Here is a 288,358-nt window from a genome sequence, read left to right on the forward strand (position 1 = left end):
CCCAAACAACTCCATGCTATATGGTAAGCTACAGATTACATTTTATTGTTAAGAAAGGCTTTTCTGATTTACCTGCCAGGAACCTGATTCACATGGGGACTTTTTTTTTCTTGTACTTGTAAATCTTTTCCTGAATATAAAATTTATAGTGCAATCTTAAACAAAGTTAACTCTGTTTAGAATGGCACTGTTAGAATTCGTAAGAAATTTAGAATCAGCAGGAAAGTAAAAGTCAGCTCAATCAGAACAGATTCCCTAGATGAGACAGTCGTTACTGCCAAGCAGAGCTCCAGAGGAAAAGCCCGTCTTTCAAACATATTTGATGAAGCTGAGAAAGGGGGTCAAGCTACAAGGGACTTCTCCCCCAGGCATAATGTTATCTGGAAGGGCTGCAAGCGGGCTGGGAGAAAAACAGCATTTTTGATTTTTAATAATAACTCTTAAATCCTGAGGTCCTACTGAAATCACAGCAAAAGCTATTGAAAATGCTCACCTGGGATTCATCTTTACAGATATGCCTGTTAAGATGGAATGCCCAGATCACAAGATCCAGGGCACACAATGCTGCCAAGTCAGGAAAGGTTTCCTAGGCTGGTTTGACTCTTATACAAAAGCAAGCTATGGTGTGGAGCTTGCCCTTGACAAGGAGACATTTTTTGTGGGCCCCTCTTTGGGCCACATCAAAGATGTAAGACAAACAACTAAGGTTTTATTTTGCTCTGTGCTGACAGGGACATCAGATAAAATTTCCTACATCAGGGCATGATCCGTCTAAATCTTGTTTTCAAAATAGGAAGAGATATTTTGTCTTTCAACCAACATATGGCAACAAACACAAAACTTTACAAGTTTCTTTAAAGCCCTCTCCCCCCATTCCTGTTCAAAACAAGATGGATGACACCTGGAAAGTTGATTTGTGGTTAAAAGTGCAAGCTATGAGCCAGGACGTCAAGTGGTCTTCCCTCAACCAGGTGACCTTCAGCAAGCCACTTAATCCCTCAGCGTCAGTTCCTCATTTGACAACTCTGAAAGCCAACTGCTGATGTGTCCCGCACAGTTTTATAAAGATTATTGAAATTATGTATAAATTCCAAAAATAGAGCCACGTAACCAAAACAACAGAGTTTTGTAGCAACTTAAAGATTAACAAATGTCATGAATCATAGATCCAGAGGAGTTAGCCGTGTTAATCTGTAGTTGCAAAATAGTAAAGAGTCCAGTAGCATCTTTAAGATTAACCAACTTTATTGTAGCATAAGCTTTTGAGAACCACAGCTGTCTTCGTCAGAGCTGTTTCTCAGAAGCTTATGCTACAATAAAGTTGGTTAGTCTTAAAGGTGCTACTGGATTCTTTATTATATTGTCATGAATGTAGCTGTGACTCTAGACCTAACACATGTTAGACCTAATCATTGGTGAGATTCTAGACATAAAGCACAAAGGTATGAAGGGCTATCCTGGATGGCCGGTCAACCATGAGATACAAGTCAGGCAGGAAAATTTACAGCAGCACTGGAGAAACCAGGGCTGTACTCACAGGTGTCAGTCCACATTTTGATATATAAAATGTTGAATGAATATAATGGGTCATTTCTCTGAGCCCAGAACAAGCGCACTGGTTGTACTGCCCAAAATAAGGCAAGTTGGGGCAGTACCCTTAGACAGCAGATTCGGAGGATTGCAGCTGGTACCACTTCCATCACCATCTTGCCCTCACCTCTACCTTCCCGACACCTTCACACATACCCTTCATACATCTCCCACAGGAGCTAGCACGTTTAATACTAGAGGCAGGCAGAACTGAAATACAAACCAAAATTCATCACGAACCAGGCTGGATCGCAAACCAGCAGTTTGTCAGAGCCCATTTCTCATGAACCACAAACTTTAGGCTGGTTCGTTTGTTTTGTTTTTCAGTTCGTCACAGCAGACACCCCAGAAGTGACCTTCTGCTGCCCCAGAAGTGACGTTTTCATAAACCAAATGAACTGGTTCGCAAACTGGGGCAAGTTCATGAAAGTTCATGGTTCGTGAAACACAACAAACCACGAACTGCGTGGTCTGGTATTTTCCCAGTTCGTGCCCACCTCTATTTAATAGTCTTTCCTTATCTTGAAATTCCCCAGGCATCTTGAAGCAAAGTTTGGTCAACCTAGTAGAACTTTATTAACTCTCATGAGATGCTGGATTGAGGGGGAAAGGAGCATTAGCTGTTGGGTGGGACCAGGAGACCTGGACCAAGGGGGGTGCAACCTCAGATGGCACCCCTTATTGAACTGCCAATGGCTGCCCAGATTTGGAGGAGTTAGCCGTATTAGTCTGTAGGAGCAAAATAGTAAAGAGTCCAGTAGCATCTTTAAGACTAACCAACTTTATTATAGCATACACTTTTGAAAGCTACAGCTCTGTTCATCAGATGTCCAGATTTGCTTATCAGTAGTACAGTTTCAATCCTGTTCTGTTCATCTGAGAGTGCACCACAAAGAGCCTCGTTGACCCATGATGGCGCATATTACACTGGAGGAAGGGCTAATGGACAAGCACAAGATGATAGACACCGTTCTTGCTTCCAGTGAGTCACAGTGGCGATGGCTTTTGTTGAACAACTCTGAAGGCAAGGGGAAACAAATGGAAAGCAAAATATGTTTGCCTTGTAAAAAGAATGGATGAAATAATTCACCAGTAAAGAAGGTGCTCTAGGTGGAACAGAAAAGCTATATAAACAAGAAGAGGAAAAGTATTCAGAATAAGCAGTCACTTAAATGTTCAGCGCATTCTTGTTCCGCTGTTACTCAGTATTGCTCAGTTAAACAAGTAAAAGTAATAGGCTTTTCAGAGGAATCTATCATCTTAGCTGTCATGTGAAACAAATTATCTTCTTGGAAGAACTGTATGCTTTATATTATCGTTAAAGGATTTAGTAATTCCATGTACGGTCAGCATAGTCTTTAAAATCGGATCCCATTTCTCAACACTGCTTACCACATTTGTTCTTATCAAAAGACTATCTAGCATTTTATAGAACGCAATAGGAAAGCATATTGATGAGAGCATTTGAACAGGCCTACTAAGTAATGAGCCCCTGTTTTCCACAGGACTGAATTGGAATCATGTAAGTCAGCTTCAACAAATGTCAGTGCCATCAATTAGGGCACACCTGCATTGCAATTTTGAAGGGTGCCCATTAAAAAAAATTTTAATTAATTTTTTTCTTTATTTAAACTATAAACTACACAACACAATAAACAATAAACACAGAGAACATGAAAAAAACACAATTCTAAACATAACACACTAACAATACATATATCTACAAAATTAAGAGGAAAAGAAAAAAGAAAACAAAAAAACCCTAAATTACACTACAAGTTGAGTTCCGATTTTCCCCACAACAAGTACATATTATTTCTAGAGTCCCACTTATTCTAAGTTAGTCACAAACCCCCTCTTTTTTTCTATTGTTCCTGTTTCTTAACCCATTCAATTTGATGCCTATTCAATTAAGTTGGCAACTGAGTCCTATAGCACCTATACAGCTCGAAGTGAGCCAGCGAAAGTAAACAATGAACTAAACCCCAAAGCCAGTTGGAATTACAACTTTTCTAAAGGTTAAAAGGGATGGGGCCAAAGTCTGTTGGAATTACAACTGTCCTGAAGATTAAAGGGATGGGGCCAAATATGCTTCACAAAGCAGGGAGTTGACCCATGAGAGCAGCTGCAAAGGATTGACCTATGACTTAATCAGTAATATAGATCCAGAGGAGTTAGCCGTGTTAGTCTGTAGCAGCAAAAATAGAAAAGAGTCCAGTAGCACCTTTAAGATTAACCAACTTTACTGTAGCATAAGCTTTCGAGAATCATGGAGGGTAAGAAGAAACTGGTCAAATATATAGGTGGAAAAGGGAGGGAGAATAGATGCAATCAGTAGCTTCTGATAATGGGATCAGTTTGCTTCTGATAATGAAATCAGTTACTTCTGATAATGAGATAACCATTCATAGTCTCTATTCAGGCTTGGATTGAATAGAGACTATGAATGGTTATCTCATTATCAGAAGTAACTGATCCCATTATCAGAAGCTACTGATTGCATCTACTCCCCCTTCCTTCTCCACCTATATATTTGACCAGTTTCTTCTTACCCTCCATGATTCTCGAAAGCTTATACTACAGTAAAGTTGGTTAGTCTTAAAGGTGCTCCTGGACCCTTTTCTATTTAATCAGTAATGAAGCTGTGAAAAGGCAGGCCTATGAGGCGAGAGGGACGCACCCTATGACCCCACAGAAGCTCAGTAGTGACTGAGGCAGCAGAAAGCCCTTACAGGCCAGTTAGAGGGGGGGGTAGAAAAAGCTGGAGTCTAGTTACTGACCTGTATCGGGGAAAGTCTTTAAACTGACCTACTCACAGGTCAAAGGCCTGATTGACTGGAATGACCTGGACGACCCTCTTAAAGAGAGAGGGATTCCACTTTTTTTCTAGCCCTGTTACTGTGCATTTAAGAAAAATAGCCTGCCACACATATTAAACTTCATAGTCTCCATCCCCTACAGTTCTTCTGCACCTGGTAAAAATAAAGACCTTTTCTTCTGCCTTACAAAATTAGGTGTGCTTTTGCTGCACTCAGAGGTTAAGCTATTTCAAGGTATGCTGTGAAAAGCCAGCAGAGATCCTCAGGGATGAAAAGTGTTATATAAATGTAAATTGTCATTGTTGTTATGCATGAACCACAGCCAAGCCTGACTATGAAAAATGGCACTCGGACTGACCTTTGCTGATGAGAGCCACTAAGATTAGAAAATCTCTAAACTATTTGGACATGAAGACAAACGCCACTTCAAAGCCTCTAAAGGGTAATATAGTTTTACGCAAGGTGAGCGCATTTGCTAAGAAAAGAAGCCTGCTTAATCTAGTGACTAGGACAGTGGCCAATGAGTCAGAAAAGCACAGCTCTTTCTCTCTCTTTAGAGACAATGCATCAAAGACGTCCCTTGAATGGCCTAATGCATTTGAGGAGAGGTTTGGGAGTTTCTTTCCTTGAATGTTTGATATTGATTGTTCATAAGTATTGTGTACTGCACATCAGCTATGGTATATAAATCTTTAATAGGAAAAAAAAGTCAAATAATCTTCCCTCCTGAATAAGCATAAAAGGCAGGATTTTGCTGTATTTCTCTGCTACCATTATATAATGAACTGTTTAGGTTGCACATTATGTAATATAAAGGCCAGGGTTATACAGGGTTATATGGTGGGTAACATATTAAAATAGTATTTCTACAAATTCAATAAAACACCAGTATACTGTAAGACAACAAAATACAATGCTTGCAAAAACAGTGTCCCTATAAAAATTCAAAAGGTCAAGGGACCCCAAATGCCCTTTTTAGCTCATCTGAATACTAAGAGGCGGAGCCTTTCTCACAGTCCAGCAGGCCATTGCAAACTACTGGAACTGCAACTGGGAAATAATGTGAACATGCCTCCACTGTCCATACCTACCTATAGGAAGGAATGGAGAACAAATATTATTCAGAAAAGCAGAATTGATGTGCAGGTTTATATAGGAAAAGATGATCCTGCATTGGGAGTTGCATCTCATATACTAATAGCCAACTGGTAAAGATCTGAGGATACTTAAATCTGGAGACTGGAGCCATGAATGAACAAGAGAGATCTTCCTATGCACCTGAAAATGCCTTAGGTCTGCAGAAAAATCTAAAAAACAAACAAACCCAAAATGATAAAAAGAGGGCCTGTAACTTTAACCAGATGCTCTCAATAGCTGTTGCTAGACAACCATAAGAGTTTAACAAGTATTCCTGGCTTGGTTTCTGTCAGTAAAAGGCAGGGCAAGGGGCACGGCCCTTTCCAGGGCTGTTTGGACTTTTGAGGGAGGACACATTTGGGCTAGGCCCAGTATAAACCAATTGAGGACTTGATACCATATGACTTGCATAATTCACCCAGGCCTGGCTTCTAGCTATTGTTCAACAGCAGCCCCCCCACCCCAAACCAGTTTAGTGTAGTGGTGAAAGTTTCAAAGCAGGATCTGGGAGGCCCAAGTTCACCACTCTGCTGTGGAAGCTCACTGGGTGATTTTGAACCGGTCACACACTCTCAGCCTAACCTACCTCTCAGGGTTGTTGTGAGAATGATGTAAGCTGCTTTGGATCCCCATTATGGATAAAGGCAGTATATAAATGAAATAAATCAGCAATGCTGATTCTGTGACTTAATATGAATTCGGGCAGATCAGAGGAGAGAGGGCAAGAAGGGATGAGGCAGTGCTAGGATCTCATGGCCCTTCCTCTAGGCATAGAGCAGTGGTCACTGGGAGAGTGGTGCAGGGACATGGCTATGAATGTCCTGCATTGCGTGGGAATTTGGAATAGATAACCCTTGGGGTCTCTTCCAGCTTTATGTTTCCATGTTTCTAATAAATATAGATTAAGATGGGAGAAGATAAAAGATAAGTTGTTTAGTGCATTTGAAGGAAAGAAGGATATAGGGAAAGGTGAGCATATAGAGGCTGCCAAGAGGAGGGAAACAGGAAATAATTTGGGGAAGGAAATCCAGGGAAAAGTGAAGTACTCACAGCAAGTCCTTGCAGGCTCCCCACCATGCAACCGGGGCCAGCTCAGCTGGCACCAGGCAACTGGGCCATAGGAGGACACTGCCAGGGTAGAGGAGAAAGGGGAAGGGAAAGATAGGTGGGAAGGAGAGAAGGAAGCAGGAAAAGAGGTGGAGAGGTAATGGGGGCAGGGAATGGGAAAATGAGCTGCTCCCTGCAAGTCTTTGCAGGTCCTCACTTGTTTTTTTTCTTTGCTTCATTTACAGTCTGCCTTTCTTATTAAGATTCAAGTCCAACACAGCTCACAAAGAGCAAAAAAGCCAAACTTAAAGCCAAATAATCCCTAAAGCTCTGACTAGAGGTGGGCATGGACCAGAAAACAGACCAAAATTTTGCATGGACTGGGCCAGTTCGGTGTTTATGAACCGGCGTGTCATGGGACACCCATTTTCCACAGACCCACAGACTTTTCACCTGTCTGTTGGTCTGTGGTCCGTTAAAGCCTCCTAGCGCCACTGGCAAGCAGTGCCAGAAGCGCTTTAACATTTAAATCCCCCCTTTGCTCCAGCTGACTGGTGGGCCTGCCAGTCAGCTGAAGCAAGGGGGTAGAGTGTTTCCGGTGCTGCTGGCAAGCAGTTCTGGGTGCACTTTAACATTTAAATCCCCCTTGCTCCAGCTGACTGGTAAGCCCATCAGTCAGCTGGAGCAGGGGGTGTGTTAGAGTGCTCCTGGAAGCCTGGACTGATGAACCAGTCAGTTCGTGAACCAGGGCTGGACTGTGAAAATTCATGGTCCATGAAACGCCATGGACCATAGACCCATAACCCATGGTTTTTTCCCGGTCCGTGCCCACCTCTAGCTCTGACTACACATTGTTGCAAAAAGTCACATGACTTTTCAACACGTCCACTTGAACCATTCTGAAGCATTAAAAGGATCAATACAAAGCAGGTCTATTCAAAAGTAAGCCCCATGTTATTCAATGGGGCTTTCTCTTAGTAAAGTGTCTTCTGTATTGCAGCCAAAGTACAGGAGTGGATAAGGTTATCAACCTCAAGGTGGGGCTGGAGTTCTGGCACTACAACTGATCTCCAGACTACAGAGATCAGCTTCCCTGAAAGAAAGGGCAGTGTCATAGGTGGACTCTATGCCATCATCACATCCCTGCTGAGTTCCCTCTCCTCCACAAGCTCTACCCATCAGCTCCCCCTCAAACTCCAGGAATTTCCCAAGATGAAGTTATCACCCCACCCCTAGGAGTGGGTGAGGAACTTATTTAGAACTCAGGAATGTCAGCTCAAAGACATCTCCTCCATTGCAGTGGTGGGAAAGGAGAGACCATCAAAGCTATTCTGGGGGTGGGTATTCTACATAATCCATAACCAGGCATCCAGCTCTATTACATAGCTTTTATATGTGCTTTTCATTCAATGCAGCACTTCCAGCTTCTCGGTAAAGTGATGATGTTAGACTAATGTGAGTGCATTAGTGTGATGCATTTCCACCTCAGAACGGGGTAAATTTTTAGCAGACAGCTGTTTAATCTATTTCTATGCATCAGAACTGACTCTGGTACGCCTCTTCCCCAACTAATCCTGGACTGTTGGCATTGATCACATTTCTTAGGCTGGTCTAAGAGTTTTATTTGCTCTATCACTTCACAATTGCTCCATTTCAGTGCTTTATCTATTATCCCTTTTCCTGAATGCAATCCCTTTGTCTTCTTGGCATTTACAGATTCCAGTGCAAAATTTAAGGGAGTGCATAAGAAATCAATTCATTAACCAGTATGCCAAAGAATATCACAGAAAAATAATTTATTACTGAGCTGAGACACCTCCCCCAAACCTCTCTTGTAATCTTTGATAGATTACAAGTATTTCCCCCCATAGATTGCGACAAGCAGGGAAAGCTATGAGAAATGTCTTTAGTGTAAGTGCAAAAGTATTATCAAACCAGCCTAACTCATAATATAGAAACTCAAGAGTCTCTTCTTAAGAGCAAGACTTCCTTTGGTCTGGGAACTTCTCTGTTAGAATTTATTCTTCCCCACCTCCATAAAATCCATATAAAACCAGTACTTGGTTATCAATTTCAATAACAGAATCAAATAAAGAAAAAAAAAGCAGAATGATTTCCAGGCTCCCCTCTCCCATTTGACTGCCTTCTCCCATTTGAACCTACACATCCACTCCAGTCACCTTTGGAGGCCTTGCTGCAGGTGCCCCCACCATCTGAGGCCAGATGGGTGGCAACCTGGGAAATGGCCTTCTTGGTTGTAGTGCTGAAATTTTGGAGCTCCCTCCCCAGAGAAATTTGCCTGTCTCTGTCTGTCATTGTCTTCGACCAGCAGGTGAAGGCTTTTCTGTTTTGTTTGGCATACACCCAGTAAACTTTTATTGGCCCTCCTCCCAGGTTGTGTGTGTTGGTTTCTATGTCTGTATGTTCTTATTGTATTTATATCTGCATTTAAAATGTTATTTTCATGTTTTATTTTATTAAATTTATATTCTGCTCTTCCCGCAATGTCTGCTGTTATCTCTATTGTGGACCCCAGGGCTTTTTTTTTTCCTGGGAAAAGAGGTGGTGGAACTCAGTGCCGCAAAATGACATCACTTTGGGTCAGCTAGAACAAGGGGGGAGTTTTTTAAAGTTTAAATCGCCCTCAGCGAAAATGGTCACATGGCTGGTGGCCCCGCCCCCTGATCTCCAGACAGAGAGAAGTTGCGCGGAGGGCAATCTAAACTCCCCTCTGTCTGGAGATCAGGGGGCAGGGCCACCAGTAATGTAACCATTTTCAAGTGGTATTGGAACTCCATTCCACCGCGTTCCAGCTGAAAAAAAAGCCCTGGTGGACCCTATTTGGGTAGAAAGGAGTTATATAAATGTTTTAAATAAATAACACCCCCACATTGTCGATTCTAGGCTATTGCTGTGCTATAGCAACCACTTGTGCAGCCTGCCACTGGACTCAAATCCTCCTGTTCTACTGCAGACCAACACAGCTATCCACCTAAACTATCAGACTCTGAGATTCAGTTTATCCTTTGCGTGCGAAAGGTCCCAAGTTCAATCCCTGCCACATCTGGCTAAAGGATTTGGGAGTCAGGGCTAAGAAATACCTTTATCCAAGAGTCTGAACACCTGCTTTCAGTCACAGTAGACAGTGGAGTGCAGTAGACATTGTAGGCCACTTTGCATTCTGTGAGGGAAGAAAGGTGGGGTACAAAATATAATAACCAGACAGTGCTATGCTGAGTTATCCATTGGTCTGATGAGATAAAGCAGCTTCTTTAATCCTAGACCATTCTCTTATTGAGTCAGTTGTGTGCTCTCTGATTACACAGATTCAAGCTAGCTTGAATCAGATTTTGGAAGAGTTGCTTTTCAAGGACTCTTGGTAGCATACTAAAAGCTGACTGGGGCTGCTTTTTGTGCTGGCTTACACCCCTGTGGCAACAGAGCTGGAAGTCAGCATGGGTTGACGGAACACCATTAGCTCCCAAGTCGTAAAGATCGCATGAGTGATCTTCAGAAACAAATCTGACCTTCCTCATTGTCTCTGTGCCCTGAGGGAGCATTGCACCAAACATCATGCTGTGGATATCAAACCCTGCCATTTAGAAAAGGGTCCAAGTAGCCTATTTTCTGTATGACTGTGCTAGCAAACCGGGCAATAAGCTGAACCCAGTTTACTTCATCAAAGGCTGTAGCTTTTAATCAGAATGCAGGATTCCTAAGCACAAAGAGTAGCTATAGACTCCTAACCCAACTGCTGTCCCTCTCCGGTCTGAGCATACTATATCACAGCTCAACAGAGATTCTGTTTATGAGGGCATTGGGCTAACCTATCTTTTCTTTACCCTTGCCCTGCCTTCCCTTAGGTCGCTTGGCTCCATGTTGTCAAGAGACTTGGCTTGCCTTGCACTGCTGGCAGAACAACAGGATCAAAAAGCCAGTAGCAAAAAGGAAGAAGGACTGCAAGAGAGAGAAAAAAGGAAGGGGGGGGGAACACCAGCAAAGGGCTCTTTTCCAGCGCTAAGCTCATTTGTTTTCTCTCTGCTTTGCCTGGTACTGAAGAATTTGTCTTGTTCTTCCTGACCCGAGCCACGAGTCACAGGCCAGGCTGGCCTGAACTGAAGCATTAGCGAGGTTAACATTCATTCAGCATGCTGCAGGGCTGCAATGGTAACAACAACAAACCCACTAAACACATTACTGTCCGTGTTTCGCAATAAACAGTTTTTCCCCTTTTACATGTAAGCTATTAATATATTAACAGTGGCTTGGATCCACTGGAGCATTTCCATCTGTGCAGTGTGACTTTCTCACTGCAAACTGCCACAGTTCCTGGGAGAAGCATGGGGGGGGGCAATGTAGGCTGCAGCAAGAGAGGCGAGGAAGTCACACTTCGGAGACAGAAATCTTCCATCTACAGAAACCCTTAAGGAGATCGCAGCCAATTTTTTAATGGGGTGCATTTGCTCCTTTCCCCACTTTCTTCCCCAGCTTGGAAATCTCACCCACTATTAGTTATTATTCTCTAATAGTTGACTGATCAGTAAAAGGGAGGCACCCCAAAACAGGACTGCAGTCTCTTCATAGCAAAACTCCTCTCTAGGCTTGCAGACAGCTATTAGTTGGTAAATGTTTTAAAAAGACTCCTTAAATAAATCAGTCAGCCTAATCTTTATTTTATTACTTTGTTTATTTATACCCCATTTTTCTACTCAAGAGGGCTCCAGAATGGTTTACAACAGTCTTCCCTTCTCCACTATCGCCACAACCACCTTGTGAAGTAAGCTAGGCTGAGAGTGTCTCTGGCTGAGCGAGTTTCCATGGCAGGGTGGGGATTTGAACCTGCATCTCCTAGGTCCTAGTTCAACATTCTAACTGGTGGTGGGCACCATGACACATTTTCTCAGATCCTAGCTCCTTAGGCCTCTTAAAGCTACAAGAGACCAGGGGGTTATTAGGATTGTTGAGAACGCACTTCTTTTAATACTAGTTAATCACACACACACTCTTTCAGCTGTGAGAAAGGTAGGACTACTAGCAGTATCTTGGAATGAACAATAAAATTAAGGTTGAAGGATACATGCCTTTAGGTGGGCCTCCTAAATCCCAGTTTTCCAGATTCTTGTGTGCATCCCAGAGAGTTAAAAACCTCCTCTTGTGCCATAATGCTCAGATTTGGGAATTACATCAGCTGCTTCATGTTTAGCTAGAAATGACATTGTGGCATTGCGCAACCCCGATCCTTCCTCTCTGCCCCCCTGCTGAGCCCTCCACCTAGGTTTGCCATCCCCCCTGGGGTGGGGGATCCCCCGATCCCACCCCACACCAACTTACCTGGCCAGCGGGGGGGTGCGCTCCATGGGGAGCCCCCTCCTCAGGTGGCGCGGCACACCCCCGGGTGCGGGGTGTGCTCCTGCACCACGAGAGCGGGCAGCAGCAGACCCAGAGAGAGAGCAGGCGGCGGTGGCAAGAGCAGGCCACTCTCACCACCACGGTCACCATGGGCTGCTCTCTCACCACTGCTGCTGTGGCCGCCATGGCCCGCTCTCTTGCTGCCGCCATCACCGCGGCTGCCCCTGTACAGCCTGTGCTGGCAGGGACAAAGAGCGTGGTGGCAGTGGCGGCGAAAGAGCAAGCTTCGGTGGCCACAGCCCGCGCTCTCGCCATGGCCACTGCTGCCCCTGTGCAGCCTGTGCTGTGAGGGACAAGGGGTGCAGTGGCGAGAGAGTGAGCTGCCCACTCTCTCTGCCCTTCTCGGCATGCATGACATTGTCACACAGGCGTCCTTTGACCCTGCGTGATTACGTCACTCCCAGAAGTGACGTCATTGTGCATGACCGGCGACAGGGTAAGAACAAGCATCGCAGTCTCCCACTGGGAGACTTGAGGGACCTGGCAAACCTACCGCCACCGTTCCCAGTAAGCTTCCCACCAATTGCCAGCCAAGGACATTTCACAATGCCATCCCTGCCTCTCTGCTCCCCCCCAAGCCCCTCCACCAACACTCCAGTAAGCTTCCTGCTGGTTGTTAGCCTGTGCACCTCCAGCCCACAAACTCTCCCATACAGCATAGGGCACTAGAGATTAAAAAATAATCTTCCAGTTACACAAGTTCAGGACTACATACCCTGCTCACGATGAGCTCTAACCTCTGCAATCAGCGGTATTTGGCAACTGTATAATGCTATTAGTTTCAGGAGGGTAGCCATGTTGGCCTATGGTAGAAGAGCAAGATTCAAGTCCAGTTGCACCTTAAAGACCAACTAGATTTCCAGGCTATGAGTTTTCAAGTCAGAGCTCCCTTTGAGGTTCAGGATTAGGTGACAGGGAAGCTATTCGTTTACCCAGGGCTCAGCAGTGTCATGTTGCTGTTAGAAGCTCCCTAAATGTTTATTCTTTCCACCTCACTCCCTTGTGATTATTTATGTGTTTTATTCATAATTCTGTGATATCCTTGGAGACCATGGAGTTTTATATTCATAAACTGTGTAAGCCACTCAATGTAGCCTGGTATTCTTTTGTGCCGTTCTAGTTGTCATTATTCCTGCTTTGCCTTTTCATTTTCTTTCCCCAGTATTTCAGAGGAGGGAGCTTGAAAGCAAAATACAGCAGAGCATACCACTTTAGTATTTCACCAGCTCCAGCTGCGCAAGTGTAACAACCTAAATAAAATATGTAAGGCGAGCGCTTGGGTCACACAACTGAAAATCTGCAATCAATCTTCCCCGAGTGGGAATGTGTCACTCACATACTGCTTTATATCCTGATGGCTACAACCATCATGTTATAGCTAGGATTACATTTAGGAAGTAATAAAAAAGGAGAAATATGTACATTATTTTCATACTTCTTGTCAGCAATGTATAAATCCTGTACGAACAGCAGGCTAGCGTCAACAAATCCTGACCTGCAGAAAGGCTTATAAAGTGGGATATTATTGGAACAGGACAGAAGAAGCTATTTTCATCTTTACTAGCAGTGCCTACCAACACATAAATCTTCTACCCTCGTTCAAGAATCCTTTTTACTGTTGTTATTATTAATAATCAACCTCATAATTCCTATGGCACTTTCCAGTCTATAAATTGCTCTATCTAGTTTATCCTTACCACAACTCTGTGAAGCTCCTTAGGCTAGGAGAGAGAGCATGGCTTGCCTAAGGTTTCACAGTGAAAGTCACAGATGACCCGAGACTTGCTCCTTCCAAGGCCCAGTGATTGTGTGTGTGTGTACTGAGCACAGGTGTCTTTGGGGGGTGGAGGTCTCCCAAATCCAGAGAGGAGAATTGGTATAAATAAGTGCAAACATGTATATGAATAATGGTACCTTTTAAATACAAAAACGAAAAGCACTGCCTAGGTCTAAGGGTAAATTACACGTGTAGGATCCTTTCCCTTCCTTACTGCATTCCCCCAATATGTGGCTGTTAGTCCACACTGGTTCTGTGAACTCAGTAATCAATTTTCCTAGAATCAAAAGGGACTGTTGGGAAGAGGGAAATGTGGGAAGGATCCCTGATTCTTGAACGTACAGATGTGGGATACAATTCATATAAAGGAATTCATTTTTATGAAGTTTGCAAAGCGCACATTTAGCAAAATGAAATGGAAGACAGGATAGATACATCAGCTGTTTCTGATTCTGTGCATGTTAATAATTACCTGTTAATATTTGTATCATCTGTTATTATAATATTAGAATGTCTTTCATCATAGAAATGAATTGCTAATCATTAATGTACTGAGAAAATATGTTAACACAGTTTTGTGGGATGAATTTTTCTGTAATTGTTACCTTTACCTGGGGGAAAAAATCACTTACAGAAAATTCTTTATCTTAAAGATTAAGAAACCAGGAGAATTGAAAATTTTAACAAACTTGATCTTCTTTTGATTTCATGATTGATTTCACCATCACTTCTTCATACATCTTTGCAGGTGTCATAAGAACTAGAAACTTAGGTTTAAAAGATAATTCCATTCAAAGGTGTCAGGATTTTAAGAAGATTCCACACGCTCCACAGAAATCCCTCAGTAGGAGATTACATGCACTATGCACTTATCAATTGTAGATCTCGTTAAGGCACACAAACACAGGTCTTTGAGACTCAGTCCTGAATCAGTAGCGATTACCACTTAACCCTATTAGTATATCAATGGCTTCCATAAGCCTGTGATGAATTTCCAGCTTCAGTGCAATCTATAGGAAAACTCTTATTAGCTTACAACTTGTGAAAAATCTCTCCTGGTCACCTTGAGAAAAAATCCTCTGCACTGTCCTTAGACTACAACTTCTATAACTGTACTTGAACAGAAATGTGACATTCCATCAAGTTGTTTTGTTGACATTTTCTATCACTCACATCCGTCGCCCAAGCTTCCTAATATGAATTGACATGAGTGGCACCAGGCCAAAGTCACTTGTCACACTTTTGATGTGCCTGCAGGAAGATCTGTCTAACAGACAGAGTCCTCTTAAGTAGAGGTTAAAGCAATAGTGCCTTTATGGAAAGTTTATGGCAATGTCTCTTACATCCTTATGTGTCAAGCACTGCACCTGAATCAAATACAGGCAAATAAATACTCAGATAAGCAGGCCAGTGTCAGTCAAGTAGAAAGATTCTTCCCCAGTTCATCTCATACCTACTGTTTTCTACACACAAGACTCTTATTTATTTAGACCTCTTGATGTGACAATCTTTTTATATTTCTGTCTTGGTCCCCACTTTTGACGGAGTCTGTCTGGCCCTTGCAGACTCAGTTAAGAGCCTAGGGGTTATACTGGATCCAGCGCTATGGCTAGAAAACCAAGTTACGGCTGCAGCAAAAAATGCTTTCTATAACCTCAGTCTACCCTGGAAAATGTCCCCCTACCTCGATACAGCCAATCTGGCCACTTGGATCCATGCCATTGTAACTTCAAGACTTGACTACTGTAATGTACTGCACATAGGTCTCCCCTCTGAGGGCCAAGCTACACATGACGAATGACACTTGAACAGCAAGTGTATTTCTCCCTGTTCACTTGCCCTCCACTCAATCCACTTGCCGTTCAAGTGTCATTCGTCATGTGTAGCTTGGCCCACAGTTAACTCAGAGACACCAGTTGGTGCAGAATGCTGCAACTCAATTATTATCGAGAACTGTGAGGAGCATGAATATTACTCCCATTCCACAGTCACTCCACTGGCTATATATCTATTACTGGGCTTAATTCCAGGTATCGGCCATCACATACAAAGCTCTCCATGGCCATCTGGCATAACTATGGGACCACCTCTCTCCCTATGTTCCACCATGGCAATTTCCCTCATCTGAACAGGACTTTTTGCAGATTCCACCTTGCACAATCAACAGCTGCTCATACATGTGCATTCTCTGTGGTTACCTTATGGAATAGCCTACCAGAAGAGGTCTGGAAATCTCCCACTCTCCTGGCATTCTGCAAATGATGCAAAATTGAACGTTTCGAGAGTGCTTTATGCTCAGATAGGAGGGCAGTACTGTAAGGGAGTGTTCTCAAAGAGATACATCAGTAAAAAGATAGGCACCATATACTTTACTACTATGTACTACTATTAGACTTGCTAATGCTCTATTTCAGCATTTCTTCAACGCTGTGTATTGGATTTCTGGTTTTTCAACCTTTGCAAATTTGCATTTAAATGTCTATTACATTGCTTATTGAAATCTCCTTGAAACTGACCATACTGATTCACACTGTGTAATCCGCTTTGAGTGTCAGTGCGAAAGCCAGACTATAAATAACGTAAATAAATAAATATGCACAGATTCCTGAATCTGCTCAGACATTCCACGTTAGGCATCTGCTTTGTTTATATTTATAGCAGTTATAGCCTGCAATTCTAAAAACACTTCCCTGGGAGTAAGCATAAGGAAACATGGCACCAAAGGTAATAATTTATTGCCACAAGAGAAAAAGAAGAAAGTGAACATAAAGCAAGATTGTTTTTAATACTGTGCCTGCTTTCCCATAGTGTGTACTTACCAACATTCACTTCAGAGTCCATTGTTGTGTGTTTGTGTAGTGTAACTGAGGAAAACCTCAGTGGGTTGATCCTTAGGGGGAGGACTGTATTCTGTGCAATTCTGCTGCCATTCAATGCAGAAGCAGCTGCTTCAAAGTGCCCAGAATCCCTCAGTGCAAAGAATGAGGCTGAAACTCATGATAACGGAGCGGGGGTGGGGGGGAACAGATCAGATCTGAGTTGGCAATGCCCCAGCCAGAAAAAAAAGTAACAGTGCATAGATGGTTCGGAACTCCCAGATCCAAAACTGAAATGGAAATTTGTTCAGTGCACACCCGTAGTAACCACCATTCGCCGTAGACAACCAGATACATGCCGAATGTACAAGTTTAGGTGATGTAGATAGGGGTGTCATTGATTTCAGGTGGCTGTAATCAGACTGTTTCTTTAACAAAAAATTCAACATAGACCAGGAATAGGGTATGGTTAATTAACCCAGCATTGACTTTCACTGTGATTTGCTCAGCACGATTTGACCAGCAGCACTAATATCTTCTGCATGATCTGATTAAAACAAAGTTACATCCCTTGGCAAAATAAAGCGCAGGCATTGGAACACTTCTCTCCTGGAGCCCTCATTCACTCCCACCAGGTTTTGCACAGGAAGAACACCCGGCAGATAAGGCTGCCTCACATAATTTGAGATTAAGGATTTAGAAAGCTTTAAATTTGCTACGAAGACAGTTTTATAATGGAACAGGAATATTCTAATAATAATGCTGTCAGCAATGCAAAATCCTGTGACATTCCTTGATAGTTCAGCACCACAGTCACATCATAAAAGATAAAGGGGCAGATGGAACGGTGCACAGAAATTGAACATAAGGTTGCTTTTACCTCCAGCTGAAATCCTTCCCATGTTAAAGCTAAAGTGCAACAATCAGACTGCAGTGAATTTAGTTTCAGTCTGGGTCCTAGTAAACCAGCTTCCACATTACAAAAACTCTAATTATAACTGGCACTCAAGAGCCCCCTTGTTCCAATAAAAAGCTAGAGAATACAACTGTGGGAAACAAGCCCATTAAATCTCACAGTTTTATAACACAACTCCATGTCTGTAAAGTCTACCATGGCCAGATTAAAAGAAAATAAAACTTGCACTTTTGTTTCTCACATACAGCCTTTCCCAAAAGTAGTTTCACTTGTGGCTGGTAACTTAATGGGAAAAGGATGTGTGTGACATTTTTATTTAACTGCATACATTAATTCATTGGATTATATACCACTGTCAGAGCTGAATTTGTTGTTCTGATGGTACAGCATGCTAACAACAACAACAACATTCGATTTATATACCACCCTTCAGGACAACTTAATGCCACACACAGAGCAGTTTACAAGGTGTGTTATTATCCTCACGACAATCACTCTGTGAGGTGGGTGGGGCTTAGAGAGCTCTGGAGTGCTGTGACTGACCCAAGGACACCCAGCTGGCTTCAAGTGGAGGAGTGGGGATTCAAACCCGGCTCTCCAGATTACCACTACACCAAACTGATACATTTGAGGCCTCGCTAGGATAGGTTCTGACAATTAATTGTTAATTGGTATCACATCTAGTATCAGCAAATAGTTGGGTTTTCCAAAATAAATGACATTGGGTCAGATCCAGACTAACAGTTTTATGGGTGCAAGTCTTTCCATTCATAGAGCATACTTTTCCTGCCTCCCCCCTCCCCCGCCACAGCAGCCCAAAATGCCTCCTGAAATCCTGTTCCATAGGTCCCCTTTGCCCAAGGACAGGAATTTCCAACTGCTGTGAGAAGGGGGAGCAGGAAAATCATACTGTGTGAATAGAAATCCTTATACCCCCAGTAATGTCTATTCTGGATCCATCTCATCAATTTCACCTGTGCTCTTAAAGATGCATTGCAGGGATAGCTAGGCAAGTGTGGTTTCCCTTGTTCCAATATTCCAATGCTATTATTACCTCTAGCTTTCCTCCTTTCTTGTGCTATAATGGCCCGTAGTATAGTAGACAGCACAACTCTCAGGAACTTAGGGAAACAGTGGCTTGTTTGAGGAAGGAATCCATGCAGGCTGAAGTCGAGCAGGTGGGTAGATTTTGCCTTGAATAGCAGGAAATCAGTTCTCTGCCTGGAATCAGATGACAGAAGTGGTATCAGTCAACAGTGTGGGTGGTACGAACAGATACTTTGCAGGAAGCATCCTTCAAGAGCCTCAGCTCTCAAGTCATAACCAAAGAAATGCACTGTATATTGTTACACATGCCCCACTTTCCTGATGTGGCTGTGTGCCTCTCCTGTCCGCATGGGCCAGAAAATAGCTGGCATATGGGATGGAAACTGCCAGTGTGGAGCAACCCAAGGAACTGGCAGCCAGTTTGGATGAATCAGCCATGGCCACAGTGGCTGGACCAACAGGCATGCCCCCAACCACCGGCAGGATATAAGAACCAGGTGCAGCCAGGCCATTGCCCAGAAATTGACCAAGATATCAAGAGGCTCTGAGGTCCAGCAAGACAAGGTGAGATGGCAAGAGAGGGAGAAGAGCCACAATCACACCAATTCCCAGCCAAGGAGGATTGCTCTCAACAAGCCCAAGGGCAAGAGCAAGAATGAGGCAGTGAGGAGAAGAGGCAGAAAGTGCTGTAAACCCACTGCTTTTTGGATCAGAGGCTGAGGTCAAAGAGATGAGACAGAGCTGTTCAGTGATATTTAGGAACCTACATCAGCTCCTCGATATTGTCACTGTAGACCTTTCAAGTCTTATGTGCACACACATGCCATCGATCTGAACTTGCCCATAATACAGGAACAGTCATAGTCCATCTCATTCTGAGCAACTAAAACACCCCATAAATTGACTGCCCCCCCGCCCCCATGTTCCACTGTAATTTAAATAATCACTGAACCTTGTCTTGTTCAAAGGTCTTCTCTAAGCTTTTCTAAGCTTTTTCTTTTCTAAGAACAATGATCACCTATACTTAATTTTCAGAGGTCATGAAGCACCACAACACAGAGACCTTGCCAATGTGAAAGGATATAATATTGTTCATATTTATTACATGGTTTTAATATCTGTGCTTATATGCCACTTCTATAAGACAGATTAGTGCCCACTCAGAGCAGTAAAGATAGTGTTATTATCCCTACAAGACAGCTAGGGAGCAGGGGCTTACACAAGGCCAGCTTCTGAGCTCATGTCAGTAATGGGATTCGAACTAGCAGAATACGGAGGCGTCCGACTTACCGGGCGCCCGGTTGCCGCCGTCAAGCTGGGAGGGAGCGAGGCCAGCGTCTTCGTCGTCAGCCCATCCGGGAACCCCCGGGCGGGCTGCCGACGAATCACATTCAAACTTCGGAGCCGGCCAATCAGGGTGCCCGGGCCGGCTCCGTGGTGGGGTGGGGCGGGGACTGCGAACCTCCGGTCCGCAGTCTTCACTCAGGTCCGGCAGCTGGGTACTTAACCAGCTGCCGTCCCCGCCCACCCTCACTTCGGCTCGTCGCGTCTACAGAGAGGAGCATCGGGGACCAGGCTGAGAGAGCGGCGAGGCAAGGCGGAAGACGTTGGCGCGGCGGGGACTGAAGCAGGCAGCAGGAAGACCGCGGGGCGCGGCAGAAGAGGCGGCGGCAAAGACCGAGCGAGGGCGGTGCGTGGCTGGGCGAGGAACAGGGTGAGAGCTGCCCCTTACTCGCACCAGCTGGAAGCGGCGCAGCCTCCCTCACTCGGCAGAAGAGCAACTCGGGGGAGCGTCGGAGCGGCACGGGACAGGCCTCTGGGGTTTAGCTGAGCCCCGGTCTCTCGCTGCAACCAGGCTGCCCTTGGGGGGGGCCGGGCTCATTGGGGGGGGTCCCCGTTCGGCCGGCCACGTGGTTCCTGGTACCTTGATTGGGTCACTCGCCGCCTGCTCACATGGCCCCTTCTAGGAAGACGGGGGCAGGGAAGAACCTGTCCCAGGGGGCTAGCAAGGGGGCGGCTAGGGGGCACAGGCCCGGCCCCCTGCCCGCAGCGGCTGTTCCCAAAACGGGTGCGGCAAGCAGGCCCAAGGGGCCGGGGAAGGCCCGGGGCAAGGCAAGGGGCAGCAGGCCCCCTTCGTCTCCCTCTTGCAGGGCTCAAGTCACCCCAAAGGCAGGCTCCAGCAGGCCACGACGGGCTGGCACTTCAAGGTCGGGCCAGGGGGTGGGGTCGCCTCCCAAGACCAGCAAGCCTGCAGGCAGAGGGGCACCAGGCGGGGCCCAGGTAGGGCACTCTGGGGCTGAGGCCAACCCCTCTACTCTCCAGAGCATTAGCAGGGCACTGGAGGCCCTTACAGCCAGGGTAGAGCACCTGGGGAACCCCGGGCTCGGGGCGGCCCCAGCTGCCACAGAGCCTGTTGAGGTCCCCCACCGGAAGGTGGGCCGCAAGACGAAGAGGGGGGCAGCACGCCGTCGGGACTCTCACTCCCCAACCTCCAGTTCAGAGCGGTCTACCAGCGGCCGGCGGGAGCGAGCTGCCAAGAGGAGGAGGTCTGGGCGCAGGAGGAAGAACCAGCGGCGCCGCCATGAGGACTCAGACAGCGACTGGACCACAGGTGAGTCCTCGTCCTCGGACGATGGGGAACTGGAGGGCGATTACTGGGAGGTGGCCTCTCGGGTCCCTGGTCTTCCCAAGTGGGCGCAGCGGCGGCGGCTTAGGTGCCACGGGGGGGAGGGTGACCCTCGGGAGGTATGGGGCTCCAAGGACAGCCCCCCACCCCACGCAGCCAGTACGGACGATGAGGACCCCCCGGGTTGTCATCTGTCTCGCAAGGTTCGTGAGCGCATTTTGGACGGCTTTTATGTGGACGTCCTTTCGCTACTCAGGCCGGAGGCCGAGGACGGGAGGTCTGCCCCCTCCTCAAAAAAGGAGAAAAAAGGGGCAAAGAAGGAGTCAGCCGAGCGCACGTTCGCAAACTGGCTGGAAGGCTTCACTGTTTACTTGGGGGTGGTGCAGGCCGCCTATCCTGACAGGGGATGGCACCTCACTAACCATTTGGGGAACGTTCTGCGGGCCCGAGCCCTCGCCGGGGACACGGCGGCCCTGGATTACGATGAGGCCTTCCGCAAGCGGGCCTCTCATAACCCCAGGGCACGCTGGGACCTCATCAACCAGAAGCTATGGCTCTGGCTGGTGGGGCCCCACATGAAGGGCAGGGGGGAGGGTCTCCGCACCGGCCGCTGGCCTCCCCGCAGGGAGCGGGGCAGGGGCCTGTGCTGGGAATACAATCAAGGGAAGTGCCAACGGCCCAGGTGCCGGTTCGATCACAATTGTGATGCTTGTGGAGGGCCCCACTCCCGCCTGGCTTGCCCCCGCGGTCCAGCTGCCCCCCAGCCCTTTCGGGGCGGCCGGCCCTCCAGCAACAGCACACGCAAGGAAGGAGGGTCGGGTCCTGCAGCTTCCCAACCCGCTAGCAGCGGGAACTAGTCTCTTCTGTGGGCTGGGCGGCCTGGCCCATACCCCCGTCAGGCTCCACGCCCTCTCCCCCCTCCTGGCAAGATACCCAGACAGACAGGCTGCCCGGTTCCTGTGGGAGGGCTTCTCGTCTGGTTTTCGTATCCCCTTCACCGGCCCTCGCGTGGCAGCCACATCCGGCAACCTCAAGTCCGCCCGGGAGTTGCCGGAGGTGCTGGCGGCTAAGATTGACAAGGAGGTAGCTGCAGGGAGGGTGGCGGGGCCATTTACCAGCCCCCCGCTGCCCAACCTCAGGGTCTCCCCGCTGGGGGTGGTGCCCAAAAAGACCCCAGGCGAGTACCGCCTCATACACCACCTCTCGTACCCCAGGGGCTCCTCAGTGAACGAAGCCATCCCACCCGAGCTGTGCTCGGTGAGGTACGCCTCATTCGACCATGCGGTACGGCTAGTGCGGGCCTGCGGGAGGGGGGCCCTCATGGCCAAGTGCGACATCCAGTCGGCATTCCGGCTCCTGCCCGTCCACCCCAGTGACCAGTGCTTGCTGGGATTTAAGTTCCGTGACCGCTGGTATGTTGATAAGGCCATGCCCATGGGTTGCTCGGTAGCCTGCGCGGCCTTTGAGACCTTCAGCACCTTCCTGGAATGGGCTGCGAAGGATCGCATGGGGGCCCCCTTTGTTAGTCACTACCTGGATGACTTTATCATCATGGCCCCCCCCAACAGCCCGGCCTGCGCCGACCGCCTCCGCATCTTCCAGGAGCTAGCGGCTGAGCTGGGCGTCCCCCTGGCAGAGGAGAAGACTGAGGGGCCTTCGCCTCGCCTCACCTATCTGGGCATCGAGCTGGACTCGGCGGCCGGGCTTTCCCGGCTGCCTGCAGATAAGCTGGCTCGCCTTCGGGACCTCCTGGTGGGGACCCTTGCTCGCAAGAAATGCACCCTCAGGGAATTGCAGTCGATAATAGGCCACCTGAACTTTGCCTGCAGGGTGGTCTCCCCCGGGCGGGCCTTTTGCGCGAGACTCACCAGGGCCTGCCGGGGGGTTATTTCTCCTCACCACCACATTCGCCTCACCAAGGGCATCAAGGCAGATCTGGAGGTCTGGCTAAGATTCCTGTCCGGTTTCAACGGCGTCTCCCTGTGGCAGGCCCCCCTCGACCTGGGCTCCGCGCTTCAGGTTCACTCAGACGCAGCCGGGAGCTTGGGGTTTGGGGTTTTCTTCAGGGGCCGGTGGTGCGCCCAGCAATGGCCTCCTTCGTGGGCTAGTACAGGGGTCCTGCGAGATCTCACATTCTTGGAGTTTTTTCCCATACTGGTGGCGGTCTCCATCTGGGGGGATCTCCTGCGGGACAAACGGGTGGTGTTCTGGTGCGACAACCAGGCTACGGTCAGGGTCATCAACAGGCAGTCCTCTCGCTCCGAGAGGGTTATGCGCTTGGTTCGCCGCTTTGTCTTGATCTGTTTGGCCACTAACATTACTTTCTCAGCCCGTCATGTAGCAGGTGTGGATAATGGCCTTGCGGACGCGTTGTCTCGGTTCCAGATGGAGAGGTTCTTCGCGCTGGCGCCAGAGGCTCAACGCACACCGGACCCCTTTCCGGAGGAATTGTGGCTGGCTGGCGGGACATCGTGATGCAGGGAGTACTTAGCTCAGTCGCCCCCTCCACGCTCAGGGCCTACGCTGCGGCAATGGAGCGCTTCGTGGGCTTTACCTGGGGGGCGGGCGGAGGGGCCGCCCTCCCCCCTTCCGAGGACGAGGTGCTGCGTTACCTGGCCCACCTGCGCGTGCTGGGGCGGGCCCCCCGCTCCATGAGAAGAGAGCTAGCGGCAGTATCCTTCTTCTGTAAGGCCTTAGGGTTCCCTGACCCATGCCGCGGCTTCATTCCCCGCCGGGCTGTCGAGGGCTGGGCCAGGCTGGCTCCGCCTCCCGCCGACAGGAGGCGCCCCATTTCACTCTCCATCCTACGTCGCCTCTTGGGGGTCCTTCCCGACTGCTGCCGGTCCCCCTTCGAGGCTCGGCTGTTCCACACGGCCTTTACCCTGGCCTTCTTCGGGGCGCTGCGGGTGGGCGAGCTGGTGGCGGGCTCCCGGGACGACCCAAGCGGCAGGGCGCTCAGCTTCTCGGACGTCTCCTGGTCCCCCAAGCAAGTTTCCATCACGATCCGTCGCTCCAAGACGGATCAGCGGGGAAGGGGGGTCACCCTATGCCTGCGGGCCTCCCGGCGGGGGTCAGTCTGCCCGGTTCGGGCGGTGGGTGCTTACCTGGGCATTCGCCCTCCCCTCCAGGGCCCCTTCCTCATACACAGGGATCACTCCCCGCTCACCCGCTACCAGTTCGCCTCCCTGCTGCGAGCTTGCTTGGAGGCAGCCAGGCTCCCTCCTGCGGAGTTCGGCACGCATTCCTTCCGCATCGGGGCGGCCACCGAGGCCGCCAGCATCGGGCTGTCGGACAAGACCATCATGGCTATTGGGCGCTGGCGGTCCGGGGCTTTTCGCTCCTACATTCGGCCCAGCGGGGGGAGCAGTCATTAACAGGCTGGTCTCGTATGCTTCTTCCGGCAGGGGCAAGGAGGTCGGTGTGGATCTGTGGGCACAGCATCGTCCATTGGGCCGGGAGATACGCGGCATCATCAGGCTGGGGCGGCCACCTGGGACTGGAAGACCATCTGCAGATCCACTGGATGGGCGTGCGTGGGATGCTCTGGGACTCACTCCGGCCGATGCTCCTGCGGCAGGCCCAGCGCCTGGGACCTCCGGACGCGTTGGTCATCCAGCTTGGGGAGAACGACCTGGGCAAGCGCCAGGGGCCGGATTTGCAGCGGGCCATGCGTTCCGATCTGGACAGCCTCCGGAGCCTCTTCCCGCAGACGGCGTTCTTTTGGTCGGACTTGCTACAGCGGCGGACATGGCGTGGTGCCCGGTGCCCGAGGAAGGTCGACGGGATCAGGCAGAGGGTTGCTCGCGCCATGGGTCAGTACATCGCGGAAGCCGGCGGCCACTTCATCGCACATTGGGACATTTCTTTCCGCATCGGCCCCCTCTACGCCCCGGATGGGGTCCACCTGTCCAGCTGGGGACAGGACATCTGGCTCCAAGACCTGCGGGATGGCCTCTTGGACTGGGTCAGTGGTAGGAGTGTTGGCGGGAGCCACAGTTGGCTCTAGTGGCGGTGGGCATTGGATCAGATCACTTTTGGGGAGTTGGGGGCCTCCGCGCCCCAGGCTCCCCGTTAGGGGATTCCCATAAGGAATCTTGGGAGTGAGGCTTGGGGTGCATGCCCAGCTCGGGGGCTGCCGCGGCATCCTCACTCCCAGGTGGCAGGGGAGTCACTCAGGGGTGTACACCCAGGTGATCTCCCCTCAAATGCCACTCCTATGGTTCCCTCCCCCAGCTGGCGTCTGGGGGGGGTTGAGGTCTATCGGCTGGCAGGCGGGCCAGCCGATGTTTTTTCCTGGGATCTGATCCACATGCTGCGCCAATACTCCTTTACCGCTGTTTCAATAAAGTTGTGGCCATGCTTTCTCCAAGCTTTGTGTGGTCTGGATTTATTCAAGCGTCCTCCTCCCTCCCCCTCAGCGCTAGGCGGCAAACGGAGGCGTCCGACTTACCGGGCGCCCGGTTGCCGCCGTCAAGCTGGGAGGGAGCGAGGCCAGCGTCTTCGTCGTCAGCCCATCCGGGAACCCCCGGGCGGGCTGCCGACGAATCACATTCAAACTTCGGAGCCGGCCAATCAGGGTGCCCGGGCCGGCTCCGTGGTGGGGTGGGGCGGGGACTGCGAACCTCCGGTCCGCAGTCTTCACTCAGGTCCGCCAGCTGGGTACTTAACCAGCTGCCGTCCCCGCCCACCCTCACTTCGGCTCGTCGCGTCTCCCACCCACCTCTCCCTTATTTTTTGTGTTCCATTTTGTCACAACTGTCGGGCGGTGGGCATTGGATCAGATCACTTTTGGGGAGTTGGGGGCCTCCGCGCCCCAGGCTCCCCGTTAGGGGATTCCCATAAGGAATCTTGGGAGTGAGGCTTGGGGTGCATGCCCAGCTCGGGGGCTGCCGCGGCATCCTCACTCCCAGGTGGCAGGGGAGTCACTCAGGGGTGTACACCCAGGTGATCTCCCCTCAAATGCCACTCCTATGGTTCCCTCCCCCAGCTGGCATCTGGGGGGGGTTGAGGTCTATCGGCTGGCAGGCGGGCCAGCCGATGTTTTTTCCTGGGATCTGATCCACATGCTGCGCCAATACTCCTTTACCGCTGTTTCAATAAAGTTGTGGCCATGCTTTCTCCAAGCTTTGTGTGGTCTGGATTTATTCAAGCGTCCTCCTCCCTCCCCCTCAGCGCTAGGCGGCAAGCTGATTTGCAACCCAACCTCTTAACTACCATGCTAAAGCAGTTCCCTTTAAAATTTCTTCTAAGTAGAATAGCTATTGATAAAACCCTATTGTGTAATGTTTTCTTGACCATTTAATATCTGGGATATTTAAATCCCGCTGATTGATCCTAAAGTCTCTTTGCAAGCTCACTGAATACCCAAAATAATAACCAGGAACCAATCTTTCCTGCTATTTAATTACTATAAACTTAGGATTGTTATCCTTCCATGTCATTTTCTTCTTATTCTTGCTGATGACAAGTAATACAACATAACATGTGCCATGATGTCACAGCATTTCACGTTTCCTGTTTCAGCTGGTGACAGCCAATTATGTGTTGTGGAAACTTTGTATTATACTGTGTTGCTGGTAAGAAAGGAAAGAGTGATTGAGTGACAGTTATGGCAGCTCCATGTATTATTTACTTCAATGGTAACTAACCATATATACACAGATTTTCTTATGTATCTATCACAAGCCATACTTCTGTGAGATTAAAAAAATACAGTCATTATTACACTGGTAGGCAACGTAATCTACTTCAGCCTTCTGGAGTCTGGACACAACACCCAGAGAATGGGAAATGAAGTGGGAGCTACAATCATGGGTTGTGTGGTAAAGGTAAAAATCTAAGTGTAGTTGCGTACAAGCAGAGCTATAGTAGGATAAAATCCTATCAACCAATGGAAAAATCCACTTACCACACTATTGTGGATAAACACAGCATTATACGTGTGGGTATGCAGCCATTTCTCTAATAACCTTTGCTTATACAGACACAAATTCTGCATAAGCTAAGCAACTTCAAAATGTAGTTCCCAGAAAGAGAGTGCACTGAGAAGAAATGCTTAAGGCTAAATGTTAATTTGTATGGTAGAAGAAGTTAAAGACTTCCTGGGGACTATGAAAGCGAATTCAGTAACCATGAACTGAAAACAAAATAGTTGCCAATGCCACTTGACTTCTTCATCCAATAATAAATTGAGATTTCAAGCATCCCTAGCATCTCAGTTCTGTCATATATGTCCCAGGATCAGCTAAGAAATCTCCGGATTATCTGTCTTGCAGTGCCCATATTCTTTGAAGGTGGCAGGCTAAGATCTGGATTCTATGGGTTAGTTGATCTGGGGCTGGAGGGTTGATGTTTCTGGCTTAATGGAGGTGGTCTGGACTACATGATCCTCCAGATGTTTCTGCTTAGGATTGAAAGTCTTGCCCTCCAGCATTTATCCATGATTCTTGGTCTCTTCTTCTGGCATGTAAAATATTCCAACCTGTCAGACTCCACCTCCTGAGCCCTCCTTTTGGTGTCAAGCTTTGCGTATATCTCAGGAGGGAGGATTTTACCTCACCCATGGTGCTCTCTCTCCTGCCTCACACCTCTCCCCAAGCTGCGTAGGAGAGGCCTGGCTCTTCCTCCCTGGCCCTCTCTGAGTTGGCCCATAAACTTGGGGTCAGGGTGACCCAGGCTCCTGTAATCCCATTATTCCTGGTGTGGGTGTTTGGGGAGTGATGGGAACTGGCACCCATGGACTCTCCTGCTGGGCCTCCTCCCTGCTTTCTCCTGGGATCTCAAAGGGCTGCAACCATGGCCAGCATGGGCTTAATGGAGGCTAGGGATTAGGGTTGCTAGGTCCTCCAGGGCCCAAACCAGGGGACAGTGGGATTATGGGTGGGCACGTTGGGAGGAACTTACCTCACACAGGACACTCTAGAGGACTTCCTTGTCACACCAGGAATGATATCATTCCTGGCATGACAAGGAATTGGCACCCAAACTGGGGCATGGTGTTGTTCCTGGTGCAACAAGGAAGTCCTCCAGAGTGCAAGCTCATTCCCCACTCCTTTTCCTCCCTGTTGGCCAGGTAAGTGGGGAAGCTGGGAGCAGGGGAGGTAATCCCCTGCTCCCACTAGGGGAATGGGGTTCCTCTCAGGGAAGCTGCCATCAACCTTGCCCATGCACTGCTGTTCTGACACAGCTTGCCAGTTGGGTCCTACCCCTTCAGGGAATGTGCCTCAGACCCAGTTCTAAGATCGGGCCACCTGTGTTTTTCCTGATGGTGGTTCTCTCAGCCCTACTTCCTTGCCTTCCAGCTGGGGCCTGGCTTCTGGCAGCCCCTTAACAGGCCCAAGTACTGCCCGAGCTCCTTTTGCCTGCCCAGGATGTCTCCGTGGAGCCAGTAAGTATGGGGGAAGAAAGGCCAACCCCAGACATAGCCCTAGTTTGTTTTGGTTATGTTCCTTCTTTCCACCCACCTAAACTATGGCTTTTTGCACTGCTTTCTGAGTAAACACGTTCGCCACTGGGAACTACAGACTAATTTCCTGATTGGGCTTTTTTCTGGATTAGTAATTGCCCTAATAATTGCTAGCAGGTCTATTATTTGGCTGACTGTTGTCTCAGAAAACTTTATACATGAACATAAACTATTTGACAAACCCCATTACCCCCTGGTTGTGAAAAGCCTTTATTAGTTTAAATAGTTTGTCTTTCCCAAGGGAAAAAAATCATATTTCCGTTTGATTCTTTGATGTATATAATATTAGGTAAATAATGTAACACAAAACTAGGATTATGTACATTTGAGCTATCAAGTCACAACTGATTTATGGTGACCCCAGGAAGGGGCTTTTCAGGCAAGTAGAAAACAGAGGTGGTTTGTCCTTGCCTTCCCCTGCAGCATCTTCCTTGATGGTCCCTCATCGAAGTACCAACCTTGCTCAGCTTGAGATCTGATGAGATCAGGCTATACCATACTGCCTTCCATCCAAAACTAAGATTACAAAATGTAGAAAGTTTTCTATGCTATTTATATATCAAGTATTTTAAACTATATCTATCATTTACTAGTTCAACTAAAGCATTGCAAATGAAACTGAATGCACTGAATAAAACCTCCCCCTGCCTATTATAGCCTGCTGTGCTCCCCAGTATGCTGCTCCAAGGACTGTGTGAACCTTTGGGAAAATATGGCACCCAGAGCACAAAAACGAAATCTTGCTTGAGCAGAAATACCCCTAGTGTAAAAGGAAGGAGGAATTAGATCCAACCTACTACCTTCCACAGTTTTGCATTATGTCAGTATGTGTTATTTTTCTACTTTACCTCACAGTTTATTAGTATGTTGTGCTCAGGGGCTAGGTCGTGCTGCCAACGGGTTTGGGGAGAAGGTGGAGTCCATGGACTAGCACCCTGGGGGGACCAAGTGATGACCGGTGGGCAATGCAAGCTGTAAGTCCAAAGCACAGTCTGGGTCGGTACTCACAGAGGGAAGTCCAAGAGCAGGTCAGGCAGGTTCAAATCTGAGAGGCAGGCTAGGTTTCTGTCTGTGGGGAGCAGGGCAACGGTTGGAGGACAAAAGGATCCAAGTGTGGGAATGCAGGTAGCAGGAAGTGGTGAACAAGATTGCTTCCAGACCAAGTCCTGCTTGGTGTGATCCTTTTACCCCCTTGATCAGTTAACAGGCCAAGACTCAGGTGTTGCCTCTTCTTCTGATTCCACTACATTGGCCTCAGAGACTGTGCACAAAGGCAGGTGCTCCTCCATCGTTCCCAGGCTGCCATCTGCTCCCAGTGTCTCCATCGCTCAGTTGGCTCGGGGGATGCCAGCAGCACAGGCTCCTTTAGTGATGGTTTCCCCTCAGCCCAGAATGAGCCCTGGCCCCAGGAGGCTTCTCCCATGGTTCTGTCTGTGGTTTTCGCTGCTCTGATTGACAATCCGCTGAGGGCTCCTCTGGAGCAAAGACCAGCTCCTCCAGTTCCTCATCCTTTGAGGATGACATGATGGCTGGTGGTATGGTGGTGGGCATGGCAGGCTGAATGATGACAATAATATCTGTATGCTGCTTTGCCACCAAGAAACCTGGGTTAGTGCTTACTGTTGTCTCTATTTCACCTTCACAACCACCCTTTGATATTGACTAGACTATAAACGTGATGTCACTGGCCCAAGGTCACAGAAAGAGCAATTGTAAGCAAAACCTGCTTACGATTAGAATCCTACTCGGGTTTATTCATCAATACTTAGTCCCAAGAAAGCATTCTTAGGATTGCACTGCTAGTGAGCTACAAGGCTAAGCAGGGATCCAACCTCAGGTATTCATCATTATCACACTACACCTCACTGGCTATTGATGTAACCCCTTAGTTAGAACTTAGGGCCAAGCTACACATGACGAATGACACTTGAACGGCAAGTGGATTGAGTGGAGGGCAAGTGAACAGGGAGAAATACACTTGCTGTTCAAGTGTCATTCGTCATGTGTAGCTTGGCCCTTAGTTCCAAAAGAGACTTCTCAATGAGGCATGTATAGTTCTACATTTATGAATTAAATCTGCAGCTTTATTTTTAATTTTAAACTCTGGGGATCATTGTAGTGTATCAACAACTTCTGATCTAAACTTCTAATGTTAACGTTATGGTTTGAGAGGAATGCAGCATTTATGAATACTCAAATGTTTTATGAATTGGAACTAAATATAATTTTTTCATTATAAACTATTAATAGTGGTGTTCTCCAATTAATATTACATAATAACCCTTCTGTTTTTCACAGTGACAGTTGTTTCCTGAAGGCACAGTCCACTAGGCACCGCTTCTGTTCAGCCCTCATTCATTCAACAGAGACTGGTCTAACAGCAGAGTTTAGGGAACTACACTCTTAAGTCTGTTGTGACATTCATCGAATTTATCTACTAATAGCCTGCTTAATTTTATTTTTGTATCCTACGGTCCTTGATAACAGCAAACTAATTCCAGTAGCCCTATTTAATGAAAATGTGCTGATGGAACTCATATTTCACTTCATTGACCATAATGAGCTATTTCATCAAACTGTCCATATGACACCATTAGAGGAAAAATGATAAATTTTCTAATTTATTCAGTTGAAATTCAGCTTAGAATTAGAAAAGGAAACCCAAAGTGCTCTATAGAGAGGTATGTTACCCGTCCACCAAGTGATATGTCAGAGTCTTCATGAAACAAAAGCACTGACTTCTGCTACACTTAATGGAGTGTAAACATTAAGTATGTGCTGATTAATTATTTGTATTGTACAAGCTCAGCAGTACCAATATATGTTTCACAAGTGCAGGTTTCCTCTTGTAAATACTTTAAAAAGATTGTTTGCTCATAACCAATTGAATTCCTACTATTCTTAATCTTTGTCCCTTTAATCCATTCATTGCTTGGCTCATTGATTTGAAACAATCGAGATGGTAGTACTTCTTATTTGACTGATCTCAATTACTGTGCACCCTACACACATTGTCCTTTTTAATTTTGATGTGATTGAATATCTGTTTCTGAGAGGTGTAGACTGATGGTTCTCAGAATCTACAGTTGTGCCCAAAGACCACAATGTCTCTAGATGATATGAAGACATCACATCACACTATTTCATGATGTCATCTAATAGCAGAAAACAGAAAAGCTTCGTGACACTAGACATGGAAGATCTGCTGCAAATGCATAAGTTGTAGCCTTGTGGCTAGAGTTTCCAGCTTCTATAAATCTGAAAAGTCTATTCAGGAAAAGATTTTCTACTACTTCATGCTAATCCAGTGTGGCATAGAAGTCAGAGTTTTAGAATGGAACTCAGCCAAACCAGAGTTTCAACTCCCAGTCAGCCACGAAGCTCATAGAGTAATCTTGGGCCACTCATTCTCCTCAGCCTAAGCCATCTCACAGAAGTATTTTGAGGTACAACCTCATAAGGAGTTGAAAGCCATGTACACTGTACCAAAGTCCTCCTGACAGAAAGGGTAGGATAAAAATGAGATAAACCATTAGATTCTTACTTTGCTAGAAAAGCAACATTCTTGCTTTAATCAATAGAATGTTTGCCTATCATCGGATGAGTGGAATCATACCAAACTGTAAAGCAATCTACATCTGCCTTTAATTTAATAGCCTGTTTTCAACTTCAAGTATCAATCACCATCTAAACAAAGAAAAGAATTAAAAATGAAGACAGATTTCTTCATATGCCTTAAGAAATACTTCACATTATCATTATCTACATGTGGTGGCATCAATAATCACTATGCTGATGATGGGTTTATGCATATTTCTCTTTCTCTCTCCCAGGCTGGAAGGCAAATCTCATTAGACTTTTCAAAACGGCTGAAAAATTTAACCTTATTTCAACTTTTCCTTTCAGGTTGACAGCTATTCCTTAACATTTCATTTGTGGACCAATCACAAACACCTGTAGGTTCAGCCGTGCTATCATCTGAAATGTTGCTTTTTGCAGCCTTGTCTATAACACCCAGCAGCTATTCAATGGTCAACTTTGTGATTCAGCAGCAGAGCATTTGCTCGGCACGTAGAAGGTCCCTGGTTCAACCCCTGACATCTCCAGTTAAAACAATCAAGTAGTAGGTGATGTGAAAGACCCTGAGGAGATTGTGTCCGTCAGAGTAGACCAAACTTGATAGACCAAGAACAGCATAATGCAGCTTCATATGCCCAAGTTGCTGCATATACAGCACAATTGTCTGACTTTTCTTTCAACCAAAACCAGGAGTAAATGAATATTCATTTGACTGTGTCCATAGCTGCTCTCTGGCCACAGTCCTAAGCATACTAATTAGAAAGCAAGTTCCATTGCATGCTGTGGGGACTGGCTGCCAACTAAACATCTTTGGATCAGACTGTACAAATGTTTCACAATATCCTGAAACAAAATAATCTCAATTCGTGAAAATAAATCTATAATCGTTTTATTAGGTGGCATCATTACTAAAATTACAGGACAAATATTAAAACTCACAGATACTGGAAAAGCATCTCAATCACACTAAAATAAGAGCATCATTTGAAAACTTTTGTACATATATTAATTTCAATGGTTTTGTTTGCCATTTAAAGTAAAACTAATTCCCAGCCAGCAAGTCTGGATGTCTTTTTTTTTACTGATATATTTTCAATAGCCACTTATAATGCCATGAGCATGGTTTATAATCCTGCTGGTGAATGTAGAAATACCACAGAATAAATTAAGAAGGAAAAGAAAGGGAAGAAAGAGGACAGATTTAGTGCATGTCAATAAATAATTCAGCTTCTACTCACATAAATCAACTCTACTTTAGAATTACGTAACTTCACACCTAGTAGAATATTATTTCAGCTATACAGATACACGTTGTAACAACTAAGGGATATTACCAGTGTTGCTTCCTAACCCTATACAAAGTTATGTATTCTACATAATGATTTGTAATAACAGGTTCATATGTTCCAGTGGTTGCTTCAGCAGGGATTTGGGGTTTTGTCCCAGATAAATTACTGACTCTCTCGGATCTGTTGCAACATATGCTGTGTTGGTAGCTGTGAGGATGAACAATCCAAACAAAGGTCTTTGACAAACTGAGCCTCTCTGTTGAGTGCATTTATCAATACACGAGGCTCTGGTCTCTATAGCCGGTACTTAATGGAGTTTGTGGTAATGGAGGAGGGGTAGCATGCTGCCAACTGTTTGCTTAACAAATGCCATATTCCTGGTGATAGCTGACCTCATGTAGAAACAGGTGGCAGGAAGGCTGGCAGAGGGAAAAGAGGGCAAGTATGTGATAGTGATGTCACTATATCACTTCCAGGTACAACGCAGAAGTGATGAAGAAAGGGTAGCTCTAGGAATTGATAGAAACCCTACGGTAAAACCTACCTAGAAGTGTCAGTTACAGATCCATTCCTCTGCAATGGCTATAAGAGTGGGTGTTGTGGGAGCTTTCAATTGCCTCTTTCAGGAAGCAGGAGTGGACTTAGTGATTCTAGAGCCCAGGGGCCCTGCAGTAGCCAAGCAAGGGATGGCCTTTGCCTCATGTAATTTGGGTGGGAGCCATAACTGCCATTGGGAGCCAGCTGCCCAAGGCCAAATGGGTAGGTACCAGCAGTGGAAAGAGCCTGCTCTTCTTCTTCTTATCCCCCTCCGTTGAGGGGGCAGGGCTCTTGGCAGTCAGGGCCTGGGGCAGCTGCCCCTGCTACCCATTGGCTAAGACCATTAGGAAGGCATGCAAGATTGTTTTGTTCCATAGGGCCTTCAGAACATAGGAAGAGCTCTGTTAGATCAGGAAAATAGTCTGTCTCATCCAGCATACTGTTTCACATAGCACAGCAAGCAACCAGCTGCCCTGGAGGGCCAGCAAAGAAGGCATAGATCCCAAGGCCTTTCCCTAATGCTGCCTCTCCGCCCTGCTTTTCAGAGGTTAGCTGCCTTTGTATATGAAGGTTCCCTTAAGTCATCACAGCTAGGAGCCATTGATGGATTTATCCTCCACAAATCTGTGCTATCCCCTTTTAAAATAATCTACTCTAACTACCATCACTATGTCCACAGGGACTGAATTCCACAATGTAATTACTTGTTGAGGAAAGAAATGTTTCCTTTTGTCTATCCTGAACAATATCCTTTGATGGGGGAATTTTAACTGTATGTACTAGTTTTAACTATGTTTTGAATTGAGTATTGGTTTTAATTTGTTAATGGATACTTATGATGATTTTGTCCTTGCAGCTTTTGCTGTTTGGACAGGAGCCTTGAGTCTGAGGAGATAAGGTATAAACATTTTTTTAAAAATGGCAAACCATCAACCAGCTGATAAAACTTTTAAATAACCTTTTAACTAACTGTTATGTGTTGAAGAAAATGCCCATCAGAATGCACTCCATTCTTCCCAGCCCAGGAAACAGATGATTCAATCCAGGAAGTATCTCCACTTAGAAGAGTTTCAATTAAAAAGCAAGCAAACAACTACATCAATTAAATGTTCTCAGCATTATATATCTGGCCACTTTCTCAGTAATGTAATTCATTCAAAGCTTCTTTTTTTCCAATGTCAATAGAATATTTATTATTCTAATTACCTTGTTTACATTGCACTATGAAAACGCAACCAATTATGGCAGACTGGAGTCATGATAGTCCACATTATTAGTATAATGGATATAGCTCCAGCTAAAGGAGAACAGTTGCTGGATTTAACCAAGAAAGTAACAGAAAGTGCCTTTGCACCCAGAAACATGGCTAGCCCAGCCCCATAGCTAGCCATGCCACAAAGGGAGTCTAGAGGCCGAGAACAGAAGAACCTTAGAGAGGAGCATGAAACAGCAGAGTAACATAGTTGTATGGCCTTGTGTAGATTAGTCTTGTGTCAATATATACAATGTACTAAAGCCCAGGTTAGAGAGTATCTGAGAATGGCGGGAATATCTAACTTCACAGAAGTTAGAAATAGAATTCAAGGATGGATGTATCGGTGGAGGGCCAAAACTTATGAGAAACTTGTGATCATTAATTTTACATAGATCCAGAGGAGTGAGCCGTGCTAGTCTGTAGTAGCAAAATAGTAAAGAGTCCAGTAGCACCTTTAAGATTAATCAACTTTACTGTATCATAAGCTTTCGAGAATCACAGTTCTCGAAAGCTGACAAAGAGAACTGTGGTTCTCAAAAGCTTATGCTACAGTAAAGTTGGTTAGTCTTAATGGTGCTACTGGACTCTTTACTAAAAGGTGCTTACTTAAAGGTGCTACTGGACTCTTTACTAATTTTACATAGCCTTTGTTAAGATAAGTTATAGTAAGAATAAACTATTTTATATATTTTACGGTGTTTCAAATATGGATAATCTTGTCTGATGTTTGAAGTTATAAGATAATAAGTTAGCCAAGAATGTGTGTCCTTTTGAAGCACGACTGATAGCTATTGTTAGGAGATGGTTCTGAAACCCTATAAATATGACAAGTTGAATTGATCGGGAGCGTCTTCCTAGAAGGGCTCCTTGCCTGTGACCTACTTATTTTCTTGGACTGATGTCATTGCTCTCTAATGATCTATGTAGCTATAATGGATGGTATTGTCATGATCCCAACTGACCAGGCCAGTGACTTGGACCGGGAAGGCTCAGAGGAAGAGCCTGAGGACCAGCAGGCCCAGGATGGGCCTGGTGCTGCAGAGGCACACACTAGATACCACTCTGCCAGTGCCTGAAAGAAAGGCCCGAGCTGACCATGCCCCAGCAGCACCTGAGACCACCCCACCAGAACCTGCAAGCGAGCCTTTGCTGCCTGCAAGAGCATCCATGCCGCCTCCCTCAGAGACCACCACTGGGGCCTGCCAGGCAGGCTACAAATTAGGCCCTTCGCACTTTCTAATTGCTTTCCATGCTGAGGGAACAGTGGTATAAGAACATAAGAACATAAGCAAAGCCATGTTGGATCAGGCCAGTGGCCCATCCAGTCCAACATTCTGTCACACACAGTGGCTAGAAATCCAGTGCCATCTAAAGGACTGTCAGTGAGGCCAGGACACCAGAAGCCCTCCCACTGCCTTCCTTCCAGCACCAAGACAACAGAGCACCACCTCCCCACAAAGAGAATACCATCTATCTCCTGTGGCTAATAGCCACTGATGGACCTCTGCTCCATATATTTGTCCAGCAGCGAAGGGCCTAGGCAGAAGTGACACAGGGAAGGCATAGTGCAAGGCTGGCTGCACGCCACATCCCTCCAGACTCAGGTCAGGACTTTGACAGTGATACTTCTTTGCAGAACTATGGCCAGAGCAGAGCCGCCTCCTGAGCCCCAACACCTGCTGGCAGATGCAGCTAAGCCAGATCACCCCTCAGCCTATCTAGGCTGAGTCCAGCTTCAGTGCTGGATTTACTGCTTCAGTTAGCACAATTCTTGGGTACTAGCTCCAGGCTCTAAACTCCAAGTCTCTAGCACCCTTGAAGGCCAGCTGCTTAAGCAACTGACTCCTGAGCAGACCACCCACCCAGGGGCAGGACAGGTATGATTTTCTATTGATTGAGCTGATATTAAGATTGCTGAATAATCATATTTTATTAATAAAGGCTTAGAATGGAACCAGAGATTCCATAGTTGTGTCACTGGTGTAAAATGCCCAATAATGAACCTAAAATGTTTTCTATGGTGGACCTCTTGCCGAGAGTTAAATGATTTAATATAGGAAAGCTAATTAGAGGCTCAGGGCTTCTTAAGTGCACACACATATCTGAATCAGGCCTGACCAAAGTCATCCAGAACAGTAGTCAGCAATAGTACTTTAATAATCTTTAGTATAAAAATTAGCAAAAATGTTGTATGGTTTTACTAGACAAAGTTTAGGGATGGTGAGGATAATTTCTGACACACTTAAAGACTACTAGCTCAGTTTCATGTAGCTGAGCAAAATTTGTCCATGTGGAACAAAAAATAATAATGAAAAATTAGCAAGGTAAACAGAACTCAAGTCTTTACACTGAACAAGCAGTATCATCCCTGTGAGAGGGATATATTGCTATAAAAATGAACAATAAGAACTAACCCTTAAATAGTACCGTTAGGGCTACATAAGTTAGTAAGAACTTGTGTTGCATTTCACTGATGAGCTAACTGAAAAAACCATGAGAATTTTCATTTAGTAAACATGACTGCTGTTTTGCATCAATAAAAAATATATTTTCAAAATGCATTTGTTCTTAAAAGCAAATCAGCTCAACAATTTTCCACCATTCATCAAAAAATAATCCAGTTTTCAAATAATTTAGTTACCTGAGAAACATGAAATTTTATCGTTACTGATGTGACATCTGTAGCTGAAATTTGACTGCAGTTTAACAGTGGCATGAAAAGCAATTTGCTGCATAGTTTATTAGGACATGCTCACCCACAGATATTCAACACCTGCCTAATTTGAAGTGTATTAATGATGCACTAAAATAAAACCAAAGATAGAAAAAAATATTTTACAGAAATGTTCAGGCCTTCCTTTTATTCCTGTTGTGATTACAATGCTGGGTTAGGATTATGAGACTGAGAGCCAAACTACACAAGATGCCAGACACGCGATCTTCATGTGTTGTGTCTCGCAAGTTTACCTGGGAGGAGGAGTCTTTTTAAAAAACAGCCACTCGATGCTGGGGAGAATCACAACTGGAGGGACTCTCTCTCTCTCTCTCTCTCTCTCTCTCTTTCAAAAAAATCTTCTGGGAGTTCAGGATGGGGGTGGGGAACAACATAACAGGAGACAGGAAAAAAGCCAAGGTGTTTTGCACGCGGGAGAGCAACCTAGTCCCTCCCACTGTTCTTCTCCCGGCGGGGAATTGCAGCACGGATTTTCCTTCTCTCTCTCAGCTTTTTTCCTGCCACCTGTTACATCCCCCCCCCCCCCCCGCATCTCTGCGCTCCTAAAGGAAAACTTGAGTCGAGTTGATTTTCTTACAATGAACAGCTGCTTGACTGGAGAGATGCTGTCTTCCAAAAATCCACACAGCTCATTTTTCCTTCAGGAGCTCAGAGACAGGGTGGGGGGGGGGATGTTTTCTCTCTCTCATGCAAAAACATTCAGCTTTTTCCTTCTTGCTTCCTGTTACAATGTACCCCACCCCACCCCCTCATCCTGAGCTCTCGGAGGATTTTTGAGAGAGAGAGAGAGAGAGAGAGAGAGAGAGAGAGAGAGAGAGTCCCTCCGATTGCAATTCTCCCCAGTTGAGAATCGCAGGGAGCGGCTGGGTTTTTTTAAAACTACACTTCCCAGAGAACCTTGCAGGACCCGACACGTGCTCGTGCCTCTTGTGGGGTTCCCCTCTGAGATACAAACTCTACCATGGAAGCTCACTGGGCAGAGTATAAACATCAAACTACAAACTACAATTGTACACATAATATTTCCAGCAATTTCTAGAGCTACCCCTTTGTCACTTCTGGGTACAACCAAGAAGGCATCACATGAACACACCCTTGTCTATGTCTCCAGTTCTCCCACTGGTTTCCTGGCAACCCTATTGACATCTGATGTGGTAACTATAGTGAAGCTGTAATGGCATCTGATGTGAAGCTATAGTCCGAAAACATAATCAGGAAGTGTGCAAGTGGAAGCTCAGACAACCTTCTGTCTAATCTGCAATCCTTGATCTCCCCTCAAAAATAGGTTTTAGAAAATAATTCGATGTCCATTCACATACTTTCTTGTATAATGCAGTCCGCTATACAGAATGAATTCATGTTGGCTTTTTTCCACCCAACAAATGGATTGAAAAGAGGACAATGGCTGGAAACAATTCATGGACTCAAAGAGTCAGCATGGCAGATTGTGACAGATAGAATATTAATTGTGGGAATAAGATAGAGAATTGTGAAGCCATATAGAGGCCTCATTCATCACTTATCCTTGATAAAAATGTTATGCTACTACCAGGCTTTTTGCACTTTCCAACCTTTTTTGCCCTACACCATGAGGTGTACAAGTATGGCATTTATTTGTTAAAAAAATAACTTATATGTTAACAAATGATGTGTCAGGGTTGAAGTGTATGTATGTAACCAAAGAGACTCCATATTAATTCTTTCAGTATTCTAAGTGCTTTGTTCACAGGTGCCAAGATGTTCCCAGCAGCTATCTCACGGAAGAGGATTGTTTTGGCTATCGCTTCCCCAGCCTTGGGAAACTTTCGCTTTTTCAGCTTCAAAGGGATTGTTTTGAGAACTATGGGGGGAGGTTGGGCCTGCTGGGTTCTGACACTTTGTACCTCATGCTTTGCTTGTCATTCGTAACAATACACGTGTACCAGCCTGGATATTGTATCTGGGCCAGTGGACTATAATGAATTCTTTCTTCAGTAAACTTTTTGAAAACAATGGACTTTTGTCTGATTGCAGAAGGTAGTCTGGAGTAGAGACATTATCTAGCCACAGTTCTGACATGATGTACCCGATAGATTTTTTACTTACACTGTGAATTGAGATTTGCACAAAATATATAATACCATATTGCTCTCAAATACTTAAATACAAATTAGTGTAAAATGAAGAGCATGGATTTGGTTCTGTGCCATTTTTATGTACAACCGCATGACTGAATTCAACCCCAAGACTATGCCTAAATTCCAATGTAATGTGCTACCATTTTCAGTTTGCTGGAATTGCTGTGAATTTAGTCGCTTTGCCATATCTAATACATTTTCAGCTTTGAGAAGACAGCAAATCACCAAGCAAATAACGATATAAATTTTCTCTTTTTAAATACTTTCTTTTCCAGTTAGTCTTTGGCATCCCCTTGCAATTACAGTTCATCATGCATAAAAAGTACTTGACAGTCTATTAATTTTCAACTAGAATCCTCTATTACTGTTCACTTGAGTTCAAGCTGCTTTAGAATTCAAATGCTGACCGTTATCACTTAAAAAGAAAAAAACCTTACTTCCATTCAACCCTTCTCTTTTCAATGATACACAACTTTCTCTGGAAAATGCTGCTGAGTTTTATATTTGCAAAGTTCTGCTGTTGTCTCAGGCTAATAATTAATCTCAAAAGCACAAAAACAGTTGGCTATATCTGTCTAAAGAATGACAACCATATCAGATTGGATCTATGAAAGAATAATTGGAAAGAACTTGTGGAGGCAGATCTTTCCCCTTCCTATCCATCAGTACACCAGTGTGTTGCAGTGAGGAAGGGGAACTGAGCAAATCACTCCTCCTAGGGTTGTCAATTTTGGATTAGGAAATTCCTGGAGATTTGGGGGTGGAGCCTGGGGATGGCAGAGTGTGAGCTCAGCAGGCATGTGACACCAAACACCTTCTGAAGCTGCCATTTCCTAGAGGAACTGATCCCTGAAGTCTGGGGATCAGCTGTAGTTCCAGGAGAACTCCAGGACCCACCTGAAGACTGACAACTCTATGGTCCTACCCCTCTAGCATGAACAGAAGGCTTCTTCCCTGCCCCCACTCCTGTCATCAGAAGAAGGAAGAAGAGGCCATTTGCCTTAATTCCCCCCTCCTCTCTGCAGCTCACTTTCCTGCTGTGCATTTGCCTCTGGGCCTGTAGCAGAAGATGTTCAGACATGCAGGGAGCAGCTAAAAGAGAATGGTGGGGTAAGATCCTCTTTCCATAAGTGCCAACCAGTTATTCACTTTACAATTTATTTAAAATATTTATAATCTGTAGAAAATACAAAGTGGCTCACATAGCTCAAGCACTGAAAATATATACCAACCAAACTAAAACTAGCATGAAAAGATTAATTAATCTTTAAAGGATTCTGCAGGAGAAGCTGTTTTCCATTTACCTTTGCCTATGATATGAACGAGAATTAACTCTCACCTTTTTATTGATGTTAAAGGTGTTGAGCATATACCTATATAGAGAACTTCTGTTATGACTTTAAATACTTGACTTTGACTGTATTCTTGGTAAGTGTTTCTGATTTTTGTATATTTTTAAATATCCTTGTGGATTATTCTTATCTGTTGGTGATACTAGACAGTCTGATGCTCTGTAGCTGTTTCACAAGTTTCCCGTACTGAAGAAGGAACTGAAATGCCAAAACGTGGGAGTCAAACCAGAAGCCCCATCTTTGTGCTGTGGATACTATGCAGATTTCGACATATTTACCACTTGTGCTATGGACACTCTATAGAGTAGTAAAAAAAAGAGTAGTAATCTTTTATTATATGAAGTTTTGTTAACTATCTGGGTTTTCTTTTACACTATTCAAACTGGTATATTGTTACTGTACACTATCAAATATTTTTGAACTACTAAATATAACAAAAGCATTATTTATAACAGTTGGTATATATCTTCATTTCCATTTTGTTATCATTTGGAAAGCGCTGTGTTTCACAGTGGTTGATCTTGTTCTTGTGTTGCTCACACTGTGATTCCTCTGGTATTATAATTTCCTATTTAGGCAGCAGCATCTTGAATAACAGATGCATGATGGGAAATTAAAACAACAGCAAAAACAACACGCCACATGTACTTTAGAGAGTACTTGTTAAATGATCCATTGTTTGAAAAAGTAGGAAGCAAAAATGAATATTTGGCGGAAATTGTATGATATTATGAACATCTACTGCAGCTGTTTGTTTATAGTGGCCCTTAAGTAAAGTTATTTGAAAGGACATCTTATAATGCCATCATTAGTACAATTTAAGAGAACAATACAGCCCAGTAGCAAAGGTAAGCTACAAAGTTGGATGCTTGTTGTAATATCCATGGTGATTCTGTGAAACAACTTGTGGTAATGTTGCATTGACTAGTTACCCAGATGATTGCATTGTTTCTTTATTGGGAGAGTGGGGAAGGGTCTCCCCTTGTGAAGACCTGATTGGCAGGGAGACAATGCCATTGCCCAGGTAGCAACAGGGGGAAAAAAAGATGCACTCATGTACATTGGGGATATTCCCCCTTCCCACTAACAGAATTAATTAGAAACATAAGTGCTCTTCTCTTGAGGATCTGATTAGTGGATGCTAGTAAGGAAAACGAGATTCTGCTGTGCAGGCCCAGTGCCTGCCTCCTGCTGCCACAAAATAAAAACTGAAATAGAACACACGAACGTTTTTATAGGAGGATGTTACAGTTTGGTTTACCATATGTGATTAATCATTGCAGAAGCTACTTTAACAAAATGAAAGTGATTTCTGAGTGTATTTCCAGTTTGTTTGTATACTTTTGCACACCCCTACTTATCAGCATGTTTCCTGGAAGCAGCTCTGTAACATTCTGGAGTTTTTAATAGGACAGGGGGAAAAAACTGGGATCTTCAGGTTGCACTCTACCAGCTGACTAACTAGCAGAATGCTGAACTCCTCCCAGGCAGGCACATAGCATCCATCTGCTGCGGACTTGGCCAGACACAGACTTCCTTATGACTCTGGGCTTGGAGACTTCTCCTTGTGGCTGCAGATGAATAAAGCCTTTCTTTGGAAACTATAACTAAACATGATCTCTTCCACAATACAACATGCTGATCTTTTCCTCCGCCTCCCATTTTGGAATAGGCCTGGAGACATCACCTTTCCAAATGGAGGGAGCATCCATTCAGATTCTTGGCATGGATCCACCCCACATTTTGTGATTAGTCCTCCCCCATGGCAACCATTCATGGTGCCATTACCTCTTCAAAAACCAGAAGTGCCCACAGGCTCAACAACACTGAGGACTCCAACTTTAAGATAACCACTAATCCACCTTATATTTGAAACCAAGTTTGGCCATTTGCTTGTATCTGATCCATGGCCTAAAAAAAACAAGAAGTAAAGGACTCATCGGGGGGGGGTCTCATCTTTTTTGACTCTCCATTCCCTCACTGGGCCACCCACTTGCCAGCAAACTCACCCGACTGCATTACTGCCACCTCCTACTCCCTTCCTTGCTCTTCCCTGTGGTCACATGTATCCTCCTTTCAGCTAAAACTGGTGCCCAATTAGTTTGGAGGAGAATCCCATTTTGGGGGGTTGCAGCTGATTTCTGCAGTCTCCACACACGTAGTAGCAATTCTTGGGGAGTAGGTACACGGACCTCCCACTCATGTGGCATGTCAACCCTGCTACTGGCCCTCATTTTCTGCTGAGGGTAGTGGTGATGGTGGGCCGAGCAGGCAGATGGGGGGCAGGTGTATGGCAGAGCCACTAATGGAAATGCTGGATTCCTTCCCATTCTAAGCAAACATTGGTAACACTCAGCACTTGCTTCCCCTGTTTTGCCACCTTTTCCCCTCAGTTGTCTCCCCCCCTCATATTGGGGGGTTGCTAGGTAACCCCCATCGCAGTCTCTGATATCTCATGATGGAACATCTCAAGATCTTGTTTTTCCTTCATTTTTAAAGTTTTTTTTTTTTAAACTCACTTTTGGAAAAAGTTTTCAGAATTATCTACAAAACTGAGGCTTACCCTAGGTCTGTAGAAACATCTTTCTCTGTTCTCTAAGGATCCACAGCTGGAGCTATGTTGAGAATTAAATATGATGATGATGATAATTATAATGATGATGATAATATATAACAGGCCTATAGAAAACTGCCGAAACATGGATAAATTACAGCCTCTTTTTTAAAAAATGGGGGAATGATTGTGGGGGAAAAGAATAAATGGAAAGGAAACAGTGATTCTTTGAGAGGAAAGAAAGAACAGAAAAGAGTACCTGAACGATAATCAGCCAACAAGAAATGTAAGGCTGGCCAAGGAAACATTCCCCCAGGAAAAATCTTAGCAGAATTTAGTCTGGTATGAATCCTAAGTGAGAGCTTTTTCTGCAGTTGCCCCCTGGTACTTGCAACTCCCTCCTGCAGGAGTTGAGAACAGATGCTTCCCTAAAATCCTTCCATATGGATTTGAAGATCTACCTTGTCTTTGAATTAGATTAATAGGAAAGTATGAGAAAGGATAGCACTACTAAGTGATTTTTTAATTGATGTTCAGTGTATTTTAATTGCATTTTATTGTTTGTATTGACTTTTACTATATTTTATCTTGCTGTAAATTGCCTTGGGGATTTTTTAGTTGAAAGGTGATCTATAAAATACTAAAAGGAATATTTTAAGAGGTGAGGAGAATTTAAAAGAAATTGGTAAGAGAACAATTTTCATTCTGGAGAATTCAGTAAAAAGGCTGGTTCATGTACTGCAGCGCAAACCCTGCAAAAGTTGTTTGGTACCTGAATGCAAACCATTAAGGCCTAGTGTTCTACTTATGGAGCATAATGAGGTGTCAACAACCTGAAGCAGAAAAATGGGCTGTACCATTCATACTGCACAGTAGACATGGACACGGAATGTGAAAAAAAGAACCATGTGGTTCGTGGTTCATTCATTTTCACGGAACATGAACCATGAATTAGCCAAACTTGCGCCAGTTCCAAATTGGTTCGAGGGAGCCCAGAATGGGCACCTTCATACTCACAGCCAAACTAAACAAGACTTTCCCAATGCCCAATATCCACCAAATTTTCAGGTGACCTAGTCCTCACTGTCCTCTAAAGACCCCCCAAGTTTCAGAGAGATTGAACCCCAGGAAAGGCATAATCTATGGGTCCCTCCCTTTCCTGTCATTTTCTCTTCACAGTGGCAAAAACTGGAGTGTCTGCTGGAAGCTACTTTGAGGAGCTGGCCCTTTTCCTGGCTGGATGGGCCAGAGTGGGAGCTTTCTAGTTCACAGGGACAGCTGCCAATCAAGCATGGAGGCCTCAGATTGGGGGCAACCAAAAGACTGCCACTGTTGCCTGGGCGATGGATTGAATGGCGCAAAGTATCTGGTTTCCCAAACCAGCAACGGAACAGAATGTTTGTTCCATAAAAACGCGGACCCCGGAATACATTTCTTTGAAAATGAACCAACCGTTCCATTTGGAATTTTGTTCCGTGGTTCATTTCGTGCCCATCTCTACTGCACAGAGATTGCCCTTTTAATGTTACTAAATATATAAGACTCCCACTAAGCAGAAACCTATCATAGCAAACAGTAGGTTGGACCAGCTATTTGCATATATCTTTTACACAGGGGGAAGTTTTAAAAAGGCATTCCTCAGTCCAGTCTTACTTCTTCAGCATTCTACCATCTAGTCTGAGTGCATGTCTATACCTGGCCTAAGCTAGCACTAATGGCAGTCATGATGACTGAGGCACCATTTTTCACCCACATCTCTGAACAATGTCTGTTAGACTCTGGTAGGAAGGGAAGGAGGTAAAGGCCTCAAGCCCTGTCAAGGCATACAAGTTGCAATCTTGATAATTGCCTATCAGGCTGAGCTAAATTACCCTGAATGGAACAATTTTAGACCAGAGAGGTTATAACATTAGATGTGAAACTTATCTTCTGACTGATGGTGCGAATCTAGTGTGGAGTTTGACTGTGAGGTCTTGAAACAAATTGAGTATGGTTGTTAAGACTTGGGCCCCTTACATTATCTATCCCGTTTCCAATATCCTTGCAAGCAAATGATTGTTACAAAATCAAAGTCTTAACGTATTCCTCAGTGCGTTGGTAGTCAATAATGTTCTCATTAAGACTAACTAATGTTCGTACGGTTGCTTGAAACACTTTATTGGCCTTTAGAGCTGGCTTACAGATCTGCAGGAGTAAATTAATTGTTAGCAGTGTTTGAGTTGAAAGTACTCTCATCTACTCATGACCTCCTGAGACTTGATGGTCAATGCCTCTAAATCTAATCTGGAAAGCAACAATATGAAAGCTAATGATCTTGGCAGTTAAATCTCCATCTTTGGGCTTTTAGAGATAACAAGAAATTATTTGACTGGTAGAATCTCAAGAACTATTAACTGGGTAGTAATTGTTAAAAAGCGTTATGGGAAACAAGGACATCAATCACTGCAATGTCTACTGCTCTGATTTTGTATTTCACATTTTCTTTGCTCACCATGGCTGTGAACATTCATTGTCACCTTCCTGAGGGCTTTTTGCACACTGCCTGATAGCAGTTAAAGTTCCATCTGTGTAACAACATTCAAGTGCCATTGTAATCAGTCAATACTATGATTACGTCTATTTACAATAAGGATAATTTTGCAAATGATAATCGGTACTTTTCTTGTAGAAAACATCTGCTGACTATTACTAGATCCAAATCAAAGACAGAGAACTGGATCTTTGTGGCAAAACTATGCATATTTTAAGATTATTTGTTAACTGTTTGGTTACTTATTGAAGACTATTCATTTCTATGCCTCTCATTCAAAATTAGCTACTTATAACTTTACATATGAAACATAATTAGATACAGAGGGATCTTTGTAGCATATAAGAGTATACTAACACAACCAGTTCTTCATATGGTTAAAGGCACACTGATAAATCATCTGAGAGGACATGATTAACAATCTGATTCCAGATTAGGGTTGCCAAGCGATGGCAGGCACCCAGCAGGAGATGGGGGCAGGGGGGCATACTTGTATTTGACATAATATTACTTCTGGGTTGTTCCCAGAGCTAACATCATATCATGTGCAACCATAACGTAAACATTTTTCTCCCACCCCCCTCAAAAGAACAGCAACAAGATGTGTGGGTTGCCCACAGGAGATCTCCCACTATAACAGTTTGATCTGACAGTTCTATGCCAGCTATTGAAGGAGGCATGCGTATCTCTGAAACAGCCGATGCTACATTACTGTGGTTTAGTTTCGCACAATCCTACTCTTCTAACAGCTCTCATCCTTTGGGTGGTAATGAGAAACTTGTCTACTGGACCATTGTGATGCTAGAAAGAAGATGATCCTAAATTAAAAATGGGGAGGGGAGGTTACAGAAAAAAGGAAATCAAGATGGAGTCTTGTTGCAGAAAATACTGTTTGAAGTTATTAGGGGAGATCCCTAGTGGTAGAAGGCAAGCACTTCTTCTCTCAATAGCTGCGGCTAACTATTACTTTTAGCCCACTGTCAGACAAGCCTCAGCATATCTGCCATGTATTGTTTCTTGCAGAATAATGTGCCTCTGAGTACATGCAGAGTAAAACCTGTTTTTTGGTGCATTGCTAACTGCTTATCTCGTAGGCAAGGTGTTTTGGTTAGGAGTTCCCGACAAGCCTGGGAACTCGACCTTGAAGTCAACACAGAGACTGCACCAAACTACACAAAGACTGAACTGAGCTCATCTCTCCCCTCCTCCCTTCTTCCCAGGCTCTGCCCACCAAAAATCCTAATGGATTCTCTTTCCCACTGGGGGCGGGGACATCCACCTATAATTAACCTTGCTTTACTACCTTTAGGCATTCCAGCCAATTCCACTGTTGTAGTATCTTGATACTGGTATCTTTCTTTAATAAGACAACTTTAACTCATACACCTGAGTGATGCAGTGAAGTGTTTGGGGAAGTACCTGACACCCACCTTCTGAGAGCCTGTGTAGTACTTCTGGCCTGGGGAGACCATGGCTGTCCTTGCTGCTGTAGAGCAATTGGATTGTTGAGGAGTTGGTTTCATGGAGCAAAGGAAACAAAATCAGTCTCAGAATTTGGCCTGGATGTGTGTGGGAAGGGAAAAGAAAGACTAACAGTGCAATCCTAAGCACAACTACGCCCATAAATCCATTGAAGTCAATGAACATAGAAGGGTGTGACTCAGTTTAGGATTGCACTGAAAGGGAGTCAAAGCATATGGGTGGAAAGCACACCTTGAAGGCCTGTCCACAGTTGCAAGGCTATCACTTAGAGCAGGGAGAGGCCCCTGTTGATTCGTACAATTTAAAGCAATTCAAACTGAAGGGCTCTGAGGATTATGAAATGCTATCTATTCTTCCACAAGAGCCTCATCTTAAACTAGTAGTTTACATGGTATTATAGGTAAGTGCTACTACTTGCCTCTGTTTGGAGGGGATTTTGTCTGCTCTTGGCAGTGCTCATTTTATGGTCCTGATTCTGAAACGTCAAAGCAATCCACGATAGCTGCACACAGCCTTCCCAGGGCCTCCAGGCTACACAGCAGATGCAAAGAATTTAGGCACCATGTGTACGTGTGCCCAGAAAATATAGGGAGATGCCTAAGTAACCCTTTGTCATTTCTTTTTTTACTCCTGAGGGCCTACCAAATTTACAGTTCTGTCTCTCTCTGTGTGTTATGTGCTGTCAAGTTGCCTCCAACCTATGGTGATCCTATGAAGGAAAGACCTCCCAAAAGGCCTATCATTAACAGACTTGCTCAGATCTTGCAAACTGGAGGACGTGGCTTCTTTTACTGAGTCAAGCCATCTCGTTTTAGGTCTTCCCTTTTTCCTACTGCCTTCCACTTTTTCTAGCATTATTGACTTTTCCAGAGAATCTTGTCTTCTCATGATGTGACCAAAGTATGATATCCTTAGTTTTGTCATTTTAGCTTCTAGGGAGAATTCAGGCTTGATTTGATCTAGTACCCACTTATTTGTCTTTTGGGCTGTCCATGGTATCTACAAAACTCTCCTCCAGCACCCCATTTCAAATGAATCAATTTTCTTCCTGTCATCTTTCTTCACTGTCCAACTTTCACATCCATACATAGTGACGGGGAATACCATAGCTTGGATTATCTTGATCTTGATTCCCAGAGAAACATCTTTATCTTTAAGGAACTTATCTAGCTCCCTCACAGCTGCTTTTCCAAGTCGCAGTCTTCTCTCACAGTTGCATACTAAAGCACAAACTACAAATGTGAGAATCTCCCATATAGAAAAATTAAAACAGTTTTAAGTTTGACTTTTTTAGAAGAGGAAAAAAGCATCTAAGTCTTGAAAGCATAAAGCTTGCCTTGCTCATTTGGAGTGTTCAACTCAATTCTTATGCTCCTAGCCAAACTTTTCATATGTTTGCTTCAGGCTGAATGCCACACGTGCATACACTTATGTTACGTATATTAAATATTACTCCAAGCTCCCATGCAGCTGCCAGAAACAAGAACAAGCCTCATTCCTCTTGACTATGCTCACTGAATTTTTCCCTAATACTTTAAAACTCTGCAAAATTGATTTGTTTGATTAATCTGTGCGCATTTGAATGTCCTCTTGTGAACGACTCAAGTGCCAGGTATAATTGAGCTACATCTGGAGCTGACCAAATAGGCAGACAATGGGGATTTGCTGACTGATTAACTGTCTGTGCCTTTTTGCCTGGACAACGAGGCATGTGTCAACAGGTGACATTTGTGTCTGATAAAAACCTGTGGAGGGCAACAAAAAAGAGGAAGGGAGGCAAAGAACTTGATTCCCATGTTTGTAAGTCAATTAAAGTGTCATAAAATGAAAGCCTGCAGGTACTCCTATTAGAGTACTATTATTAAATTAAAAGCTTTGTTTTAAAAAATATTCAACTTGAGCCAAGTAAAAGAGCCGGAACAAACAAGCATTAATATTCCAATGGCAACACAACTTCTCCTTGCAGAGGTAGAATAAATAAAAATGATTCACTTTGAAAGCCCTCGAGCTGACAAGTCTCACAGCTTATTGTCATCCAGATGGCCACAATTGTTCAGGTGACACAAAACACAAAAAGAAGAGGTGAAACAAAAACACTAATACAAAACTGGGGAATGTATTAACAGCGTAGCATGCAAAGATAAACAAATATAATAGGTCTGAATACATTGCAAATATGAATCTGCTAGACATAATTTTATCAGTTTTCTCGTTGAAGTTAACCAAATCTTTTTCAATATATGTGAAAAGCTTTTTACACTCTCCCTGTTACAGGATTTGATTTAGAGTTGGCTGTTATCATTTCAATCAAAATAACTTGTAGATTTGACTCTTGGTCTTCACCTTGTTTGTTAATCAGTTCAGTTCAGCAACCTTTATTGGCATTACTTGTCTGTTACTCAGAATCTTTGTGGTAGAATTACCAACCTCCAGGTAGTGATTGGAGGTCTCCCAAATTACAAGTGATCTCCAGGCCATAGAGATCAGTTGCCCTGGAGAAACTGGGTATTTTGGAAAATGGGCACTCTGGCATTATACACCTCTGGGTCCCTCACCTCCCCAAACTCCATGCTCCCCAGGCTTCACCCTCCCAAATCTCCAAGAATTTCCCAAATAGGAGCTGGCAACCCTATTGTGGGATGTTAGAAAGGGCTAAGTGGCAGTCAACACTCATAACCAGGAGACGGTCTCTAATATATACTGATGAACATCTAGAAGGGCATTACAACACGCTCTTAATCAGGGGGCCTTCATCCCTCACACTGGAAAAAAATAATACAAATAACTGGGATTTAAATGCTCTGGAATGAACTTAATAAAACTGAGAATGTAAAAATTAGACTTTAGGTTTAGAATAATTTTAATTGATTTAAATAACAAGATTCATTTATAACTTTTATAATCAGTATATAGTCCAAAGACACTCAAAGCAGTTCACAATAATAATTTAAACATCACAATCAAAATTAGCATAAATACAAAACAAAAACCAGTAAAAAGAAGGAAACGTTTTGCCTCCTTCAAAAGCACTCCTAAACAATTCTGCACTGAAGAAATGTTTTAACAAAAGGAGGTTTAGTGTCTTCCTGAGATTTTCTGGAAGGCCATTTGCTCAGTGTGGAAGCAATCATTGTAAAAGCCTGATACCAGTTGTAATATACCTGCATGGTGGGAGAGAAAGAAGGTCTTTATTGAGTTGCCATATAGATTCATATAGGGTAGACTGCACTAATGGGCCCTACAGGTTTTAAAGGTAAGAACCAGCATCTTGAACTGAACACAGAAACAAATATGCAACGAATGCCATAATGGGTATGATATGCGCAAAACATCCATTTCCATACAAAAATTGTGCTTTGGGTCAACTGACCTTTCTGTATTGTCTTTAAGGGAGGGCCCAAGTAGAGCTCATTACAACAGTTCAGGCTCAGTGTTATTGTGGATTAGCACAGCTAGGTCAGCTGAATGTAAGATGAAGGCTAAGTTTCATGGAAATGAAGTTGTAAAAGAATCCACCTCAATCACCTTGTTTTTGAAGCAAACTAGCTGGGTCTGATAGAACTTCCAAACGCTTAACTGAGTCATCCCATCAAACATAGGCAAACACAGTGCTTTCCAGACCAAGAGAGTTGCCAGCCAGCTTCATCTCTACCTTATCTGGATTCTTTTTCAGGGTGTTCTTCGGCCAGTTGATCGTGGCAGACAAACGCTTGCCTATAACAAGCGAATAAATATATCTAACTGGGTTTCATCAGTATATTGATGACATTCTATTCCAATGTTTCAAATAATCACATTCAGTGGTCTTGCATAGGCATTAAAAAGCATAGGTGATGAATGATACAGAATCCTGATGGTGAGATTGCCATCCTCCAGGTGGGTCCTAGCGTTCTCCTAGAATTAAAAATGATCAGAGGTCATTTCCCTTGGAGATCAGTTCCCTTGGAGAGAATGGTAGCTTCAGAGGGCAAACTCTATGGTATACCATAGATTCCAGGTGAAATCCATTCCGAAATTCCACCTCCTCAGGCACAGGCTCCAAATCTCTACGAGCTTTTCAAGCCGGAGTTGGCAACGCTACCTGAAAGAAAAATCCCAATCTACAGATTCAGAATCAGGGTAGGGTGAACTGAAAATCCTTCCAGGCAGGAACATCAGCATTCATACTGGCACAAAACTCAAGCTTTTCTATCAGTAAACCAGAGTGGGGGGAATCAATGCTTGGTCTATCTAACCATCAGTTGTGGAGGAGGGAGAGAAAGTAACAAAAAACTGTATAAACTCTAATTATTCCCTCATATTTGTTTAAATCTTCTGTTAAATATTTCCCCTGCATAGTACTGAAGTGCATCTTATAAGTCTACAGTGAAAGTCTTTTCACCTCCCTGTCACCCTGTGATTAGGTGATCTAGTGGAAAGAACATTTTGTTTAGAGAATAATCTAGTGCCATCAAGTGACCCTTTCTTGCAACTGCTCTTCTGTATCTGAAATGAGACTATCAAGGGTTTCTCAACCACATAAATAACTTTGTTTCTCCTTCACAGGACCTGTGTTATACATCTGATTTCACATGAAGAAAAACAATTTTCTTTAACTCTTAAAAAGTACAATTTCCTTTATCTCTTAGAAGGTAATTCAAACTGTGTGTCACAGGTAACAGGCCTGTATAGTCTATGGTTAGAAGAATCAGAAAATTTTAAAAAATTAATACATGGAGGGCCTCCAAAATGATAGACATAGTGCCTGTAACTTTAAGAATTGAATCCCATCAGTGGCCATTTATAGGCAACAGCAACAGTATTGTCAGTGGTTGTTGTGGGTTTTCCGGGCTGTATTGCCGTGGTCTTGGCATTGTAGTTCCTGACGTTTCGCCAGCAGCTGTGGCTGGCATCTTCAGAGGTGTAGCACCAAAAGACAGAGATCTCTCAGTGTCACAGTGAGATCTCTGTCTTTTGGTGCTACACCTCTGAAGATGCCAGCCACAGCTGCTGGCGAAATGTCAGGAACTACAATGCCAAGACCACGGCAATACAGCCCGGAAAACCCACAACAACCATCGTTCTCCGGCCGTGAAAGCCTTCGACAAAACTATTGTCAGTCTTCAAGCCTTGGTTTCTGTTAGTAAAATCCATGGGGAGGGGGCAGGGTCCTTACTAGGGCTGTTTTGGCCTTGAAGGGAGGACACATTGGAGACAGACCTAGCAACAACCACCATGACTTGCTACCACATAAGGAAATTGATATTAGTACAGTAGTATATACAGCCATGGTGGACTGAGATGACACACATACAATGCACAGTCATTAGAGAGGTTATGTCTCACAATGTTTCAAGTATTTATGTGGCCCTTAAGAGAGGCTTTACTGGTGCGGCACATTCCTTTTTAAAATGTCCTTTTGCACTGATTAATTCTTTCATCTTTAACACCTGTGACTAAAATGACTGAAAAAGCTGGCTGAGAAATGGAATTCCCATTCTATAGGAAATCTAAACTTTGTGGAGTTATATTCACAGACTAAATTACAGGAAGCAGCTAGTGTAGTTTTTGGGGGGAGAGAGCAAAACAAAGTATATAACTAAATTATTTCATCCACTTACATTCAACCAAGAGCAGGGATAGAGGAATTACACAGACTCCATCTGTATTAACCTTACAGATCCTGAAAAGGTTTCACCCTTATAATCCCACAACCGCTGACTTCAATGGACTTAGGTGTAACTCTGCTTGGGATCAATATTAGAAACAAAAAACAAACAGAAGCTCCCTCAGTACTGACTGCCTGGACAAACAGCGGAGAACCACACTGAAGGGACTAAGACAATAAAAAAAACTTATAAGATATAAATTTGTATAAATATATTTTTGAATTTTAAGGTGCCAAAGTGCAAAGTGCTACTAAATATGAATAAATATAGAAATATAGAAATCTCTTTACATATAAGCTACATACAAAATCTCAATACAAAACACTGCTTGGAAGGATGACATTTAAATACCTAAGAGGCAAACGGCCAAACAATATTCAATATAACAATGTTCCATTCAAACTGAAATCCACTTGTATGAAGGTGCAAAGGTGTCAGAGTAGTCCCGAAGGAGTCTCTAGACAAAGACAGGTAAGTATCCACTTTTTATCATCCAAAGGGTAATAAATACTCATATTCACTTTTTCTTTTTCATTTGCTGGTGGACGTAAGCAGATGGGCATCAAGGAGCCACTGACCCAACAAGGAACCGGTCATCAGAAATGCTTGTTTCCAGGTTGTAGCTTCATCAGGAGTCAGTAGACCTTGCCAGCCTGCATCAGTACTGACAACTGCAAACTCTCATGTGTCAGTATGGTGCACCCACTAAAAGCACTATGGGAGAATATGGAACCTACAACAGGAGATCAAACTCTCACTTTTCCTTTCTCAATAATAGTTCAAGTGATCTGCCATGTAACTTTATGAGCACACTTCATCCAACTAGTGATTATATTTCTCAGTGCCTAATTCCAGAATTATATAAATTGTCCTAATATAATAAGGAACAGAATTTTCAAGCATTAATGATACAATGTTGAGAATGATAGTCAAGCCAACATGGCTTAACTATACAGCAATACCTGAGCCATGACCTTTGTTGCAAATCTTTTAATGAGGCATATTTGATAGAGTTTTATAAGACTACAGTAATAAAAGAGAGAACACTGGAAAAAATACTGCCGATGTTCAGCTGCTCTGTCAATCAAAAATCTTATCATGAACGAATTTGACATCAGCTGGAGTTCAGTTATTGCTTGCAATATCTCTTTGCCAGTTGCCAAGCTGCTTAGAACATACAACTACTGACAATTTTTCTCTAGATGTTCAGACAAAGAAAAAGTAATATTGGCAGAGGGGTACCCTTTTAAAAACCTTTTTCAACAGTGAAATGTCATTATGGTATTGAACCCTTTTAGAGCATTCATTTCCTACTAAGGACTGTTATCTATGTTGTAAGAAGCCAAAGACTCATCTTAAAGTCAACAGAAGTAAATTAGCAGCTAAGACAGAAACTCACAAACAATTTTCTCTGTAAGCGATATTACTAGTACAACTATAATAGAAGTCATGCTTTAGTGGTTGTAAAAGCACAAGGTCAGAGATGACCTTACCATCTAGCAATATGAAGCAGTTGCTTTAGGTAATAGATTCCAGAGGGGAAGTGATTTTCTTTACTCCTGGGTCATTTTCCTTCCTCTTGCATCTGAGTCACAAAAAAGCGTCTTCAAATCCACAGCAAAAGAAATAATTTTGACTTTTTCATTCAGGTGCAAAGGCCAGCATTATATACATTGCTTTCAGTCTTTATTTTGCTTGTGTGTATGCTGTGTGTGTATTCCAGTTTAGCAATCTAATTCAAAAGGGAAACAGCTCGTCAGCACATGAAGTGACATGTGTCAAGAGTATTATAGTAGCCTACTGTGCAAACTGGGGCAGGGAGCACACCTATTTTGATATGGTACTATAACTGGCTTGAGGCACAATACCAAGTTATTGCACTTTCTCTCCCCACCCCCCACCCCGCCCCCCGGCAATGCCCCAAATGCCTATAGGATCAAGTCACACACATAAAACTGTAAGATGGTTGTCTTGTCTTCCAACATAATAGCTATACCAGACACAGTAAACATCTATTTGAAATGATATTACCAGTCATAGGTGCACTGCTTCACCCAGCTACATCTATGCACCATCCTGAATTTGGGGCCCAGAGGCAAGGAAGGATGTCTACCAAAATCTTGGCACTGATCCATAGGACTTGATTAGAGAGACTTCAATAATACTTTGTTAATTGTGTTAATTCTGTGTTAATTCTTTTCCATCATCTCTTTTTTTCTTCATGTGATCTCTTACCTTCCAGCTACATTTTTTTATCTTGTAAAACCCAAGTTATTAAAAGGTACTCGAATCAAACGATGACTGTCCCTGTCAATTTCTCATGACTTTGCATCATGCTCACCAAGAGCAAACCTTTCAAAAGCAGTCAGCTGTGACCCAGACATTCTTGACACTAACTGCAGCAACAGAACTTCAGCACTGCTGTTATCCTTTTCTGTCTAAACTGAGGCTGTGAATCTAATAAGGAATTTGAATAGACCAGACTCTCCCTGCATTCATTGCCATTGTCTGCAGCTTTATTGTGAGTTTGTGTTTTAAATTGTTTCAAAGACTGATGTTTTTGTCCTCAAGATGATCATTTTTATACCTCACCCTCAACTGAAGTGTAGATTCTGGCAGGAAAAGATTGCAGAATGTTATTTCAGTTTATGTACTGCCCTGCAGGCTCAGAGTAGCAAAGAACATTTTTAGAACAAGAATTGTTCTTCTTATATTACTGTAATTTATCTTTTCTCAGCATTCTTTAGCATCTCTGTTTTGTTCACGCTTGCAACAACGATGCGGATAATATCATTATTCTTATTTTTAACACTAGGTTGACAGAGCATAGGAGACCCTTCCCAACAGGATCCCATTGAGACTTGTTTTGAAATGCTGTAGTGTATTTCCCCAAATTTTTGATACCTATGACACAGATTTATTTCTTGGATTAAGATTGCAAGCAAACTTTGCTCTTACCCTAAAAAAAAAAAGTGCATACATTTCCTTTGTTAGTTCCTTAAAAAGTGTCCTGGCATCTGTTACCATATTTGATCAGGAAGACCTGTGTGAATGGGACACATGTCCAAGAGAATATGATTCACTTTCACATTACAGCTCAAATTGACACAAAACTAGTCTAAGCATAAGAAGGAAAACTATACTCTGGCTACCTCCTCATTCCTAAAAGGTGCTGGATTAAATTCTAAAGCCAGTTTAAGGAATGTAATAATGTATCCAAACTGGACAATGGCCTGCGCAATGATTAGGATCCAGACTAAATTTTCTAGTGGCAGAACAGAATTTTCCTGCCCTCCTCCTCCAACTGCAGCCCAATGATCTCCACAGAATGCTGTTCCTGGGGAATAGGGGACCCTGAGAGCGGGACCACAAGTGACGCCTGACACAGGTTGGACACTTGTCTGCTTCCCTCAAGTTTTGATGGGAAATGTAGACATCCTAGTCTTGCAGCTTCGCTCTCTGACTGCTGTCCAATGGACTTTTCAACTGTCACTTGTCCAACATTCCACCAAGCTGCCTACATTTCCCATCAAAACTTGAGGGAAGCTGGCAAGTGTCCAACCTGTGTCAGGCGTCACTTGTGGTCCCGCTCTGAGAAATGATATGAGAAGGCTCCGCAGCAGGAAGGGGGAATCATGGAAATTGTCAGTTTAGTCTGGATACAACTTTGGCACAGTGACAAGACAGCTCTGCAACCTTTGAGAGTATGCTAAGAAACCGGAGTGAAACAAGAATAAGGTTTATTGGTATTTTTATTATTTAAAATATTTTTCTGGTGCATCGCCTGAAAATCTGCTCAAAGAAGCTTAGAAATAAAATATGATAAAAATACCAGTAGATAATATTAATTAAAAATTAATAAATTCTTAGTGGTGGAGAGTGCCAACTATTAGCACCATGTTAAAAAAAATGGCATTAAAAACCAAGCCAAAGAGTAAGTACAGCATGTTCCAGTGGGGAAGGAAAGAGTACCAGGGAAGAAAAAGGGCTATCAGCAAGAATGAAGTTGGAAGGAAGGTTCATGATAAGAGCATGGGTGTGTATCAGTGTAGCCAATGGATGGCAGGATGGTATAGAAGATTAAAGCTCTTATCTAAGCCCCTATGTGGGATGAAGAAAACAGGGGGAAAGTCAGGAGATGGTATCAGGCTGGGAGGTAAGTACAGAAAAGACAAGCAGGGGGCCCCATGAAAGTCAGGGTGGGGGGTCAAGAGACTAGGGCTTGGCTTTCTGCCACCACTCTGATGTTCCCTGACTCTCCAATCCACCTCCCAATGACCTTTCTTTGTTAATCTTTCTCTCTCCCTCAAGACCGTTCTGCGTTCCTCTTACCCTCCTCAATACACTCTTCCATGTTCCTCTGTCTCTTGCTCTGCCAAACAGCCTTCTGTGTAACTCTTTCCCCCAACTCCCCTTCCTGTAACTCTTTAGCACGCCCAATCACTTAACCCTGCCTGTTACCAACTTTTAGTTGGTTCCAGCATGGGCCTCCAGGGGCTCTCCAAGCCACAATGCTGGCCAGGGGAGGTGGGGCACCACATCAGGGTGCCATCACATTCTCAGCTTGCTGGCCTCCTCCCTGTGTTCCGCAGTGGCAGGGCAGCCTCAGCACTCCACCAGATCCCTAGTGCTTCCCCTGGTCTGCCTGTCTTCTCTTCTGGCCAGGGTGACAGGAGTGGGCCGATGCTGCCTAGGCCTCACAGGCCGCACCCTACACTTTCCAGTTGCTTGCCAGTGGCAGGCAATCGCCCGGGGGTTTGCCCTGTTGCCCACCAATCACTTGTGAGCCCCCTAGCAACAACCTACCACTTGGCATGCAACCAGGGAAAGCATGCGCTACAAATGCACCCAAAGTGATGTGGGTGTGCTCTTGAACTTTGCTGGGGCCAATTTTGGCCCAAAATGGGCTGAATTAGCCCCACGTGAGGAGTGGGAGCACACTCGGGACTGGCTTGATGACATCACTTCCCAAAAGTGATGCCATCACACCTTGCTGGGAGCTCATGTGTGCAAAATGGATTCCTGGTAAGATTCGGGGGTCCCTCCTGCCAGAAGGATATAGGGACCAGGGAACCCTATCACACCCCAATGAGCTTTCTTGACGCCTGAGGTAAGATGCTCCTGTGTACAGAGTGTACTCTTGTTTAGGGGTATTTTAAAATCCCTCAATGTATTTTTCTAACCAGTAAGATTTTTTCTGCAACACTGAGAGGCTTCCCAGAGTAGCAGAAGCTTCCACTTTGTACCCTAGTCCACAGGTTTAAGCATCCATGTGCTGGGGCCACTTGGGAATTAGATATATGCAGGGCTTTTTTTCTGGGAAAAGAGGTGGGCAACTCAGTGGGTTGCCCTTGGAGAAAATGGTCACATGGCCGGTGGCCCCGCCCCCTGATCTCCAGACAGAGGGGAGTTTAGATTGCCCTCCATGCTGCTGAGGTTCCGGAACTCCGTTCCACCGCATTCCAGCTGAAAAAAAGCCCTGGATATATGATAGCAGGAGAAACAAATATCTAGTGCTTCATTTAAACTTGGTTCTCAGCTACTTTATATGCATCTTCAGCATACTAGACTTCCAAAGTGCTAGAGGGCATTATTCTAGAGTGCTAAGGCTGCATGTGTAGCAATGTGGCACACATCTTAGAGCAATTTAAATAAGATGCTGACTACATGCAAGATTATACAGGTAAGCATTCATAAAAGCAAGGGTATCATGAGTGAAATATTTTTTTCTTGATTTTGCTGTAATATTAGAAATAAGGGCCTTTTCAGGAACAGAAGATAACCAAGGTACTTCTCCAACATTATGAATGAGAATTGCAAAGACATCTCCTGTTCTGTCATAATTAGAGATGGGCACGAACTGCATTAGGAACTTCAAAAACCCACGAAAATGGCAATCGCGATCCGGCGGTTCGTTATCGGCCACAGCCAACGAACCAGCGGTTGGTAAAGGCCTGGCTTGGTGCGTTTGGCCACGGTTCGGGAAGCCAGACACTCAGGCACCAGCAATCAATTCCCCTGGCAACGGAGCTGGGGGAATGCCTGAACTCTGTCTGCGCTCCTTCTGTCGCCCTGGAAACCTGAATGGAAGCCCAGCTTACCTTGATTGGCAGGTCTTCCTTCCAACCACGGAGCTGCAAAGTGGTTACAAGTTGGGAGAATACACCCAGGGGAGGGAGGGGGAAGGGGGTGTCCTGTAGCCACAGGCACTCCAATCTCATCCCTGCAAACCTGATGGCCAAACACAGACCTTCTGCGTTGCTCAATGGGACCTGTGCTTATAAATAGCCATTGGCTCCCAGGCTGGGTTTCACTTTCAGTGAGCAGTGGAGTGGGACAGAGCTCTTGCTTGCCACTTGCTAGCCTTTGGGGAGAGAGACTAATTCAGCTTGGATTTGGGGGATAGGGATCTATCTCCTCTGGTTCCAGGGCTGCTGCCTGGCTCTGGGGCCAAGCTCAGTGGGCACCTCGGCTGAGGGCTCACAAAAGTGCCTGATCTGTTCACGTCTGTGGGAGTGGTGGGCTAGGGCTCTAGTCCCTCCTTCCCTCTGGTGCCAGGGCTGCTGCCAGGCCCTGGGGCCAAGCTCAGTGGGCACCTCGGCTGAGGGCTCACACAGTGTTATTAGTGCCTGATCTGTTCAGATCTGTGGGAGTGGTGGGCTAGGGCTCTAGTCCCTTCTTCCCTCTGGTGCCAGGGCTGCTGCCAGGCCCTGGGGCCAAACTCAGTGGATACCTTGGCTGAGGGCTCACATTGATTATTATTAATCAGTGCCTGATCTGTTCAGGTCTGTGGGAGTGGTGGGCTAGGGCTCTAGTCCCTCCCTCCCTATGGTGCCAGAGCTGCTGCCAGGCCCTGGGGCCAAGCTCAGTAGGCACCGCGGCGGAGAGCACACAGAGTCATCTCCTTTCCTGTCCTCCTTAATTCTAGTTTTGTGGCACAATGAGTCTTCCTCTTGTGTTGGCAGCCAAGGGTGGTTGTGGGGTGAAGTGCGATGGCAGTCCTCCTGGTTCAGTTGTGGAAAGCAGTATTGGGTGTGGCTTGGGGGCCGCAGGGAGTCCTCCCGCTCCCCCCAATTCACCTATGTGGGCTGTGGAGGCCCAAGAGGTCTTTGCGCAGGGGGGAGAGAATCTCTCTCAACATTTTGAGGAGGGGCGGGCGGGCGATGGATCCCTGGAGGAATGGTATGTATGTTATGAAAGATCCCTCCCACCCCCATCCCAAACTCTCGGTGGTGTCCCCTCCTGCAGTCCACCCCTCACCCCGTTGTCCGTGTCCAGCCCCGCAGCGCAGCCTGTAACCATTCGTCCTCCTTCCCCTGGGACAGTTAGCGGTCGATGTTACAACGCCTCCGTATGGAGGCACTTTCGGGCCCTTCCTGATAACCCCCGTGTGGTGCGGTGCCGTGCCTGTGATGTCCTGGTGCTCAGGGGCAAAAACCCAAAGCACCTGTCTTCGACGGCCCTGACTCGGCACCTGAAGAAGCACCACCCAAGCCTGTCTCCCTCCTCATCCAGTGAAACATCCATTGGGGGGAGAAAGGGGGCCACCAGCTCTTCTGAGCGGGGGTCAGTGGGAGGATCACTTTGCCCTGAGGGTGATGCTCGTGAGAGCAGAGTGCTCCGGCAGGCCGCACTGGCAGAGGTTGTCTCCGCGGGGTCTGGGACAGCGCCACTTACAACCTTGAGGATGATGGCTCAGGAGGCAGCTGCCGCCACACTGTTCCTCAGTGGGACCCTCAGGTGAGGACCTGCCAGGCCCGGCGGCCGGTGTCATCACCCACATTCCTGCCACCGCAGGGAATACGAGCGCATGGCTCTTTGGCCTGGCGGGAGGGCACATGGGGGGTGCCGCCAGTGAGCGGTCAGACCCCCCAGCCCCCTGAGCGGAGGCGGCTCATTGCCACCTCCCCGTGCCTGCCAGGCCCGGCGGCCGCCGTCAACACCCACCTTTTGTATACTGGGCCAACGTCAACCGGTGGCTCTAATTGTATCGAGTGGGAGTTTCCTGGGGGCCTTGGATTGGAGAGGGTATGACTCCAAGATCCCTTTTGCAATCTTGTCCAAACTTGGGTGATGGCTGTAGGAGAGCCTGCAAAAGACTCCCCCGGAATATGGGCTCTGTAAGTGCCACAGGGGCTATTCTGCATCCCACGAACCGTGAACCACAAACTGGTTCGGCAACGGAAAATGTTAGTTGCGGTTCACGATCTCGAGATTGTTGTCAGCACCGAACCGCGAACTGCTGGTTCGTTAAATTTTTTTGGTTCGCGCCCATGTGTTTCCTCATATCTTGATATGATTTCTGTGGGTTAGAGAAAGTTTTTTAAATCCCTTTGATTTACCCAAAGATTCTTTCATACATAGGAGCTGATATTTAGCATTCCCCCCACCCTTTGAAGGAGAGTTTTTACCTACTAGTGCAACCTTTGTTTTTAATAACATATAAATGTGCCCAAAGATGAAAGGACTACCAAAAGATTGGAACAGATTATGTAGGTAGTCTGTGTCACAGGGGGGAAAAACAGTCTAGGGACAGAAGAATCATAAAGCTCAGAGCAGCATACCGGCTTGTAAACCTCTGAGATACTATAACATTTCCTTTCCCTCCATGTCACCTTTCCTCCTTTTCTCTACTATGTCATGGCTTTACATGCCATATCTGATAATAATTTTTGCTGTCAGAATGGAAGAGAACCATTCTGTTGAGGTGGCATAAGGAGAACATATGTTCACTCATACATATTTATTTACTGACCCAAGGCTACTAGAATAAGGCAGTATGGGAACTATATGTTGTCATTGTGGCAGGCCACATTGGTTCTTCTTGTCTATAAAGTTACCATAACAGTCTACTTCCTTGTTACATTGTCTTTAGCAATAACTTTCTGGGTTCACACAGGTAAGAGTTTTATTTTTCACTTTGTGTAGCAGCTCAATGGAAACGCTCAAGTGCCTACCAATTTGACAAATTATGATTTAATTAAAGATATAATCTCAGTGGAAAAATCAGCAAAATTAAAGTGAAGAAGGATATGTTTTATTGACTTCAAGTACCTAAGTTCTTCATTAGAATGTCATCATATCTAACCTATGGAATAACAGATGTTATCTCAACTTCACTAAAAGATTAAAAATCTGCTAGGGTTACATCCTTCATGCTATGTTCTTAAAATGATTTGTTACGAAGACTGGAATCTTATGCATTCTTATTTGGAAGTTACACTGAAACTTGCAAATAAAAGTTACACTTATTTACTTACAAATAAAAATGTCTGTGATCAGATGGTGTTGGCTACACGTAACGGGATCATTAATGACAAATTAGGTTTTTTAGCTTCTGGCGTCAGAAAAGAAGACCTTTACTTTCTTAAGAATGTTAATTTGATCCTCCACTGATTTTTTTAAAAGATGTGATTTTTTTTATGCACACCCTTTCATGCACAATGCCATTTTCTGTTTCCTCCTATTATAAATTGGTTTTGTTTGACCCAATGTTCATATTTTAAAGTGTTCACAGTTGTGATCTTTATAGTGAATTTGTTTGTAAACTCTCAAGAACTTGGAATAAAACCTTGTTAGTCTTTAAGGTGTCTGCTTATACTTCATGATTCATGCATATATATCTCCAAATTAATACTAAAATATTGCTGTGTCAGTATCACGTTGTAGGTCACTGTTGTCACAGCATCGTGCCTGGAATACAACGCAGCATAGTATGTGAGCTCATTTTCAAAGGTTTTCACTTCCCAGGATTCAATACCACTATTTTATTTCATATGAGATGGCAAAAACATGTGATGCCCTCATGTGAGTTATGTGTTATTGTTTCTATGAATGTGCAGAAAGTTTCCCCCTGACCTTTCTCCAAAGAAATCAGTGTCAGGAAAAAATGACTCTGAGCTTATGCAGAAGTCTTCCAATATGAAGCAATCTTTCCCCTCAAAAAGAAACAAAGAAAGAAAATGCAATTTATTTCAAGCATGGTAAGATTTTTTTTTCTGGCACCACATCCTCTTTGCTTAGTACAAGGAAGTGAAGTTTTAGGGTTGCCAACTGCCGCTTGTGAAATACCTGGAGATTTTGTAGGTGGAGCCTGGGGAGGGTGGAGTTTGGAGAGGAGCTGGAACTCAGCAGGTTATAATGCCAGAGTTCACCCTCCAAAGCTGCAGTTCCCCCAGGGGAACTGAGTTCTGTAATACAACTCAGATACCAGCGGTAACCCCGAGTGATCTCTAGGCACCACCTGGAGGTTGGCAACCCTCATTGTTCGATAGAAAGCGTGCTTGCTCAACCTCTCGCGAGACATGATAATCAAACTGGGCGAAAACGGTTGTCCCCACACCCGGCATCAATTTTCAAGCTCATTTCCCTATGGCTAACCGGAGCGTTCTGTGACAGGACGGTGGAAACAACCGCGAAAGTGAACATGAGAGAAAGGGCAGAAGCGACCTTAAATCCACCAGCCAAGCGACAAACTGGCAAGGGCTGGCGGAAGAAGACAGAGCGCAGACCGCATAGTGACGTAACCTTATTTGCGTCAGCTGGAAAGGGGAGCCAATCCGGTTGCACAGCGGAGAATTTCGAACACGCGGGGAAGCGAAGGCGGAGGGAGGAAAAAACAAAAGCAGCCAACGGCTGTTTGGCCGCCTGCTCCGGCGCACGCGCGCGGAGTGGCGCTGGCTCGCCTGAAGTAACGCGCGGGGAGAGCGAGAAGCGACCGTCGCGCGGAGCCGCAAGCGTCACTTAGACAGGTTCGGTCGGTTGTTCGGTATTTTTGTGGGGCTGTTGGTCTCCCGGTGGCTTATGGGTGGGAAGTTGCTAAAGGCCTTGAGGAAAAAAAGTTGTCAACAGCCATATTGGCCCACGCAGAATCCGAAAAAAAGAGAACCAAAGCCGTGTTGAGGCCGTGATCTGGGACCAGCCCCGTTGAAATTGAGCTCGAAAGGTTGCAGCATGTTTTATGTCAACCAGGCTGGCTCCAAAGGAAGGTATTTGTTCGTGTTGGGTGAGGCCATCCTGTCCTACTCGGGAGGTTAAGGGGAGGGTCAGGGCAAGGGAGGGTCTTCCGCCATGTTGCTCACATAGCTGTGATCGGACCCGCGTCTCATCTTTGAAAGTACTTTCCTCAGCGGCGGTGTCTTGAGATTTGCTGACACACCTCACCATCCCCGGTGGCGTGGAAAATGTCTTAACGTGATAATCTGCCACACATCCTTGTGCAAAATTACAAAATAAAAAGTTTAGCTATAGTGCCTTCTCATTTGTTCGTATCTCTGATCCTTTTTCCCTTACGATTTTTCATGTTACAAAGGAATAGCTTGTACGAATTTTGTGAGTGAATTTTGATATCTATGCAGATTTTTGTTACAGCTTATCTAGAGCTTGCTCTGATTTCTTATGTAGCTTAACATTCAGGCCCTAGGTTTTTAAATTTTGTTATTGTGTACACTGTATAATAAATATTTGTTTTGAATATATTTTAATTGTTATACCTAAAACCTACAATGGTGCAATTCAATAAAACCCAGCACAGCACATATTGCACAGGTCCTTCAACATCAAAAATACTTTAGTAACCCACATGGGCAAGGATCCAGTGCACAAATAGTGGCCTTCACAGATACCAGGATCCTGTCCATATCCATCACAGTAACTGTGTCAAAATGGTTCATAAACAGAACATCAGTTTGCTAATGGGTATCTAATACCATGGTGGTTACATTATGCTGGCTGTCTTGGCCTTCAAGTTTAATACACTGTAGATGATGATATTAGTATCAATCTAAGATAACTTTTATTTATATTTTTTAAATACATTTATTAGCCATTGTTCTAAAGGAAATGAAATGATAGAATTATTCTTTCAGATTCTAACTTTAAATACACAACGCCTGTAGTTAATTCTGAGGCACATAAAAGTTCTAAAAGCAAACAAAAAATGTAACACCTCTTATTCAGATCAACCAATGTATCCACAGAACAGTATGCAAGATTGTGAGTTTCCCAGATGATCAGGCTGGATGTTCAGCACAAAAAAGGAGAACTTGAAAGCTTGCACACTTTAAAGTCATTTTAAATATGTTCAGTATGATGAGCCTTCCTTTAATAGAAAAGGTGTATTCAGCTGGTGGAAGTCTTTTTGTTCTGGAAGAAATTTTCACCATTTGTGTTCAACCCTTAGTTTTTTGCAGTTATTCAAATTGTGGCTCCAAATGCTTCCAGACTCAGTAAGATTTTGCAGGCGAGACCCTTTTATCAGCAGTTCACTGAGGAATGGGACATTTTTGTAGAGATAAGATTAAAGAATGCTTCAATAAAAAATTCTAAAACAATTTTATCCCTGTGTTTTTAAGGCAGAACATGGCTAGAGAAAGGTGCTTGAAAAAGTCATTTAAGGACAGCCTGGAAGACATAAAAGAACGCATGAAAGAGAAGAGAAATCAAAGATTGGCCAGGCTGGGCAAATCATATGTTCTAGGCAAATCAAATGCAGTTCTGTCTGCCAAGGGTATAATTGCAGGTAAATGTTTTATATTTTACTTGTGTTTTTTTCCAGAATTAGGAGTGATAAAATTTAAACATTTCCAGTTTCTTCCAGATGACACTTCTATGCAGCTGAAAAATTTCAAAGCAAATAATAGAGCATTAGCTCTGGCTTTAGAAGAGGAGAAAAGCAAAATGAGAGAAGCACAAGATATCATTCTGTATTTACGGAGAGAATATCAGTCACTGAAGTTTCAGACGTTTGTCTTGCAAAGAAAGATTGAATTGCAGCAAAAAGAAGACGCTGAGGTAATGTTTAATGTCAGAAAATACACATCGACACATACAAATCATCTTAATCAGTTTATGCTAGAAAATCCATGTTTGTGTAACAGTCCACCAACAAAATAGAGATATTTCCAGATTAGAGTTGTGCTGAGAAAGGACCTTGCAACAACGTGTGAAAAATAGAGTTCCTAATTTTACAGGACATGTCAGGTAGACATATTCTTTTTATTAAGTACATCTTTTTATTGTATTGAATAAATTTTTTAAAAGGGAAAAAATCATACGTGTGTGATAACATGAGTGAGAAGCTTTGAGATGAAATCATATAAATTTCAGACTCAATCCCAAGTCAGCTGCAGAATAAGCACCAAAGCTGAATAATTTATTTCAAATGAAAAAGTTACATGCTGTCATATTGAGAGTTTTCACAGTAGGTTCATATATACATAATGAATGGGGACTGACATGGCTCTTCAGGACCCCACGGAGAAAGTGCCTTGGAAGAAAATGCTGACCTGATTTGAATTTCAGTAACACGACAAAGCCATAGTAGCCTTTAAAAAAAAAACTACTTTACTTACACACTACTAATAAAACGGACAGCTGCCGGTTAAATCAGCAATGGCTTTACACTGATCAATATACTAACTAAGGTGGCATTCAGAGGACTTAGCAAGCTGCAGTTAAATTTCAGTTGGGCATAAACACAGTTTGTCGCTGTGCTTACATGTGCCTTTTCTGTTCCCTCCTGGTGCATAGAACTTGATTTAGCAGTTTCGTGGCTGGATCAAAGATGACACCCAATTGCAATACTTCAATGATTTGCCATCTTCTTGCTCTGCAAAAGCTGGGAATAAGCTATTTTAAATCTAGGCTTAAAATCTTGAAATTTTTATGTTGGGGGAGAAACAAACACCAATTGGTAAAGGTGCCTGTATTCAGATGTCGCAGCAGATTGGAGCTTGGTCAAATTGGGAAGTGTTTAGTTATATGTTCTGTGCAAGAGCAACCAAGGGTGTATGCAAGTGGGGCAATAACTGATTGTACTTGGAATTTAATTTCAGTTTACTGTGATGTCTGTGTGCAGTCTAGCCCTGTTTCTAATACTTTACCAAAAATCCTTCCTGAAGTAACTGGTGGATTATTGAAGTATTTCACAATTCTTTAAGATGTCCAGCCCTTACAGGGGTTAAAGCCAGGAGCTGGCAAGAGTGTGCAAGATTAGGCTATTAAGACAGATACTGTTTTAACTCTTCAAGAAAAGTAGATAAGACTAGAGGCCTATTCCCTGCTAGGCTTATCTCTGAATGAGCCTGTTGAATATAAGAAGGCTAGTGGTGTGAATTTCTTCTTCCTTTGTGCACTGTAACATTTGGACTAAATTTTTGTTTTCAATTAGGCTAGATTATTGACAGTGAAGAACGTTATTTCTAATGCTGTTCAAAACCTCCTTGAGGCAGCCAATCTCCTTGGTCCAGCAAAGGATTTATGTACCACAGAAGCTGTAAGTTTTTTTTACAATCTTTTATGGTTATGAGTTTAATCCATGATAATATTTGCTTATATAGAGGTCAGCTGTATATATTTAAAAAATAAAAACCTACATTACAGCAGTTCTCAGGCAGAACGCCTTTCTCAATTTTTTTTGCAAACCTCACCTGCGTACTCCTTTCTTTCTGTATTATGTTTGTTTTTATTATGCCATTTATAGTCCGCCTTTCTCACTGAGATTCGAGGCAGATTACACAGTATGCGCTTAGTACAATCAGTATCAAGTACATTTTCATACAGTGTCAAGGACATTTCTGTAAACAATGCCATAGGGTAAATATAAACAAGTTTGCAAAGACATACCATTAGCAAGGATTCAATAAAGAGTAGAAGAAATGCTGAAACACCATAATGAATTCTAGGACTGACATTAGACAATATGAAGCTGAAACAGAACATAATCAATTCTAGTAGTAGTAATTTTATAAGTGTTAAGATTAACAGTAGGGAAAAACAGATGGCTGCACCAATTGGAGAGAGAGAAAAAAGCTGCTGGTGTAAGCAGGAAAAAGTATTTGATTATTCAGATTAAAAATTCCCTATGTGTTTTGCCAAGAAGGCTTCTTCAGAGGATTCTTCAACACAATATGATATGCTTATAACTATATATCATATAGTATTGTAGATTCCCATGAAGAAGTCTTCTTAGTGACATGTGTAGGGAATTTAAATCTAAATAAACAAATACCTTTTCCTACTGGCATAATTGTCTTTTTTTGTCTGCTTTTTGTAAATCTTATGACTAACCAGTAGACTCTGATTAGATGAGACAAGTTGAGGTGAGGGAAAATTGGCCTATTCTAGTTACTTAGAGTTTGTGTCTTAGTGGTCATGAAGCATGCATTCAGCCTTCATATGGTATGGCTAGGAGAGGTAGAAGTACTCCTCTCCTATGCTGCACCACTGTGTCTTTCAGCTAGATGATCTGCTTCTTTCTCATCTAGTCTCAGCAGCTAGTGGTGTAAGCAGTTACGCTGTCTTGAAAGACGATCCAGAGCAAAGTGAACAGGAAGCTGCTGGGCAGAATTGTGGTTTGGGTTAGGGACAGAATTCCAAATTGTTTTTCCCTCCCCATCTAATTCCTCGTGAGTCCCCAGCTTGTAAGATTCTAATAATTGAGGGGAAACCTGATGTGATTACTGGAGAGCTTAGCAAGGTGGTGGCAGAAATGTGGAGGCTACTTGCTCAGTGATGTGTACTCAGCACATGGCCTTCTTAGCAACCGCATATATATAGCACTCAGTAAGTAGTAAGGGGCATTAGCTTCCCCTCAGTTTAGGAAGCACTATTTCCGTCCAGTGAAGTGCTTTACATGTTGCTACTGGAAATCAATGTCTTATTCTTCTTTCAGACCTCTTACTTCATTATGCACCCTCAACTCAATAGAATTTTCTGCATTCTACCTTTTCTTGGTCTTTACAGAGTTATAACCAAGAATATGTGCAAAGCAGTTTTTATCATCACTTTTTTGGTTGATGGATATTTTGAACATGTCGACTGATCTTTTAGGGGTAAAAGCAAGGAGCATTTCTAACCACTCTTATATAGTCTCTGTATGTGGAACCTTGTTTGGGGTGTGTGTGTGGGGGGGGTGGAATTCCATGTTTTTGTCTCATTAATGAGAAGTTTTGTAAATTTCACACAACTTTGTTTAATTATTTCTTAGCATTATATAGTACATATAGTACTAGTACTAGTAGTGTGCCCCAACATGTCAATAGTTTTAAAATAATAGGAAAAATGGGAAAGGTTCTAATACATATTTTTAACTGCATCCTTTTGCTGGATCATCTGTTGCTTTTAAAAACAGAATTCATCCATATGTATTCTTTGCCAGACCATTTTTTGCAAGGGAGAGATCCTTATCTTTTGCCTTAAATCCTATTTTTAATCTGCATGTGGATCAGCCAAGATAAAAATAGGCTGTATTTATAACAGGTCAAATTGTGTGAGAGAGGTAATCTAGCAGCATATGCTAAAGTATGAAATTTCTAACATAAAAAAATTAAGCTTTCTTTCATGCTGTATTACTTCAATAATACTCACCCAACTGTAGTTGGACAGATGTGCAAAATAACCTCAAATATTTTATTGGCCTTTTTATTTAATATGTGATTCTTAGAAGTACATGATTCAGTGAGCAAGCTGCTGCCTTTGCTATAAGTTTTGGGCCATTGCATGTATTATAGTTCATTGAGTAATATTTTTACAGAACCAGACCTTGTGTGTCCCAGCGCTTGAAGAATGTGACTCCAATTATGGAAGAAACCAAACTGCCATGTAAGAACATTATGTATTTGACAAAGCCTGTTAGAAATGTAATGTTCTGTTTACTTTGTCTTATGACAGAGAGAATATAATACATTTTATACTATAATAAATGTCTTCAGAAGTAGGTTTATGATGACTAGAAGTTGTTCCTGTTAATGCAAAATAAATACAAGGCTGCTTGATAGAAAATAACTCTCTTTATATCACCAGGATACCTCTGAGAGGAAAATTCAAATATGTTTTTAGGATGCTATGTTATAGGTGTATTATTAGATCATGAAAAACTAACTTAGGAGTGTATCTTCTAAAATGACAATATATGATAAATTTAATAATTCAGCACTGAATTTTAACAGAGCCAAGCAGAAAGTGGAGCTCTAAGGGAAGACTCAAGGACACTCCTTCAGTCTCCCGTGAATTTAAAATGGACCGTGTGTGATTTTGTCAGATTCTGGGGGGAAAAAACTACTGAATAACATTTTCAATGCAAAGCTCAAAAATGTGCTATAATTTTGAAAGTATGATTCAGTAAATGTAAAAATTTCCAGGAACTTGGTTTCCTGACTTAATAATGCATAAAATTCTTTGGTTGGTTCTTGAGAATTTAATGCACCCTTAAAACTATTGATCCCATCCTTCTATGATAAATTACCAACTTTTTAGCCCAGCATGTTCTCATAATTTTAAAGAGATTTTTGTTATCCATGGAGTCAATAACAGTTGCTTTGTAATCCATTTTCCTTCATGCATATAACCTATTCATGTCATTCTTGACTGATGTTGTTATTCATTCAGATTTAATTTAGAAAATGTTATTTTCAAAATAAATGAGAAAAAATGATGCCCCCACTATAATGATGATATTCTTTCTTAAATTATTTCAATAAATTTCACCTTCTTTAGGACACTTCTAAAGCCTGACTTCACTATAGATGCAAATAGGCAAGAAAAAACATTCACAAGTGAAATAGAGGATAATACAGACAAAAATTCTTTAAATTTTGCATCTGATTGCTGGCAGGATGTGGAAAACATCCCTACAGCCCTAACGCCGAAGGCGAATAAAGGTAGGTACATTGTGATCGAAAGAATAATGTGCAATCTACAGGGCTTTGGACTTCTAGTTCACAAACTGGAACATCGCCACCAACCCCTGTCACCTATATCTATCTTTCCATTCTCCCCCTCATTTCTCCAAGGAAATCAGATCTGTGTATATGATTCTCTTCTCACAGCCTGAGAGACTTTTTTTGTAATACTGCTTGAAATCTGTTTCAGGAAGAAAAGTTGGCTTTTCATTTAATTGAGCACCCTTTTCAAAATACTTCAGATAACTGTATACATAATTTTAGGTAGTAAGGCTACAATTGTAACATAAGGCATGGTAGGCTATTTATTCTTGGACTTGTAAGAAATAATTTATTACCTCAGTTCCTTTCTTTGGGATCTTTATCCATGGCAGTCCTCAGCACCATGTGCGCAAGGTGCAGTCCAGGTGTAAACAAGAATACAATATCTCCCTTTCCTCCCATTGTCTTGAGGAGTCACCATTTCTCTTTCTGTTCAAATGGAAGAGATACTGTCTACACTTTGGTCATTTAAACTCTATTCCTAGCTGTGACTCTCTAGCAGAGGTGTGAGTTGGTATCTCTGTGTTCTTCCCAGGCCAAAGCCATCTGCATTTTTATAGGCTTGAATTGTCCAGTGCTTGTTTAGCTGGCTTCTTTCCCAGTAGTCTTCCCATTACTAACTCTTAACTAGTAGCACCTTACATGTACCTTGAGTGTGTAAAAAGTGCAGACACAGTTATTTCAATTCTGACATTAATCCTGTGCTCTAGGGCGTTTTTCACAGTGCATATCGGGCAGACATCGTAGCACATTTTCTACATGCATGTGGTAAAACGTAACAACTGAAAACTGTGTTCAGCAAAATCATGAAAATGGGGTTCTACTGAGTCCTGTGGGAATTCTCATAGGTGTGCTGTGCTATATTTATTATTGCTGTGCTAACATATGTCCTATTCTGTCAAGCCTTTTTAATCATGTGTGTTCTTTCTGACAATACTGCATGCGATTGTAGTATTCTTAATTTTCATTGTTGTAGAAATAATCTTTTTTGAAATCCACTTAAACACTTGTACACTTAAACAGCTGAAGCTGTCAGTAAATTAGATCTCTTTAGGGCAATATCAGTGGGAATTGACACATTATTTTAAATTATCAGGTTGGCCAAACAGTTCTAATGAGGACTATCACCAAAATGAGAGCATAAACATTTCATCAAACAAAAAGAATAAGCAACCTGGTAATTTCTTGCCTAAAAGCGTATCTACCCGGCGTCGCTATTTGAAGATCCAAAACCAGACTGAGTTTTGTGTTTCTGATGGTAACAATTTAGAAATAACTGACCAGATTAAAGAATCTTATGAGCAAGAAAAAACTAGACCTGAGGAAGGTTTAAAGATGACCAATGAAGAAATGCATCTTTGTGAAGAGAATATATATCATACAAACACAGATCAAAGCCTGGCACACTCATATATGCTGACTAAATCTAATATCTCAGCAGCAGATCTAAAGGAAACTGATTTTAATCGTCTTGGTGATTCTCAAACACAGAAAGAGAGAGGTCAGAAAAGGAAACTGGAAGAAGTGAAAAATCGTTCCAGAATAAGATCAAAAAAGAAAAGTCAGAGTAAACATTCTTGTTCCAAAGAGAAAACAAATTCATCTGTGTGTCCTGGTGATGCTTATGACTTTATTTTTGAGGAGAGCATCCATGTTACACCTTTCCGACAAAACAAAGAAAATGATGACATCATGGACAACAAAAGTTTCACAGAAGAAAAGTGTAGTGATTCATTTACATCAGAAGATGATTCTGATGACAGTCTCTATGTGCCTTACAAAAACAAGTCAAAATCTAGGAAAACATTAAGCTTTGGAAGTGATGCAGTCCCAGTACACACAAGACCACGATTGAAAAAGACTGTTTTGGAACAGCATGAAAGAACTACTGATGGGAAGAACCAGAATGCTGAAAATGCAAAGTGTACAGATAAACTGACTAGTGAAAGTAAGTTTTCCTCGTATTAATTAATATGCTTTGAGAGTTAAATTGTAGGTAAATATAGAAGTACCTGCAACTAACTTCCCTATTTAGCGATCACATTCTTTCAAAACTTGCTGGAAAACTGGATAATCTTAGACTGATTTGTGTGTGTGTATGTATCTTCATTTTGCTTCCAGACATTTTCTGTAAAATATTTTTAGATTCAGTGATTTCCCCTTGTTAGATATGCTACAAGAAGAATGGGCAGCCCTGTCAGGAAGGCTTGCCGTATTTCCCAAATGGGTTATTGTGTAAGCTGCTCCAGCATCTGTTAAGCAGAAGTGAGCACTATTATATCACGTAGAAAGTTGATTCTGGGTTCCTCTGCCTTAGTGGGTCAAACCTTCATTTCTTCAGATCTTAACTTAGAAGTCTCTGGACTCCAGAGAAATTTACAGTTGCTTGCACAACTTCACATAGTGGCACAAAGTTCCAGCCATTATGTGCCCATGTACGTGCACACACCCCTTAAAATAAACTAATGGCTATTACAGAAGGGTGAAGTAAAAGTTAAGATACTCTATGGAACTGTATTGGAGCTGATGGCCAACAGCTTAAGTAGAGGCAGTATGTCTCACAAACATATATTGGGGATAAGAATCAAGCATTGCACATTACTATAATAATTTGACAAAGCTGAGCACTTATTATACATTGCTCTACAATATGTTACAGGCAAATATAGTGGATCTAATGCCGTAATGAAAATTGCTGAAGAAGTTCCATGTTCCATTCTCACTGTAGTAGACAAAGAAAAAGAACACAAGATTAGCTCTTCCTTTGAAAATATCAGCTTTAAAACAGGTAATCTAGGTGTTTTGATTATTCTTCAACATGGACAGATCTTAAGCAGAAATATGTTACATATAATCTAATGATATTTTTAATTTTACGGAAATATGGCAAGGTCTGTCGATGGATTTGACATAATAAATTGTAAGGGTGTTTTTAAAATAGTAGTGCCCTGCACAATTAATATAGGAGTATATTCATACAATTTATTAATTAAATGAGATGGATTTTGGGGGTTGGGTGCCATCCATTTGTAGATATCACCCAGCTCTGCTTTGCATTATCCAAACCTCAGGTGCATCTGCCTTGGTTCTGAACCAGCATTTTGAGAGTGTGGTCATGTGGCTAAGGCAGAACAAACTAGCTGAATCTATACAAGACAAAAGGTAATGCTGGTTGGGAAGGTTGATATTCTAGAGGGATTGAATCGACTTGTCCTAGATGGAGTGAAATTGGTTTTCTCAAAGCAGGTCAAGAGCATGGGTGTGTTCATGGAACTTGCTTTGCTCTTTGAAAACAGGTTGGCATAGTGACATGTAGCACCTTTTAACAGCTGCATCAGAGGCCACTTTAGAAGACTGCTAGTTTCCTTTCTTTTAATCTGATTAAAGCTCCTTAACTAAAAGTCTTGAGCAGTCAAAACCTGTCTGTTAAGTAGCATCGTCTGGACACAACACTAAACAAATGGAAATCTCACAACAGCAAGGGTAAAATTTGGTGTTCTATCAGATAAAAGGAGTAAAACTAGATTATGATAAGGATGAAAAATTATCTAGGCACTGCGTTAAAAACCTACACTCAAACAAAATATGTATTAAAGTACCAATTTTCCCCTGAGAACAACCACAAAGGTGGTCTGAGTAAGGAATCTTTCTTAACCTTTCCTTCATAACAGGAGTGGGCAGTACATTCAATCGAGTTAACAAGAAAGCTCTAAAATAATTTGGAGTAGTTAGATAAAAAGCATAAGAAGGCAATAAAGAGGAACACATCATGAGGGCACGAGACCATGTACTCAGATAATCCCTTTTTTGGATATTCTTAATATAGGACTTCGCAACTGTGTTCCAGGCCTTGAATAGTGTCTAGATTTAGTCCAATAAGATAAAGTTTTGTATTTAGAATCTTAAAACAAGAAGAAATTTCAGAATCTACTTTTAATAAGGATAGATATCTCGAGTTACTATTGAGCAGTTTAAGGTGTAAATTAAAGACTAGTTGCCAAACTCTAGCCTCCAAAGATAGTTGACCCAATTTTGCTTGTAGGGACACTCCAGCTACAAGTTTTGGTGCATTAGTCAGCTTCCAAAGGAAGCAAACTAAGGAAAGATCTAAAAATTCTTTGACTGGATCCAGGTGGCTGCTCTGAAGAGCAGAATATGGACAGTTTTCATAGTTTCATTGACAGAGTTGTCCTTTTTTGGTGGAGATTGATGTGGCATTATAGCCAATTAGAACAGTGATTGATTTCCAGTATCAAGGGTGGTGTATGCATTTTCTGAATTTTTACTGAATACATTTTCTGGATTAACAGACAACACTCAAACTATTTTAATGTGCTGCTTGAAAGCCAGGTTTTAGGCTGGAAATCCAAGATTGGTTTAAAACGATAATGGGCTGCAGCTAGCAGTCCAGCAGTGGAAGGTAATGACAACTTTCCCATGTTCTTCCCTTACCACAGTAACCCTTGCTGATCCTGGAAAGGCTGATTCCTGAGGGCCTGGAACTCAGCAAATAACCACATGGGATTGCGGGGCGGGGGGGCTGAGGAAGGAGAGAGGAAGGGAGCTTGCATTGACAGGAGGCAGAACATGTTCCTTAGCAACCTCCCAACTTGCATGACATTTTTAGTTCATGTAGTCCCATAGTCCCAGGCATCAAGTGTTGGAAGGAGGGGGAATGCAAGAAAGACCTGTGATCTTTGCACTCTCAGATTGCTAAATCCAGCTCAATTAGATTGGAAGAAAGGCAAACTAATACTAGTAATTCTTTGAACAGATAGACCTTCTGAAGGTCTTCAAAAGTTGCGTCATCTTGGCGATATCACCAATCTTACACCATCCTCTACAAAAATCAGAGATTCCCTTCCTCCTGTCGCTACTGAGGAAAAAGATTCTATTCATCAAAAACGCCGATGTACAGTTAGCATGTGCTATAAGGAGCCACCTATCAACAGGTTAGTATCTTTGTTTTCATTTCAATTGGTAAATATTAATTCAGAAAGTTGCCAGTATGGTCTAGAATTGGATTTTGTGATTCTATGGCTTTGATCCTATATCTTTTTTCCATGTACATTTTGAGTGATGTGGAACTGTCTGTCTCTGACACTTGTGGAATTCCAGTGTTTTTCAATGAGCCCCAAAGTGCCTAGCAGAAGCAGCAGCAAGTGACTTCTGCTGGGCCCAGAGAGAAGTGCATGCAAAGTAAAGGTGTTGAATCCAGGCCTGTGTATTTAGTTGTACTAACAATGACAAGAAACATATTGAGCCCATATTGTATTATAACTTGTTTTTATAGGAAGCTTCGAAGAGGAGACCCTTTCACGGATACTGGTTTTCTGAATTCTCCAATTTTTAAGGAGAAGAAAAGCTGCAACTACAAGTCAGTTAAAAAGAAATCACTGTCCAGATACAATGAGGCATTTGTTGGTGCAAAATGTGTAACTTGATTTGTCAGCTCAAGTATGCTTACAGTGTAGAGAGAAGTATTTTGGCCAAATTCTGTTGCTGTTAAACCTGAACTGTATGCTTGTATATATTTTGACTTGTGGTTTTAGTTACGATTTAGATTTTATGAACATTTTAATGACACTTTCCCATCATGCACATGGACATACTATGACTTCCAGCTTATATATTAAAAGCAAATAGCCATTCAACTGGAAGATATAAAGAGGAAGTAGTGCCTCATTGATAGTTAGAAAAGAGGAAATTATGTCCTTCAGTCTCTCTTTCTCCTTTCTTCCCTTTTATATTCTGGAAATTATACAGCCTACCACATTTGATAATTAATGTTGGCATTCTGGGAACTACAATTACCAGGAAGTGCTTGATTGGAGAGGGGTAGTGAGGAATTAAAAAAATCAGAATGAAGGCACTGCAAGAATTTTCCTTTGGCTGCCACTGCAGTGCTCCTCATAAACAGGTCAGATGAATTGAGTTAGCAGGGGAGGAAGTCGTTTTTGGCTTGGATTTACTATTGGAGACAGAGAGGAAATGGGCAGCTCTGAAGGTCAACTCGCTTTGAAATGGGCTTTCTGAACAAGCTGCTGTAGTTTGCTTGTAACCAACCAAAAGACAAATAGTGCCCCCCCCCCGTCACCATGGAGTACAATCAACCATTCCCTCAAATATTCAATGTGCCACAGTTTTTAATTATTAAAGTGCTCAAATGATAAATAACAGTGAATTATAATTAAGGTACAATACTGAAAATGTATCGCAATCTCATCTTTCAACTGGCACGCCAAGAGTAAATGATATCCACCGGAAATCCTATATCGATACTTCTACTTAGCAGTTAATAAGTAAGGCATAAATACATGTGTGTGTGGGGGGGGGGACTATGTGTCTTTTGGTTAGTTGCTTCATACCAGTGGGAGCCTCATGTGGTCTTTTGGTAGTTTGCTTGTACTCTGAGCCAAAGGAGTATGAACTTTGCGTTTTACTGCCTAAACTTGGGTAGGATGCCCATTCTACAGAACATAAGGTTGTTTTTCATTTGACTGTAAGCCTTATGAACTAGTGTTTAGTGTGAAATGCAAATCAGTTTAGCAGTATATTGATTTAACTTCTATGTAGAGGTTTCCAAACTGTCGCTTACTGTTAATAAAATTTATAATAAATGTTTAATAAAGTGGAAGACTTGGGCTTGTTTTCAGTTGTACGAGGACAGTAGTATACCTTGTTCCATATAGACTTTGTGGTATCGGTATGAACTGCAATTCTTAGTTCATGGTCAGATACATATACCCTATTCTGTGTGAATGTGCCCACTCCTCAATCACACCCAAATAGCCAGCATTCTGAAAGTATGGGTTGAATCCAGACTAAATTTCCTCATGGCAAATGGAACTTAACTGCCTCCCCCCTCTCACTGTAGTCCACATATCTCTACAAAATCATTGTTGGGGAATAAGGGACCCTGAGGAATGACAGGAGATCTGCAGCAGGAAGGGAAAATTAGCAGAAATTGCCAGGTTAATCTGGATCCAACCTTATCTCCTCGTTGCAGACTGTCGGTTTGGGTTGTGCTGACTACAGAGAAAAATATCTGGGGAGATCACATTTAATTTTAAGCCATTCCCAAGTAATAATAGCAAACGTCAAACAGTGAAGTGCATGTCAACAATACTTGCCTGTTGACTTGGTTCTTAAGTACTACTGCAAGTTTTGAAGTGAGCTTCCGTGCCAGAGTGGGGATTTGAACCTTGGTCTCTTAGATCCTTGTCTGACACTAACCACTATGCAATGAGCTCACCAGAAGTTCCTGTTGGCTGATCAGCTTCTGAGTTGTCTTGGGCTTTGTTTTTTGGGGGGTGTCCTAGAGCATCCCAGTTAGTGTGATTTAATTAGGTGCAGTTCCTCTATCCCTCTGCATACCTATTTGTTTCAGGTTATGCCTCTCAGTTCAATGCATCTCAAAGGAGAGAGGAAGCCTTGGCACCAAAATTAGAGATGGTGTAGTAATTTATAAAATGTGCTTATATAATGCTTTTCTAGACGGACTAGTACCCACTCAGAGTGGTGAACAAAGTCAGTATTGTTATCCCCGCAATACAGCTAGAGCTGAGAGGAGTGGTTTAACCAGGGCCACTTACTGAGCTGACAGTAATGGGATTTGAACCAAGAGGGTGCTGATTCACAGCCTAACCTCTAACAACTATGCTACAAACAACTATGTTTTTAAATGTATTATTTAATGTTTTAAAATGTTTTTAATGGTGTTTGTACTTGTTATCCGCCCTGAGCCTACAAAAGCGGGGAGGGCGGAATATAAATATATTAAATTAAATTACAGCAAGCCTCCTACTGTAATTTGATCCTTGCCCTTCTTTGGTAGTTAAAATTTCCCAGGAAAAAGTTTCTCAGTTTAGGGCTACTTTCAAAGGAAATCAAACCCTGTGTGACTTCTATTTGAGGGAAAAAATTCATAGATAAAAGTGACCTGTCAGATTATAGACCTTTTCTCTCACCTGTCCTTTTTGGACAAGGTGTTTGAACTGACAGTAGGACAACTTCAGGTTTGCTTGGATAAGGTTCCATCTATTGACCTTTTGAAATCTGGTTTTCAGCCAATCACCTGCCTTTCATACAGGTGGTCATTCCATTTTACTGACTTTGGAGCAATATTTTGGGAAACGTGGCCCTACCATTTGTTGGTTTTGGTCTTTTCTTTCAAATTAGTAGCAATGAGATTCAACACCTTGGAAGGCCTATGGTATTCTTCAAGGTTTTGTACTTTCTGCTTTGCTTTTTAAGATAAGACCCATACATGAGATCAGCTGGAGCTGGGTATTATCAATGCTTACGATATGATATCCTGCTGTATATGTCTGCTTAAACCTGGAGGCTGCAGCCAGGTGGATGGGAAAGCTGTTACTGAATCCATACAAGATGGTGGTGATATTGCATGGGAAAAGAGATGTTTAATCTAGATGGGGACAAGTTGTGACCTTATTTCTGAGAAAAGTTGGAATAGTTGCTAGGAGTACCAACTTATCTAAAACATTTTTATCCCAAGGAGCTACGAGCAGTATTGAGATTCCTTCCTTTATCTGCATTTAATTGGAAATTTTCTTCCCTTCCTGAAACATGCTGATGTAGCAGGCAGGGTCTAGGAGAGCTGAAAGCATCCGAATTAATACGACCTATACTTCTATAAAGAATTGGACAATTATAATGTATGGGGGGGCAATGTCACTTTTAAAGGTACTCTGGATAGTTCAAGTAGTGCAGAATGTTGGGGCCTGCCTTTTGCTGGGCATTAGCCAGCACTCATAACTCCAGTTTTATAACAGCTGCCTCTTTGATTCTGGGCTAAATTCAAAGTGCTGCTTTTAATGTTTAAATTCCTTTAGGACCTTGGACCCATGTCCCTAATAGACTGCCTGTCTCTTACCTAATGTTCACTACTTTAACATCTGTCAAGGTGCCCTCCTTTCTAGTCAATATATCTTTGGTAACCATCGCCTATAGAATAGCCTCTTAGGCCAGAGGAGGTACAAAGAATATCACCTTTGAGGTTTTACATGCTATTCAAGGCTGTCCTATACCAAGACAGTTTGTGGCTGGTTTTCTGATTTACAGTCTATTGATGGTATGCCAATGTCTGTGGAGGTAAATGGCTGGAGTTTTGACAGGCTGAGAGTTACATTCTTCAATAGTACACTTTTGTGTAAGTTCTGTTGAGCAATGGCAGCAGCTGGCTCCACACTTTTCAAAATAATTTGTGCTGAATTGGTTATAGCATCATGGCAGTAACTGAATTCATTTTACTTCAGATAGTTTTTTTTAAAAGACTGCGCTTAAACTTGGGACAACTAGAATTATATAGATCGTTTGCCCTGGCATGGTAAATAACAGGTATTACCATCTGAATGAGCATTTAAATAAATGTCATGTGACATGCAGCTACCATGTAAAGAAAAGTTAACGCATCCCAAACTAAAAGGAAAATCTCACCATAAGCAAAATAAAATTTGTTTCTTTAAAAAAATGCAAAGTACCAAATAACTCACAAGATTAGTTTTATACATATAATTTAAAACCAATTCATACCAGTACAATAAATAAATTTATAAATGTAAAGTTTCAGTTAAAGCATTTTTAAAACATCATACTATATATAGCTTTATTGCACAATATCTATGAAAATAATCTTTAAATTAGAAACCAATGTTTTCAATATAGAAGAGACTCTAAGTTCAAGACAATAAGAATCTTTGAAAGTAACACTTTCACAGGATATCAAGCTTTAAGAGGTGATTCTTTTGGCCCAATTTACAAAATACTTGAAAATTACTACTTACATATTCTAATACACAGTTGCATCATTGTACCTTAAATACAAAGCCAAATAAATCTGACTGATTTGATATAAAGCACTAAGGCATTTCTATGTTACCATTTTTACTAGCTTTTGGACCCATTTCCTTCTAGCAAGGGTCATGTATTTGGAGGATGGAACACTCTCATAGGCATTTTGTAAAAATGGGTAATTCTATTGAAATGCAATTTGCCACTTTTCTAGTGAAATAGCATGTCTAAAAACAGCATGAAGCTTTAACCCACAACTAGCATTTTATAAACACAGGAGAAGCGGTCCACCTCTACCATGATGTGTCCTTCTTTGCTCTTTCTTCCCAGCATTTGGGAGACATCTACTGCCCATGTGTGTTGAAATAGAAGAGTAGTTAGTGAATATTTCCTTCACACCCCATTGACATGAACGGAAGTGTATCTCCTATGTATAATGTAAGGAGTTATGAAAATATAGCAGTGATCATTAATAATATGCTAATAAGTTTATTGTAAAATGTAGCTGGAAACCCAGTTTAATTAAAGTAATATATGATACAAAGTTAACCTAGCAGGAGGATGCTCCAAAGTATGAAGTGTGAGCTAGGGCTCTAATTTAAGAGACAATTTCTTGAATCCTTAACAGGATTGCAAGTAAGGACATTTTCAGAAGGGATTTTAGTACTTTCCCTTTCACTGCAGCTTCCCACCTCCATGGGCTGCAGTGAAAGGGGAATTAACAGAAATCCTCCCAACTTTAAAAAGCTCTTTTGCAATTTACATAACGGTTGGGGTGGGATGCATTTGTCAGTTTCCCTTCTGACTTCAGTCCTGTACTTCATCCTACAACCAGAGATCCTAGCCCTTATGATTGGTTTTCTATGAGTGGGAACAGGGATTAGGGTGGAGAGAGTTGTGATTAGAGGTGTGAACCCCAAAAATATTCAGATTTCCCACTTCAGGTTTACCCAAAGCAGGAAAACAATTCAGGATTTGGGTGTTTAAATGCTGCTCAAAGCAGCACTTTTCTTGTCGTTTGCCATTGGCAAGAAAAGTGTTGCTTTCAAATGCCCTCAGCTTTACAGCTGATGGGAGGGGGATCCTCCCATAAGCGGAAAAAAGCGGAGGGCATTTAAAAGCAACACTTTTCTTGCCGCTTGCAAGTGGCAAGAAAAGTGTTGCTCTTTGTTTTGGGATTCTTGTATTGACTCAGCAATGCTGGGGCCCATTTAGGAACCCTGAATCTTTCCAAATTGGGCCCAATTTGGGTGGGAAACCCAAAGCGCACACCCCTAGTTGTGATAGGAAAGTTATGTTCAACTAGTACAGTGTTTGCATAATAAAAATGTTTTCATTTTCAAAACTTCTAGGAAGGCAATATGCTCTACATAGGAGTACCAAAAATCACATTGCACTAGTTTGGTTATGTGAACATTGCTTAGCTTACTCATTGCATCTAGTACTGGCTGATTTGTGTAAAAATCTTTGGATCTGCCCCTTCCACTCACCCACTGCAGCAGCTACAGTGAGAATTTATTATTAGAGTGACTTTTCCAAGTATATAAAACTCCTAATGCAGGCATGTTATTGCCAGATTGGGGCACGGTAATAGAAAAGATGATTCTTCATTTGAAATATGCTTCGGTTGGCTCTACAAAACAGTATAGAAGAGTATATGGCTCTTATGGTTACCACAGATTTTGAAGTCCTTTTTGGAATTTATGACCTATATAATAACCGATGTCGGCATGACACAGATTTCCTTTGACGTAGTGGTTGCAAATAAAATGAGTAAAAAAAAAAAATTTGCACCTATTAAGGGATTTTATAGTTTAGAGCAGTTCTTTCTAATATTCTCATAGCACCTTCTTGTAGTTGAGTGTTTCATTAAAATATATATAAAATTCATTTTCCCCTTCATTAGTATCTGTGCTGTAAAAAATAAAAAAGCTTTTTACAATTTGATACTGCATTACGTTAAGTTTAAACATTCACTGCTTGGAAAAAATTTCCCTTTCCAAATTTCCAAACAGTTTTGTGCAATACATCTAATAAAAATGTATTATTGAATACACTGCAAAAGAGCATGCAGGTGTACATTTAAAAAGTACTTTAATAAAATAAACTCTCTATATTACATTTTTAAAAGTGCTAGTTAATAAAACAAATATCTTTAACACAAGTTTCAATTCTATTGAAAGATGAACTGCATATTCTGCTCTTAAGTAGGCATACTGATTGCATTAGAGACAAACAACATCATTTGTCAATTAACCCAGCTTCTTTAATTTTTGTGTAGAAAAATTTCTCTAATATATTGGCACACTTGTAGTATTCACTCTCAGGAGGGTTGTACTCTCTGCAGTTAGTAAATACTCGCTGCAAATCTGCCATGAATAATTTCTTTGATATGTAGTACCGGTTTTTCAGTCGCTCGCTCATAGTTTTCAGATCTGCATAAGAACACAAACATCAGTCTTATTCATAGACTAATACTGATACATTTAACATGGCCCCTTTTCCTTTAGCAAAAAGAACTTAATATTCTTACAAAGTATCAGATACTTTAGCGAATTTTGTATCATTGGTATTAAATCAAGGCTACCATTAAGCATGTTATTAATCATATATCTATACTCTGGCTTGGCTCCACTAGAGCTTTTCCATGAGCAGGAAGATTTCGATCTATGGATCATGACTTCCTCACCTCCTGTCTTGCACTGCAGCCCCAAATGCCCTCTGCAGTGCTTCTCTGGGGATCCCCTGGCCACCAAAAGCATTGTTGGGGGGGGGGCGTATTTCGGGCTGCAATAGGAAGCAAGATAGTCATGCTCTATGGGTGGAAATCCTTCAAGATCCAAGCCTGTGTACTGAAATGATACTTGCCCAGAGAAAATGAAGCATGTTTTTGCTATTGCCCACAGTGTTTACAATGCAAGAAATTATACATTTAGTTACATTCTTCCTTCCCAACTATAACCTTCTAAAATGTATTGATTTAGTGCCATTACCCATGGGGAACCTTATAACTTCATAATATCCAGGCGCTTCTGTTCTCTTCACAGGTTCCATGAAAGGCCAAGCGCTTTGATGGCTCTTTTGTAAAGGGAAAAAAAAGTTTCTCATATGAATAGATATACCATACCAGAAAAACTTTCCAAGTATTTGCAGAGCATTACGGAAGGGACTTTAGCTCCATGGTAAAACACATGCTTTACATGCAGATAGTTCCACCTTCCATCTCTGGTATTTCTAGTTAAAGAATCTCAGACAGAGGTTGTTGACACAGGACTTCCTCTGGCCTGAAAGATTTGGAGGGACGGTCTGAAGGCATGTGATGAACAATTTTGTAGATGCTAAACCTGTATTGGTCTGATCAGGACCTGGCTAGGAAAATTACTCTCAGGTTTGGAGGGTAGGGGGCGACTTAATGAGATCCCAAGATCCCGTCCAACTGTGACATTGCTCTAGCAGAGCAGACAATATTGAGCTAGCCCAACATATGATGCAGTTAATACAGAACTATACTCTTACTTAGTTTTATAAGATTACTGACATAACATTTCCTGCTCCTTCTCAATGACAATCTATTATTATTACCTGGATTCACATGTTCCAAAATGAATACTCACCTTTACCTGCTGTAGAATGTTTTTTAATATGCTGTACAGCTGATCTGGATCTTTGGGTTCTTTACTTGAAAGAAAATTGGGACAAGAAGATTAACATGTATGTTTTGTTCACTTTTATTAGACTCCTTAAAGATTTCTAAAATTACTGCTTTATAGTAGGATGCAACAGATAAGCACACACGTTTTTTGGAAACGACAGCTACAACGGTTTCTTGTTCTGCACAAACAGCTCTTACCCTTTCTCTTTAATACTTGGTTTCCAGCCAGTTTCTCCTACACAACAAACAAAATTAACACATTTACGAAGCAGCAAGATAAAAAATCAACTGAATTAATAATAATAAAACTACAGAATATCCCTACTTCTAAAGCTAATCACAAACAACAGCTGTGCTGTGATAACTTCAAGTACATCCATTTTGCTTTACAGGACACTGCATTCCTCAATAATATGCCTCCATAAGTCCTAATTTTTAAATTAATTACCAAATCCTTTGTTCCATATTGCTTCAAAGTAGACTGAGATCTAGACAAGAGCCTAGCACGAGCTCATCCTTTCATGCCATCCCTCCCCAGATTTACGTACATTCATACAGAGTCACAGAATCATCGTTGTTGTCAGGGGGCCATCTAACCTCTTCTTAAATACCTCCAAGGAAGGCAACCTCCTTGTTCCTTTCAGTTGTGCCTTCTGCACTTTCCTTCTAGCCCAGCTTGCTGATCTAATACATCTAGTTTGACCTTTACTGCTCACTGTTCTGTACAGTAGCTTTAAAAAGCTGTATTAAAAACTGTACAAATTGAAGCTCAAATTAATAGGAGAAAACACATCCCTTTCTCAAAACTACAGCAAAACAACATATACACTCATAATAGTAGTAAGACTCTTATTTTTTAATTTAGCCCCACTGATAATTGTCAGAGTGGTACATACTAATTCCAGGAATGCTTTCTATGGGGATCTGTCGTACTCCATCTTTGAAGCAAGAAAGACCAGGATAAACTTTGCGAATCTGAGCTTGCTTCCTTTCAATCAATTTTTTAATGATCTGTAACAAAGACATAGAAAGGAGACAATAATTATGGTGAAGGAAAGTATGAAGAACAATCTGTGTTAGTGCATCAGTTAACTCCTTTTCACATAAATGGAGACGCACACTTGGTGCCACCAACTGTTACACATGCCTATTTACCCATGATTACAGCTGGAATGAAGCCAAGGATTATGACATACAGATTTCTGTACCCAAAACTACAATTTGTAGGGTTTTTTTTAAATCTAAAAATGATAGATTTACTGGATCAAAGCTACAACAGATAATTTTGATTTTTAAAAGTTTCTTTCAGTGTGCAGTTACTATTCCTATTTTGAACACTGGTTGCCTCATTTAGTTCAGTGGTTGACCCTGCTGATAAAGTAGCCCTTCCTAGCTTCGTGATGGAAACACAACACTATCTTAAATTAGATTAGCTGGAGTATAAACCAAGTCTGTATTGTGTCATCAGTGTCAAAAATTCTATTTACAACAAATGGTAGATTAGACAAGGGTGCTTTATAAAATTGTGGAACATCTGTTGGGTGTCACATAATATGAAAAGCAAAAACATTTTTGATATATTGATACGGTAATGTTTTTAAAAAATCATATAAGCTTGCTTTCCAGATCTTCAAAAATAATAATCTCATATAATATTTCCAGGCCTGAGGGGGAAAAAAAACTAAAATCCACTAGAGCAAGCTATTCTATTACATTTCTATAATGAAGCATGAGAAATACTTGCAGGTACTAGCATATGTTTGGTTGTTTAACAACATTGGATCAAGAAAACCTTTTACCTCTTTCTGCTTCTTAATGATAACTGAAAATTCAGTATATGGGATCTTTGGATTTAATTCACATCCCATTAATGTTGCTCCTTCATAATCTTTGATGTAGCCAACATATTTTGCTTTCGGTACTTTAATATCTTTTGAAAATCCCTATGAAAAGAAAAAAAATTGTTTAAAAATTGTTCTGTTCTGAGTAAACTCTGAAGTAACACTAATTTTTCTTGGATACCTGAGCCTTCAAGTGCTTTGAAGCAACAATTCTGCATGTGTTATTGCAAAGTCATATATCTGAACCTATATATTTCTGAATTAAGCACATATTATAATCAGACCATATTTCACAGTATTGCTTTTAGACATAATCTTACATCTAATTCCAAACCTGGCCCCCATTGTGCAGCTCAAAAAATTCCAAACAATGGGGTCAGGCAGGAACTGGGGACAGATGTTTCTACAAACCTAGGTGGGTGGGGGCAGTGGGAGAGAAACTGGACATAAAATAGCTTGTACCAATATATCACCAGATTACCTCATAAGATATTAGCACTTATACTGAATAGCCTCAGCAAACAGACAACACTGGTTTACTTAGGTGAACCAAAATGTTTGCCATGAGGTAGTCTTCATCTTCAAGCTGTCAGTGGTCATTACTCCACTAAAAAATAGAAAAACAACGGTGGGGAAACAGGGCAGAGCCAGTAGGGGAAAAAAACTGAATAGAAGGATGTGACATGGGAGACCAAGTTGTGTGTGTTCCTCTCCACGTGTCTTGCTTTTGTTTATACTATTTTCAAAGCAGTATGTTGTTCAACTGGCAGTGATACCTCAGGAAAAAGTAAAAATAGTTCCATGTCATTTAGATGTTCAGAAAAATATATTCATTACAATTAAAGGGGGAAATCTACCACAAAGATACAAAACCACACAGCGGCTGGAAATCACAAAAGCAGAGAAGCAGATCTGTGATTAGACTCACCAAAGCTGTCTTTGAAAAGGAATGCATCTATTTTACTTGAAAGTAGCACGGGCTAATTGGAAGAATTTTGGCAATGTAACCTCTTTATGAAGCAGATCAATCACTGCATTTGATCAAAAGATTGGTAGTATACATCTCAATGGGAAAGATGGGGAATTACTGGTTCTCTGCACTGCGAATAAGGCAAGGGGGCAGGGAAAATGCTTATTTCCTTTTTAAAGTAAACCTTCAAGAAACTTTGATGGATTTCTACCTGTTATTTACTTGCTTCCTTCATATCCCCACCTTTCTCCTCAGTGAGAGCCTAAAGTGGCGTACATCGGTCCATCTCCTTCGTTTTGTCTTCACCAACCACCTGCGAAGTAGGTAACGCTGAGAGTATGTGACTAGCCCAATGTTACCCAGCAAGCTTCCATGGTAGAGGGGAGAAACAGAAACTGGGTCTCCCAGATTCCAGACTTACACTCTAACAATTATATGACGCTGTTGGCAAAATCTGTAGTCTAAAACTACTTTCAGAAGTGCCATTCAAAACATCCTGTATATGAATAGCCAAGTGGTCCTGATCTGAGGATACTTAAACCTGGAAACCGGAGCCATGAATGGACAAGACAGATCTTCCTACACACCTGAAAAATGACAGCAGTTTGCAGAAAAATCTAAAATCTAAAACAAATTAATAAAAACATAGAGGGTTAAAAAAAACCCAGAATGATAAAAGGATTGCCTGTAGCTATAACCAGATGCCCTCAGTGGCTGTTGCTATGCAACAATGACAGGTCAGCCAGTATTCCAGGCTTTCTGTCATTAAAAGGCAGTGGGAGGGGGGCATGGTCCTTTTCAGAGTTGTTTTTATCCTTTGAGGGAGGACTCACTGGGACGAGGCCCAGAAGCAACCACTGGGTGCCTTTATACCATGATACACTTGAGGAAATGATCCTAATGATACCTAATAATACCTAATAAGCAATCAATAATTTCACAGTTTTATAAGAAGTGCTCAGTGAATTACAAAATTCAAATATATACATATATACAATTCAAGAATCAAACGTACCGAATCAATACAGGAAACACTCTTTCAACAGACCGTAGCCTCCAAACACTCAACATTAAATATAGTCTCTTGTTAATAATATAGAAATGTCCATAATCTCCAAATAAATCAAATGTTAAGGAGCCCCGGAGACTGTGGACATTTCTATATTACTAACAAAAGTCTATATTTAATGTTGAGAGAGTGTTTGGAGGCTACGGTCTGTTGAAAGAGTGATATGTTGTTTCTTGTATTGGTTCAGTATGATGGATTCTTGAATTGTATATATGTATATATTTGAATTTTGTAATTCACTGAGCCCTTCTTATAAAACTGATTGTGAAATTATTGATTGCTTATTAGGCATTATTAGGTATCATTAGGATCATTTCCCCAAATCTGTTTTTTGTATTTTCCTTAGCTCTTCCTGGGGAAGCCTCTTGGTTGTTTTTGATACCATGACATGCAAGACTCTTTAGGCCTGGCTGCTTGCTACTGTTGAACAGCATCCCTCTCTCCAAGCCAGTGTAGGGTAGTGGTTAGAGTTTTAAAATAGGATCTAGGAGACCAGGCTTGAACCATCACTGCTATGGAAGCTGACTGGGAAGCTTTGATCCAGCCACATACTCTCAGCCTATCCTACGTCTCAGGTTTGTTGTGAGGATAATATGGAGACAAGGAGAATGACATAAACTGCTTCGGGTCCCCATTGTGGAGACAGTATATAAATAAAGAAAACAAATAACTATAGACGAAGATGGGGAGCAGATAAAAGTTAAATTGTTTAGTGGGATTGAAGGAGAGGAGGACGTAGGGAAAGGGGAGCATATGGAGGGTGCCAGGAGGAGGGGGAGGAAAGAGTCCAAGGAAGGGGATACATGGGGAAATGAAGTAACCCCAACAAGTCCTTGCAGATTACCGACGATGTATCTGGGCTTGGCTCAGCTAGCACCATGCAACTGGGCCACAGGCGAGAGGTTGCTGGGGAGGGGAAAGGTGAAGACGGGGGAAAACAAAGGTGGTGGGAAGAAGAGAAGAAAGCAGGAATGGGGGAGAGGCTATGGGGGGCAAGGAAAGGAAAGAGAACATAGGGAAGGGAAAATGAGATGCCCCCCACAAGTTCTTGAGGGTCCCCAGTTATAATATATTATTAAAGACATGCCTATTCCTACTGTTCCTATCTTTCCTAAGGCAATACACATTCTGGCTACAAAAAAAGCAAACTAATAGGTATTCTATGACTCTACAATATGCTTTAGTTATTTCCTGGTGAATTTCTATGGTCAACTTTGTGACATTGTTATCATGAATGTTTCTACATGGATTATTTACCCCAAGTTCAATGCTACTAGGAAGTGTTTTTTCCCCTTCTTCTCCACAGCATTGTGGTGAATCAATTGCATCTCCTGGGGTTTCCCCAACTTTTATCCAATCTTTCCCAAATCTGCTTTGCTCCATAGTTTTTGGAAATATTGCAAAAAAAGCCTGGATGGTTTCCATGTGTATGGAAAAGTTCAGATTTCCCAGTTCCACTCATGTAGCTGCCATTTTCCCCACAGCAGCTATTTTTTTCTCCCTGTAACTGGGGCTTTAAAAAATTAATTGGCAACTGAATAGGAATATAGCAATGTACCATTACAGTAATATGGATATCCAGTTCCCTGAATTTTCAGCGTTTTCTTTTTTAAAGTAAGTCTCCAGCTATTTTCCTTGAGGAGATATAATGAAAAAGGCATCAATCTCTGGTTTTAAAAAACTACCAGGGAAACCTGTTGCCTGGAAGCCCTAGCACCTGCAGCAGCAACAGGGAATGACACAAGCCTGTCCTCATGTAGAAAACACCCATGGAACTGCACCTTTTCATATGGAGAATGCCATCACTGGAAGACTTGGGTTGCTGAAAGGCAAAAAAAAGGCCTCTTCTGGCAATATGGAGAAACAACATGTTAACTGGCACAAGAGAACCTAGTACAGGAGTGGAAAATCATCTTGCACACACAGAGCCAGAGCATGGGTTTCTCTTCAGATAATACTGCTGCCCCTTGTTGCTTGATGCTCAAAGGTTAATTAAGTTTGCCTTGTCATTACTAATAATCAGTAATTCCTTGTACTGGAGAAAAACATTCTCTTATATTACTTACTTGTTTCTTGAAGTAGCCAATTGCATATTCATCAGCATATGTAAGGAAGTTGAGAATATTATGCTTAATATGGTATTCTTTCAGATGATTCATTAGATGGGTTCCATAACCCTATATAGAAATTATTAGTACAATTGTTTGAAGGATGCAAAGTTATAAAACTTTAAAGCTTGCATTATAAACTGCATAAAATAATTCTTAAATAAATACCCTCCCTAAGACTCAAAGTTCTGTTTCTCTACTGCAGGAGAAATGGTTGCCAATTTTCTAATCACGGTCCTTTACACCACGTTAAATTCTGCTCTGGACATCACCTCAGAAGCAGTTTTGCAGAGTGTAGGGGGGCATACATTATGAGCTCAGTTAGGTATGAGAGGACATCACGTTGTGATTACAGAAAGAACCACACTATGGTCTTCATGAAAGCCATTCACTTGACTTTCAAATCTTTCAAAAGAATTCTGTTACGCTTAGCCACTAACATCTCCTTTACCTTGACTTGTTCATTAGAAGTCACAGCACAGAAAACTATTTCTGTAAATCCTTGAGATGGGAACATCCGAAAGCAGATTCCACCAATCACACGGCCATCTTTTATTAATGCAAGGGTCCTGTGTTTCCTGTAGTTATATACATTTATATTAATTTTATTTCACAATTATATAATTATACACATACACAAACACACACAGGTGCCTCAATTTTCATGACATTAGTACTGTCATAAATACCTTTATGCATTATGTTCTACATAAGAAGTATGTGCAAAGAGGAAGTTTTTCTTTCAGTATCTTTTTCGCCAACATTTTAGCAAGCATTTACATTAAAAGTTAAAAGCACTGATGCTGATATTTTTAGATCTAAAATGACCAAAGAGATGTAGCCATTTTTAACATATAAGCAGTACCATCCTCAGCAGAATTACCCTCTTCTATGAAATCAATCTTATGATGGCACTGAAAATTCTTATTACATTTTAAGTATCTGAACTCTACGTTGCATAGTAGATGGATGGCTAGATAACTTCAAAGGATTACTCTGTTCTCAACTATCAAAATACACAAAGAGCTTTCAGAGAGAATCAATAGAAAACGTGTCATAACTGAACAGGAAATTGTTTCAATAGCATTTCAATTGGGAAATTTTTTGAACCATGCTGCTGTATCCCTTTAAGCTACTCACTACTGACTTAAAAGAACAGAACAGAATGCTTAGCTGTCATTTATATACTGAAAGACCATTATTTATTAGTTGAATTTTTAGGCTCACAACAGAGGAGTTCTTGGCCAGTCAGATTTGGTGAGGCTATCTGATTCCAAAATAATTAGCAAATTCAGGAGCTATAAAGTTGTAATTATACAACTCTGGAAAGCCGTAATGTTAATGCAGTTTCATAGATTCAGTCCAGTATCTTAATAAATGTAAGTGTTGATATTAGGTTCACCTGTTAGTACTGCCAGATTTTATGAAAAATTACTTATTTTTCTGTAGCCTTTATGTTGGCAGCAGTGAACTGCTACAATCAAGCCTTCTCAGTTTATTGTCTGACATTTAATAATAATAACAACAAAAACAACATTCGATTTATATACCGCCCTTCAGGACAACTTATTGCCCACTCAGAGTGGTTTACAAAGTATGCCATTATTATCCTCACAACAAAACACCCTGTGAGGTGGGTGGGGCTGAGAGAGCTCCTCGAAGCTATGACTTACCCAAGGTCACCCAGCTGGCTTCAAGTGGAGGAGTGGGGAATCAAACCTGGTTCTCCAGATCAGAGTTCTGTGCTCTTAACCACTACACCAAACTGGCTCTCTATCAAAAATGGATACTGAGATCTGAAGTATAGTTTGCCAAGCCGTTTATTTGTAATTCTTTTTTTGCTTTGTATATCTCTCAATTAATGATGTGTAGTTTGAAAGCCTGCATTCAGCCTCAAAACAGTTCACCCAATAAAAGCTTTCCCATGAAGAAAAAGACACTCACGGATCAAAGACTAAACGAGTAATGTACTCTTTTGGCATTCTGGGTAGCTGATGCGAGAATACATTCTGTAAGCCAACCAGCCACATCATAATTTTTTTGTTTGGCTTTTGGTTTAGGGAATTTCCAACCACATGAAATTCAATTACTCCCCTGCGTTCTTCTAGCCTTGCTGCTTCATCCCGGGCTGAATGTGCTGACAGAAAATTAGTCTGCTTCATGCAAGAGAGGAGCAAAAAAATTAGTTCAGTGCATATGTTAAGATTTTTGGAACTTCATTTTCACATACACACATATAGGATGAAACATACTTCTAAATGTGGCTTGCATTGCAACTATCAACTGGGTAGGATGTTGCTTGTGTAAATTATAGGCAGCTTCAGGGACTTTCAATCAAATTGAAAGAACAGTTCAATCAACAGTTCAATAATATGACTGGAAAAAAACTTAAGATATTTTGGACAATCTTAGATATTTTGGACAATCCACGCTTTCCAGCAGCACCCCCCTACTCTAAGCAACTCCCACATGTTTCTCCAATGCTTAGAAACTGCTTTTGGGAAAGACTGGAACTGCAGTAGAAAGGATCCGATCTGTGTTTGGGTCTCAGGATCCTGCTCTTTGTCTCCAAACAAATTGGACATTGCAATTTGGTACACTTGCAGAGTTCTGGATTGTAGTAGGTTAGAAACTAAACTTATAATGGCTTTTAGCTAGCTTAGACATTTACCTTGTGAAAAAGAGCATGGTTGGTCACGCTAAGAGATCCCTTTGTAGACTGCTGCTATTTGGTGGTCCAAATAGATATGCCTCTTTTTAAAGAAGCCCAAATACAGTACTCACACGCAAGAATAATTCTGCCAAACCTACATTTCTTACCTCTGGGCCAAGCATTGCGGCTGGATCTGTAATGGTTGACATCACTTCATTGATCAGTTCAATTGGAATATCTCCTACAACTCTTGGCTTCTTTGCATCCTCCCCGGAATAAGGCTCATTCATTTTTCTTTTCTCTCCTGTACAAGTAAGTCATAACACATGCAAGAATTATTCAGTAATATAAATTCTATCAGAATGCAGAAGTTCAAAGTTATTGGATAGCATCAAACAACGTTAATTGCAGCTGCAAAAGGGTGCTGCTGTTCCATACCACGCTGGGTGCTCACATATTAATTAGACTATGTCCATGGGGTTCTTCTTTACGATACAACAATCCTGGAGGAGGAGCTCCATGTGGCAGTTGTTTCACATGAGCCATTTTACCACAGAGTAGTTCCTCCCCACAAAGTATGTCTCCAGTCCATCACCAAACACTTTGGGAGCAACTTGCAACAGTGTGAAATAAAGCAGTGTGGTGGAGAGACCAATGCACAAAGCAAGACACTGAAATGTATGACTGGATTAATGCATGAAATCACTGACATTTATAGCCGGTTTCTTCATTGGGTAGCCACAATGCAGGAAGTTCCTATTAGATGCAGTCTGAATATTTCAGCCATAGCTTCAATACGCAACAAAAGGGATCTTTGAAAAGATGGACTCCTGCAGAAGCACCTCTGTTTCTAAACAGCTACCACACAGAATGCCACTAAAGGACAAGACAGAGATTAGACTTTGAATTGCACTGTTAAATGTCTTTCTGGGAATCAGGTGTGCATGCAGAACATGACAGCCCATGTCCCATCCCTACAAGTCCTCAAGACTGACAGGGACTGCCACAGCACCAACACAGGCCATGTACATCTGGGTTTTCACAATGGATGTTCAGTCATCCTGGGGGGAAAGGTATCTTTCTTCAAGTACTTCTTATCTTCCCCATATTTGTAGCTGCACATAACACTCTCTAACTAAAAACAGAGAAACGGTCAGTTAAACAATCACATTCAGTGAGAAAAATTAAAATCCAGACAGGAAGGGTGAGTTACAACCTCTAACATTTACATATTTTTCAAGCTGATAACAGGCATCACTAACAGAACTCTTAAAGTTACCCAAACCATAAAAAGAAAAAGCACCTATAAGCTGGGTGTGTGTTATTTAATTTCTAAATATCTGTAATCAGTAGATTTCCATCTAAACACTCCAAAACCTTTTATCCAATTTGTACCAGCTAGGTTTTTCTATGGTGAGTAGACACTCATTTAAATTTCCTTTAAAGTTGGGATCACCACAAGTCAACTATGACTTGAGGGCAGGATTTCATTTTCAAAGTTTGTTATTGGCATAGCTTAATTCCAAAGCCATGTTAGAGAGGGACTGTGGCTCAGAGGTACCACATCACCTTTGCATGAAGAAAGTTCCAGGTTCAGTCCCTGATATCTCCAGTTAAAAGGATCAGATAATAGGTGAAGTGAAAGACTGCTGCCCAAGACCCTGGAGAGCTGCTACCAGTCTGAGCAGAAAGTAGTGACCAATGGTCTGATTCAGTATAAGGCAGCTTCTTGTGTTTATGTATTCGTTATACTGTTACACTACTTATTACTCTGTAACGTCAGAGAAACGAAGTCAAGAGCAGCTAGGGAAGTTGTGATGTCTCCAGCTGCCAAGGCCCTCTTTTACCTCACAACAAATCAGCCACCTTCTTGCCGGATCATAAAGGCCTGTGAATATACAAGTTTACTTCCCATCAGAAAGTAAAGTTGTGTACCACACTCTTTCACTTCAACAGACTTAACTAGAGCAAATAAATAAGTGTCCTCATTTCTACATTCTACTTTAGTTTGAAAGGGGTCTTGAAGTGAGAAAGGCAGACTCTACATAAGGTAAATTAAATAAACAAATAAAAGAACTCAAGTGACTGAGAGCCAAGCTACAAGTGACGTCTTACACAGGTTGGATGCTTGTCAGCTTACCTCAAGTTTTGATGGGAAATGTAGGCGTCCTGGTTTTACAGCTTGGCTCTCCATTACAGCTGCAAGACCAGGATGCCTACATTTCCCATCAAAACTTGAGGGAAACTGACAAGGGTCCAACCTGTGTCAGGCATCACTTGTGGCTTGGCTCTGAGATGATTTTTTTGTGCACAAACCAGACTATACCTGTCACTTCAACAACAGGGGGCTCCTCCGAGTAAATGCTACATAATAGAAGGAAAAAACCTCGAAGGTCTACAGAAATAATTATATATAAATTTTGTAATTTTTATAGTGTTCAGTGCATAATACAAAGTGCTAATGTGCTATAAATAATTCATGACAAATATGCCATTCACTAATCCAATAAATATCCAATAAATAATTAAGTTAATAAAGATACATGCAATCCTGATCAAAAAGTCCAACCGGTATAGTTTCGCCAATCAGATGTTGTTTTATGCACTTGAGATGTCATATACAATGTCTCTTATCCTATGTTTCTGTTGTGCAGGTGTTAACATCCTTCTAGAGCTTCTTCACAAGACAGCATTGTCTAGTGGTTACAGCCGAAAGCCAAAAATTGGGCTTTTGAAGAGCCTGAGGGGTTCTGCCAGCCTGATATCCTGTTTGGGATATGCCGTGGCAATGGTCCGTCGGCTTCACAGTCACTTGGAGATGGGAATCTAAATGCTGGAGCCACTTACATAACACGTTCACGAGCCTTTGAAAAAGCATTTGCCGAAATGGGTATCAGGCTGGCAGAACTCTGGAGCATTCTGTAGATAACCATTCTACTTTTAAAAATGTACTGTGCAAATATTCATTTTAGAAATGGCATCATCTCTTGAATTTCATTTTGTTTTTTCATTAGTTTCTTTCAAGTGCCAAGAAATGTTTGCATAGCCTCATACCTTTATGAAGAAGGTAAGTATTATTTTGGTCTGCTTCCCTGAACATATCATTTCAACTGTGCCTGGGCAAAAGCTCCAGGTGTGTTGTTCACCAAGCCCTTCTCACAGTGGTAAAGCGAAGTACTTTCTGATTGCTGTTTCTAGCATTGTTTGGGCTGAAATGAGGCTGAAAATTCCACTCTGACTCAGCATGTCTTTTAACTACATGCTTACAATGACAAAAAACCAGACTATTAAGAGCAAAAAAGATAGATGTGCCTTCTGGCTCATGCATCAACAAATCTGGCAGCTGAGTTTCCGCTGTAGAACGTTTTGCACATATGGTTTGAAAGCTGCAGGGAGACAGCTTGGCACTTTAGGTCCAGGATAAACTAAAAATAACTATATTTTGACTTGCTTCATTAACTGCTTGGAGGGAGGGAGGGAGGGAGGGAGAATCATGACAGGAAAGGGGAAAAAGCTTCTCAACTCAGAATGCAAGTAGCAAAAGCATACAGCACTGCAGCCACCCCTGGGACGCATGTCTGAGCATCATGATGGTTTCAGTTAGGCCTTAAGGGAAGTGCACGGAGGACACACTTGCATCCCAGTCTCTGTTCTTCCTTTAAGCAACCATGTGTCTATGTCAAGAAAGTCAAACTTATGATATTTTCTACAGTAGGGCTTTATTATGGGTCACTGCTGATGACAAGTTGGGTCACTGTGGAGAATTCTAGGTATCCCCTCCCTCTGGAAATAATTCCACTCAAAGTTTTACAAATTCAAAGCTACACAAAAATACGTTCGGCTAAAAACAACTGCCATTTCTTCAAGTAAGCATGCTTATGTGTGCAGCCTTACTTTGCAATGACAGATAGTTTCCCTGGAAAATCCTGCTTCTGCCACGGCTACCTCTGTTCCAATTGCCAGTGCTTGGGGGTTGGTTATGGCTAATTACAGCTGAGTGGAACATGTTCTGCATGCAATGACAGTGCCATCCTAAGCAGGTCTACTCAGATCTACTCAGAAACCTATTCAGGCTTATTCAATGGGGCTTACTCTCATGAAAGTGTTCTTAGAATTACACTGCATACGACTGAACCTTCAGAATTAAATGGATGCCAGGGATAAGTCTTGGCAATCACTGACTCTAAATAACTTTAATAAAGCTAATGAATGACTATCATTGCTCCAAAGTGCAATATGTTATTATTTTGGCCTTGTACATGGTGCATTTCTGCTTTGAAATGTGCTCAAGGCAGACTGCAAATTAATAAAATACGAATGTAATCATAGTGATGGAATTCAAAGCATTAGCACAACATAAAACCAGAACAAGAGTTTAATTTTAAAAGGCTTTTCAAAATAAAAGCCTCTTTAACTGGCATTGGAAACCATGCAGTGAAGGGGTAGACATAGTTCCAGTGGAAGGGAGTTCCAAAGATTAGAAACTGCCACTTAGAAAATCTTCATATGGGTCCCCACGACACGTAGTTCTGTAATTGTGAATTTCAAAGCAGAGCTTCCCCAAATGATCTCAAAGTAGGGGCAGGTACATACAGATGGAAGCAGTCCATCAAATACTTTGGGCATTTGCCTGGACTGAGTCTCAGTTTATTCAGCATCATTCAGTCCTTCACCATTTCCAGACATTTAAGTATTTTCATTACTTCCCTCAATTTAGATGAAAAGGCACACAATGTAGCTTTGGCTGGGAGGAGGTAGAAGCAAATCTTTCAAATATCTGAACTTATAACTCAATACCCACTATCATACCCTCCTTTGCTCAATGCTTTGTGGACATTAAGATTAGTGACTCCTCCATATGACCCCCCCCCAAGCAATCTGGCAAGAGGAGCTGCAGACCAATACCAGAATTTTTGTTGGTAACAATATCTAGAGAGAGCAAGAGATAACGGTTTCTCAATTCAGACAAAGACAAGTGCCCTATTCTTTATAAACCCTTTTGTCTCATACAAATCCTGTCAACAATCTACAAAGGCCACATGGCCCAATAACATTTTAAACCCTCTCCTTTCATCTACACCTCTGTACTATCACTAAAAAAGCGCTATCTAATGAACAATGTCAGATATCACCCCAAGATCCTAGACCTGACAAAAAAATTGACAGGGCAAGATGCCTTTGCAAATACCCCGAAGGACAATCTCCTTTAGCACTGCCACATTGTGGGCAACTTTCCTGGAACCAATTCCCCACCAGTGGTGTGTCCCAAAATGAAAGCTTCCTTGGCCAGTGCTGAAGCTCATCATAAAAGAATCAAGCAGCACGGAGGGCACCAACAACAGCTCCATTCCTGCTCAACTCTCATTCCCTTCCAAGAGAGCTTACACAAGAGACATTCCCTACAGATTGTGGTTAAAATAATCAAAAGATGAAGTCTTTTCTCTTTACGTACCTAGGCTTGGATCCAGGCCAGAAACAGCCTTGCAAGCTGGACTCAAACTCCCAGCACTGGGCTGCTCCAGAGATGAGGGACTTGAACTGTATGAGAAAGACCTTACCACCGGAGGACGGCTAATAACTACAATTACATAAAAAGAAAACATGTTTCAGGCAATCGATCTCAAATGGCAATACTTCTACACACATTTATGTTGTTACACATTAGCCCTCCTGTGGGTTATTGAACAAAGACCAATACAGTTCATGCACCATTTTATGAGAACAAAGTAATAGAATAACAATATAGAGATTATAACTGAAATGGCATGTTTAAATGACAATCTACTGCATTTGAAGCCACAGCTTTCAGCTGGCAAGACCTGAGCAAGGCTGTTAATGACATGACATTTTGGAAGTCATTAATTCACAGGCTCGCCATAAGTTGGAAGCAACTTGATGGCACATAGCATACATTTGTTTTATTTGGATGGGTACTTCCTGCCCTACAGCACATGGCAGTTACCTGTCTGGATGCCTAGCTGGGCAGTTCGAGAAGATGATGCCATGAAATCTGAATCCCAGATAGGAGAACTTTGACTATACACCTCTTCCTCCAACATGGATAGGAACCTTTACACAGAAGATGAAACAAAATAGCTATGTTCTACTAAGAGAAATACAGCTTGTAATAATGGTTTCAAAAAAACTCAGAACAAGAAATACATTCAACAATTTAAATCACCAGACAAAATGGTCAGATCATACATTTTAATGATAAAAGAACAAATATAAAACAACTGAGAAAACTACAGACATAATTAACTTTGGTACTAATACGCATTTTGGGATGCTTAGTGTTATTGACTGGAGCTGTCTCAATTTTTGTTGTCATCACACTAACCTTGCCTCTCTAACAGTAAAATCCTAAGCAGAGTTACTCCAGTCTAAAACCACTGAAATTAATGGGCTTAAACTGGAGTAACTCTACTTAGGATTTAACTGTAAGTTGCATAAAACTCTTAAGTGGTTTAGAATCGATGTAGGATACAGAAAGATTCTCTGCTATGAAGTAAGTAACCTCAAAGTGTAATGAGCATTCTAGGATGTTAGGCTGTACTTTAATACTATACACAAAAATAGCTGGAGAAAAAGGATGTCAAGTCTTTTATAAACTACTACCTTTGTCTAGCCACAGTTTAAGGATATAAGGAGACAAAAATACCATCTGTAGCTTAATGTGACAACAGACATGACCCATCACACTGCTGTCCTGATATTTCTTTCCAGAGTAATCTATGAATTAATGAAAAGTTTTGCAGAACTCAAAAGCTTGCACGTTGTTTAGTGCTATTTGTGATAAGCTTAATAAAAAGTATTATGATGTTGGATTTTGCTTTGGACTGTTGTGGCTACCTGCAACTTTTGAATACTTCCCACTGATAAATACTACTCAGTAGAGGTCATGTGAATGTACGTAAATTCAGGACTGGCTCTGCCTTTCAGGGATCATAGCAGCTGAAAACAAGTCAGTTACTTAGTTTCTGCCTGGGTACTGAATGAGGTAGCAGCTTCTTCTTTCCTTCAGTTTTTTTTTTACTTTTATGGGCTAGACATTAACCAACAGTGTTCAAAGTAAAAACAACAGTGAAGAAGCTCCTGCCACATACACAGGATAACACATTACACACCATGTTAATGGTTAATCTAGGATAACATTCCTAGTTTAATAGTCAAAGTCACAAATGCAGTTTAGAATCTACATTTCCTTCCTAAATACGTAATAAAAAGAAGAAATCCTCTACCTGGGTTTTCACTGAACATGAGTGCAGTAAGATAGTTAAGATCTCAAAGAATCTCAAGAATGAATCCTACCACTGAAGCACACAGTGAAGACTGCTCCCAAATTTAAGCTAGGCAGGGACTCACCCACCCACTCAAGGGAATCTAATGGCATTATTCTTACAAGTAGATTATTTTGTGATGTAGAGGCAAACTTTAAATTAGCTAAGCCTTGCGTTCAGCACGGGAATGGTCACAGCCTCTCATTTTTAACACCAACAATAAAAGGGCTAAAGGATCTGGTCAGTCTTGCAGCTGCCAGGCAAACTGAGGCTGGTTTAGGCCTGCTATTTGCATTTTATGGAGAAAATATGACTTGTGATCTTGGCCTCATCTGAGCCCCTAACTCTGTTGAACAGTATCATCATCATTATTATTGCTACTACTACTACATGTAATAATTATTTTAAACATTTTTATGCCACCTTTCCACCCAAACAGTGTCCCTTATGGCTTGGCATGGGCTTGTCCATATGACCTCTTACTGACAGGCAAATCGCTACCCTCACAATTTTCTCCCACAAACAATGGAACAATATAATATTCTACTTCAGTGCCCTTGCAAGTGAATGTCCTAGCAAAATCTAAACCCCCACACAACATGCAAAGTTTCTCAGACTTAATGCACTTGCATTTCCAGTTGATTGTTCTGGTACCCAGAAGCAAGTCCTAGGTTCTTCACTGGGGTTATTCCCATGCAAGTGTCCTTAGGATAGGAGCCTTTCAATGAAATCCTAAAATACTTCCACAAGAGTAATAGATCTTTTATAGATCTTCAGATTGTTCTCTTAGCCTACTACTTTATTATTCCAGCTGTTGCTCATACACTGCTGGGCAACCTTTTCCAAATGGTTCCCTCCTGGTTTAGTTGCTCAACTTTCCCAGTGCTTATTTTATTTTTATTTATTTATTTTATTCAATTTATACCCCGCCCTCCCCACAGATGGGCTCAGGGCGGGGTATAAATCCTCCCCACAGATGGCATTCAGTTCACAGGGTTGCAGCTTCTGGCTGCACAGTCCCTTATCCACAGTGTAATGGTGGGCTCAAAACCTTTTCAGTTGTTTCACAGCATTCCTCCCACCTGCAGTATCCTTGCCTGTACCCCAATCCCCCAACCAACCCTTTCCCAACTGTCATTCCCCCTCACCTGCCATTCACTCCCCAGCATTCTCCTGTCTCCCTGGCAACCAGAACCTCTCAGTAGCCTGCTACATCATCATCTGGCCACACTCTATTTAAAGTTTACTACAACAACACAATATGGTTGCAGAACTAAGGCAGGATAATGTAAACAACTGGCATATAAACAATAGTTGAAAGTGGGAGATGATGTTCCATGAGAGATATATTAACAACAACAAAAATAACAATAATAATAGAGGCATCCATCTGGCTAATGTTGAGCAAGTGCCCTAATACCTTAAAAACATGCTAACGAATTACTGATCCAGACGAAATCAAGAAATACACTCCCAGTGGGAGACAGCCAAGCACGTGCTTATATCTCCCAGTGAAGTCCATGGGAATTAATAAAATTTGGCTGGATTATTTCCACACTTTTCTGCTGCAGCCCAAATTCTACAGCCAGAAAGTCTAGTGAGGCAGCTCATCAACTTCTAACGAGAACCACTTTATCTTTTTTATCCTCTAAAGGCTTATGCCTGAAAAACATATTGAAGTTTGCCACAAGATAGATAACTAATTGGCCTCAGCAGAGATACCATTTCCCCTTGATTTATCATGATGAAGTGGCCACTGGTTTAGCAATCCTAAACCAGCAGCAGGAGGGGGGGAGGCATGGGGAGCAAGTAATTACATGTCTTTTTTGACTGTTCCACTAACATATTTGAAACATAAGCTGTCATGAATAAATTACTTCTATTATAGTGCAATTACTATGTAAACTGAAATCTCCATGGCTCTGCCACAAAGGAGCACAGCAAGACAATTTAATGCACTGCACTATGCTGACGTCAGTAAGATTGCAAATGGAAAGCCTTTAGGCAGTTACAACGTAAAGAGGCGAAAGGCTTACTTGAAAGAGAGAATGAATGTAATTATGTAGCCGACATTAGTGTAATTATAACACATCACTGTATGACACACAATAACTAAGGATACAATCCACTAATGTGTATGCAGACCAGCATTGTTCAGTGCAATCACCCCCTGACTCCCCAAAGCCTTAGAAAATTCAGACATAACTTGGTGTTCAGATATTGCACAGGCCAAATCTGGGCTGCGAAAACAATTTCCAACACTGACCAGGCTAAGGAATAAATTGCATCTGCTTACAGGATATGCAAGCGCGGAATGTCTTGCTGTATACCACCAAGGTTGTCCTAATTATACTCATAAGCACAGCCAACAGCTGGTGAATGATTTTGTCTCACAATGCCATCCTATGCAGAGCTGCACCCTTCTAAGTCCTCTGAAAGTCACTGTCGGTCTTCAGGTACAGGCTATCTGGGGCCTGGCTACTTAAGGTGCTAGGGGTTGTATCAGAGCCAATGCGGTTAGTGGTTAGAATGTCAGACTATGATCTAGGGGACTCAGGTTCAAATTCATGCTCTGCCATGGAAACTCTCTGGGTGGCCTTGGGCCTGTCACACACTCTCAGTCTAACCTGCTCCAGTCTAACCTAAAATGGAGAAAAGGAGAATGATGTGAGCCACTCTGAGACTCCACTGGGGAGAAAGCCAGGGTCTATGTAAAATAAATAAACCAAATACATAAATCAACCAGTGTATTACAGTCATTTGTGGACTAACTGCAAAAGAAAAGACATTAAATGATTATCTGCTAAGATAAAAACTTGTTTTCCCTATAAGACAAGGTAAAAAAAAACACGCATGTTCATCTTTTTACCTATAGGCTTAACCAATACATCAAATTCATAAAGACTGCAAGTTTACTCAAAAAATCTACAAATGAAAATTCCTTACTTAGGAAAATGTGTGAGGATTAGAGTCCGGTTCTCAGGAGGAAGCTTGTCCTTTTCCTGCCTAGCATGTTCTAGAAGTTGTCGTCTCATGACGGTAAAGACGGAGCGCAGCAGTGTTCTTCCAAAAACTTGGGTGGTTTCATATCGAGGTAGACTGTCACAAAACTGGGGAACATTGCAGTAACACAGCCATCTACCGGGGGCAGGGACACAAAAATAAGGTATAGACAAGTAACCCAAGATAAACATCAAAAACATCTCATTGTACAACCTATTAACTATCTATTTATTTATTTTAAACATTTCTATGCCACCTTTCCACCCAATTTAGGGTCCCCAAAGTGGTGAACATTAAAACATTTCAGACATTAAAATGTATTACATACATACACACACAATGTTTAAAACGATTAAATAAAACATATACAAACATAAAATACACACACACGGAGGAGGTCTAGAGTTAGTGAGGGAATACCAAACAAAACAAAAGTCTACAACCACTGGTGGATAATAATCAAGGGAACAGACAAATCTTCCTGGGGAGGGAGTTCCAAAGTTTCCACACCACAACTAAGAAGGCCCTTTCTCGGATTGTCACCTGCCTAGTCAGACAATGGGATCAACCAAAGCAGGGCCTCTGAAGATGACTGGAGTGGTCAGTTAGGCTCAAATTGGAGTAGGTGGTCCTTCAGGTGTGATGGCCCCAAGATGACCAGGACTTTCAACACCAATATCATCACTTTTGAATTGGGCCTGGAAGCAAACTAGGAGCCAGTGTAGATAGAACAAAACTGGAATGACATGATATTAACTATCTTCTTTACAACAACTATTTCCTCTGTAGAATGGAATGGTGGCAATATTCTACCCTTTTCTCTCATTTCCTGGACTATAGTAGCTGGAGGTATATTGCACCTGATATACAGATTTAGCTATTTGGTCCATGCATGGTTAAGAGTATCTCTCACAGCATGTCTTACTCTACAGATCATATAGCTCAGTTAAGTCCAAGAGAGCTCACATACCCTCCACTCCCACATACAGCCAATTAATTCATAATTTTTTGCTTTCATGGCACAGTTTGCCATTACAAAATAAACAAAACATGTTTTGCACCTTCCCTGCAAACCACTTATCCAAACTAGGAATGAACTGCTGTTCAAAGTTTTCTGCTTACAACAAAGCAAACTATGGTTTCTCGGGGAAGAAGAAAACATGTGTTAACTACAAGCATATAAGGGGTAAAAGAAGAGGGAGCATGCAAGCTCAAGGATCTTCCAGGCTCATTCATGTAGTGACAAACCATGGCTTGCTGTTATATTTGAGCCATGCTGGGACATTGGAAGTGGGCATCAGATGGCACCCATACCTACAGAATATAATTCCATAAGATGCAAGGGGAACCATGAAACAAAATACTGTTACCTTGTGTAATTAACTTTATAGCCAGCAATGTCATCATTAGGTGACCTCAGCCTTCGCTGGGAAGGAGTCTCCAGATGCCAATAGTTGATACGATTTAGAAACATTTTAGCCAATTCATCTATTGTTTGTCTCTCTTTTGATGGTAGATGACTAAATTTGTATTGCACAAAATTATTAACTCCCTTAAAGAAGAGATAGAAAGTAAGGATAGGTTATTAAGATAATTAGCAAACCAACATAATACTTGTATGGAGAACCAGGCTACCAAAACTTTATTACTATTCTATTTTCTCCCCATTATAGCCTTGAAGGTAGATTGCTGCTAGGAATCCAGCACAGGGGCCTCTCTTCTTCTGTAAAATGGAATCAATTTAACTTGGGACAGTAATTCTTTGAATCCACACGTCCCGGCACAGCACTATCAGAATAATAGTGTCTCCCTGGCGCAATTTCTGATGTCATTGCACCACGATTCCGCTCTTGTGGCGCGATGATGTCAGAAATCATGCCGGGAATATGCTATCGTTCCAACAGTTTAGCACTATGCCAGGACATGTGGATTCAGCCCTGCATTTACAAAAAAGGGAAGTAAGGATTAATTTCCCCCACTGGATGATGACCCATCTACATACTTTCACTAACAATCGTGTCAAGAGCAGTTAAGATTATCTGACAGACACAGTTGAGCTACAAATGAATTTTAGATGCACAGTAACCAGCTTGGTCTCTGGGAAGAGGCATGATTGAAGGAACCATCCAGGAGTTTCCCTTTCAATAGTCAGTAGTGCTCAGCTGCGTCTTTCAGTTTTTCTATTGGCATCTAAATGTATCTCTAAAGGCTGTGAATTCAGAGCACCTTCTCAACCCCAGCCACAAAACATTCACGACATTAGATCACCTGAGGAGTATTAAGTCTGATTTAGTTCAACTGAAGTCAAAAACTGAAACATAGCGGCAGGCAACAGGGTTTCCACTATGAGCTACAGTAGATGCAATGCATGAAGTGTTCCCTGACCATAACCGACAACAGGGAAGCCTCGCTTTCACATATGAGTCTGATTTGCCATCTGTTGTGTTAACTTCAGTACAAATAAAATGCCACTGCTGGTTTATAAACTGCAAGTATAATTTTCCATTGGATGACAAGATGAATCTACCCAGTTGCAAATATGTACTAGATCTGTAATACCAAAAGCCTTAAACATTAGCCCAGCCCCGAGTCAAGAAGACTATTCTTACTAGTTCAGTATATACTAAATACAGATAACCAAATACCTAACAACAATGGTTACCTTTCTGAATCAGGACCTTGTTTTCTAAAGACGTCAGCTACCTACCTAGGGGTCTTGCAGTGATACAAATTGCTATCATCTATTGGGTTCCTTTTAAACTTCATCTTTTGTATTGCTAATGGTGGATTTTCCAATTTACAAGATGCTTTTTCCATCCAATTTCCAGGGGCACTGAACTAAAGAACAAAGGCCTCTCTGCAGACATGTACAAAAGAATACATTAAAAATAATACTACTTTGGCTAAAGAGAATCATTACACATTTGATGAAAGTGCAAACTAAATTCTGAAACACATGCAATAGATTCATAATGCCTACTTGCATGAAAAAGAAGAAAACTATGCTCAGGTGAATCTTTAGTAGTCATCTTACTTGGCTGTCACATACAGAAATTATGTCCATATATTAACAACGCTCTTGATTTCTTTTTAAAGCTCCTGGTTTTTCTTTTTGAAAAAGAAGCTAATGAAAAGCAAGATCATGGTGATACTAATTGCCCATGTAGGGATTTTACCTGTTCAATACTAGGCTTCTCAAATGGGGGACTTTCCAGAGATCCTTCTACGACAGGTTTCCCCATCTGTAATATGCATTTTCTCAAAAGCTGTTGGAAAAGTTTTTTTAAAAAAAAAGTTTAATGAATACATGTGAAAAACTGACATTTTAAAAATATAACATTGGTAGTCTTGCACAGACCATTCTTCATGATTTAGATTGCCAGTATACACCAAAATGTCATACCATCCTTTCTGAAACTCAAAAACTACCTGGGTATATGGACCCCATATGGATAAATTCATGAGTTTCTATTTCACAGAAGAGATGTGCTAACTGTTGCTTCTGCTTTGTAAACAGAAACTATTATGATTCAGAAGGCCATGATAACAGAAGAAAGAAAAAGTTACTAACTCTGATAAAGGTACTAAAGAAAGAAGATGGCAAAATGGAGCTGTGTTGCAGTTCAATCCTAAACAGAGTTACACTGTTCTAAACCCACTGACTTTAGGTTAATACTGTTATTGAGCAACTACTAAGATTACATATAGAGTGAAGGCACTGTGCACCCTCTGACTGAAGGATCTAGCCCAGAACTATTGGACTCAGAAAGACTAGAAAGATGGAACATGTCAAAATTGAAGATTGTTTCAGGTACGTAACTGTGTTGGTCTGCAGTAGAACAGCAAGATGAGTCCAGTGGCACTGCAGCGACCAAGATTTTTCAGGAGTATAACTTTTTGAGAGACAAAGCTTTGACTCTCAAAAGCTTAAACCCTTGAAAAATCTTGTAGGTCTCTAAAAGGTCTGAAGATGAAAAATTGAAATGTATGATTTTCCCTTTTAAAAAGACAACCAATGCCTTGAAAGGTAAATGCAGGATACAGCACAGAAGTTGTTCTGGAAAGCAAAAATGGCAACTTGCCTTGAACAAGTAGAAATAGACTTGCTTAGTGTCAGCATCTTCTTCTTTGTGGACACAGGTGAAGAGATACTCCACATCTAGCACGATCCCCAACAGCCTGTTCATTTCTTCTTCAGAGATATTCTCCAGATGGGAAACGTGAGCAGCTAAAAACAAACAGTTTGAAGCAGAGGGACTGAGTACACAGAGGCACCCAACGGAACAGCCTGTGTCAGAGATGGGCCACTGATAACTTCCATGTTTTATCTAACACCTATCAAAGTGTGGTTAAAATGTCACTTGTATGAAAAAGAATATCACCAGTCCGTCCATATTTTTGAACTGGAAGCTATTTATTCTCCCTTTCACTCCTTCGCGGACTTTTTTTCTTGCTGTATTAATTCAAAACCTTTATATTAACAGCAAATATTGGATTAATCATTATGCTAAGCAAACTACAGAATAGGGCTTCAGGAATATTGAAATACTTTTCTTGCTCTAGCAGTTTAATTAGCCTGAGCTCATCAGACATTCAGGAGCCAAGCATGGTGGGCCACAGTCCGTACATGGATGGGAGACTACCAAGGAAGAGTGGGGTTGCTACACAGAGGAAGGCAATGCAAACCACCTGCGCTCCCCTCTTGCCTTTAATACCCCTTGGTTTAGTCAGTGTTAAAATCAGTTGTGACTCCACATGAGTCAGTTGAGACTCCACGACTCCTTCTTCTTATTCTTCCTTGTTCTACTGTAATTACCTTTGCATTCCTAGATACTGTGCTTTTAACACACTCCATTGTTAAGAGCACAGCAAGCAGCCTTTTATTGTTTGAAAAAGGGCTGTGACCATATTTCCACTGTGCAAAGAACAGAATGTGAAAGATTTCTGGATCCATGCACAGACGCTGGCAGGTGAGGTACTTGGTTAACAGGTTAGTTCTGTGAAGACCTGCCGATCCTATACCCCAGAACCTGTACCAAAAGGCAAAGTCAATTATTTACAAAACTCCAATATTTGCAGAAGAGAGTCCATAATCTCAGGAGCAGCTTTATCTGCTGTAAAGCACAATTCTAACTCATTGTCACCAGTTGGTCTTCATGGATTAAAAAAAGCACAGCATCCCCTACATTAATCACTCATCCAACGTGCTAAAGAAACATTTAAAAAAATAAAAATAAAACAAACATTTAAAAACTCTTTTTACTAAGCCTAGTAGTATGTCACTGAAAGCTAAAGAAAAGTTAATGCATCAGTGTCATAAAAGCTTAATAAATGGTACTTATAATCATCTAACAGCAGGAGGCTAATTGGGAAATTAGTTACACTGACATTTTAATGACGGTGTGGTGTGAACTGTGAAGGCACTTTTGTCATCAGCTATTACCAATAGTAAAGTGGGAGAGAAAAAAAATTATTCTGCTTGTGATACAAGGTCCTTTTCTCCCTGTAGATATAACTAAATATATCTAAATGTACTGTACCAGTGGACCTCTGCTGTTACTAATAAGCCAGTTTACAGTATTACTCTTTCTCTTTCATAAAAATAGGATGACTTTCCCAGATATTTTGCAACTAATATCAAGTTAATAATAAACTATGTTTTAATTTAATATAGTTTGTGTTTCACATATTGCAACAATTAATGTTAGCTTGGTCGTTAAATCTGTGTATGTTGTTTGTACAATTCTAGAAAGCTGGTTCAGTTTCTGACAGTACTACTAAGCTGCCCCTTTTATTTCTGCTGAATTGTCATCTTAACAGATAAACAATCATGGTAGAATCTTTGAACTCAAAGTTTTACCAGATTATCATGATCAAAGTAACAGCACTCAAAGTGCAAAAAGACAGACAGACAGAGCTGGTGAATTTAAAATTCCCCATTTCCTTTTAAAATGTTGTGTATAGTTCGTACAAGAGCTGGTATCTTTGGGCTTCTGCCCGCTTTCTTGATTGCAGTGTGTAGCCCGCAAAACCTGCATAACTGATTCACAGTGTGATCCTAAAACCAGTTTCCTGGGATTAAGTCCCATTGAATAGACCTGAATGGGATTCTGAGTAGACCTACTGAGGACTGCTCCCTCAAACATGCCATTAAAGTTAAGCAGTTCCAATACAGACAGTTTACCAGCATGAGAAAACTACTTGCTTTTCTTTCTTAAGGCTGATTCACACATGCTTGCAGAAAGGGTTGGGGCTTTTTTTGGCAGCTGAATATTTTGCTTTTACTGAAATGTATTATGTTTGAGACTACATGAGACAGTAGGAAAGCTGTGTTCACAGTGCTTAATTTGCGATGATTCTGCATACACTGAGTAATCCGCCTTGAGTCTCAGTGAGAAAGGTGGATTATAAATTATGTAAATAAATACATGCAGCTTCTTAAGCAAATATACATATAAAACAAAGAGGACATAACTATTACTGGATGTGTTTCACCAGTGAAGCTGTTTCAGGAGGGCCAGAAGTCTGGAAAGCAATATGACATTTTGGGCCACTAAGGTCAGCATTTTGTTTTAAAATTTCAAACTGTGGCCCTGAAAATAAGCTTGGAAGTTGGAACTCAATGGCAGCACACACTGGTTTTTGCCCTCTTTCAGTTGTTGCTCAAAAATTCATTATCTACTGAAACAGTAGATAAATCAGGAAAATCAATCTTGCCAATAAAATTGCCATTGCTTTTTTTGCTACATGCATATATGGTGAGCATACACTCAGGGATATGATGTTAACAGTTCCCAACATGTGCACTTGCATAACAAATTATGTAGGACTGTGCCACTTATGATCTTCTAGGTTTCATGAGAATTCCTACGGGAATTAGATGCAGAAAAGCCTTCCATACTGGAATTTTCTAATGAGTTTGAATGGGGACACTGGGGACTACAAAATATTCAAGGCTTTTTACAAAACCAAAAATTGAATTTATATGTTTATGCCACCCCCGCCACTACCCAAACGTAGTACTAAAGCAAGTGTGGACCATAAAAAATAAAATTCAAGTTTACCATGTTTTCATTTATATTTTAGTTTATTCTGATATTTTATTCTCACTTCTTGTTTACTGTTCTGTTTTGAACACATCACCAAGAATGAGAGTTGTGAAAACGTGTGTGTGATGTTTTTATTGTGTATTACACTAAACTAAAATTAATTAAAATTCAAAGCATGATTTTCCTTTGTAATTTACTCTTACTTTCCTCAGCCTTTTGATTATATGTTAGGCCATGATTCCAAATAAACCGACTGAAACTGCAGAAAGGAAAAAGCTACAAAACGTACCAAGTGCATGATTACAGCTACGACATGGTTCGGTAAGACACACAACTGCCTGCTGCAAGTCTGCCCTGGGTGGAGTGGGAGGTGGGTTAGGGTTTTTCCAGCCATTACATTTACAAGATTCTTCAGCCTATAATTATAAGGGGGGGGGGGAAGAGAGAATAATTTCATGAATTTTAAGAATTAAGACATATGGCACATCATCAATAATGTTCATAAAGCAGAGACTAGAACATAATCATTCTGTTACTGTAAATACAGAAAAAGAAATGAGCAGCCATTATTTATAAAGCAATCATTTCCTATTAGACTGGTAAATATTAGTTGTGGAAGAGATATTGGCTGAGAAGATTGGCAGGGCTATTCCCCTAATGAACCAAATATTACACTGCAGTTTTTAGCATACGGTCCAGTGCACGCTCATGCTATAGAAGACAATGGTTTCTGTTCCTACAAGTAACACTTTTAGAAAACGCTTTTAAATTTTAATGGAATATATCATGAACTTTACCCACAAATTTCTCCGTCACAGATGTAACATGCACGCAAGACCATTGCTTCTGAAATAATGCAATAGCTTTAACATTATTGCAAACTACTGTTTCCATTAACTCTGAAATAGCCTATACTAAATAACTTGTGTTCATCATGTTCTGTTGTGCATAATATTTGTATTATAGCAATTGCTAAATGACACAAAGTATTTGGTTGTACTATCACGTAGCATTGGAGGAGAGGGAGAAGCATTTTCATTTGTTAATGCATCAATTTCTTACCACCTGATATAAGGGTTGCAGAAATATATTTTTTTCAACTTGTCAAGAGCCAAAAGAGAAAGTATCAGAAACTGTTAAAGCAACCATTTCTCATAATTTTTACATTTAAAAAAAATTGTACATATACCATGATAAGTATTTATCATGTCCTCAATATTTATCTGTCCTCAGTATGGGCTATGTAATCTACATAAATGCTTGCCCCCCTCTATATGCCTGTTTATAATAAGAAATACTGGAGTCATAACAAACATACATAAATATTAAAATTGGATTTTGTAATTATATCACGCTCTGACAACTCTGCCCCTACAATCCTGTTCAATAAACAAAGCTTGCAATCCTAAGGACGTTTTTTTCTGAGAGCAAGCCCCATCAAATAACACAGGACTTACCTCTGAGTAGACCTCCTTAGGACTGCACCCAAAACGTTATAAAGAAAGCACATAATCCGGCAGACTGTGCTATTACACAACCTTAAAACTCATAGAGGCTGAATAACAGCACAAAACCATAATGTTGCACAATAATTAGCATCAAAGATACAAACAAACAGATGTATGAACACTGTCATCAGCAGAGCTGAACTGCCAGGAATTCATTCCAACCCTCCCACAGAAACAATGAAAAGCACTTTGAATGGCAGAGGTTTTGCTGCCACTCAGTTGTATTTCTGGCTAACTCTTCCCAAATATGTTTTACTAAATTTACAATAATCCAGCCCACCCTCCCTCTCCCTCTACTTAAAGATATTTCAAAGATTTCATAAAACACCAATATTTCATAAAACATCTGACTTATTTTTCTGCAGTTGTTTAAGTCTAGTAAAACACTCCCAAATGTCAATAAAAAATTGTAAACATTCTTTTAAAAGAAAACTGTGGAGGAGTTCTATTAACTCGGGGACCATCTCAACCTTGAAAAGAACTTGAAAATAAAGGATTCACAGGATTTTCTGCCAACTCCAGTGCACACCGAGCTCATAGCAAGCTTTTTAGGGTTTTAGAGATTAATAATGCCAAAACAGCAATCACAAGTAAATTGTGAGCCAGTATACTTCTTTCTTTACAGTTATATATGTCATATACTCCCACTGGCTCACACCAGCTAAGAAGGTGGCAGGCACACTTTGAACCAAATGAACTCTTTGGGATAGTCTTCAAAGGCAAGTAACATTCAAATTAAGTATGTCTTGCTAAAATGTTCTATATGTTCTTTCCTCTCTCTCTCTCTTCTCCCCTCCTCTTCTGTATCTGCCCAGTTTTGATCAGGCATCTGATGAAGAGAACTTGATTCTCGAAAGCTTATGCTACAATAAAATTGGTTAGTCTTAAAGGTGCTACTGGACTCTTTTTGATTTTGCTAAAATGTATGCTTTCAGTTCTTGATCCCAGAAGGAAAAATGTTTTGCACAGTAGAGATACATTCCTCAGAAGGTTCAATTACATCCTGTTGAGTAGCTCTGAGACATTGGCAATGTTTTCCCCAATTGTCTCATGTAACGTGATCAAATGCCATTCCTCTGTTTTTGATTATAAAAGAACACACGAAATCACCCCGAGAATTTAAATCTGTGAGGTGGGCAATCAACTGAAACATTTAGTTCCCCTGAAGAACCCACAAAACATTATATAAACTACATATAGTATTTAGAAGGTAACAAATAAAGATACTGGCTTGGATCTCATGATAAATTTCTAGTAATGGAAACGGGGAGTGATTTTCCTGATTTCCCCCTTTCTGCTGCAGTTTTCTAGCTCCCCCCTCATTCTGTGCCCGGGAATCCTGTCCCCCCAGGGGCAGAATTTCAGATGACTTTGGGCTACAGCAGAAGGGGGAAGTGAGGAACTCCCATTATGCTAATGAAAATCCTTTCCATCAGTGGAGATTTACCATGAGATTCAAGCTTGTGGGTGCTTAGGTAGTCCACATACCTTATTCAGGATTGGCTGTAATTACCAATTTTCTAACAAAAGGTAAGCATTATTAAAATTCTAGCCACACTCTAGCTAAGGGCAGAACTATATCTTACATGTGACATGGACTAGCCACCAAGAACAGTTTTCCTCAAAACATGTATTCCTTATCCATCATTACGTCAAGCATTGCATGTTCGTCCCACCTTACATCACTGGAAGCTACTAGCAAAGGAATGCATGACATGCTGACACCAGTACATGTAAGAGAGCATAAACTTTACTGGCAATCTGGCTCAACACCAATAATCATTTTTAGAAGCAGTCCTGTGTCAAGTTGCTTTTGAAAAAGACCACTAAGGATAGATGTTGGAATCTCAGGATTATATGATCACTAACAGTAAAGCAGAATTTTATGGGAAAGTTACTATGAATTATTTTGCAAAACCTTGCATAAATTCTCAAATGTTTCAAATGCATGCTACTGGACAGATGGCTTTATTATATACACCAATGGGTACTATACTTTTATAAACCACAGTATTTTTTTTTGCCTAAACCAGAAAGAAATCCAATATTAGGAAAGTTGTTTTCTAGAATTTAGCAATTAACTTCACTATCATTAGGCAACTTTTTATTATTAAATTCCCTGAACCGAAACACTAATCAATGATGATTCCAGGCTGTAGAGACTCAAGCTGCACTGGAAAATAAATAACTATGGATTAGCTTTATGATGAACGTTTTTCTAATAATACATTTCAGCCCAAGGCATGGATTGCAGATTATATACACTACCTAACAAAGATCATTGTGATTAATTTATACATTTGACACATCAGATGATTACTGCCCTTTCTTCAAATAAATAGTAAACAACAAAACACTAATATTTAGGAAAATTAAAGTTCTGCCTGTGACTCGGGGAACATGAAACTAGTTCTGTATTCACAGAACGGACAGTTTTGAAACCTCTGGTGATGCAGTACCAGGGGGAAAGAGAAAATGCTCATTAAGGACAAACTCAAAAAAGTCCATGTGTATGATGATGGAGACGTAAAAGAGTTCTCAGGATCACAGTCTCTGTATAAGGGAACACACACATATGGAGATGCCTTATACTAAACCAGATCACTGGTCCATCAAGGTCAGCCCTGTCTACTCAGACTGGCAGCAGCTCTCCAGGATCTTAGGCAGAGGTCTTTCAGATCCCCTCCCACCTGATCCTTTTCACTGGAGATGCTGGGGACTGAATCTGGGAGCTTCTATATGTGGAGCAGATGATCTACCTCTGATCCATGGCCCTTCCCCATTTCTGTAGCTCAGGATTTCAACGTCCTTTAATAAAGCAGAGCATATTACAGTGGTTTGACCCGACCAGGATAGCACAGGTGAGCCTCTTGTCAAATCTCAGAAGCTAAGCAGGGTTGGTCTTGGTTAGTAAATTGGATGGGAGACCTCCAACAAAAATCAGGGTTGTACAGGCAGGCAATGGCAAACCACCTCTGTTAGTCTCCTGCCTTGAAAACCCCACCGGAGGTCGCCATAAGTCAGCCATAAGTGGTGGTATGCCCCACCATTACAGTGGTTTACAGATGTTTTTAATTTTCCTTCTGGTAAAAGACATATGGCACAGAAAACCTTACACAGCTGTAGTTCATATTCAAGAACTGTTGCACCGTGACTCATGACCTGGAATTCCCTGGTTCAAAACTTAGCTGAGCCATGAATTTGTCAGCCGGCTTTAGGCAAGTCACTATCTCAGTCACCCTTGTGGATGATAATACTTGTACACCTTACAGGCTTTTGTATGGATTACTTCACACATTAAGTAATTGTACGCAAAATGTGCATTTCATGTACAGCTAAAATATAAAGTGTGCATGTGATAAGCTCATGTGCAAGCACACATAGTTAGACAAGTATGTAGAACCAGGAGGTCAAGATTGGATGGAGCTGCATGTTGGACATACACTCAGTGGCAAACTTGATTTTAGCCACATGTATGAAACAGTCCTGAAATAACATATACGAAATAGTTTTAACATTTAGTAAAAGAGCAATATATTTTTAAAAATCTAGTGCCTTTCTATTAGGTAACATGAGTGGAAGAAACGGGCTAAGCAAATTATTAAAATTGATGGAAATGGCCTTGGTTAAAGCAACGGACAAAATCCCAGGGACTACATGTGGAAGGAAAACCATCACCGACACTGTTCCACAATCACTTGTACAAGAAAGAGCCTGCAGAAGAATTAACACTATAATATATCAGTTTCCTTGCTTCTGCTTGCACAAGAGGCTACAAGGTCCCGAAGAACCTCTTGTGTTAGTGGAGGAATAGTGTTGCGTTTTGCTGCAGTGTTCTTGCCAATGTTGTAGAACAACGTGTAGAATAGTCCTGTGAGCAGAAAAGATTTTCTGCACGCAGCCAGGCACCTTTGGTTTTGTTCGTGGTTATTTTTAATTGCCCTGTTTACCCACTGAACTGTTCATTTCCCGCTTTTGCTACTGGTCTCACCTTTTGGGTCACCGGTTTAGGGCCAAGTCTCCTCTCAAGTATTTGTTCACAAAGCATCAAATCCCTATTCATAAAAGTGTGCATCAAGTACAAAATATACAGAAATGGCTCAGAACCCCACAGGAATAGGAAGAAGGTTAAGTAATGGGATTTCCAACACATACTGGCACAAAATAGATTCTTACATAGCCACTACCTTAGTACAGGGGATGTTGTCTAAGAATACTGTTCTGAGGGCAGAATTATACTTCATGGGCATTGCATATCAATGCAAAGGTGTGCTAGTGGTTTTTCTGATTTTCTGCCAAATGGCTCCAAAATTAGAAGCACAGCTTTGAAGAAAAAGGCCTGAATCTGCAGGGGAGAAAGCACCCCCACCCACCAATTTCTTCCTGAAAATGTATCTGTCCTTACACTACAAATAACCAGAAAAGATGTGTTTGTGGAAAATGTTTGCTGAAATGATATGCAGTTATAGTCTAAGAGTATGTGTGTGTATGTATATAGTTAACATAACAAAAGTTAACATGACAATTAGCTATTAGAGAAAGTTCTTCAGAGTGGCCAGCACAGTTTGTGATCCAACATCCTGTTGCCCACCACGTGCAGATGCTGACCCAAAGGGAGCTTGAGAAACATTTTTGCTGGGTTGAATTTTTGCTGCCATCCCAGGTCTACTAATCTGAGCATGAGACAAGGAATAGGCTGTTCAACCTCAGGAAGTAGATCACCAATTGTTCATTTTCATTTCATTTCAAAAAATCATTTATTTTTCTATGCTGTCTTAGAAGTTCAACTACTAAAGTGAGGTCAGAAAAGCCCTCCCCCGCTGAAGTGAACATTTTGTCTTTGCTGTCTTTCACTTTCATCTGTTTTCCCACCACAAATGCTAATCTTCAGGCCTAGCAGCCTGCTGCTCCAGGGTCACCAGAAAGGCCAACACCCAGTCTGCACCCATCCGACTACTTCCCTACCATGCTATTCCTTGAAGACCTGCCCTTTCCTTTCAGCTCTACCTGATGTTTCCTAATTTCTAACAGAATAAGCACACATCAAAGTGACGAAGATTTCTGTCAAATAAATCTCAACCTAATGGGTGCTGTCAAACAAATAGGATGCAAAAAGGAATGAGGAATGAACGAGAGAGAGAAGCAGATAAGCTTAATTGTGTTGTGTGGCTGCTGTCTTTAAGATGCCAAACACATACAGAAACAGGTAACAAATAAGTTAAATCTTTAAGGATTTGGAAAGCAATACAATAGAGGAAGGGATTTTAAAGTTAAAACTTGCATTTCTATCTCTTTTGCAGTTATTCCCACCAGTTATTCAGAAAGAAAAACAACTGTCTCTTAACCCCAACCTACATGGGAACAGCATGAAAGATTTTTTTGTTTACTTGCTTGATATTTTGCCTTGTGTGTCAGCAAAATATTAAGCAAAGCACCAAAAGCATTTCACTTTTAACCACTCAAGTCTCAGAGGAATGGATTCCACTATATAGCTTCAATTCCATTGGAAAATATTTCCAAGAGGAGCCTCTCTTTACTCCCAACACAAATATTTAAGGTTATAATCCTAAACATACTTAGCAGGAAAAAAGGTCGCTGACAGAGCATTGACTTCAATGGACTTAAAAGGGTATAATTCTGCTTACGTCTGAAGATAAACTCAGTATAAATTACATGCTCGTGATATTTAGGACTACATTGTCAGTATATAAAACAAACAAAATGCAGGATAGAATCTCAGTATTACACTTGATTTTAGCCAAAAGGCCAAGAAGCGATGGTAACAGAGTTTCCACAGAGGAGTATCTGAGTACTTTCCTCCGTCAGCCCAGCATTTTTTCGTAAGTTTTTGCGTGCTGCACTATTGGGAGGGATCCTTAAAAAAAAAATCAATGAATGGTACAGAACTGTAGTGTTTTAGCAATCATCATTTTTTAAAAAAGAAAAAAGGGAAAAAAAGAAAGTACTTTAAAAAACTTCTGGTGGATCAGCAGGGGAAAAGCAGCTGTTAGGGGTTGTTAGGGAAAAAGAATGTACTGATGTGAGCATTACCAACCTCAAGGTGAGGCTTGGAGTTCTCCTGGACTTACAGTTTATCTCCACACTACAGAGATCAGTTCCCCTGAAGGAAATGGTGGCTTTGGAGGGTGGACTCTATAGCATCACATCTCCATTGAGCTCCCTCCCTTCCCCAAACTCCACCCTCCCAAGGTACTGCCCCCAAATCTCCAGGAATTTCTAAAGCTGGAGTTGGCAGTCCTATGCAGGTCAGGATCTTTGAAAATGCACACCTTTCCATGCAGATGATGTGATAAGGCACTTGGACTCTGCCCCCCCACCCAAAAGTTTATAGCAAAGCAGGTTTGGGAATGCTCTGAAAACAGGATAAGGAAGATTAGAACACAGTGTCATGTGGATGCTCTTAAAAATAAAGTGCTCTATATCTGGATGCCAAAGCAGAGAAAAGCCACGTGGACACAACTGCAATATCCTAGAATCTGAAGCATTATTCCCGTCCAATGTGTGTGTGATCAATTCAGATCGATTTCAGCTTATATCTGTACTTTTTTTCTTTAAAAGAGGTGCTGGTTCTCATGATGTTCACCACCGTGGAAGCCCAAGCCCAACAGCCAAAAGAGGTGTTAGTACCGGTGCATGCCACCAGAAAAAAGCCATACTTTATGTTACTCTGCCAGCGTAAGCAGTCCAGTGGAGTTAGTTGTTACCTAATCATTGCATTATACTAACATAAAACTAACAATAATAATTCTGCCTTAATTAAAACAATGGTTGATCCTCTATTTATTCCTCTGCCTTGACTGAACACAGCAAACAATAGGCAGCTAATTTTATGGGAATTTCTTGTGATTGGCCCCCCCTAGACACCAAGGGGCTCAATGCGATGGAGCCCACTTGCCAGTACATCTTCTTCCATGAATGCCTGTCCATGAGCTGATGTGGCATAGCCTGCCAGTCAGTTGGGGCTTGGCACTACTGCTGGCTCCACAATGCCTGCTGCCAGTACTTGGGGTCTGAATGCTGGGGATACAGAGGAATCTGAGCAGTGTTCCAGCTGCCGGGAATGACCTCAGGATCTCTCCACCCCCCCCCCCACACACACATGCTCCCAGAACAGGCTGACCTTTCCCTCTTGGCTTCACCTCCATCTAGCACAGCTTTTCCCTCTCTGTGCTCCTTCCTGGTTTTAACCTGTTACTCAGTGTGTGAAAGAATCTTGGTCAGTCCCTTTGATCACACAAGCATCCTTTCATCTCTTTTCCCTGCATTGATCCAGAATTCCTGCTATGGCTACCCACATCTTCCCTCTTCTCTAGATCGCTCCCCTGTTATCTGCCCCTTCTTTTGTCTTTCCTTCAGCAAGAGGCTTTCTGTTATTCCCTGCGGCTTCCAACTGGGAAAAGAGAAAGCATCCAGGATCTGCTGCAGCAACGGCATTGCCCCTGGCAAAGAACTGGCCTAGGCAGCCACCTACAGCGGCCTGGTATCAATCAGGGCCCTTTCACAAATATTCCCTGAGCTTTCCTATCATCCCCAGATCCATTGCTTGGACCTGCATACCAACTTCGTAGCGATTATTTTTCCTGTAGTATTTGCATTTATACACCCTATGACATTATTGAAATGCCCTTGAAATTGAGTTGTACTCACTCAGTGTGTAATCCATCTTGAATCTCAGTGAGATAGGTGAACTACAAATAACCTTAAAAAAAACCCCAGGCTTCCAGGGCAAGCCCAACCACCTGTATGCATCACCATTTAATTCAGGCAAGTCACAAACCAGATATCAGAGTCAAAAGCAGTTCTTGTCAAATATTTGAAGTAATATGAAACTTCAAAATACTGAAAAGGTTCCCAAAGCTTTCACAGTTCATTCAAAATCAAAAAGAGTCCAGTAGCACCTTTAAGACTAACCAATTTTATTTTAGCATAAGCTTTCGAGAATCAAGTTCTCTTCTTCAGATGCCTGATATCAGGCATCTGAAGAAGAGAACTTGATTCTCGAAAGCTTATGCTAAAATAAAATTGGTTAGTCTTAAAGGTGCTACTGGACTCTTTTTGATTTTGCTACCACAGACTAACACGGCTAACTTCTCTGCATCTACAGTTCATTCAGAGTCTGAATCATCTGCCACTGAGGTCTACACAATATGTAATAAGAATATGCAAACTGTGTTGGCTCTCCTCTTGCAGGTTCTATGTAATACACTCATTTCCAACATGCATTTTTCTCATTCACACACTGCATTAAAAAAAAACTTAGATGCTTGGAAAAGGCAGCACACAAAGTGACCTCTTTACTTGGAATGTAAATGCTACAATTGTGTGTGTTTAATGCAGTATTCTGCTTGGTTCCATTTACTTTCAGTGCAATCCGAAGCAGAGTTACCCCCTTCTAAATCCATATAAATCAAAGGGCTTAGGCGGATGTAACTCTGTTTAGGGCTGCCCTGCTAATCTAGCTTTCCTTTACTGTAATAAAAGAAAGATCCTCGGCCCTGCTCTCTTCTTGTGGGGCTGTGACCTCATCACATTACCGATAGGCCATTTTTGTTAACCACCGTAGCCCGCAGAGTGAACAAACCAAAGTCCCCTCCTCCTACAGCTGTCAGCCTGTCAAAACAAAGGCTCTGTTGCCAAGACCAGTCAAGGGAGGGGGCGGGATAGGAGGAGCTACAGCTGCAAAACCCCAATCCGATCTCTCAGCTCAGCTCCCTCAGGCAGGGCACACAACTAGCGAGAGAGTGCTGAAATGGCTGTCCGACAGGAGGGGGGCAGCAAGAGGAGGGGGGTTGTTTATCCTTGGAAAGGAACGACACAGCAGGCGCGTCAAGGCGTGTTTGCCTCACTGCCAGCTCCCGTGTTGATGTGACTAGCAGCTGTGGCAGCAGGGCTTTACCAAGCAAATAATACAGGAACCGCTGGCACATCCTGCTGGGTCCCAGTCTGCTTATCTTGAGAGAAATGTGATTTCGTGGCCTCCTGAAGACTCCATCCTGCCTCACGCAGCCTAAAAGAGCATGTCCTCTCAACTATTTGCTAGGTAACTGCTTCCCAGATCCTCTCATCCTTGGGGTCAGTAACCTAATAGTTGTCAAAAAAAACCATAACTCCTTTCAAAAATCACACAAAGAAGACGGCATAAAGAAGGATGCCCATGGAGCAGGCTGCAAAGAGATGACAGACGGGGAACTTTCAGAGAACGAGGGGGAGCAGCATTTTGTGGGAAGGAAGTCCTGGACACCGTGTAGGGCAGCTGAGGAGGAACTGGGTCACTTGGGAAGAATGGTATGGGGCTGCCACGGTGAAGAATATCCCAGGCAAGAAGCAGCTTTGGGAATTAAAAGGGTCAGGCAGCAGCACAGAACTACATGAGCGTTGCAAAGAGTGTAAGGGAAGGAACTGGGAAGAAGTGCTTGGCTTGAAGGGATATGAGTGGCAGAAAGCAACAGTACTGTGAAATGTGGTTTGTGGCAAGCTATAATTTTAAACTTTAGGCAGCTCTAAAACATGGGTTTCATGCCCAGGTTGAGCCATTGGAAAAGCTGTCGTGGACCATGAGCAGAATATATTTCCTTTTCAATAAATATCCACACCCTTCCCACACAATGTGGGAACTGAAGATTCACAAAAAGCAAGCAACCAACAGCTTTCTAAGACAAGGGCATGCATCCAACCATCCATGGACTTCCTAGAGCAGGGCTTTCCCACTTTCTCCTCCCCCTAATGATAGGCTGCTTTGGAGGTCTTTCATTCATAGGATTGCCACAAGTAGGAAGTGACTTGACAGGCACATAACACAACCTCCTGCTGTAATCTACTGAACCCCACAATTCTGTTCCTGGAGGTCCCCAGATCCTGAGGAACAGCCTGGGGACAAAGTGGGGACATACAATGGGAGGGGCCCCTCTCACCCAAAGATTTAAGTGCATTATGTCTTTTGAAGTTTGCGGGCTGTATACATCCCAAACAAATTGATCCCCTGGCACTGCTCATAATACTTCACTTTTACTACTGACACTGCTTTGAACAAACTAATCTAGAATTCTTATCATCCTGCTCTTGCTAACAGAGGGCAGGCCTTCTGTTTTACCCAGTAACATACACACAATGCAATCCTAAACACGCTTCTAAATCCATCGACTTCAACAGACTTTAAAAGGTGCAGCTCGGTTTAGGATTCCACTGACAGGAACTGTGGTGGGAGAAAATCCACTAGGCATTCGCCCCGACGAGTTAAAAGGTGCCAGGGGGTAACTAGCCCAATTAAGAGCTCTTGAAGGCGCGCGTCAAGAATAAAGAGGCGTTAAGCAGAGGTCTATTCGGCTCACAGGAAAACCTGCTGCTAAGCTAACAAAGCGGGAAGGGGGGCAGACCGGGCGCACATACACCGCAGCCTCCGCCGTCACAGTGCAGGAGCCTCCCATTTGCTCCGCTTCCAACCCGCGCCCGGTGCAGCCTCCTCTCCGACCGCAGCCAAAAGCGCGAGAAGAGACGCAGGGCGCCCCCTCTCGGCAGCGAAGGCGGCCGTCCCCGCTCCTTGGGCTCCGTCCTCCTCCTCCTCTCCCACACCCTCGGGCCGGGCGGGTACCTTGCAGGCGGAGTAGACGCCCAGCTTCTCGAGCTTCTTGGCGCGGGGCGCGGAGCGGAGCTGCGCCTTCTTGCCCGCGATGCGAGCCGAGCCGGGGCCTCCGCCACCGCCGCCGCCCGCGACAGCCGCAGGGCTCTCGGCGGTGGCGGCGGCGGCTGCCGCGATCACGGCTCGGGCGGGTCCGCAAGCGGCCAGCCCTCCGGCGGCTGGGGAGCCCTGCTGCACCGCTCCAGCGCCGCCGCTGCTGCCCGCGCCGCTTCCTCCTCCTCCTCCTCCTCCTGCGGCGGCCGCAGCCGTCGCACCCGCCCCGCCTGCGCCAGCCTCAGCCATGCCGCAGCCCGGGCGGCAGGAGGCTCGGCTGCTCTGTCGCTGCCACCGCCGCCAGGTTCGCTCGGTTGCCCGGCTCGGTGCGCCCGTCGAGCGCTCTAGACCCTCCCCTTTCCCCGCTCGGCTGCCGCCGGCTGCTCCCTCAGGAGGGAGGGGACAGGCCGCACCGCGGGCGGGTCCTGCCGGGGAGAGGAGGCGGAGGCGCCTGCGAAGAAGCCAGCGGGGAGGAAGAGACGGACATGTTGCTGGCCGGGCCTGCGTCGGGGGCGGTTGTCGCTGCCTGCCTGGGGCGCCGCGGCGGCAGGGCCTGGCCTCGGAGGCGAAGCAGCAGCGTCTCAGCGGCCCCAGCCTGGCTGCACAAGCGCCTCGAAGCGTCACCCGTTGCTTTTAAATTACGGGGATGGCGCCTGTGGTGATCCGTCAACATCTGTTCGGTGCTCTTTTTTATTTTCCCACCGTTCCCGAAGGCACCTGTGAAGATGAGGCTGAGAGCAGATGTTGCGCAGTGTTTAAATCTGTAAATAAGTTTTGTTTGTAATATTTTTTGTAAAAAAAAGTTATAATAGTTAAAAATTGCGTATTTCCAATTAAAAGAAAGTTGAGGCTGAGAGGAAGAGAATAAGCGGCCCGAAGTCGCTGTAGTTAGTGCATATTTGTGGCACCCTTTCCCCAGAGAGCTCTGGGCACCTGTTTCTTCCCAGAGAGAGGAGGAGTGGCTGGGCCAGGGTAATTCATTGAGCTTCATAGCACAATAGGGATTTGAACATCTCCCGGATCATAGTCCAGAGTTTTAACCACTACACCACATCTATTACATTTTAAAAACGGAATGTACTGCAGGAGAATTACACTTGTGTATGATGCAATAATTGACAGTAATTGATTGCTTTAGCACCTCTTGGCTTTGGAGTGCCTCTCCCTGTAGATATAAATCTCAAGAGGGACCTCCAAGCCTTTCTTCCTGTGAGCCTACAGAGAACAAGTACAAGCTTCATACTGTGGGCAGGCAAATGAATATGAATTAACTTATGTGCAGCAGCTAATTTGGCAAGCCAAGTTGCCCTCGCTCCTGGCTCTAGACAGAGGAAGGTGCCTGCTCAGTAATGTGCATGCCCTGCATGTTACACAGGTTATTTCCTCATTTACTACATTGATATTCTTTTCTTTGATGGAACAGGGCAGGGCAGTGTTGATAGTGTTGCATGGGGTGGGAGACAGGACTGCCTTTGGAGAATGTTCTGTGTTTTATTCATTTTTTAGCAGAAATGCTTCATATATCAAAATATTTTTGTTGTACTGTTACAGTAAAAGTATATTCTCATACAGCATCCATCGATGCATATGGAAGAAATTAATGCTAAAGGGAGGGGGAGAGCAGGTCCACCTTGGTAGTATCCACCATTTCCTGCTGAGAGAAACTAAAGTACCACTAAAATGGAATAAAACCAGCCCATATCAATAGGTAGCCCTGCTGCTTTTAACAGGCCTATCACATCTCAAGTGACATTAGAACAAAGTGACAAGAGGGAAATAAGTGCTATGAACTTGCTGCTGTCCAGGCCAGGACCTTGACCAGGCAATACCAGCCAGACACCAGGAGGTATGCTGGACTGACAAAGCCAAAACTTAGGGTGATAGAGGAATCCTCTCCACCGCTGAGAGACCTCACCTTGCTGTCCTGCTATGCTTGTAAAGAAAGGCAGGAGGCATGGCACCTTTGCATTCTGCTCTGCAGCTCCTCTCAAAATGGCTACTCAAAAGTTGCTCACAACCCATCTGAGGGCCCAACCCATGGGCTGAAGACTGGTGGATTACAAGACAAGTGTCTCTGAAAACTATTAACAGTGCACTCCCAAACAAGTACTCGCCTAAGTCCATTGAAATCAATGGATTTAGACTGGAGTAACTGGTTAGGATTATGTTGTAAGTAATTTAGGAGTATTCTCACCCCAAAAGATTTGTGCAAAATAGGCCAAGAACAGGATCTATTTATTTAAGTACTTTTTTATCCTGTTCAAGGAATGTAGGGTGGCATATAAAATTCTCTTCCCAGTTCCATTTTATCTTCATACAACTCTCTGAAGAGGGCTAGGCTGAGAGAAGGTAATAGGTCCAAATTCACCTGGTGAATTTTATAGCAAGTGGGGCTTTGAACCTGGTTCTTCCGGGTCCTAGTCCAACATTAACTACTATGTCACACTGGATGGACTTGATGTAATAAGATGTGGAAAAAAGTTCGTGATCGAGTCTGTGCAACACCCACAGAAAATGAATACCCATGAGCTGGTTGGTTGGTAAGAAACAAAAGGAAAAACTGAAAGAATGATTCTGGTAATGTAGTTCAGTAAGAGGAAATGTGGGTTCCATGAAAAACCACATGACATAAGATACATCACAGATACTGGACTGACATGGCTGATTTATCATGAGTTGATTGTTGCAATCACCCGATGCTGAGCAGTGAGCACTATGACAAAGCAGCCCTTGCAGATGGCTTTAATGTATCAAGCTTTCCATTATCATTCGCTCAGCATGCATGGGGATTAGTTGACACAACAAAACACGCACTACCTGTTACACCCCTAGAATTACAGTACTTGTGCAGTGCCATCTGCAGTCAGAACAGTAACAGCAACTAAGGATACGGTTACTATAGTGATCACTGTAAACACAGTACCCAAGCAGAGCTAGCAACAGAAACAATGCCCAAAGAGCACAACTTTCTAGAAGCCAAAGGTAAGCTTACAGAATTTTGCAGCAGTTTATACATAAAGTGCAAGGAAAGTTGTAATTTCACACATGCTAACAAGTAATTAAGGCCATAGAATGCTTTAGGAACTCTCCAAAAGTCAAAGAAGCACATATGATTGTGTTGAATAGAATTTCACAGATACCTTAATACATCTGTGTAAGCTAAGAGAAAGTGGTCTACATCAGCAAGTACCAATGGCTTTTTAAATGACCCAAACAGAAGACGGTCTAACTAAGAGCTTTCAAGATGGGTTAGCCACGTTAGTATGGCTGTAGCAGTAGAAAAGAACAAGAGTCCAGTAGCACCTATAAGACTAACAAAATTTGTCGTAAGGTACGAGCTTTCGTGAGTCACAGCTCACGAAAGCATATGCCGTACCACAAATTTTGTTAGTTTTATAGGTGCTACTGGACTCCTGCTAAAAGCTTTCCGATTTTTTTAAAAAATGACCTATAGAGTTTTATTTTCATCAAGGACTGAATGGTATTGTATGTTGCAAGAGCAAAGGCTAGCATTAATCACCACTGTAATGTGCTCTATGCTCACCTGGCACTCGCTGTCCTTTAGGTGCCAGGCTAAAATATTTTTTAATCCAGCCTTTTAATGGTTTTTTTTTTTTGCCTGAATATGAGTATCATTTTAGGCTGCAGAATGGAGTTTTACACTTTCATGCCTTATTTTTAGTGGCTTGTTTAAATACTGATAATTCTTACTGTGTTGTTTTTACGATTTTATTATATTGGTGTTTTTTTAACTTGGTGAACTTCCTCAACAAAGGTGGTATATAATCTAAATGTATTGCATTTTGGATTTGTATAGGGCTGGTCTTGGAACTGCAGACCTTGATGTAGATTGCCAATGGAGGCCCTCATCAGAGCTCCCCAGAAACATTTTATATGTGTTTAATACTTGATACAAAAGGTTAGGATTTTGTTTTTTATTTCATTGCCGATAACAGTGCTTTTGTAACCTTCATACTAAACAATATATAAGATGCTATCAGAAGATTGGAAACCAAATAATCATATTCCTCCTTCCTTAGATATAATCCACCCATCCATAAACTAGTGCTGGAATGGTCACCTTAAAAGCTAATGGGTGGTGTAAACGGTTGCCTCTTGTAAAGCAACAATCAAGCTAAGATTGAACAGAGAGGATGAGCCTGGTTCTGCGTGATTAGTGTTTTGTTACCCACTTCACCTGTCAAATATCAGTGCTGTTTTCTCTCTTTTAAAACCTGCTCATCTCAAATTGCTTTGTTAACTTGCTTTATTCTGTTGTCTGCTCTCAGTTTCTTCATCTTTCTGCTACTATCTGCTCTATTCAACGTTCCTCCCAAGGACAGTCAGATGGTCGTTGCTTTCATAGCCAATTAGTAGCACTAGCTTCCATTTGTAGAAAAACCAAGTAGGTAATAAAATCCAAAAAACAAAAGCCATGCAATGAGGGGAAAAAAATCCCTCAGGCCAAGATGCTTCTTTGCTTATCATCTCATGTAGAATGCTTTAGATACTACCTGGTATCAGCCAACCACACCCTGAACCCAGTGAAGCCAGCAAAGTATTATACACACACTGGCAAAGATGCCTTAAAGATTGGACCCCACTCCATCCCCTTTTAAAAATATTCAAGCTGATGAAGAGTTCTAGAGAACTCAAAAGCTTGCACACTGTGTATTAGTTTGGTTACGCAGCTATTTTTTTTTCATTGCCTCCATTTGAAAACCAGTGCAGGTCAACTTGGGGGCTATATCTCACAAGTTGGCTCCGGTATGAAAGTTGCTTTACAACTTCTGCAGTCTCTGCTTTGTGAGGCAAGCTATTTTTTACATTCTGTTTCACCAGATGGATGAAAATTATGCAGTCTTTATGACACTAAATTGCTATTAAGAAAGCTAGGCGGAGGCACTGTTGTGCAGCTTCTATGTGACAGCTGTATTATGTAATAGCTTTGAGGTTCTTTTCACTGACCAAGACATTGATTCATATTGAAAGTAAAAGCAGGAAAATTAGATTCAATTTTCTAGTATTAAGAAGACATACTGCCCCCATTCCTGGGAGTCATGTCCAAAACAAAATTAGAAACTTCTTATTGCTGTATATAAATATCAGAATAGAGGTTTGTTTTGTTTGCAAAGCTTAGCTTGATTTTATTAACTAACACCTAGTCTATCATATGACATTATTATGCATTGTAGTGTCAGGCCTCAATTCACATAATTGGTACCTGGCAGCAAAAGCAAAGAACTATGGTCATGATATGGCATGTACTGTATTGTGATAGATGTTACAAAGAACTGAGGAGAAAAATACACAGCTTAGCAGCAGCAGCTTCATGTTTCTTGAATGCAAGGCCTAGTTCCACTGCAATGCAAGATTCTTCAAACTCAGTTGAATGTGCTTGTGAGAATTAGGACTACAGCCTGATTTGTGTATATTTATTGAAAAGCTCCACTTAGTTCAATGTATCTGATCCCTAAAGTAAGCACAAAATATTGGTTACTTGAGAAGCACATTCTGTTTACCTTTTTTGTATTTTCCTAATATCTCATAGTAGTGAAGTTCTGGCAGTGTATTTTTAACAGTAATAGAAGCACTTAATGTTATACAGTTAAAAGTCAAGACCGTTTGAGCCTTATCTTTTTGTGATCAAGTGATACAAAAATCAAACCATGTAATAACAACTGCAGCATAGAAACTTTATAAATGTCTCTACATAACTTCCCAAACGACGACTGGGGGTGGCATAGGCAAAATCTGCAGTATATTATGAGCTATGTGTTGAAACAGAATCATATTTGCTCTCCTTCCTCTGACTTAAGTTATCTTTACAGGCTGATGTCTATGGTAGGAAAAGGATTATCTGTGTAGACAAAGGCCTCCTGAACAAGAAAAATAGGTTTCATTTAATTGTACTGTCACCAAAGAGAAAAACAGTTTGCAATGTGTGTAGATTTATATGAACAGCACAATGTCAAAAGTATCACTAGGTCCCTGTTCAGGTACAGATAATGGCATGACCTTGGTAAGACCGAGCAGCATCTGTGTAGTCAGAGATTAAAATGTCCTGCCCTGGGGAATTTAACAAAACAAGTTACACTAATCACTGCAAGCTTTCGAGTTCTCCAGAACTCTTCATTAATCTGGATGTTCAGTACAGCTCTCTAAAGTAGGGTCAGATATTAAGCATTGTCCAGAGTATGATGCAAAAGTCCCTCCTCCCCAGTCTGCTGCTTGTAGTTTTAAAACACCATGATCTACTGGAGCATTTTCTCATTCACAATGGGGACTGCTCATGTGGTCACATGTTGAAAGAGTAGAGTTAAACATTTACAGGTCCAACACAGACTCTGAAAATGATTCCCTGCTGATGCACACAAGTATTTATTATATTTACCAAAGAAAATATGAACCATTCCTAGGAAAACCTGGTTTTATTCCATTCCAAGGAATGTCAGTGTTTTCTGTCTTCTCCCTCTCTACAGCATAGTTACATGGAAAAATGAGGGGAATGGCCAAGTGTCTTACAATGAGAGCTAGTAACACCAAAGTCGTTCTTTAGGTTACTGGACAGCTTGTGTTTTTTGTATTCAAAGATGTTTGCTGAACTGCTTACAATTCTAAGAACAGAAGTAATACACTCGGAGGGGAGGACCCTCACTTTCCCCTGTATCCTTTCCCACACTCTTTCTCATCTCCTGGCAATACCCATGTCCTCAGCTTTCCTGCTTCCTTTTCTCCTTCCCACCTACCAATTAACCTACCCTTATCTACCCCCATCTTCAGCTGTATTTACTTCATTCATACCCCACCTTTCTCCACAAAGGGGACCCAAACCTGCTTACATCATTTGCCTCTCCATCATTTTATCCTTACAAACCTGTAAGGTGAGTTAGGCTGAGAGTATGTGGCTGGCCCAGAGTCACCCAGTGAGCTTCCATTGAAGTGTAGTGTTTCAAACTTGGATCTTCAAGAGCCAGATCTGAAACCCTAATCACTATACCACACCAGCAGGTATAGTGCTGTTGAAAAATAGCATACAAACACAAAAGACAGGCTCCTCCGGGAACAAGCACAGAAACCAACAGGTCACACCCCAAAAACCAAAGAAATATCATATATACAGTAAAAAAAAAATCATTCTTACACATAAAATGACAAGTGTATGTAGTGAATAAACATCTCTAATATCAATGAATTCTTATATATAAATAACAATAAATACAATATACATGTATATTATCTTCCAATGTATCCAATAAATGGAGAGCTTCTTTGCACTTACCTGTTTGGTTTTTCAACGACGGCGTCTGTCACTGTAAGGCTTTATTCTGGCATCTCTGTAAGAGGAAAAAAAAGAGAAAAAGAATTTTGGACTATTGTTTTGGACTAATGGCTATATATATGCACTCATGAATGTGTATTCGTTTTTGACATTCACAGTATTTACTGGATACATTGGAATATACAAGTATATTGTATTTATTGTTATTTATATATAATAATTCATTGGTGTTTATATGTAAGAGACGTTTATTCACTACATGCTCACGTCACTTTATGAACATATGTATAAATAATTTTTTTTTACTATATATCTCTGTGTATACAATATTTTTCCGGTTGTTGGAGTGTCCCGTTGGTTGAAAAATAGCAAGCAGCCAGGCTGAGTCACGCAAGTTGCGTGGCAGCAAGATGGTCATGGCCTGGTTTGATAAGTCTTCCCTCAAAGGCTGAAACAATCCTAGAAAAAGCCCTGCATGCCCCCTCCTCCCTTGCCCTTTACCAACAGAAAAATAAAGGCTCAAATCGTGGCAATATGGTTGTGGTTGCCTAGCAATAACCTCTGAGGCATTCATTTCTTAAACCTGCAGGTGCTGCTTCTACCCATTGGGGGTTACCCTCTTTTTTAAAAGATTTCTTATTCTGCAAACCTGGGCTTTTCTCAGGTTTGTACGAAGTTGTAACTTGTCTGACCATGGCTTTAATCTCTGGACACAAGTATCCCCTCATAGGGCCATGCTGAGAACTAGATACAGTATATTGACCAGAAAATTTCATGGAGAGGTCTGGCTAAACAGTCAGGCAGAAGTAGCCTACTGATCAGGCTTAGGCAAGCTGCTTTATTGGAAATTATGTATCCTTCAGATGCTTTTTCTAACAAGCATTGTTCCATCCTATTCTGAATCTCCCAGGATACTTCATTAGCTTCCCATTCACCTACCTAGGCAAATCTGGTCTGTAGACTTTTCTGGACCATATCCAAAGAGCTTTAGAACAGCCCTGAAGATAAATCAAGCATGCTGCAGCCCCCACACACACTTATCTGAAGTTACGTTCACTAGAAATTTTGCCGTATGTCGCTGTAAATATGGCTTGCAAAAAATTATAGAAATGCTATGGAAATCATTACAAGGCTCTTTGTATATACAACAGGTATTCAAAAAATGCATACATATGGACTTGTACATATGGATAAAAATAAGACTAGAAGTGAATGAGCTATTTTAATCTGGCCCAGTAGGCTACAATTGGTTACTTTACACAGCAGATTTCCATGCTATATCACAATTTTTGAAACCATTTTAAAAGCATTTTGCTATCTACTGTGATAGCTGTTTGAAAAACACAAGGGCCCTTTGGCCTTGAGGAACTGATTTTATGGTTCTTTGAAATGCAGTCTGTATCACTCCATTTCATAAGGCTAATTAAACCTCATTTGATTTTTTGCAGAATGACATGGGAAATGGGAATTGAAAAGACTGCCTCTGAACTTTACAAAGATTCCACCAAGGCAGTTAATATTGATTTCAAGAAAGTTAGCCATCTTGATGTTACAGTCCTCTGCTCTATATGCCATGAAGCAGTCCATATTAGACAGCTTTTTCATCATAAACGAGCACACCAGGCACAAGCAGTACTAGATTATCAGCGGCCATGGACTGAGACAGTAGATCTAAACAAATTAGCCCTTCGGCAAAAGGAGCTAATTTTAAGAATGATAAACACGCCTAAATTCACTGAGCAAGAAACACACAAGATTCGCTTTTCATTCGAGTTCCTAAAGGAAAGCCTTAAAATTGCACCGTATTTTTGTATTGACAGTGTTCAGCAAAGTTCTGTACATATTGGAGAAGTAAGAAACCCACTTATAAAAGCCACAGCAATTTGTCAAGACAGAAATACTTTTTGGCGTTCAAACTTGGAAGATGTATTTGTCGTGTTAGACGATTACGGGAACAGGCCTGGAACATGTTTTTTTGGACTCTTTGATGGAAGCAATGGCATTTCTGCTGCAGAAACCACAGCATCTGAGCTTCCACTTTTATTTCTTGACCAGCTTTCTCGTGTAGATTCCTCCTACCAAGTGAGTGAAGCTGAACAAAAAGTACTAGATTCATTTCGTACCATTTTTAGGGTAGATTATAGCATAAGAGAAAAAATATTCACTTCTAAGATAAGCCAGACCAAGAAATACCTGTCAAATAAGTACAAATGTATTCATAAAGCATACGCCAAGTCTTTCTGGCGAATGGACAGGCTTTTACAACTTGGAAGAAATGAAGTTTCCAGGATTCGCTGGAGTAGCTGCTCAGCTGCCACCTGTTTAGTGGAAAAGATAATGAGTGAAAAGCAATGCCAACAAACTCAAGGGGAGAAAATACTGCAAAGGATAAGTAGTGAAAATGAAAAGATCATCATAAAACAAGAGGAGCTGCCTGAAAACATAAGCATCGCACAACTACAAGAAGCTCCACTTGTTAGTAGCAAAAATACCTGCAGTATTGACCAAGAGGAGAACCCACTCGAAAGATTAAATGAAAAAGAGGAAAAAACTATAAGAGAGGATAGGAAGTGTTTTATAAGTAATGATAGGCTCCAGGAAGAAGATCAGCTTACAAACAGTAACAACTTCACACAACCTAATGAACAGAGCACTGGAATAATGCATATCGCTAACATTGGTATGTATGCATATTGCTAACATTGGCATGCACCAACTCATCTTTCCTTACTCCAGCCTTACAGTGTAACAATCTGAAAGGCATAACAGCTGCTTATTTAATTCATGTTGCTTGCAAGATGCAATATAGTTAACAGTATTTCACAGACAGAAATAGAAGTAGCAAAAGGTACACTTCAATATAAAACATAATATTCTAGAAAATTTGGTGTAGTAGTTAGGAGCGGTAGGACTCTAATCTGGAGAACCAGGTTTGATTCCCCACTTCTCTGCTTGAAGCCAGCTGGGTGACCTTGGATCAGTCATAGCTTCTTGGAGTTTTCTCAGCCTCACCCACCTCACAGGGAGATTATCACGAGGATAATAATAACACACTTTGTAAACTGCTCTGAGTGGGCATTAAGTTATCCTGAAGGGCAGTATATAAATCAAATGTTAAATGTGCATTTTATGTCATTAGATCTCTGTCATCCAGTTTAAAGGGACCATTGGCCAGGTTAGCAATCACATTCTGAAAAAACACGCCTTCCAATTCTTTGTTTGGTCATTGGAAAAAAGTACAGGGGAAAAAGAATATTACTGGTTTGGTAAAATTGTAAAACACAGACACATACAACTCTTCTCAAGAAAATGCTGTATATACATATAAATATACTTTAAACTTCACCATTCTATTTGGTCAGGTACATCTCTTCAGATACTATCAGGAGGATACTCCATTTTACTTACACAAGTTGCTTCTGTTCACAGGAAATCTGCAGCTACTCAAGAAGAACTAAGGGAATTAACTGAAAGCTCTTTATCAAACTATCTTTTTGGTTTGTTATAGTAGTTATGTAAGAAATATCCCACTCAAATGATATTTTAGCAAGATAAATTAACCTCGGTAAATAGACAAGATACTATACAAAATAAAGAATTTAAAATGCTATCAAACACCACTAGTGGCAAGTGTCTAGTTTCAGCCTACAGAATAACATTAAAAGACACACAGAAAAAGGTACCTTTCTTGGAATAGTGGGGAAAGGTGGGCAAGCTATACAGAGCATTATTTAATAGAGACTGATATAGTGCGTCTTAATATATACACCAAAATTGATATTTACAGGAATAATGCATAAAATTGAGAGACCATATTGCACAAGAATGATTTCAGATGGACAATATAATACAATCTGCACTATTACATTAGTGAAACTTGTGGAACAAATGTAAAACTGTGTCACAATCTGATTGAGGGGAGGCACCTGAGATTATTTTACAAAAATAATACTTTTTATCATTTTAGGTAACGTTCATGCAGTTTTATGCAAAAACGGGGAAAGCTACTGGCTTACTAAAGAACACACCACATACTCTACAAAAGAAAGGAAGCGCATTCTACAGAATGGAGGATATATCAGCCCTAATGAACCCAAAGGACTGATAGAAGGAATTATTAGAACTACTCGTGGACTCGGCTATCATGGAAACCCACAGTTAAAAAAAACATTTATTCCTGTACCCCATACAATTTCCATTCCAGTAGATGATTCGTGTCAATTTCTTATTTTAGCTTCTAACGGACTCTGGGAAGTTCTAGATAAAAATGAAGTAGTAACATTAACATTAATTATGTACTCTGCTTTTTTAGAAAAATATCAACATGCACAGCAACAAAAGAGCAGCATGGCTAAAAGTGAAAAATTGGACAGCGAGGATTTTGATGAAAACTTTTTTTCATGGTATTTGAAGCCAGATTTTCTTTTTTCAGAGGGAGATTCGGAAGAAGACAATCTGGAACAGACTAATACAGAGATAAAGTCACCAACAAGCAGTGGCTCAGCACAGAAAGGGAGAATTCCATCAGACTCCTTAGTGGAAAACTCAAGAGAGGAGAAATTAGAGATCCCTTCAGAAGCAGCTGTTGAAGCCCACATATTTAATGAGGTTTCATCATCTTTAGACGACACAGAAATGACCTCATCGAGCTCTGGCAGTCAAACTAGTTCTGAGGTAATACAAGTGATTGATGAACATGACAATGTTGAATCAACCAACAGTCAAGAATCGTCTTCACAAACAGAAGAAACAGACGTTATGACATTTTATGCCCATGCTGCAAAATATATTAGTAAGCATCTTGTAAAAGCTGCACTTAGAGCAGGTTCTCGAGATAACATTACTATTTGGGTAACACTCTTAGATGGATGTGATAAGATACCCACTTATGTTTAGCATGGTCATGAAGGTAGTCAGTGTTAAATATCATATGCAACCATAACTCTAGTCATACAATGGAAGAAATAGCACTGAAATAAAGATATAAAATTAAGAATGATTCTGCTTATTTCCTGTTTTATACCACTTTATTCAAACCTGAGCACCTCAATATAAAACTAAACACTGGTGAACTGTCATTTTCCTTGCTAAGCCCAAATTACTGCAAATTTACAATCTGCACATGTAAGTTTCTGCTAGCAGTTCAACATTTAAATAGATTAAATCATCTTTTCTGACACTTGGTAGATTTCATATAATGAAAATAACTAAAGAATTAGTGCAATATACTGGACAGGTCAAAATAAAATGGACTTTGGAAAACAAAGTTGCAGAGTTCATTACAGACAGACAGTAGTACTTATGTTACAGGTACAGGAGCATCATTTATTACTGTTCTAGCCATGAAGGAAGAACTTAATCCCCTCAAGTCCTGGGGGAAAGAAATGTTAGCTCTTTAAAGTAACTGTACATATTGTATGCTTTTAAGCAACTCTTAAATAGTACAGAGTATTAAACAGATGTAGACTACAATGCAGTACCCTATTTACAGTACATTAATATTCCAATTTAAAATCAAGTTGAATGTACATAATTGTTAGTGCACTGACTGATTTTACATTTAGGGGGACATAACTGTTTTGGTCAACAGTGATTAAAAACAAATCAGACTCCTTTTTTGTTTTACTTGGATAGCTCCCAGTAGCTTGTGAAAAATTTGTGTTACATTAGTAGTTGAATTCATTGGTTGTGCTATTTTATAAACAAAAAATAACTGAATTAAACTTGATTTTATCACTTGAAGCTGGGTTGACAAATTTACATACAGCGTAACAACAAAAAACCAATTGTTCTGCAAGCACAGGATCCATAACATTGTTAATGCTGCACATACTTTGCAGTTAAATTATGAAAGTGTGGAATGTATATTTAAATGGTAGATACCCACATAAACAACATTTTGCATAAATACTGTGAATAAGCTTATAGGATCTTCAAAAGGTGTTATAGTTAGTTATTTTTTCCCAGACCACAACTGGATAATCCCAATTCTATTCATTACACTTTAACAGTAACCGATATCCAAAGCTTGAGGAACTAACTAGTTAGCTGTAGATCCATGGAGTAGTTCAGTCTATCCCTAATGACATGTGATACAGTTTATAAACCTTTCAACTGAAGCAAGTCTATTCCGCTTCCTTCCCCCCCTCTTTTGCTGAAACTTTACAGCCAGTGATACATGCATGTTATTAAAAATTAGGACAAAATCATTCTGTATTAGAAACAACTATTTCATAAGTCTCTTCGATTTTGGAAGTTGTACTGGGCCAGGTTAAACACTCCAAATTCCATTGTTATTAACAAGTTAGGAAGCAGAAAATATTCAAGACAGTTTAAAGCAGCTGAAGGTTTAGTTACTACAGCATTGACTCTTAGTTGGTTGTGTTGGTTCAGTAAGATCTACTCCTCTTCCTCTGACCGTGTTGGCCCCTGCATTCTGTGGTTCATTCTTCGGCAACTTTTTAGCTAAAAGGAGAAGGTAATAAAATCAGTACAATCTTTTCAGCATGTTTTTAACCATGTCCAAATCTAATAGACCTGGACAAGTGCGCATATAAAATATATTTTTAAGCACATCTACAAAAATTTATTTTAGCTTTCTTTGTTTTGGATAATCTTTCAGCTTTCAATACCTTGTGCCCTACAATTTGTGTGATTCAGCGCCTAGTTTAGGTGATCTCCAAGAGGTGGAGTTTTATTCCACACGCTGCACATGAAGCAGCTGATCCATAGGTATCTGCATGGATGCCTTCAAAACCAAAAATGTAGGGGATTGAACAAAAATCATGGCATAGCTCTGGCATTTATATTAACCTCTATGTCTTCCCAATATTGTGTTCCCCCCAAAATACTTAAATGTGAGCTGATAATTTTGTACACACCTGTATCAATCTGTACAATTTTACAAGATCTCTTTTGTTCACCCTAGAAGCTCAAATATAACTTTATCACTGCAACAGAATGGCAAGAACCTTGTCTGCCAAATAGAACTCAGGGCTGAGAAGCAATCTTTGTCCACTTTCCATATCATAGTAGTGTTTGTTGAACACAATGAAATGCTATATTTCCTAGAAGTAAAAGTGCTATATACAAACCTGTTTTTAAAGTATGCCTTTCATTAAAGACTTGACTTACCAATTGCCATGAATATTTCATTTACGTTCATTGATGTTTTAGCAGATGTCTCCATGAACAATAAACTGTTGTCATCTGCATAAGACTGTGCTTCCTGTGAATTAAGCATAATTTTTTTTTCATGTGCTTGTGGTTTAAACAACACTTTATTACTACCAGTTGAGGAATAAGTATTCTGCTTCAAGTCAGAATGTTAACATATCTACAGCTACTTAAAAATGCTAACCCCGTTCGTAATTTCAAAATTCACCTGGTGATTGTGAAAGTAGTAATATTTATTGCAGAAAAAAAAAAATCTTGTATCATCTCAGACTAACAAATCCATTCTAGTAGAAGATTCTGTGATCTACTTCAGACCACTTCGTACATTTGATAACGTGTTTGCTAGCCCACAAAAGTCTACATTACAATAACTCTAACATGTACTATTAGACTGGTATTTTCCCCCATTGAAAATTCTGAATCTGAAGTTCTGGGAGAAACGTGGAAATAAAGGAACTGAAAGATGAAAATATCCCTTAATCACTTAAAACTGAAGCAAGGAGTAAAAATTTCTGAGAATTCAGACAAGCTCAAGCAATTAATGCTTAAATGTAGATGTATAAAACTGTGCAAACAAGATTAATGTGAACCATGCAAAACTCTCAAATAAGAATAGAAAATATACACTTACAGTGCAATCCTAAAAAGAGTTATGCCAGTCTAAGCTCACTGATTTCTATAGGCTTAGATTGGAGTAACTCTTCTTAGGATTGCCTGGTAAGTGTAAAGCAAAGTAGGTGTATTTGCAGGTCTCTACCCCTATAGTTTTTATTAGGGAGAAGAAGGCATGACCTACCCAGTGCTACAATATAAGATATAGAAATAGTTACTGTACTGTTGGGTGGATGCTTTAAAATTAGTTTTCTGTGCAAAAAAGTGGGTTTTCACAGAAAAACAAAAAAGGTAAAAGAAACCTGCTTATAAAGAACATAGTACATACCACCCATAGACTACATGCACTTCTATAGCCTTCACAGTCCCTGTCATTTAAAAAAAATCATATTTTAACTACAATGCCTGCAGAAATAAATCTGAAATTGAAGGCCAGAAACAACAGCATCTCCAAGAGGTAAGACAAACCCCAAAATAAAATTTCCTCCACCTAGGATTATTTAATACTGAAGATATATGTGGGAGTGGCTAATTTTATAAGATAATATCATAAAATAAATGCATAATGCTTTACCAGTGTCATGACTTGTCTGCTAGATTCACAAGGGCTGAAAAATGTAATCACATACTGCCAAATGTTCAAATCGGCAATGACCTTGCATCCCTCCATTTAATTGTGTCCTTCAACAACAAGTCACCCAACCTTGCTTTAAGCTGAAGAACAGAAAGTGAAAATAAATCCTAAAGATAGGAGCCGAAGAAGGTTGGACACATTCCAAAGCATATCTATCTGCATATGGAACCTTCTTGGATTTTCACTTCTTGCTGCTTTAAATATTGTTTAAGAGAACTCCTGGAAAACTCCTGATTCAACTGATTCTCTCTTAAGCATTACTACTGCTGCTGAATTGAATCACATTCCTACCAACATTCAAGGAAGCATTTCACCATATAAATCCTGTAAGGTCAACTAGTCTATGAGACAACAAGTCCAAGATCTTTCAGTATGCTTCATAAGTAGAGAAATGATTCCAGGTCTTCCCCAGCCAAGTCCAATCCTTCATCCACTAAAAACTACACTGGCTCAATACTTCACCAAGTAAAATTATCATGCTGCAGAGAATTTATTCCCAAAGTGCCTAAAATTGCTAGATCCAGGGGAGTTGGCCGTGTTAGTCTGTAGTAAAGAGTTTAGTGGCACCTTTAAGACTAACCAACTTTATTGTAGCATAAGCTTTTGAGAACCACAGTTCTCAAAATGATGCATCTGACGAAGAGAACTATGGTTCTCGAAAGCTTATTCTACAATAAAGTTGGCTAGTCTTCAAAGTGCTACTGGACTCTACTAAAATTGCTAGGTGTTTTACCAAAGTTAAAAAAACACTTTGCGTGCAGTCTTATAATTCAACTATAAAATCCATGTGCAATAGCAAATAAAGAGAATGAGTTAATTGGGAAAAGCCAGGAAAAAACAAAAATGTCTTAAGATAACATGTGAATGTTAAAAAGAAAGGCAGGAATAGAATGGCAAGTGGAAGGTCATTCTACTGGCAAGAAGCTGCAACAAAAAGGGGATGCAGCCAAGGAATAGGAGGATGTCTTCTGGCACATTTATGTAGAGCATTCCACATTTCAGGTCTTACCACTAGAACCTGTGGCATTCATCACATATGGGTTGAATATGCTACTCTACTCAAAAGCTCCAGATTACTGCCTATGACATTTGCAACAAATATGAAGATGTGGTGTAAGCAGGCACACAAATAATTCATTCTACTTGTAACATATTTAATCCTCAAGTATAACATTTAAACAAGACCTGCTTCCCAAACACGGTCAGTGCTAGGCCTTATTTTGATGTTCTGTTGTGGGTGTCTTTTTAAGGAAGCAAGCAGGTAAAACACTAATCATAATACAAAACCAAACTGTTTTTCTACCTACAACGAAACAAAATGATTATAGGAGCTGTGATATCTAAAATTTGGGCAAAGATAGAATTTATTATCAAATTTAAAAACTAAAACTTACCTGAAAATCTACAGCCCTTTTGTTAGCTAGATCAGCTTTATTTCCTGCTAAAGCTATTACAATGTTAGGACTTGCTTGCCTCTGAAGTTCTTTTACCCAATTTTTCGCTCTTGCAAAGGATTCCTGTTAACCATTTAAAAATAAAAACAAAACTGATTGAATTGTTTTCAACACCACTAGTTAAAAGTAACTTAACAAGACTTTAGAAGCATTTAACTTACTATGACCCTACACATGTTGTCCAAATTACATTCTAAATTAATGCTTTGTCTACTACACTTATTTTAATTGAATCACTCCAAAATGGTCAATACATTTACTTGGAACAAAATCTCATTTACTTCAACGGAAATAGCTTAAGACTGGAAGTAATTTAAAATCAAGTATTTATCTAGCTTGCAAGCCAGTTACTCTAAACAGATAATTTGCTAATATTTCAGCACAGAAAATAAGATGAACTTAAAGTTGGTAACTCATCGCCTTAACCTAAAACACAAATTTTAAACAATCACCTGAACTTCACTTAAGCTCCCTTTCATTATGAAAGCTGACTAAAACAATCATTTTAGTTTGCGTAACAGGAAACTGGCTTGACTCCAACAAATATCGCAACCAAGACTTGGTCAAAAGCTTAATTTGGGAAGATTTATAAATACTCCAATTAAAAAAAAGTACATGTCAACTTAATCTAATTCATACATTTAGCAGAAAACCGAACTTATTTTAGGAAAAACTTTATATATTTTAAAATAATATTATTTTAAAACTTTGTTTTATACCGCTTTTTCTATGTATACATGTATTTTGTGTATGAAGTAAATTTCAGACATTTATAACGTTCAGGCAACATTAAGCTTAAATGGTATGACAATTATAATATTGTATTTGTCTCCTAAATTTATAGGATGAACTGGGTTCCAAAGAAAATCTCTCAAGCCCTGTGGAGTTACACATTCAGTTGCTTCAAAACATGGAAGCCAATTTCCCTTTGGACAGCTGTCCTAAACCCCAGAAAGCAACCAAAAACACTCTTCTCTCTGCCACCATGGCATGTGATGAATCAACACATTCTTAACACTAAGGAAATAGGGAACACTGCTAGTGGTGCCTTTAAAACCACTGCTCAATCTAGTAGACGATGATTAGGTGGACCATAAATAATGTAAATAAGTAAAATACTTACCTCATTGGTAATATCATATACAACTATAGCTGCCTGAGCTCCTCTATAGTACATTGGTGCCAAACTGTGATACCGTTCTTGACCTGCTGTATCCCAGATTTCAAATTTTACTGTTGTGTCATCAAGACACACAGTCTGTGTTAGAAAAGCAGCTGAAAGGAAAGCAACAGGAATAGTGATTCTGTATGTACTTAGATCAGTATCTTCTGCTGTGAATACACAAAACTTAATGAAAACTTTAAGTTGTGCAAGTTCAAGAGTTCTTACATAATTAAAGGAAAAATAAAAATTAATTTCAGTTAGAACTTCTCAAATACTGAAACAGAGAAACAAAACAGCTTAAAAGTATTATAATCCAAGTGCAAACTCTCATATAGCAGTTTAGTCATTTAATCATGACCAGGAATAGCTGATTTTTTAAAAAAACATGGTAAAATGTTACATTTTTGAGGAATGGATGTTATGTCATGGATTTTTAAAATTAAGCTAATTTCAAATAAAACTGGAAAAATATTGTAAATGATTTGTCTGAACTGTACAAATACAGCCATAGGAAATATTCATGTGTGTAGATGCAAACAACATACTACAAAAATCACTTAATTTTCCTCCTCTTTAGATCAGTGGTTCTGAAAGTGGGTGATACCATCCTCTCGGGGTGAGGGGGGAAATTACCTAGGAGGGTGCTAAGAGGCAAAGGGGTGGCATGGGTGTACTGGAGAGGGGCCCCTCCGAGTGCATTGTTTGCTTACTTATGATTGACTAGGCTAGAGCAAGCACCTTCCTCACTTCATGTTCCTGCCTCTGCATGGTGGTGATACCTGGTGGAAACTACTGGAATTTTTTAGTAAAACACACCAGAGTTCTTGTCAGATCAGTATACCACGTTTTGAGAGACTGTCAAAGTTTGTGTCTTTGTCTTTGTCATTTTTCTAGTTTTTGATGGTCCTTATTAACACAATAGTATTTAATCATTAAATTCTGCATTTCAGAATAGAAAGCAGCAAAAAAAGCATAATTTTGAATATCTGAAGTATGGATTTATACCAGCACCAATTAATTAGACTAAAAAGTTTTGCCTGGATTTTGAATAAATGTGCAATTAATTGTTACTGTTTTAAATTTTATTGTTATTATCTTCATAGTGGGCTGTGCAAATCACTATATTCAGAATATAGGGTTGGGTAGGGTAAGGGGTAGAGATGGGCATGATCCAAAAAATAATCCCGATTTAGCTGATCGTGATTCCGCAGCGGCGCCGAACCCAGGTACCCGAACCTCACCGATCAAGGCCCGTATCCGATACAGAATTGGGAATTGGGAAGGCCGACACGGGAGGCCGCCCCGCGGTTTCCAGCGCTAAAGGAATGGTGGGTGAGGAGGATGGCAGCCGCTGGGCCCGGCAGGCCCATGGAGGCGGCGGTGAGCCGCCTCCCCTCAGGGGGCAGGGGGGTCTGTCCCCACGGGAGTGTGCCGGTACTGTCACGGGGGGGGAAGCACTAGAGTGTGTGATACTGTGTGAGCCCACAGCCAAGGAGGTGCCCACTGAGCTTGGCCCCAGAGCTAGACAGCAGCCCTGGAAGCAGAGGAGATAGCTCCCTATTCCCTATCCGCTGAAGCCCAAAGCTAAAGCTCCCCCCTCTCTCTCTTGTGCTTTCTCTCTCCAAAAGTGGCAAGCGAGAGCTCGCCTCTGTCCCACTCCACCCGCAAGCAGAAAGTGAAACTTTGTTGCGCAGCACATGGCTATTTATAAAGCCTGGGTCTGCTACGCAGGAGGGCTGTGTTTGGCCGTAAGAGCTGCCCCTCAGGCTTTGCGGGATGAGATTCGAGTGCCCATGGCTACAGAAGAACACCCCCTTCCCCCACCCTCCCCTCTCTTCTCCCGAATGGACGAGATGGGCGCGCGCTTTTCTGGCTGCTCCATGGTTGGAAGGAAGCCCTGCTGATCAAGGAAAGCTGGGGTTCCATTCGCATTTCCAGGGCGACAGAAGGAGGGCAAACAGCTCCGGCATTCCCCAGGCTCCGTTTCCACGGGGCTCCGTTCCCTCGGGAACAGATGGCTGGTGCCAGACTGTCTGCAGACTGCAATCCCGAACGTAAACCGATCGATCCGATCGAGACCCGATCGAGCGCCCCACCCGACTGCTGAACCGGGAGCCGTGGACGGAACCGATCAGCCCGGTCCCGATGGCGCAAACGCCAAAATCGGGGCAATTTTCAGACCGTAATTCCGATCGTGCCCATGTCTAGTAAGGAGCACTGGGAATGAGTTTATGGAACCATGGGGTCAATGGCCCAAAAAACTTTGGAAACCACTGCTTTAGATCTACTAATAAACTTGGAATAAAAATAGATTACAGCTATATGCAGGCCATTAGTTTCCATTGAAGGGACAGCCAAATAAAACTGGACTGAACTTTCTTCAATTCTGAGATGCTCTATGGGTTCTTGCAAGGTTTCTACTTCCTAAAACTACATTATGTGCAGTATGGCACCTTTGTAAATGCACACCTAGTTATCAATCAAATAAATATCAAGCATTCCATAGTTATAAACCAAATAAATACCAACCAAATAAATATTAGCCAGATGACAGAGGAGGAAAATTTAAAATTGAACTATGGAGCGACATTTCAATATTTTTCATATGTAAAAAATACACTAATTCTATCTAGCTATTCAAATCTCCCAAAATCATGGATTTAATTTCAAATCAGCGCTGCCTGTTTTCTTTTTGCAACTGATCTTTTGAAATTATACCTGCAGATAAAGACCATTTCTTAACATTCATTTCTTTAGCCTGTGTAGTACAAGCACTCCTGATACACATAACTTTTCTCTTTTTAAAGAAGCTGTATTTCAGATCCACTTCAGGCATAAAAATAATGTTATTATAGTTTAGAATAATATGAACTATATTTTTCCCCTACAAAACAGACTACTGATTTTGATAAGCATTGTTGATTTGGAATTCAAAATATTTACACAAAATTTTTAAAATACATGGTCAATCTTGTCTAGATTTTAGCCTTGTATCTTAAAAAGCACTACTTGTGCGTACAGTCATAAACATCCAATCAGCACAATTAAAATTGTTTAAATCCACAGAATTTATTTGTGTACTGTACTAATGAGTACAAAAGTCAGGCATAAAGAACAATATACATATTAGTATAAACACGACACATCCATAAAATAAAGCTCATTTCAAAAAAATGAACAACAATATACCATGGAAAATGATGAAATAGCATTTGTCCCTTCCTCAGTATTAGCTTTTGTTCACTATTTTGACAGGAGCAAAGAAACTCTTTCAGTGTCATAAATTAATCAAATGAGTCACACTAGACCTTCAAGTATAGGTTCCTTTCTAAGACAGAGGGAAATGTGACACAGGTTTTGCTTATGACATGCGTGGTTAGAGTGTTGGACTAGGATCTGGGAGACCCAGGTTCAAATTCCTACTCTGCCACTGAAATTTGTTGGGTGACCTTGGGCCACTCACACACACTCAGTCTAGCCTACCTCACAGGGCTGTTATGGAAAAAAAACGGAGGAAACAATGTATGCTGCTTTAGCTCCCCATTAAATAAAATTTATTTAATGTTAATACATTAGCCAGTTTGATACAGAGAGCCAGTTTGGTGTAGAGAGCCAGTTTGGTGTCGTAGTTAAGAGTGGCAGGACTCAAATCTGGAGAACCAGATTTGATTCCCCACTCCTCTGCTTGAAGCCAGCTGGGTGACCCTGGGTCAGTCACAGCTCTTCAGAGCTCTTTCAGCCCCACCCACCTCACAGGGTGATTGTTGTGGGGATAATAATGACACACTTTGTAAACCGCTCTGAGTGGGTGTTAATAATAAATCTATCATTATTATTATTACATATTTGTAGGAGGAAATTGTTATGAACAGCATAAAAACAGACTTAAAAATATTTTAGCCCACCAATCAAATTTAATGTCAAAGTTCATAATTTTAAGGCTTAGAATATGAACCCCGGCAGCTCATATTTGCCCATCTTTAATACAAAGTCAAGCACTACAGACCTGAATTCTTCTCTTGCTCAAATGCTAGTGAAAGAGTAACTCATTGTCCCTGCGCCCATGTGCTTTCTTCATCCTTCTCCTTTAAATCTCCATTCTTCCACACAACTCCAATTATTTAGCTGCCATCCCAGCAGCAAACAAGGGGAGAAGGGATAAGACTCTCTCACCTGTGCTGGTCCCCAGGGTGGTATGAACTTAGGAAAACTATTCTGTGCCTCAGTCCTCCATCTACAATATGGAGATATTAGTTTACCTTACAGGACTATTTTAAGGATAAGAGAGCATTTGAAATGTTCTGAATGCTGTCTGAGTTATATAAATGCTAAATATAGGTCTAGAATTGAAGCACAGTGCACCAGGCATTTTGGAGACTGCTAAAACAACATCAGAGGTGCTGGGAGGAGAGGAAACTTCTGTGCTTCTGCCAGCCTCACAGTCACTTGTTGCTTGAGTCAGGCTTTAGTTCAAATCCCTTGTAGGCAAGAAGAATTAGCAGCAATTCCCTGAGTCATTCTTTGTTTAGATCGACATTGATTTTATGGAGTATACATTGTCATAAACCATTGTTTATGGTTTGATTGCTTGTTGTTTTATTGGTTTGATTTACTGATTCGTAAGAATTGCTTGAAAAAAGTTCAATTTTAGCTGCTATTTTATTTTGCCATTATTTTACTACCTTTTAAAGTTTATTTTTAAAGTTTATTTTTGTGCATCTTTTTTTGCACAACACAGCTTGTTACCAAACCCAGTTCCAAATAGTTTGTGCATGTGGATCATCCTAACTAATATTGGCATTGTCGATCAATCAACAGAAACTTTAGTTTATTAATATATCAAATAAATCTTGTAATACAAATTAAATGTTTGTGGTTCTAACACTGCTGCAGGTCTGTTACTGAATTATTCTAATAGTAGTAAGAAATTAGGAATTCAAATAGATGTCAAGCAACACTGTTAATTATTGCCTACAGAACATATTTTTAGACAAATAACATCCAAGCCTCTGAAAAATTAAGACAGCTAAAAGTCCAAGAGGTTTAAAATTATACAAAATTCAATTTTTAATATGACAAATACAATAAAATTCAATTTAGGTTAAAAGGTCCAAATGAGCTACACAATTAGCTCCTAAGAGATTAAAGAAGAAAATGTAAGAATTAAATGTAACAATTAAAAGTTTCCCTATGAAAGATGTTTGCTTGAACATTTAAAGCTGCAGAAATATATTTGACAACAGCAAGACTGACACTCCTGCCATTAAAAGGAGATTTAAAAGATGATAATCTTAGGAATGATTTGGAAAAGGGACAAGCAAGGAGGTAATCAGAGAAATTCAACTTATCGTAAAGCCTCCAAAAAAATTGCATAATGGGTTCTGGCAAGTGAAACCCACAGGAGCAGTCTTTCTGAACTTGTGTAGTGCCAGAGAATCTGCCATATAGCTCAGCAGTGGATGACACATTAAAACATGCAAGGAAAAGCCACAACTCTAGGAAAATACAAGCATGTTCTTTAAAAAGGTGCCTATGAATTGTAGTACTGCCACTTTTATTAGATATTTTAATGAGAACACAATTATACATTCTTTCATCATACACACCTCATGTTATAAATTTTCCACTTTACCAACTATAAGACAATTTAATTTGCTTTTGCAACTTCAATGCTCTTTGCACAAATGCCCATCCCTGCCTGAATTCAAAAGATAGTTCCTATTCTGCCTATTTCTCAGTCACAGAACTCTTTTACGCTAGCAATTATTAACATAACACTATGAACAAGAAATGGCCTCAAGCAAAAGCCAAGCCATTCTCAGTCGCTGGTAGAGATAAGAGTAACATCCACACTTTTAGTGGCAGCCAGTTTAATTTAAGAGGTAGCAAGGATGCCACAACCTGGATAGCTCAAGCTAAGCAGTGTTGGCCTTGGTTAGTAATTGGATGGGAGACCACCAAAAAGGAATAGAGTTGCTATGCAAAGGCAGGTAATGGCAAACCACCCCTTTTAGTCTCTTGCCTTGAAAGCCCCAGCAGGGGTCACCATAATTCAGCTATGATTTGACAGCACTTTCCACCATTAAGATGAGACACCATCAAGTAGAGACACAGGCAGCACATTCTTCCTGCCTTACAGTAGACCTGTTTGCATAGTTGTAAGGAAAAGAAACTGTTGTGAAAGGATTTTTAAGGTTCATGCTATGTAGTTTTTCCTGCAAGCAGACTCTTCTAATCTCCAATATATTCTGCTTGTGTCTCATGAACTGAGCCTTGACTCATGAAAGCTTATTCCGGAATAATTTTGTCAGTCTTTAAGGTGCCACTGGATGAATGTTTTATTCATATTCTAATCACCATCCAGAATCTTGGTATCAGTGTGCTAGTCACTCTCTCTATTTTGGTATTGCATACTACCATCTTCCACCCATCCACTTTTGTCAAACACTTAAATTCTCTTCAAGACAAAGGAAAAATTATAGCCTGACCACCAAAAGCAACAACTCTCAAGTGAACCTCTATGTGCTGAGATAGGGCCCTATGACATTATTCTTTAAACAGGTTAAATATTTTCCTAACATATGAGAACTAGTGGCAACCTATATCTGCAGCAATGAGAAAGAAATAGGAACTTTTAAGCCCTAATGAAAGTCGGAACATGTGTGGATGGGCTCCCAATGGCTTACATGTGGAGGGCTGTACTGTAAGGAAATGGTACAGAGAGATGCTTGATAAAGGGACAGGGGCAGTGGACTAGACTACTGTGTACCTAGTGAGTAGTTCTGTGTCATTTAATATGTTGCATTAAATTACTTATTCTTTGTGGCCTCTTTGTTGCTTATTAAGTTATGTTAAATTGTTATGCTTTGTTTCAGCATTGTTTTTCAATTCTGTATCAGATTCTGCTTGCATTCAAGTTTCTACAATCTATACCGTGGTGGTGGTGGAGTGCCATCAAGTCACAACCAACTTAAGGCAAGCCTTGGTGGGGTTTTCATAGCACGACACAAACAGGTGGTTTGCCATTGCCTGCCTCTGCAACTCTGGTCTTTGTTGGAGGCTTCCCACCCCATCCAATTACTAACCAAGGCCAACCTTGCTTAGCTTCCAAGATCTGACAAGATCAGGCTTGCCTGGGCTATCCAGGTCAGGGCTAATCCATACCCTATTGCATTGTTTCTGAATATGCAATCATATTGATCTACACGGTGTAATTTGTCTTGAGTCTCAATAAGAAAGGAGGACTATAAGTAAATAAATAAATAAATAATTGTGGAAAACACATATTCAAAGCAAATTAGCTGCCTCGATGGAATAATTTATTAGCAACTTGTTAGGAAGAGCTGCCAACAATGTAAAAACATTTGCTCAAATGAACCCAAAAGAGACACCCTTTAAGAGAAGCAAGCTAAAGTGATACATTAAACAGAGATTAATGAAGTTAGGATGTAACATTTGTGACATTAATTTTAGTAACTTCATATTTGTGGGAAAAATAAAGGTTCTTTTTATCCTAAGATATCAGTTTTTGGAAAGCTTAACCCAAATCAACATTTTATATTATGGAATGATACTGTGAATGAGTATGCCAGCTTTTTGAGTTCTACAGAATACATCAGAAAGAATAAGATCTAGGGAACTGCACTATAAAGTACAATAGATTATAAATGCAAATGCCTGCTAGTCATTGTATCATTATATTTATGTATATACAGTATTCTCTCCTTTTTTGATGCAACTCAGATTTGCACTGCCATCTTCTACCAGCAGGACTATTCTATTAAAATTTATAACCTGCCTTTATAAGCAACTCTGAATACACAACACATAGTACAATGCAATATTTACTTTACAAACATAAATATAATAAAAGCTAACACGTTTGGCACTTGCCACAGTAAACAATTCAGAACAGTTATTGCTCTTGGCATCATATTAATACTGATGAAAATACAACTGTATTTTTTTCCTCACCTCCAATTGTACTCTCCTGAAACTCATGAAACTGGCCTTTTACAAAGCGAAGCACCAGACTTGATTTGCCAACAGCAGATTCTCCCAGAAGAACTAACTTGAACTGACATATTTTATTCCCAGCATTGGGCCCATTGGGTCTAGTTGCTCCCCGGTTGGCCATGTCCAAACTAGAAAGGAGTCCCTTGTTTCAGATTCTTAAAATGAAGTTTCCAGGATGTAAACTTCACTGCTTCTTCAACTCAAACCAACCTGGGCCAAAAAACAGTATTCAGGAATTAGATACATGAAGTATAAATGCAGCATTCGTATAGTTTTGATTTTCAAAAAAGCCACTATTACTAAGCTCTGTACAAGTACTTTACACCATTTTATTATACAATAAAATAATACATCTGTGTAAAATCCATCAACATTTAATGGAGTAGTCATTTTTCTAAAATGATCAATTATTTAAGGTACCAGTGTCATAGATCAGTTTCCATAACATGGGTGCTGAACTGCAAATCTTGGTCAAAGAACACATTTGAGAACACATTAAAATTTACTTGATTTTTTATTTAAATAGAAGCCCCCCATAATACAAACATTTTTTTTTACAAATAATGATGCTGGAAGCAGGTAAGAAACAAAACAGCCAGAGAAAGTTGAAGTATGGCACTGGTTATCTAGAGGCTTTCAGTGATTATATTTAAGAATAACATCTGCCAGATTTATCAAGTTCAAATCAGTTGTTTCAATGCAGTTAACACATCTTTTTAACACAAAATTTTAAACATATGAATATATAAATGTGTGCAACAGGTGTGGTTTTTCAAGGAATGTGCAGGGCTGCCTCTGGAAGGAAGGGGCCACACAGAAGACCTTGTGAAGTCTTTTGATTCTTCATCTTTCTTATTAAAGCACATCTACAGATATTTTATATTGAACTTACACATTAATCTTGAAGACTGCATAAAGAGAACAACTTAGTATTAACGGATTTTCATATTTTTGTCAGAAAAAATTATTCTGCTCCTGATTTTGGTTTAATACATGAAACGGTTGTCTGCATTAAGGGTTTTTTTTCACTTTTAAGTATACACTAAATTTTCTTCAATGAAACTTTTTAAAACGAATGATGCAAGTCTCCATATTTCAACACCAACAGAAGTCTAGATTCTGAGCACATGCAAAAGTTGCTGCTTAAATCAGACCATTTGTTCAGAGCTTCCTCCGAACACGTCACTGGATCATCCGCTATTTTCACATCCTGTTCTGTAATCAGTACACTTACTCAGCTCAGCCCCAACCTTTTACATCCACAGTGAAAGGAAATGGATACAATATGGCAAGCATGGGTGTAACAAGACTCCAGTTGTTTCTCCACTTATTGTAATGGCTGCTTACAGCATCTATCCCACATAATGGAGCTTTCACGATGAAACTTACTGAATTGTAGGAAGTTTTCTATATGGAATTTAGACATACTACTACTACTACTACTACTACTACTACTACTACTAGAACAGGAAGGTATTTTAACTGTTATGGATTTCCTATTACTACAAGCTGGAAAACCCTGGTGCCAGGGCCTGCCTGTGTCTATGAATAAGAATTAAGGTATTGGTAAGGATTGCCCCAAAGAGTTTGTCATGGTTCTTAGAAATTGGCTTTTTCCATGTTTGCACTTTAAAAAAAAAAAGGACTGGCACCAGCAAAAATATCCATTCCGCTTCTTCAAATGCTCAAAACAAGCTTGCACAAAGTCTGAAAGAACACTGATCAGCAAACTTTCCTGAGGGGTATAAATCTCATCCTTTACGGTATTCAGCTCCTTGGTCATGGAAGTTCATAGAATCAGCTTACCAGACTACTGAAATGAATGTGTTTTTGTTCCACCAACTCAGCCCAATAAACAACTAACTACAAGACAAAGTCATAGCAGTACACCAGGTAAATGACCATACCACCATCTTGGTGTAATGGAAACAATGTCACATAAGGTCTACTATTACTAAGAAATCTCAGCAAGTGCAAAAAATACTAACACAGACAGCACCTATCCTGACAGGAGTGGATAGCTGAGCCCCGTTACTTCAGAAGTCTGTCTGTATAAGTTTCCTATCCAAGGCACAATTCAGGGTGCCAATTTTGATTATTTACCACCTTTTTATAGCAAAGAAATTACATACAGAAAACGTATTCCAGTGTTCAATAAACAATACCCAATTCCTTAAAAGCTACATGATTAGTGTTCTTTTCCCTCTTCTCTTTTATAAGATAACACTACATTCCACAGACTTTTGTGCCAATCCGTAACAGATAGTGGCTTTTTAAAATTTTCCATTCTGCAGCAATAAACATTCTTGCAGCTGTCAACAGAGCAGTAATCAGTTCTACATCATCAGACCTGATACAGTTTTTAAGAAATCCTGTTACCACCACTTCAGGTACCACTGACACCTCACACCCTGTAATATCTTTAATAACTTCGTGGGCCTGTTCCCAGAAGTGGTCAATTGTCAAACAATCCCAGAATATAAGTAACAATGCTGCCTTTTTTACTTGACCATGGCAACAATTTGCTGTGTCTAAACCATAAGTATATTTCAATTTTAAAGGTGCTGAATACCATCACATTGTACTTTATAACAGCTTTATTTCACATATACATTACAGGAGCAATCTTAAACAAGTCTACTCAGAAGTTTGCTATTTATAATGGGGTCTAGAAGCAGTTTTAGGACTGCAGCCTACGTTATTATTAATCCACATCCAGTCCCATTCTTGCTGTTAAATACGACATCCAATACCCCTATCCCAGTAGATTTTATATTCCTATGTGGATAAAAGTCACGTGGAACATGGTCTGTAGTAAGGAGAGGAATTGAGTAAGACTGTGTGGGAAAGCTGGCAGCATCCAACTCTTGATTTTCAACACTGTAAATGACTTGGTTCCCCAATGTTTTCAGATTGCGTTCTCTTTGTTTAATCATGAGATTATCTGTGCATGAAGTACACTCTTGTGCACACTGTTCAGACAACAAGTTCATACAAAAGCCAATAAAGGGTATTCTCAACAACAAAAATTCCCTCCCAAGGTTTGCCACAGCCTATTTTTGGTTTAGGAAGCGCTATGAAACAAGCCTTGACAAATTTTCTTAGGTTCTAAGAGACAGGATAAACCTTAAGAGCCATACTCATTTTTCAGCAGTCAGGGTTTTGTATTTTAATGACCATAGTTTCTAATTATTGCTCCCTTACAACCTAATCCTAATTTCTTCGTAGTTTTACATAATTTCATTAAAACTATGACAAAAATATTGTAGCATATAAATATAGGGGTAACCCATCAAGGGTCGCAATAAGTCAGCTATGACTTGAGGGTACTCTCCACCAACAACAACCCAACCACATCAAAATACTAACCTCTATCTCTAGGCAAACTTCTCTCTAATTTTGCATAATTCTAGTATTGCTTTAAAAACTCAGTTTAATTGAATACTTGAGCCAGTATAAAAATATAGAGCGCTAATTAATTTATCAATCACAGCTATAAAATTAAATTTACATATAAACCAGCAATTTCATGAACGTTTGTTTTTATGTCATACAATAAAACTGATGCAAAATCATAAATACATTCTAGATTGGATCCAGTCAGCTTTTTTGCTCAATCTTGGCATATTCCCCTCCTTATTACAGTCCTCATTTCACACAGATTTTGTCCATGCAGATTCTATTATCCTAAACATAGGCTTGCAGAGGGAGGGCTGGTCAAAGGGGACCTCTTCCTCTTTTTCAACAATAGAGAAATGTGTTGGATCCAACCCTTTCTACTTCTTCTCTGAATTCCTGTGACAAACAGACTCAAATCCAGTGGCATCTTAGAGACCGACAAGATTTTCAGGATATAAGCTTTTGAGAATTAAAGCTCCCTTAAGGGAGCCACTGGACTCAAATCCCGCTAAAAAAACCCTTAAAACCAGATGCTTGCACTTTAATATTCATTTGATACAGAAAAGGTCTTAAGATATTTCCCATGAATCAGTCCTTGTGTTCTTCACATCTGTAGAACAATCCTGAAATGCTAAGTTTTATTTTCTCAGTAGATTAAAATGGAAAAAGACAATATTTAGCATCTCGCCCTATACACTTCAATAATGGGCATGGTGCAAGTTTTTTACAATTTGTTAGTAACAATGCTCACAATGGTCTCCCCGTAAGATTACAAAAGCATTTATTTCCAAATTCCATATTCTCTCTACAGAAGAACCACCATCACACCAAAAATGAAGACAGAAATATACTATCACTTGAAGGCTTATGCCATTAATGGCTTTGATTACTATAATTTGGCAGTGTGAAAAATTAGGCAAACATATACTGTGCATGAAATAATTTCCAACCTGCTTAGAATTATTCTAAAGAGTGTTCTCTAGAATCCCCACTACAAATGCAGTAAACATCACAGATTTGTCAACCCTCTCTCTTTACTTTTTCATTTATCATTTTATGTTTCAAGGCAAAGCCCGTGGAGCTAGTACAGTGAGGGAGCTAAAAGAATCAATAATGACTGGACGATCCCTGGTTCAGATTTTGCAGCTGCAGTGAACTTAGGAAAGCCATTCTGAGCCTTTCTCCTCCACTGGAAATATAGAGACAATACTAGTCTACCTTACAGGGCTGTTTGATTCAAAATGTTTAAAAATGGTTTCGATTAATTTGAACATCAGGGTTTCACTCAAGGATCATGTACATTACTACCTTAACAGTGCCCTCCTAAGCAGTTTCACTGATTTCAATAAACTTAGAAGGGAGCAACTCTGTTTAGAATGGCACTGCAAATTACACAGAGTCTTGGTCATATTGTTTTCCACTTCTCTGAATACTGTCACATGTAACAATAAGTTATATGATGCTACACATTTGTATGCTTATTTTTCTATGGCCTGTTAAAGAACAAACTTAAACTGGAAATGGAAGAAGAGTTAAACAATTACAGGTAAACTGGATGTGAGCTACAGAGTCCCAGTTATTCATTTTATAGGACATGGAAGTTTTGTAAAACATAAAAGCCCCTTGATTTTTAAAAGTTGTCTGTACAAACATATCAGCATTTTTGCTAGCACTGATTTAAGAAAGTCTGGCATTCATATTGTACTTACAGACTACATTTTAAGAAGTGTTATCATTACCATACTTAAGAATAATAAGAAAACAAAGTACTCATCAGCAATTTAATTTCTTTTACTTGTACTATTTAATCAAACTTTGGACAGAGTCCAAAGTTTTTCAGAGTCCAGTTACAGAAATCAGAATAGTAGGTTCAGGCTACTTTTAATATGAATGGGATAAATCATGGTCAGTAAAGCCATTCAATTCTATGCATATTCAGAAGCTCCACTTAGTTCACTAAAATTTATTTCCAAGAACACACATCAATGCAGTCTTATCCTGATGCACTTCTGTAAGTGCCATTTATCTCAAATTAAATTTAATGCAATGATATGTAGTTGTAAGTCTGACTGAACTCAGTGGAGTTCACTCACAAGCGTCCATACTTGTTTGATACAGGGAACAGTCTACTAGGGACATGTGAATTTCTAGTTTGGTCATTTCTATGTGTGCCAAATCACTTAACAATATCAAATAGTAATTTTATGAGAATTAAAGTCGTACTGACTCACTTCATTATACTATTATTATCTCCACTCATTAGCTTGTACTCATACAAATGATTGTGTGTTCCCAATCCCAACAAGTAAATTATCACACAAGCAACTAGTGAATACTTTACATATAAGTTCTTAGATTTTACTGTTGGTTTTATTTATGTTGGGTTTCAATTAATTGTTTTAATGCTATATTCATTTTAGTAGTATACCACCTTGGCCTGCAGAGTGAAAGTTCCTAATTTAACAAGTAGGGTCCCAGCTCCATTCCTGCTCAGAGAGGGGATAAAGACCTGCTACCCAGGACTGGAAGGTGAGAGGCTACTTACCACCTTGGCCTGCAGATTGTAGGCTTCCCTAAATTTGGTTTCACTAGCCATGGGGGGGGGGGGGCGTGTTGCAGTATTTTCCCCATTCCTCGATTAATTGCTGCTCTTGAGTTTTTTGAATTGGTGGAACAATCTTTTGAGGCTTGAGTGATATCAAGATTGGACTGGGTATCAGTCTGTGTTTTGTAACTGTAGAAGTGTGATTAGTGGAAAACTTGATGTATTTGGATTCTGAGTCATTATTTTAGACTGTTACGGCTTTAAAGTTTATAAATTACTTTGAGCCCTGTGCTCAGGGAAAAAATCAGCATATAAATATTTTTAGTAAATAAAGTCATAATTGTTGGATGCAATTTGATGACAGTATAGATGTGGCATAAATATTTCATATACGTTATCCTTCAAGGAAAATTCAGAGGACTTAACAGAAGGAAAAATTGTTATTGGGGTGGACTTCAATGAAGTGGGAGATCCTAAACTAGATAGAATATCCCACTGCCTGAACTCTAGAATACTCCCAAAGATGGTTTCTTAAAGCTCTACATGGTGCCTTATTGATACATGGGGGATGCTACATCCTACTCTTCAACCTTTGTTTCCTCTTTCTACATAACTTCTATTCCAGGTGTAAAAGATTTATTTTACCTCTAGCAATTTTACTTAATCTGTTAGATGTTAAAGTACATACTGATTGATTCCAGTTATGAACCTCTCATATCACATTAATAATTTCAATACTGACTATTCACACATATAACAGCTTATAAAGGTAATTTCAACTTTAGATGAGTTTTTAAAAAAATAGCAGTGTAGTTTACATGCGTGTTTAAACATTAAAAAAAACAAGGAGAACTTAGCTAGATCTGGGTAAAGATCCACTTAAGCCAACATTGTTTCTCCCACATTGACTGGCCAGATGTTTCATGAAGTCCACCAGCAGGACATGAAAGCAATAATTTTCTCCCTACTGTTTCCCCCAAGAAACTGATGTTCAATAACATACTGACTCTAAACCTAGGTATAAAATAGTGGCCAATCATTGACAGAACTACCATTCATGAACATACTGAAACCCAGAGAAAGACCTTAAAAAATCTAAATGACGTGTCCCTTTGTTTCTTGAGTTTAACTTGTCTTAATTCAGCTGGCAATCATGATTTATAATACAAAATCTGAGGTTCTACTGATTGTTCTAACTTTATATGGAGCTTTAACGATTGTTATAGCAACTACCGCCTCACCAGATAAGTAGGCAATCTGATAAACATGTATTAATGTCACTATATAATCTTATTTTTAAAGGTAATAGCTTCTTCAAGAAATAGATTAGTTTCTTAAACAACTATTACTCATATGTTATACAGAGACAAACCACCATGCTCCTACTCTACTACAAAGGGTTAAGGAACAGTCAGTGAGGATCGAAGATTTCAGTTTATTTTTATAGGATGTGGTGTCCTTATTTACGTTTTTAACTCTTATCCTCACATCATCTCTGACAGCAATTTTAAGCTAAAAGACAGCAAGACCCAAGTGAAGTAATGTTGCCCTCTCTCCGCCTCTAAATCGGTTTAGTGCTCTCACATTCTAGTCTAAATCTATTTCATCGAACTTGACTTTGTTCCTGCCCCTACAAGCGTAGGGCAACCGAAAGTAAATGGGAAAGCTTTCCCCTTTGGTTACTCTGTAAACCGAAATACCGGGCACGGGGGATGGGGTGTCTTTTCACCTGCACTTTTCACTTCCTACTAGATTGCGTGGCATCCCCGTATCACTGAATCTATCTGGAGAGGCTCGCAACTGCCGTCTCACTCCATCCATCCAACTCTTCCATCGGCCTCGCCTCACTGGTTGACACAGGAGTAAGAGGAAGTGGGGAAAATGGGGGCGCCATTTTGAGGGTGGAAGGAACCTGGCTCGCTAAGCGTCCCGCCCCACCACTGGAGGCCCGCAGGCGCAACTGGAGGAAACGGGGAGGCCGGCAGAGTCAGGGGCGTGCGCGCGCCTGCCTAGCCGAGGCCCGGTCAGCCCCTTCCCACACTGTCGCCTCCGGCCTCGACGCGTTACCTGGCTGCGACGGGAAGCGGCGGCCTTTCTACCACTTCAGTCCACCGCCGAAGAGCGAATGACTGACTGAAAGAAGGCCGGCGAGTGTCAGCGCCTAACGACTCGAGCACACAGGGTGAGGGACTGAGGTTCTTCCGCGCTTCACGGTGGGGGGGAGGGGAGCGGCCTCCAACTTCCGTCTCCTCCTCTTTCTCCCGGACCAAAACACAAACACGCCACTTCCTATTGCCACGTCACCACGCCCGCCTTATATCACTTCCGCTTTACGCTGGTCACGTGAATTGCCAGGCCGTTGTAGCCGAAGAGCGCCTCAAGGAAGGGCTGCTGTGTCTTGGCTGTTCGCGCCAAGGATTGTGGGAACTAGGAATCCTGTTCTGGCTCGGTCGCGGCGGGGGGCGGGGGTTTGGTAGGTGTATCACGTGACCCTCGCCTCCGTGCTGTTTTCTCTTTCAATGGGCTGATGGGACCAGTCGCTTCTCTCAGAGGACGGCTGAGCCTTACCGGATAACCGGTTTAACTGTCGTTGCGATTAAAGATAGGGTGTATCCTGAAGGGCAACATTAGGAAACTGTGACTCCTTCGCCTTCCAATGGGATGTGTGTCGTACGTCCTTTCGGAAAGCCTTTAATTACCAGTGTGTTTGTAATACAAACTCTGTTTGTTTTTCTTAGGAAAACAGACTGAAAGTAGTTAGATTGAGTGTCAGACTTAGATTTGAACTATAAAATTCATGTTGGTCCACCTATTCATGATAAATGGGGGAGAAAAATAAGTGAGGGTAAAGTTTTTTTTTTCTTGTATAAGATAGGTGATGTAAACATTTGATGCTCCCCTTATACTCGTCTCTTTTTAAGCATTTTGGAACTGGTGCTGATGTCCCTTTTTCTGGAAAAATAAAACTTTTAAAAATCTTATTTGCATATCATTTAAATATATCTTGATACAATTGGTTTTGTTAGAACAATGTATACTAAATTTTTAGACCAGACTAAACATGCATGAAGTATAATAGCTACAATAAATGCTATCAAAAGGATTTGCCTCTCTTTTTTTGTCCCTATGGCAGAGGACTTTGTAAGGAAGATCAACAGGTATGATTTCCCCTTCCAGCACAGAGATGCAGTGATACAGAAATGTGTGGCTACTGGGTTTTTGCTTGTCCTGGAGCTAGAAGAGGGCAAGTATGCTTTGGTGGTTAGACAGAGACTAATATTTGAGAGATCTTGGTGTGAATCCCCTCACAGCTATAAAGTTCACTGAATGACTTTGAGCTAATTACCATCTCAGACTAATAGAGGGCTGTTGGGATGATAAAACGGAGGAGGGAATTCTTTACATTCCTTGGAGAATGTGTGGGCTGAAAAAGCAATAGACAATAAAGGCACAGTATCTCCACCAGAAAAGGTGGTGATCCTAAATAAAGTGACTAAAAGGGATCTTTCATACAAAGAGTTCTCAGATCAGTTGAAATGTGAATATTGTTCTTCGCACATGAAAGTGGGAACAGGAGAACTGATAGGTGCTTAGTAATTTACAGGTCATGTTGGTACATCTGCTAAATGCATTGCAAGACTACATTCCTGACTTCACTAACACAGCCTGCCTTGTTTTGTTGCCAAGTATAAGACTGCCCATGATGTTACTCTACTTTTAGAAAAAGTACTCAGTTCCATGAGCAATGCCTTGTATATGAGTGGCAAGTGGCCTATTTCATCTGTGACTCTTTCAAGATAAGAGCAGATATAAAACATGATAAACCTGTCCTTAAACCAGACAATAGATTCTAAGGAAAGCCAAGAGTGATTCCCCTTCATTCTGAGGCTCACCACTATGCTGCTCTCATTCTCCCATCTTAAAAATCCTAAAGCAGAACTGGCAAAAGTGTTGGCATCAGTTTTGAAAAACTGATCAAAACATAAGGAATTTTCTATTCAAAGAAAGAAGCAATGAAGAGGGCTCAACATAAGAATCTTAAGAGATGGGAACATTGCCAATCGGCCAATCACTATCAATAGTCAACCAATGTGGTTCCATACTGGAAGAATCCGTGAAACATGGACAGCCTTTTGTACGATGTTTCCTGTCCTTGGTGAAGCAAATCAAAACAGGTTCAAATAAGCTAACAAACTCATTGGGCGCAAAAGGCATTCGGAGGCACAAGGCATTACTTGCAATTGATTTACAGTTTGTGGCATTGTCTGCTTATAGTTATCGGATACATTTTTCCAGCATCACCTCTGATGGCTACCGGAACTCATTGAACAGTTGGTTTTGGGGAATCTGCAAAGGAAAGAGATTTGCATATTATGAACTTATATTCTGTGGCCAGCATGTCCTGTATTTAATGGACTGTATTTATTACCTAGTATACCTGTTATGTTTATGGTATTTATTGTATGTATTGTTACGAAGATAGGTTTGGTTAATGTCACTTTCAGCACTTTATATATATGATATGAAATTCATAAATTATTTAGTCATATTGCACATTATATTTATTGAATCTATTCCTCGGTGAGGTTTTCTTTTTTGTGGGCTGAGGTTGCCTCTGTTTATATGTGGCCTACCTGGTGGTTCACAACCCTAGATCTTATACAGAGATACTCTAGGTAAAGCCCATTGAAATCTGGGTGTGGTCCAATAATCTGTAAGGAGAAGACATGGATGGTCACAGATCTTTCCCATGTTCTCCTTCCCCAACAGTCCTTTCCAGCCCATAGGACCCATGGGTAAGAAGGTTGCAGTGAGGAGAGGGACAAATTGCCCAGTTGTCTTTTCTACCTCTTCTATCAGTGCTGTTTCATTGGGAACAGTGGGAAGAGTATTCCCCCCTCCCAGCCCATTGCAGCTTCCCCAACCCACGAAGTTACCACAACCCCAGGAATAAACTTTCCTGGGATCAGGCTGGGAGGTAAGAGACAGCAAAAATCCAAGTTCTTTTCAATGGACCCCTGTATCCATCCCAGTAGATTAGACTGGAATAATGCTGCACAGGAGTCCAGTGTAAGTGGACCATTAAGATACCTATTATTATTAATAACTAGAACATTGGGAGGGTATTTTTGTATGTAAATATTTATATCCTCCTTCCTAAAGGGATCCAAAACATCTTAACACCAGTGGAAGAAACATATAATATAAACAAATATATATGGAAAACAAACTACATTTCAGTCCTGGCCAGGATTGCCAACAACTCAAAGAAAATATGCCTTGCCTCTTTAACAGAGGCTTGATGTGTGGAGATGGGCAGCTGAAGCTTTTCATGACATGGAGATAAATAAAATCACCTCATAAATAATGGCACATTAAACCTCTGTTAAAGTGGCATGACATCTTGCCCTCCAGCAACAGGTCCATTCCTTGTTTCTAGAAGATCCAGTGATGGAATATGTTTAAAATAGACAAAAGAAAGTGCCCCCCCACACACACACACACTGGTGGAACTCTGAAGTATCAGAAATCTTATAGCCAATGCTATGTTTAGGAAAAAGTTGAGCTTCTGGAAGATTTAAATTTCAAATTATAGTGGGTACCTTAACATTAAACAGCATTCATGCAAATATTGTCTTTTCATATAATATTGTAAAACTACAGAAACAGCATAGAAAATCAGAAAATAGAATATTGGTACCATAGTATGGTAAAAACCAATAAGGCTATTCCGGTAACAACAGGGCAACTCAACAAGGACATAATCCACCAGAAGCAATCACCAATAGTGAAAATGTATCTATTTAAAGTGCCATTGCTCAATGTTCATATAAGTGGTAATTACTAAAAGTCAATTCATAAATATCTAATACAGTTATAAATACAACAACAATCTAATATCAACATATGGAGGATTCTTCAGGGTGTCATACCAATCTCTCCAAATGGATAATCTGTCCACATATGAACCTGCAATAGAAAAAACATTCAATTAATGGATTGGGTTTAAATCTTTCTACTGGACTTACCTGAATGTGACCCATTGTCATCTGGCAACCTGGCCTTGTTAAAGACAAAAAGAAAAAGAGCATTAGCCTATTAGGACATGGAATGTTGATATTAGAACATTGTTGTATTTATAACTATATTAGATATTTATGAATTGAGTTTTTAGTAATATGAACATTAAGCTCTGGCATTTTAAATAGATAAATTTTCCCTTAAATAGATAAATTTTCCCTATTGGTAATTGCTTCCAGTGGATTATTTCCTTGTTGAATTACCATAGTATGGTAGCCAACTTCCTGGAGAAAAAAAAAGTCCCATCCCTTTAATTAAAGCATAATGGGTCATTATTTATCAGGTAATATTATGCCCTGCCTTGAAAAATGTCAACTTCCTGTTTCTTCACATTAAGCCTCTACCTCTGTTAAAGAGACGGGACATTTTTCTCCAGACCTGTTGGCAACCTAGTACCATATGGTGTCAAAGCATTCCAAATCTAATGACTCTTAGCTATATAGTTATTCCTGCATTCTCAAGGGCAACACTGTTTTGCTTTGACTTATAAAGCTGACTGACTATCCTTCCCTGTTTTTGAACAGTTCTTCTTATCTCTCATTACTTCAGAAATGAAACTTTGTTTCATTTGTTATAATAAGATCCACTTCAGATTTACAGCATTTAACGTTCAGTGTATGCAATTTATATAAGAATCTTTTCTAGGGTTGCCAGCTCCAAGTTGTGAAATTCCCGGAGATCTGGGGAGTGAAACCTGGAGGAAGTGAGGTTTGGGGAGGGACAGGACCTTGGCATGGCATAATTCCATAGAGTCCACCCCCCAAGGTAGCCACTTTCTCCTGGTGAACTGATATCTGTGGCCTGGAGACCAGTTGTAATTCCAGGAGATCTCCAGCCACTACCTGGAGTCTGGCAACCCTAATCTTTTCAGAGGAAAGGTGACTTTATACCATTTGTGAAAGGTGACTTTATACCATTTGGCACCGAAGCAAATGTAAATACATTTATCTTTGTTCAAAGATATATGGGGGGAGGGGAGGAAAAGCTGTTAAGTGCAGGAGATAATGACCTGAACAATGGGCTAAAAACTGTGAACAGTTGTGGGAGTAAGGCCCTAAGGAAAACAGGAGTGACCTGCTTGACACTGTACCGACATTCCTAAGCACTTAAATATTAATGGAAACAATTTGGAGGACAACAGGATGAACCAGAAATCTCAGCACATGAAGAAAACTAACTGAATCACGGTTCAGTCACAACCCAAGTTATCTGACATTGTTCACAAATGTTTCCTGTCTTTCTATTATGTAACATTTATTTATTTAGTACCTTTAGAGTACTACAGGACACAGGACATCTACAGAATCCATGTTGAACAGGACACAGAACTGACATGGCCTCTACACAGAGGATTTACAAACTAAATTGACAATGGAAAGGTTGGGAGCAACATATGGGTTTGGGGGTATAGAACAGACACATGGCAATGGTAGAAATAAAAGGTGACCTGAATTGTCCGAGGAAAATGATGCTAAAGTACTTGCTTAAAGTTGAGCTTGTGAGCTGGTGCAGTGTAGTGACCAAGAGAATGAACTGTGATCAGGAGAGATCATGGTGCCAATCTTACCAATACAAAAAACCCCTCAATAGATGGCTTTAGGCCAGCCTCTCAGTCTCCCATCTGCAATAAGCAAATAATAATGCTGGCATACCTTCCAGGCTTTTGTGAGGATTGTACAATGTGAAGTGCTTTGATCACTGAAAGAGCTATATAAAAATATGAATTATTAAAGGGAAACGGCATGACAAAAAGGACAGTTCTTTATGTATAGGGAGGAACTACATTTGTAGGAGTAGAGATGGAAATGGGAGGTGGGCAAAACTTGCCGATTATTTATTTAGATATTTATACACTGCTTTTCTTCCCAATGGGGACTCAAAGTGACTGGCATCATTCTCCCCTCCTTCATTTTATCTTCACCACAACAACTCTGTGAAGTAGGTTAGGCTCAAAGAGTGACTTGCCCAAGATCACCCTGAAAATTTCCATCACAGAGTGGGGATTTGATCTTAGTCTGACACTCTACCTACTACACCACACTGGCTCTCTGAGTGTGTGGCTAAATGTGTGGAATGGAAGGAACATAAGAGAGGTTAGTGAGGTGATATAGTTTTGGGGGGAAAGTAGACAGAAGAACTATCTTAAAATTCAATGATCAGTGGAATTTCCTAGTATTTATTATTTTATTGACTATAGACTGGGCTGAAAATTATAATTTCTACAGTAATATATGAGATTGACACCATTTGACTAATTCTAGTGCGTTCTACTAGAATGCTGATTTACAATGACACTTCAGCCTTCGTGAGCTATATGCAATATTAGTATGTTTAAAATTTCCTGTTTAATGTGTATCAGAAACCTGAGAGTACTAATTTAGAACTGTCTTTCTCCTGTGCAGTGAGAGGAGGTCCAAAAAGTACTTTAAGGAGCACCTGTAAATTTAGTCTGACTAGTGTAGTGGTACTTTGCAGCTAGTGGAGAGCCACATTTGCAGTTACCATCCACCAAAAGAGCCACATTTACTTCCAACCCTGGTGTGAGTCCTGTGGCTCAGGGAGGCTTGCAGCTTGCCTGTTCTTCTGTTACAGCTGTTTCAAGGTGTAAACCAGTCAACTACTAGCCCACCAGGCCTTGCCCACTTACCCTGCCCCATGTTTCAGGAACCATAATGGGAAACAGTGCTCAGAAAAGCCACAGGTGATATGTCAAAGAGCTACATGAGCTCCCAAGCCACACATATGCATCTTTCCACTTGAACTTTACCATAGTCAAGAACTGAGGCCATCTAGTGGAAAGAATGAAAATAAATGGTTCTGCACTGAGAGATGTGAAAGATTCAGACCTATCTCCATCATAATAACAGAAATTAATTTTCTGGGATATAGCAAGCTGTCTGGGGCATGTCATATGGTTTTCTATCTCAAGTTATCAAGAGAAATATACTTTATAAAATCAGATGGTACTTGACTAAGTTTTCTTAGGTCGTATATTTTATGAAGGAATATGAAAAAAATATTTGCATTTCCTTTTTCTGTATTAGGATCATTCCTGAAAACAGTATAACACTAAAGTATAACACTAAAGTTAAACATTTCACAGTATGCCTCATGAAAGTAAACAAGAACCTTTATTGTTGTATTCATGTTTTATATATTTTAAAACAAACACAAGCTAGAGATTTTTCACAATGATGGAGGGCGTGGAGATAAATCTGTATTTACAAGTTGTTCTTTCATATATGCATGTGTGAAAATACGTGTCTAGCTATTACTTGAGATTTGTCTTACATACACACTCTTCACTTAATTTTGAGTAGTGAAAGTGTGCATTTTGTCCCCCCTTTTAAAATGTTACTTCATTTATACTCCAACATTTTAGTTAAAATATGTCAACTCTCGAGAATTTGTTTTCAGCTGTGGTGCAGCTTTGGAACTTGTGGAACAAAACAGCAAAGACAAGGACACTGTCAGACGGACCATGTGCAGAGAGCGTTTCCCATCACCACAACATGCAGCCTGAGCTGACTTTTGGTCACAGAGGCCTAGAATTACCCTTGTAGTGCAATCCTAAACAGGTATACACAGAAGTTAGTCTTCAGCATACACCTGTTTAGGACTGCACTCAAGGGTAATTCTAGGTTACCTTAATTCCTAGTGTGTTTAGGACTGCAGCCGCCTTTGCCAACAGCGCCTCTGTTTTTGAAAATTAAACTCTAGGAGGTAAGGGCGATACGATCGCAAGGGACTATAATAAGCACGGAAGTAGAGGCGCTGGGCAGCGTTTCCCACAGGGAAGCCATTGGAGCGACCTTCTCGCCCCGTTGCTAAGTTACCCGGGTAAACATTCTGTTCCCTGCGGCTGTTGCAGCCGGTGGTGGTTCGGCGCAAGCCGGTTCCCTTCTGTCGTCGGGATGGTTGGGGGGAACCCAGTCAAGGGGCTGGGCGGGGCCGTTGGGCCCGTGTATCAAGGGAGGTTTATCGACAGATTTCCAGAGCTCCCTACAGTGAGTCTTAGAAACCTGCTCCTTTCCCAGTCTCTCTCTCTTGCTCTTCCCCCCCCCCCCGCCCTTTCTTGCATTACTTTCTCCTTTGATGCTTGCTGTAGAAAGGATGGGACTCATCTCTTCTACTCAACCCTCTTCTCTGATTCCGAAAAAGACCACGGAAGGAGGGGCAGGGATAAGCTTGCAAACCTCCAGGTGGAGGCTGGAGATCTCTCGGAATTACAACTGATCTCCGGACGACGGAGATCAGTTCACCTGGAGAGAATAGCCCCTTAGGAGGGTGGACTCTATAGCGTTGTACCCTGCTGGGGTCCCTCCACCTTCTCCGGGCTCCACCCTCAAATTTTGAGGGTGGAGCCCGTAGATTTTGAGGCTCAAAATCTCTAGGAATTTCACAACTCGCAGCTGGCAGTCCTAGACATGGATCATCAATCAGAATGACAAGGGTACTTACGGAATGGGGAAAATATGAAGGGCTCCGAGAAGGATTTGGAGACACGTTGCTAAAAGTGGGCAAGACTCAAATCTGACTGGAAAACTGTCCTCTGAGGCTGCATCCACACATGTTTGACTATTACACTATGGCAATCATTTGGAACAGAACTGACTTGTTCAAACAGGAAAATCCAGGTGCAGGTGCAATTACATGTATCCAACAATGTATGGATGCAGCTTGGCTCCCTTATTATGAGTGGGTTGTGTGTATATAATGAGGAATGAAGATACTGTTGTTATCTCTTATTTTCCCCAGTCCACCAGATGTTTGAGATGAAATTTTTGGTCCCTCGCTGATTTGGATTTTATCCAAGAATCTAGGAGTCAGGGAGATGAAAGATGATGATGATGATGATTTAGTGGTGATTGTTTACTACAATTCTCTAAGGAGCTCTCTAAGGGGAACAAGGCCTTATCTGTTTTATTCTCACAGCCTAGACTGTACAACTGATCTCCAGACAACAGAAAACAGTTCCCTTGGAGAAAATGGCTGCTTTGGAGGGTGTACTTTAGGGCATTATTCCCTCCCGTCTCCAAATCCTGTCCTCCCCAAGCTCCATCTCCCTATATATTGCCTGGAGGATGCTCCAATCAAGAGAGAAACAGCTGTTGGTGGTCCTTGGCCCCAAGGAGACCTGCCTAGCATCAACCAGGGCCAGAGACTTTTTGTTCCTGGCTCCGGCCTGCAGGACCCGGCCAGATTTGTTATCCTTTCGCCGGGCCTGTAAGACAGAGATGTTCCACCAGGCATATGGTTGAGGCTGGGCCAGGCCTCCGCTGGCCTGGTAGGGAGGGAAATGAACGATCTGAACCCTCCCAATTAGGTTGTCCATCATCCTGTTTCCACATTGGTTAATATTGCCATCTGTTTTAATTAATTGTCTGTAATGTTGATTGAATTTAAATGTTGTAAATTGTTTTTATGGAAATGTGATATTTATTGGGGCTTTTAAATGATGTGATCTGCCCTGAGCCCGCTTGCAGGAAGGGTGGAATAAAAATCTAAAATAATAAATAAAATAAATAATAAAATCTCCAGGAATTTCCCACTCCAGAGTTGACCTCCCAAGAAGGCGTAGTGTTTGTGAGACTGGAGAGAAAGAAAAAGAGTAGGTAAATGAATGATAACAGGCTCTGGATATCTATGAAGGGAGGAATGTTTATGTTAAATACTCAGAAATTTTTTTTATTATCAATGTACATAAGCACATACAAAACAGAAGTCATTCCAACCTGTCAAAAGAATTTGTGAGATAAGTAGAGTTTGTCCTGTGGTCTCTTGTCCTAGTCTACAGGGTCTCTGCTTGCTTTTTGTAGGCTGGAAAACTGGTACAAATTGGAGAAACAGCTTCTAGCTGTCTCACAGAAATCTCACCCCGAGTAAGTACCATTTCTTATGGTTTTTTTTATTGATCATCAAAAGTTCTTCCTATATACCAACTGCTGTAGGCAGTTACTCTCTAAATGGCCACAGCATTTGCCTCTTTCTGTATTTTAGGCTTTCTACTAAATGTTAGCAATATCCACATATATGAACAAACAAAAATACAGCAGGAAAATGTGTTTAGGGTTATGTGCAAGATGAACTTTCTAGTATGTAGTAGATCCAGAATAGCAGTGGCTTCCTGTGTATTTGTCTTTGACAGAGTAGTTGCCAGTTGTTTAGTTGTTATGGAAATCCCAAGGGGCTCTGTGTATCTGTTTTATTAAAATAGCTTATCATGTAGATTGCTCTTTCAGAATATATCTCACAAAAATATTGTGGGGTATCTAGTAGGCTGCCTGTTCCCATATGAACTTGACCATTTAAGACCCCTTATAGACCCCTTACTCTCTATCCACTGCTTTCTGAGATGAGAGTCTGTCAAAAACTGGGTTCCTCTGCTGTGTCAATTCACCTTAGAAATACCCTTTCTCTAGCCTGGCAATTGAAAGAGAAAAGAGAATAATCAACAAGATAATTGAAGAAGGGAAAGAGTTAAAAGATCAACAAACAAACGTGCTTTTTACAAATATTATGCGAAATTATTTCAAAAGAAAGCAATAGCTCAGGAAAATATTGATCAATATCTACAGAGGATACATTTACCAATTATACCAACGAATGTGAAGGACAGGTTAAATGCTCCAATAACAGAAGAAGAAATTAAACAAGCTATAGACGTGGCAAAGATTGGTAAAGCACCAGGACCGGATGGAATTACAGCTAAATTCTATAAAGTAATGAAGGAGGACCTTGTACTAGTATTAAAAATTGTAATGAATGATATATTGCAAGGAAAAGGACTTCCAGATACGTGGAATGAAGCAAGTATTGCCTTGATACCGAAGGAAGCCCAGGAACTGACCGATGTTAAAAACTATAGACCAATTTCATTGATAAATAATGACTCCAAAATATTTGCAAGAATACTAGCAGACAGACTTAAAATATGGCTAATGGATTTTGTAGGAGAAGAACAGGCTGGATTTTTGCCTAATAGACAACTAAAGGACAACTTGAGGGTGGTCATAAACGCCATTGAGTACTTTGATAAACGTCCAGATAAAGAAGTTGAGTTCTTCTTTGCGGATGCAGAGAAGGCCTTTGACAACTTGAATTGGGATTTTATGTTTGCATCGATGGAGAAGATGGATTTAGGAAAAGAATTTATAGAAGCAGTAAAGTCAATTTATAAGAAACAGAGAGCGACAATCTGTGTCAATGACGACTTGACAGAGAAATTTGAAATAAGAAAAGGAACAAGACAAGGCTGTCCACTATCACCATTACTGTTTGTTATGGTCTTAGAAATATTGTTAAGGCAGATTAGAGATGATGAAAATATAAAAGGAATTAAAATAAAGGGATCTTCATACAAGTTGAGAGCTTTTGCAGATGATGTGATGTTTATAGTAGAAGACCCAATACAAATTCTGCCAGGATTACTAGATGAGATTAAAGAATTTGGAGACTTGGCAGGTTTTTACATAAATAAGAAAAAGTCAAAAATAATAACCAAAAATATGACCAAGAAGAAGCAATAAGAATTGGGGGAAGTAACAGACTGTGAGGTGGTACACAAAACCAAATATCTGGGAATAGAGCTGACAGCTAAAAATATTGACTTGTTTAAGAATAATTATGAAAAGCTTTGGACACAAATCGAAAGTGATATGATAAAATGGAACAAATTAAATTTATCATGGTTAGGTCGGATTGCCACAGTTGAATGAATGTGCTGCCTAGAATTATGTTTCTGATGCAAACGATACCAATTATTAAAGACAAAAAACAATTTGAAAAATGGCAGAGGAAGATATCGGAATTTGTGCGGGCAGGAAAGAAACCCAGAGTTAAAATGAAAGTGCTCTGTGATGCGAAGGAAAGAGGAGGAATGCAGTTACCTGATCTTCGATTATACCATGAAGCAATATGGCTAGTATGGCTAAAAGAATGGGTGTCTTTATCCAATCATAAATTGTTAACGTTGGAAGGATATAACAAGCTTTTTGGATGGCATGCATATTTGTGTTACGATAAACATAAAATGGACACAATGTTCCAGCACCACTATTTGAGAAGGAATCTATTTCTAACCTGGCTAAAATATAGAAAGTTTATCGATCAAGAGAAACCACTATGGATTGTTCCAGCTGAAGTAAGCAATCCGAACTTAGAGTATAAGGGAAAAGAATGGCTTACCTTTAAAGAGCTTACAGAAACAGAAAATAATGAGTTAAAACTTAGATTAAATGAGGAATTACCATTCAAATATGGCTGGCTACAATACCGACAGATCAAAGATTGATTCGAGTCAGATCAAAGGAGGACAGGCTTTAGAACTAAAAACTCAGAGTTAGAAGAACTTTTGCTGGGGGATAATAACAAAGCAATTTCTAAAATGTATAAATTGTTATTAAAATGATATACAGAAGATGAGACAGTGAAAGTTCAAATGGTAAAGTGGGCGATAAATTGTAATAATGAAATTATGATGGAAGCTTGGGAGCAATTGTGGAAAAATACTTTAAAAATTTCAACTTGTACCAGTATTAAAGAAAATGGCTATAAAATGATATATAGATGGTATTTAACACCGAAGAAGTTAGCCATTGCGAACAAACAGCTATCTAACAAGTGTTGGAAATGTAAGGAGCATGAAGGTTCTCTATTTCATATGTGGTGGACTTGTGGCAAGGCTAGAGACTTTTGGTCTAAAATATGTGCTGAGATGTCTTCAGTACTCCAATATAATGTTGTTAAGAATCCAGAAATGTTATTATTATCCCTGCATTTAGAGGACGTTAATAGAAAAGATAGAGTACTATTGTATTATATGATAACAGCGGCAAGAACGTTATATGCACAATATTGGAAGAGAGAAGAAATACCAGAAATTGAAGAATGGACACAAAAATTGTTGTACATGGCGGAAATGGACAAATTAACAAGAAAACTGAGGGATCAAGATCCAAAGGGATACTTTGAGGACTGGGGGAAGTTGAGAAAATATTTAGAGAAAAAATGGGATGTTAAAGGACAATTATGGTCTTTTGAAAGTTATTAAATAAGATAAGTTTAGATCTTTACCAGTAACAAAAAAGTGACAACTAGGATTTAGAAATAAGACTAGAAAATGGGGGGTTGGAGTGCTGTTGGAAGTCAGTGTAGAAAAGGGGGAGGGGAGGGGGTGGGAAGCATATAACCACGGGAAACGAAGGAAAATGTAACTGTTATAATCTTAATTGTATGTTAACCCATCCAATAAAAATTATATTAAAAAAAAAGAAATACTCTTTCTACAGCTGTTTGCCTGAAACCAAACTTCTATAGTTTTAAGCACTAAATGAGAACATTTTTATTTTCCTGGGTTTTTATGTTGACTGCTGGTGGTGTTTATTTTTTCTTCTGTTTTCTTAGCTTAGGGGGCTTTTTTGTTTTAAATGTTGAATTAAAAATACGTTTTTGGTTTTTTGTTACTATATTTTAGGGTGTTTTATTTCTGTTCTTGGTTTGTTCACAGTTCTATACTTCATTTTTATAGTGTACATGCAATTTTAATATGATATGCTTGTTTTAATGATGATTCTCTGTTCCTGTTTCTCAGTTATTTGTTGTTTTGCTTTGAATTGATGGAATTTTAAAAACTAAAAGTGAAGTATAAACATATTTTACATAAAAAAATTGATAGCCTCAGAACACTGAGGAAAAGAGAACACGGAAGAGATGTCTGACCACTTCCAAGAGAGTCCTAATTTTCTCACCTCTACAGATCCACGTACTGTGTAAATAGCCTTTCTTTCAGTTGGTATTAGTATGAATCAACAGAAATTCCTGTTCTTAAAATCGGTCACATTTTGTCCTGACTTTCCTCTGAGGAGTTTAGGAAACCAAACATGATTCAATTTTTTCCCCGTTTACTCCTCAGAACAACCCAGTGAGATACATTAGGCTGGCCAAAGTCATCCCATGAACTTCATAGCAGAATGAGGACTTGAACCTGGGTCTTCCAGGTCCTAGACCAACATGCTAACCACACAGACTCTAAATCATCTGGGAAGGCTCTGATAGTTATTTCCAGATGTGATGATAAATAAGAATACCAACAGAAAGGGGATGTTACCCAAAGGGAAGGTCTCCTTGCAAGTTGGGGGGAATTAGCAGCAAGGAGAAGGCAGTGAGAGGGGTAACTGAGGGATCTCCACCAATGTATACGAGGATTGTTCCAGCTAGAGAACTCTTTCAATGACCAGATAGATGTTTCAACTTAAAAGGGCATTTTTATTGAAAATAACAAAGATCAACAGGACACAAAACACACACAACACCTATTCAGAGCTAACTAGAAAGCAGTGGTGAAAGTTGGATAGAGTTTAAGGGATTGGGTGATATTTACCATCCAGACGTCTAGGAGAGAGAGTGTTAAGCGACCTGCATGTCAAGGCAGAAGGACTCGAACAGAGGTTCAAGGATGGGGGGGGGCAGTCCAATTTATACTGCGGATCCTACCCAGAGGCAAGATTGCACCTTCTGCCCCAAAAGACTTGAGTGGTTGTTTCCAGGGTGAGACAAAGGATTAAGAAGTTGTGTCCGGGGCGAGACAAAGAGTTGGCGCACTGTCTCCGAGGTGGGACGATGAACCGGCAAACCGTCTCCAGGGTGTGACAATGAACTAGGAAGATTTGATTAGGTCTTCCCAGGCAGAACTAGAGTTATCAATTACGATTAATGACTCGCAAGGTGGATGGGTGAGACTATCAGTTTCCTGGATCACCTAAGAATAGGAAAGTGCTTAAGGGGAGACTGATAGGGTGTGTTGCGTTGATTAATTCAGGAACTTTGGGAAGGCCCTATTGTATCAGGATCCTTAGTGCGCATCTGGAGTGTGGGAGGGGGCGAGCTAGCCTCGCTATCATTCCCCAAGTTTTGCACATTCCATCTCCCGGCTGGGATATGGCTTCCAATGTTTCTGCCTGCTTGGGCAATATTTTTAATGCTCAAAGCATATTTCAAGAAGGCGCTTGTGGCAAAGCCATATTCACAAGCCTTCTAATAGTATGAGGGCAAGTCTGACTGCTAACAGAGAATTCTTATGTTCCTTGTCTTAACCTTTCAAAAAAATGTACCAGTGAACTACAGAAAATTGTTTGAAGGAGGTGGCTTTAACTTGTAATCTACTATTTGTTCTTTAGCTCATGGATTTCTTTCTACATGTAAAATTTAGTGTTTCATCAAACAAATTCACGGTTAGGGGTGATTGGTCCATACAAAATTGGTCTGTACAAAATCCTGCACATTCTGCTGATTGTCTCACTTCTGTGAGCAGACCTTACTGTACTGTAGTATGTAAGTCCATGGAAACTTATGCCATAATACTAGGGGTGTGCAAGGAAAAAACTTTCGGCTTTCTTGTTTCGGGATTACCCGAAACAAGATTCTCTACCGTCATTAGCCGAAAGCCGAAACAAGAATCTCTTTCGGGATTCGGGATTCGGCATTATTTCGGCATTCTTTCGGGATTCTTTCGGGTTTTTTTGTTGGGAAAATGCCTCCGTCTTTCAGGACGCCTGGAGGAGGCATTTTCCCACCAAATAAGCCCAAAATTGGTGGGGACCTTCCTCTAACCCTTCTCTAACAACCACCCAAGTTTCAGACAGATTGGACTTTGGGGGGCCATGTTATGGCCCCCCAAAGCAGGTCCCCCCATCCTCCCCATAAGAAAGCAAAGGAGCAGCATATTGTTAGCATGCTGCTGCTGATCTTTCTTCATTATTTCCTATGGGGAAAAATGAAGAGGCAGGCTTCCTTTGCCAGGGGTGGCATTTTGCATGCAAAATGCCCCCCAGCCCTCAGGGGCCCTTCTCCCACCCCTCCTCCCACCCCCCACCAAGGCTCAGCCTGCTCCCACTTGGGGGGGCCATTTCATGGCCTCCCCAAGTAGGTGCTCTAATCTCTACCACTGACAGCTGGGGGAGGCTTGTGTTGCCAGGGGTGGCATTTTGCATGCAAAATGCCCCCCAACCCTCTGGGGCCCTTCTCCCACCCCTCCTCCCACCCCCCACCAAGGCTCAGCCTGCTCCCACTTGGGGGGGGCATTTCATGGCCTCCCCAAGTAGGTGCTCTGCTCTCATCTCTACCACTGACAGCTGGGGGAGGCTTGTGTTGCCAGGGGTGGCATTTTGCATGCAAAATGCCCCCCAGCCCTCTGGGGCCCTTCTCCCACCCTTCCTCCCACCCCCCACCAAGGCTCAGACTGCTCCCACTTGGGGGGGCATTTCATGGCCTCCCCAAGTAGGTCCTCTCAGCCCCTAAAGTCCACCCCTTACAGCCCCACACAAACCCAATTCCCCCCCAGCTGCCACACACAGACCCAAATCCCCACATTAGCCCCTCACAGACCCAAATCCACCCCCACCTGCCCCACACCCATAACCCCAGGAACAGGCTGGCAAAGGCCAGCCCTCTCCCTTTGTTCCCTATGCTGGGAACTTCTAAACTCTCTTTCCCTGGGCAATTCTGCACAGCCCAGGGGTGCCACAATGGTGGGCACACTTCTGAGTGCCAGCTGGTCCCTGTGAAAGAGCACCTGAACCACAGACACCCTCCCTCAAATTCCCCCACCACCTACAGAGATGGCTGGCCAGCCAGCCCCATTGTTCCCTATGATGGGAACCAACTGCACAACAAAGAATAAAACAAGAACAACACAAAATAAAGTTTTAAAAAAATTATTTTCTCCCTTCCAAAGTACAAGAAGGCAAAGCATTATGACACATTACACCAGCAGTCCCCCACACAGAAAAATTAAAACAAAACTCACTTAACATCAGAGAATCACAAAGCATGATTCCTGTCAAAAACACTTTATTTCTTGAACAGCTTTAGGTTACACAGCAGGGGGGAACACCAAAGGGCATGGCAGCACTATCTTACACAAAAATAACACAACTCACTTAACATCAGAGAATCACAAAGCACAATTCCTGTCAAAAACACTTTATTTCTTGAACAGCTTTAGGCTACACAGCAGGGGGGAACACCAAAGGGCATGGCAGCACTATCTTACACAAAAATAACACAACTCACTTAACATCAGAGAATCACAAAAACACAATTCCTGGCAAAAACACTTTATTTCTTGAACAGCTTTAGGTTACACAGTAGGAGGGCACAACAGGGCATGATAGCAATGTACTACAAAAAATAATACAACCCACTTCACCGTTTTTGACAGCAATTGTGTTTGTGTGATTCTCTGATGTGAAGTGAGTTGTGTTATTTTTGCGTAGTACACTGCTTTCCTGCTCTGTGGTGCCTTCCTACTGTGTAACCTAAAGCAGTTACAGAAATAAAGTGCTTTTGACAGCAATTTTTTGGGGTGATTCTTTAATGTGAAGTGAGTTGTGTTATTTTTGTGTAAGATACTGCTTCCGTGCCCTTTGGTGTTCCCCCCCTGCTGTGTAGCCTAAAGCTGTTCAAGAAATAAAGTGTTTTTGACAGGAATTGTGCTTTGTGATTCTCTGATGTTAAGTGAGTTGTGTTATTTTTGTGTAAGATAGTGCTGCCATGCCCTTTGGTGTTCCCCCCTGCTGTGTAACCTAAAGCTGTTCAAGAAATAAAGTGTTTTTGACAGGAATCGTGTTTTGTGATTCTCTGATGTTAAATGAGTTTTGTTTTAATTTTTCTGTGTGGGGGACTGCTGGTGTAATGTGTCATAATGCTTTGCCTCCTTGTACTTTGGAAGGGAGAAAATAATTTTTTTTAAACTTTATTTTGTGTTATTCTTGTTTTATTCTTTGTTGTGCAGTTGGTTCCCATCATAGGGAACAATGGGGCTGGCTGGCCAGCCATCTCTGTAGGTGGTGGGGGAATTTGAGGGAGGGTGTCTGTGGTTCAGGTGCTCTTTCACAGGGACCAGCTGGCACTCAGAAGTGTGCCCACCATTGTGGCACCCCTGGGCTGTGCAGAATTGCCCAGGGAAAGAGAGTTTAGAAGTTCCCAGCATAGGGAACAAAGGGAGAGGGCTGGCCTTTGCCAGCCTGTTCCTGGGGTTATGGGTGTGGGGCAGGTGGGGGTGGATTTGGGTCTGTGAGGGGCTAATGTGGGGATTTGGGTCTGTGTGTGGCAGCTGGGGGGGAATTGGGTTTGTGTGGGGCTGTAAGGGGTGGACTTTAGGGGCTGAGAGGACCTACTTGGGGAGGCCATGAAATGCCCCCCCAAGTGGGAGCAGTCTGAGCCTTGGTGGGGGGTGGGAGGAAGGGTGGGAGAAGGGCCCCAGAGGGCTGGGGGGCATTTTGCATGCAAAATGCCACCCCTGGCAACACAAGCCTCCCCCAGCTGTCAGTGGTAGAGATGAGAGCAGAGCACCTACTTGGGGAGGCCATGAAATGCCCCCCCCAAGTGGGAGCAGGCTGAGCCTTGGTGGGGGGTGGGAGGAGGGGTGGGAGAAGGGCCCCAGAGGGTTGGGGGGCATTTTGCATGCAAAATGCCACCCCTGGCAACACAAGCCTCCCCCAGCTGTCAGTGGTAGAGATTAGAGCACCTACTTGGGGAGGCCATGAAATGGCCCCCCCCAAGTGGGAGCAGGCTGAGCCTTGGTGGGGGGTGGGAGGAGGGGTGGGAGAAGGGCCCCTGAGGGCTGGGGGGCATTTTGCATGCAAAATGCCACCCCTGGCAAAGGAAGCCTGCCTCTTCATTTTTTCCCCATAGGAAATAATGAAGAAAGATCAGCAGCAGCATGCTAACAATATGCTGCTCCTTCGCTTTCTTATGGGAGGATGGGGGGACCTGCTTTGGGGGGCCATAACATGGCCCCCCAAAGTCCAATCTGTCTGAAACTTGGGTGGTTGTTAGAGAAGGGTTAGAGGAAGGTCCCCACCAATTTTGGGCTTATTCGGTGGGAAAATGCCTCCTCCAGGCGTCCTGGAAGACGGAGGCATTTTCCCATAGAAAAGCCGAAAGAAAGCCGAAAGAATCCCGAAACGTTTCGGCTTTTTTCTTTCGGCTACCCGAAACGTTTCGGCATTCCCCGAAACGTTTCGGCATTCCCCGAAAGAAGCCGAAACACTTTTGTTTCGGCATTCTTTCGGCATTCTGAATGCCGAAACGCACATCCCTACATAATACTGTAAATCGGTTAGTCTTTAAGATGCCACAGGCTCCTTTTTCTTTTGGTAGACCCCATGTTCCTTCCAAGACACATTTGCAATTCTAATTACAGTTCTGTACTTCTGAACAGTAAGGATAATAGTATGGAATTATAATAGCATGAATTTGTAATTACAGACCCTGAGCTGTGTAATTCAAGTAAGACTCCATTGCTAGTCTCTGTATTTCTTTTGTTTTGAGGTGGTCCTTCATTTCTAGTAAATTGTTTCTAGTGAATCATTCTTCAGATATTTGGAAGTTATTCAGTGAACCTCTGAAATAGGGTTGTCAATCTCCAGGTGGGGCCTGGAGAGCTGGAATTACAACTGATCTCCAGAAGACAGACATTAATTCCCCTGGAGAAAATGACTGCGTTTGAGGGTGGATTCTATAGCATCATGCCCTGTTGAGGTCCTCCCCCTCCCCAGGCGCAACTCCCAAATCTCCAGGAATTTTCCAACCCACGGTTGGCAACCCTACCTCTTAACCTACTGAAGTTTCCAAAAGCTTCAGTGTAGCAAATCTCAAATGTTCAAGTCACACATCACAGATAGTATTACATATAACCAAATTTTGAAAACATAAATATGACGTGTATTATTTCTCTGTGAAGGCACACTCTCATTACATTTTAGAGCTTTCCCTCCTTCAGACTCAGATCTGAATTATTTTTCATATAATGGGAAATCTAGATTTGTTATTTACTTGTGGAAGTCTAAAGCCATGTATGAATGTTAGTGATGTTTGCTGTACAGGATATCTTTTAAAACTGTTTTCCTATTGCCTTATAGCCACATACTCCACCAGTTGTAAAAAAGTTTCGAAACACCAGCAATCCACCCCCTGGTGGAGAAAGAGTATTTTATGGTCGAGCAAATGACCCCTTTATTGCATCTCATTTGATACATGGTATAAAAACTGTTCCCTCGATAAAGGTAGGCATTTTAAATATTTCCTTTTTTTCAGCAGAACATTCCCATTTGTTTGTATGGATAGGAAACATTCTCTTGATTAAGGGGTAAACAGAGTATGCCATTCCTATATAAGACTATGACGGATATTTATATTTATCCAGTGACCCAAGTTCCTACATACAGGCCATTCACATAAGGAATCGGATACCTTTTATGTGGACCTTGGTGGCTGACTTACATTGAGTATCTGTGGCAAGCAAGGGCTACAGGTGCAGGGAAAAGGAGGAACAAACTGGTCTTTCAATTCCCCTTTTGCCCTGTCCTATCTCTTGCACTTACCCCTAGCTTGCCAGCTACCTGCATCCTGTCCCCTGCAGACACAATCTTCAGACTTCCCTACAGAAATGGATAAAAAGAAGCACAACCTCTGTCTCTGGATATTACATTTTTGTCAGTCCGTTGTCCTGTCTTTATTCACATATGGAGCAATCCTAAGCAGATCTGCTCGGAAGTAAAATACATTTATTCAATGGGGCTGATCCCCAGGAAAGAGCCTTGCAGCCTCAATCAATTTTCTTTAAAATATAGGATGTAAAGGAGGATGTCAGTTATTTTTGTTGTTTGTTTTTAGTGTTTTTTCCCCAAATAAAAAAGGTTAAATTATTTAAGATAGATTATGTTTTCCAGAGATAATTGCAGTTAGTTTCTCTATTGAAATTTTGGTTATTGCATTTTCACCAGTTGAACTAGACTTACATTGATATCTGATACTTTCCCTGAATAATGAATATTCAGAAATAACAATTAAGCGATGAATATGTACACTGTTCAGAATGTTATGATAGTGAAACATTACATAAAAGGTATAGTTTAGTTGTGTTGATTAATCTAGTTAGTGCTAGTGTTTCAAAAAACAAATAGGATTTGTGCTGTAGGTTTCCTTTTGAAAGCGTAAAATATTTATATCTCATATTATGTGAAATGTCTTCAGGCAGCCTTACTGGCAAATCCACCTCCCAAAACGTACTTTCAACAAAAACTGAAACAGAAGAAAGAATCTATTTATCTGAGCAATCGTGAGGCACCCCTTGGGAAGTGTCATGATCTGACATCAAGATTACCTAAAGGACTAGATGTGACAAACACTACATTTGGAATAACAACCATGAGAGGTAACAGAAGTGGTAGCACAACACCATAGTTCACTCTCTCACTGCATGTAGAAGAATTATGATTTATTGGGGAATTTGTTAAATCACATACTGGTCTTCAAAATGCTATGGTACTAAAACCAGTATTTACCAGTACTAATTTACCATAAAGCAATCAGCTAAGACAGCATCAATCGGAACTATCTAAAATGATATTGCCTTAGTTAAAGTATACAAGATTCACAGAATTAATAAAACAGTATGAGCAGAGTTCAACAGAATTTAAATATATGCAAAAATGCCTTCTCCTCTGTCATCTACATATAGGAACAGCTTCTTGGCTTTGCCCCTACATTATCATAGTGGATACTCTTCCCCCTTCCAAAAATACCCGGGAGAAAAAGGAAGAAAATCAGCCAGGACAATGATTTTAATGTTTACTTCTAGTAAACATTAGGATGTTTGCAGGACAGCTGTCTCATTGATGAGACCTAGAAGAAGGCATTCTAGGAAGAGGGGCTCTCAGAACACATAACCATGATGTAGAGCATTCGGCCCATTTTATGATTTTTGTAATAGTAGATTTTAAAAATTACACCTGGTGCGAAGCTGCAGAACCCTAATGCTATCCTAATGATAGGATATACAGATTAACCATAGTCAGACTTCAAAATCCTTGAATGTGGACCCCCAACCCTGTAGATTCTGCAGAAGATCCAGGTACAGACTACTAAATCATGCATATGACCTAGGCTGTTTACACACACATTGAATAATGCACTTTCAATGCACTTTAGCAATCCTTTGGAAGTGGATTTTTTGTTTCACACATGAAAACCCAGTTCCAAATTATCACTAAAGAGCATTGAAAGTGCATTATCCAACATGTGTGGAAGCAGCCCTACACAAATATAGTTAGATGTGTGCAGAGTTGTTTTCAAACCTTCAAACAATTGAAAAGAAGTTGGAGCAGGGAAAGCAAGCATGATCACTAAGTGCCCCCCCCCCGCCACACACACATGTTCAGTCTTCAGGAAGTGACAGTTGGAACAGAGCTAGAGATGATTGCATGAATGGCTTAGATACACTGTTGAGTCCCTTGCAATCCTCAGTATAACTGCTTAAAGTACAAAGTATGCCCACCTGTAGTTATCAGGAGACCTTTGCTACTGGTTTCACTATTGAGACAAGGTGTTTGTTCCTGTGATGTGTTACGAGAACTGTTCTAGCTGTGAAAATGAGCCCTGAGATATTTTCTCATAAATTATTGAGATTGGATTATTTAATTACTTGCTTTGGATTACTTGCAGAGGGTCCTGGTGGAGAAGTTATAAATCCACCAAAGACATTTGAAGAAATCAATAAAGAAGCACTTGAAGGGCATGAGTTGTATGTTGCATCTCACAATGATTATTTTGTTGGTGAGTAAGGTAAAGTGTTATTGAAAAAAATTCTAGACATCAACAATGGTTAAATTTAATTCTTTATGGTTTGCATATGGTTACCCATCCTGCTACAGCGTATAATACGAAGCAGACTGCCATTTTTTAAAAAGCCATTGTATTTTGAATAACTCTGTTCTGTTGACATCACTATAATATATTAGGGAAATGATGAGTTGGATCAAGTGCAAAATTTCTGCTTGCTTTAGGGCTCTTGCACAAGTAGAAACACCGTGGTTGTTGCTTGCACTAATTCAGATTTATTATATCCTCACTTGCATTTCTGCTTGTACAAGATCTTGGGCAATTAATTTCTGGGCACTATAATATATATGGAGGAAAGCACTGGGTGTTGCACAATTTCCAAGCAGAGTAGGCAACTCTGGCTTGGGAATTTCCTAGAAATTTGGGGGTAGGGCCTGGGCAGTTTGGGGAAGGAGCTCAACAGGGGTGTAAGTCCATACACTTTGAAATTGTTGTTTCCTCCAGAGGAAATGATCTCTATAGTCTGGAGATTAATTATAATTTCCGGAAAACTCAAGGTCCCACTTGGAGGCTGGCAATGCTATGCGTATGTGGAACTGCATGGTCTGTTTATGTTTCTGCTTGTGCTTTTCTAGACCCAATCCTATACTGGTGCCTACCGAGGAAATTTACTCTGGTATTTGGGGATTGCCTAATGATGGCTTGGGACTTGTGCGCAGAATTCAGATCTTTATTTTTGCTTGTTTTCAGTATGCATGTGGCACATAGAAATGATGATCCTTATCTCCACAGGGGAGCCAATGAATAGAAAATATGACCCATCTACATTCCATAGATTTAATCTTTATGGTAAAGAAACACCACATTTTAATGATGGACGAAATGTAGCTAGGACTTTACGCTGGCTCCATGAGACACAGATGTAAGTTGTGACAGGTAACAGAGGATGGTGGGGCTTGGTTTTCAGCTCATTTGTTCCTTTCAGATGGCTCTTCAGTAGTCTGAGCTTATTATTTCTTCATGTTTTTCAGGACAGACAAGATGATGGCACCTCATAAAACATAGAGGTCACCATGTTTAGAAAAATGGCCTATACATACATTCCCTTCACACATGTGGGACTTCTAAGATGACAACACATATGGCATCAAGTTTTTGCATGTTGTCTATATAGTTGTCCTTCTAAGCTTTCATCCCTGGAAAGTTTGGGAAATGAACATGTTAAATATGTATGATGGTTGGCCACTCTTAACCACCTAACTTCAATTCAAGCCCCAGATCTTCTAACAATCCACAAGGCCCCATATTTTAAATTCACAATGTTGGACAGGCTTGTCATGTTTAAAATTTCCTTTACTGACTACATTTGTTTAACGTATCTAGGAAGAAATTACAATGTTTAGATTGGCAGTGTGTTATAGAAGCCCAGTGTCAAAGAGTGAAGCTGAGCACATAATATTACATTGAGAGGTTCCAGTTGAGGAGCTTAACTGAACTGGAACTCATTTTGGTTATGAAATATAATGGTGAGTCTAGTTACAATCCTATGCAAGTCTACCAAGAAGTATGTCCCAGTGTTCAATTATGCTTAAATGTGCATAGGATTGCAACTTTGCTCTACTAGGGCTGGCCTCCAGAGGGTACCAGTCATTGCTATTTTAAATAATTTCTCCCACTCCTTAAGGGATTTAGAATGACTCTTTGGACACACACTTTGAACTAAATAATTTTAAAATAATCTATTGATCTGATTTTTTTTAAGACAGTGACAACATATATTGTGCTAGTAGTAGTAGTTTATTTTCCAGTCAGTGACCAGCATTTTACAAAAACACCAATAAAAGGTACCACAGAAGAAAATAAAACAACAATAAAACCATTCACAATACCTGGGTAAAATCATTCATGATACAATAGTATAAATTTTAAAATTCTCAGTGGTACAATAAAATCATTCACTTAGACACTAAGGATTTCCTGATCCTTGAAGCAATCCAACCAAATCTGTCCACCTGAAATGTGATCTTAGGATGTCTATCTGAAAAGAAACCCCTCAGAGTGCATATCCTTTGGCTACGGGTAAGGGGCAAAGTTGAAAAAAGAGGAAGAGATTTGCGAAGATTGTTATACGCCTTGCAATATATTGTGCTATCACATTGTAGGTTGCTTTAGAGAGGCAGATTTTATGTGTAGTTTTCCTTCAAAAGGGTTTCTTAGATAATAACCTTCTGGTTTGATTAATGAACTGCATAATGGTGTGTTACAATTCTTTGAACTAAAAGGTGCATTTTGTCCTCCAAACACTGCCTTGCTGCAAGTTGTACAATAGAAATTGCTTACCAAGCATTTCCCCTTTCAAGTTAAATTGTGCTCCATTGAAGAGCACTCCTTGGTCATTAAAACTGAGTGTGAAAGCAAAAAAAAAGTATGTTACAGTTGCAGTTTTATTAATTCTTCAGGAAGAAATCGGCAAAAATAGTGTCCAAAATAAGTGATGATTTCAAAGAAAAATTTCAACCTCAACTTGGAAAAGTCCTTGATCCGTAAGTGAATCAAGAGGGGTCTTCTTGTTGAAAATGACTCTGTTGTTAAAATCCATTAGAAATGGGCTGGTGGGCTGTGACATGGTTTTTATTCCTGTCCTATGGCTTCTTGGCAAGGGAGCAGCAACTAACTGAACAGGTTTAGACTGGTAGCATCTGCCATTGTGTAGTAAGCCACATTGCCTCTCATCCCCTTGGTTACAATTTTAGGACATTCTCACAGGCTGCAAGAGGCTGAGATGATCGTAATAGGCCAAGATATGTGAAGCATTGCCACAGCAATCCACACAGTGATCTGTACCAGCTGCTTCCTATTATCACCCCAATTACCGTGCGCTCAACGTAATGTAGAAGCTTTCCCTGTGAAGACATTCTGCCTCTGTACTGAGACTACTAGCAGCTGAACACTAGTTGTGGACTTGGTGGTATAGGAATGTGGGGAGGGATGTTAATGGCAAAGTACCAGAATATCCAAATTTATAGCTTAAATACATCCCCTTCAGGGAGTTATGGAATAATTTACCGTTTTCTTCCTGCAGCCATAATCACTAAGGGGCTGCCCTGTAGTTTCTGTTTTGTTTTTTTTCATTTGAAAAATAAATCTCACTGTTGATAATGTACCGGTATTACATAGAAAAGGAAATGGTTGACATTTGCATTTGTGAGTCAAGAGAGAAAGAGCTCCAGCCTACATGATGCCTTTTAATATGTGATTTTGGCTTAAGTAGAAGTCCAGAGTAAAGTAAACCTTAAGTAAAAGTTAATTGTCAGTTGAATTGGAGAATGTAATATGTCAGCTAATATGCCAGAGAGGTTTTACAATATTAACTATCTCTTTCGCTCAACGATTTCTAGAAATCGAGACATTGATGCAGGCATGCTCTGTGTAAAAAAGAAAATAATAGTGTGAAACCTTGTCTAAACAAATTTTAGCTCCAATAAGCCATTTTTTTTAAAAAAAAACATTCAACTATAAATCTTTGCTTGGCTGCAATTAGTGCACTAAAAACACCATTCCTCCTTTTTGACAGGTGTATGGCAAACTCTTTTATTGAACCAAGATAAATGTGTATTTATTTAGGCTATTGGAGTTTCTTTCCCCTCTGCCTTTCTCATATTCTCTCTCAAGAAAATATAAGTATCAAGATCAAAGACATTCGTTGCCTGCTGTGCAAATATTTTTGACAGCTATTACTATGTGCTAAAAGGAAAAAGGATTGTAAAAGAAATGGATTATTGGTGGTTGTAGCTTTGATTCATGTGGGAAAACCCCAGTGAATATACTACAGGTGAACGCTCATGAAATGTCTTCATCATTTGTCTTTAATCTTTATATACAGGACAAGAGGTGAACTGACAGCCCTGATTTAGTTTTCCCATCTAGAACAAAGATTACACTTGGGTGAAAAATCAAATGTTTATTTAGCAAATTCTTTTCATTTACAGCATAGCAGAGACGCTTAATGTTCCTCCAGACCACACATTTGGAATGTGCATAAAGCCTGATGACCATGGCAAGTATAATAAGCATCTTCAGCATACTTTACTCGGAGCCTCACTGCACATTTTTGTTCATTTAATTATTTATTAAAGGTGTTTGTACCTTGTCTTTCCCCTAAAACAACTTACATTATGCCATATAAAACTCAATACCTCTGAAACATGCAAACACAATTATACATAGAGTTATTAATCATTAGCCAGGTAACTAAACAGCTGTCCTAAATAGAGCTAATACATCCCAAATTCTTCTGGTGGAAGAATGGCATGGTCTTCAGGAAGGGAAGTGGTGCATATGTTCACCCATGTACTTTGGATATTCATACTTTAATCAATATCAGGTACCATATTATTTCTATAGCATTACCGTACCATTTCTATAGTACTACAGTACCAGATTCTTTTTTCTTGCAAGAATGAATTCACTTCCACTTGCTGTCTTACATGGATGATTTACAGACCAAGAAAGGATATTTAGAATCTGTATCTGCAATGTCTTTGGTGGAAAATATTGAGCATTTCTTCTTTTTCTGTGTAATTTATTTGGATCTGAGAAGGAAGTGTCTGGATCCTCATCTGAATAAGAAGCCTGTTTGCTCTTTTAATTATCATTTAATGACTGTCAGTGGACCTAGTTTTTAATATAACATTAGATGTGCGTAAATACGTAGTTGCTGCAGTTAAACACCATTTGTTTTTAATGAATATTGAACAGCAATAACTTTTTAGCTATTGCTGGCTCCACCAAACTGCCTCTCCATCAAGAAGTCTGGATCTAGAAGCTTGCCCAAGCTCTTCATGTGATGATAACCCCATCAAGACCCTCATCCTTCCTAATCAATGTCACCTCCTCCTTGTAAAACAGAACGGGGCACAGAAAGGGTGCTCCCATCACCTTGTTTTTACTTTGTTTCATTTTATTTTACTGTTTGGACTCCATCTCCTACAAAGAAATGCATTCTTAGCCAGTTTTAAAAAGAGCAACGAGCAGCATGATTAATCACTAGCAGAGGAACTATTCCCTGTCTGTGTTGCATATGCATGGGATAAGATGTAACTGCAATTGAAAATGGTCTTACAGAAATCTCCTGCAAAAACAACAGTTACTAAAGGAGGGGCTGTGGCTCAGTGGTAGAGCATCTGTTTTGCATGCAGAAAGTCCTAGGTTCCATCCCTGGCATCTCCAGTTTAAAAAGGTTCAGGTAGAAGATGATGTGAAAAACTCCACAGAGCTACTGTCAGTCACAGTCGACAATATGGATCTTAATAGACTTGGCTCAGTGTGCTGAACTGAAAGATGGTTTTGGAGAGCTTTCATTTTATTTGTTGATTGATTGCTTCTATAGGTGTTGGGGACCTTCTTCATTATCGGCTTCCTAGTGAATACCTGCGTGGCAAAGACAGAGAACGGGCTGTTTTTACTGCCATTCGACAGAATTTAAAGAAAGCTAATTACCACAACTTCGGAACATTATTAGAAGCGTTCAGGCATTATGATAAGGTTAGTGGCATTTCAAGACGACATGAGCATTTTATGAGAATTCTGGATAAAATATATTAAGTTTCCAGTGTTATTCCTAAATATGAGCAGGAAATTTGTAGCAGAAAACTATTCCTTATATATTAAGAGTAGAACTTTGCTGTCGTTTTATGTCAGCACAGTTAGATACCTATGAAATCCACCTCAGGCATTGTCTGTTTCTGGGTAGCCTTCTTCCCTTCCCAGCATTCAGGTTTCACAAATTGTAACAACCTGCTGCTTGCTTGTTTGCTGTGTTCTCATACTTCCTTTCCTCTCTTCTTTGTCCTCTTGGTCAGAGCTCACAGGCTGGAGAAACTTCCTCCAACTTAAGTGGCTGTTCCTCCATCCAGTTTGCATAATGAAGTCAGTATAGACCTGCTCATGGAGAAGTCAGTTAGTGAGGCAAATAATACAAAGCACAGTATGAAGCACAATGGCAGCCTGATTTTGTGCTCCTATTGTAACTGTTAGGAAGTGCTAGACAGCTTAGTTCTAGAATGTTTAATCTCTCCTTGTTTAGCTAATATATCATTGCACTGTTACTGGGGACACTCTCTGACGGGATGGCAGGTGCCATTGGTTGGCTACTTTATCCCATCCTTGCCCACCAAACTTCCTTGTATGGAAAAGTTCCTCCATCCGGGGGCTTCTCTGAAGAATTGTTTCAAGAAGTCTCCTGTCGATACTACATGGGTGGGTGCAGTTAGAAGATATGCAGGTTGCAATGCCAGAGCAAGGGACAAAGATGTATCTCATGGTGCGCTTATATACTCCATTTGCAATGGGGGAAAGAATCAGGCTGTGGAAGTACGCTGGCAGTGCTGCAAAAATGTTTATGTTTTGGAGCTTTTTAAAAAATAAATGCTGTTTTGTTCATTTAAATATTCATACTCTGTTTTTTCCCCCAATGGGAAAAGCTACACAAACAACAGGATTGCACAACAGGACAAATCTGCATGCAGGAATCATGGTTTCATCCAAACAGTCTCCCCTCATTCTTACTATGCATAGTGTGTTGTTTAATCTAGGACGGTGATGGGAAAATAAGCAAAGATGACCTGAACAAGGCCTGCTTTCAGCTTAATATTGACTTGGATGCAGAACTTCTGGATGCTTTATTTGATTTCTGCGATTTGGATAAAGATGGCTTTATTGACTATCTGGAGTTTGTAAACTTCCTCAACTGGAAAGATAAAATGTCTCTTGGTGAATATGAAAAAAACATAATTACAAAAGGTATGTAGTAAACATCTAGATATAATTCAGTACATGGAGCTGATTGTCTGTGTACCTACATACCTACCTACCTTCTTTCTCCACGGAGGTAACCGAAAGCAGCTTACCTTGTTCCCCTCTCTTTCATTTTATTTTCACAACAACTGGAGGTAGAGTAGACTAAAAGTGAATGGCTCAAGGTCACCCAACAAGCTTCCAAGGCAGAGCGGGGATTCAAACCTGGGTCTCCCAGATCCTAGTCTGACATTCTAACCACTACACTGACTCTCAAAACATGTCTTATTCATTAGCCTGCTCTCTGTAGGAAATGGGAGATTTGGAATCAGCCGTAAAACAGAATAGACCCTTTTCTATTTTCAGTACTGATTTAAATGTATTCCAAGGTGTATTGTTGTAACTACCTCTCTAAGACATCAAGGCACCTTTATTCAAAGTATTTCCCACCTTTCTCCTAAGACTCAAGAGTCCATCCCCATGTTTTTATCTGTGCTTTCAGTTTCTGTTTCATGAGCTGTTTCATGAATATTTTATTCATTTGAGAGATGAGATGGATTCTTGCTTTTTACAAAATGCGATGCCAGTTCCTGTTTTCAAGAAGAATGGAAATGACTACCTCAAATAAGACAGTGCTGGGACTTCTTTCAAAGCCATCCTTGCATCCAAATAGTGCCTCGATCACAATCCTTCTTTCTAATCTTGCATTCTTGAGCAATGTGCATGATGGTGATTCAACTCCAGACTTTCCTGGATGAAATGAATCACCTGAATCTTTTATCAATCTAGTTCTAGGCCTGGGTTTGGCATAGAGATAATCTTGACTTGAGTGGATGCCTTACATTGAAAGATAGATCCTTGACTCTCTTTTGATACTGTTGACCATGGTAGTCTTCCAGAGCACCTGTACAAATTGGGGACACAGTTCTTCAGTGGCCCCACTCCTGTTCAGCAAGTACATTCCAGAATGTGAGCCTAGGGATTTCTGTTCTATCCCATGACAAGTGCTTTTCAGACCATGCTACAAAATAACATTCATCATATTTAACATCTACAGGAAACTTCTGGGTAAATTTGTCAGGTATTTTGAGTGAGGTATCATCAGCATATAGTATATTGATGATATCCAGAAACTTGCCAAGCTGAGGTGGTCTTGAATAGTACCTTGAAACAATGAGTAGTTAGATGAGAGCAAATGGGCTGAACTTAACCCAGAAAAGGCAGAAATATTGATGGTGGGATGCTTTGATGAACTTGGAGCAAGAGGTTCCCCTGTTGAAGATGAGGTTACATTCCCCTCTAGGGAACAGGTCTTCATTTTGGAAATTCTTGACCCAGTATTGTTTCTGGATATTTAGGTACCAACCATGGTCAGGAATACTTTTCATCAGCTTGGGTGGTGTGCCCAATCTGGTAAACAATAATACATCCAATCTGGTAAGCAACAATCTTGTCAAGAGAATATGAACTTTCAGCATTGCAAAACATCAAAGAGGGCTCAGTTTTCCGGCAAGTATGTATGGAGGAATGTACCTAGCATGTCACACACTCAGCCAACTGTCATTCATAGTTCACTGAGTCTTTCTTTTACAATGAGAAAGGAGTAATGTACCATACATATAAGCACATATGTGTTGATCCATTCATGCTGAAAAGCACTGCTTTGTGAACATTGGGGATTTGTTCAACCACCTGTCTTTTCTAGTGAATTTCATTATTCTTTGTGAGTTTTCCAGATATTCCTAGCAATTTCTAAAGTATTGTTCATACCATTCTTTTTAATAACACATCTGCTAATGACTATTTTAATACCCACCATTTCTACCTTGTTCAGGGAAAAACGTTTTTGCAGTTGCTTGCATAATTTTCTTGTTCTTGAAGAATGATCAAAATCTCAGAATCCGGACAGGAGCAGCTATATCTCATTCAATGGTCACTAATTCTAAGGACTGAGCACATTTTTTCTCTGCCTTTTGCATTCTTCATGGAGTTTTCAATGTAGGATGATGTTAGTCCACTGCTTATCACAAATGTGAGTACAGTAATGTCCATCCCTTTGAAACATGTTTTCAAATTTGGTCAGACGTCCACCTCACCCAATTGTAGGCACAAAGTCAACAATTCAGGTTGACAGTACAGATGTTGTTGTGAATGTGTAGCCTTGTGATCTCTAACATTTGTTCCTGTTCTGATAACAAGATGTGACTTTAGTCGATTTTTCTGCAAAGCCATCCATAGGGTTTTTTTTTTTAGTTTCATTTCAGAGTTCAGTGTAACCTACAGTGCTGTTTTTTGTGAAACAGCATCTGAATGGACATGTTGCTTGGCGATGGAACTGTTCAGTATAAGGATTCCCTGTCTGTACCATGTATTCTTGGGGAACTTGAATACAGTTGTGTGCCACTCCTGATTTATATTTCCAGCTATCACATGGTATATTATAATTTCACGGTAACCTGTCTCAACATTTGTGAATTTTTAAAAGGCATTGCTGATAATCATAACCTTGATATGTCAGTTCCCTTTCAGAAACATACCATTGTTGCCCCCTTAATGATTTTACCATACCTCTGTATTGTTTGCTCTGACTTCATGCAGGAGTAACACTACACTGAAAACACATTGGTTCTGATCCATAACCAGATGGCCTGCATGGGTTTTTTAAAAAAAAGCTGGATGATCTGATTCAAGTTGATGCATTTTCTCAGCATACCACGATATCCATGGTAGATAAATTAAAACTGTCACATCTGTAGCAGACTGGTAGGATGCATAGTCTGAAGTTAATCTCAGTCAGCTTTCCTGTCTGAAGCAATGAGGCCCTCCATGTCCAACAACATAAAGAAACTGATCCCAATAAACAAGTATTTGTCACATTTGTGATTTTTCCTGACAAGTTTTGGAGAACTCTTGGTAAGTTAATTCAGCTGATTGTAGAAAGCAACGCATCCATTTTTCTGGCATTATGCAGTGTCTTGCCTTAAATAGCATTTGCCTAATTGCACCAAGAATGTCCAAATATTTACTGCTATCTGTCACCATCCAAAATACATTCCATTTCATACATTTTGGAAAATGGCATTCAGAGATGTGCCAACTTTTTATTATATTTACCCATTTTTTCTCATTTCAGACTATATCTTCTACCTTATATCAGTGGAAATGATGCGTTGCTTAGAGTTTTGCTAGTCTTTGTGAAAATTACAAGTGTTTTCTATTTTAGTGTCATTTATTCGTTACAGGGAAAAGAACAGCTCCCTTTGACCTCATTCCCCTTGAAGGTTCAGAAAACAAAGCAGATGAAAATGCTATCCTGAAACCTGAAAACATAGTGCTAAAGGAACCAGGAAGTTCAGAAGAGACACCCAGAACACTTTCAAGACCAACAGATCGCGTGTTTTCTGATTATCGTACAACTTCTTCTCAGTATAATGCGGTTGTAGGAGGCATTCCTTCAACATGTAGGTAGATGTGCAATACATGTATAATTTTTGTTACTACATTAGCCAATGCATTTTAGATGCTTGTAGATTATATAGGCGAAGGCATTCACCATCAACTGCAGTGTCTCTAAAGGAGATCCAAAAAAGCATAATTCTGATTGGGCGTTGTAGTATGTAGTTGGGAGTATGGGTCCTAAAAAAGTAGATGTTTCTTTCCTTGAGGCATCCCCATGTTTAAATCATTAAGGGAAAAATCTTAAGCCGGTCTACATGGAAGTACGTCCAATTTTATTCAATGGGGATGTGTCAAAGAAGCAGCAGCGGAAGCCCGAGGTGATTGACCTACTGGGCCAAGGCAGCAACTGATCCGAGGCAGGATGGGACACTGCCTGGGAAGAGCTGTGGCCTTATGCAGGACAACAGGACTGGAACTAGTCAGACCTAGAGGAACTGACTTATGGAGGAGGCTTGAAAGGGTGTGTATGAGTGTGTATTTGTGTGTGAAAAGAAATATGCTTGTGTGGGAATGTGTTTGGACCTTTTTCTGGTAATAAAGTAAGCCTTAATGAGCACCATTGGGTCTGGGTGAATTTCTTTCTGCCGTGGAAAACATGACCCTGGTGGAGTGAATGGGATTTTCTCCCAGGAAAGTATTCTTGAGATCGGAGCCTAAGGACCAGACTAGACATTCTTTTTAAAAAGCGTTTGGTTCCCAGTAGCTGTAGTGAATGGCTATTTAAAAATAAAGCAGAGCCCATTTGGGCTTAGAACACCTCTATAGGGGAGGAAGGGCTCCTGCTCCCCCCCTGCCCCCCGCCAGCCATTTTCGATGCCAAAACTGTGTGAGGGAAAGTTATTTGCTGATTTTTGCTGCCTTGTGTGCACAGAATACTCCATGTGGGACAACAAAAATGGGGAAATACCTCCCCCCCCCGAGTGGTTTTGACATGAAAAAACAGCTGTGGGGGAGGCAAGAGCCCTTCCTTCATAGGTGGTGGCATTCTGATCACAAATGGCCTCTGCTTTATTGCCATTACCTGCAGCTGCTGTATGGCTGCAAGAAAATCAGCTCTTCTTTAAAAAGCAAATGTCTAGTTTGGCCCTAAGTGGTCCATAGAACATGCATAGTTAAGCTGTTCATTGCCCTGAAGCATTATCCATGTTTTGGGGGGGAGGGGTTCATATGTGCTAACACGTTTCTAGACTCTGAAATAAGAACCATGTACGTGTCCTTACAAGTATTATGCCAAATCCCATTTTTAAATTAAACTCTTAATTATTTTGGATAAGCATTTCAAGAATATATGAGAAAACTAGGTACTACTATAAGTCTGTTTTTAACTGGCTTACAAATATAATTTTGATACAGACAAAGATAAGCAGTTCTGTCATTGATTTGAACCAGAAAATTAAGCAATAATTCAACTCCACCTCCTCAAAATCAATGAGACTTAAAAGTGGTTGATTTGCCTGGGTTGTGATCATAGTGACAGAAACTTGTTCCTTACATGTTGGTATTTTTACTTTCATGTGCAGTTGGGTATAGTAACAAAAATCCAGCAGCACAGAAAAAATTAGAAAAATGGATACTTGAACTGAATTTCCAAAATAAACTTATAGTTGGAGATCCAATTTTTCTTTTAAAGAAGTTATTCCCACTTTGTTGGAGATACAGCATGGCACAGTCCTGTGTAAATTAATACTTCCAACATAACAGTTTCTTCTTTTTTTCTTTATGTCATGTACTTCCTTAGTTTTTCCATTATATGGGGTTCCAACCATTCGTGCAGATATCCCTGCACCTCGCTTTCGCCGCATCAGTGACATCAATAATTATGGAGATCAAGCCAATGCTTATGCATTATTATATCCATCTATCTATAGCAATAAAGGAGTGTATGAGAGAGACTTCTTCAAGACAAGACCAAAAGAAGAGGTAAAGTACATTGATTCAAAAGCTTGATTTTGAGACCTCATTCTTGCAGAATACCTATGGAATAGATGCATAGCCTGCCATACTTGACAATTGGAGTTCTAATCTTTGCACATTTCCCATACATCACTGCTTTTTTTCATGAAGAACTGTGGTCCTGATTTTGATATTTTTTCATTATAATGCACATTGTACACCCCTATATATAATAGTAAAGTTGAAGCAGTTTAATGAAAAAATGGCTGCAGAGGGAGGGTGGAAGTTTCTAAGATGGGACCATGAAAGAGCTGTGTATGAAGTCAGGTCTTGATGGGGTTATGGTTACTTTACATTTGGTTTAAATTTATATCTATAGTAGCCAGGGCTTTTTTTCTGGGAAAAGAGGGTGGTGGAACTCAGTGGCTTGCCAGCACAGGGGCAACTCTTGGCAGGAGGTGGTGCTCCTGGTACCACATGTGTGCGTGCAAAGTGCACGCGTGCTCCCAGGGTCAATGACATCACTTTGGGTCAGCCGGAACAAGGGGGGAGTTTTTAAAAGTTTAAGTCGCCTGCTGTGGAAATAGTCATATGGCTGGTGGCCCCGCCCCAATCTCCAGACAGAGGGGAGTTTAGACTGCCCTCCGCAGTGCTGGAGCGGCATGGAGGGCAATCTAGACTCCCCTCTGTCTGGAGATCAGGGGGCAGGACCACCAGCCATGTGACCATTTTCAAGAGGTTCCAGAACTTCGTTCCACCGTGTTCGAGCTGAAAAAAAGCCCTGATAGTAGCCCATTTACACTGCAGTCCTAAAAAAAGTTATACAATTCTAACCTCAGGTTAACCCCAGGTTTAAGTTTTCCCTCTGTGCCATTTTCCTGAACTGAAATTGGTGCATTGAACTTATACAAGATCTGGGCCGTTAAGCAGTGTGAAAATGGCCATTATCAGGATCTATGAGTTTGCTCCAGTGGGCCAAATAGCAGGTACGCAGAACTATTTCATCTTGGGAAATCAGCACGGGGGAAGGCTTAATATCCCACAGCACCAATGCCATACATCTGACCCAAAGTTGGGATGTTTGTCTGTAATAAAAAACCATCTTGGAACTCGTTTGCAGAACTCCCAACATCATGCCTAGTTTGGCCTTTTGTCTTGAATTACTGACAAGATTTCCCTTGTATATTCTCTCAACTGTAATTTCAACCCGATGTTATTTTTTTTTCCTTTATAGATTGCACACATTTTGCGCAACATTGGTGTGAGTATTTCAGATGAAAGGTTTGATGAAGTATGGAGGCAGGCCTGCCTGAAAGATCATAGAGGAGAGGCTTCTGTGGAATCTGTCCGAAATGTACTGGATGAGATGCATGCATCACTCATAAAAAACAGATGATGGATATTTATATATTTGTTCTGCGCGATGAAGATTCTCCCACTATCACTTTGTTTTCAGAAGAGAGACCAAATATGTAAAATCATTGAAAATAAATAAAAAAGCAACCTATTCAATTTTGAGTCAAACTTATTTTCAAAGACAAAACATTCCAAATGAGAAACGTTTATGCAATTATTTATCAGCGTTAACACAGTAGTAATAAAATAAATCAGGAGTCCAATGGCACCTTAAAGACTAACAGAATTTATTCTAGCATAACCTTTCACGAGTCAGAATTTACTTCATCAGATATTTGAAAGGTACATGTATTAGAGCAAGTAAATGTATACTAAAAGCTACAGACAACATAAGGGAGGGCAGGGGAGAATATGCTACAAAAAGAAGCCAATTTAAAACAAGATCCAATCAGGAGCTGATAATATGGAAGGAAACTAATTCCAGCATTAAAAAAAAAACCAACCCACAAAAGTGAGTGTGCATAAAGAGAAAACATGGAAAGAACCTAGGAGAAGATGATCAAGAAATGCCAGGCACAGACCAAAGCTGGAATGGATGAATGAGATGCATCCTTAGTAGAAAACAAGCACAAAAGTTAAACGTATGCAGTTGTTGAAGATGTTTGTGTGTTAATTTCTTGAAAGAACTGAAAAGGGAAATGTAATAATGGAGCAGTTAGAGTGTTGGACTAGGTTTAGGAATCCCAGGTTATTTCCTCACTCTGCCATGGAAGCTCGTTGGTTGATCTTGGGCTAGTCACACACTGCCAGCCTAACCTACTTCACAGAGCTTTTGTGAGGCTAAAAATTGAGGGAGAACTATGAAAGCCTATGTAAGGAATATGAGCACCTTGTTTAGAGAGGTAACCAGTATGGGGCCGGGGGTAGGGGACAACCAGGATTAGAGAGAGCTGGGGTTGATATCGGAAGATATTGACAAACATGATAATGTATTTGCATACCATAAAACCACTTAATGATGATATCAAGACTACTTTGTGATGAGCTTTACAGACTGCTCAGATAAAAATGATGATCTAACCCATCAGATTGCACAAATAGTATTTCTTTATTCAGGCATTCCATGAATTGTAGCATCAGTTCAGAAATACCTGCTGGCATGTGTCATATTTTAATTTTAGTCATCATTTCTTTATACAGTATTGATTTGCTGTAAATATGACATTCTTAGAAACAACGGGTGGCTTTAGATTTGCCAAGCCACATTCTTCCCTGGTATAATCCCATTGAGAAATCAGCAATGATAGGAGGAAGTGTAGTATGATACCTTTAAATTTGCAAAGAACATTAACCTGGCATTCAGCTTCATTTTGTACACTTACAGTGCAATTCAAAAAAAAGCTATACCCTTGTAAGTCCATTGAAGTAACAGTTTAGGATTGCATTGTATTTCATCAGTGAATATATGAAACACCAAGCTACACCAAGTGCTCTAGCCTGGACAGCCCAGGTGAGCCTGATCTAGTCAGATCTCAGAAGATTAGCAGGGTTGGCCTTGCCCCACTGCTGCTGCTTCACTCACTGGCACTTGCCTTCTGTGGGTCTGTTGTTGTATGTGTGTGCTATTGTGCTGGAGGAAAACCTTAGTGGATCAATGATTTAGACCAAGAGGGAGACTAATGGTTGATGCTGCTTTTGGTTAAGGGTGGAAACAGCTGCCCCAGCACCTTGTTTCCTCACCACCCCCTTGAAAAGAACAGCATGTGTTTGCATATGTGTGGATGACGTGCACAATGGACCAAAACTCATGGAAACAAAAAAACCCAAACATCCACCCCAAGCTGGCACCAGCCGATCTGGAAGAAACTAGTTATGAAACAGAATTATTTGGGAATCCACCAGAACCAAAACTGAAATGGAAAACTCCTTGGTGCGCAACTCTAGTGTGGATTTGTATTACTCCAGGCTTGTTCCATCTGCACTGCCTTCCAGTTTGTTTCTGGGTCCAATTAAAGGTGCTGGTATTGACCTTTAAAGCCCTATATGACTTGGGGACAGCATTTCTTAGGGTTTCCTTTTTCTATATGTACCTACTATTCACTCCAGTCATCTTTGGAGGCCCTGCTTTCTGAGACTAGATGGCTGGCAACATGGGAAAAGGCCTTCTGAGTCACGGCATCAAAACTTTGAAACTCAGTCTCCATGGAGGTTAATCTTTCCCTCTCTATTGCTGTCTTCTGCCAGTGGGTGAAAACTTTTCTGTTTTTTCCAGAATACCCCCCCCCCCCCCCGCCCAAAGAATGTTATTGGCCCTCCTCCTTTTTCTATGAGTTGTGTGTTTGTGTGGCTGTATTTATTGAATTGTTCTAACACTATTGTAAATGTTTTAAATTGCTTTAATGTTCAGATGGGAATGAACTGGGAAAATTCCGAACCGTGCAGTTCAAGGTTTGTCGCATTTCACAAACCATGAACTTTCGCAAACTTGCTCTGGTTCATGAACCAGTTCATTCGGTTCGTGAAAACGTCACTTCCAGATTAGCAGAAGGTCTGTAGAGAGCCCATCCCCCTGTTGCCTAGGAAACTGATTGATCAGCGCCAGGCTGTCTGCGGTGACGAACCAAAATACGAACCAAATGAACCAGGCTAAAATTCATCATGCTTCGTGAGAAATGAGCTCCTACAAACCGCCGGTTCACAAACCACAAACTGGCCCGGCTCATGACAAACTTCGGTTCATATTTCGGTTCATGCCTGCCTCTATTCACTGCCTTGCAGACTCTGTTTTGGGTGGAAAGGTGGCATACAAATGTTTTAAGTAAACAAACAAACATGCTTTTTAAAAAATTATTTTTAAAAAAGGTTTGTAAATGGGTTCATACTCCCCCTTTTTCAGTTAGTGATGCAAATATTAGATATATTTTAACATGTTCATTGCCTTAATTGAGCTCTCAGTGTCAGACTGATCAATATAATATTATGTGACCTAATATTGGCTCCTGAAATTTTACTAGTTATAAATACCATGGCACAGATCAAATTCTTGAGGAATTGAGATATTCAAGTGCTAGAAGCATGTGTAGCTCAAAATCCCTCCAGTTTTGTGCTTTCCTCCAGAAGCTACTCCAACAATCTAGTAACTTTTCTGAGTCTCTGCACAGCTTTCAGGCTTGAGTTGTCTGCAGAGAATTTTATACCAGTATCTTAAGGAATTCATTGCAGTGAGAACCAGGAAGTATTTGTTGCATTATCCCTTCTTACCTCTTGTTATTGAACAGTAGAGCATATTGATCTGTTTCGCTACTGCCTGGAGAGATACAGGCAGCATCTGTAAAACTGATCTGTCTCAGTCAAATTCATTTTTCAGTGCTTGTTCGCATATCTGCTGGTTGCATGGCCATTGCCTGAGAAACATGGTAGCCTCCAAACCATAGCAATCCAGTCATGTGCACCAGCTGTCACATGCAGGATTCTGCTTTTAGCATGTGATGGATAGTGCCAGAGAACCTCAACCAGTGCTTCTGATGTATGCTGAAAACTAAATTCAGCAACTGTGGTGAGTGGAAAGCAATTTGTCATGTTGGGCTTCTCTATGACCAACATGTTCCTAAACGTTTGTGTGAACCTTTAGGCCAGCAATGGTATTTTTGAGGCTTTCTGTCCGGGCATATTGTATGATAATGTATTTATGAATGTATGAAGCAAACTGTTTAGAGTGCAATTTGTTATCAATATTTGGGACTGATCACATGAGTATAAAACTGTAGCATTTGCCAGAAAGCTGAGACTTGCACATTTCACACAAGTCTAATGCTTGGTAAAGCACCATCTGCCCAACTGGCTCGATCACCTAGCAAAGTCGGCACAACAGTTTCCTAACAGATGGGCCTGAATTGTTGAATGCTAACTAATGCCAGTAAACTGATATGTACGCTGAGCTGGACTGTTTGGATAGGAGACCCATCCAGGAAATTTTGGATCTAGGAGTCTTAGTTTTTAAACAGATACTTAGTTTCATTTTCTCAAAATACAATTAGCTGTTGAAGCAATACCAGAAAGTACTAAGTGCAAGAAAGATTTAGGTTGTAGAAACCTATGTAAAAGTTTCAGCCTGTTCCCGATTTTGACTTTGTGGCTAAGTTCGGAATTAAGGAGCATGTTCATCATCTGTCCTTGATATATACAGGTCAGAATCAACAATGAGCAATCATCTGAGGCCTTAGGACACATCCATATAGATCTAATTCAGGTTAGGTGCACCCACACAAAATTTCTACACAACATTTCAGCTTATATTAATTCTCTGCTGCCGTAAGATTACCAGAAAAATCAGAGTACTGCAGTACAGAGAGGTCTGGACAGTGCACTTAATTTTTAAAACTAAAATACTTGGTTTCAAATTTGCTTATTGGTACTGGAAATCCCATCTCCCAGCCCTAACCTGTTTGCAAAGCAGAAATAGGTAACTTTCTCAAGATTTGGCTGAAATCAATGGCTTATGCAGATAGTGGGTAGTTCATACCATTAGTTAGCTAGTATGGGTGTGCATTATGAAATTCCTGAGATGAAGATATACATGGAAATCACTGGTTTGGGTTGTTACAGTGATTTCATGGAAAGGTAATACAAATCTTCAATTCTGAGGTATCATGAAACCCTCCCCCCCCAAACAATCCATGTTGTTGTTCATCATATGGTGTTGCTAGCCAGCTACAGCAGTCACTTGTGTTCATCTCTGATTTCACTGCTTTTCTAGGCAATAACATTTCTCCCTTCCAGTTGGATCCTTGTAAGGGAGGAGCACAGAGCTCTCCAAGCCAATCATCTTTGCAGAAAAGGTGTAGAGAGCAGTTCTTCTTCCTTCGAGCTGGCAGAGCACTTTTTTTCCTTTACAAGTATGATGGCTGGGGGCACCTTGTTCAAGAGCCCATAGAATTGGACTGCTTGGTCCAATTCCCTTGAAACATGGTGGCTCTTTAGTGGATGGGCAGCACTATTTCGCCAACAATTTCAGTGTTATTTGGTTGAAAATACGCCCCCGAAAAAGTGCTTCATAGGCAAGCCTGTGGGATTGAGGTGGGGATATGTAAAGGAAGCCTTCTTCATTCTGTGAAAGGAAAGAAACAACTGACCACAAAAGAACCTGAACAATCACATGGATTTGAATCCCAGACTACTAGCATCCTACCCAGAAAGAAGCAATCATGGTAAAAATCCCCCGCAAGTCCTCATCCAAAACTATAATGGAAATTTTCTTAGCACACATCTCTTATAGCCAGTGCATGTGCTAGAGCATGTTTGTCATGACTTCCAGATGATGGATATCAATTCCTTGGAGAAAATGGCTGTTTTGGAGGGTAGACTACATGGCTGGCATTATACCTTGCCTCGCTGAGGTCCCTCCACTCCTCAAACCCCACCCTCCAAAGGTCCTTCGCCAGGACTTGGTTCTTAAAGACAAGACAGTGGCCCAGTTAGGTGTTCTGTAGCAGCTGGGCTTCTCAAACAATCATCCTCTGGGACTTCCATACTGAGTGTTTTGGAACACCTTCAGCGATAGGTAGACTTGTCCTTGCCAACCATAATTATTTCATTCACATCGGAATTCAGAACCTATGGGTTCCCCTGCACTCAGATGAGAATCACAGCCAGACAATAAATATTAAAATTTCTGTACCTGGACTTGATAAAAAAAAACAGAGAGAACATATAATTGCCAGATCTAAGAGGTATACTGTTTTCACCAGGCTCAACTAAGTAAGTGCTGTTAGCAGCACATAGCAGGAATCATGTTTTAGAGGGAAGCAAGAATATAACAAATAACTTTCCTTTCTTCCTGCTTTCTACTAAATTATAGGCCAAACTCAAAACTAGGTCATCAGTCCCTAGGGCACACACAGAAACAAGATCAGACTGGTCTGTTGGAAGTTACCATGGGCTCCTGGACAAAGATTCCTTCTGGGTCTCTTCCCTCATGCCACTCTCCAAATCTGATGAAACCAAAATTTGGGATGATCAGAGCCTCTGAAATTATGTCTTTCTCTGCTCTTGTTAGCTCTGCAGTCAGATACTTTGAGGCAGTCCAGGTATCTGGAAGATTATGAAAGATGGCAGATGGATCTCTATTGCAGTAGGGTGCATCATGTCTTCACAATGGATTTTCAAGTTAGAAAGATGAACATATTGAGGAACTTTTGCAGAAGAGGGTGACCTTATATTGGAACCTATGAATGTTTCTTGAACTGACCTGCCAATGAGAATCACTACGTTCAGAATGCTAATTCTTCCTTCAAATGCCAAGCCTCTTTACTGAAGGTCAAAGCAAATGTTCTTCATATGAATCCCTTTGCTTTTATTACCTCAAATGGAAACTACTTGCTGCTTTTTCATGTCTCATGCTGTCTAGTACCTCTGTAGGTAGCAAAATGCTGGGCATTAAGCAACATTGTTTCCAAACAAGTCACATGTTTTCCCCACACTATGAAGGAGCAAAGTTATTCAAAAGTAAAACCCCCAGCAAAAGTAAGAAGTCCACATACTAATGCACTGTTCCCTGTACAGCATCTTCAGAGCAATGTTTTTAAGATCACTGTATCTGGGACAGCTGAATGGTTTGCTGAGAGGTTCATGGATCAAAGAATAGATTAAAGAATTGTGCCTCCTACTTGTAATGTGCTTTCGAATGTATTTAGCTCCTCTTGTTTTTTCAGGCAGTAGCATTAAAAACAATTTCTGGATTTCATAAATCTTGTGTGTGCGTGTGTGTGCGTGCGCGTGCATGCGCACACGCATGCTTTCAATTAGTTGCAAAATTCTGAATGTTTTCATTATGGAAGCAGATATATCTTAGAATGAGTAAGTGCCTAGTGCCTGAATTGAGGTTCTTATTCCATACATCTTCTGCAATCTGAAAACCTCCTGCTGATAACAAGTCAAGCAACTTTTGGAAAACTGCAGTTCTGAGAGGTTCTTCTTTCCTGAGTGACATACAAAGTGTTTTATTTGGCATATACAGCGGCAATATCACAAGCAGGTTGTCAGACCACTACTTGGAATCGTTTTCCTTTCTGACAACTTTCTCCTGATACAACCAATGTTTCCTTTGCATAAGGGACATCAGCTTTTTTATATTTCAGTAGTGTGGTCCTAAGCAGAGTTACACCCTTCTCAGTCAGTGGGTTTGGAAGTGTATAACTCTACTTAGGATTGCACTACAAGTTTTGTAGAGGATTGGACAAGTGCTCATAGACATTCCCTGCAGATACTTTAGCACTATAGATTTTTTTTCTGTTGCTTAATACAATGTCCCATTATCATCCAAACTTCAGTCACTGAAGCCTGCAACTCATTTTAAAGAAAACCAATCCCAGAGCTGCTCTATGTTGACTTTGGGATAGCTGGACGTTTTCCCCCCTTCATCAGTAAATTCTGGGAAGTTGCTTTGTACATCACCATATGCAGACTGAAAAAACCTGGTTTTGAAACCTGTTTGAATGTGTGGCAAAACAGGGCCTTTCCTCCTACTGGTAGACCCCGCTCTGCCTACCCCTCCCTTTTCGCCTCTGGCCAGGCACCTGAAGGGGCTGTCTCTCTTTCTTGTCTCCAGGTATTTGCTGCCACCACTGTCCCTGTATGGGGTTCTGACTAGGCAGGACAGCCTCCTAACCTCCCTCCTCTGCTAGTGGGCCCAAGCGGTTGGGGGGCTATGTGGAACAGAAGAGCTTTCTTCCTTCATAAATTCCAAAACTCATTTCTTTAACTTCTAACTATACACAGGCAAATATACAGTGAACAGAAGGAGTAATAAAACAGAAACAGAAACCCCTACCCTATCTCCCTCATGCCCTAATTAGATGTTGTATAGGGCAGGCACAATCCTTTGATACCTGGGGTTACATTAGATCTACATCTCCCCTCAGAGCCATCTCCCCCTCAACTCTCCAGCCACCAACTGTCAACTTCCAACTCCCCTCCACCAACTGACCCGCTCTCCCTCCAATCACATTCTGCTCCAGAACTGGCCCCTCCCCTCTGCAGCTCATAGACAGTTAACTCCACAAACAGAATGGCGTTTCTCCACAGAAGGTAAGAAACAAACTGTAATGTGTCTGATTTGGGAACTGCTGCACCCTGTACCTGAGGGAAGGAGAGGGGGACAGAATAAACAAAGTTGAGGATTTGAGATTCATTCTGATTCATGGTGTCTCAGTGCAGCCATTCTGTGCCTCTTAAAATGTAACTGATTTTAGACATCACAGATTACCACAGACAGAAGGAATAGCTGAGGATCACTTTTTATACCGAAGGAGAGCATTTTTCAAAGAACTATCAGTAATTTGTTATTTATTTTGCCTCATTTTATAGTCCACCTTTTTTGCTGATATTCAAGGTAGATTACAAAATTCAAAATGAACAAAGTGCAATTTAAACAGCATAATATATACAGTAAATACTGCAGTGAAACTGGATTAAAATTAGTTAACAGTGCAATAAAAATAGCATAATGCAATAATAAACTATATCATAAAGCCCCCTAAATTTTTTCATCAACATTAAAATGACTACCTTATAAGAATTTATTTTATTTTATTCACTTACAATATTTTTATAACAACTTTCTTAACTTCATGATGGTGTATATTAAATGCAGTATGTTGGTAACCAAACAGAAAAGCAACACAAAACTCCATGATCAAACTGAAAGAAATTTAGCAGCAACAAATAACTTGAAAGCTTTCAAAATCCACCCCACATAACACCTGCACAAGCAATAAGAGCAGGGCTCACCCTGAATTTCATAGGAAGGTTTATTCCAAAGCCTTGAGGCATTTGTAGTAAAGGCCTTTTGCCTAGCTTTGATGATTTCATCTCACATAATGGGAATAACTGACAGGAGGGTTCCTATGTGAAGCCCTAGGTGAGCAATTATGCTCAACAAGTTTGCTGTGTTCAGCAAAAGGGGCTACTGATGTGACTGCCTTGGCATTGGCTTTTGTTGAGGCTCTTGGATAAATGATATCCAATGATATGTTTAGACATAATCAGTATTTAATGGTAAAATGTGCATGATCTGTTCCTACACAGCAGGCGCGTGTTTATCAAATCAAGTACCAGGCCTGCAATAATGGCAAAGGTCAAAATGTCAGTGTCATGGAGAGTCAACCAGGCAGTTCTTGCGGCAGCTGAATGCAAAGCCTCTGAACCAAGCTACAAGTGATGCCTTACACAGGTTGGACACTTGTCAGCTTACCTCAAGTTTTGATGGGAAATGTAGGCGTCTTGGTTTTACAGCTTGGCTCTCCATTACAGCAGCAAGACCAGGATGCCTACATTTCCCATCAAAACTTGAGGTAAGCTGACAAGTGTCCAACCTGTGTAAGGCGTCACTTGTAGCTTGGCTCTCTGTGCTTTTGGTAAAATACTGTTGTTGGTGCAATGGGAAAGAAAATAAACTTATACAACCTCCTAAAAACATTTGGCTACTAGCAGGTCAATGATATCAATGCAAATTTAGAAATACATTGAAATAAAATATTCTAGGAGAGCTGTGAGATATAGGATTCATAACTTGATGTGCTTACTCCACTTGAGGAGGAATTCAGCTCAGTCATCCATCTGCTTTGTGTCTAGAATGTCCCGGTACATATAAATATAAAATAATAATGAACCTATATTGATTTGTGGCCAGTAAGTGCCTTCCCATTTCAAAATAAAAGTGCACATTTCTTTTGGTAAAGCTTAAGCTTTAATGAACCTATGAAGAAGTTCTTAGCTTTCCCCAGAGATCAAAAGCACCAAAAAGCAACACAAAGTAATAAAAAAGAAAACAAAGACAAAAAGTGTGTTCCTTTAGACTCCAGTGTCCTCCTGACTCTGAAGTCTAAGATTTGTATTCATTTAATACTCTTGTCCTAGTACAAATGTTATCAAAACCAAGTATATCCTCAGTCCTAGATAGATGGCTTTTGTACTTCTCAAAAGAAAGAATTTATTTGATGTATATCTTCCCAATTATCTGAAAAATAGGTTTTTGTGTATGTGCTTTAAGATGGATTCAGAAAGTTACCCCATAATTTACCAATTTCCATAATCTTTCAGCCTTAACTTTTCACTAGTGCAGCTTCAAGTCTAAATTCTGTACTGGAAACAGGGTTTTGTTTTTTGTGGGGGTGAGTTGTTTTGCCCTTTTTTCAGCAGAAAATTATTTTTCTGCCTCCTGAATACAGGTAGCCCTTTTGTGAAACTGCCACTGATTATAAAAAAAAAACCAGGATTGGTCTTATCTTAACAGTAGAGGGCAGCCTAGTATTTTGATACTAAGCAAGGAATGAATAACTGATCACAGTTAGACCTCTCTCTGATAGAATGTGCATGGTAATAACATCCAGCACAGCACGACTTCCAAACAGAAATAGTAACTTAACTGAGGCAAGGAAACTGCTTAACACTGCAGTTTCCTAAAGAGAGAGCATCAGATGATGTAAGTGGATTTTAGCTATGGCTGTCACCCAATTTTAAAAAAATCTTGTCAATTAACTACATGACTTTGAGTCAGTTCAATCAGCTAGTTAATTCTGCATATGTCTGCATGTAAGTAAAATAGTAGTTTGAAACGAAGATCCTTTTGTATTTTTCAGTAGCTTATATGACATTATAGAGTTACCAGGCTCAGTTCAAAGTACTGGTGATCATATACAAAGCTCTTCAAGGCTTTGAACCCTCATAGCTGTAGCATAGTGGTTAAGTGGCTGGATTGCAAATCAGCACTCTGCTAGTTCAACTTGCCATGAGCTCTGCCGGTGGTCTTCTTGAATAAGCCACTCCTCTCAGCCTCAGCTCCCCACCTGTATTGTGGGGATAGTAATAACACTGGCTTTGTCCACTACTCTCCATGTGGCACCAATCTATCCAGAAGGGCAGTATATAAGCATACTGCTGTTGTTGTAAACATCTGCAGGGCCACCTCTCCCCCACTGTAGAAATAAAAGGAATGTTGTTTGTGATCAGAGCCCTCCTGAGGTAAAAGTTTAAAATAACCTAAGGCAAGGATTAAAACAAAAACTGTTACAGAGGAGGCAAAAGGCCATCATTCTCAGACTGGCTAATGGGAGGGAGGGGTTACTGTCTCACCTTCCCCACTGTTATGTTCCCAGTGATTACATTTATGAGTTTCTGAAGAAAGTATGCTGTGGTTGGAAGAACATCAGATACTAAGCCAAAACAGTCATTTTAGCCAAAGCTAAATTTCCATATTTGGCAGACTTCCAGCACTGGGCATAAATAAAACATTTGGCTCTTTGTATCATTCTTTTTGAACTGGGGTGGTAAAATACTTATTTGCAAGCACAGTGGGTATGCTTTGGGGTGTGTGAGTGTTCTTTGCAAAGTGAAATAGAAAGGGTGACAGATGGCTTTTCTAAGAGGGTTTCCTTTATCAATTTTTTATTTTATTTTATCAGGCTGCACTTTGTAGAAACTTTAATTGGCCCTTCTTAATATTTTGTAACATACTACAGCCCCTGAGAATTAATTTTTTTATGCTTCAGACTGCTTCTTCCTCTATTAGTTGTTTATCCCACTTAATTACAGTTTTATTTATCTGTTTATCCATGAGAGAGTGGCTGAAACCTTTGACCTGTCACCATCCATTATATGTAACAACCTAATCAGTTCCATTCCCTTACACTGGAAAGATTTATAACAGGCATAAAACTCACACCAAATCTCTCTCTCTCTGTTCCTAACTCCTCTTCATTCTACTTGGGTAATTTCCCCTCTAAAAATATGGAATATGATTTCCTCTTCATAGCATTCAAAGAAGTGAGCTCTGACTCTGAATTTTGTTAGTCATTAAGGTGTCACTGGACTTCTGTTTTAGACTAACATGGTTACCGCTCATTTATCAAAGCAATGAAGCTTAGAGTGCAGTTTAGAAGTGGATAAACTTCCTAGCTTCTCACTCCATAGCCTTGTGGCTTACCTTTTGGTGGTGCAGATCTGCTGGAACTGCACCTTGCAAAACGAGGAGATGAATAGCTATCTGCCTTCAGAACTTGTTATTTAGATTAAATCAGAGGAAGAGATTCCTAACTGTAACTTTGGTGGTGGAGGGTGCGAGGAAGCTTTGAGGTCACTGGAGAAATGTCAAGATTTAAAAATGCATAAATAAATAACCTGTTCATCATTAACACAAGCTAAGAAAATTGTTGGATCTTCTTTCTTGAAGGTTTGTACAGACATCTGGAAGGGAAACTTCAGCAGCTTGCTTCAAGGAGGGAAGGATGTACTACATCAGAAGTTTTTGGTATGTATTCCGCAAGACTTTAAGAAGCCATAGAAATGTATCAAGGTTTCCTTAGTAAAAGATCAGTAACATTGGATAACCTTTTCTAAAGGATTCCTTGTTCCATTACCAGTCTTCTCTTTTAATATGCAGTGGGATTTGGGGTGCTTTTTAGGGCATGTGTACCTCTGGTCAGTACCCCATTTGAATTTATGCACCATAGACTATGATCTGGAACTATTTGCAACACACAAAGTATATCAGGAATGATCCTATATCAGACAAACAGAGCTATAACCAGAATGGGGCCAGTGGAACCATTATGCCATCTGGAGCACTGTTTTGCTCCACCTAGCTGTTCCATTTAAAGAAGGAGCTTATTTTCAGAACAGACAACACTTCTGATTACAAAAGAATTTTCCTTTTCGATGGACGGATGTATGAACGAACACACACACACACAGACATACACACCACACACACTTTTTATTCTTTTAGTGTTTTATATGTTTGGGAAGTCCATATTCTTTCTGCCACTTTCATTTTTCCCCCAATTTTGATGGGTTTTTGGGTGGTGATTTTGATGTCTCTTTTTTGATATACATGGTCAGTCAACAGCTGCAGGATTAGGAAAAAAAATCTACCTTGAGTGGCAACCTCCTGAACAAAGGGATCACTTTTTATGGCAATTTTGCAATTAATTTTGATAAGGTGATCAGGATACTGGTGCTTAGATTTCTGGCCTTGATATGTAAAAATCACAAAAAGAAATCTAAACTTCTGAGTTGCAGTAGAATAGTCACAAAGTTTGGTTACCTGCTTTAGACTGTGACTAGGACTGTGAGAATGGGAACTCAGGATAAGAGGATGAGCTGAAGAGTAAAAGCCAAATGGCTGTTGAACCTTTCACTCTTAACACATGGTTCAAAGCTCTTGAAGGAACTAGCCATCAAATCCCAACCAGCTGAAGACATACTTCTTCAGTTTGCTTATGTTCTTTGTCCGGGGTCAGCAGCCCAGTCCCCGGACTTGCCAGGAGGTAGTGGTGGAGGGCAGCCGGGAGACAGCAGTTCAACCACCCTGGCCGGCAAACAGAGCCAGAACCTGCCTGTGCCAGGGGGAAGGGGAGAAGTTCCAAAGCCTCAGAAGGCTAGAGGGGGCAAGGGGAGGCCAGCTAGTCCCACCCTCCAGGGAGAGGACAGGAGGAAGGAGGCAGAGGCAGGAGGCAGAGGAAGGGGGCAAGGACAACAGGATTAGGGACCCAGCAGTTGCCCAAACAGAGCTCTTACCTGAAGAGAAGGAGCAGCAGCCCCAACAGCTCAGGATCACACCCAAGCCTATGCCCCAGCTAGAGAACAGTAACCTGGCTCAGGAGATGCTAAGAGCCAAGCCTCTCCAGGTGGAGCTGCTGAAGGCACTCTACTGGAAAAGCTGGGCAACCAGCCAAGGGGCCACAGCTGGACCCACCTTCAGCAATCAGCTCAGCCAGAGAGGCCTGGCAGCCAGCCAACAAGACGCAGCTGTTGCTGACCTACGCAGCCAAGCCAGTTACCCCAGCTGCGGCAGCTTAACACAGCCCAGGCCAGTGCTGGGAGGCCAAGGAGGGCAGGGAGAGAAAGCCCTATAAAGGATGGCTCAGCAGAGCACTGAGGTGGTGGGTGTGAGTAAGGAGTGATGGTGTGGAAGTGGAGCGGAGCAGTGTGAGAACGGAGGCTTGGAGGAGAGTTCTTGGAGGAGGAGATGGCGGAGGTCTCAGAGGGTGAGCAGACCAGGTTGAGCAGGCCAGTGAGTGGACTGAGAGGGAGTCTGGGTGAAGTATACTGCCCCTCCTTCCATAGAGCAGGGTCCTGCAGCATCCCTGGCACCCCTCTGATGTCAGGACCGGCCCAGCTGGTGCCCTGCTCAGTGGCAGCAATGGCTAGCGCTGACATTCTTTTTATTTATTTTGTATTTATTTTTTGTTGTTGTATGCAGCTTTGGGGAGAAAAGAGGCATGGGAATAAATAGATAGCCTCCTTCTGCCTGTTAGATCCTAATGATGACATCATTCTTCTCATCATGCTACCCCATTCACTGATGAAGTCTGGCACTGGTCTTGCAAACACCTTGATATAGAAAATCCCATTCAACCTTGCAATGCTTTTGTGTAATATTGCTTCTCACACATCCATTTTAGTTCTGATCACCAGCAGTATAAGAAGTGTGTCAACAATGTGCCATCTGGATGCAATACAAGAAATATCTAAATTACAGGTAAAGATTGCTAGTGTACCTGGAGTGTGTCATGGGTGGTTAGCAATGGTAAATATTACAAACATGTCTTAAACTGTACACAAGGGACTGATTTGTTTGTTTATAGGTCTTTACCCTGTCTCTTCACAATCTTGGAGGTAGGGCTGTCCTAGAAAAACGTTTCAGTGTTGGAATGTCTCAGATTCTCTTGCGGGAGGGGGAATGAGTTCTTCATACAGCTCATTTTTTAAATCCTCATTAATCAACTGTTTTGCTTTGGACCAGTAGAGCAGTTCTACTCTTCTGATTCATTCCACCAGCTCATAGCAAATTCTAGAAAGGAATCTTCACCACTGCAAAAAAATATTGCCAATGGCACTGCTTAAGGACATGATGTTAGTGACACAGATGATGCTGACAGACTGACACCGTGCATTAATTCATGAGATGTAGGCTTAAGCACTGAGACCTTTGTGAAAAGCCACCAGAACAATACATTGTAATTCTCTGAAATGGATAGACAGACTGGCAGTCATGTCATTTCAGGCATATTTGTATTTACAGATACATATTCATGGGTACCAAAAAAGGTTCTTCTCATTGCAGTCTTCACTTTGAACACATCCGTTTCCACACTTTTCACTTGGATAGTGGTGGCTTCCCAACTTACACCTTTTGCAGTTAAAAAAAGAGTCCACAAAGCCTAAAAGACTGATAGTGGCATGTGCTTTTATGCACCATAACACACCTTGTCAAATGCATGAAGTGGTTGCCTAAGTAAGTAGGGGTAGGTCTACATACATATTACTACTGACTGAGATGAAGGTAAAGTTGACCAGTGACCAGTAGGTATATCGTGTGAGAAAATATGAATATCAGATCCCAGCAGAGTGGGTGTAGGCACCTTCTAACCAGCAGCCATGGGTAATGAATGGAATACTCTGCTGCAGAAGATTAATTGTTCAGCTGGTGCCAAACAACAGTTGTATGGATAGTTTGATCGGCTGAGCACCCCAGAATCAAATTTGCTAGTGAATTCTAACTCAGTAGCTTCATGCAAGAGTCCTTTGGGGGGGCATGTCTCTCCCTTTCTTCTGCTTGGACTTGAATACCACTCAAGGCTGCCCTTTTACCACTCTATATTGAAATTATTATAAATTTACTTAAACAAGACCATTAAAGTACATGGCATTTTACAGAGTAAGCAGAACAAAAGACAGGTGCTTGCCTGCAAGGAGCCTGCAATCTAAAATCTGATGGGAAAAGTAGACAACAAAGGGCAGAGGAGGTTTTTTTATCCATCCACCCCAAGTTCATAACAGGTAAGCACAGGAATCAACAGGTCACATAAATACCTAAAAGCTGCCAAGCATTGAAAATGGCCCATTCACCAGTCTAGCACTGATTCTGAATCTCACTTGGAAAAGTCAATTGCATGCTCAGAAGTTTTGATTGCACCAATGGCTCCCTTATCTATATAACCAGCTGGAAGCAGCATATGCTTGATATACATATGTCTCAGAGATGAATGAAAACTAACTTAGCATTAGTCTGGAGACTGCTTCTGTGTATCAAGAAAATTACATCGAGAAAATGCAATTCTTAAGTCAGGCTGTAAGGAAAATGCCCTGAAATCTGGCCATCACAGCAAAAACCCACATAAAAATGCAACATGTAGTCAGCTGTGGTCAGTATGCTGGGAATTCTGTGGCAAGATTTTTCAGCATTTCTTTTCATCTCTCTTCAGATCAGAATCATAATGTATGGGAAGGGAGGCTTTTGAAAACTGGTATTGTTACATGTGTTTTCCCAGTTCGGTGGACAGCACCTCCCCAAGGCAATTTTAGACTAGCAACAAAGCCTGTTGTGGGAAAAAATACAACGGGATCTAGAAAGGGGAGGGTGGGTAGGCAGGCATTCCCTCCTCTGTCACTGATCCCAGCAGGATGAAGGCAGGGGGGTCAGGAATGGCCACCTCCTCTGCACCTGATCCCGGCTGAGTGAAAGGGAGGCGGGCATTGCCACCTGCTCTGCTCCTGATCCCAGCTGGGTGAAGATGGAAGGCGGGCATTGCCACCTGCTCCACTCCTGATCCCAGCCTGGGCCTCCTACTGTGGCACACTCTCTGGAGGTCTGGCTGCCTTGTCTGGGCTTCCCTCCATAGCAGCGCCCTCTAGTGGCGCACCAGGGTAGGAAGTGAGTTGTCTTGAATACGCTTATCCTTTTATATAGAAGGATTGGAAAAAAGGTGTAGGGGAGGCTTAAAGCCACCTCATACCATAGCCCCAATTTAAATAAAGCCCTTGAGCACATGTAAAGTGATTTAAAAAATGCTAGGAGCTCTCAACACAAAACCCGCAGCATATTTAATTTGTTTTACTTCATTCATACCCCACCTTTCTCCCCAATGGGGAACCAAAGCATCTTAGAGTCTCCTCCTGTCCTCTATTTTATCCTCACAATGATCCTATAAGGTAGGTTACACAGAAAATGAGTGTCAGCCAAGGTCACCCAGAAAGCTTGTATGGCAGACTGGGGATTCAAACCTGGGTCATGCAGATCCTTCTCTGGCATTCTAACCACAACACAATTGTACTGTCTGGTTAGATCCTCAATAGGTAGTTCAACTTTCTAATTTTATTTTTTTGCCCAGACTATGTTCAAACTAGATAAGACCCAGGCAGAGCCATGGTTGGGTCTCCAGAGCATTTTTGCTTCAAAAACTATAGCCATGGGAGGTCCAGACTTGGATCAGACCATGGTGGGGGAAGGAGGTTGAAAAAAAATTCATTGCAGCCAATTTCACTCCTTTCTAAGCTAGTATTTGCCCCAGAAACACTATAAGCAACATGTACATTTCCTCCTGAGCCACAGACACAGAAAGCTTTAAAAGGGGATTAAACAGATTTGTGGAGGATATGTCTAACACTGGTGACTAAAGGCAACCTCCACATTCAGTGGTAGTAAACCCCTGAATATCAGTGCCAGGAGGCAACATCAGGGGTGGACTAGATGGATCACTGATCTGATCGCCCAGTGTTTTTCATACATTCTTATGTTCTCCAATACAGCAAATGGCAGCTCAAGTGGGCAATTGGGGGTTGGAAAAACAGTTAAATCTCCCTTCCATATGCTGTGGCAAAAAAGGACATCTAATCCAACCATGGATGTTCCAATATGACATCTAATTTGGAATACACACTCCAAGAGCCATATTCAGTTCAGTCCTCATTCAGTTCACCCATTCAAAGACCATCAAAAGACTGTGATAGTCTGGTCCTTCCCGGCACACAGACCCAGCTGCTAGGGCTGGGGGCCACCTTTGGTGTCCCAGAAAGGGAAAGCAGCAGGGCATGCCCCTGGCCATCTTGACACTCAAGAGGTGGGGCGGAGCTGAATGCCTTAAAAAGTGGCTCCACCCCCCCAGCCCTTCAGTGGTCACCTTGTGCTTGGCCCACCTGCCCTCCCTGTAGCAGTGCAGGTTTAGCTGGTTGCTGGTTGCCAGGGCCACAAAGGAATTTTTTCCCTTTTCCCCCATTGGCCGTTGAGGAGAGGTGTTTTTTCATCTACCTTGTACTGCACACAGGGGTCCTGGTAATTGGTTCAACATGGAACTGTGAATAGGATGTTTGTGGCAAGACCGAGTTTCAGAAAAGTCAGTGGACCGGTGAGCACCTTTGGCATATCCCCATTGGTGGGAAATTGGAGTCTGTCAGGAGCAGCTGGCTGCTTCATGGCCCAGTTGTGAGGACAGACTGCCTGGTGGGGAACCCCTGGACAAACCCATCCTCCTCCAGGCTCCACAGCTTGGGTGGTTGGAGCTTTAAGGGGAGGAACCACTTTGCCTGGCTGGCCAGGTCTCAGCCATGCACATGGATGGCTTGCACCCGGGGCAGTGGGGCTCACCCAGACAGGTCAGGGTAGAGGTCCAGGGGTGACTCCAGGGCCTGACCTGTACTGCTAGTTAGACCCTTGCCATGTTAGAGTTTATGTTGTTGTCAAATAAAAGTGACCCATTAGTACCCAAGCCTTGTGTCTGCCTCTTTATTCCAATTTGGGGGGGGCAATGTTTTCTGCTGATTTCTTTCTAAAACCCTTTCTCTTCATCTGTAGCAGTCATATCATTGCCTCCTTTCCTGTCAGCTCTTTGCTCAAAAATTGCTGCCAGTGATTTTGTTTTCAGTCTGAATTTGTGCCCTCCAGTCCAATTAAAAATGCAGGTCTTCAACCAATCCTCCTTTCTCATTGCTCTATGTCACTTCCATTTTTAAAATCCCCTCACATATCACTGCCCATATTTTTTTCATTACATGTAAGCTGAAAGTTCTAACAACCTTCTGTGCAACCGACGTGCTCTTTTCTTGTTCCTCTGTTTCCTTCTTTAGAGCTTCTAGTACAACCGCGGCTTTTTCTTTTTTTTCCCCAGGAAGTTTTCTTTCATATCTTGAAGAATTCCCAATCCCTTTTCCATGTAGTTTGTACAAAAGGAACAAGAAGACTCAAAGGGAGTTGTGTGAGAATCAAGAAGTAGTTGACGATCTTCATTGGACAAGCTAAGCCAGCATTTTAGAGCCAAAGTTTCCCACTCTCTATTCCTTAGTGACTAAACCTCAAATCCCACATATGTCTTCCACGATCGTTATCTACTCAGTTGCTCCATGTTAATGACTCGCTTATATCTTGATCTTAGTTAGCGAATTTGACCCAACTTCCTTCAAGTTGCCCAATTATAAGTTAGTTCCATGTTTTATGACTTCAGCATAGTTTTTCCCTATTAACTTACTTTTGACATGTTGTTTTCAATCCATCCTGTAACACATTGATCATACTTTTATCAATGATACACCTTTGAAAGAATTTCCTCCCCTCTTCTCTCACAGTGATTATCTCCTTATATATCTGGAATGGCTTCACTTTTTGTTTAATCAAATAGTCCACCATTAAGGGTATTTGTCCCTGTTATTTTTAATTGTTTGTTTAAATTTTGTTTTTAAAAACCCATGACATTTTCCTTTCCATTTTGCTTTCAATAAACTTCTGTTCTGGATTGTCTGTAGCTAATTTCCTTAAACCCTAACCCTTCTGACACTGCCAATGCAGGATGCCTGGAGCAAGGATGCTTGATCTCATGTCTCAAAGTACATTAAAAACAGCAAAAGGCTGGACAGGGAGTTATTTTCCCCTTCCTGGGAAAAGCTGGTCCTCTTTGCATGCAATTGTGCTCAGAGTCATTGGTTAGTGCTTTGTGCAGAGTCATAAGAACACCAAGGCAGCTATCCTAGAAACACTTCTAGGATAGTAAAAGGACTTGCTCTTGAACAAACTAGAAAAGTAAAAGGACTTGCGTTTGAACAGACCTGTTTAGTATTGTTCCCTGAGTTTCTCCTTGGATGAGAGTGCCCTCAAGTCATAGAGGACTTATGGCAACTCCTGGTGAGGGATTTTTATGACAAGAGACTAACAGAGGTGGTTCATCATTGTCTGCCTCTGCAACCCTGTCGGTGGTCTCCCATCCAATTACTAAGCAAGGCCAACCCTGCTTAGCTTCTGAGATCTGGGTCATCTGGGCTATTCAGATTCTCCCTACAGAGCAGGAATGCTTTGGGAAATTGTGCATCAAGGGGAGAGTTGGGCAGCTGTGCAGTGTGTATGCACACACACACACTGTTCTTTTTGGGAGGGGGGTGTTGGGGAAATGAGGCTCTATTTGCAATTAGCCCCAAACCACATTATCCAAAAAACCATCAATCCAATGAGTTTCTCTTCAAGCACATGGCAGGAAACTCTGGCAAAGCGGTGCCACCATGGAGCTCTGGCATGGCATCAAGCAGGAGAGTATACCATTGCCAGCAGGCCCAGCCCAAGAAATTTGAAAAAAAATCCTGCTTTAGTGACAAAAAATAAAGTATTACCTTTGAGTCCTGCTGTTATGCCATGTTTCCCTCTGCTTTGTAGCTTTGTTTCCAAGATGAGGGGCAAATCCTCCTCACCCTATTCTGCTTTGCAGCAGCCCAGGACTCTCTGTTTAAACCCGCAGGCTGCTGGCCTGTCTTTGCACTGTGCATAAAAATGCACAGAAAGGTCGGCTAGATGTTGGCTATTCCTTCACAGGAAGGGAAGAAGAGGGGGGATGGCCCTCTTTTCTGTTGGGAGTATATGTTGCAAGGTCTGTCTTTCAGTCATTATGGGGTTAATGTGTTTACCTAGTATTTCTATTGTTTGTGTTGACCTGGAAGAAAACCTGGCACAGAGCCAATAGTCTTATCCGATTCAAAGCCAGGGAAACTGAGATGTGTTTGTAAACTGTTATTGGTCAATAGGTCAGGTGATTTCAACAAGAAGGAGGAAGAATCTCCATTGTTCTCGTGGTTTAAGTTTGTAGCATGTAGCAGCAAGATGTAGTTTATAGAGTTTCTTATTTTGTAGGAACCCCATGTACCTTTTTCCTTTAGAAGTAAACTGTTTTTAAAAGCAAACAGGTGTCTGACTCTCTATTGATTCAAGAAGATCCATTGCAACTCTGATTTAAAACTGTTTTAACCCATTTTCCCCAACATTTCCCCCTATTTTTTACTAGTAAAAGTGGGAGACTAGATAGGCTGCTAGCTGCCAGTCTCAATTTCTAACTAAAATTGTTAATCTAAAGTAGAATGAAATGGAAGGAGAAATCACAGGAAGTCATGACAAGAGAGTCCCATTGGTATGCCAGAAAATAAAAAAATCTGACCAGACCACACCTTCCATGAGGAATACTGATCTGGAAAGACTTGGGTATGCGTGTACGAGTGTGCAATGCACGTCTGCTACCTCCCCATAATTTAAAGCTGGGTGTCAGGCTCTGTTCTGGGGCCATCAGAGCCTGGGGGACTGCACCCTCCAGGCTGCCCTCAGCATGGGCTGTGGCTCAAGGAAGGCCTCAGATGTGGAAGGAGGAAGGGGGTTGGCAACATCCTTGGCCCCTCTCTCCCCCTGTTGGGTCAGCCTGGCTTGCTCCCCCCCCCCCTCGCCAGACTCCTACTTGCTCCCTTGACTCACCCTCCCAGCTATGGCCATGCTGCCCGGTTCTGCCCCTGCTGCCTGGGCCCTGGCCATGCTGGTTGTACTGGCAGGGCTGCTGGCCTCTGAAGAGGTGTTGGCAGCATTCTTCCACCACTCTGCCAGCCTTACAGTTGGGCCTTGCTTTGCGTCCAGTTCCACAATCTCTGGGCCTGCCTTGGAGCGTTTCAGCCTCGTCCACTTCCCTGGCCACCCTTGCTGCCTCAGCGGCCCCGGTGACAGCTCGGGCAGGTTGCAATGCCCCTTTCAGCTCTCCTGCTGCCTTGCCTGTTGTGTCAGTGGCTGCGGCAGCTCAGGCAGGCTGCGCTACCATCCCGGTTCTCCAGTGGCTCTGGCAGGCCATGCCGCCTCTTCTGGTTCTCCTGTGGCTTAGGCAGGCTGCGCTGCTTCTCCCGGTTCTCCTGCCGCCTTGGCTATGGCTCTTGGGAGCTGTGCTGCTCTGCCTGGCTCCCTCACTGCCTCTGTGTCCTGGATGGCTTAGGCAGCTTCAAAGGGGCACCAAGGTGAGTCCAAGGGTTCAGGGTCGTTGTCCTTGGACACCCGGTTAACAGTTTTAATCAGAAAGGTCCTCAAAGCCAGAAGGCTTTCTGGGCAAGATGAAGCTCCTCCTGGTGCTTCTCGACCCGCTATCTTTGGAGGACTTATTTTTTCTCAGTGGTGGCCCTGGCATCATGGCACCTGAGCAAAGACAGCAGCAACAGAAGGCCCCTGAATAGGTATGAACCAGCTTCACTGCCTGGGTCCTCCTCAGTCCAGCTCTCCCTAAATAATTCTTTATTATTCCCAGTTTTCACCCTAATCTGCATAACATGAGCCTTTGTGGCTGATGGGGACTTGGAGGCTGAAGGAGACCCCTCCCTCCTCAAACTCTCATATGCATGCCTGAGTGGATGTTGCTGGCCTTTCCTTGCATTGTGTGTAAATACACACAGAAAGGGATGGTGATGGCAACACTGGCACTGATGGCATCTTTCCGTCTGCTGCTCCCCTCCCCGATGCAAAGCAAACCTTTTGTGATTTGATCCCTATGAGCCACTCAATGCCAATGCCATTGGCCAGGAAGTGCTGAGGAAAAAATGCACTTCCGTATGCTGTGCACATCCCCTTCCCACCAATGGAGTTAATGCTAAGGTCTCAGTCTCTCCCCTTTGGAGCCAATTGGTTGCATTGTTGATGAGTGTAGACAGAACTGCTGATAAGGAAAACAAGATGCTGGTGGGTGGCCCCCTACTGCCCAGGCCTGCCTGCACAACCTCTGCTCAGTAAGAGCCAAAATTAAACACACAAACTTTTTGGTGGGGAGTCGTCGTTACAGCCTCACTTCTGCCATTCTGGAAGTCATTTGTTCTGCCATCCTGGAAGTCACATTTACAAGCTGAACCAGCTATTTCTGTATTTTGGGCTCTTTTTTTCATTATGCATTCCATCTCTGGCATCATGCCACAAATGGAGAGGGCATAGCTGGCCTGCAGTTGGAAAATAAAATCAGGGGTGATAAAAGAAGGAGCACAGCTAGTGGGGTACACCAGGCAGCATTTTGCTTCAGACACCAGTTTGCTCCGGGTTTGTCAACTTGACCTGGGCAAATTCCTAGAGATTGCAGGGAGGGAGGGTGGAGTTTAGGAAGGGGAAAAGCTCAGCAACAAAATGATGTCATAGAATCCACTCTCTGAAGCTGCCATTTTCTCCAGAGAATTGATCTCTACAGTCTGGAGATCAGCTGTATTTCTGGAAGAGCTCCAGGCTTCACCTGGAGGTTAGCAAGCCCACTTCCAACATCTAGATTGGCCCTATTATAATAATTAAATTGCCTTTACTAAAAACAATAAAATGTATTTTAATCTCTGTAAAGTTCATGCCTGGGCAGTGTTCCACAAAGCTAGAGACTGGCTATTGCCAAAGAATTGGAAAGTTCAGAGGCACTACTTAGCAGCAGAAACAGCCACCATGTTTCCAGTTGGCTGCAGAGGATGCTTTTTATGTGGATCCCCAATGGATCACTTAGGGAGAAGTGCCAGATTGGCTTGTGAGGTGGTCTGGAAAGCTGGAGAGAGGGGTAGTGGTGTATGGGACAAGAGAGCTAGAGAAAGGGCCAAGCCAGAAGAAAGGACTTGGGAATTAAGCAAGGGAAGGAGCCAAATAAAGAGGAAGGAACGCTGAAGTTGCACAAGCCTGGATCAGGCTGGACAGGTTAGCTGAGTCTAAGAAAGGAGAGAGTTGGCAAACTAGCTTTTGCTTATAGAAGGCGCTCTTGGTCACTGTGCCAACCTGCTTTTCAAACAAGACTGAACACCCTAAGTTCATAGCTTGCTCTGAAAACACCAACTCCACTCCATCTAAGACCATGGTAACTTCCACTATTTCTTAGAACATGTTTTTTCCAGAAAGGTGGGATTTTTTTACGGATGATAATTTAGGCTACTAGTAAATATCAGTGTTCCTTATTTTTAAAAAGAACTCCATGTAATAGGTTATAAGAAACTTTGTCAGCAACTGTGAATTGGATGCTGACCCTCAAACCAAACGGGGCAGACGGAACAGGAACACATTGCTGATAAACATGGTAGGTGATAATGTGGTTTTTCCTACGCTTTTCTGTTTTAGAATGCAAAGAATTGGTGGTGTTATAAAGAGCAAAAGAATGGTATGAACTCCTGCATTGAGTCAAAAGGATGCTGTGCTTGGCAGATCAGTCTGGTGGCTGCAGGACTGTTTCTGCAACAGCCCAGCCTTCGAAGTGCCATACAGGCTTTGGTGCAATCTTTACTAAAACATCACAGCAAAGCAGGTTTGGGAAAGATGGAATAAAGGCAGAGAAAACCTGGGAGGTGCACAAATGCATCATAACACTGTGGGGGGAAAGTTGCATCCTAACAGCACTGAACTCTAAACAAATACCAAACAAGCACACACACACACACTTTTTGGGTGATCCATATTTGGGTTTCAGGGATACTAAAAACATTCAGTATCTGAGAAATCTGGATCAGATTCTCTAATCAGTTACAGAATCCCTAATTTATCTAATTTATCTGGCCATTACTTCCCATGGGGAATAATGGGGAAAACTATCTAGAGGTCTGGTGGGGGGATGGTGGTCATTTTTCAAGAAAAATCCAACAAATTTGCCACTAACCTACTCCTTCCTGTCTACTAAATTTCAGGAAGATTGAACCCTAGGGTCCAATTCTACAGGCCCCTGAACAAGCTGCCCCCAGTCACTCTCCACTGTTTCCTATGGGGAAAACATTTCCAAGGCTTTTCAGGCAAAGGGAAACCTTAAGCAAAGGCAACCTCTGGCCAAAAGCCAGTTCCAATCCCAAACACAAGTCTCACTTTCATGCAAGCTGAAGCAACAAAGCCCAACGGAACCAAATTGAAGGAGGGGAGCCAATATCCATCCAGAGAACACCAATGTAAAAGTAGAGAATCCCAACCCAAGCAAAGGAGGAGTGAGGCTCATTGGAGCTACAGTGGATGGGACTAGGGGTGTGCGCTTCGGGTATCCGATTCTGGTAAAATACCCAAATCAGGCCCAATAAGGAAAGCTTCGGGATTTCCGAATCATTCGTAATGCTTCGAGAGGCTTTGGGGCCTCCGGGGATTAAGTTTAAAGGGCCCTGCCACTTGTGAAAGGGCCATTAAAACTTACCCATTTCCCACCCTTACCCCACCGCCCCACCCCCACTTACCGCTGGCTGGAGGAGGCAGCCTCCCTCCTGCCCGCTAGCTTCCGGTGGTGGCGGCAATGGCCCTCTCTGCCAGGAAGCCGCACCGGCCACAGCTGCACGGCAACAGTGGCAGGGAAGGCCCGAATATTCAGGAAACCTGAATATTTGGGAAACCCGAATATTTTTTGGGTGCACATCCCTAGATGGGACCCCATTTTTTGCAAATTCCTTTGTATTAGAGGATTCAGAAATACAAGGTCCAAGCATCTTAAACTGTTTAAAATAACATCCATTCTGGTTTTGAGAACACAAGTCTAGTGAGCCATCAAAGACAACAAACACCTTGTCATTGAACATAATTTTTAAAAAAAACCTACCTTGCAGATCCCTCAAGTGCACTGTTTGTGTTTCTCCATAGTATTTTCTAAAGAGAAAACAAATCCACTGCATCAGATATGCAAAATCAAAAAGAGTCCAGTAGCACCTTTAAGACTAACCAATTTTATTTTAGCATAAGCTTTCGAGAATCAAGTCTCTGCATCAGATATGGTTAGTGAAGTAGCCTTGCCAAATTCCAACAGGGTCCTCTTCTACCCAAACTTTCTGTTTTTCACTTATTTTCCTACCTTGTAGGGCTGCCCTTTCTTAGAATGGTTTTTGGGCCCTGAATTTCCGGCCTCAATATCTATTTTCCAGTGACAGCCATATAATCTTTTCCTCATTTCTGGTTAATCTTTGTCACCTAAAGGGAAAAAAAACTTTTCAGAGAGGTATGGTTTTTCTGTGATTTAATGTGTGATTGACAGCACAATCCTGAGCATGTATATTTGAAAGTAAATCTTATTGATTTCAACAGGGCTTACTCTTTAGTAAGTGTGCTTAGCATTGCATCCTTGATATAGGTCTTGTCTTTTAGAAAGCAATTCCACTTTTTGAAAGAGCAAATTTCTAGGACTCATAGTTGGAACCAAAAGAGTTACGGTTGTGTGTCCCATTTCTACATGAGAAATAAAACACTAGCCCAGTGGCACCTCAAAGACTAACAAAATGTATTCCAGTATAAATAAGCTTTATTGAGAGCTCATTTCATTAGATGTCCTGGAGTATAAATCCATCAGACCCAATTTATACACACAAAAGAAAGTGGGGGGGGGGGGTGCTACAAAGAGAGGCCAGTTCAAAACAAGCCCAAATAGTTATCAGTTCACTCAGCACGGCTTCACTTTTGCCAGCCATTGGTACATCTCAAAAAGCTTCATTCATTTATCATTCTCTGGCTCCTGTTTAGTGGAATGCATTTAGAGATATGTATGTTTGTTAGATGACTTTTATAATGAAATATAGGTGATGTGCAAGTGTGATTATGATACCATGCCATCTGCTCTTCATGATGTAGAGCTCTATGAAAAGCCAGATTGTCTGGAGCTCCTGCATGTAAGGAATTTGTCATGCAACACTAAGAAATACCAGCAGTCTGAGTTAACATTGTGAAGAAACATCATTTAGAAGGAAATCAGGTTAAGAAATGAACAATTCATCATGTAGTGTGACTTAACAGGTTGATACTCAAAGACAATCTAAATAAAGGAAATGTATGAGCCAATGGCCAGCATTGCTTAGACCGTCATTAATAACTTCCTCTCCCCAAACTGTAAAGGAATTAAGTCACACAACAATATGACCTTATGTTCAGCATAGATTGTGCTTGATCTACTTGTGCTATTTTCCATCTGCGTTGCCATGGACCGAACAAGGCACATGTGCTGCCAGCCATGATATGAGGAGCAGAGCCTGGGTCATTTGCTCCTGATCAATGGCAGACAACTGTTTAGAAATCTTCACTGCCTGGAGTCAGGTGCTCAGGATTACCTGTCATACCCCTGCAGCTGAAGCTGATGCTGTTGTAGTGATTCTGTCTGTGATTCTGTCACTGGGGTGGGGTTGTTGATTCCTGCTGTAATCTCTCTCCCTAGTCTGGGGACCTGCCTGGCCTTGAGAATTCCATGAATCCCTCAGCCTGTTTTCCTGCTTGCAGAGTTGAGGACTGTTAGAAGGAGGGGGGAAATTAGGAGCAGCCGTGGGGAACCTTTATCTGCTTTAGGCTTGTCTGTAGCTGCCAGTCCTAGCAAGGATGGCGGAAGAGCATGAAAATGGCATCTTATCAATAAAGAACTTTAACTCCTGAAGTGAAGTCTTTTGAGAGTTGCCTGGCATCCTTACACCCGGAGAATGAATAGCACCACTTCAGAGAGCAGGTGGTAGATTCTAGCTGGAAATGTCCCTTTGCACTGAATTATTTATGTATTTATTCTCTGTTTTTCTCTGCAGTGGGGACCTAAACGAATTTGCATCATTGTTCTCCCTTTCTCTATTTCATCCAGATGACAACTCTATGAGGTGGGTTAGGCTGAGGAAGTGACTGGCCCAAGGTCACCCAGTGAGCTTCCATGGCAGAGCAAGGATTTGGGTTGGACACTCTAACCAAACCCTCCATGCAAACAGAAGACTAACAAAGCAAGGAGAAACTTTTTATTCCCTCTCTTTACAATCTAGCAAATCCATTCTATCATATCAACATTCTCCCACTTCCAAAGTTAAACGTGCTGGGTAATTGTGGCCAACACCCATTGTATGTTAAAGAGATTCAGGATTGACTTCTCCCAATCCAATGCAAACACCTGGTGGACAATCTGCAATGTTCCTGAGTGACAAAAGTTAACTGGAGCTCAAATCTGCATGCAGTAGTCACACAGCCAGCTCAACGGCAGCATCCAACAGTGGCTGGAATGAGCCTTCAGACTCAAACAGAACTTTTGCCAGGGCCTCCATGGTTCATGAAGAGGAGTTATTGACACATTCCAGCAAACTGTCACTCTGTGCGGAGCTGTCAGTTTGAAATTCACAGCCATTGGGAACTGCAGCCATTTGCTGGTCTGCCCAGAAGCTGAGGAATATGAAGCAAGCAGAAGGCTGGGTCAAGACAGAGCACTTCTCAGTTGGAGACTGGATGGAAAGTAGCTCCCAGCTGCCATAGAGAAGAGCAAGCCTGCTGGGTACCCTGGCAAGACAGCTGGGTACAGCAGACTGAGAGGAAACAGACATGGGAGGAGGGACACTTGGAATCCAGACACAGTCCCAGACAAGCAGCATTCTTTACGCCCTCTTAAGAAATGCATGATTGAACATTTCTGCCCTCAGCATCTCTTGGGTCTCCTTGATTCTGAACAGAGGTCTCTTAGCTAAACAATTCACACTCGTTTAATAAATTGTGCAAAACCATTATTTTATTTGATTATTGGGGAATGCTAAAAGCACATTCTTCATTTTTTTAATCTGTTCCTCCTTTGAGGACTATAGATACTGGAGATCTACCCAGTTACGTCTGACATAGCAGTGCTTTAGAAAAATGTCTCCTCAAAGTGACGATAACTTTCCTGAGGTTCATGTTCTGAGTCCCTCATCCTTGCTCCACATTCTGAGTGAAGAAGGAATGGTGCTGGTCTGCACAGGCTAGACTTCTAAATTTAATGGTGGGGTGGGGCGATTTTTTCAAAACTATCCCCATGCAAATATATCATGTACTCTGACCCCCATTCAAGGGAGGATACTTGGCTTTTAAAGAAATGTGCATTTTGGAATTTTTTAAAAATATCTTTTTTCTTTCTTTCTTGACTTGTATTGTCGAATTTAATAGAACAAAATGCCACCAAAACCTGATAACAGGAACCTTTTTCATCCCCACATTAAACGTGTCAATGCATCTGTTTCATTGAATTTCTATCATGTTATTTGTTAAACAACATTTTTATGTATGAAATTGTCAGGGCTTTTTTTCAGGGGGAACATGGGGGAACGGAGTTCTGGAACCTCTTGAAAATGGTCACATGGCCGGTGGCCCCGCCCCCTGATCTCCAGACAGAGGGGAGTTTAGATTCTCAACTCCCCTCTGTCTGGAGATCAGGGGGTGGGGCCATCGGCTATGAGACCATTTTCTCCGAGGGCAAACCCACTGAGTTCCACCACCTCTTTTCCCAGAAAAAAAGCCCTGGAAATCATTATACAACAGCATAGCAGCAGTCAAATTTTTCCTTCCAACCTTCTAAATCTCATATTTCGGCATGGCTTTGGTTCAAGATGTAATTTTAAAAATTGTTGTTTTCCTACATTTGGAGAACAGGAAACAGATCCAGGACATAACTGGTTTCATTTGCAGGACAATGGGATTTTTTCTAAATTTTTCACTATGGATTTTAGTAACTCATTATCTATACTGTATTGTTGTTGTAGTGGTGAAGTTGCTGACAATGATGGTGATAATGAAAGAATGTTTACAATGTTGCAAGAAATCTGTAAGGATGTTTGTAGTCCAAAATTTGTTAAGGAAAGTTTTTAGTTTGACTAAGAGCAAAAACTTATACATTCTCAAAGGTAGGAAGAAGAAACTCTTAAAGGGAAGACTGTGTATTAGGAAGAAACTGCAGGAGAGCTGAGGAGAAGGAATCCCAGAAGTAAAGTAGCTGAAAGATTATGATATATCAGGGGTCTCCAATGGGTAGCTTGTGAGCAACTGATAGCTTAGTTTGCCACTTGCTACATAATAGCTCCTGCATCCCCTAGAAGATCCAGGAAAAAATCACGAAAAGATCTGCTCTGGGATTTTAAAAAGGCTTTTATTTCATAGTATTTTTATCTGTGTTGCTTAGCTTCATTTCTGTGCTCTTCCTAGTCCACGTTCTGTCTCTAGAACAGAACAAAATTTGATAACATCCAGGGTGGGGGGTGGGGAGGAGACAGTTCATTGCTCAGAAGCAGCTCTCATTAAAGGAAAGGTTGGTGACCCCGGAGACAGTTAGTGAACTGAGTGAAGGCAAACTGAAATAGAAAGCAGCTTGAAGAAAAGGGCAGGGAAGGAAAAGAACTGAGGCAACTTGGGAATCATGAGAGAGTAGGCTCTGAAGAAGCCTCAGAGTTCGTAGGGTCAGATGGGTGCCATATGTGGAGGAGAAAAAGTGGAGTGAAAAGAGGTTGGCTAAAGGAACTGGGAGAAGTGTGTGGAAAGAGGGGACTTGGGGCAACAGTGCATAGTAGATTTATATGGAATTAAAGAGAAAGCCAAAGAAGAAACAACTTTACATAGTGAGACTCCATAATGTGAGGTGGCATGAAGAAGTGGAAAAAGAACAGAGCCTCCAGCCAATGTCTCCAGCTGCACAACGCTAATTTGGCGGCAGCCACCTCTTTGTTCGAGACCGCCCAGTGGTGTTCCACCTCAGAAAACTTCTTAGACACATAAGCACAGGGATGCAACTTCCCCTCATGGTTTTCCTGTAAGATTACCCCTCCCCCCCATTGCAACATCACTGGCATCCACTTGTACCACAAATTTACAATTTTCATCGGGGTGGCACCGGACCAGCTCAGATGTGAAGAACCATTTTAAGTTCTCAAAAGCTTCCTGGCACTCTCCTGTCCATGCAAATTTAGCGCTAGGCTTTGTCCCTTGGGGTCCCTCCCCCTTTGTCTTCAGTAAGTCTGTTAATGGTTGTGAAATCTGTGCAAAGTTCTTTATGAAGGGTGGGTAAAAATTAACGAACCCTAGGAACAATTGCAATTGCCATCTGGTTCTGGGGGCTTCCCATTCCACCACGGCTCGGACCTTGGCAGGGTCCATTCCCAATCACCACAGGAATAAGCTCAGTCTCTAACCCTGCCGGATTCCCTTTCATTCTTGACCCATCCATTTGTTCGAATACAATGGGCTGGGATAATATTCTCACATCTAGCCCCGGTCCTGTCACCATTGTGGGGACTATTATGTCTGTCGTACATCCTGAGTCAATTAAGGCTCTCACTTGGATGCGAGTCCCTCTCCAAGAGTTCACTAAAGTAACTGGCAAATAGAACAAGACCCCCTTCAGTCTCACCTCCTGTGGTGCCAGATCCTCTGCGACCTGCTGGTAGGGCCCCTTCACAGCAAGTCATCCACGTTTCCTGCCTCCGGGTTCTTTTCTCCTTCACTCTTGGAAGGTTTCCCTCTAGACAGTTCGGACGCCTCCTCTAACTTCAGAACAGTAGCCATTTCATCTCTCTCGCACACCAGCTTCCAGACTGGCTTTAGTGGTTCTGCTGGACCTCTCTTGAACTTCCATCCCCTCTCTGGAACTCCTGCTCTTCACCCCGGACAGTCAGGCAGCAAAATGCCCTGCTCTCCTGCACTGCCAAGGTCAGGTTCTCAGGCTTCAGCAGGAACTCATAACCAAAACACCTTGCCTGGAAAATAAGCAGTTAGCAACAGGTTTACACAGTTCTGGTACTCTCCACACCCACTCAGAGGCACTGAGACAAAATACATATAATGCATGACAGATATGCTGAAAGCCTATCTGACACAGGCTTCTTGTGAAAGTATCCTGCTCAGCAACACATTTTAAGTTGATGAAGGGAAGGCTTCTGAGTGGGCTGCAAAGGGGAGCCTCCAATTTTTGAGACATTTCATTCTTTACCATCAAGATTACTTTTAATTACTTGAATTCTCTGTTTTGGGAGGTCTGAGGGCCAAGCTACAAGTGACGAATGACACTTGAATGGCAAGTGTATTTCTCCCTTTTCATTTGCCCTCCACTCAATCCACTTGCCGTTCAAGTGTAATTCGTCACTTGTAGCTTGGCCCTCAAGAGAATGTGCTTAGGCCAACTCTCTATATTGATTTTTTTGTGAAGATACTTTGTACTTGCCTTGACTGGGGATTTGTGACTACTTGGCCTTGTTGTTCCACAAACACTTCTGAAATTTATTCAGTTTTATAATAAAGCTCCATCAATCAGGGTCAACATGAACCAATGCCAATCACAGCTGTCTTCACAGTAATAGCAATATATTTTTAATATAATGAAACCTTCTCGTTTTGTATTGACTAACGTGATTTACATCACACCCAAACAAGCACTAAAAACTGTCAACCTGCAGCTAATAATTTTGATAGGGAATAGAACTTCAATTTCTTTTAAAATACCAAGAATGCTCAAATCATTTTACATCTTCAAAATAGGTTCTAGTCACATGATTTTGAATGTGTGATTTTGTCAAAAATGCTATAAGAAAGCCATTAGGAAGTTCTGTTTGCTCTGCTACTGATGCAGAGGCAATATGTTTAAATGAAAGGTGCAGAAATATAGAGTATTGTCTGTCAGAAAAGACTTTTCCTTATTTGTCCAAAAAATTGCCAAGGAAAAATGCAGCATTTCCACCACTTCAAATTGAACGAACAGGTATGTGATTGCTCAATGGAGAGTTGCACAGAAGGGGATTGTGGTTTGTCTCTCATTTATTATGTGTTTATTTGATTTTTATACCATTTCTCTTCAATTAAGATCTTGAAGAGGTTCACAACAATTACAACAGTTAAAAACCAATACAAAAATATAATATATTCAATAAAATCAGAATAAATCACCAGCCGAATGCAAATAATTTAAAAATGTGCTAGTCCCAACCCCAGCCTATAAAAGCCTGTGAATAACATCAAATTGCATAAAATGCACTGTATTTTGTTCTGCCTCAGAGTAGAATATTACATAACAAAAGCACACTGGAATAGTTCTGCCTTGAAGAGTTTCCAAAACATCAACATGACCCACTGAGCACGAGTGCCCAGTGCATTCCAAAGACAGGGCGCCACAATAATAACGGCCCTCTTCTTGGTGGCAGTATTGTGGCATGGCAAGCTTAAGAAAGCATTGTGCTCCTCTGATAGTTACTTTAAAGACTGGAGATGGATCCGACATCTCAGAGAGGGGCTTATACACACACACACACAAACTTTCTATGCATGTAAAGTCCATCTTCATGAACCACTGATCATGTATAGGTGAGTATGGTCATGCCCTCTCCCTCTCTATGCACACTGATTTCAAGATGTATAATGTCATATGTAGAGGGCTATTTTCTGCAGTCAAGTAGTCAAAAAGGATTTCTGATGCCCTTGCACAACCAAAGCATAAATACTCTAAACTTTCTTCAATAAGAAACCATCTTATTTTCCTCCCAAATACTGTTAAATAGGACTGCCAGCTTCCCTCTTGCAGCAGAAGACCTCCTCCTTGCCCACTCTCACTGCCAGCCACCATTCTGCTTGGTAGTGGGAGGAAATTCTTGGGCAAAATGGGGTGAGGGGAGTGTGATTGGCATCCCCGGCACAATTTATTTTATTATTTATTTATTTTATTTTATTTATACCCCGCCCTCCCCACAAATGGGCTCAGGGTGGCTAACAACATTCATAAAATACATTAGAAATCACAAAACCATAAAATCAGTAATAATCTTTAAAAAGTCATTAAAGTAGTCCAGGCACAGGCTATTTAAACAAATATTTGGGAGTCCGTCTATGGGCATAACAGATGACTGAGGGCAGCCCCAGAAAAAGTGGCAGTCTTAGATGGAAGGAGGAGGATACCCGCTGGCACTCAGCCAAAGGCCCGGTGGAACATTTCCATTTTACAAGCCCTGCGTAACTGTAACAGGTCCTGCAGGGCCCGGATCTTCAGCAGGAGAGCGTTCCACCAGGCCAGGGCCAGGGCAGAAAAAGCCCTGGCCCTGGTTGAGGCCAGACAGATGTCCTTCGGGCTGGGGACTACCAGGAGTTGCTTATCTGCAGAGTGCAACACCCTGCAGGGGACGTAATGGAATGACTTGAACTGGAAGTGATATCATCATACTGAGCCCAAAACTTTATGATTATAGTTTTTGAAGTATGTCACCCCTAATGTAATGACATTACTTCCAGTTCACTGGAAGTACTGTCAGCGTGCTAGGGATGCCAATAACGACTGCAAAGCTATAAGTCCTCACCTCTGCTATCTCCTGCCATCCCATGCATGGCAACTCTACTGTTAAATTACACTGCAATTCTAATATTCCATTATCTAGGCATAGTATTTGTGGCCTGACCTTAACAGAAAATAAAGCAGTGCTTTTCACCATAAAATGAGCGACATTTTTCAGATTCTAGGACTTAAGACATTCCTTGTTTCTCTCACTTGCAGGAAATATCAAAACCAACATTTTACTTAGTCTTTTCTAAAGTAAACAGAAGGCTGCAGTAATTAACTGCAGCAGAATTTTTCTGGCTCTTTGCTATTCTCCACTTCTGCTCTTCTCTGCTCTAGTGGTTTGGGGAGCATGAACGTTGCCCAGCAATGCCCAGCAGCCTATAAGATGCCGAAAACCTGGTAGATTGTCATAGGCCAAAATCAAGCTAAAAAACTGGAAGAAGAAAAAAAAAGTCTTTTCTTGGTCTTCTGTACCTGCATTATCTAGATTTTTGCCATTATGGAGAATAGTACTGAAATAAAAATTTCACCAAGATTTTATCAATGTCAAATTATATAGATTTACTGTAGCATATTGGTTAAGTAGTTGGGCTGCGAATCAACACTCTCCTGGTTTGACTCCTACTACTGCCATGACCTCTGCAGGTGGCCTTGGGCAGGGCCGGCGCGCCTATTAAGGCCAGGTAGGCGGTGGCCACAGGTGTGGGGTGCCGGAGGGAGCGCCGGAGGAGGTGCAGCGGGCGGGAGCGCGCGCCACAAAGCACCAGCCTCCTATCCCTCCCACCCCACGCCGCTGCCGCCGCCAGCACAAGCCCCCGGCCAGGCGCAGCCACCGCGGGCAGGCATCTGCGGCGGCGCAGGCAACCAAGCGGGAGAGCTCGGAGGCCACCCGCCGCAGCAATTGGGCCGGCGGCGGCGCGTGCGCTCCCGTGATGATGTCATGCGTGATGTCATCATGTAGGCCGGTGCGCATGCACGCGCGGGGGCGCCCGGCCGGCCGCAAGCATGGCAGACCCTTGCGCCGCCCCTGGCCTTGGGTAACCCACTTCTCTCAGCCCCAGTTGTATTTTGGGAATAATAATAACACTAATGTTATTCACCACTCTCAGTGTGGTACTAATCTGTCCAGAAGGGCAGTATAAAAGAACACTGCAAACTGCAGTGGAAACTCTGTTATTTAAATATTTATATGCTGCTTTTCTCTGGAGATTCTAAGCAACATACATATGCAAATATCAGGTTGCTGCAGAATAACATCAATGAAAACAACCTCAGCACCTCAGAGAAAAGCCACCCTAAAATATAGAACAAACTGTTTTAGAACTTTACCCAACTGGTGTTTGACCCATCATTTCCCCTCTGTAATTAGAAACATCCTTGCCTGAGCTGAGAAAGGACAGACCAATTTGTAGGGGAACACAAAAAAGATGAGGTGCTTAAAGGAATATAACTGGTCCACAGTAGTGTAACAAGTTTTTATCATTGCCCAAATTCTGGTGCTTGACTGTTCCTGTCATTATTTCTGGAATCCTTTAAAAACCATTCCAGCACTCTGCATAGTGACTGATGATAAAGGATTCAATGATTTATTTCAGAATTGTTTGGGGACAATGTGAGTCCTGTAGTTCAAAAATAAAAGCCAGTATATGGACTTGATCATCTGGCCAGTGATCACTCCCTTAATTGTTTTTATTCAGATTTTGACATTTCAAATGTGATTGAATATATGACTGGCATTTTCAAATTGATTTTTTAAAAGAATTAAAATTAAACCATAAAAGAAATAATCAAAACAGCCCTTGGCAAATTGTTAAAACCCCAAGAATTACAATAAACAAGTATTTAAACTTTGTTGCATTGAGGGTATTACATCTTTGGCATTTAAAACATCTAAAACTGGTTTCCATATTTTATCATACTTGAATAAAGGGACTACCATATGCAAGTTCCCCAAAAATTGATTATGCATAATCCTACCCATCAAATATTGCTCCCAGATTTTCTGATACCATTTTTGTAGCAATGGGCCTACAAGGGATTTCCAATTTGTAGCGATAACCAAACGAGCAAAGGCAACCAACGTCAAAACAAAAGATCTAGTATTCCTATCTAGCAAAGAGTTGGCCAAAAATCCAATAGGAGAAATTCTGGGGAGTGTGGCAACGGAAGACCCAAATTGATTTGATGAAATAATAATGTTTTAGGTTTCACAGGGACACATACTATCCTCCATCTGAAGGAAAAACACAATCAATAAAATAAAACTAGAAGTTAGGGTCTATTGTACTCAAATGTGTTGCATACAATGCCACATTTTGTATCACCCTATGGTACAATTCTGTTCGGCATGCCAAAAACTGGTGTTGAAATACTATTTTAATGTTTAATGTGTCTACATAAGTATTCTGAAGGGTGGGGTGGGGGAGCTAACAAACTACCTAGGAGCTTTTCTTGCTTTCTCTGATTAGGACCATTTTTGGCAAATTACTCTCATTTTTTGGCTAGGATAACATTTCATGTCACATCAACAGCTTTGTAATCACTGAATATGATGATTTCTGCAGGTCTCCCCAGGTTGCAACCTCAGGGTTCCCTATGATCTTAGATTGTTTCATTAGCACATGTATGAGGCATTAGCAGCAGCAGCAGCTCTTTAGAGGAGAGCAGGGAGGAGGACACAACAGGAAAATGATGATTGTGATGACTGATATTGTTTAGAATATGAGCACAGGTAACAGGGTTCATATTTCAGACCAGTTCTTACTTTGAAAATGTTTCATGACTTTCCAGTGCTCACTCCAAAATATTTAAAGAGACTATGCACTCAATTTTAACGTGTCTAAGAAAAGCCATTGGAAAACACACAGAATAGCATAAGTTGTTCATTTTCTTAATCTTTTATTTAGAAAACACCCATAATTACAGACATCGGACAACAGTGATTAAAAATAAAAGGCCTGCTGCAGCCATACAATCAAAACCTTACCAAGACAAAAGGAGGGGGAGGTGGGGGGCTTAGAAAGGAAGAAAAGGCAACAGAGCAGTATTGGTTTTGAACCAGTTTAGAAATTAAATATTGTCAGAAAAGAAAACAGGAGTAATTTAGTCCCCAGCCTACAGGACTGGGGTACTGCTGTGTGTAAATAAGGCAGGACAGCGGCGTTGGCTCTTGTTGAGCCATTTGCTGCCTTGTGTGAAGCAGCCAATCAGAAGGTGCTGGAGAAACTATTGTGCTCTGCTCTGCTCTCTGCAGCAGGCTTTTGCAGCCAGTTGGTGACAAGCAGAGAACAATTTAAAGCCAATGCTCCTGGTTTAATGACAACAACAGAGAGACAGAATTGGAGTGGAGGTGTACAGCTCTAAAGTTCCTGGTCAACAACTGACCATTAGGAAGAGTGGAGAGGCAGTAGGGAGCAGCTCTTTTGTTTTTCCTCACCTTTCTAGCTGGGTTGTTCAAGCAATCTTGGTGTTGCGTAGTAGTTGGTTTCTTGGATGGAGACATAAAAATAAAATAAGCATCTAGGAAATTTGTGCATGGTTTGGTTGTAGATTCTACATCAAGGGGACAACTGAGAAGCACATCTCTTAATTTGTGTGTGTGATGAAGGTTCTTGGATGAGGCTTTGACTTTCTTTAAAAAGTGAATAATTGAAAGAAAATTTGACCAATTTACATGAAAGCTTTTAAAGGCAATTAATTCATTTCATTATATTTATTTCCTGTACAGTATCACAGTTTCTGTGGACTGAAACTTTGATGTTGTTTTAGCTCATTAGTATGAGGGATTTCAGAAGGTACTATCTTCATTTTTGTATCTTTTTATACAGACATAATAATGAAGGCATTTACCATTTGTGGGGACAGATAACCTTTATAATTGCAGATTTACACACACACTCAGGCAGTAAATCTTACAGTACTTGGACAGAAAAAAAGATCTATTGAACATAATTGCTATAAATAAACATGGGGACTACCATGAGACAGTTATCCTCTTGGCAATTATAGTAAGTGGAGGAAAATTCCTTCCTGATCCCAAAGTGGCAATCGGCATTATCCTGGACATACAAGAAAGGACCACAAAAGCCTAGCACTTGATCACCTGTCCAGCCCTCCCTCACCCAATCTGCCTAAATTCATATTGAGTCAGAAAATCATCATAGCTCTCAGGTGGCCATCTAGGCTCTTTTTAAAAACTTCCAAAAAAGGAGAGCCCACCACCTCCCGAAGACGTCTGTTCCACTGAGAAACTGCTCTGACAGAAAGTTTTTCTTAATGTTTAGCCAAAAGTTCTTTAGACTTAACTTTAACCCGATGTTCCTGGTTTGACCCTCTGGGGCATCAGAAAACAACTCTGCTCCACCTTGTATGTGATTGCCCTTGAAATACTGGAAGATGGTTATCATATCACCTCTCACTCGCATCCTCTCAAGGCTAAACATGCCCAACTCCTTCAACCTTTCCTCATAGGACTTGGTCTCCAGATCCTTAATCATCTTTGTTGCCCTCCTTTGAACACGTTCCAGCTTGTCAACATCCTTCTTAAACTGTGGTGTCCAAAACTGAACACAGTACTCTCACCAGAGGTCTAACCAAAGCAGAGTAAAGTGATACCATCACTTGGTGTGATCTGGACACTATTCTTCTGTTGATATGTTCCATTGCATTAACTACTGCTTTCTTTTCCTTTTGAGCCTCCTCTCAGCTTCGGCTATGGGTTGTTATTTAATTTTGTTTTAACTTGTGTGTCCTGCTTCAAGCAGCTGCCGGGTCTGCAGAGTGCTGCTGACAGGTAACAAGGTCCAGCTGGCCAGTCGAGGAATGTGCAAAGTCCGTAAATCAAGGGAGTAGTCAAGGACAAGCCGGGGCAGAGGGCAGAGAGACAGTTCCAAGGAGCAAACACAGGCAGCACAGTAGCAGCTCAGAGAACTCGTTGAAGCCACGCTGAAAGGAGCCCTCCCTCTGGCTTTTATACTCTGAGAGCATTCAGTCAGCTCGCACAGCTGCTTCAAGTCTCCTCCTCAGAAGCCCCTCCTTCCTCTGAGAAGGCTGGCCTGTTCAGAGTCCGGAGGCGTGCAGATTGATGTCCCTGCTACGCTGACGTTGCTCTCAATAGTCTGGAGATGTTGGAAGGGGATAAGGAAGCTGGCTGCATCTGGGCTGGTGGCTCTGGGTGGGGAAGGGGAGCTTCTGGCTGGGATTCAGCATCTGACCGTTCAGCTGTGGTCGGCTGCTGGGAGACAGGCTGCTCCTCCTCAGGAGGAGCAAGGCTGTCAGCAAGTGTCAGCTGTTCCAGCTCCTCCTCCTCTGAGGACTTGTCAAGCTCAGGCTGTACTATGATACCATCCCCTCCCCCAGGGCCCCCCACACTGGATGGGGCCAGTTTCCGTGGATAGGCCTGGTGGAAGTGGCGCACCATGTCGGGGGCATGAAGATTCTCCGCAGGTTCCCAAGAGCGGTCCTCGGGTCCGTACCCCTTCCAGTCCACCAGATACTGCAGTTGACCACGTCGTCGTCTGGAGTCCAATATTTGCGCTACTTCATATTCCTCCTGGCCCTCTATCATGACAGGTAGTGGTGGCGCCTCTGGGTCTCGGAGAGGATGTGGGGGTGCAACGGGAACAAGGAGGGACCGATGAAACACAGGATGGATACGGAGCGTAGAGGGTAGCTGTAACCGGTAGGCCATGGGGTTGATTTGGACAATAACTAGGAATGGGCCAATAAAGCAGGCATCCAACTTTTGGGAGGGCCTCTGACTTCGGAGGTGTCGAGTTGAGAGCCACACCTTGTTCCCAACCTTGAGAGTCTCTCCTGGCTGATGCCTACGATCGGCAGCCTCTTTGTATGTCTCTTTGGCCTGGTGTAGTTGGTCCTGCAGGACCTTATGCAGTGCCTGCAATTCCTCCACAAAGTCGTTGACGGCTGGTACTGGTGCAGTGGGCATGACCGGCGGGAAAAACCGGGGATAGTACCCATAATTTGCCATGAACGGGGTCTGATGCATTGAGGTATGCACTGAGTTGTTGTATGCAAACTCCGCCAGGGGGAGCAGTGGGGCCCTGTCATCCTGCTGGTGGTTTACATAGCACCTGAGATACTGTTCCAGTGTGGCATTGGTGCATTCCGTCTGGCCATCAGACTGGGGGTGATAAGCGGAAGATAAGTGTACTTGGGTGCCCAGTAGGGTTTGTAGGGTGCGCCAGAAGCGGGAGGTCAACTGGGTCCCCCGATCAGAGATCAGGTGATCTGGCAATCCGTGGAGGCGGAAAACATGGTGTAAGTACAGCTGGGCAGTTTCGCGGGTAGTTGGGAGTCCGGAACAAGGAACAAAGTGAGCCATCTTAGTCAGGAGGTCCACCACCACCAGGATGCTTGTGTTCCCTGCAGAAGTAGGGAGGTCCGTGATGAAGTCCATGGATACAGCTTTCCAGGGGCCATTAGGAGTGGGCAGGGGAAGCAATAGTCCTGTAGGCCTGCCAGGGAGATCTTTGGCTCGCCTGCAGGTGCTGCAGGAGGCTATGTACTGGGCTACATCGGTCTGTACATGGGGCAACCAAAACTCCCGGGTCAGCAGATGCGCTGTCTTATACTGACCAAAGTGTCCAGCGGGTTTGGTGTCATGCGCTAGTTGCAGGACTTCGGCCCGTAGTGGCCCCGGTGGCACGTAGACCCGGTCTTGGTGGGTGAGCATCCCCGCCTGCTCTCTGTAACCCCTGGGGGGATTCTGCGTAGGATCACGAAGACACTGGAGCATCTTCATGGCGAAGCGGTCACGTAGCTGTTGTTCCTGGATCCGCTCCTGGAGCGAGGCAGTAGGAGGTACGGCAGCAAACACTTCCGGTGGTAGAACTGTGGATAGAAGCGGCTCCTCGAGGGACAGGGAAGCGAACTCAGGTTTTCGAGAGAGGGCATCTGCCCGCTTGTTCTGAGAGCTGGGAATGTAGGTAATGGTAAAGTTAAAACGGGAGAAAAACAGGGACCACCGAATCTGCCTCTGGTTCAATCTACGAGCAGTCTGTAGATACTCAAGATTCCGGTGGTCTGTGCGAACTTGCACGGGGTGCCGGGCACCTTCCAGGTGGTGCCGCCAGACCTCAAACGCTGATTTAATCGCCAGGAGCTCCCTCTCCCAGATGGTGTAGTTTTTTCCGGCTGCGTTGAGTTGCTGGGAGTGGTAGGCGCAGGGTCGTAGAGGGCCCGTGACAGTGTCTTGCTGGGATAACACAGCGCCAATTGAGGCACTGGAAGCATCAGTCTCGACCACAAAGGGTAAGCTTGGGTCTGGGTAACGTAGGAGCAGTTCCGTTGCAAACCGGGTTTTTAGCTGCTGGAAGGCCTGTTGCGCTTCTTCTGTCCAGGGGAAGGGTTCTCGGGGCCATAGCAACTTGGTGAGGGGCACTGTTGGGAGGGCAAAGTTTGGGATGAATTGCCGATAGTAGTTGGCGAAGCCGAGGAACCTCTGAATGTCTTTCCGATTTTGAGGTGCCTGCCAAGACAGCACCGCCTCCACCTTTTGGGGGTCCATCCTTATGCCCTGTGGGGTGATGAGATGCCCTAGAAATTCTACAGTGTCTAAGTCAAATGCACACTTCTCCAACTTAGCATACAGGCCATGTTGCTTCAGGTGTTTGAGGACAGCCCGAACATGTTTGGTGTGTTCAGCGGGGTCCTGGGAGAAGATCAGGATGTCATCGAGGTAAAGAAATACAAGAATTACATGGAAAGTGGTATCCCTTCATGGGTGGTACCATATGAAGTAATAGATCCAAGAGCTGTTTATAATGAACAACAATGTTTAACTTATAAAGAGATAACGTTGACAGAACATAGAATATTAAAAATAAAGACACAAGACGAGTTATCTCCTCAATATGGATGGTTTCAATATAGGCAAATCAGGGATCTTTACAACTCAGACTGTTTAAGGGGAGGAATAAGACTGAAAAACTCGGAGCTAGAAGAAGTGATCTTACAAGAAGGTAAAAAAGACATTTTGAAAATATATAAAATACTTTTAAAATGGTATACGGAAGACGAGACAGTCAAAGTCCAGATGGTGAAATGGGCAATAAACTTTCACAAAGAAATAACAATGGAATCATGGGAATATTTGTGGAAAAACACTTTGAAGACTTCAACTTGTACCAATATTAAAGAGAACGTTTACAAAATGATATATAGGTGGTATTTAACGCCTAAGAAGATTGTGCTTGGAAATGCAAACATGTCAGATAAATGCTGGAAATGTAAAAAGCATGAAAGATCATTCTATCATATGTGGTGGACTTGTGAGGTAGCTAAGCAATACTGGGGAGATATAATAGAAATAATTAATGAAGTTTTGCAAACCCAAATAAATAAGAACCCAGAACTGCTGCTACTGAACCTGGAAATGGAAGATGTTCCAAAGCAGTATAGAACATTGCTATTTTACATGATTACAGCAGCAAGACTTTTGTACGCGCAGAAATGGAAAGTGCAAGAAATACCAACTATAGAAGATCGGATTTACAAATTGTTGTACATGGCAGAAATGGACAAAATGACAAGAAAACTGAAAGATCTTGATCCAGGAGAATATATTGCAGACTGGGGGAAATTGAAATAATACCTAGAAAAAAAATGGGATGTGAAAGGAGGACTGTGGCAGTTTGAGAATTATTAATGTGTGATTTTATAAAGGGGAGAGAGAAGTAACTTTACCATTAATGGGGAAATTTAGTTATTAATTAATCTAAGCTAATATTAGTATTAAGAAGAATGTGTTAAAATAGATAGGTTAAACAAAGAGATGCAGATTAGATACATCAGTAAATTGAGATATAGAAGAATTTGAATATGCTTAGAATAAGTGATATAATATATATAAGATTTAGAAAAATTATAGTTAAGAGTAATTGAAATAATAAAATGGGCTAAGGGTTGGAAAGCTGTTGGAAGTCTATAAGGAGGGGGGGAAAGGGTGGGGGTTTATATAACTTAGGTAAGATGGGGAATTTGTGTAATATTTTATGTACTCACCAATAAAAAATTTTATATAAAAAAAAAGGATGTCATCGAGGTAAATTATCACAAAGTGATCCAGCAAGTCCTGGAAGACATCATTCATGAAGCGCTGGGACACAGCTGGGGCATTACAGAGGCCAAAGGGCATGACTAAGTACTCATACTGGCCATACCGGGTACCAAACACAGTCTTCCACTCATCTCCAGGGCGTATACGCACCAAATTGTAGGCGCCTCGCAGATCGAGCTTGGTGTGTCAGGATCAGAATGCTCTTTTGTATACTTATGCTTAACCGACTCCATATTTAATCCTTTCAATGTCCAGTGCTTTCTTCCCCAGGTGCAGAGGTTCCCAGGCAGCTATCTCACAGACCAGCATTGTTTTGGCTACCGACGTTCCACCAAGAACCGGCCTTGGGGAAGCTTTCGCTTTTGCAGCTTCAAAGGGAATATTTTGAGAACTGTGGGGGGAGGATGGGTCAGCTATGATATTTAATATGTATCTCTTGCTTTGCCTGGCATTGGTAACAATGCATATGTACCAACCTGGATATTGCATTCAGGCCAGTGGACTATAATAATCTTTTTCTTCATTAAATGCTTTTTGGAAACAATGGACTTTTGTCTAATTGCAGAAGGCAGACTGGAGTAAGGATTTTATCTAGCCACAGTTCTGACATTTTGTTACCAATCATCTTTCCAATGCCTCAACCGGATCAAACGGACTCCAAAGCTGTCCTGCCCCGGGACCCTTTGTTCGATCCGTATGTCTCTCCCGGTCCCCGAGGCTCGGAATCTTCTCAAGTTGTGCCAAGGAGACAAGGATCCACGGTTACAACCATTTTTACCCTCGCTCCCAGTACGGAGAGAACGAGGCCCAGCGCATCAGCCGTTCCATTGTTCAGCGTGCCGACCCCGACGCAGTGGGGCGCCCGACCCAGAGAGACGAGGGAGCGGAGGATCAGCGCGATGTTTACCCAAATACAGTTGGATAGCCGGCGTAGCCTGGGATCTATACCGGAGCAAGCTGAGGGCCGTCCATGGCTGTTCTGGAACCGGACGGCCGAGCGAACGGAAGGGGATACTTCCCAACGAAGTGCTCTGAGCTGGGACTATGCCGAAGTCACCCCGAGAGCGGGGGAACCAGATGTCGGAGAGCACCAATGGGCACAGCTCCAGAGTAGAACCATTGCCATTGATTCTGGGATTTCAGCAATCAATGGATTAACCAAAGGTGTACTTGCTGCGCGGTCGCAGGAGGAACAAGGGGTGGAAGCACCCCTGCCGTGGCAACAGACGCTGAGCACGGACCACCCGACAACCCCTCCAACTACTGGGGATACGGGGGATCCGCAGCAGTCCACAGACAGAGTACAGAGGTTGGAGAACAGACTACAGAATATGGAAGAGAGTCTAGCCAACGCTGTACATCTGCTTTCAGTTTTAGTGGCGGGAGACAGAGACAGGGCCCCGCCAACGGGCCTGTCTGACATTAACCAGAGTCTGGCTAACTTGCAAGACCAGATATGGCCGCAGCAACCGTCGGAAACGGGTGAGGAGATTGGGGCCACTGGAGGGGGATCCCTCTTGACGGGAGAAGGTGGTGAACCGTGTCCGGACGACCGGTACCCAGACCAGCCTGCAACCACTGATACCAGCAGCAGCGAGGAGACGGAGGAGGAGGAGGAAGAACCGCCGCGCAGACCGGCTTCCCCTATAATTCCTCCACCAACCACCCAAGCGAGTCAGCCCACCACACTGACGGTGGTTCCAGGAACTTTGCCGGCACAACCACGCGGGCCGACTTCCCCTATAGTTTACCCACCGACAACCCAAGCAAGTCAACCAATTACGCCGCGGGTGGTTCAAGGAACGCAGACCTCGCCGAGGGGACCTCGCCCCACCCGACCAGCGCCAACCCGACCGACGCCACGCCAGCCGACACCGAGGGGACCCCTGCCGTCTCCGGGGTCAATACCGCTAACGGGGCCGGTGGCCCCTCCGCCCCTACAACCTCTGCACCCGCAGCCGACGCCAAGGCAACCGGCCCCCCAACCTCAACCGTATTCCCACCCGCGCCAGCCCCCGCTGCAACTGGGGCCAATGGACGTTTATCCCATGCCAGATCAAACCCCCAGACAGGATTTACCCATGGGATGGGTCAAACTGGACGCTACTTTTGATGGAGACCCTTCCAAATTGGGATTTTTCCTGGTACAAGTGGTGCAATTTTTTAATCGTTGGGGACACCTGTTTGGAAGCGAAGCCAGTCAGATAGAGCATCTGGGATCGCGTCTCCAAGGTAAAGCTGCTGACTGGTACGTGGGACTATATAATGTGGGGGCCCCCAAGTTAGAAACTCTCCAAGGGTTAGTGGATGCCATTCGGGCACAATATGAAGATCCCTTGGAGGAAACTCGGGCTAGAACGGAGTTGCAAGCAATGAGACAAGGCAGCATGTCGGCTAGAGACTATGCCACACAATTCCGACAGCTCGCTGCCAAATGCCCGAGGTGCGAGGAGTCCACCAAGATCATCTTGTATAAACAAGGATTGAATCCAAAATTACTAGACCGAGCGCTCATGCAAGACAATCCGGCTACACTGTTCATCTTCGTTCTTCTGTGCCTCCACACATGGGGACTGCGCAGGCGCAGGCCAGCCGCCGGAGAATTTTCTAGAGCTTCCATGGCTCCGAAGGGGCCGTTTGTCGCGCGCCTCAGCGACCGTTTTCCCGCCCAAACGGTCACGTGATCCTCCAGCGACCAACGGCCCCTTCCCTCAGTTCTCTTCTTGCCGCCGCTTGGAGAGAACGTGAGCTTCGTTGCTCTGTGCTTTTGTGCTTCGTGCTTTATTCTGACTGATTGCTTGGCTTTTGACTTCGGACTTCGTGACCTCGACTATTCTTCGGATCTCGTTTTGGACTTTGTTGTGGACTCGGTAATTTGACTCGGACTGTTTTTGACCTTCCTTTCGCGTGCCCCTGAAGATGGCCTCTAAGGCTCTCTTCAAGCATTGCCTGCAATGCCACACAAAAATGGCCAAGACCGATGGCCATGAACTGTGCCTGTTCTGTTTGGGGGAGACCCATAATGTGACGGCCTGTAAAATTTGCCAGGGCTTCACCAGCAAGGCCCGGCAGGAGCGCAAGGCCCGACTAAACTCCTCCCTGTGGCAGAAGGTCATGTCCGGAGGCGCTCCGTTGCCCTCTTCCAAGGCCGGCCCAAGCCCCTCTGCCGAACGGCATTCGAGAGCTGGCTCAGTGGCCTCCGCGAGGTCGGGGTCGAAACCGCGTCCCCCGAGTGCCTCGGCGTCGAGAGCGGCCTCTCCAGCGCAGGGACCGGTGCGGCCGCCCCGTAGCGCGTCATCTACCAGGTCGGATCCGAGACCAGCTTCGGAACCGAGGATCCTGGTACCGAGTCCCCGGTCGGAACCGACGACCGGATCGGTTCCGATGAAGCCTAAGAGGTCGAAGCCGAGGTCCCCTTCGAAGGCGAGGAGCGCGTCGGTCCCGAGGTCTTCTTCGGAACCATCAAAGAAGAAGAAGAAGACCAAGCATCACCGGTCGCCGCGTCCCGCTCCTCAGGAGGAGGTCATCGTGCTTCCTCACACGCCTTCCCCTCATCTGGGCTCCCCGGAGCCAGAGGACATCTCCGTGTCGGTGCCGGATCCGATGGCCTTCGAGACGGTGCCCGCAGAGTTCTCGTCGGGGCCGGAGCCGAGCCCGCGCCGTCGGAGCCGACCATCGCTTCCCCTTCGGTCGCCGAGGCTGGAACCGAGCCCGTCTCCTCGTCGGAGCCGTCCGTCGCCTGTCCGTCCGTCTCCACCTCCGGTCGGTCGTGAACGGCATGGTTCCGGGGACAGTGTTCGATCAGTCCGGTCCACTGCGTCCCGGCATCGACAGGCTTCCTACCTCCCCTCGCCATACCGTTGCCAGTGGGAAGGGGCACCTGCAGGCTTCTCCGTGTCGGAACCGAGGCCTTCGACGTCGAGGTCGGCGTGGGCTCCCCCTCCGCTCCAGGTTCCGGAATCCCAGCTCGGTTCCGATGAGGAGGATGTGGAGAGCTTTGGCGGCTACCAGTCGGAGTCCTGGTCCGAACCATCGCCACCTGAGGAGCTAGTGCCATCTGCGGACTCCCCATTCGAGGACCTCCGCATCTACGCCGACCAGATGGCAAGGATGGCCAAGGCTCTCGAGATGGACATCTCTTCAGCAGCCCCGAAGACCAAGGACAAGCTCCTCAAACGTATTTACGGGGATAATCCGGCGTACGTTGGCTTCCCCATGCTTGAGGGTATTGAGGAAATCGTGGAGAAGGTATGGCAGGTGCCCTGTGATCAGCCTCCAACATCCAAGAGGATTGAGCAGCTCTACAAAATCAAGCAGGGTACCTGGCCGGCACTGGTGAAACACCCTCCACCTTCCTCCTTGGTCACGGAGGAATTCAACCCCCGACGGTCGGGTCACTCCTCGGTGCCTGCCGATAAAGAGGGCAAGAAGCTGGATGCCATGGGCAGGCGCCAGTACATCGTCGCTTCGCTGGGTCTGAGGATTGCCAACTACCAGACCATCATGGCAGGGTACCAGCTGTACCTCTGGGAGAAGTTGGCATCCTATACCCGGGACCTCCCTCCTGAGCAGAAGGCTGTGGTGTCCCTGCTGCAGACGGAGGCTGTCCGGCTGTCTAAGCAGCAGATGAATGCCGGGAGCCACGCTGCTGACACTGCTGCTCGGGGGATGGCTTCGGCGGTGGTCCTCAGGCGCCACTCCTGGTTGCGGTCTACGGCCCTGTCCCAGGAGGTGCGTTCCAGGGTGGAGAGCATGCCCTTTGAAGGGGACTCGCTGTTCTCCAAATCGACCGACGAGACCCTGAAGAAGAAAAAAGAGGACAGGCAGACGGCACGGTCCTTGGGTCTGGCTCCAGCGGACAAGCCCTCCTCCAGGTCACGGTACGCTCCCCGGTCCGGCCCTTACCACTACCAGGGCAGGTACCAACATCAGCGGCCGGGCTACCAACCGTATCCTGCCTACCAGCAGCGGCCATACCCTCCCGCACAACAGCAGAGGAGGCGTCGGCCCTTCAAGCCTCGCCCGTCACAACAACAACAACCGGCCCAGCAGAGAGATCAGCAGGGCACCGGGAGGCAGTACTGATGGGTCACGCCAGCCGTATCCCCGAACTTTTCGGACAGACTGAGTCCACTCCTCTCTGAGTGGGAGTCAATAACATCTGACTCATGGGTCTTAACGATTGTTGAACTGGGATACGGGCTGGAGTTCGTTGAGCTGCCTAGATGCAGTTCACCCCTGACAGCTGTCAATAACACTATGGCCGAGCTAGATGCGGAGATCGTGTCGCTCTTGGCCAAGGGTGCTGTGGAAGAATTGCCCTATGAGGACTCTGTAAAGGGTTTCTTCTCTAGGTTCTTCCTGGTCCCTAAGAAGGATGGGGGCTTACGTCCCATTTTAGATCTGAGGGGCCTTAATGCCTTCCTCAAAGTGACCAAATTCAAAATGGTTACGTTGGCGGCTGTGATCGCCTTGCTGAAACAGGGAGATTGGTTTGCGGTTCTTGACTTAAAAGACGCATACTTTCACGTGGGCATACGGAGGGAGCACAGGAAGTACCTGAGCTTTGTTTACCGGCAAAGGGTTTTCCGGTATAAGGTGCTCCCCTTTGGCCTGTCCACTGCCCCACGAGTGTTCACTAAATGTGTGGCCCCTGTGGTTTCCTTCCTACGGGAAGAAGGCTGTACCATCTTTCCGTACCTCGATGACTGGCTCATCGTGGCTGAATCGGAGGCTAGGCTGGTGCAGGACATTGGCTTGGTACTTAGCACTTGCCAACGCCTGGGGCTCCTGGTGAACTTGGAGAAATCCAAGCTGGTGCCCAACTGCAAGGTGTCCTACATTGGTGCACTTTTAGACTCTGTGGAGGGTAAGGCCCTGCTCCCCTTGGAGAGGGCTCGGTCCCTAAGGGGTCTAGTGTCCATGTTTAAAAGGAACCGGTTCCAGTCTGTGCGCACTATCCAGTGCTTACTAGGGCATATGGCAGCGGCCACCTCTGTGGTGCCTTTCGCTAGGCTGCGTATGCGCCCTCTCCAGAACTGGTTTGTGCGGAGGTACGATGCTCTACTGCACCCTCCGTCCCTCAAATTCTCTATCCCGAGGGTCATCCTCTCCTCCTTGGAATGGTGGCTGTCTGATGACAACTTGTTTAAAGGGACCCCTTTTGGGTATCAACACCATGACATCACGGTTACCACTGATGCCTCTCTGTTAGGATGGGGGGCTTACTGTGGTGATGTGTCTGTGCAAGATGTCTGGTCTGACAGGGAAAAGACCCTCCATATCAATGTGCTTGAACTAAGGGCCATTCGTTTCGCACTTGTGTCTCTTACAGCACTGCTGAGAAATCGTCAGGTGTTGGTGCAGACGGACAACACGACTGCCATGTACTACGTGAATCAGCAGGGGGGCACAGTGTCCATGGCCCTGTGCCGGGAAGCCACACTCACTTGGCAGTGGGCTATCAAGAACGGCGTGTCGCTCCGTGCTATACACGTGGCTGGGTCAGACAATGCCCGGGCAGATGCCCTCAGCAGGGTCCCTTTCCTGGACCACGAGTGGGAACTGAACGTAGAGTGCGTTGGGCCGATCTTCCAGAGGTGGGGTCATCCAGTGATAGACGTGTTCGCCACTGCGGCGACCACCAAGGCCCACACGTTCTGTTCCAGGGCAGGGAGCGACCCCCTCTCTATTGGGGATGCCTTCCAGTTTACGTGGACGCAGGGCTTGCACTACATGTTTCCTCCGTTCCCCTTGATTCCCAGGGTCCTGTGCAAGATAGAGGAGGACGGGACGGACTGCATCCTAGTGGCCCCCTTCTGGCCACGGCAGGTTTGGTTCCCGAAGCTCCTGCGGATGTCCCAACGGGAATATGTGAGTCTGCCCCCTCGGCAAGACCTTCTCCTAAACGGGAGCCTAGTCCACCACGATCCCAGGAAGCTGCACCTAACGGCTTGGCGGATCGTTCCTCCCCGATAGGCTTTACTGACGAGGTACAGAGGGTCCTCCTCAATGCTCGTCGGCCATCCACTAGGCGCGCTTATGCGGCCAAGTGGCGCAGGTTTGAGCTCTGGGCACTTGCCAGAGGAGTGGTGCCCGAAAGCAGTCCCTTGGGGGTTGTGTTCGAGTATTTGTGCCACTTGCGTGGCCTGGGCTTGAAGGTGTCCTCCCTCAAGGTCCACCTGGCAGCGATATCAGCTGCTCACACCCGAGTTGAGGGTGCTACGGTGTTTTCTCACCCACAATCCCGCCAGTTCCTTAAGGGCATGTACAATCTTTACCCACCTGTGTCGGCGCCAGTGCCTCAGTGGTCACTGTCCTTGGTGCTCTCACGTCTCATGTTGCCTCCATTTGAACCTATGGCTACTTGCCCTTTGGATATGCTATCCTACAAGGTAGCATTCTTGGTGGCCGTCACATCGGCCAGAAGGGTCAGTGAGCTGTCTGCACTGCGGTCTGACCCCCCCTTTCTTGTGTTTCATCCCAACAAGGTGGTCCTGCGTCCCTGCCTCGGGTTCCTGCCCAAGGTGGTGTCCGCCTTCCACCTCTCGCAGGATATCTCACTGCCTGCATTCTTTCCTCAACCTTCCTCTAAGGGGGAAAAGGCCCTTCATTCCCTAGACTTGAAGAGGGCCCTAGCCTATTACCTGGACAGGACAAAGGAATACCGCACCTGTCCTCACCTGTTTGTATGTTTTGGGGCCAAGGACAAGGGTAACAGGGCTTCCTCACAGACCCTGTCTAGGTGGATTGTGACGGCCATTAGCAAGGCCTATTCCCTGGCAGGGGTGGCTTGCCCGCTTCATGTCAGAGCCCACTCCACGCGGTCCCAAGCATCCTCTTCGGCACTCCTCAGGGGGGTGCCCCTGGTTAACATTTGCAAAGCGGCCACATGGTCCTCTGCAGACACCTTTGTCAGGCATTACGCCGTTGATGTCAATGCGGAGCAGGATGTATCTGTGGCCAAGGCTGTCTTACACTCCCTTTTTTCCTAAGGGAATTTAGGAATGACTTTCTTGGCGTACCTGCTGGGTACCCTTGAGTGAAAGTGTGTATATATGTACCTGGGGGTGTGTATATATGTAAATATTGAGTATTTATGTGTCCTTACACAGTATTTTTTACATAGATGTATATATGCATATCTATTTATTGTTGTGTTTGTTTGTTCAATAAAATTGTGTTGGACTTCACCCCCGCCTTCCTTATTGTGTGAAGCTTGGTACACTCCCATGTGTGGAGGCACAGAAGAACGAAGATGAAAACAGGGTTAACATACCTGTAACTTATGTTCATCGAGTTCTTCTGTGCTGACACACAACCCTCCCTCCTACCCCGCTGTGAACTCCAATGCACGATAATGTGTTGGCTGTAACGGAAATTGGTGTTTTTAAGGTGTTATGGCTGAAGTGTGTTGGTCAAGCGGCGGCAAGGGAGAACTGAGGGAAGGGGCCGTTGGTCGCTGGAGGATCACGTGACCGTTTGGGCGGGAAAACGGTCGCTGAGGCGCGCGACAAACGGCCCCTTCGGAGCCATGGAAGCTCTAGAAAATTCTCCGGCGGCTGGCCTGCGCCTGCGCAGTCCCCATGTGTGTCAGCACAGAAGAACTCGATGAACATAAGTTACAGGTATGTTAACCCTGTTTTAGGGTGGATACAGTTGACTTGCGAAGTTGAAAATCGACTCCTGGAAGTTCGCCTAGCGGAACAACATCAGCAACCCCCGAGCCAAAGACGCTCCTCCACACCTTTGTCTCTGAGAGGGAGCAGGGGAACTGGGTATGCCACCCGGGGAGCGCGAGATGCTAGATGGCAACAGGGATTGTGCTTACAGTGCGGCCAGGGTGGCCATTTCGCAGCGCAATGCCCATATCGGCCTGGTCAAAGACCTCCGCTCCAATTACGACGCCCAGCTCCCCTAACCAGCCCGGCGCTACCGCGCCCTTCTCCGGTACCCAGAGCTGCCCCGAGGAGTAGGGGAGCGCCAAGGAAAAGTTTCCCAGATAGAGGACTGGAGTTGGAGGAGATCACCGAGGACGATCAAACAGCCCTGATCGGGGAAGGAAATCCCGAGAGCCCGGAGTCGGGAAACGAAATGGATCTGTCGTAAAAGGACCCAAACGGCAGATCACACGTAAGTCTGGTCCGGTATTAAACCGACCCCCGGGGTCCATACTGTTCATTCCTGTAACGTTAGTAAATGCGGACAAGAAGATGCACATCCGTGTGCAAGCGCTTATCGATTCGGGCTGCTCTAGAGACATTATTGCACCTGCCTTAGTTAATGGACTAGTACTCCCAGTGAAAGATTTGGATATACCTGTCATATTTGAACAAATGGATGGCACTAACATGAATCCAGTTACCACAGAGACTGCTCCGATCATAACCGGCATGGGATCACATTGGGAAGTCAGATCCTTTGTCATTAGTGCCACAGCTAAATATCCCCTGATACTGGGAAGCCGATGGTTGTGTGATCACAACCCCCACATTGATTGGGCAGAAGGGAGTATTACTTCCACCCATGAATCTTGCAAAAATCATCGTTGGGATCAAAACTGGGGAAGAAATCCCACTATGTCTGATTCAGCTCTACTCACCCAAGAAGAAATTAACCAAATACCTAAACAATATAGGGCATTCACTAAAGCCTTCACAGAAGAAGAAGCCAATACGCTCCCTCCGCATAGGAGGACAGGCTGTGCTGTGGAGATTTTACCAGGGGCCTCACTGCCGAAGGGTCGGTTATACCCCATGAGCCCCAACGAAAGAGACGAACTTCGGAAGTTCATTGATCTCAATCTGCAAAGGGGGTTCATCCGCCCAGCTAATAGTCCCCACGCAGCCCCAGTTTTGTTCGTGAAAAAGAAGGATGGGGGCTTGAGACTGTGTACTGATTTTCGGGGACTAAACGCTGTGTCCGCTAGCAACGCCTACCCCATTCCACTCATCAAAGATCTACTCAACGTCGTGGCTAGGGATGTGCGTTTCGGCATTCAGAATGCCGAAAGAATGCCGAAACAAAAGTGTTTCGGCATTCTTCAAGAATCCCGAAACGTTTCGGGGAATGCCGAAACGTTTCGGGATTGCCGAAAGAAAAACCCGAAACGTTTCGGGATTCTTTCGGCATTCTTTCGGCATTCGAGAATCGCCATTTTGATTTTGCTAGCCGTTTGCCTTAGCAAGCGGCTAGCAAAATCCTGCTGGAAGCAAAGGCTTCCTGCAGGCTCTTAGCAGAGGGGAGGGGGGGAGAAGGAGTGAATCACTCACTCCTTCTGTCACCCCCCACCCCTCTTGCAAAGGAGGATAGGGAATCCTGCTTTGCCTTGCAAATGCAAGGTGCAAGCATTGCATTGCACTTTGCATTTGCAAAGCAGCAGAGATTCCCGCCAAAACTAACAGGTAGGGGAGGGGGAGCAGGAGGAGGGTGGCTCTTGGAGTGTGGGTGGGGAAAGGCAGGGGACTGGGGACTTTAGGAGTCACCAATCCCACTGCTGCATTCTCATGCCAGCCAATAGATTTAAATCTTTGGCTGAGGCTGCAGCAGGGGATTTAAATTTGGAGCAAGACTGTCTGGAACACTTCTGTTGCTGCTGCTGCTGAGCTGTGACCGAGAGAGGAGAAGAAGAGAGACTGCACCTGGAGCCTGGAGGACATCTGCCTGGAGGATCAACTGTGCTGGACATCCTGAGAGGACACCTGGTAGGCCTTTTTAAAATTTTTGTAAATTTTTTTGATGCTGGGCAATGTGCTGCTGTGGCCTGCCTCTGCAAAAAGGTGTTGCAGTTTATTCTTGGCATGGCCTGGGGGACAGGTTGGGCAGACAATGTTTGATGGTGGGGTGGGGGTTTCAGCATTGGTTGTTGTGCTTGCCTTCTTTAAGCTTGATCCACTGTTTTAAGATTAAAACAAGAGTGTGCCAGCTTTGGGCCTACACAGGCCAGAAGCCTTTCTTCTGGCTGGCTCTCACAGTTGTGCTCCACAATCTGGAATGGTGTGGCTTGCTTTTCTGTGTCTGGTCCCCTGCTTGCAAGGATTCCCAACAGGCTCCGTCCTGATCAACTGTGCCAGCCTGTGGGCCACACACAGGTATGGCCTGGGGGACAGGTTGGGCAGACAATGTTTGATGGTGGGGGGGGGGGTTCAGCATTGGTTGTTGTGCTTGCCTTCTTTAAGCTTGATCCACTGTTTTAAGATTAAAACAAGAGTGTGCCAGCTTTGGGCCTACACAGGCCAGAAGCCTTTCTTCTGGCTGGCTCTCACAGTTGTGCTTCACAATCTGGAATGGTGTGGCTTGCTTTTCTGTGTCTGGTCCCCTGCTTGCAAGGATTCCCAACAGGCTCCGTCCTGATCAACTGTGCCAGCCTGTGGGCCACACACAGGTATGGCCTGGGGGACAGGTTGGGCAGACAATGTTTGATGGTGGGGGGGGGGGTTCAGCATTGGTTGTTGTGCTTGCCTTCTTTAAGCTTGATCCACTGTTTTAAGATTAAAACAAGAGTGTGCCAGCTTTGGGCCTACACAGGCCAGAAGCCTTTCTTCTGGCTGGCTCTCACAGTTGTGCTCCACAATCTGGAATGGTGTGGCTTGCTTTTCTGTGTCTGGTCCCCTGCTTGCAAGGATTCCCAACAGGCTCCGTCCTGATCAACTGTGCCAGCCTGTGGGCCACACACAGGTATGGCCTGGGGGACAGGTTGGGCAGACAATGTTTGATGGTGGGGGGGGGGGTTCAGCATTGGTTGTTGTGCTTGCCTTCTTTAAGCTCGATCCACTGTTTTAAGATTAAAACAAGAGTGTGCCAGCTTTGGGCCTACACAGGCCAGAAGCCTTTCTTCTGGCTGGCTCTCACAGTTGTGCTTCACGATCTGGAATGGTGTGGCTTGCTTTTCTGTGTCTGGTCCCCTGCTTGCAAGGATTCCCAACAGGCTCCGTCCTGATCAACTGTGCCAGCCTGTGGGCCACACACAGGTATGGCCTGGGGGACAGGTTGGGCAGACAATGTTTGATGGTGGGGGGGGGGGGGGTTCAGCATTGGTTGTTGTGCTTGCCTTCTTTAAGCTCGATCCACTGTTTTAAGATTAAAACAAGAGTGTGCCAGCTTTGGGCCTACACAGGCCAGAAGCCTTTCTTCTGGCTGGCTCTCACAGTTGTGCTTCACAATCTGGAATGGTGTGGCTTGCTTTTCTGTGTCTGGTCCCCTGCTTGCAAGGATTCCCAACAGGCTCCGTCCTGATCAACTGTGCCAGCCTGTGGGCCACACACAGGTATGGCCTGGGGGACAGGTTGGGCAGACAATGTTTGATGGTGGGGGGGGGGGGTTCAGCATTGGTTGTTGTGCTTGCCTTCTTTAAGCTCGATCCACTGTTTTAAGATTAAAACAAGAGTGTGCCAGCTTTGGGCCTACACAGGCCAGAAGCCTTTCTTCTGGCTGGCTCTCACAGTTGTGCTCCACAATCTGGAATGGTGTGGCTTGCTTTTCTGTGTCTGGTCCCCTGCTTGCAAGGATTCCCAACAGGCTCCGTCCTGATCAACTGTGCCAGCCTGTGGGCCACACACAGGTATGGCCTGGGGGACAGGTTGGGCAGACAATGTTTGATGGTGGGGGGGGGGGGGGTTCAGCATTGGTTGTTGTGCTTGCCTTCTTTAAGCTTGATCCACTGTTTTAAGATTAAAACAAGAGTGTGCCAGCTTTGGGCCTACACAGGCCAGAAGCCTTTCTTCTGGCTGGCTCTCACAGTTGTGCTTCACAATCTGGAATGGTGTGGCTTGCTTTTCTGTGTCTGGTCCCCTGCTTGCAAGGATTCCCAACAGGCTCCGTCCTGATCAACTGTGCCAGCCTGTGGGCCACACACAGGTATGGCCTGGGGGACAGGTTGGGCAGACAATGTTTGATGGTGGGGGGGGGGGTTCAGCATTGGTTGTTGTGCTTGCCTTCTTTAAGCTTGATCCACTGTTTTAAGATTAAAACAAGAGTGTGCCAGCTTTGGGCCTACACAGGCCAGAAGCCTTTCTTCTGGCTGGCTCTCACAGTTGTGCTCCACAATCTGGAATGGTGTGGCTTGCTTTTCTGTGTCTGGTCCCCTGCTTGCAAGGATTCCCAACAGGCTCCGTCCTGATCAACTGTGCCAGCCTTCGGCCCACACACAGGCCTGCTGCTCCGGCTTTGGTAACCCTTCCCGTTTGCTGGCCTGGCACTCACTGTTTTGCTTCACATTCAGGTTGTTTATCGTTGGTGGACCTCTTCTGGACTGGACTGCACTTGGTGGACATCGGCCTGCAGATCTCTGCGTGGAGGATCAACATTGCTGGACATCTGCACTGGTGGACTGGTAGGGTTGTTGTTAAATTTGGTTTTTGAGCTTATGTCTGCTGCTGTGCCTACCTGCGAGCATATGCTTTGGCTCTGTCTTTATGGCTTGGGCCGGGGGGGGGGGCATTTTCTGGTTGGGCAAGAGGATATTGTTTGGGGGTTAGGGGGGCCAGCATTGATCGCAGTGCCTGCTTTCTTTCATGTTTCATTTTTCAAGTTTGAGTGTGGGGTGGGCATGAACTGCTGTTTCACAGGACTAAAAAATGAGTGTGCCAGCTTCTGGCCTGCACAGGCCAGAAGCTCTGCTGGGTGGATGTGTTTTGTTTTGCTGCTGGTTGGCCCTAGCCTTTAAGGGGGGGGGGCTGACTTGGCTTGTGCAACGGGGCCTTGAATTTTGGGGTTGCGTGTGCGGCGTGTGGTGTTGACTCTGCTAACATTTCCAATTTTCTTGACAGCATCGTGGAGGAGAGGAGGACCAGCTGCAAGACCGCCTGAACATCGCTGGACTGCAGGACTGGTGTTACTGTGAGCGAGTCCGGGTTCACATTTGGGTGGCCTTGGGGGTGGGTTCTTGCTAGCTTGGGAGGGGGGAGGCTCATCTTCAAAACACCACATCCACACCCCACACCGACATACCACAGATACATCGGTCCCGCTAAATAGTGTCTCTTAGGTAGGTAGGCCAGTTGGTAGGTGATCAGTGGATAATTGCCCTCAACATAATTATTAGGGAAACCGAGCCTAGTTTTTTTTAAAAAACTAAATAGGGACTCAGCAGGGAAAGCATTAGTGAGTGAGTGTTAGGTTTGAATTCCATATATATATATATATATATAAAAATTTGTAATAGCTGTCAATAGGCTTCCCATTAGTGCCCCCATAACTAGGGTTCCACCGCCCATCTCTGGCACCCGTGGTGGTGCCAGGCCGGCCCGGGCATACTAGTGTGTGAGTGTTTAAGGCTTTGTCACCTGTTATTGGGGTTTAGGGCCAGCTCAATTCCAGAGGAATTCAGCTGATTGGCAGGCTCAGGTTCCCTGACATAAATAGGGTTGCTTAAAAAGGCACTTGATTGTTCATCTCCAAGTCACAGAGCCACTAGAAGCACAGATTTAGAGCAGGTTAGTTAGGTCTTGAAAACAAAGTTGACCTTTGTTTTCTAAATCTTTTCTGATTAGTTAGGGTTGAATTTGGGAGGGGAAAGTATGTCGGAGAGGAAAGCAGAGAGGGGCCCCGGGGGAAAGGCTAGGGAGAAATCTAGAGGGGAGGAGGGGAGGGGGAGGGGGACTGCTGCGGCAGCCCCTCCATCTGAGCGGAGGAGGCCCTCCCCTGCGCTGCTGCCGTTCACCAGCCTGGCTTCTGGTGACAGGAAGAGGGTTCGCAAGACTCTCTTTCCTGAGGCAGCTGCTGGAGGGCCACCCCCAACCCGGGTGCGTGAGGCAGGGGCTGGCACTGGGCAGGGGCCTGCTGCTGAGGCTCCTCCTCCTCCAGTGGTTGCGAGCCAGCTGCTGGAGGAGGGGCAGCATGTGGTGTCTCCTGGGATGGGCGCGGAGCACATGACTTTCCCTGCGCTCCCGCTCACCCCAGGAACCCAGAGGATGTTGGAGGAACTGCCCGTGAGACCCCCCCTGGGGCGGTCCACCCCAGTTTCCTCTGAGGCCAGCAGCAGGCCTCTCGCGGCTGTGCAGGAGGAGAGGACGCGGGAGGAAGAGGCAGAGACTGTGGTGGAAGAGCCCACATCTCTGCCCCTTCAGCCTCGTCCATCCCCACCTGCCCGGCCGAGAGTGGGACACGGTGTGTCCGGCCAGAGCACCTCACAGGAGGTGCCGCAGGGTGGTCCCGAAAGCGCTTCTCCTGGGAAGCATGGGATGCCCTTTTCCTCCGAAATCTGGAAGCACTTCCAGGCAACGGAGGATCCCCGAGCAGCCCTGTGCCTGCATTGTAGGCAGCGCGTCAGCCGTGGCAAAGATGTGTGGCATCTCTCCACGTCTGGGATGAGGTACCATATGAAGAGGCACCACCAGGCGGTGCTTCTTCGGGAGGAGGGTTCGAGTGGCGCCGCACGGCCGCCAGCTAGCCAGAAGGAGGCAGGCTCCTCTGGTGCTCTCCCCCCAAGGGTACCTGCAGGAAAGGGACGCCAAGCCTCTCTCCCGGAGATGCTTGGTATGCAGGGCGCTAGTGTGCCCAGAGAGGGGATCCGGAGGGCGAGCAGGCGCATCACGCGCCACATCGTCAACATGATAGCAGTGGATGGGCAACCGTATTCCGTAGTTGAAGACTTCGGCTTCTCAGGGCTGCTCCAAGATTGCTTTCCCTGGTACGCCGTCCCTGCTCGCACGTCGTTGAGCAGATCGGTGGTGCCCTCGTTTTACAGGGCTGCCAGGGATCATGTGAAGGCACAGCTGTCCCGGGTTGCCGGGAGAACTGTGCACTTCACATCGGACATCTGGACCTGCCCAAGTGTGCAGCAAGCGTACCTCTCGCTTACTGCTCACTGGTGGGAACCCGAGTCGGTTCTGGGTGGGGGCCGGGGGGAGGTGCCTAGCACAGCTAGACAGGGAAGGATGCGAGACCGCCAGGCCGGCTACTGCAAGGCCTTGCTTCACGCCGAGGTGCTCGACGTGTCCCACACGGCGGAGAACATCGCTGCCACCTTAAGGAGACAGTTGGACGAGTGGATAGGCCAGGGACCCGCCACCGTGGGATGCATGGTGACGGACGGTGGCAAGAACATGAGGGCAGCGGCGCATCTAGTGAGCCGAGAGAGCGTCTACTGTGCCGCTCACAAGCTTCACCTAGTGGTGAGAGATGCGCTGGGGTTGGGCTCCTCGAAGGAACCCGTGGATACCCGGACCCGTGAACTCCAGTTACTTGTCCAGAAATGTCGGAGGCTCACGGGTCACTTCTCGCGCAGCGTGAAGGCCACGCACGAACTGCGCCAGACACAGGTCAGGACAGGTGTGCCAGAGCACGCTCTGATCACTGACGTCAGCACTCGCTGGAACTCCACCTGCGCCATGCTTGAGCGCTTGGTGGAGCAGCAGGCCGCACTCCACGCGTGGCTCTCCGAGCACCGCGGTGCGAGTCAGGTGGGTGAGTTCAACCGGGAGGATTGGCTCACCATCACCCAGACAGTGGAGGTCCTGAAGCCCTTCAAGGACTTCACTGTGGCGGTCTCGTCAGACACGGCGACCCTCGGTCTGGTCATTCCCCTGGTGCACACGCTCCAGAGGAATCTGGCCACCCTTGCAGACCGGGTCGCGCCCCGTGCTGACCTTGTTCCAGCGGTGCGCGCATTAGTGAGAAGGCTGCAGCAGGGCATAGCTGCCAGGCTAACTCCTCTCACTAAGGAAGAGTCATACATGTTGGCGACCATGTGTGACCCGCGCATAAAGGGCACTTTCGCCGAGCGGGACGGGAACCTCACCCAAGCCAGAGACGGGCTCTGCTCTTGGGTGAGGCGCAGGCAGGCCAAGAGGGGACGCCTGTCGACAGGGGGGACGCAAGAGGGGCCCTGCCGTGCGGGTCCCTCTGACGCCCCCTCTGCGCAGGCCCCCCCCGAGGCCACCACCGGAGTGCCGATGGAGGTGGAGATGCTCCGGTGGGCCCTCGTCCCCTCTGGGGTCGTGAGGACCGTGAGAGAGGATCCGGCGGAGGCGATGGTCAGGGACTACCTCGCGGAGCCCTGCGAGTCGCTCTCCACCGATCCGCTCAGCTACTGGGCCAGGAAGGAGTCGGTCTGGCCGGACCTCTCCCTCGAGGCGCAGCGGCTGCTCTCATGCCCTCCGACGAGCGTGGAGAGCGAGCGCGTCTTTTCACATGCGGGCGACATTGTCGGCCCACATCGCACTCGCCTTCTCCCATGGAGAGTCGAGCAGTTGACCTTCCTGAAGGTCAACTCTCGCCTCTTCGATTTCTCAGGACTGGACTTCCAGAGTGACTGAGGTGAGCCCAACTTGTGGCCTGCATCCTCTATGAGTCCAATCCTTTGGAATCGCGCTCTCCCCTGTATAAAACCCTGTATATACAGTTAAAACCGGCCAGTAGAGGGAGGGTGGTTAGGAACCAGTGGCAAAGGGAAAACACCCAGCAATTTGAAAGCCCCCCCCCCCAGGGTATTCAAAACATCTCCCATCACTGAGACATACCCTGTGGGACCAAATTTATTATGAGAAATAATGCCCCAGAAACATGGATTGCTACTGGAGGGAGAAACAGGTTAGATAGGGATTGCTTAGGTGTTTTTATCAGATGAACTCCTTGTAAAAAAAAATTGTAGAAGAATTGTTGTACTGTTTTTTGCAAGTTGATGTTCCGTTCATGTAAAAAAAAGGAAAAAAAACCAAAAAAAAATGTTGTGATTATGTTTTTTAAAAGTTGATTGAATGTTCATAAAAAAAAAACCCAAAAAAATGTTGTGATTATGTTTTTTAAAAGTTGATGTTCCGTTCATGTAAAAAAAAGGAAAAAAAAACCAAAAAAAAATGTTGTGATTATGTTTTTTAAAAGTTGATTGAATGTTCATGTTTAAAAAAAAAAAAATTTGATGTTAATGTTGGGTTTGCATGGTTGGGGGATGCGGGTAGAGTGGTGGATGGGCACCGGCCAATGATGATCTCTCACAGATGTTCCCAGGTAAATTCTGAGGCTGGTGTGGGGGTGGGGGGAGACCTCTGCAGAACTGCTCCAGAAATACCATTGTCCAGTGCCTTGGAAGTGCCCAGTTCAGCTTTGTGTGTCTGAACTGAAAGCACAGCCACAGGAAATGACATAGGTTCTGCTGGACCCTGTTGCAGTGGTTCCCCCCCCATTTAGTCATGTTATGGAGGGAGAGTTGTATTAGGCTGGTAGTTATTATGATCATCTTCTGTTTCCATGCCCTGTTGTGCCCGCTCACTATGTAACCTGCTGTAATGTTCAAAACTTTACTGTTTGTCCATTTCAAAAGAAAAATTGTGTTTAAGATTCTCTGATGTGTAGTTAATTGTGTTGTGTTGTGCTATGAGGGACAATAAGTGTAATATGTTGTGATTTGTTGACCACTTGTAATTTGAAAATGAGAAAATAAAGGTTTTTTAAACTTAATGATTGTGTGTCTGTGTTCCCTTCTTTGATGGGAGGTTGGTTCCCAGCATAGGGAACAATGGGGCAGGCTGGCCAGCCTGTTCCTGGGGTACTGGGTGTGGGGCAGCTGAGGGTGGTTTTGGTTCTGAGACGGGCTGAGTGGAGGATTTGGGTCTGTGTGTGGCAGCTGGGGTGGGGGAACTGGGTTTGTGTGGGGCTGTAAGGAGTGGACTATGGGGGATGAGAGCACTGGTTGTCCCTTGTGCCCAAGTAGGCCCCTGCTACTGTCCTGGTGTGGGCTTCCATGCCTCCATCAGTTGCTGGCCCTCCTTTGCCATCTTTTTCTGAAATTTTCCTAGGGCTGCCAAACTCCTGGTTGGGCTTGAGTTCAGGTTAGAGAGAGTAGTTCCCTACAGAGAAACTGGCTGCTTCCAAGGGCAATCTCTTTAGAGGGCAAATGCGGACCATGGATTCTGGGGGAGATCCCTACTCAGATTTTCCTTTCCACAAGTCCCACCCCCAAATTGCCAGTAACTTCCAAGGCCAGAGTTTGCCACCCCAGAGAGATCCCGTTCCCACCCTCTTAGCCTTGGCATGAAAGTTGTAGCCCCCATGGAACGCTTCCAGGTTCCTGATTCCAAGCCCAATGACACCAATGTAAGACAATCCAGACCTCCATCAAAAATGGATTTTAAGTAGCAGTGGGATTGGGCTGCATTTCAGTCATTCACATATCTGGTTGTGTTCCCAAACATTTAGCTTATGTTTTTTTAAATCAGCGTATGGCACTGAAGGACACTTTTAAATGGTTCTAAAAACATTTTTTTATTATGAAGTATTTAATGTGGCATTGATCAAGGGCAGGCCTTTTGGCCAAATGAGCAGTATCAGTACAGTAAAATTTAGACTAAGCTCATAGGAGGAAAAAGCATTCACACTGTGAAGTGGGAAGAAAGTTTCAATTTACATGTACCATGGACTCCGAAAAAGACATGTAAGTGGGATCCAGACCAAATCAGGCCTGCTTTCTCCCTTGAAGATATCAATTGATGATAGTGCTTATGTCACATCATGAGAAGACAAGGTTCACTAGAAAAGACAATAATGCTAAGAAAAATTGAAGGCAGTAGGGAAAAGAAGAATACCCTAGATGTGGTAGATTGACTGCGGTTTGCAATACATGGACAAGGTTTTTGGGATACTGTGGAGCTCAATATAATTCTAAAGTACACCACAAGTGATTTGAATGCATAAAACATACAGACACATACACATAAAATGTATATACCCCCTCCCCACCAAATTAAAGGTTTATCTTATGCCCCGGTTTTCTCCCCCATGGGAACCTAGAGTGGTTTACACATTGCTGTTCTCCCTTGATTTGTTTCACCCTCATCACAACCAGGCTAACAATAGACAGCTGCTCCATGCCTCACATTGGAGTGACTCCACCGATGGCCTTCTTAGTTGTTGGAGGGGGTGGAGGGGGGGGAGGAAGGAAACAACGCACTCCTGCCCACTCTATCTGGGGCCTAGGTGACCAAATTGCTTGGCCTTGGCAAGGAGCCAGTGGTGGGGCGGCACTGGTTCTGGGGCCCCGTCCAGAACATTTGTCCAGGGCCCCAAAATCACGTAGACTGCCTCTGGAAAACACAACACAATTGTTTACTTAGGCTGAGCCAAGAACATCCATCAAGCCTACAAGGCACAGAATCAGAGTCTGCCAGATTCTAGACCAACTCTCTAGCCATTGCACTACAGTGGATATCTAAAAACTGTTCATACCCCCACCAGCAACTTGAACATTTTTCTCCAAAAGGCACAACTTGGCTGGGTCTCAAAAAGGACTATGATGCATGGGCCTGTCAATGCATACTGGTACTAAGGCTCTGGCCGGGGGGAGGGGGGCATTGTGCCAATGCCACCCTGGCTTTGGAAGGGGACAGTAAAATAGAAGAAATAATCTAGCTTCAGTGCCTCCCCCCCTTCTCTGTCTCTCTCTCTCTCTATAATGTGAGTGAAAACATTACTATACCATCACTGAAGCCTACAGGATACTTAGGGTCTGTTCACACACGCATGATCATTTAATGGCAATGCTCTGGCATGATGATGTTTGTTCTAGGAGGTGATGTGATCATCACACAAGGCTGGGGAGCACGCACAATTCACAGCAGGCAGATTTGGGCCACAAGGGATCCTGCTTTGGCCTGTAGGGCCCAAATCAGCCCACTGCAAAGCACAGGCATACTCTCAGGGCAGCCAGATGACATCAGTGACATCACGGCAGCAGCCCCTGGAGCGTACCTTGAAGGCTCATTCACTGACTTTCCCCCTTCGGGGTGATAGGTGAGAGTGGGGGATCCCCCACCAAGGGGAAACGGATCCCTAATTGTGTCTGAGGTTGTGGAAATCAAATGGGTCATTACCTCCATATTGCTTCTGTCTTTGAGGGACTTACATGCACATTATATTTAACTCCAGATTTCTTGATTGTCAAGGAATGCATGTGGTGGGGGGTAGGGGGGAAGGGTGGGAGAAGGGCGGCATTTGGCATGCAAAATGCCACCCCTGGCAAGACAAGCCTCTCCCAGCTGTCGGTGGTAGAGATGAGAGCAGAGCACCCACTTGGGGAGGCCATGAAATGGCCCCCCCAAGTGGGAGCAGGCTGAGCCTTGGTGGGGGGATGGGAGGAAGGGTGGGAGAAGGGCCCCAGAGGGTTGGGGGGGGATTTTGTTGCTGTGGTTCCCCCCCATTAAGTCATGTTATGGAGGGAGAGTTGTATTAGGCTGGTAGTTATTATGATCATCTTCTGTTTCCATGCCCTGTTGTGCCCGCTCACTATGTGACCTGTTGTAATGTTCAAAACTTTACTGTTTGTCCATTTCAAAAAAAAAATTGTGTTTAAGATTCTCTGATGTGTAGTTAATTGTGTTGTGTTGTGCTATGAGGGACAATAAGTGTAATATGTTGTGATTTGTTGACCACTTGTAATTTGAAAATGAGAAAATAAAGGTTTTTTAAACTTAATGATTGTGTGTCTGTGTTCCCTTCTTTGATGGGAGGTTGGTTCCCAGCATAGGGAACAATGGGGCAGGCTGGCCAGCCTTCTCTGCGGGTGGTGGGGGGGTCAGGGGGGTGGTTGTCTGTGTGCCAGGGCAGGTGCTCTTTCCCAGGGACGATTTGGCACTGCCACCATTGTGGCACCCCTTGTCTGTGCAGAACTGCCCTGGGAAAGAGAGTTTAGGGGTTCCCAAAAGGGGAGGGCAGGCCAGCCTGTTCCTGGGGTTATGGTGGGTGTGGGGCAGGTGGGGGTGGATTTGGGTCTGTGAGGGGCTACTGGGGGGATTTGGGTCTGTGTGTGGCAGCTGGGGTGGGGGAACTGGGTTTGTGTGGGGCTGTGAGGGGTGGACTTTAGGGGCTGAGAGCACCTACTTGGGGAGGCCATGAAATGGCCCCCCCAAGTGGGAGCAGGCTGAGCCTTGGTGGGGGGTGGGAGGAGGGGTGGGAGAAGGGCCCCAGAGGGTTGGGGGGCATTTTGCATGCAAAATGCCACCCCTGGCAACACAAGCCTCCCCCAGCTGTCAGTGGTAGAGATTAGAGCACCTACTTGGGGAGGCCATGAAATGGCCCCCCCAAGTGGGAGCAGGCTGAGCCTTGGTGGGGGGTGGGAGGAGGGGTGGGAGAAGGGCCCCTGAGGGCTGGGGGGCATTTTGCATGCAAAATGCCACCCCTGGCAAAGGAAGCCTGCCTCTTCATTTTTTCCCCATAGGAAATAATGAAGAGAGATCAGCAGCAGCATGCTAACAATATGCTGCTCCTTTGCTTTCTTATGGGGAGGATGGGGGGACCTGCTTTGGGGGGCCATAACATGGCCCCCCAAAGTCCAATCTGTCTGAAACTTGGGTAGTTGTTAGAGAAGGGTTAGAGGAAGGTCCCCACCAATTTTGGGCTTATTTGGTGGGAAAATGCCTCCTCCAGGCGTCCTGAAAGACGGAGGCATTTTCCCAGCAAAAAAAACCCGAAAGAATCCCGAAAGAATGCCGAAATAATGCCGAATCCCGAATCCCGAAAGAGATTCTTGTTTCGGCTTTCGGCTAATGCCGGTAGAGAATCTTGTTTCGGGTAATCCCGAAACAAGAAAGCCGAAAGTTTTTTCCTTGCACACCCCTAGTCGTGGCCCAAGGTAAGATCTTTACTAAATTGGATTTAAAAGATGCTTACTTTCATGTCCGTATCCGAGAAGGGGATGAATGGAAAACCGCGTTTAATACCCCACTCGGACAATATGAATACTTAGTAATGCCTTTCGGCTTGACTGGCGCCCCGTCGGTTTTCATGTCCATGATCAATGAAGTCCTACATGAATTTCTGTACCAGGGGGTAGTGGTGTATCTTGATGATGTGTTGATTTACTCACAAACGGAGGAGGAACATGTGGAACTTGTACAAAAGGTGTTAACTACACTCATGAATAACAAACTGCCTATTAAACTTTCAAAATGTGAGTTCCACAAAACAAAACTCACTTATCTGGGCTATTGTATATCGTCAGAGGGCTTGAAAATGGACCCAGAGAAAATACAAGCTGTATTAAATTGGCAAGTCCCCTCCACCAGAAAAGAATTGCAGTCGTTTCTAGGGTTTGCCAATTTCTATAGAGAATTCATTGCTAATTTCGCCCAGACCACGCTCCCCTTAACTGAACTGTTAAAAACGAAAGACAAGGGGGAGCAAGCAAAAAAACCTGGTGTGAAGCTCTCATGGACACCCGAATGCGAGGCAGCATTCCATCAGTTAAAAGAGCAATTTGTCTCAGAACCCGTCCTACAACACCCCGATGAAAACCGCCCCTTCATAGTACAGGTCGATGCCAGCGATATGGCAATTGGGGGTGTATTATTGCAGCGAGGAGAGGACGGAAATCTTAAACCTTGCGCCTTCCTTTCTAGAAAGTTTTCTGAGGCAGAGAGAAACTGGAATGTGTGGGAAAAGGAAGCCTTCGCTGTTAAAGCAGCGCTCACAAATTGGAGACATTGGCTAGAAGGCGCCCGACATCCGTTTGAAGTCTGGACGGATCACAAAAATTTAGAGGCCCTGCGCAGCCCTCGCAGACTAAACGCCAAGCAATTGCGGTGGGCGGAATTTTTCTCGAAGTTCAATTTTACCTTAAACTTCCTACCAGGCAAAACTAACTTCCTCGCTGACGCTCTATCACGCATGCCCCAACATAAAAGCAAAAGGGAGGAGACGGTCGACACGGTGTTTTCGCCTACGTAATTAGGGGGTGTGATGACTACGCGCAGCCGCGCTAAGCCCTCCCCGTCACCCAAAGAGGGGTGGAGAGAAAAGCTGAAAGCCGAGGTGGAGAAGGAGGGGGGGAGGCGCCCAAAGACAAACTGCAACAATCCGCCACGGGGGAATGGCTTTGGGGAGACCGTTTTTATGTGCCTAAATGTCTGAGAAAGGATGTTTTACAACGATGTCACGATGCCCCCACAGCGGGACACTACGGTTACTTAAAAACGCTCCACTTGGTGCAACGCCAATTTTGGTGGCCAGGCATGCGCAAGGACATTTCCCAATACGTAGCCTCTTGCCCCATCTGTCTCAGCGCCAAATCCCGAAAGGGCAAACCCCCGGGGCTTTTGCAACCCTTAGAAACGCCAAGTCGACCATGGGAGATTATTTCTATGGACTTTATTACTGATCTACCTCCCTCTAAGGGACATAATTGTATTTTGGTCGTAGTCGATTTGTTTTCCAAGCAAGCACACTTTATACCGTGCACCACCATTCCCTCCGCTAGAAAACTAGCTGATATTTTTTTGAAGAACATTGTGAAAATACATTCTTTTCCATCCAAGGTGATTTCGGATCGCGGCGGGCAATTCGTTGCCAACTTCTGGCGGGAGCTTTTGCAACTACTGGGAATTGAACAAGGGCTTAGTTCAAGCCATCACCCAGAAACAGACGGACAATCTGAAAAAACTAACCAGATATTAGAACAATTTCTAAGATGCTACATCAACTTCCAACAAGACAATTGGGTTGATTTGCTCCCGTTAGCAGAGTTCTCCTATAATAACAGTGTACACGCGTCTACCGGAGAAACTCCTTTCAAAGTAGTTTATGGCTTCCACTTCAAGCCGTTCCCGTTCGAAGCGCTCCCCCCTCCAACTACAGCTTCTCAGGACGTCACCGAGTGGTGGGGGGAAGCAGCTCAACAATGGACTCTAATAAAAAAACACCTCGACAAAGCCAAACAGGACTACAAGAAATACGCAGACCGCCACCGTGCGGCGGAATGGGATTTACAACCTGGCGATCTTGTCTACCTGTCTACAAAAAACCTAAAATTATCTCAAACCAGCAGGAAACTAGCTTTAAAGTTTTTAGGACCTTTCCCAGTGCGTAAAGTAATCAGCAAAGTGACTGTTGCTTTAGATTTGCCAAAGAACCTACGCTACGTGCATGATACTTTCCATGTCAGCCTCCTAAAAAAGGCTCCAGCAGATAACCAGTGGCACATCAAAGGCCCCCCTATTCCGACGTTAATCGATGACCAGACCCACTACGAAGTACAACAAATAATGGACTCTAAAATTAAACGAAACCAGCTGTTTTACCTAATTAGGTGGAAGGACTTTGATTCTGGGTTTGATGAGTGGGTCAGTGCTGTACATGTCCATGCCCCTAGGCTGGTGAAAGCGTTCCACTCTCGCTATCCACATAAACCGGGGAGGGGTTTCTTAGGGGGGGCAGAATGTCAGGATCAGAATGCTCTTTTGTATACTTATGCTTAACCGACTCCATATTTAATCCTTTCAATGTCCAGTACTTTCTTCCCCAGGTGCAGAGGTTCCCAGGCAGCTATCTCACAGACCAGCATTGTTTTGGCTACCGACGTTCCACCAAGAACCGGCCTTGGGGAAGCTTTCGCTTTTGCAGCTTCGAAGGGAATATTTTGAGAACTGTGGGGGGAGGATGGGTCAGCTATGATATTTAATATGTATCTCTTGCTTTGCCTGGCATTGGTAACAATGCATATGTACCAACCTGGATATTGCATTCAGGCCAGTGGACTATAATAATCTTTTTCTTCATTAAATGCTTTTTGGAAACAATGGACTTTTGTCTAATTGCAGAAGGCAGACTGGAGTAAGGATTTTATCTAGCCACAGTTCTGACATGGTGTACCTTTGGGCCCCCTGTAATCGGTCCAGTAGTTCTGGGATCAGTGGCAGTGGGTAGCGGTCCCTGATGGTGATGCGATAGAGGGCCCGGTAATCATTACATAGGCGCAATTCCATGGATTTCTTTTTTACAAACAAGACAGGGGCTGAGGTAGGGAAAGTGGATGGACGGATGAATCCTCTTTGCAAATTCTTGGCCAAAAACTCTTGTAGGGCTTTTCGCTCAGGTTTTGATAGGGAATACAACCACCCAGTGGGCAAGGGGGGGTCAGGAATAAGGTGGATGGCGCAATCATATGGCCGGTGTGGGGGCAACCGGTCGGCGCCTTTCTCTTGGAAGACATCCTGGAACTCTGCATATTTGGCTGGGAGTGCAGACAGATCTGAACTGGTGCTCCCTCCCAAGAGCGCAGAGGGCGCCTCATGGGGACATGGGGTCTGGAAGCGCAGGTTCTGCTTGCTCCACTCAATCAAGGGGTCATGCTTCTTCAACCAGGACATCCCCAGCACTACCGGGAAGCGAGGCATGGCAGCGATGTCAAAGGTGAGCTGCTCCTGATGGTTCCCTATGTGCAGACCTAGAAGGTGGGTTTCCTGAGTAACTGGACCCGAGCGTAGAGGCCGACCATCGATGGCTTCCACCAGAATTGGTGTCTTTTTGGTGCGTGTCAGCACTTGGTGTTGCCTGACAAATTGGGCATCCATGTAGGACTGGGAGGCTCCAGAATCCACCATGGCGTACATCAACAACCAGCGCCCCTCTGGTAGCTGCAGCTTCACGGGGATCAGAAGATGCTGGGGCCCAATATCAGGAGGCTTTTGGTGTTCTATGGGGGGTCCAGAATGTTAGGGGTGGCCTCCCCTCAAACCCTGGGGTGTAATGCTGACAGCCGATGCTTCCACTTCCCTGGACACCGGGGTCAGGCTTTGGGACAAGTAGGAGCAGGGGTTGGATCCCACAGCAGGTGGTCAGCTTTCGGAGTGGCAACGTACTTCCTTGCGGCCCTGCCGTCGACTCTCCAGGCGACCGTCGATACGCAGGCAGAGTAAGATCAGGGCTGGGAGATTTGGAGGGCGCTCAACTCGGGCCACCTCATCCAGCACCTCCTCAGACAATCCCTCCAGGTACTGGTCCATGAGTGTGGCCTCATTCCAGCCCAGGTCCTGTGCCAATAGCTGGAAGTCAGTGGTATAGTCCCTCAGAGTACCTGGCCCCTGCCGCAGCTGCCGAATGTGGTGGTTGGCCCGCTCTGCCTTCAGAGGGTCTGCAAAGATAGCCTTCAAGTGCGCCACAAAATCAGCAAGACTACTCAGCAGTGGTGAATTCATGAGCAGTAAAGGTGTCACCCATTTGGCAGAATTCCCCTTTAAGAGGCTTAATATAAAACCGGCAAAAACAAACAGAGAGAGGCACAGAATCAACCCAGCAACTATGCGAATAACCGTGCCCAACTAACTAAAGTAATTATGTAGAATCCTCAAATTCAATTCAAAAGAACTTTTAAATATCATTCAAGAGTGCAAATCACAACAACAGTGTGTTCCATACATACATATGTTAATTTCATTCAAATATTCAAATATTCAATAATTCCTTATATCCAAACATATTATTGCACATGCCACTAGGAAAATTCAAAAGATGTAACTGCTGACGGGATCGCCAGCAAGAGGTGCCCGTTCCGGATTCCCCTTTCTCAAAGCAGTTACTCCTATAAGATACAAGCATGAAATATACATGAAACATACACAGTCATTATACAGAGATCCTAAAACATTCATTAGGATATTCATACTCACAATTACCAATTTGATTGATGTTAATTCTCATTAGTTACTGTAAGGTAAAACACATCCAATTCTTGCATTATAATTTCCTACACCTATTAAAATCCATCTTTATTCTATGAAAATACTTTTTTTATAAAAATACTTTTTTTAAAAAACAGTCCTCATACTTACAATCCTCCAGTCAAAAGATTTTCACGTGCAAAGTGCAAAGCTATAATTCACTAAGTGGCATTAGCAAATTCTTCTCCCAGCATACAGCTGTTAAATATTACATCAATCAAGAGTGTATTAAAGATCCTCACAACTCTTAAAGTGCTAGTGCTCCTAAAATGTCTCATAAGAATGCTGCCAGGTCAAATGAATTATTCAGACCCTTTGGTTCCATCGTGTGCAATTTAAATGTCCACCATGCCTCCTGTTGCAATAGGTCCCGTTGTGACATGGCTGTATCTTTATGATGACTCTTATATAGTACAGTATACACAAAGTCATTTTCAGTATGTCCCATAGCCTTAAAATGCGTTACCAACGGTGCATCCTCCACATTCCTTCGTAGTCTGGATCGATGTTCCTGTATCCTTATCTTTATTACACGTCCCGTGCATCCCACATACATTTTTTTACAAGGGCACATAATTAAATATACCACATGGCTACCCCCGCGGACTTGCAAGAAAAATTGGTCCTGAAAACGAAAATAATTATTTTTCTTAGGTATTTTTCTTACCTAAAATTCATAAACCTGGTTCCCCCCCCCCCCGGGATGCCCGATAATCTCCGGATCAGATTCTATTCTAGAGCAATTAGCCAAATATGTGGATAGTTTTTGCCAACCGTTTGTTAAACAGCTTCCGTCATATATACAGGACATGCGAGCCTTCATTAATGCAGTAGAAGGCATGGTTGTCCCACAAGGAGCAACGTTTGTGACTCAGAACGTGGCTTCCTTATACACTAACATCCCACATGAGGAAGCCATGGAAGCCGTTAGAATGGCTTGGGAGCATAGGAGTACGTCCAGCCCACCATCCCACTTTTTGTTGGAACTATTAGAGATAGTCCTGTCAAATAATTATTTTCGTTTTCAGGACCAATTTTTCTTGCAAGTCCGCGGGGTAGCCATGGGTTGCTCCGCGGCTCCAAGCGTTGCAAATCTCTTTATGGGTCAGTTGGAGGAATCTTTTCTATTAAATCCAGTACGGAACCTCTTCCATGATAAAATTATCTTTTATTGCCGCTATATTGATGACCTTTTTTTGATTGTGTCTGAACATAGCGTAGTAGAGGCACTATGTGAGTGGATGAATACCTTGCATAATAATATTAGCTTTTCCTGGATGGCCAGTGAAAGTAATGTGAATTATCTGGATGTATCCGTGATCTGCTCCAGTGATAATGTGATACAAATACAACCATATAGGAAGCCTACCGATAGGAATGCACTTTTGCACTTTCACTCCCCTCCCCACCTCCGTAACAATTTACCCTATGGTCAATTTCTAAGGTTACGGCGAAATGCAACCACAGTACAAGATTTCCAGTCGCATGCGGCACGACTAGAGAAACAACTTACAGAGAGAAGGTACCCAGCCAAGGTGATTGGTCTGGGTAAGAGTAGAGCTATACGGAGGGACAGGCAGGAGGTGCTCAAGGGTACTGAAAGGGAACAGAAGGATAGGTTCTGTTTTGCTTTGGACTACACACCATTGACGAAACAGATTAGAAGTATAATTTGGAAATACTGGCCTCTAGTGGAAAATTTGCCAGGCTGTAAAGACAAACCCCTCATCGCACTACGCAGGACTCAGAGTATTAGAGATAAACTAGTACATACGGATATGATAGGAAAAACTGGGAATAGAGGACTACCGAAGGGACACTATAAATGTGGCAAATGCAATATGTGTGATTTTGTCATGTCACCACATCAAATGAAGGACTTAGGATTGTATTGGAGGGAATTCTTCAATTGTAACAGCCAAAATGTGGTATATTTAATTATGTGCCCTTGTAAAAAAATGTATGTGGGATGCACGGGACGTGTAATAAAGATAAGGATACAGGAACATCGATCCAGACTACGAAGGAATGTGGAGGATGCACCGTTGGTAACGCATTTTAAGGCTATGGGACATACTGAAAATGACTTTGTGTATACTATACTATATAAGAGTCATCATAAAGATACAGCCATGTCACAACGGGACCTATTGCAACAGGAGGCATGGTGGACGTTTAAATTGCACACGATGGAACCAAAGGGTCTGAATAATTCATTTGACCTGGCAGCATTCTTATGAGACATTTTAGGAGCACTAGCACTTTAAGAGTTGTGAGGAGGCAGCACAGTAGCAGCTCAGAGAACTCGTTGAAGCCACGCTGAAAGGAGCCCTCCCTCTGGCTTTTATACTCTGAGAGCATTCAGTCAGCTCGCACAGCTGCTTCAAGTCTCCTCCTCTGAAGCCCCTCCTTCCTCTGAGAAGGCTGGCCTGTTCAGAGCCCGGAGGCGTGCAGATTGATGTCCCTGCTATGCTGACGTTGCTCTCGATAGTCTGGAGATGTTGGAGGGGATAAGGAAGCTGGCTGCATCTGGGCTGGTGGCTCTGGGTGGGGAAGGGGAGCTTCTGGCTGGGATTCAGCATCTGACCGTTCAGCTGTGGTCAGCTGCTGGGAGACAGGCTGCTCCTCCTCAGGAGGAGCAAGGCTGTCAGCAAGCGTCAGCTGTTCCTGCTCCTCCTCCTCTGAGGACTCGTCAAGCTCAGGCTGTACTATGACATTGTGTTGATTCAACTTAATGTTCTTGTGCTTTGAAATACTAGCCACTTTTTGGATTTTTGTGGCAGAAAAACAGATTTGAATATTTAAACTACAATAGCGGAATGTTGACTTGAACAGAAATGAACTAATTTGAATGTGATTTGATTTACGGGAAGACATTTTCAGTGAAGCTCTTTAAAAAAACCCAATAATGAAAAATATGTTGTTGTGACAGTTGTAGATAAACTTGTATGATCTGGATCTAGGAGTGGTATTGTCAGTGGTAGATGTAAGCAAAGCAATGCCATGGACAGAAATGAGAGCTGGTCAAGGAAGCACTGAATGCCGAAGATGGATGCTTGGATGACGACCAAAATTCAACAGGTAAGTATTCCAATAATTCAAAAAGATAAACTAATCTTATTCTTTCTGTACTCTTAGGTGGAACCATGAAGATGTGGGAAGGACCCGAAGGATCCCCCTGCCCAACAAGTGGCCAGCTATTTAAATCAAACTTGTTTCACGCAGAGACACTTCATCAGGGGCCAAGTAAATCAATCCACCAATTGGATTACCTGTTGAATTTTGGTTGTCTTCCAAGCATCCTTCTTTGGTATAACCACCTGAACGAAACAGAGAAAAAGAGATTTTAAAAAAAACATAATTATGTGACTGGGATACTTGAAGAGAGCAGTATTTACTTCAATATGCGGCCAACACTGATATGAAATTGTACTTTTATTGTAACTCAAGAGATCTATTTTTCAAGTATTTATAAGTATTTATTATAGCACTAGTCACTTCTGCACTTTCTTTTTTTAAATTTTTTTTTTATTGGATTAGATTATAATATCATTCAGCACATTCATTACCCCCTTGTAAGTCTATTTCTAACCCCCTCCCTTTCCTCCCCCCTTTTTGGTTGACTTCCAACAGTTTTCCAACCCTTAGTCTATTTTATTACTTAATTACTTAATATCTCATATACCCTGTTAAACACACACTTAATACTCTTTCCTCTAAGCTTATTAAATCTCTACTAAAAATATCTCTATATCTCTATGGTACAAGTTTCCCTTTAAATACCTCAGGTAAACCATATATTCTACCTAAAATAATGCTAGCATAATCATATATATTAGCAATCATGATATTAAAAATATAACATTACATCCATTTTACTTTCCGATTATCTAAACTCTTTACTTTCCACAATCCTCCTGATTCTAATATTAACTTAAACACTAATATTCTATTACACACCCATCTTTTACTTTTTCTTGTTCTGAGCTTATTTTAAGTCTATAAGGTAACTGTTATACTCAAATATCTATTATATACTCTTTACTTAAACTATATATTGTACATAATATCTAGCTAGCTTAATCTTATATATCTTATATATCCATAGTAAAACATCTATTATTTAATACTCTATAATTTTTACTTTTATCATAACCCCAATGGTAGCTTAGATTTCTATAATTATATTCCCCCTTTCACGGTAAAGTCACTTCTCTCTTCTTCTTCTATTACATTTCAATAATTCTCGAACTGCCACAGTTCCCCTTTCACGTCCCATTTTTTTTCTAGATATTGTTTCAATTTCTCCCAATCTGCATTAAATTGTCCTGGATCAAGATCTTTAAGTTTTCTTGTCATTTTGTCCATCTCAGCCATGTACAGCAATTTATAGATCCAATCTTCTGTAGCTGGTATTTCTTGTACTTTCCATTTCTGCGCATATAAAAGTCTTGCGTCACTTCTGCACTTTCAATATATTTATAAATTGTTATACTTGAAGTGTATGATTCGTTTCTACCTCTAGTGGTTTCACCACCAAGTTGTTTGGGTTGCCTACTAGGGGTGCCTCTTGTATTTCTGCCTATTAAAAATTCACTGACAAAATAAACCTCTACTTGAATCCCGGAACTCCAGCTCCCTATCTAGAAAACAAAAACAACCCCTATATTCTGGCACAATCCTCTCATCAGAAAGACAGTCATCTGCATGGACTTTTGGGTCCTGCAAGCCAGTAAATCCAAACTCCCACAACCTTTAAATGAGTAAATAGTCCCTTCTGGCTGGTGGCAACAGCTGCTGTGGCCGGGGACCATGCTTTGCTCCCCCCCCCTGAAGGAGGAGGAGGCAGCAGTAGCACGTTCCTCTCCAGCCAGGGTTGGACAAAGGGCTCCACGCCTTCCTGTTAGGCAGCAGACAGAAGGTGGTGTTGAGGAAACTGACCTGTGAGAATCAGAGGGTTTGATCTTTGCATCTTATGCTGTTTAACATCAGTGAAACTTTTGACAGAAGTTATCTGGAGATTTGAAGTTTGATGTTACCAATATACTGATGAGGCTGAGCTCTATTTTTGCCTTCTATTTAACTTTAATGGGCATGGACAAACTAAAACTTGACCCAGACAAGACAGACATGCTTTGGATTGTAATGAGTAAATTGGCCCTCCCAGCTGGCGGCAACAGCTGCTGTGGCCGGGGGCCATGCTCTGCCCCCCCCGGAAGGAGGAGGATGCAGCAGCGGTGCGTTCCTCCCCAGCCAGGGTTGTGTGAGGGGCGGAGCTGGTGGCTTATCCGGAGCTGGGGAAAATGAGTGGGCCGGTGACAACCCTTGGCACATCCCTATTTGTGGGGATTTGGGGTCTGTCAGGAGCTGCTAGCTGCTGTATGGCCCAGCTGCGAGGTCAGACGCCCAAGTGGGGCCCTGGACAAGCCGGTCTCCCCTGCAGCTTTATGGCTGGGTGGGGGAGCTTTAAGGGAGTGAACCACTTTGCCAGGCTGGCCGGGTCACAGCCATTGATGGATGGCTTGCCCCCGGGGCAGTTGGTGGATCACTCAAACAGGTCAGGGCGGAAGTCCTGGAGTGACCCCAGGGCCTGACCTGTACTGCTGGCTAGGCCCTTGGCGTGTTGACAATTATGTTGTGATAATTTTAATAAAGTGGTCCTTTAACTCCCAACACTTGTGTCTGCCCCTTCATTCTGACTCGGGGGGGGGGACAAATGGGTAAGGAGTAAAATTGCAAAGAAACTATAAGAACTGGGATGCTGGGATGTATGGCAAGGGTTGGGGCAGGCACCAAAACAGAAAGTAAAATCCTGAAGAAACATTGAGAAAAGAAGGCATTGGGCCTGTGGGAGGGAGATAGCAAGGAAAGCCGTGAAGGGGCCTGGCATGTAGACCAATGCCTTTTACAGCAAGAAGCCAATTAGCAATCACATTGTACAATTTATTCCCATTTGCTGCTTGAACAATGACTATTGGCCTCTGGAAATAACAAGACTGCACAGCTAATCAGGACTAGATGCTGATTATGCATCCTGGCATAACAGGGGGGCTGCCGCACAGGGACTAACAAAGGAAAGCTACGAAAAGCACTCTGTCATTGAGCTCTGTGTCCTGCAATGTTTTATATTAAAATCTTTATAAGCTCTGCTTGTGCACTCTGTTTAGTAGCTACTCAGATGTTATGCTTTCCAGCTGTGCATCTGCATTTAATTGGTGAACAAAAGCATGAACTGAAACCCCTTTCCCATTTCTTTTTTATCCCCTTTGATATAGTACCTACTATGGTAACTCCCTGTTTCCTCACATGCACACACAAATCTCCCATTTCAGAGATGATCAAAACTGCTGTAACCCTTCCTTAGCATCAGGACAGACTATTTACATGTTCACCTTTGATCTCTATATAAGTGGCCACACTTTTGACAGTTTTTCCCTCATTAGATGACTTTTACAATCTAGAAGTTGTCAGAATAAGTAGGACAGCAGTTTCTTGAACCACTTCTTAGGGTATTCTGATTCACATGTTATTTAAAAAAAGCCTGCTTGACTATTTTTGTACTCTGTCACACTGAGATAAATAGGAGAAACTTGCTGCCTCTCAGAGATGTCTTGCTGAGAGTCATGAGAATGTGTGGGATATGAAAATTGAGGAAAAGGAAAAAAAATGCAATAGGACCCTCAATATTGGAATTTTTTCAGAATTAAATTCTAATGTTCATCATAGAAATCCTTCTGAGCAGTCCTCTCATGCTGGGAACTGGAGTGTTTTCAATAGAAATAAGAATCTACAACATTTGCTTCTACTTAATTTCTGTCTTACACTAAATCATGTCAGATAGATTTTCAAGTGTTTGTTTAAGTGAACAGGTTCAACTAATTTCCACTAGATCAAACCACACTGGTGTCACAAAATTGACCCAACAACAGAGTTCATATGGGAATTACTTTTTTCAAATGAAACCACAGGCTTCTGGCAGAACCAAAGTAACACATCCAGAATATTTTTATTTTTAAAAATCTGTCATTTTTGTGTTTTGGGAATAGCTTTAACCTGCTTGAGGTTTCAACCTACTTTCTACAATGCTGGTCAGTAATAAAACAAGCCATTTTTAAATTGCGTTTTTTTCTGTTTGTGCAGAGAAGACAATTGATAGTGTGCCACACTGATAGTTTTAGTGTATTATTTTATTCATTTACCCCACCTTTCTCCCCAACAGGGACCAATAGCAGCTTACATCACTCTCTTTTTCCTTTTTTATTCACAACAACCCTGTGAGAGAGATTAGGCCAAGATCATGGTCATGAACTGGCCCGAGGTCACCCAGTAAGTTTCTATGGCAGAGTCAAATTTGAACCTGGGTTTCCCACAACCTAGTCTGATATTCTAAGCACTATACTATACTACACTATAGGAGCCCCGTGGCGCAAAGTGGTAAGCAACAGTACTGCAGCCCAAGCTCTGCTCACAACCTGATCCCAGCAGAAGCTGGGTTCAGGTAGCCAGCTCAAGGTTGACTCAGCCTTCCATCCTTCTGAGGTTGGTAAAATAAGCACCCAGTTTCCTGGGGGTAAAATGTAGATGACTGGCGAAGGCAATGGCAAACCACCCTGTAAAAAGTCTGCCAAGAAAACATTGTGATGCGACGTCCCCCATGGGTCAGTAATGACTCAGTGCTTGCACAGGGGACTACCTTTACCTTTTATACTACACTATAAAATCATTAAATGTGTGCTTTCATCATTTTTTTTTAGTACTATGGACATTGGTCACATTGATTACAAAATATTGCCCCCCACTACTATTTCTAAAAGCACTACTTTTACAGGCATATATTCACAGGCCTGCCCACTCAATTTTCTTATTCAAAATCATATCCAAATCTATGGCTCAGGATTTGAAAATTCTGGATTAAATATTTGAATAATTTGTTATTTGCTTTTCTACTCAAAGGAACAACCAAGGCAGTTTATAAGAAAAAGAAATATAAAAGATACAATCAACTAAATGCATAAAAGAAAAAAAATTCAAAAGCAGGAGATGTACAACAAACAGTAGTAACAGTGCAAAAACAGCAGGCTAAAATAGTTTCTTAGGCTTGTCCAAAGGACTCCATCCTTCTCAGCTAGGCTGATGAATCCAGAAGGAACCTCAAATTGCAAATATCCTTGATATTTGGCCAGGGTTGGGGTAGGGAATAATATCTCCATCCAGAACTGGTTGTGTAACTATTCCCAGGTCAATTCATCTTACAATCCAAAGCATGTCTGTATTGTCTGGGTTAAGTTTTAGTTTGTTCAACTTTTCATAGGTTCTAGACACTGGTTCAGGATGTCCATGCCCCTGAGAGTAAAATAGAAGGCAAAAATAGAGCTGAGCTTCATCAGTATATTGGTAACATCAAACTTCAAATCTCCAGATAACTTCTGTCAAAAGTTTCACTGATGTTAAACAGCATAAGATGCAAAGATCAAATCCTCTGATTCTCACAGGTCAGTTTCCTCAACACCACCTTCTGTCTGCTGCCTAACAGGAAGGCGTGGAGCCACCACAGACCAGAGCCAGATGAATGTTTGAGTCGGTTTCCATGAGTTATATTTGTTTCGGAGTACAGAAATTCAAATACCAGCTAAGCTACAGACAAGCATCAGTCTTCTCGGGAAATCTAGGAGTTGCTATACCTCATTCTAATAATTTTTTCCCCATACAGTCATAATATGAATGATTGAGCACTGGTGACAAAAATGCATACTAGCTTTGAGAATAATTTCCAAACCTCAGCAGAATTTTTGTGCACAGGCTAACATTCTTTTTAAGAGCTTTTGGCTCTCCCCTTTTGAGTCCATTCAAAACCAAGTCAGGGCTATCAAACTTGCTTAAATCTGCTTCTTTCTGCCTGCTTGTTTAATCATGCATGAAAGTGAAACACAGGAAGGCATCATGCCTGCTTTTCTTAATGCTCCAAATGGTCTCTTTTCTGGATGGACTCTCTGTCAAGCTTTAAACATCACTTTGAAAAGGGAACACAAAAGGAAAAGTGTGCCTTCTTCAAAATGGAGATTCCATAGCGAGAGCACAGAATTAACGGCAACGAATAATGAAGGTGAAGAGGTTTGCTGATAAGATGTCTAACACTTAGAGTGAGAGGAAATCCTTGGACTAAATTCTGCTTGCTTGATTGCTAGAAAGAGAGTAGTAGTAGTAGTAGTAGTAGTAGTAGTAGTAGTAGTAGTTTTAATTGTATATGGCCAAAGGCCATCACAATACAAAGTTAAGAACAGTAAAAATAGAAATCTATCTTACAAGTATAAAATACAGTTATTAAAATAATAAAAATAAAATACAATTAAAATGGGACCTTAATAAATACCAGATAGTTATGAAAAAAGTTAGGTTTCTGAGGAAACAATCTTGGCCCTAATCTTTTTTGCAGCTAAGGCAAACAGGGATACTCTGCTAGTGACAAATGAAAGAGAGAGAGTTTTTGATTTCACTCTAAAAAGGATTTTTTTAAAAAAAAGCATGAAGGAGTCTTTGGAACAGGGCTTCATCTCTGCAGGGATGTGAAAATGTGCACCCACTATTGCAGCAGCAACAAGCAGGGTGGGAAAAAGAGAGAACAGGATGCATATTTACGGGCTCTTTCTCCGCGCACTGCTCCCACCCCTACCCTTCTCCTCTACTCCTGCATAGACATGGGCACGAATCGAAATATGAATCAAATTTCATGATGAATTAGGTCGATTCGTGTTTCGCGAAATGCATTTTGTGGGGCTACAGTTTTCATGAAATGCATGACTTTTTGGCCCAATTCATTCGATTTGTGAGTGATTCATGATGCCAGACAGGCTGGCGCCGATCCCTAGGCAACATATGCTTGGAATGTCTGCAGACCTTTTGTTGCCATTGGAAACCCCAATCTTAGCCCACGTAACCTTGATAGGCAGCTCTCCTTGCCAACTGGAGAGCTTCCATTCTGCCCTATACAGCGAGGAGCAGGGGAGTTAATCCCCTAGGTAACTGAAGAGATGGGCCTTCTGTAGCCACGGGAACACCAATCTCATCCCTCCAAACCTTGTTAGGCAGGTGTGACTGCCAACAACAGATCTCCTGTTCTGCTCTATGCGAGCGTTTGTTATATAAGGCACCTCTCTCTGCCTTGTGCTTTTAGTTCCAGTAGACAGAGAGAGAGGGAGGATCTGTTGCTGGGATTTGGAGTGAGAGAGAGTGCAGTTGGGAGCTTTTGTCTGGATTTGCTGCTGCTTCAAAAGAGACTGAAAAGCCTCTTTCTTGTTTTCCTCACTTGTCCTTGCTGGGTAGGTCTTTGGGTGAGGGTGCCTTTTTCCTCCACTCCACCCCGCCCCCCCAGTCTCTGCCTGGCTCTGGGGCCTAGCTTGACTAACGCCTCCCTTATTTTTTTTTTGCTTGTCTTTGTTTCTTCTTAATTCTTTCTCTGTTCTTTTGGGGGCTCACACTCTTCTTTCTTTTGGTTTTATTGTCGACCTCTCCTGCCTGGGCAGGTGTCTGTGGTGGTGGTTTTGGGACCCTTCCCCCAAGCCCAGTCTCAGGGCCACTGCCTGGCTCTGGGGCCCAGCTTTGTGGGTTCTGGTCAACGTTTTGCAAACTTGACCAAACTAGAAGGGTGGGTGGAAGAGAGCCTGCTGAAGTCTCCCTGTGATTTTGGCATCTCTGGGTATGAAGGGGGCCATTGAAGTGCCCCGGGTTCTGATGAGTCATGAAACTAATGAATTGTGTTGCGAAACAGGACAATTTCATGGAAGTTCATGTTCATCGTCGTTCTTCTGTGCCTCCACACATGGGACTGCGCAGGCGCAGGCCAGCCACTGGAACGGCCCCTTCCCTCAGTTCTCTTCTTGCCGCCGCTAGAAGTTGGATGTCCGCTTCGTAACTCCGTGTTTTTTGATCGAGTGTCTTGGATGTTTTGTCTGTGACATGGATTCTGGATTTGACTAACGCTTCTTCTGACTGATTTGGACTTATTCTGGACTGGTGTATATTTGACGACGCGTACCTCTAAGCCCCTTAATGGCTTCTAAGGCCCTCTTTAAGCACTGTACACAGTGCCAGACAAAGATGACCCATACAGAGGGGAATGATCTATGTTTGATCTGCCTTGGGGAAGGTCATAATGTGCCGGCATGTAAGATCTGCCAGAATTTTATTTTTCCCATTTCATGCCCATCTCTACTCCTGCACAAAAGTGATTTCAGAGTAATAGTGATTTCAGAGGGCTCCCACAGCTGGAAACCCTTCCTTGCCCCATTAATCCATGCTGTAATACTACACCCTTTAAAGCACTAAGGGTGGGGATATTGCATGATCAAAACTGCCCCTTGCCACTTTGAAAGCCTAACTCTGCCCTCTCCTCATAGTGGCAAGCGGTTGGATTCACACTAAATTGCCAATGGCAAAATGGAAGTTTCCTCCCTCCCACCCTCCCACAGCTACCCACTTATCCCTCCAAATGCTGCTCCTACAGGATAGAGGAATCTGAGGCATGACATGAATGGCGGTCTGCAGCAGGAAGGAGAAATCCTTGGAAATTACAAATTTAGTCTGGCTCAAACCTTATGGGTGGAGAATCCAAAGATTCTAACTAGGCTATTGGGATCACAGGGTCAGTGTTATATTCCTGAGCTATTGTGTCTAACTCGAAACATGTGTAGGCTGGAGACTGGCATGCCACACAGCCTGCATTAGCTGACTCTCTGCGTTCCTGCATTCTTGATTCCTGGTCGATTGGCACACCACCCAGGAACCGGGAAAGTAGTGTCAATATGTTTCATCTGAGCATAGTAAGTCTCTCATCCTTCTCAGAGCACAATATTCCCATACACTCTAAGTAATATTCTTACATGTCTAAAGGTCCACTGTGTTCCTCTCGCTATGCTTCACAGATAAGACAAAAGCATGATCGCAGCATATTTGCTTAGTTGGCTGCAACTGGTTTGGAATGTGTAACTGTTGCTACAATTGTTGCTATAGACGGCTTCTTAATAAAACTCTCGCCTCCATGTTGGAGGGACAGACTTTGCATCCAGATCTCGGTCTCATGTCGTTACTACAACATGCTTAAGACAATTGGGCTTCATGTTTTTCATCATCAAAAGCCAGGAAGATTTTATGGAAGATTTGTTTTGCTGTTAAGCTTGTTATTTCTCTTGAAATCCTCTCTGTTTCCTAAAATATCAGGCAGTTTCAAATTTTTAGCATTAGCAGCTGAAAAAACAATTATTTCAATAATTATCTGTTACACTTGTCTCTTTGCCACAACTGACTGCAGCCACACAACCTGTTTTATATGGAATAACCTTTATTTCAGTACACTGTGAGAAAACTGAATAAGAAATTCAAAAAAGTCCTAAGCAGGAGCAAGTCTCATTAGACATTTATATCTGGGAACTTATGCCAGCCTACACACCAGCTAACAATGGAAGCAGATAATACATGCTAGAATACCATAAATCAGGTTTGTGCAATTCTCCTGTCAGTGCACCATTGTGATATGAAAAACTGTTATCTGTTCAAATACGCAAATACTTCCTTCTATGCACCTCTTAAAGATACAGGAAACTCTTCTGGTAGTCTCTGCACTATCCTGTCAGATAGCTCTATTTTGGGCACGAAGAGAAATGTGGCACCAACTTACTTCCCCTGAACTCCTACACTTGGAAATAAGTTTAGTGCAAGCGGATAAATAAATAAGGATACATAAAGAATGGATGAAGATGCCATTTGTATCTAAGTTTTTAATTTTAAAAAAATTAGATGAAGTTGTGCTTTCTTAAATCATTAAGTGCACAGCCAATAATACACCTATTACGAACAAACTCAGTTTCTCATGAGTATCTTAAACCACTATCTAGCCTTTTATCCAGGAGTTCATAGTACCATGTACATAGATCTCTGCTCCTTAATTTTCCCCTCACAACCACCTTGTGAGTAGATTGGTTTGAAAGATATTGACAGGCTGAGATCAGTCACTGGTCATATTGTTTGAACAGGGATTTGATCACCACGCTCTAGGGCTGCCAACCTCCAAGTGGAACCTGGACCTCTCCCAGAAGTACAGCCGATCTCCTAAGAACAGAAATTAGTTTCCCTGAAGAAAATGGCTGCTCTGGAAGGTGGACTTTATGATATTATACCCCACTGAGATATGGGGTAGGATTGACTTCCTTGACCTTCTCCAAGGCCACCCTCCCTAGGATCTGCTCCCAAACCTCCCAAATTTCCTAACCCATGCCTAGTCTAATCAAAAGGTTGAAACAAGACTTACAGTTTAAACATAAACAAATACTTTCAGGTGGTTATCCATGTTGGTTGCAATAAAACAGCAGAATTCAAGTTCAGTAGTACTTTAAAGACCAACAAGATTTTCAGGATATACGCTTTCAAGAGTCAAAGCTCCCATTGTTAGATACCTCTGACTTTTTGACTCTTGGTCTTTAAAGTGCTACTGGTCTCACATCTTAGAGTTCAACAAACAGTATTACACCATTCTATGTCCACTGACTTCAGTCTACCTGCTGTGAGGAACTAGTCTAAAATCCTCCTGTTTGGTTGATTGATGGCTTTAATTAATTCATTAAGGCTCTAGGAGAATAAAGAGGAGTTGCAATCATGGGAGGAAGGTAATTGAGAACTGCCAGGAAGAAAGTGTAAAGGGAAGGGGGTGGAAGAGAATTCTAGCTTTCTATTTGTGAATTATAGGGCTTGGGGTAGAGACAAGGACAGCGAACTAAGCTTAGCCTGCAACATGATAGTTAATCAGGATACCTATTTGTAGTAGTTTAGCCATGCTAGAAAGAACGTGAGTCATATGTGAAATCCAATCTTCTACATCATTATTATTTATCTGACTGACAGCAGCTATCAGGGAAGAGGTCTATCTTGAGATCCTTTTAAGAAGAGGTGTTCAGGGCTGAACTCCACTGAGTTAAGGCTTTTCCCTGGGGAAAAAATGATAAATGTACAACACCCTACTGGTATTTCCTCCTTGAAACAAACTCTGACACTTCAGCAAGTCCCAAAGTACTTTAAATATATAACATGTATAAGTAGTAAGTACAGCAACAGCTAGCATCCTGCGTTAGGATCTCTCAACATGTATACTGTTCCTGACAACTTATCTGTTGGCTATTATTTGCATCCACATTTTTCTGATATTCCAAATGTTAAACTGTCCCGAAGTTACAATCACATGGTGTTATCTCTACAATGTGCGCAGAACAACTTTGGGAGATTGCAGGCAAGATGCCATTTACTTAGAAAGTGTAACAATAAGGCAGTCATGGCTTGATTTATGATGACAGTGGATGGGGAAGAGAAAAACTGGAGGGGACCAGATAACAGCTGAATAATTGTTTTGGGATAACATATCTCAGGGCACTTTAAAACTTTAAGGAAAACTGGAGCTGATTTTTTTTTAAAGGGTATCAGTTTCAGAAGCATCAGGTAGATTTAATTTCTGCTTTATTGTTTAAGGGTGATTAGGGCTACATTTCAACAAATGGGTTAACTACAGCTCATTAAGGGTTTTTGAGGGTATATTTTGCCTTTACGATGAGATCCATCACCCTAAAGATCACATTACTTAGTAACTTTCAGAACTGAAAGTAATTTATGGGGCAGAGATAGCTGGGGGAGACTAACAAGATAGCCTTATAGTACAGTGGATACTGACTCTGGCTGAGTGGAAGGGAGGGGGGGTTGGGTCCAGATTCACAGTGTCTTTCTCGCTCTCTCTTTTTCTCTAACCCACTTCACAGCTTTGTTATGAAGATAAAAATGAAATACGTACTTTGCCTTGGAGGGGAAAAGGGTGTTTCTGAAAGAATCCCCACTCACGCGTGTGGTTAGGATATTTTATACCTCCTAGAAAAGCTTTGGAATTCTCATTTAGTCTTCGTAAGAGAATTACCAAATGTTCCTGAGAGAGTCATGCCAGGAACAGAGTAATCTTCAGCCTTCATGCTGGCTAGAGAAGAGTGCATTTGAGCCTTCCTGCTTGGCTTGCACCTCTGCTGAGGCAAAACAAGCCGCACAGGAACTCATTTAGTTTCCTTTTGTCACTGTCATGATTTATGAGACCATCTCAAGCCCATTTTATTAAGGCAAGGCTAAAACTTCTCTGGGAACAATTCTGTTACTAGGGGTGTGTGTGTGGCACTACGGAGGCCACTAAAACAATTGAGCTCATTACCAGGAAGAAGAAAACCTGGATATGATTGAGATGTTCTCATTTTTATGAGAGGAAATTATATCAAACTCGAGGTACAGTACATTTGGATAATATCTCTGTCCCCAACTCATCACATTCCCATTTGAGCCACCTGTAATTAGGCACAGAACCCATTAAAGTATGTACTTGGTGATAAATCTTAGCAGTTTTCAGTGGCTGTGTACATAAGGCCTTGAAGAAGGAATTTGATTTAAAATCTATTAATTCTGCAGTAGAAGGGCTTCTGCTGTCTTAACACTCAATTAAATTTAAAGCTGACCTCGCAACTGCTATTTAAAGCACCTTTGAGCCTCTTTCTCTATTGGTATGATACATAAAAGTTAGAAAGGCATTTAAAAAAAGTAATTGTACCTGTTTTTTAAATTAATTTATGACCTTGAAGGAAAGGAGATTTACATTCTTGTTACAGCCTTCCTACAACTGTTGTGCCACTTATGGTCTTCAATAGAAGAGTCCTATCTGTAATGTACTTTTAGGCTGCAATCCTATGTATGCTCATTTGAGAATGAGGCTCCGTGAACATAGGTGGCCTTATTTAGCAAATATGCACAGGACTGAGTTGTTAGTCCTTTATCCACCATTGTTTCCAATACATACACTCAGTCTAAACTACTTCACAGGGTTGTTATGCGAATAAATAACTAGAGCAAAAAGTTTTCACTTTTCTTCTTTGATTCCTCAATTACATCATTTCCGGAGTTCTGTATGCTCTTTAAATTAAAAACTCAACTGGCAACTTTTAAACTAGTCCAGCTATCCCTTTCATAGTTTGGTCTGCAGCAATTATGAGAAGATATTATCTTCATGCCATTGGAAATTTCAGCTACCAATTTCCACATATTCCCTTTCTGTTAAAGGCACAGGCCAACCCCCCTCCCCTTTCCTGGCCAGTTGGCAATCTAATTAAGGACTGCTGTCTTAATGGCAAAATGCAGAATGATAACATTTGACTTAAGTCTTCAGGAGTCCTAGTACTGAATCATTTGGGAAGTCTTGTTGTAAGCTAAAAGTCTGGTCATGGTGCTTGGTGGTAAGGTATTGAGAGACATAGATAGTCACTACAGCTGAAGTTCAAGGCTTCAAAAAGTGAAGTTCATGCATCCCTAGTATTGTTGTGGACAGTAGATGTTCCTAGAAGGCCTTAGGCTGGATAAAGTGAGGAATGTGCTTTGCCTCCGGTGATGCTGTTGGTATTTTATGTTTATAGTAATTAATCTTACTTGCTTTATTAAGTGTTCTCCTTATATTTAGGCATGAGAATAAGAAATTATGAATGATCGAGAAATGGCAAGTTGAAAGGGAATAATGGCATCTCCTAACCTATCCAGTGACTCTAGTCTGAATTATTTTGGTACATAGTATCTGTTGCCTTACATAGTAACTCAAGCTCCCTTGGACTGCTGTATTTTAGCTAGTATATGGATGGGAGAAATATTTCCTACAGATTAAACAGGCCCACCTTAAATTATTATAGAAAATAAAGAATGGCTTTGGGGGCAGTTTTCTAATGGATCTAACAACTAACAGTCATACTAATTATAGATCATCCTGTTCTCCTAATTCAACTTGTCAGGATCCAGGCCTGGTGTATCATTAGCATTCCCAACCTTGTTAGACTTGTTTCTGGTTTGTGCTGATGACTATTTTCCAGTCTTCAGACTGAAAAGGGTAGAAAGCTCTGAAGCATTCATGTTAACTGTTCCTATTTGTAACCTGAATGGTGGAAAAGGAGAAGAGATTAGGAGAGATGTTAGCTGGTAATCCAAATTATGACAAGATGAACAAACATTCAGTACAGCAACATATCACCAATATTTCCAGCAGCAATACTGAAGCAGGCTTGTCTACATTCGGGTATCGTATCACACTGTGTGAGAGATTTGTTCTTTTGACAGCTTTGGAAGCAGGAATAATAGATTTGTCAGGTACTATACCTGCTGTAGGTCCAGAGCTGTCAGTATATTTTTGTTATGGGCATCCATCAAAAGGAAAATGGAATAGTAGATGATGTATCTGTTCTTTTACCATCACCTAAGAAATCTTTCATTATAATATTCTTTGTTATCAGTATTAGCATGCTGCTGGATGTTGAAGTCTCAGTAAATTCTCTTGAGAAAATGTGGGCTAAAGTTATTTTAGTCATCCTCTGATGTCCTTTCCTTGACTACAATAATTGTAGCAGAGATGCACAGTAAGCAGAGAAACATGGGGCATAGTAGCCTGTGTTGCAGAGTATGTGGGGGAGAGAGAAAAAAAACCTGACACTTAGTGCCTTCATTAAACATAAGTGAGTTCTTTATTGTAGGAACTCCATACAGGTAGGGTTGCCAGATGGGGTCTGGAAAAATACTGAACCCTGGGGAGAGGAGGTGCCCTCACTCACCTGAAAAATGATCTTCGAGCATGCACATGATAATGTCCCTACTGGCAGTGATGTAATCAGGCTGCCCCCACTTCCAAGAGGCTGGGCTGGCTGGCTACTCCTTAGTGGCACTGGGCAGGAGGCTGGGTGGCCAAGTTTTTTTTTTTCTTCTGAATTTATTGTATGTGGCCATAGGCCTTCACAATCAAAAATCATTCGTTAAAAAAGAGCTAAAAGATACAAGAATCCAGTTATAGTTACATAGATATAAATAAAATTACTATAAAATGCATTTTACCTAAAATATAAACATTAAACAACAGTAAAACTGAACAGTTTTTAATCTATGTCAGGTGTTTACTCTCCATTTGCCCTTATTTTCCTAGCAGCCAGGGCATAGAGGGCCATCCTATTTGAAATAAAAGGGTCTGTATCTGAAAGAAAAAATTAATTTATCAAAGTCAGACAGAAGATGGAGACCAGATAAAATATTCGCGAAAAATTTCCCCCTTGGTTCCTGGTATAAGGGACAATTTAAACATAGTGTGGTAAGTCCACAATTGTGGTTCCACAGATACATATCCGCTAATCGATGGGGTTTTTTTGGAATCACCTGAGTAGCATCTCAGTTGGCATGGAATGGAAGTGTAATGACGTAAATGCTACCCTAGGCTTATAGATTGTGATATCAGTCAAATAACGAGCTCTTATGTGGTCTTTTTTGATGGTTTTGTACCATGGGGCAAATTTTGTTTTACTGATTAAAAAATTGTCAGTTAGGGCATCCACTTTGTATACCCATTCCCTTAAATCAACATTGCTTCTCAAAGGTTGTAGTAATTCGTCTGGGATGGTATATTGAGATGCAATGCCATTAAGGAAGGCCGACTGGGTTTTATCCTTGTTTTGCAGCTGGTGATAGCTCAAATAACTCAAACTACTAAAGGAACCAGGGTTCATTAGTTGGTATTTTTTCTGCAATTTGAGAATCGCTAAATGGGCACGTGCTGTGATCGAAGGGAGACCGAGTTCTGCCCATAGCCATGCAGCTGGTGTCCCTTTTGGCAGGGCTAGAACACGTCTCATGAAATTTTTTTGAATTATTTCCAAATTGCTAAGTGTTGGTTCTTTCCACCCCCAGATCTCAATTCCATACAGTAAATGAGTAATGACTTTAGAAAAAAAAGCTTTATGGACAGTGCTATCAGGAAACCACCCGTAGAGTAGTAGAATCTCATTATTGCTCCTATGGTGGGTGGCCAAGTTGGATGCCCACTCCCCTGGGCAACAGCACACATGCAGGAGGCTGGCCTGGATGGCTACACAGCCTGTGGCACTGCACAGGAGGCTGGGTGGCTGGACTGGACAGAGAAGGAGGGGGGGCAGGGCATGAAGTCCTGCTAGCACTGCCACCAGCTCATACATGCCAGTGGTCAGCTGCTCCTTTGGTATGTCTGGTGTTTTAATTACATTTCCTTCAGACAGTCCACAAAAATACCAGACTGTCCAAGTGAAAACCAGACACCTTGCAATCCTGCATACAGGATAGGAAATATGAGAGCTAGATCTCTGTATAGCTATCTAGTCTAAGGAAGCCAGTGGATGGCAGGACGGGCAGTCCTGCCTCCATGGTGCCAAGATGGAGAATGTGAAAAGAGAGAAAGACAATGTGTCACAAAGAGGAAGACCCTGAGAACAGCAATTTACACAGCAAAGGATAGTGCAAGGGTAGTAAAGAGAAATGGTAAACAGATCTCTGACCTCTCTGTTTCGAACTCTTTGGTTTGTCCCCCTCTGAAAGTGAGTAAGGGACAACGTTCTTCTACTCCTACTTACAATAATGTTTGGTGAGAATCACAAAAGGTATTGGTTTGTAGCCCAGGCTTCTTTTCTAATTGAGGATATGAACATACTATTTGCAATGCAATCCTAAGCACAGTTACAGCCTTCTAATTCCACTGAGGTCAATGGGTTGAGAATGGTGAAACTGCTTAGGGAAAGTTGTACCAGAAAAGGGCAGCACCGGGAAAGTCAAAGAACGATAAAAACAAGGAAATAATGCACCTTGCCCTTATCCATAAACTACTTACCTAGTTCTCTATGTTCTTCAGACAGAGATGAAGCCCCTATGGGTGGAATAGTCTTCAATGGCATCTCATTTTGTGTGTACGTAAAGTGCCATCAAATTGCAGCCAAGTTATGGACATCCCAAAGGGTTTGTTTCAAGGCAAGAGACAAACAGAGGTTGCTTACCATTGCCTGCCCCTGCAGAGAAACTCTGAACTGGCTAGTACTTGGTCTCCCATCCAAGGACTAGCCAGGGTCAACCCTGCATAGCTTCTGTCCGAGGGCCGGCCCCAGCGACCCTTGGACTGGCCGGCCCTCCACCCCCCCTCTCCCAGGGCCCTGGCTTGATGGTACTTACCCGACCCGGAGGATGGACAACGGACGACGAGGGGAAGCTGCTGCTGCACTGGGTGGCCCGCCTGCAGGTGCGCTGCCGTGGCTGGAGCTCGCTGCCGCAGCCGCTGTGGCCCCGCGGCTGGCGGCCAGAGCAGAGGAGGGCAACAATGCAGCCGGGCAGCCACCGCACCGACAACCCAGTGTCTGGCCCCGCCGGCAACACGGCCTCAGGCCAGACGGTGGGGGCTGGGGAGAAGCCCGGGGGGAGCCGCAGGAGACGCCGTAACGCAATGGGATGCCAGCGCAGGTGCCCTGGGGCAGAGCATGCCTCGCCTGCAAGGGAACCCACCGAGGAGGCGGAGGCGGGACAGCCCAGCCACCTCGGTGTCCAGCGGTAGCCCAGCCTAGCCTCGACGGGGAGAGGCGGGTCCACCTGTCTGTCAGGCGGGGGGTGGGCGACAGTGGGAGAAAGGGGAAGGAACCCAGGTGGGACAGCCAACCACCTGGGAGCAGGTGGGGCAGACGGGTGTAGCCACACCTGGCCCAGGTGGTGGGAGTAGCCTTTGGGGTGAGGTCGTGGGAAAAGGGGTGGAGCTGGCCCTAAGGGGAGAGGGTATTTAAGGAGGGCTCCAAACCTGGGCCGGGGAGGAGAAGGTCAGTCTGTCCCTGATGCTGAAGGGGCAGCTGGCTGGGTGTAGCTCAGTGCTGAAGAGCCAAGCCAGCTCAGTCACCAACACACCCGTTCTGAGGCCAAAGGGGGAGCCCTCGCGGGCCCTGGCCGACCAGGTGGCCTGCCTAGGCGACCCAGGACGGACCCGCCGCAGACGCCTCCCTCGGACCCAGACCCGCTGCAGCCTCTAGAGGGCACCAGGGGACGCGACAGCTTCCAAGATCTGATGAGATAGGGCTAGGCTGAGCTATTACTTTTTACCTTACAGCAATTGTAAACAAACAAAAATACTCTTATTATTATTGTTTGTTTGTTAAAGAACTCGATCATTTGTGTCTGACAGAATATTAACGATATGGAGCAATATTAAAGAGGAAACATTTGCTCCCTCATTCGTTATACCTGGTTTTTCAGCATTTGGCAGTGGGCATTCTTCTGAGATGCACAGGCATCTCAGAATTGGGAAAGATTTGAGTCCTGTGAGGCCATCATTATTGTAAGGAAAGAGCATTTGATGTGCTAAGTACCATTCATGAGGATACAGTGGGGGAAGGTATGGGGGGGTGTTTTGTGTGTAAAAGATCAGAAAGTAGACAGCTTCTTTATTTAAGAACCTATTTTTGGTTCTTTTTGTCCTGTAGAATGACAGAGTAGTTTAGCCAAGAATTTAGTGCCCCGGTGATCTCATTAGACTCTCCCAGAGACCATGAAATAGCCTGGTGAGGTGTGACTTTATGAGTAGATCCTTCTGTAGAGCAGACAAGAGAGTCATATTATAATGGGAGTTCAGATTCTGATATGAGACTGTAAGCCACTTCTACCCTTTCCTCCAATGCTCTAACCCAAGTTAGAAAGCTGTTTAATTAAAAAAAAATATTTACCTTATTTATAGTCTACCTTTCTCTCTGATACTTAAGGAGGTTAATATAGTAAATCAAATGAATTGATAGTAAATCAAAGAAATCAATAGGAAGATCCATCTAATGATCATGAAGGATTTGGCTTGCCTTGGCCCTAATTTTGTATTAAGAAGCTTCAGCCTGCTTGACCAAAGTTTTCGCGATGCTTTCTGGGTAGCTGTACACTCTGTGAATAACTCTTGCATTTCTACAGAGACACCTGGGTGCTGTTATTTTGACCCGAGAGCAGGGTCTTATGATATTTAATAGGGAGCCGAGGCTTAACTGAAGGGGATTGAGCATTCAAAGCCAAATTCACATTCCTTTCAATTGTCTTATCTGAGTTCAGCCTGAACTTTCAACAGACGATGAGCCATGAGGTGGGGGCCAGGGACACCTGCAGAATCCTGTGCCTTTAAATAATTTCTTAATTATGATTGGCTAATTAGCCTGGCATGGTTGTAGGGCAAAAGGGAATAAAGATTGATTCTCAGCTAATGGTCTTTGTTCTTGCGATTTGCCGGGATATGGGGACTGCAGGATCCATCTGTGCCTTGCAGTGAGCTGACCTGGCTGCTGTGTTCTACAATCAGGAGACAAGGTTGCGAAACCCAGCCATGAAACCTTTTAAAAGACAGCAGGTGGCTTGTTTGTCAGGGTAACGTGAAAGGAGAGGAAAGAGAACCTGCACCCTAACAGGCGTGTAGGCCAAAGTCAGGAGCCCAGAGCCCAGACTTGCTATTGCCTCCGGTGGCCTGGGCAGCAGTGGAGCCAGACTCTCCATACTTTCTGGCACCGCTATTAGAGGATCGCCCCCCCCCTGAAAGGGCTGAGAGGGGACTGAACCCTGAGGGCATGAAGGGCGGGAATGGGATCCCTCACAGATGTCACAACTGTGGTCAAAGTGACATTTAGGCTGCTGGCACCTGCCCTGATTAAATTCCCAACACAACCCACAGGGCCTGTCCCTGCAACCTGACCCCCCACAGGAAGCGTTCCCCTTGCCCCTCATGTGCAGCCCAACCAGCCAAAGCCAAAGCTTTTGACTAATGAGGTCTGACCTGGCCCTGAGATTATGGGATGCCCTCTTATGGAAGGCCTCACTGTAATCCATGGCTGCATTGTCACCTGCTAAAGCCCGGGCCTGGAGGACATTCCCCTGGTGATTGGTGAGGTGCCAGCCCCTCTCAGGATAGGCCGCCTGTATCACCCCCATATATACCATGTATCCCTACAGCCTACTACTAAAGGTTCTTTCGGTCGCCTCCCTCTTAACCCCTTTTTTGTCCCGCCTGGAGAGGGGGGGCGCTTCTCCCATCCTCAGGCTCTGGCCTGATCAGGGAAATTATATCAATGTAATATCTATCCAGAATGCATTCCTGAACCTTACGGGACAAATGGATCCCTGGGGGGGTGGTCTTCTTCATCCATGAAGGATGAAACGAGGGAAGTGAACTGCGGGCTTGCCCATCTTCCCAAATCTCCCGGGGGTTGTCCTCCCCACCAATGGGAATTTGGCCTGTGACTCTGAGCCCAAGCTGGGAGACCAGGGACTTCGGCAGCCACCTCCCAATAATCCTCCCCAGATTCCTCTTCCTCAGAGGAAGAGGACTCATCTGATGATCCACCACTGATTCCTCCCTGTGATGTCTACTCCAACGTGCCTTCTTCCTGGAGTTCCTCCTTCTTTTGCGCGGGTGATACCGCTCCCAGCTGCTGGATTCTTCTGCACTGGAGCTCGATGATCATGTGCTGCCCCAAGCGTCAGCTGGTCGCCTGCCTCAGGTTAGCTTGTTTGCTTTGTGTGGGGGGACCTCAACAGGCTCCAGGGCAGAGGCAGCTGCCCTGGGCCTGGAGTGCCCCAGATGTTCCACCTGGGCTGTTAAAAGCTCTAATGCCCGGCTGATACTCTGTAGGAAACAGGAAGCAGTTTCAGGGTTAGTCTTGTGACCCTTTGCTGCCCCAGCCACCCTTCAAGTGGCAGTCCCAGGGTCATGTTGACTCCCCTTTGTAGAAGCCCTTGAAGCTGGGGGGGGGAGGTTCTCAAAGCTTGTTTAAGCCCTGCTGCTCGCCCTTGCTGCCTTCCCACCCTGTTGATCAGGCTGGGCTTTGTTGGACCCTTGGGGGAGGCTGGACTGAAGAATTCTCCCACCCACGGGTGGGCTTCTTGTGAGGCAGCGATGCCCTTTTGCCCTTGCACTGCTTCCCAGGGGGGTTGCCCAGCTTGTTGTTTGAGGTGCCCTGGCCACTCACTGTCCCAGCTCTCTTGCGGCCTGATGTGGAGACTGCCCCCACCCGCTTTACAGGGGCCATCCCAACATACTGCCTCCCACACCATTGCTTGTTTAAACTAGGGGGGGGGGTTATGCAGCTCCTAGCTGCTTGGCCCAGGGGAGTCCTGGGCAGAGGTGACCCGCTTGGGGAGGAGGGGAGAGGCTCAGCTCAACCTCTCCACTCCCGCTTGAAGCCCCTTTAAGGCTGCTGCCACAGCTCTGCAGCTCTGCAATGTCTGCTTGTTGTCTCCTCTTCAACTTTGGCCTCAGTGGGGCTTGAACACCACTGGGGAGGATGAGGCTCAGCTCCAACCTCTCCTTTCCCTGCTCTTCAGG

The 288,358-nt window shown here is 42.8% G+C and overlaps 6 protein-coding genes across 10 annotated transcripts; 4 read left to right on the top strand and 2 right to left on the bottom strand.

Moving 5' to 3' along the window:
* The first annotated feature begins 23,715 nt into the window (after window positions 1-23,715).
* LOC129337328 (integrase/recombinase xerD homolog) lies at window positions 23,716-24,558 on the top strand. The gene has a single exon (XM_054990932.1). It carries the CDS (start codon window positions 23,716-23,718, stop codon window positions 24,556-24,558), a length of 843 nt encoding a protein of 280 aa, XP_054846907.1.
* Window positions 24,559-64,312: 39,754 nt separating this feature from the next.
* Window positions 64,313-78,087, top strand: SGO1 (shugoshin 1). 3 transcript variants are annotated; one of them, XM_054991934.1, is made up of 10 exons: window positions 64,313-64,477; window positions 66,080-66,246; window positions 66,325-66,518; window positions 67,897-68,001; window positions 70,261-70,328; window positions 71,223-71,386; window positions 72,546-73,397; window positions 74,109-74,237; window positions 76,224-76,401; window positions 76,743-78,087. In XM_054991934.1, exons 2-10 carry the CDS (start codon window positions 66,087-66,089, stop codon window positions 76,891-76,893), a joined length of 2,001 nt encoding a protein of 666 aa, XP_054847909.1. In that variant the 5' UTR covers window positions 64,313-64,477; window positions 66,080-66,086; the 3' UTR covers window positions 76,894-78,087. The 3 variants fall into 3 exon arrangements, with proteins under 3 accessions (XP_054847909.1, XP_054847908.1, XP_054847910.1); XM_054991933.1 differs by lacking the exon at window positions 64,313-64,477 and adding an exon at window positions 64,553-64,714; XM_054991935.1 differs by lacking the exon at window positions 64,313-64,477 and having other exon boundaries at window positions 66,162-66,246; window positions 66,315-66,518.
* A 2,873-nt stretch (window positions 78,088-80,960) lies between these two features.
* KAT2B (lysine acetyltransferase 2B) lies at window positions 80,961-123,347 on the bottom strand. 3 transcript variants are annotated; one of them, XM_054991508.1, is made up of 18 exons: window positions 123,005-123,347; window positions 111,177-111,303; window positions 107,921-108,066; window positions 107,015-107,104; window positions 105,209-105,390; window positions 103,782-103,973; window positions 99,518-99,624; window positions 99,008-99,133; window positions 93,723-93,859; window positions 92,847-93,055; window positions 91,354-91,480; window positions 90,861-90,971; window positions 86,714-86,857; window positions 85,811-85,925; window positions 85,113-85,149; window positions 84,877-84,940; window positions 84,256-84,340; window positions 80,961-83,697 (listed from the first exon to the last, which is right to left on the bottom strand). In XM_054991508.1, the coding sequence occupies exons 1-18, from the start codon at window positions 123,332-123,334 to the stop codon at window positions 83,504-83,506; spliced, it is 2,523 nt and encodes an 840-aa protein (XP_054847483.1). In that variant the 5' UTR covers window positions 123,335-123,347; the 3' UTR covers window positions 80,961-83,503. The 3 variants fall into 3 exon arrangements, with proteins under 3 accessions (XP_054847483.1, XP_054847482.1, XP_054847485.1); XM_054991507.1 differs by having other exon boundaries at window positions 92,847-93,058; XM_054991510.1 differs by having other exon boundaries at window positions 83,609-83,697; window positions 84,877-84,935; window positions 92,847-93,058.
* A 3,572-nt stretch (window positions 123,348-126,919) lies between these two features.
* On the top strand, window positions 126,920-135,366 carry PP2D1 (protein phosphatase 2C like domain containing 1). The gene is made up of 3 exons (XM_054991388.1): window positions 126,920-127,004; window positions 131,816-133,047; window positions 134,335-135,366. Exons 2-3 carry the CDS (start codon window positions 131,817-131,819, stop codon window positions 135,261-135,263), a joined length of 2,160 nt encoding a protein of 719 aa, XP_054847363.1. The 5' UTR covers window positions 126,920-127,004; window position 131,816; the 3' UTR covers window positions 135,264-135,366.
* A 9-nt stretch (window positions 135,367-135,375) lies between these two features.
* Window positions 135,376-157,692, bottom strand: RAB5A (RAB5A, member RAS oncogene family). Its single transcript, XM_054991389.1, has 6 exons — window positions 157,436-157,692; window positions 149,383-149,634; window positions 141,367-141,518; window positions 140,184-140,306; window positions 137,502-137,595; window positions 135,376-136,832 (listed from the first exon to the last, which is right to left on the bottom strand). The coding sequence occupies exons 2-6, from the start codon at window positions 149,543-149,545 to the stop codon at window positions 136,717-136,719; spliced, it is 648 nt and encodes a 215-aa protein (XP_054847364.1). The 5' UTR covers window positions 149,546-149,634; window positions 157,436-157,692; the 3' UTR covers window positions 135,376-136,716.
* A 7,638-nt stretch (window positions 157,693-165,330) lies between these two features.
* EFHB (EF-hand domain family member B) lies at window positions 165,331-193,727 on the top strand. Its single transcript, XM_054990813.1, has 13 exons — window positions 165,331-165,456; window positions 167,269-167,331; window positions 177,373-177,516; window positions 178,487-178,667; window positions 179,957-180,067; window positions 180,866-180,995; window positions 182,533-182,616; window positions 184,063-184,130; window positions 185,463-185,617; window positions 186,667-186,874; window positions 190,111-190,329; window positions 192,066-192,247; window positions 193,455-193,727. The coding sequence occupies exons 1-13, from the start codon at window positions 165,364-165,366 to the stop codon at window positions 193,614-193,616; spliced, it is 1,800 nt and encodes a 599-aa protein (XP_054846788.1). The 5' UTR covers window positions 165,331-165,363; the 3' UTR covers window positions 193,617-193,727.
* Window positions 193,728-288,358: the final 94,631 nt, after the last annotated feature.

The sequence above is a fragment of the Eublepharis macularius genome, chromosome 11 (genome assembly GCF_028583425.1).
Source record: "Eublepharis macularius isolate TG4126 chromosome 11, MPM_Emac_v1.0, whole genome shotgun sequence".
Lineage (NCBI taxonomy): Eukaryota > Metazoa > Chordata > Lepidosauria > Squamata > Eublepharidae > Eublepharis > Eublepharis macularius.

Bases quoted from the DNA above. Each gene is read 5' to 3' on its own strand.
- LOC129337328 (XM_054990932.1), top strand. From the start codon at position 23,716: ATGGAGCGCTTCGTGGGCTTTACCTGGGGGGCGGGCGGAGGGGCCGCC.
- SGO1 (XM_054991933.1), top strand. From the start codon at position 64,680: ATGTTTTATGTCAACCAGGCTGGCTCCAAAGGAAG. The intron at 64,715-66,079 runs GTATTTGTTCGT...TGTGTTTTTAAG, and splicing joins CAGGCTGGCTCCAAAGGAAG to GCAGAACATGGCTAGAGAAA. The intron at 73,398-74,108 runs GTAAGTTTTCCT...AATATGTTACAG, and splicing joins AGATAAACTGACTAGTGAAA to GCAAATATAGTGGATCTAAT.
- KAT2B (XM_054991507.1), bottom strand. From the start codon at position 123,334: ATGGCTGAGGCTGGCGCAGGCGGGGCGGGTGCGACGGCTGCGGCCGCC. The intron at 90,972-91,353 runs GTAAAGGAGATG...ATTTCTATATAG, and splicing joins CTTCTAATGAACAAGTCAAG to GGTTATGGAACCCATCTAAT. The intron at 85,150-85,810 runs GTATGTACCACT...TTTGTTGTGTAG, and splicing joins AGAAAGCATTCCTGGAATTA to GAGAAACTGGCTGGAAACCA.
- PP2D1 (XM_054991388.1), top strand. From the start codon at position 131,817: ATGACATGGGAAATGGGAATTGAAAAGACTGCCTCTGAACTTTACAAA. The intron at 133,048-134,334 runs GTATGTATGCAT...TTATCATTTTAG, and splicing joins AATGCATATCGCTAACATTG to GTAACGTTCATGCAGTTTTA.
- RAB5A (XM_054991389.1), bottom strand. From the start codon at position 149,545: ATGGCCAACCGGGGAGCAACTAGACCCAATGGGCCCAATGCTGGGAAT. The intron at 141,519-149,382 runs GTGAGGAAAAAA...CTTTCCTTTCAG, and splicing joins TCAGGAGAGTACAATTGGAG to CTGCTTTTCTAACACAGACT. The intron at 137,596-140,183 runs GTAAGTTTTAGT...CTTAATTCACAG, and splicing joins AAAGGGCTGTAGATTTTCAG to GAAGCACAGTCTTATGCAGA.
- EFHB (XM_054990813.1), top strand. From the start codon at position 165,364: ATGGTTGGGGGGAACCCAGTCAAGGGGCTGGGCGGGGCCGTTGGGCCC. The intron at 180,996-182,532 runs GTAAGTTGTGAC...TTAATTCTTCAG, and splicing joins TGGCTCCATGAGACACAGAT to GAAGAAATCGGCAAAAATAG. The intron at 184,131-185,462 runs GCAAGTATAATA...TTGCTTCTATAG, and splicing joins CATAAAGCCTGATGACCATG to GTGTTGGGGACCTTCTTCAT.